Source organism: Chiroxiphia lanceolata, chromosome 1 (genome assembly GCF_009829145.1).
Source record: "Chiroxiphia lanceolata isolate bChiLan1 chromosome 1, bChiLan1.pri, whole genome shotgun sequence".
In the NCBI taxonomy this organism is placed as follows: Eukaryota; Metazoa; Chordata; class Aves; order Passeriformes; family Pipridae; genus Chiroxiphia; species Chiroxiphia lanceolata.
In genome coordinates, this window is record NC_045637.1 from 119,629,205 (window position 1) to 119,901,145 (window position 271,941).

General features: G+C 39.8%; 5 protein-coding genes and 3 long non-coding RNA genes across 21 annotated transcripts; 5 read left to right on the forward strand and 3 right to left on the reverse strand.

The window, feature by feature from the left end:
• Positions 1–29,030: 29,030 nt before the first annotated feature.
• LOC116796634 lies at positions 29,031–31,027 on the reverse strand. Its single transcript, XR_004360456.1, has 2 exons — positions 30,889–31,027; positions 29,031–29,260 (listed from the first exon to the last, which is right to left on the reverse strand). It is a non-coding gene; the product is annotated as an uncharacterized LOC116796634 (long non-coding RNA).
• Positions 31,028–51,450: 20,423 nt separating this feature from the next.
• On the forward strand, positions 51,451–63,023 carry DAZL (deleted in azoospermia like). Of its 5 annotated transcripts, none has more exons than XM_032710173.1 (11): positions 51,451–51,633; positions 53,713–53,847; positions 54,167–54,258; positions 55,574–55,625; positions 56,780–56,846; positions 57,170–57,309; positions 58,626–58,706; positions 59,506–59,562; positions 60,636–60,737; positions 61,486–61,581; positions 62,173–63,023. In XM_032710173.1, the coding sequence occupies exons 1-11, from the start codon at positions 51,628–51,630 to the stop codon at positions 62,224–62,226; spliced, it is 882 nt and encodes a 293-aa protein (XP_032566064.1). In that variant the 5' UTR covers positions 51,451–51,627; the 3' UTR covers positions 62,227–63,023. The 5 variants fall into 5 exon arrangements, with proteins under 5 accessions (XP_032566064.1, XP_032566054.1, XP_032566073.1 ...); XM_032710163.1 differs by having other exon boundaries at positions 51,452–51,633; positions 61,483–61,581; XM_032710182.1 differs by lacking the exon at positions 51,451–51,633 and adding an exon at positions 52,339–52,473 and having other exon boundaries at positions 61,483–61,581.
• A 19,893-nt stretch (positions 63,024–82,916) lies between these two features.
• On the forward strand, positions 82,917–180,974 carry RFTN1 (raftlin, lipid raft linker 1). 3 transcript variants are annotated; one of them, XM_032675492.1, is made up of 10 exons: positions 82,917–83,149; positions 93,274–93,429; positions 123,904–124,090; positions 134,339–134,447; positions 148,633–149,056; positions 153,584–153,787; positions 162,597–162,712; positions 173,147–173,250; positions 174,634–174,715; positions 178,565–180,974. In XM_032675492.1, exons 2-10 carry the CDS (start codon positions 93,285–93,287, stop codon positions 178,988–178,990), a joined length of 1,797 nt encoding a protein of 598 aa, XP_032531383.1. In that variant the 5' UTR covers positions 82,917–83,149; positions 93,274–93,284; the 3' UTR covers positions 178,991–180,974. The 3 variants fall into 3 exon arrangements, with proteins under 3 accessions (XP_032531383.1, XP_032531362.1, XP_032531372.1); XM_032675471.1 differs by having other exon boundaries at positions 83,086–83,149; positions 93,277–93,429; XM_032675481.1 differs by lacking the exon at positions 82,917–83,149 and adding an exon at positions 84,046–84,128.
• Positions 180,975–186,150: 5,176 nt separating this feature from the next.
• On the reverse strand, positions 186,151–205,692 carry OXNAD1 (oxidoreductase NAD binding domain containing 1). Of its 5 annotated transcripts, none has more exons than XM_032675538.1 (10): positions 205,614–205,692; positions 202,471–202,525; positions 200,095–200,257; positions 199,772–199,835; positions 196,116–196,222; positions 192,530–192,671; positions 189,761–189,797; positions 189,555–189,652; positions 187,167–187,275; positions 186,151–186,526 (listed from the first exon to the last, which is right to left on the reverse strand). In XM_032675538.1, exons 3-10 carry the CDS (start codon positions 200,223–200,225, stop codon positions 186,372–186,374), a joined length of 843 nt encoding a protein of 280 aa, XP_032531429.1. In that variant the 5' UTR covers positions 200,226–200,257; positions 202,471–202,525; positions 205,614–205,692; the 3' UTR covers positions 186,151–186,371. The 5 variants fall into 5 exon arrangements, with proteins under 5 accessions (XP_032531429.1, XP_032531419.1, XP_032531397.1 ...); XM_032675528.1 differs by having other exon boundaries at positions 189,555–189,655; XM_032675506.1 differs by having other exon boundaries at positions 189,555–189,797.
• Positions 205,651–207,976, forward strand: DPH3 (diphthamide biosynthesis 3). Its single transcript, XM_032675551.1, has 3 exons — positions 205,651–205,820; positions 205,922–205,996; positions 206,412–207,976. The coding sequence occupies exons 1-3, from the start codon at positions 205,713–205,715 to the stop codon at positions 206,475–206,477; spliced, it is 249 nt and encodes an 82-aa protein (XP_032531442.1). The 5' UTR covers positions 205,651–205,712; the 3' UTR covers positions 206,478–207,976.
• Positions 207,977–219,125: 11,149 nt separating this feature from the next.
• Positions 219,126–247,734, forward strand: LOC116780492. 3 transcript variants are annotated; one of them, XR_004354495.1, is made up of 3 exons: positions 219,126–219,265; positions 219,911–220,069; positions 246,542–247,734. It is a non-coding gene; the product is annotated as an uncharacterized LOC116780492 (long non-coding RNA). The 3 variants fall into 3 exon arrangements; XR_004354497.1 differs by lacking the exon at positions 246,542–247,734 and adding an exon at positions 237,554–237,664; XR_004354498.1 differs by lacking the exon at positions 246,542–247,734 and adding an exon at positions 222,294–222,399.
• On the reverse strand, positions 221,834–251,085 carry GALNT15 (polypeptide N-acetylgalactosaminyltransferase 15). 2 transcript variants are annotated; one of them, XM_032675573.1, is made up of 11 exons: positions 250,751–251,085; positions 250,000–250,545; positions 244,643–244,809; positions 243,718–243,922; positions 235,386–235,553; positions 234,678–234,795; positions 233,700–233,894; positions 228,807–228,938; positions 227,600–227,701; positions 226,605–226,745; positions 221,834–225,704 (listed from the first exon to the last, which is right to left on the reverse strand). In XM_032675573.1, the coding sequence occupies exons 2-11, from the start codon at positions 250,542–250,544 to the stop codon at positions 225,558–225,560; spliced, it is 1,920 nt and encodes a 639-aa protein (XP_032531464.1). In that variant the 5' UTR covers position 250,545; positions 250,751–251,085; the 3' UTR covers positions 221,834–225,557. The 2 variants fall into 2 exon arrangements, with proteins under 2 accessions (XP_032531464.1, XP_032531458.1); XM_032675567.1 differs by having other exon boundaries at positions 250,000–251,085.
• On the forward strand, positions 249,615–251,353 carry LOC116780489. Its single transcript, XR_004354493.1, has 3 exons — positions 249,615–249,676; positions 250,019–250,310; positions 250,916–251,353. It is a non-coding gene; the product is annotated as an uncharacterized LOC116780489 (long non-coding RNA).
• The last annotated feature ends 20,588 nt before the right edge of the window (positions 251,354–271,941 follow it).

Below are 271,941 nucleotides of genomic sequence, written 5' to 3' on the forward strand. Positions count from 1 at the left end.
ATTACTTGTTTACTTACATTTTTTATGATCTTCAAGTTGTTATAGAAGAAGAAATGTGAAAAGCTAACACACCAATTTGAAGGGTATCATCTTCTTTATGCATTCTTTGTCCTGCCCATGAACTCTGCCACCAGTTGAATGCCACAGAAGGTTATTATGGAGGAGTTTGTTTCTGACCTTAATTTTTCCAGTACACACTAATCAGTGAAGTGATCACTGTCCAAATATGTGCAGCTCCTCCTTCCTATCATACTGGTGTTCAGCATGAAATAAAGCCAACAGATAAAGCCAACAAGGTTTACAAAGCCTCTGAGTTTAACTAGCTGCCAGAAAAAAAAAAAAAAAGTTACATTCACTTCTATTCAAATTAACACCTTGAAATTTGAAGACTATCTCAAATCACACTTGGGCTACACAACCCTTTTCACTTCTCAAAACAATGTTGCAGCAATAAACTGCCTCGGCACTTCCTGCTCACTTTACGGCGAGGAAGGCCATGCAAAAAGACCGAAAAGACCGTCTGCCTCTGACACTGGTCGGCATCAGGAAGCCAGGGAGGCATCACAGAACAACACGTTAACCCAGCTGCTTAAAACCCTCCTGAGCACTTTGTCTGAGCTTGGCCAAAGGTTAAACTGGTTCCTATACACTAATCTCTTCTGCCTTGATTTTATGCTGACTTTCTGTTGCTTGTAAAACAGGAAGCAGTGGCCAGACTGAACTTCAGCTAAAGTATTTTCTGGTTTTGTTTCATGACTGTTTGTTTGACTCAGCAAATCTCTTGTTTGTTGATTGTTTTTATTACGATACCTAGGACTTCAGTAATTCAGAAACTGCCAGAGCATTTTGGCTTTGAAAATACACGTTCATGACCATTCACAGTTCTTAAGAATATCCGTTCAAAACACTTCTGCATATTTGTTTTGTTACAACACTATCAATGCACTATTCTAAGGAGAACACACCTCCAAAAAGTATTCAAGAATGCATATTAAGAAAAAAGGAACATTTCTCTTTCCGAAGTATGCAAATTGTAAACATGGCTTGAAAAAATAAGCCTAGTCATTAAATTCCAACACAAGAAAATACCCTGCTGCATTTTTCAGTGTGAAAGAAATTCACAAAACTCTATGAGTACCTTGACCCAAACTCCTCTTCAGATCTACCTGCAACAAATACCAGTTTTATAAGGCTTCTGCTCAAGTGTGTGCAGTTGAGCTTTCTCTTTCTCTTTTTCTATCAGTGTTTCCAAAGTGCCTCCCTCTTGCTTGTTACCAGGCAACAGAACAATATTGCTCTGCATGCACATCCAGCAATAAATGACATTATACTCCAGTTTTGCAGAGTTTCTCAAAGAAAATAAAGGCGTCCTGAAATACTGTCTTGTGAGATAAATAGCAACTGCCCAGAAGACATTAAATGCTTAAAATGTTGATTTCTTTCTTCATAGAAAGGCAGAGATTGGGGGGAAAAAAAACCCCAACAAACAAAAAACAAACCCCTTCTCTAATAGAGGAGCTCCCATCCAAAGTGAATTTATAATGCTTAAATAGACCACACTGCAGAAGAAAGCTGCTTCCGTTGTTATTTCAGACAATTAACAGCCTTTTAGGTTCTACAGCCACTTGCATAAGCCTTTATTTTACAATCAAGGCAAAATTAATGAAGCCGCAACAGACATCATGTTAAAGTACTTTTCAGTGTCCTAAAGACTAAAATGCTGTCTTTATGACAAACCTTTTTTTTTCCTGTTCTGTTTTCCGGTTTGATGTCAATAAAAGCCAAGAAAGTTTAGCAGTTTGCCCAATAATCTTTGCTTTTGATAGCAGTTCTTAAAGATGGGCCCAGATCCAATCTAACAGCAGACCTTCTCTTAACCCAAAATCATCATTGAGGGGGAAGGATCGTTTGCAGCCCTTCATCTGGAATCAAACCACATTTAAGAAAGGTCCGACTCTAGGCCTTGACCAAAGTAAGTCTAGGTTCTTCTATGTAGTTTTGATTCATTTTCAGATCTCACATTGTAGGTCAGATTCACTTTTATGTAACAGTAAGAAAAGAAACTGAAGGCTTTTGCATTTTTTTCACCTCCCCCCCCCAAAAAAGAAGAGAAATTTTAATTTGAAACAAATAGCCCAGAACATGAAAGGTACTGAATTTTTAATCCCTAATTCTTGCATACAAAGGTAGGCAGTGGCAACAGTGGACACCCTCACAGGTGTGTTACACAAATTTTTCTTAAAACAATGTCAGGGGTGAAATCTCAGAATACTCATCAGCCTATATTTTGATTCTGCAGTGGTCGAATTGCATCATTTTAAAGACATTTTTAATTTAAATTTTTAAGGGTAGTTTTCCATTTTGTTACACTTCTGTTAGACTTTTTTTGTTGTTTACTTGGGTTTAGATGTAAAACTGTAAGTGATTAATGTTTTCAGACTAGATAAAAATCTATTCCCAGAATTATTTGACTCATGACCTTCAGGACAGACAGTGCATCAGGATATATATGACACCTGAAAAAATAGCTCCATCTCCTGCTGCTGTTGATTTAAAAGTGGTATACGGTTACTTGCTAGATAACAGGAGAAAGATTTGTGGTTTGTTTTCTTGGATCTGGGAAAATGCAGTACAGCAAAATGATGCATTGTCAGCTTGTCTAGATAACATAAATAGCATTGCTCAATGCATATATTTGACACCTTATTTACTCCAAAAGTCAGCACAGATGAGCATGGAGTCTGTACAACAAACCTCTTGGTTCTGTCTCTAGCTCTTGCAAGAGGAACCAAGTGCAAATACAGGATTCACTTATTTACAGAATGGCTGGAGCATTAGCTGGTGATTGCCTGTAGTGGGAATACTATTCCTTGGTCAAAAGAAGGACTCCACTCTGCACTAAAATATAAATAGCAATCACAAGAACTAACACCTCAAGGCATGACCTGGCTTGTAGTCTACTGCCATTTCTTGTATACCAGTCCTTCCCCATGTACAGCTTGTTTTCACCGAACAAAAAATATTATTAGCTTCTTTTACAATTCATAAAATCCAGTACACTCAATTGTACTTGCTGAACCTTATATAAAATCCCCAAGTGGTAGGCAACAGCGTATTTTCTCTGCAGAAGAAAGCAAACAATTATATCAGATGAGATGAGAGTGAGTGATAAGATGATATGTCTAGAGAAAACAGCTAGATCCCTTATGTGTTCATTCTAACAGTTGACTTTATTCATAGAATTTTTTTGAGAAAAAAAATTCAAGTCAGACAGAAAAGAGGAGATGGTGGCACTTGAACTCCTCTGAGGACAACTTCATTTTTTACCTTATCAAAGTTAAAATATTTGAGTAGTCCTACTAAATAACAGGGAAGAAAAAACAGTTAAAAGTATTTATTTTTTATATGTTGCCAATGATGAGGAACAATATTTGCATGTTGAGTCCCTTTCCACATATACAGGCATAAAACTTGCAATTCCAATTATTTTAAGCTAAGCTAAATGACAAAATAGACTGTGCTATCTCCTAAAAAACAATCAATAGCCACTGTAAGGATCAATAATCTAAAAAAATATTGACTGCTCATGTCACAACCTGTACTTTCCATTACACAATAAATACAACTGTAGATCAATATTTGCCAGATGTCCTTTTGGAAATGAAATATTCTGGCTATGGTCTCTGTCCTTAACTTGCAAAAAAGTACTGGTTCTTACATTTCATTTAAACATCCCTTGGTGTGCTGCAATATTCCAGTAACAGCATCTCCCAGAAGTCTCATTATCTTCCTTGTCTAAACTTAGTGAGGGAGGTACTTTCAATAGCTTTCATTAATCCGCCCCACATCGTACAAATCAGACTTCACCATTCTGACAGTACAGATGTGTATACTTGGAAAAGGATGAGAGGAAAGTGCCTGATCCAGTAATGAGGGGGAGTTCCTTATCTTTAAAGATAGCTGACTATCAAGACTCACACTTTGCTCAAGCAAGTACATTTCTCTTATACATCTATGTTATTGACACAGGTGTATATCCTAAAAACAATCACCCCTTCGTTAAAATGAAAGGCTGAACAGCACAAAAGCTCCTCAGCTGTTAAAATCCCACTGCTGCTTCCCCAGACAGATTTGAAGCACTGAATTTGTTGAGCATGGAAATGTTCCCATCTCTCAGTTTTAAGTGGCATGGGCACAAGGCGCTCAGAGCTGCAGCACTGACCAAGGCTCCACTGGTGGGGCAGAGCAGTGGCACTGCTGACAGGATTTCTCTACTCTGAGAAATGCAATGAGAACTGAGAAAGCACTGTGGCACATCTGAAGGAGGAGCTGGATTTTGTGTTGTCAGAGAGGGAGAGAAGGTTTAAATATGTAATTTTTAAAGACTGTCAAAACCATAAAGTGCAAACATTGTTAACATCTCTTTAAAATTCTATCAGGGAATAAAAGCCACCTGGATATGTGTCATCCTACAGTTGAAAAAACATTTAGCAAACCATATGCTGCCCTAGAAGACAGGTCCTAGACAGATCCTCCCTGACTGGTCTGAGAGAAGCAGCCAGTAGCCATTGCCCAATCCATGCAGCACCACTGTGTTTCCTCTTTCTGCAATAGCTGCTGCACAAGGTCCTAGAGATAGCGTGCACTGCTAGGGAAAGTATGGATGCATCTGTTTTCAAGTGTGCATAGTACCTCTTTCCATTTACATTCCAGTGGTAGGGATTCTAACATCCTCCTGATTTACCTGTGGTTATTAAATAGAGTCTAAATTTCCTTTGCATTTGATTTTGCACAATATGATTCTATAGAGAATAGTTCCCCTTTATCAATATAATTCTGCAGTAACTTTATGAGCATCCTTAGTTCTACATCAGTGAGAAATGGGTGCAAGTGATTTCAGTCAAAGACTAATATGGAATATGACTCTGAAAATTAAAAAGTCAATTGCTTACATTTTACTGTCTTGTCTGAGCAGTCCTGGTGAATTTATCGGTACACTAGTGCCTCTGAAGCAGGATTTGGCCCAGTGATGCAAGATGCCATTAGCATTTCAAAACAGGCAATGTTTTGCAACAGTGACAGATATCCTATAACTCACATAAGTTACATATACTTGCACAGACTTCTGTTTGGTCATACAAAAGACTGATTTTTCCCTTAGATTCCAAATAGCTAAATCTGGATCCCTTATTCTCAATCCTGCATGCCTACCATCTCAACATTAATTAATTGTATGCTTCTCAACCCTGTATCTTCTCAGTCTCATAAATTATTCTGGCCCTTTCAGCCTGACATTAATTAAAGTGCCTCACGATTCAGGCTGACACATTTTATCTTGGATAAACTGTCTTTTATGGTGATAGTTCCAACTGTACATACCAGTTCTACAGTTCATACTGGTCTCTCCCATCTTTAGTACCTGTAGCCTATAATGTATCCACCAGCTTCATCACCTTATCTTGTCCACTGTCCATCACTGCTCCTTCTGCATTTTACCTAGGTTCTCCACTCCTTTTTCAGCCTCAGGGAGGAGAGTCCATAGCCCTGAACGCCAGGCAGAAGGAGAAAGAGGACATTTTAGCAGAGACTGGGGCACAGGGAAAGCATAAAAACATTGAGAGCTTCTTATAGACTAATTTATTTTCTTAGTGGATTAATACAGAAGTTGGTTTGAGCTATGTATTCATATGAAGGTCAGTAATTTTTCAGCTACTAGTTATTTCTGCTATATTGAGGGAAATGCAAAGTTCCCAATAGTGACTAATTTAGGCATCCTGGGCGGGTTTGCTTAGCTGGGTAAAAGAGCAACAGTGTGGTCAACTCCTGTGGGAATTTTCCAGCCCGATGGCTCTGCAGCATCTGTATTATGGTGGCTCCTGGGAGCACACAGCTGTCAGCTGGAGACTAGCAGAGCCTGCGGGGATGATCTCTGCCAGCAAACACCCTGGAGGCCTTGCTGCCCTCCCCAAAGGCTTCTTCCCAACTACAGGATGCTGGTGCCAAGCAGGGAAGCCAAAGCCCTGGAGGCAAAACAGCAGGGAGACAGAGAGGTCTCAGGAAATCTGCAGCAGCAGGAGGGTTGCAGAATATCACACTGAGTGAAAGAAAATCATGAGATGAAGGTAGGGAAAAAACCCAACCTATTTCTAGCTATGCACAGCGTTCTTCCTCTACTCCTTCATCTCTTTTTTAGGATTTTTAGGAAGAAGCAGACCTCTGCCACTCTCTCGAAACCTTCATCTTCACCGTGAGCACATTCCCAGGAGCCCACAGGAGTTCTGAAGCTCTGGCTGTGCATTTTGGCCACGGCTACAATAAGACTGTCACAGTCACAGACAGACCAACCCAAGGATGGCAAAGCCTATCCTGCTGTCTCAGGATGCTGCTTCCATTCCACATAGCTGTAGCGAGAGGTTTGAGCTGGATGTCTTACTGCAGCTGGGGAGCCTGGCACCATGCACTGCCACACTGTAGTGAGAAGCAGGATTGGAGGTACAGGATTGAAGCAATATGCTGTGTATAAGAGCTGTGTTTTCCTAAATGTCGCAACTGTTGGCCCCTTTGTGACAAGAAAAGAAGCAGAAAGAGTGGAACAGCAGAGCAGACAGAGAAAGAATCCAGGCTTGGGGATAACACCAATAAGGGAAGGATTATTTCCAGTGAGAGAGCAAAATCACGCCTTAGAAGGAGGCACTAGGAAGGGACAGTGTCCATGGAGGAAGGAAACCTGCTCAGAATTTTATTAGAGAAATTTAATATGATCTTTACAAACATGTATGCCAGATCTTTCCCTTAGTCCAGCAGGTTATTATTCTCCTTCTCAGCTTTACAATCAGAGGGCTAAACACCATAGCAAGTCCCAAACCTTTTTAAAAATAGCCTACTTAAACTCTTCTTTATTTGATTATAGGACCATGAAAATTTCCAAGTGTATTTTTTGAAATTATGTTGCCAAGAACCTTAGAATCTTAGCTGTAACTGTCAGCTAATGCAATTTTTCCGAACAGCTGTATTTCAAGGAAAAATACCAGCATCCCGATCCAAACAACAATGACTTGGAGAAGCCTGAGCAAAGAACATGATGCAGAATGCTGTAGAAACCATCAATATATTTTACTAATTAGACTAGAATTAGCTGGAGTTTTAGTCAAAACATGCGAACATTTACTGTGCTATGTACCCTGCTGACGTTAACATGATGTTGAATTACAGCTACATACGAATAAAAGCTTTTTCAATGAGCAATGAAACCAATATTTTCCTAGTGAACTTTTGAACCTCTATTATTTCGAAATGTATTAACATTGCTGGTAAAGAAAGAGAGAGATTTATGACTGATGGTTTGGAAATTTTTGCTTTGTGAGGCACTCTGAGGACAAAACAGTCATGAGAAATCTACCCCCTATCTGCCCAAGCAACTTGTGCTCCAAAGCCAACCAGGAAACAATCCCAGCCAGTATTCAAACAGATGCCAAGAACAAATATAATCTGTTCAAGAAAGTACGTTAATAATTCTTTAATCCCCAATAGATGTGATCCATATATAAAAAAGCCAACAAACATATGGCTGGAGATGTCACCATGAAAGACTGGAAAGAATCGAGCTATCAAAATCTGTCCTGACAGTCATCAAGTGACTTCTCATGCTTTTACAACTTGCTGAAGAGTGTTTTTGGTATCATTGGTTACAGTATTACCCAGTAATTTATAAGATAATGAAATATTCAGTGCAATTTCCTCATTCCTAATAGGAATAATGGAAGTTTTCACTAGTTTATTGGAAAAGTTAATTCAAATCTATTAATGAAAAACACTTTTTTTTTAACAGATAAGTACCAACCTCAGTTTTCATCCTTATTACTGTCTTTCTTGTATCCCAGTTCTCATTGATACCTTCTTATCTTCCATGTTATCTTCTACTGAATGTGTTGGTAAAGACTGTCTAGTCTGACCACAGGTATGACAGACCAAAGAACACAACACAGCAATCTATGGATCAAGCCCATAGAATCTACTTGGATTACCCAACAAAAATGCCTGTTTTTCAATCTTTAGTTTTAGTGCTTTTTCCTTACTCTTTTCTTCTCCTCCGGCAGGCTGAAATAATTCATATCACCAGAGACATAGGAGCCGTATGACGCATTTCCTTGCCTGTAGGGTCCGTCAGCTGAGAGATTGTGTTTGATTTCTTTTTCTTTATTACATAATTTAAAAATATAGTAATAAATAGTAGCATAATTTTGAAATTTACCACAGGCCACAAAGAGAAGTAGTGCATTTTATTGGAGTGGAGTCTATCTGCACAGATATTGTAACTACTGAAATACCATGTCTCAGTTTAATGAGACTGAAGTGCTTTGCTGAGGAGGATGACTTATGAGGAAGACCAAACTCCTCCCTCTAAGCAACTGTAAATCCGAAATTAAGAGGCTCCAACTGAGGAAGTATGGAGAAAGAAAAAATAACAGCCCTTTATTAAAGGATATATGTGTCTTGGCAGAACAACAAAAGAACACAAAACCAACCAAACAATAATCCCGTACCCAAAAATCCCCTTCAAAAAGGAAACAGTTCAGTACTTTCTGCCTTTTGGAGCAGTTCTAACCATGATTGGCAGGTGGTGCTGTTGGATCACTGGAGGTGCAGAGCCTTCAGTTGCTCGGTGTGGGCCAGCAGGGGGCAATGTTGGGCTCTGGTGGTCACCGGGTGGGGCCCCAAAATGCGAGAGAAGCTGAAAATGGAGATCTCCTCCCCATCGAGAAGGGGAAAGGAAAAAAGGGGGGTTCTTCCCACGAAACTCACGCTGTCTGCGGCTGGCTGTGGCCAGGATTTCCCCCCCTTTGTTGATGGGCACACGCCGCTGCCAAACACGGGAGTGGAGGAGGGAAAGGGCGACCTCCTCCCCAAAAGGTTCCTCCACAGGTGGGTCAAGCCTCTCCGATGAAATCCGAGCAGGTCTGGGCTGGGGACAGCACAGGGCGCAGGAAAAATGGAGACAAACTGGGGCCAGAAAGCAGCCAGATGACCAGGCCAAAAAGAAAGTGAGCCTCGGACTGCTCCAACACACCTCAACAGGGCAAAAGTGAAGTGCCTCCCCTTTCCAAGGAGAGAAGAGAAAAAAAACTTCTCACCTCCAACCCCCCCCCCCCCCCCCCCAGAGTCTTCTCAGGGCTATCAGTCTGGAATGTGGTTCCTTTGTGTGTGTCAATCACCCTAGGCAAACACCTTCCCCCTCCCTCCTTCAACATCTTTCTTTCACAGGATGCTGTGGAAAGAAAAAAACTCCCCTTTGTTTTTTTAGAACAAGTAAACCTATGACACCATGTCTCACAAAATCCACGAACTGGGATTTGACTTAATAGACTGGGAATGTTGTTTAAATGGTTAATTTATTTACTGCCTCTCTAAAAAAAATTACGTAGAGAATTCAAATTCTATTTATTCTAGCCATGCAAAGAGCTTAGGGAGTATCTGATAAAAGATGTAATGAAATGTATATAGTATTGTATATTGATAATGCATTAAATTTTTTTAAAATAAATTACTTTTTTTCAGTGGATTCATACTTACAGATCATCATAAAATTTTTTCTTCCCCCTCTCCTTACTGTCCTTATCTGCCTTTCCCACTCCTTCCCTTATTTTTAAATACCTCCCACATTTCCTGGCCCTCATGCTCCCCCTCCCTCCCACTTTCATCTTTTCCACCTTTTTTTGCACTATTTTCGTTTTCTTCATTCTTTCTTTTGACATCCCATCCAGGATCTATGAAATAATTCCTCCTGTACTGTTCATTATTCCCCACCTCCATACAATATCCGAAATACCATAAATGTCTGCCTGCATCTCTCACTCCCTTCTCAGAGCCCCTGTGCCTTAGAATGCTTTCTGCACATGCTGCATACCCTGCAATCTTCTCCTATTTTTCCTGCCGCTATTCATTCAAGCTCTTGAAGCCCATCCAGTTTCTCCTCTGTACTCTAGCTCTTTTTGCTGCCAGAAAACAGTGTAGTTCTCATATTTCTGGGCAAGGAAACAATCTCCATTTCCTATCTCACTTCCTGGATACTGTTTCACCATCGAATGTCTCTGTCCTTTATATTCAACCCCTCTTCCCTCTCAGTCCTAGCAGTTCTTGAATTTCTGTCTTGCTTTCTGCCATTTAGAAGTTCAGATATCACAGCATCATTTATCCCTCATATGTCACTGCCTCTTTTATTTGTAACTAATCCAATGTCAAATATAGATAACCAACCTATCCCAAATTCCTCCCAGAGTACACAGTTCCTGAGAGACAGTTCTTTCTACACAAATTATTTACAGGTCCAGTGTCCTTGTAGAATAAGGAATGGTATTTCCTCCTCTCAAAGGTACAACTGAAAATCCCATTCAATACAGTTTCATGTTCTGTGGTGCTTTGCATTTAAATCACAAAAGAGATTTTCATTAGCATGTTGGCCAAGTTAAAATCCTTGGAGAACTAGCAGTTATTTTCCCTGAATATCTCGAGTTTCCCCCATTTCCTCAATCGTCTGTCAATGCTTGTTCCCTGTTGTAAATATCAAACATTTTTTAGGTGATAACTGCTCTTTTGGTCAGTTCTGTTAGAGCCTTGTACATAATTTTGATCATAATTTCATTCCAGTGTCCCAGGTCCCTAAAACCATGGTCAACCTTCTCTTTTTTTCCTCTAGGAATGTCTACTTTACAGCTTATATATTTAACCTTTAACTCAAGAAGGGAATCCTCTGCTAGATTTTTCTGAGATGACAGAAGTCATGTGTGGCCTGGCTGTTTGCTGCCTTTTTGAAGAATTAATTAAAGCAGTGCTTGCTTCAATTCTAATAAAGTAGCAATATTCCTAGATATAGTATGAACTTTAATATTCAAGGGGGTAAAAAAGAGCATTTCACTTGGGCTTACAGTTAACTCCTCTAGTCTAGACTTCAAAGTAAGACTGTATTTATGAGATACAGTAAGTCCTGGGGGCTCTTAGTCTGAAAGTCACTGATAAAGTCTCTGAAAAGCAAAGTGTGGAATCTTCCCTTTTTCTTAGAACAAAGTTATGATTCATGATCAGCAAGAAGGCTAAAATAAAATAAAAAAAAAATCAAAAAGAAAAACAGTGATTAGAGAGTCCAGTCACATCAGATCTACCATATTAAAGTTCAAGTTGTTAATTCTGAGTGAAAGTAAATTCTGCATTTTCTCCTAACAACTGCTGAAGAGATCTTATCCAAACTGCTGTCATTATGAACAGATATTAATCTCAGCTTCTTAGAAATGTGTCTGTAACAGTAACCAGGGATGAACCCTATGTTATTTTTCAGTGCTGCCAGTTCTACACTTAGGATAGAAACCTGAAGATTAAACCTGTCCATCATCTATACTCATGATCGCTGCAGCTACTTGTTGCTCAGGATTGCCCTCTTTATCTTAGAGGAAGCTTCTTGTAGGTCACAAAACCCAGAAAGGTCTTCAAATAAATCTGGTCAGAAAATTCCTGTCCTTCAGCCCTTTTCCTTTGCTTTGATATACCAACCACACGGAGAGGGAAGTAGGAATGTTCCTGGATGGTCTCTACAGCACACACATACACACACTTCAAAAGAAGCAATCCTCCCTGCTTACTCACCAGTTACTTGGTCAGGGGGCAGCTACTGCCGTTATTTTATAGCACAAAGTGGTGTAAATGCTCTCTGATGCTACAAAGTTTGTAGCATCAGAGAGCGTGACCGATTATTTTCATTATTGTCTATATGGCATGTAGCAGGCTGCTGCCAGCTTGTAAATTCTAAATGCTAAAAAGTAGTTTTGATTATATTTTATTATTGGAAGAACAGTCCACTCTTCTTGGAAACATTTCCTCCTTCTCTCTCCTCCAAGACACCCATAAATAATTTCAGTCTTTTCAGGATAGGGATTTCAAAGTGCCCTTTCAATTAAAAAGTGTTTTTACTAGCTTGGGTGGTTCTCTGGTTACAGTTTGGTTTTTATAGCTCTATTTATAGGAATATGGTAATCTGAAACTACAAGGGAGGGAATACCACTGGTTCTTCCAGCAGCTGGAGATGAAGAACATTCCAGGGTTAAATGGCTCTTGGTTAATACTTGCAGTAAGTTTGTCTATAATTGTTCTAAATGCCTCAGAAATGTCCGCATAAGTGGGAAGATTATGGTTTTGTGATTGTTTGGAGTTTCTGAAATCCCCTTGTTCCACTGTGTTGCATCTGTGAGTCTGCTAAAAAAGATAAAATATAGCTGAAATTTGACCTTTCAAAATATATGGCTGGTGCAAAATTTCAGGAGTAAAATTTGTGTGGTGCAATTCAAGAGCAAAAAGATAGCTGAAATTCTTCCAGACGTGCCGTCCTCAAGTACATTGCCATAGACATTCAAGATCAAACACTTCTCAGTTAGCAATAGCTTCAGGATGGATGTACCCATATTCTCCCTTCTTCCACACTGGGCACAGGTATACAAGCATGCATTATGCTTGCTCACTTGCACAACCCCAAGAGACTAAAGAAGCCCTGAAAGATAGGAAGAAGAGCAAATGATCAAAGAGCACATGGACAACTTATTTTGAAGGTTGCTGTTTACAGAGTGGATCTCTGCACAGACTGCCATGCTCGCTGTAAGCCACAGGTACAGACAAAAGAAAAAAAGATTTAATTATTTTCAAATAGAAGGACAGAGCTTGTTTGACATCCCAGGAGTGACACGATGCCTTGTCCCTAGAAATGAAAAGTCTCTGAAAAAATATCAGTAGGTTAATAGTTTGATTTTGATGAAAATCTGATTTAGCATAGGCAGAAACTGTCTGAGAGAAAAAAAACCCCCACACCAATTTCACTTATTTTGTGAAAAAGTCTACACACACTTTTTTGTTTGCTTTAAAAAAACACAAACAACAAAACCAAAAAAACCCAAACAACAACAGCAAAACAGCAATGTGGATGACTAGTGGTACAAAACAGAACTAACCTAAACTCATACTGAGGAAGGTAGAAGAGAACAATAACTTTTGAAAAGTTTTGAAACTCTACATGGGACAAATCAAACCCACAAGACCAAGCAAAACTCTGAGCAGTGTAACAGCAGTCACAATCTCTACTATCAAATTCCCAACCTGATCTACTGTGGAATTACCCTCAACTCAGTTCGGTCAGTATAAATAAGCAAGATAACTGAAATTATGAGTTATATTTCTCCACTTTTCAGTTGTTCATTTTGTATGCCTTCAGGTAATTTGGGCAAGACTCTGCCAACCTTTTACATTAAATGCTCCAAGAGAAGAGGGGAAAAAATAGGAAAAATGTTTTCTGCGCTTAGGTAGATAGATAGATGGATAGAGAGATAGATGGATAGAGAGATAGATAGGTGCTGAGCAGAGATAGAGGGTATATGACATGGAAATGCTCAGTTGCAAAAGGGAGGAGATGAGGTAGGTGTGACAGGTAGAAATGTAGGTCTCCTGACCCAGTTTTAAAGCTGAATATATATCTTTACCTAGGTCAGCAAATGGAGATCAAAACAAGACTCTCCAAAACCTTGTTCATAAACTAAAAAAAACTTTCTTGCCCTAGTGTATCAGTTGTATTCAACACCAGTCATATTTTATTTTTTATTGTATTTTTATTGTTTTTGCAGCATATTACATAATACTGTAGGCACTACGCAGAGACCCTAAGCCTAGCTTTATGCTAGAAATTGTACAAATACCTATAAGGAAATGCTTTTTCCTTCAAAGAACTTGAATCTACTGTTGCTTATAAATTGTATTTAAAAAAAAAAAAAAAGGTGAAGAAGAGAAAATCATGAACAGAAGTATAATAATCATAGAGCCAAGTGAGCACCGAGGTTTGACTTTGATATTGCTTATGCTGGAATAAATTTGGAATGACCAGAAGTCTTAAACCAGTTTAAAAGTTGCATCACTCAGGAGAAAAGGACAGGAAATTCTGGGATTTCTGGGAACTAAGGAAAAGCCACAAATGCATTTTACATCGTAAAGAGAGAAAAAGTGAAGTTAAGAAATTATGCAGGGTTGAGAAATAAGATGCTGCCACTTGTTCAGGAAGCATTTGAGATGCATTCAGGAAGCACACTGATGCCCTTGCTATGAAGTGAACCTGGATGAGACCAGAAGGGACTTCATATAAGCAAAACCAGTTGGAAAATTGGAAAAAAATTAATTTGGTGGAAAAATAGCGTCTAGAAAGTCCATCAAGCTGGGAAGAAAAGGGAAAAAGGAATAAACTAGTACAATAACATAAAACAGAAAATATGATGGTAGGCCAGTAAAGGTGCAGCTCAGAAGGGTTAGAGTCTTCCCGTTTTCCTCTCCCACACTTCCCATATTGTGTTCCCCAGCAAGCCTCCCCACAGGTCTGACTGCTGTTGGGGAAACCTGAAAGACACTACCTGGAAGGAGGATAAACCCAGCAAGGGCTCCCAGGACTGACATGCCCTCTTCCCAGGAAACCAGTGCCCAGTCAGCCAGCTGTTTTGCCCACAAGCACCTTCCCAAGTGAGGATGGGGAAAATACAATTTCTCATAGGTGGTCCCTACAGCCAGGAACTGAGATTGTCAGTGTAAGTGACTAACTGCAGGAAAAATTCATCTCTGGATTACTTTGCTATTTCTTAGGGTGGTACATAGCAAAGCATGAGCCACATAGCAATCAAAATGTCTTTCAGGTGGTGGCAGGAAAAGAAGTTACTTGGTGGACTAACTGAAGACTTGGAGGGGATGCAAGGCACCTCTTCTTGTCTGAGTTTCACTTTTGGTTTTTTTTCCACTTTTAATGAGATGACAATATAATGGGAGAAACATAGAAAGTCTGTACACAACAACCAAGCGCAGGCATGATCAGTAAAATAAAGCTGAAGTAACGGGACTGTATGAAAAAAAGATTCTAAGTGGGTTGATTTTTTCCCCCCTATGTTGCCCAGTGATAAAATGAATACACAGACAAATGAAAGTGAAAGGCTTCAGGACTAACATAAGGGGTAATTCTAAAATCTGAACATCCTTCTTGTACCATCTTGTACCATCTGATTTTCACAACGGAGAGGAAAAATGAATTCCTGCTGCCTAAGTGAGAATCACCAAATTAGGTATATTGTTTCTGTCATTTTATTTTATTGTGCTGTAGCTAGAAGAAGAAATCAATAAGTAGACACTAAAAAGGTACATCTCCACAGAAAGCTAATCAACGTATTATTGACTTACCTAAAGTTATTTTTTGAATAGAAAAATACCAAGACAATTTTCAATACTCACATATCTTGACTGAACACAAAGCCTTGGCAGCACATAGAAGAGCCATCACAGTGCCAGAAAGACAACAGGAAACAGCTTTCACTGGGCAGAGGTCACTCCTAGAATACAATACTTCACAGCTAAGGACTCACTAGGCACTTAAAATGAATCTGGAATTTGCACTATATTTTCACCTCTAAATACTACAACCAAAAAAAAAAAAAAGCAAATTTATTTTGGAAAAAGTTTTTTAATATTTACATGTTTGATTTCAGTAATATAAATGCTTATCCAAAGTTAGATGCTCACTCACCTGAAACTTTTTGCATTTAAGTCTTCCTAGCAGGAAACTATCAATGTCCACAACCAGAGTGGACAAATCCTGAGAAGTTATGAGTAATGCAAGAGTGTACAAGTCCCAGGACAATGTGTTATGTACCATTTAACATTCCTTAGTTTTTCTGCAGGGCAATGATTTCATCTGCAGTGCATCTGCTCTCTGTCTGCTGGAATAACTCACCTCATTCATTCAGAGGATATTTTCTAAAAACAGAGCTGCTCTCACGTCTCAGTTTAAGGACAAATAGCCCTTTTAAAAACAAATGTCTGGCCAAAACTCTTATAGTAATTGCAAATGTTATCCCATAATTTAAAGGAAAGATCTTTACTGAACAAGGCTGTTTCCCCTCATATGCCAAGAAGCCCATTGGTTAATTTTCCTGCTTCTCAGATATTTTGTATTCATTTAAATTTCAATTAAAGAATTATTAGAATCTGTAGAATTTGCTTCCTAAATTAAATAGTAATTTTTTGCAATCAGTATAACCTAATAGATCAACCTCAGGTCAAACTTGATTTTCTGATGCACTCAAGTTTATTGCTCAGAGTGGAACATATCTTAATATAGCATTTGAGCTTCCTTTTTCTCTACAGATCAGATCAGAACAGTAAGCTGGCTTACAGAATTAATCCTCAGAATCAAATGAATCAAATGACTGCTTATTGATTTAATAGATGAGGGGGTTATTTGATTTTGAAAATGTTATTTGTAATTGCTAATCATGTTTTTATCTATGCCCATTAGTATTTTTATAGTGCAAAATACATGAGGGGTAAGTCATCTTTAATAGATATAAAGAACTGCATCATCTACCACCTATACACCTAATCTCTCATTATACGCAGCCCTGAAATTCCAAGTAATCCAGTATTTCCAATGGCACTCACAAATAGCACTGGTGAAAATGTGTACATGTCATAGTAAGTGTGGTAGCCTACTTATCTGGAGGAAAGCCTGTTTTAAAAACTACCAAAAGAAGTTGGAAATAAGTATCTATTCTCAGCCTGTAGACAGATGTTGATCTTCTCTGAAGATTCATGTATATCCATGGTGGAAGAGGGTGGACATGGGAACGTGACCTTCCACCTGCCGTGGAGGCTGTCACCTCGGCAATGTTGTTCTTTCTGACTCAACAAATACCTGCTACTGTGCAAAACTAAAGTTACTGCAATACTCCTCAAAGCAGTTAGTTTAAGCCCTGTTCATTTTATCAAGCTTTCTGATACCCCTTAATAAATAAATTTCACAATAAGTAGGATTTTCAAAAGCGTTTAAATTACATTGGGAGTGTAAGACTAAATCCCATCTTGCCTAGACTTGTCTTTGTACAGGATCTGTTATGATGTTTTAAAGAAAGAGCAAATGAAAGAGATCTGTTCTTTAGTAGTTTAAGTTCTAGTCCTCCATGTGAAATTCTGAAAAAAATGTGTTCCCAAGGGGTTTACAGCAAAGGGGTTTATAGCAAAGCCCCAGGGTTTATGGGAAAACCTCTTGGGGAGACAGTTACTCATAACTTCCTTTCCCAAACACAGAAATGCTAGCCAACAACATTAACATAATTCAGACTTTCACATGCTGGTGGATGTATTAGCTGATGGTATTTGAGCTGCTTTGAAATGCTGCCTGAGCCTACAGATGCTGCCTTTAAGCATCAACACCAGCTTCGTCAGGTGGCAATAATTCCACTGCTGCTGCATTCAGGAACAGTTATGTCTTGCTGTTAAGGCTGCTCCATCCTGTGCCGGTTGCCTGAGACTTTCTCATACAAAATACTTGAATCAAAGCCCTTGTCTCCCGCTTTCCTGGTATTTAAATAAAGCAGTCTTCCTCCACAATCTGCATCCTTCTGATGTAAAAAGAAAAAGCAATCATGTAACATTGGCTAATTCTTGTGGTCGGACTGCTTTTTCAAATATAATTTTCTACAGGAGACGTGCAGAGTGTCATTTCTCACAAGGAAATGGTACAATCCAAGAGCGTAATCACACTGGTCATTTGCTCCATCTACCTGTCTCTTAATCTTTCTGTGAGTCCCCAACACTTAATGATATCAGTTTCCAATTATATGATCATATTGGGTTTATGAATCCAAAGGTTGAATGAATTGTATGTACTGCAAATTGTATCTACTGAAAAACTTGTTCTGTTCTCTAATTTGGCAACCCTAAATATGAGTCCGAGTTTAAGTTCACAAGTCTTTAATAGTTTGTTTCTCATTTTGACAATCCCACCAAACTGTAAGATTGTTAGTCAACCGGTATTCGTACAGTTCAGCTGCACTCATCTGCAAACTACTTAAATTCATGTCCAATAAAGTGTAGCCTGTGGCAAAGCAGAATGTGCCTAATTTGTAGCCAGAATTTCCTCAAAGATTTATCAGCAGTCTATGTTGTAAATACATGCTGTATTTTCAGCAGAAAGCATTGTTATTCATATAGTACTGGAAGCTCAAAGAACCACCTGCCCACACAAGCTATCAAGCAAAGGCCTAGGGAAAAGCTGACCTTGTAGCCAAGAAAGTGTTACTTGTCTTGAACTCAATTTAGTGATAACATAGAGTAGATGTGGCAGTTCTGAAGACCACTGTTGGATTCCAAATTTTAGATATGAGAAAAGAAACTGCTAAACAGAAAATCTTGAGTCACAGAAGCTGGGGGAAACCCCTTTTTAGTAACTTCATCACTGTGGATTCTTCCTGCCTCCTCCAGCCCGATGGAAGAGACTCCTTGCATGATGTTATCACATGCCCTGCCCAAGCCAGAGAGACCATACCCCAATTTGATCAACCTATACAGAAGACCCATTCTGGTTTACCTCTCCTTTTGTGTTACCTGTCCCCCCTGTAAAATCCCCCAAGTTAAAGCAGGTTTTTCCCATGAGGCAATTCCTAAGACCCCAAGATTTGTCAAACCTGTTTTTTCCCTTACCTCATCTCTGGAAAGTCCTCAATTGTAATAGAATGAATATGCAAGCCCCCTGTTGAATATGTAAACCATGAACTGCCATGGCCCGGGGTGGAAGTAGGAACACAACAGCATACAGGGGTTCAGACAAGGTGGAAGGTCTGGAGCTATCGCCTTTGTTAAGGGACTGCACCGGCTTTTATAGGGTTCGGGGTGGAAGGCACTGGAACATGAGTGGAGCATGGGACAGACAAGGGAATGAACCAATGAGGGAAGGCAGGAGGGAAAATGATGTTAGCACTAGCCAATCACAGGGCTTTGAGCACTGTGGCAAACTTTGGCCAATCAGAGCAAGGGACAAGAATATGAGGGGACAAACAAGTCTGAACATGTTGAAAATGACTATAACTGGGGTACAAGGTAATATATAACATGCATTAACAAAGTCTGTAGTCTGTAATAATAAAGTTTATTTCCAATGAGGATATAGGTAGCAAAACTCGAGGCCACTGATGTCCTTGGTGCTCCCTCAGTAACTTTCATACAGTTCACGCCATTTTCTGAATCTTTCCCATTCATCATCTTCAACAGTCACAACGAACCCTTTAAATATGAAGTCGTGAACCCCATAAAGGATTCCAGTTTTCTGCCTCTCCTGGGATCGTGATAGCTTATTGACCTCCGCAGACCACAAAAAGGAGGAGGGAATGAAAATTGGGATCAGTGGCAGATGGCCAATGTCCCTGATCAAACAGATGAAACAAGGTCTGCAGAGTACCCAAGAGCTCCTGGGCGTTCAGCCTCACAGGCTCAGGGCCAGATTTGAGAAAGGCTGCTGGTGGCCTTGAGAAAAAGACAACAGAGGTCAGCAAGGGCTATCCTGCTTCACAGGATGCTGCTTTTAAGCTGAAGCTCTTGCCCTCAGCTCCTGCCTGAGGTGTCCCAGCTACACCTGTGCCTGGCCAGGGACCATTTATCTGGACCACAGTCCTGACACTGTGTATTGAGGTTGTCCCTGCATCCCAGTGGAGATATGCCTGATGATGGGGAGTCCAGCATATTGGAGGCCCCAGTTGAGGAAGTATGGAGAAATAAAGAATGACAGCCCTTTATTAAACGATACATGTGTATTGGCAGAACAACAAAAGAACACAAAACCAACCAAACAATAATCCCATACCCAAAAATCCCCTTCAAAAAGGAAACAGTTCAGTACTTTCTGCCTTTTGGAGCAGTTCTAACCATGATTGGCAGGTGATGCTGTTGGATCACTGGAGGTGCAGAGCCTTCAGTTGCTCGGTGTGGGCCAGCAGGGGGCAATGTTGGGCTCTGGTGGTCACCGGGTGGGGCCCCAAAATGCGAGAGAAGCTGAAAATGGAGATCTCCTCCCCATCCAGAAGGGGAAAGGGAAAAAAGGGGGGTTCTTCCCACGAAACTCACGCTGTCTGCGGCTGGCTGTGGCCAGGATTTCCCCCCCTTTGTTGATGGGCACACGCCACTGCCAAACACGGGAGTGGAGGAGGGAAAGGGCGACCTCCTCCCCAAAAGGTTCCTCCGCAGGTGGGTCAAGCCTCTCTGGTGAAGTCTGAGCAGGTCTGGGCTGGGGGCAGCACAGGGCGCAGGAAAGCAGAGGCAAACCTGGGGCCAGAAAGCAGCCAGATGACCAGGCTGAAAACAAAGTGAACCTCGGATCCCTCCAACACACACCCTCTCTCCATCAGGGCAAAAGTGGGGTGCCTCCCTGTTAATGTTTACTTTGGCTGAACGCCAGGTATTCACTGGGCCTGGGCCCAACCTCCCTTGGGAGGGAAAGGGGAGGAGGAAAGGGGGAGAAGAAGGGAAAAACTACGAAAATCGTAACTGCCAAGAAAAACGGCTTTATATGTACACAGAGAGAAAAAAAACTTATAAAACTATACACACAGAGAAGAACTAACAACAAAGATTACTTCCTTACAACGAACACTCTTCTCCCCCGAAGAAGCAGCCCATCCACCACCACGCAGCTACCTGGAAGAGAAGAAAACCCTTACTTCCTTCCTGTCTTTTATATCTGAGCTGACGTAACATCGTATGGAATATCTTACTTGTAAAATATACAGCAGGCGATCTATCCTAGTTCTGTTTCCCTCTCAGAGAGGGTAACAAACCCATTACACTCCCATTTCCGGGGAGAGAGAGAAAAAAAAAACCCAAAACTCATCACTCCTCCCCACAGTCTTCAGAGGGCCATCAGCTTGGAATGTGGATTTGCTGGTTAGTTCTTTTGTGTGGGTCAATCACCTAAGGCGAAACTACCCTCCCCCATTCGACATCCCCCCTTTACAGTAATGCAGAGGAAAGAAAAGTTCCCTGCCTGTTTTTGTAGAACAAGTAAACCTATGACAGTAAGTCACTCCATCCCTGCTTTTCCTTTGAAGCGGTGTGGCAAGATGGAACTGCTACTCATCCTTACAGAGGAGTATCTATATGAAGCATCACGAGGGATTCCCCTGCCCTCTTCCTTTTAAAAACCAGCTGTCAAGTGGACTGAAAATCTTCCTTTAATTGTCTGGACAGTCTGCTAAACAGCAGCAGTCTGCTGCTGGTGTGCAACAAATGGAGTCGGATTTTTTTTGCAGCCTGTCTCAACAAATCCATGCTTGTTTTGCTTTAGGAGCCCAGCATTTTCCCTGCTACCAGCTTGTCTCTGCTTCAATTATCCACTTTCCTGTATTTTAATGCAACACCTTATGAATCTCTGTCCTTTTTCCTTCAAAATGCGGATAAAATTGCAACCTGATCCTTTAATTACCAAGTTGGAGCTGGGTAACGCTCTTCTGGTCATTCTATGACAATATCTCTAGGACTTCACAAATAATTTAGTAAATCAGACTCCACATTTCATCCAGTCAGGGTTATTTGGTTGTTCTTTTCTTTTCAGATCAATATATGTATAAATGAGTTTATGTATAAAGCAGTTCATTACAGTGATCTGCTACCCAATGATGAAGACAATGTGTCTGCCACCACTGAAGCTTATTCTGGAGGTGCAGTCTGCTTGTAGACTGTGTAGAAATTAGCATATTGAAGACAGAAAGTCAGCTGAGATTTCCATTTACTGCCATCAGAGAAAACATCATATAAATAGCTGAAATGATGTCACTTTAAAAAGGTACACAAAACAATAGCTGAAAATATTGAAAAATAACTTACAATATTACGAAATATGTTACTACACAATAGTGAAATATAAGGAAGCACAGGCACTGTTTTCGATAAAAGGAACTGGAAGTACCTTAGCTATATAGTTTCCAGATTTTATCATGTCAGGTTTACTTGCTTTGGCTCTTCTGAACAAAACAAAAAAAAACCAATCCACCAACCAACCAAAAAACCACAAAACCCACAAAACCCACCCAAATCTGCATAATAGCACAGCAAATTATATATAATATTAAAATAAAAACTACATATACATATATATATATATATACATGTATATATATATGTATAGCTGTTGGGAACAAAAACTGTTGTCATTCCCAGAGAGCCCTTCAGGACTTCAGAAAGCACTGGTATGTGGTCAGTGCAGTATCTTGTGTTCAGTTTGAAAACAAGGAATATTTTTTTCAAACTTTAAAACACACAGAAAACCACCTGGGGAAAAAGCACAATTTGTGAGCAAACGTTATGAAACCTTTGAAATCTTTGTGCTCCCTCTTGCATTTGGAAATATTGGTGCTATGCATGTACTGCAAATGTGTCGCCAGCTGTCAGAGACACCCGATACGCAGCATGCTGCGATCTACATACTTTGTATACGTGGCCTGAAATAGGGGTGAAGGAAAGCAGTAGAGAAACACAGTGACCCAAGGGATCAGGTTTTAAGTTTTTGGCTTAGGAGAACGTGTTTACACACCAAAATTAGACAATTTTATTCTGCAGAAGTCAGAAGAGTATGAGTAGCTTGTGCTACTCCTGGTGCATGATTTAAAAGGTGCTCACCTTGTAATAGTTTATCCCCTCACAGCAGAATAAGCTGTAGCAGTTAGTCTGTCCATAAATGGTGTGTGTGAGGAATTGCACCATGTAGCTATACTGGAAAAGAAACTGTAACCCTACCACCTCCCATTCTTCTCATGTTGGTATAGCTATGTGTTGATCAAGACTTAAGAGGAACAGCAATTTGCCAGGGCTGAGAGTGACCGTGCAGATAACAGAGAAAAGCAAAACAGTCATGGAAGAAAAACCTGAAAATATATCAAAAAGCATCACGATTGACTCAGGTCTTAAAAGTTAATACATAAAACATGCCAATACTTTAAATGAAGGCAGATATTACTCAGTTGAACAGCAGTCATGAAATCTTTTTCTAATTCAGGAAGTGCTTAAAACTGATCAGGGAATTGGAGTATGTGGTTTTTTTATGGTTTAGTGACTGAAAATGATGATACAAATGAAACCACTGAGCAAGAAAGTTCATTTCAGGTTAATGTACAAACACAGTTCGAAAAACTCAGGGCTCCATTATCTTATGAAAGTAATCACAGCATTCATCTCTACCTGATGCAGCATGTTTTTCTAGTTAAACAGCCTTACAGATGATGAGCATAGCTATAATTTTTCAAAAATGGAGTCACTGTTCACAAATTTAAACACAATTGTAAAAAAACCAGTTCAGGAAATACATACTTTTCAAAACTTATAAGAAGAGGGAAATCATTAATTAGAAACATAGAATAGTCCATCCTGCCATCAGAGCTCAATGTTTGTCACTCAAGGTACGTCCTTGTCACACTTCTGTTCACTCAAGGGCACCTTTCATTAAGAGGGAGAAGAAATGACAGACAAGAAATCGCAATTTTCTCTTTTAAAAAAATTCTTTATTCACTGCTAAACACATCTAGATGAAATATAGCGTGAAAAACTCTTCATTTTTACTGATCCAAACAGTATCATACAAAACCAGACAGACATAAGGTAGGGGCAAGATCTGTCCTCACCTGCACAGCCCTCATTGCCCTATGCATATTCCAGCTCACTGTGACAACATAACTGCAAAAAACCCTTTCCTCCACTGACTACGTTGTGGCCACATCAACTTCTAAACACGTTTAAAGCAGCCCATTTTTATCAGCAGAAATGTTTGGTTGTCATGGAAGGGCATTTGATGCAAAGGCAACATCCCCTCCTCCAAGCGCGCGGTCCCTGGCAGCCTCCCAGCCAGGGGTGCAGAGCCACCCACGTGCAGAATGCTTGGTCCAAACAACAGCAGTGTCTCATGCACACAGGCCCGATTTCAGGTCTCCCCTGTTGTCCTTGCCATCCTAAACCATCTTTTTTTTTTAACCCCATCTTTTTCCATTCCAAGTGCCAAAAAAAAAAAAAGGTAATGACAGTGTTATTGTAACATGATGCTGAGGGCATGTGCTGTACACAATGAGGGAATGTAGGGGTTGAGATGATGTTGGGATAGCAGTGGAGGGCTGGGAAGAGAGAGAGAGCAAGGAGCCAAATCGAGTGCAGTCTCTACTGCCATCTGGAACAGCAACTGAGGTAGAGCCTCCAGACACATCCAAGTTTTCTCCTACAGAGAACCAGCTGCTTTGATGCAAAAGACAAGCTGGACTGAAGCAACATGTGTGCAGTGTGCACGACTGGGCACAGATGCAGGAATGAAGCAGAAATCTAAGGCAGATGCACCCGATTGTAGATCCCCACAAATCCGTAGTGGGGGGACAAACTTGAAGACAGCAATGTAATGGAAACTGAACCTGGAAAAATTCAAACCAAAGTGAGAGAAACATAGTAAGGGCAGAATTAATTACTCATGGGAAATGATATATTCATTGTAACTGTAACTGGTTCAATATTATTGAGCTCCTTCTAAGAGTAACGCAGTGGAGTGATGGGCACAGGATAACAGTTTGTGACAGAACTAAGGTAAACACCTGCCACTGAAGCAGCCCTAAAAACCAATTATTTAATTACATAGGTTTGCATCTGTCTTCTATAAAATTTTATTAGCTCTATGTGACACTAAATAACTTAAGAATGCCTCCGCATCTGAGAGAAATTCTAATCTATCACCATTCAAAAAAAGGACATTCTGTTTTTCTCTGAAAATCCCCTCTGCCAACATGCTAATCATATTATTGCTGATCCACAAGAGGTGAGGGGGTGGAGTAACCTAATACAATGAGAGAAACATGAACCAGTGAGTATAACACAAGGCACAGACATGCATTCTCATAAGCCTCATTTCACATTCAATATAACTGCTCTGTTTTACTGACAGTTTAAATCATAATGACAATGAAACTGAAGACTCCTACTGACGGTAATATAACTATCCAGCACTTTCTTCATTTCTTTGAGCAGCTTGAATACATTCAGAGTAATAAATAAAAATGTTTGTGGTTGGTGAGACAATGTAAGGTTGCAGATAATTATTTATTATTTTTTTAAAATAACATTTCTTTCCAACCTTCAAACAAGCTAATGTTCCAATCCACTTGGATGCATAGGGGAATCAGGTTCTAAAACATTCCCATAAGTGAGATTAAGGCCCAAACGAGCCCAGATGCTGGATCCCAAAATGACAACTTAACTTTATTTTGTAACACAAAGGAGCAGAGAGAAAGAAGGGACATATAAAAGTAAGAAAAGCTAAGGGTAACTGTTAAAAGCACAGGACAGGAGTTGCCACCACCATGAAGTGCCGCTGGCTTGCAAGCTGGTAGATCTCCATTGGGCTTCTACCATGGTTGCCTTGTAGCCTCCAAGAAACAAGCTGAACTGGCAGGGTAACAGAGTGGCAGCAGCTCCTGCAGCAATCCTCAAACACCCCCCGGAGTCACCGCGCACAGCCTCAAATACCCTCGCTGTGCTAGCCCCTGGATGTCCATTGGCCAGTTCCCCAGTCTCCAAGCAAGATCTGCCTGGCTTACCTTATATGGGAGAGTAAGTCCTTGCTGTGTTCTTGATTGTAACAACTTTTTATCTTTTTTGCTCATCTACCTGCCTCTGATGGCTTGCTAGGTGCCTCCTGGAGCTTTTGCAAGTAGCTCAGCTCCTGCAGCAGCCTAGCTGTGGCATCAAGGCTTTTTAGCTCCATGCTCGAGACAACGGCAAAGCAGACTCCATCTTTTAATCACTTTATTACAGCTTTCAATTAGGCTGGGTTACTAGAGGTCAGAAAAAATAAGAATTTTGTAAAATCTTTCAAATATTAAATCCTTTTCCAGAACAATTGAAATCCTGTGAGACCTCCTTGTATGTCTTCTAGTGCTCGCTTGAGCAGTAATAGCCTTTTATCAAGTATGGAATGCAAAGAGCTGTCCCCTATTGCCAAGATCTTCCTTTCTTACAGTACTGCAGGATCAAAGCACAAAGCTCAGAAAAGAAATATTTAGGTAGCAAACTAGTTCTTTGTCTAATTAAAATGCTTGAAGCCCACATGTGTTAAAACCCAGTTTTCTACATAATGACCTTTCTCTCCAGTAACATTCAATGATGAACACTTCTATGAATATATAACTCCCAGCTTGTCTACACAAGGGCACTCATACACCCCTGCTTCTGTCCAAGCATCTGCACCAACTACCATAGGGTTCAGCCAGCACATTTACTTCAAACCCCAAATCAACAACCCCATCCTTAAAGCTACTCCACTGTGTATTGTCAGGTCGCACATTCACAAAAACACTGTAGTCTCTTTTCCCTTCGCCTGTCACCCAGGGGTCTGGCTACCACTCTTTGATGTCAGCTTTAATACAACCAGACTGCTTTGAAAAGTGTAGTATGAGAAAGAGCTGTAAGACATCTTATCAGGGGCCTCTGCACTTGGCTCAGGAGTTGCATTTGAGCTCAGGTCCCTACTATCAGTCCTTGCCTGAGTTGCATTACAGATATGGCTGTGCCTGGCTATATCCTTTGCTGATCCTGTGATTGCTTTCTGATTTGAATTTGCGGCTTGGGCTCATACCTGTCTCATCATTACAGCCACTTCTGTGTAATTTTGTACTTTGTCATTCAACAAGCAGTGGAATCAGTGAATCCTGGTCTATTATGGATTCACATACACTACAATTACTCTCCTCCACCCCTTACATCCTTCACTCAAAAAACAGCAGGGCTGCTCTCACTATGTCTACAAGAGCTCACTTATACTAAAAGCCTGAACTTCCAACCCACATTACCTCCCCATCTCCACCACACCTCCGAATCTCTGACAATGTGAACATTAGTTTTCTGAGCTTCTTACTCTGCTGAAAGGAGTAAATGGAAAGTCATGACCAAAGCAGATGGACCTGTGATAGAGGCCACTTCTGGCCATTTACTGAAGAAATCCATTAATACAACAACAATGGCAAATGAGTAACAAAGTCTATAGTGTTGACTGTCAGCTTTTCAAATAAAAAGCTAGTCTGGCATCAGCCTGTACCAACTCATGCTTGTTTTGTCAAGCAAGAGAAACTTTTGGAGCAGCTTGAGCATCCAACCCTGACTACTGATGGAGAACTTACAATCACTGTTATGACAACTCACTGATGTGCACCACGAGCAAAGTGTATTGATTTTGTCTCTAATTCCTCCAGAATAATACATTTATGAGTTATTCTCCTGTCTTGCAGAGAAAGTTCGGTCCAGCTCAAAGTATAGCAGAGATAAATTAAATTTGTTATTATTATTAGTCTATTTTGCTGTCAGTATGCCATGTAATTTCTGCTCAACAACACAGACTAAACAAGTAGCTTTATATTATTCTTCTGAAACAGCAGCAAAAACTTACCCAATTTGTTCAACTGCTTCCATAGTAGAAGACAGTATTCAGAGTATTTAGGAAAGAAAAAAATGACCAAAACAAGCAGTCAAACATTACATTTTCATCTCCTGATTTGTTTTCTATGACGCATACAAAGAAAATCACACTACTTTACACTTCTCTGAGTCTTTTCAGTGTTGACTGTGCAGTAACAGGCAAAGGAACGTGATCCAGCAGAAGCTGAGTTTATAGCCAAAAGACAGGGTGTTGCTCTTCCTATTACGCCTGTGCATGCCAGTATTTCTTCTCCAAGGGTGAAGTACTTTTCTCTTGGCTTCTGTAACTGTTCTTGAAGAGCCCATGGTCTTCTCAGAGTTGATGTCATGTATTTGTGTAAATGTGGCTACAAAACACTGTCTCCAGGTATTTTTACATCATTCAACAAAGATAAAGTAGCATTACATAACACTGTCTCCAGGTATTTTTACATCATTCAGCAAAGACAAAGTAGCATTACATTATAAACTCTGGTCACCTGTAACTATGGTTTTCACCAATTCAAGATGAAGCTGTGCTTCATTTGTTCGGGACACACTTTAGATTTCATGCTTTAAACAGTTTTATGGAGGAAACATAGTTTGGACCGAAGTTTTCTTATTGTGATATAAGAATTAAGGATGATTAAAATACTTGTAATTATCTTAGTGGTGGGGTTTGCATAATTATAGCAGCTTATTCTGCACCCTGGTTCAATTCCACTGGCGAACGCAAGTTGCCCTGAAAAGACAATTCTATCTGAAGCAGCATTTGAAAAAGTGAAATTTCAATTCTGCTAAGCTAATATACTGTAGTATGTCCTGTAAATGTTCTTCTTGTTTCACAATTCATCAGCTAACACTGGACTTCAGGCTGTTTATTAAAAACACTAATCATTAGTTCATTTAAAAGCATTAGATTGTTTCAAATATATGGCATATGTTTGAGAAACAAACATGACCCATTGAGTATCATTTGAGGGCTATGAGTGCTCTGTTAATTTGAAAAACACACTGTAAATCAAGATTTAAAAACATCTTTGCACCCCGAACACTTGCATTAATCCTGTGTATAGACAGAGTTGGCTTGCAATCATTACAACTCTGTTTAGCCTTTCTAGATCTAACCAAAGAAAACATTTTCTTTCTTCCTTGTCAAAACAGTGGAAGTATCCGCTCAGGAGATATGATTTATTTGATAGAAATGTTCAGAGCAGATATTTCAGTTCTCACAATGGCTCATTCCTACAGAGATTGACAGCTGACTGAGTTTATTGCCTGGTTATCACATGAAGTCAAATTCTAACAATGACTAATGCTTTGCACAGCTGTAACTGCTCTCTGAACTACCTCATGTAATCGATTAAACTTGAATCAATGTTATGGGAGTGTTTTACAATGTGGAAGCATTTTTGCTTGTTCAGTGCAGCCAACAAACTTACCCCCTGTAGGAGTATACACATCAGGAACTCCAGCAGTATGAGTCAAAAATCGTATTTACGTGCAGCCAGGCAAGCCCAGTATTTGTTTCCTCAGGTGGTTTATGAGATACAGTCTTGATTAAGTGACCATCTTCTAAAGCATTGATTCGAACAGTACAGAGACTCCGGTGCACATAGCCAACACTAAATGTATCAGCTTATAGCCACCTTCTGAATGCAGCAGAAACAATAACAGCATCGCTCACTCCCTGCACGCTGTACTCGGGATTTCCAGCAACATCAAAACACTACTCCTGCTGTTCATGCAGTCTTTATTAAAGTGTCCAAGCAGCTCGGAGTGTGCAAGCGAGCCCTTCTCCAGGCCACACAGTGCAGGCTGCATGGGCTTCCACAGCCTCGCTGAACTGGGAGTTTGACGACCTCTGGCTGTTTAGAGTGTCCACAGCCAAGGTCTTCTTTTTTCTCTCAGGCTACCAGCACCCAAACTGCAGCACCACAGTAATTTTCACAGATGTTTCTTGATTCTGTAAATGAAAATTGCAGTATTGAAGCTTCTCTGTGAGATTAGTAATACCATGACCCAGCCTGCTCCATGATAGATAGAAGACTGTTCTGCATATGTTAATGAAGACAACAGGTGTAAAGGAAAATTAAAATATTACATGGAAAGCAGGAAAATTTACAATGGGTAGGATTGATAGAACCGTTTTTCCAGCAGAAATGCAGGCACCTCAGTTATAAGGAGTACAATAAACATTATTCACTGCATAATTCTCTGAAGAGCTATCCTTGCCGAGTAAATGTAAGAAGCTTACTGGTTTTTTCTGGGTGGATTGTCTCAAATTCCAAGCTTTCATTACAACAATCCAGGACTAGGAATTGTTGCCATGTCTGCTTCAGAAAGAGGTTGTTTCACTTGGTTTTGTCAAAGTTTTAGGGAGGCAGTGTCTGTCCCAGTTCATATCCATCCCCACAGGTATGTATTTATTTAATTGAAAAAAAAAAAACCATCTCCCCCCCCCTCTTGTTCAACATCTTTGTTTTACAGCGATGCAGGGGAAAGAAAAAAATTCTCCCTTTTTTTTTAGAACAAGGAAACCTGTGACACATGGTCACAGCAAAATACTTTACAGGCTTTGTAAATTCAAGATTTCATAATATATTTGAAGGTAATAAGAGACACACTGCCTGTATCAATAAGAGATGCACTGCCATACAAATGCATAACTAAGCACTGACCTCACTGAATTTTTACCATACTTCATTGTCATATCTTGTGTAATTTTAGACCAGAAGAATATTTACTTGGATGGGGTATAAAACAGGGTGTATCTCTTTTGATCCTGCAATTTTTCATTTTATTACAGCCACCTAATCACGCAGTTAGATACAGATTTATCTGGTGGATAAAAGAAAAGATCCCTGTGTTTTCCACAATTATGGGAATTTAAGTATTTACATTAAATCTATTTTCTTTTGCACAATTTGTCTTCAGAGAAGTAGTTAAAAAAAAAGACTTCAAAATTTTAGAATCAGTAATTCTATCCTTACGTTTACAGAGAAAATTTCTACAATGTGGAAATATTCTTTAAAAATATTAAAGACAGCAATTGGTAAAAATGTGTACTGTAGCTAAAGAACTAGCAAATATAAGTCTCCTTGCTATCAGAGCTTGTATACACCAGATTGCCCCCCTAACCCTGGTAAGGAGGGTGAGGAGCTGAGGAGCTGAGGAGCTTGAACGAGTTTGCCGCACTAAATTGCATGTATGAGTGACACCTGTGGGATGCTGGAGAAGATGAATGTTCCTTCCCTTATGAATTTGTTCCTGCATACATGGGGTACTGAATCCAGAGACACACCAGGGTATAGACTAGGAAAATTTGAATGCCCTTAATGAGAAGAATAATAAAATGGAATGAAGTGTGGTAGTGTAAATGCTGTGTCGTGCTGCTGGGGAGCAACAAGAGTCTTCACAATGAGCTGAGAGCTGGAAATACAAGATAAGAGACAGTCACAGAAAACTGAGAGAAAACTGTCAGCCACTGTGGGGCACTATGAGCCACGCAAACTATGAGGCAAAATGGCAATAGCTGTGAAAAAGGTAAGTATCACAAAGAATGCAAAGGAGAGGTGTTTCTGGTAAAGATACCTAAATATTGAATAATTCTGAATTCTCATCTCCAATGCTGTGTACTGTCTGTGTACTCTTCAGGAGAGATGAATTCACTTTGGACTACAGCTACTTGGATGAGCACACAGAACCCCTCTCTGACATGTGCAGTATGATTTAGTCTGCAAAAATAAAGGTTGACAGGTGTTACAATCTGCTTAAATATTGCAGAAAGAACTTTCAGATTCGAATATTCCCTTGAGCAAAATTAAAAGCCCCAAGCTACACGAATGGAAAAGCACACCCCATTCAAAAACCTCGTGCCCTTTGTACTCTTGGCCACCTAAGATGTTGAATATTCAACAGGTAACAACTATTTTACCTTGAAAGGTAATTCAAGGTACAGCACAGGGGGGTCTTTTTGCATACAAAGACCTACCACGCGGCCAGAGTAAATTTTTCGTTTCATATATATATTGTACCCTACCTCCACCGCGAAATTCCCTCGGTGTCAAGCCCTGATAGGGCTTTTCACCTTACAGTCTTCGCGAGGCGCCTAAAATTCCTGAAATTAAATGAAAGATGTAAAAAAATTCCAACCCCCCCTGCTTTCCACTTAAATCAATTTACTTATAATAAAACTGGATTATTTTATTTCTCATATGAAGTGACCCTATCAGGTTCAGTGCTTCTCTAGACCCTCAGTCTGCAGGAGTGGGGGAACTGTCTTCTTGAAACACCCCCACAGTTAAAGCCGTGAATACAAGTGGTTAAAGCCAGAGGCCTTACCCTGGGTTGACATTACACTGATCACATCTTTAGAATTGTGTTTAAAAAAGTTTACTCAGCTGATTTTTACACGATCTTACAACTAGTTATTTATTCTCCTTTGTGCTACTTATGTTGTGAATTTTGTTCTCTTACCAGAATTTCATAGACAAAAGAACAAAAATACAAGTAGATAATGTAGATCACATCTAAGGAACCAGCTGCAAGCTGAAAGCTGGCCTTCTCCATCCTTCTGAACTGCACATGTAGCTTAAAGCTGAGTATAAAAAAGAATAATCAAACAGTATTTTTTCACTGTTATAGACTCAAACATACTAAATATATTGGAAAGTAAGTAAATTAACTGTTAAGTAATTAACTTTTCCTTCCGTCTTGGAATAGCAGGCAACATTTCTACAGTGTTCTGAAGGGAAAAACCTTTGTAGTTATATTTTTAGTTTTGTGGTCATATTGTTAATTTCCTACTGTGATAATATTGATTATAATTCTGGAAAAAGAGAGAAAACAAAACAAAATCTTTAATTTGATCCTAAGTGCAAGAAATGTATGGTCTGTATTGAAAAGACCTGAAATGCACCTGATGTTGTAATTAGTATGACTAACAATACCTTTAATATGCCTTCAAGTAATCCTTATTCGTTTAGTTATATCACAAATCAAAAAGTATTCATTCTCAATCTATCATTAGTAATTCTCATGAATAAGAGGAGCCAATCTGTGGCTCCAGTGAGTCCAGCCCGAGACTGAGAAGATGATGCAGAAAACAGTAAATCAGAGAAACTGTTCTAAATGCTTTTGTTATCTTTGTATTAATCAGAACAATAACTACAGCCATGCATTAGCCATTCAATGCAGGCCATGCATCTTGAAGAACAAAATGCATTGTTTTTTATTCTTTCTTGTATAGCAGGCCTCTTGCCCTAATAGATCCCTGAATCTACTATTCCAAAGTTAAGAAAGTCTCTGTCACCAACAATGTGTTTTAACTTATTCTTTCTGTATGTAGTGTTCTATTGCTAGCAAGCAAGAATCAGAGTTAAAATCAAAACTTGCATTTGTCTCCAGTATAGAAAGTTATAATGTGATTAAATTTGTATTATGAATTTAGCTGGAATTTGAAAACAAACTCAAAATTCTATATCATATCCAAACTAGAATAACTTTAAAAGAATGAATTGCCAGTATAGTTTGAATAATACTGTCAAATTACCAGACAATACTACAGTTATTGATATTATATTTCTGTTGCCTTTATTAAAATTGGTATTGTTTTGTTATACTGACTGTTTTACAATGCTTATGTTTATATATGTTTCGTCCCAGTAGTTTTATAATGAGTAACAAGAATTATTTGGAATATCTCTCTCCTCTCTAACTGCTGATGAATATTTTATGTTGTTTTCCTTGTTTTTTATCAATATACTGTTTAAATTGTTCAACAGTAGCATGGTCCAACCACAGACCATGCGGTAGAATGTATTTGTACTTAATTAGATAATACTACTTTAGTCTGTGTTTAGTCTAGAGTAAGCGCTAATAGAAGAGAACTTCGTCCCTGGAGCAAATATCTTGTACAGTTTGAGTTTAATTCTATTTTACTATTAGTTGACAGCCCTCCAAAAACTTTTGAAAGAGAAAGTGAAAAAGAAAATGATGTTAAGAAAGGCTCCCGAAATACAACACGCAAGTGCAAAAGAAGCACCACTTACATGATGAGAGAGAGGCTGAAGGCCTGTAGCTGAGCGATACTGGCCATATCTACCCAAGCAGATGTCGCACACAACTTATACAAAAAGCAAATAACTCATACTTAAAGAACAGTAGAACGAAAGTTGTCCTTACATGGAACACTAAGCTCAAAAGTGGTCTTGGTGAAGTCAGTATTAAAACCTACACAGATTTCAACTAAATCAGGACTTCACGTTTCATGCAGTTGTAATGGGCAAACTGGCTCTCACACTCATGCAATGTGGGTGAAAATTGTAAAGTTATAAAAGTACAATATGCAAAGTACATTTGGCAAACAAATGATAAAACTTTCAAAGATTATTTCACAGAAATGTAGGACTAAGTGAGACCTTGAGAAACCACCCTGACTGAACCTCTCATTTCTCTTCACTTCTTCTGCACCTCCTATAGTTTGTCTACATCTTTTTAGAATTGTGGAAAAAGCAGATACAGAGTTCCAGCTGAGGTGTCACCAGTGTTGAGCATACCAGAATAATTTGTCTCATTACCTTGTTTCATTACATTCATGACCTTCCTGCAAATATTTCCCAAAACTACATTATTTCACTCTTTTGCGATACTACTGTATCACTGCCTTATATTTATCTTGCTATCCAGCATAAGCTCTGGATTCCTTCTGCTGTATAACTGACAGGTGGTCATTCCTTGTTTTGTTCCTGTGTATCTGATTTCTGACTTCTTAAGTCTTGATTTTCCAAATCTAAAAGGAGAATTCATCCTGCTGATTGTGGACAATGATTCCAATTTGTTAAGATAGTTCTGCCCTTCACAGTACTTGCCCTCTCTTCCAGCTTGCTCTTACTCATAAATTTTGTAAGCACATTCTTTTTTCCACTATTCAAGTGCTTAATTATCATACAAAACAGGAATGACCTTAGGACAGTCTCTGCTGGAACCTAACTTAAAATTCACTCTCAGTTTGAGGCAAAACATGGGTAACTCAATTTTGAGAGTAATTTTTCACTCTGCCTCTATATTCTACTGTTTGGTAGCAGCATAGAACCATGTCAAACCCATTTCTAACAGCAAGATATATCACCCACAACCCATTTGGTCATGAAGTCGATTATTTCCTTACAGTGTAGCTGTTGATGCCTCTTTTACTCTGTTCTCTTAATAAAAGAGTATCCTGGAGGTTCACAGGATGAGAACAGGAAGGCAGTGCTGTCAGAGAGTCAGAGAAGATCTCTGACTCTTCTCACCCATCACTTAGGCCCTCAGCACCGCTTTTCTCCTCTAGACATTAGTAAAGCTACAAGAGACATGGAGAGCTGCTACATAACCCTACCACTTCTGCCTTTTCCTCATCCTGTTACCCAGATCTGCAGTACCTTATAGCTAGAGAAGAGCGAAGGCATTGCAGATGGGGGACATTGCAAAAAACTGCCTATAATGGTTGGGAACTGGTCTAGGAAAATTTGATTATATTCTCCAATTCTGAACATCTCCCACTTTAAATTTTCTTTAACCAGTTCTGCCTCTCTTCAAGTTAAATTTTAAAAAGGAGGTGAAAAAGAAAATAACTAGATCAGTTTTTAAAATTTGTTTTAAAAATCCATATGTTCATATTAAAATGACATCGCTTAGTCCCTAAAATGCGATATAAATTATTTAACAATAGATTAATAATGTATTGCAGGAAGATATTAATAGTTTAGTGTCAATCTCAATAGAAATAAAATTAATCAATTATGCCTATTACTTATTTTTCTCCCTTTCAGATGAACACAAAGAAAGGAACATTAGCAGAGATGAGGAAAAGCAATAACCTACCACATCAAGGTTCGAACAGTCACTTGTTTCTCAAGAAAAGTTCAGTTTTAACTCCTTCTTTTCTTCCTTGCTGCTAAAAAATATGGTTGATTTTAAGCATATACAAAACTTTGCTATTTAAAGGCATTCCAGAAAAAAGTTTCATTTTTTTAAGGATTGGAGCAGTTTTTTTCAGGATTGGATCAGGTAAGAAGCTGTGAGGCATCATAAAGTAGCAGAGCTAAAAGGGGTGAGATCTGCATAACAACAGCCTATATCTATGCTAACATCAGCAAGTGCTCTCAGAGCTGAGAGTGCTAAAAATAATTTGGGCCCACTGATACAATTGAAACAATACTTTTTAAACAAAGATTTTGATGTTTGAATCTATATTAAAGGTGACGTGCAAAAAACACAATAGTAGAATTTTCTAAAAAAACTCCACAGTACACAATTATAAAACACATCGCTTAGGTGAATGGAATTCTATTTTTAAAAGCAGACTTACCCTCTTAAAAAGTATACAAAAGAACAGAGAAAATCTTTTCCTTCAGGGATTTCTTACAGATTGTTTTACTCAGGGCCAAGTGAAAAGCATTCTGTGCACTCCTGGCCCCTATGAAAAAAGTACACTGTGTAATTCCTAGGCTTCAAAGGATTTCTCAAAGATACAAGACAAAGCACGTGTCTCACCCCTATTTTCCTTCTGGTGTACAGAAGGAAATATTCAAAACCCTAAATCCACCAATGCTGTTCTGTGTGTTGGTATGAGCTTGCTATATGGGTTAAAATCCCTTCTGAATTTCCTTCAGTAAATGAGTTGAAGTTTACACTAACATATATGCATGTATACGGTAGGAGTTTGTGTGAGATTTTCTTTTTTAGAGCAAACGTTTAACTATAACAGATGTTCACTTTGTTTGCCTTTATAGTGCTGGGGGAAAAACATGAAAGTTGTTCCAATATATGGTCATAATATTTTCTCTTTCTCTTTGGCAGACTGTCTTAGCTTAACAAGACTACAACTTATGAATTAAGTTGTAGCCAGCACAGCAGGTGATGGTTTCACAGCCAGCGATGAAGGAATCCAAAGGCAGAATACCTCACTCTGAGATGAGTCGTTTCTCTCTCTCAGTCGTTCTCCGAGAGGTGCCCCATGGGGAAAAAAACCCCTTCCCCTCCAGAAAAGAAAGGGAGGCGGCCGAACCCCCCGCCCCTCCCCGCCCAGTCTGCCAACCAAACCTAAAACCTCCGAACAAAGGACTCCTCAGCTGGGCCCGCGGCAACCACCCTTCCAGGGAACCTCCCCCACTCCCACGCTGCCCCCCTCCCTCCCCATCCCCAACTTCCCCCATCCCCGACTTCCCCCATCCCGGAAAAAACAGATGGGGGGGAGGGAGAGAGAGGGGGAAACAGGACCCTAGGGAAAAAATTCTAACATCTCTTTTCAAACCTATGACACAGACATCAGATGGCTTTAACTTCATTCAAGCTCAAATGAGCAGCGCTGTGCCTATGTTATAGGTTAGAATTTCAGGAGAATTTTTCTTCCCCTGCTCCACTCTAAGAAAAACGGAGTGAGTGGGGGGAAGGGAACCAATTAGCTTTACAAAAGATCCAGCCGAATTCCTGGCTAATGGGCCATCAGAGAGGCTGGGGGGAGAGGGGAGGAATTTTGGGAGGGGGTGGGCTGGCTCTGTTTGGAGGGGAGAGATTCAGACTGCTGGCTTCTCTTTCGAGGATGGAGACAAGGTCTGTGTTGGGGCATTTGGAGAGAAGGCCTGGAAGCCTGTTTGTCTGGCTTCCCATCCTGGTCAACCCTGATTGCTGGCTTCAACTTGCCTGCGAGCTGTCTTTTGCCTCCAGCCTGGACCTGCTGTGTTTTCATCGGAGAGTCTCTGTGCTCGCTGGGAGAAAAGGAGGAGCTTTTTGGGGCGCCATTAACTGAGAACCACAGTGAGTCCTGTTGGGGGGTGAACTGCTTTCCTTACCCCTTTCCTTCCACTGGGGGGAAGGGTCCCCCATCTTCTTTTTGGCTCCTCCCGCGACCCGAGACCGACCTTCCCCAGACCCCTCTCCCCGGGTGGTGATGACAGAGAACTGCAGGCCCTGCACCTTCAGCGATCCAAGCGCCCCCTGCAGGCCACGATTAGGACTGCGCTAAAGGACAGAGAAGTATTCATTCAGACTTTTTGTTTTCCTAGGACTACTGTCTAGTTTTTTTGTGTTCTGTTACTGTTTTTGCCAACATACATATATCTTTTAATAAAGGGTTGTTATTTCTTCTGTTTTTTTTCCACACTTCCTCGATTAAAACCCCTTAATTTTTATTTTACAATTGCTGAGAGAGAGGAGTTTGGTCTATCTTATAACTCATCCTCTTTAGCAAACATTCCAGTCTCCTCAGACTGAGACAGACTATTACCTATTTTTCTCCCTTTCAGATGAACACAAAGAAAGGAACAGTGAAGGTCTGAACTCATCGCTTGTCTAAAGTGATGTAAATGTAGGTTTCTAGGACAGAAGTTGTTCCATTTTGTGTCACTGATCTCTCCAGCTACCCTTTTGCTCTTAGTCCCAGCAAAGGATCCCCCAGCATTCTGGTGTACTTAGTAACTAGGAGGACAAGAAATGCCCTTCTGGGTCCAGCCAAAACTTCATGTTATCCCCAAACTCAGTCTGTGACAATTGTAGTAGCAGGTGCTACAGAGTGAGAAAAATCTCTGTTCAGGATGAATGTTGACACAAGTTTTAACAACAGAGGACAGGATCTAGGACAATGCCTGATACACATTGCTTTTGAAAATTACGAATTTGTGATACTTTTTAGAAAAGAAAACTATTTGAATATTCTCTCAAACAGATATAGTCTATCGACTCTTAAAAGGGACAAGGAGAAGATATCTCTCCTGTTTGGTCCACTGCTTTACATTATCTTTTTGCTTTCTGGCAACATGTCCCTATTTCTGCGACCTTTCCTGTTGAAAATACTTGGACACACATTAATTACTATAACTTCATTCAGCTCCTCTAATTTGAAAGATGCAATTCCAGATGTTGCCCATAATGAGAAATAAATAATGCGGTTTTATTATAAGCAAATTGATTTTAGCAGGGGGTGGTGGCATTTATTTCCTCTCTTTCATTTAATTCCAGGAGTTTCAGGCGCCTTGTGGAGACTGTAAGGTGAAAGGCCCCGTCTGGGTCTGACACCAAGGAAATGTCACGGCCGGGGTAGGGAAAAAATATACAAAAAATGGAAAATATACCCTGGCCATGTGACTGGCCTTTGTGTGCAGAGAGACCCCTCTGTACATAGGAGTACATCATCAATCAATTAGGAGGGAGGGTAACACCCCCTCCTGAGTTCAAAAAATTACCTTTTAAGTTAAAATACCTTACACCTGTTGAATATTTAGCAGCTTATGTAACCAAAAGGGTACAAAAGGATGCATTTTTCAAACGGCGGTGTGCACCCAGTGCACTGTTAATAAAGCTCTTTGTTTCACTATATTTGGCCATCTTCTAAATTTTAATTAGAGATATTTCTCACACCATTGTTCACTTCCTGAGCACAGTCTCTTGGTTTCCATTACCTTGGTGGGCATCACTATAGTCTTCAATCTCTCCTTCAAGTGACCTTGGAGAACGATTAGCCAATCACAGAACACCAATTAAATACAGTTTATACAAAAACTCCCTTCAAGGACAAAGTTCTCATTTTATCAGTGCTTGTTTTCTCATAACTTGTCAGGGAAAGAACAAAACTTTCACAGGTGGCTGGGCCGAACACAGACCAAAAGTATCAGTGTAATTAACCCCTGATACACTGGGAAATGACATGGAGGGTGTAGAATACACAGTTTGGGTTACACCCACAAAGTGATGAAACTGGTCCTGGCTGCTCTAACTAGGACAGATGGTTTACTACATTTAGTTCTATGCCTATTGCAAGCTCAAGTGACATGGGAAGAACTCAGAGATGCTGCTTGCTGCTGTAGGGAGAAAATTTGTGTGGCCAGAGTTCAGCTGGAGTTGAAGCTGCCAGAAATGTGGGGGACAATAACAGGAGTTTGTTCAAATACATTAATGGCAATAAGTGTATAGAAATATCATCAGCTCATTAGAGGATGAGGATGGTCACCTCACAAACAAGGACAGAGACAAGGCAGAGGTGCTTAATGCTTTCTTTGCCTCTGTCTTCAGTGCAGATGCTGGACCAAGGGGATCTCAGTACCCTGAGCTGAAGGACAATGACTGCAAGAATGATCAACTCCTAACCAACCCTGAAACTGTGCAGGATCAGCTGCTTCACCTGGATCCCTACAAATCTACAGGGTCTGATGGGATTAATCCAAGAATCCTCAAAGAGTTGGCTAATGTCATCGCAAAACCTCTCTTGATGATTTTTGAGCAATCTTGGGAATCTAGAGAGGTCCCAGCTGATGGGAAGATGGCAAATGTCCCGATTTTCAAGAAGGGTAAGAAGGATGACCCTGGAAATTACAAGCCTGCCAGTCTCACTTCAGTGCCTGGTAAAGTTATGGAGAAGATTATTCTGTTGAAAAACACCTGAAAGACAACACAGTCGTTAGTCACAGTCAGCACAGCTTCACAAGAGGAAAGTCCTGCTTATCAAACCTGTTTTCCTTTTATGACAAGGTAACCCACCTAGTTGATCAGGGAAAGCCAGTTGATGTAATCTTTTTGGATTTCAGTAAAGCTTTCGATATTCTCTCTCACGATGTGAAGAAAGGTTATGCGCAGGTAGCCCCAGATACCAAGCAGTGAAGGATTTAGGAAAATTTATTTTCAAAAGCTGAGAACACTAATATTACGGCACTGGCTGCACCAGACATTTTAAGATGCCCCCCGTTTTCTTCTCAGGGCTTTTATTGTCTGCCTGGCCCCCCAGCTGCGGGGGCCTTCAAACATGTCTGCAAGAACTTATCCTCTCTTGTACCAGGGAGTCAGCTCCTCTGAAATGCAGAAGAAAACATCTAAGACTATCCCTTGGAAAGATGCCTCTTTCCCAGGTGGGAAAGTTTTCTTAAGTGACATAAACCCTTGCTTCCTTGAATTAAATCTTACAGAAAGATTCTTCTACACTTACACACAGTATCTTTCTGGACAAAATGTCCAGTACACAGCTGGATAAACACATCATGCAGTGGGTGAGCAATTGGCTCACAGGTCAAGCACAGAGGGTAATAGTGAATGGGGTAACATCAGACTGGCGACCTGTCTCTAGTGGGGCTCCACAGGGCTCCATCTTAGGCCCTGTGCTCTTCAACGTCTTCATAAATGACTTGGACACAGGACTGGAAGGGATACTGCACAGGTTTGCAGACAACACGAAACTGGGAGGACCTGTTGACTCCCTCGAAGGCAAGGAGGCCTGCAGAGAGACTTTAACAAATTAGAGGACTGGGAAATCACCAACCATATGAAGTTCAACAAGGGAAAGTGCTGGATTCTGCGCCTGGGATGGGGTAACCCCAGATGTACAGACAGATTGGAGAATGAGATGCTGGAAAGCACTGCCACAGAAAGGGACCCGGGGGTCCTGGTTGAAGGCAAGTTGACTTTGTGTCAGCAGTGCCCTGCCAGCCAGGAGGGCCAACTACGTCCTGGGAAGCATCAGGTAAAGCATTGCCAGCCAGCTGAGGGAGGTGATTGTCCTGCTCTGCTCTGCACTGGGACGGCCTCACCTTGAATATTGTGTGTGCGGAAAGGGTTAACACTTTATAGGAAGAATGTCGCTACAGGAAGAATGTTGCAAGGAAGGATGGGAAATGTAGTCTCTGCAGCAAGCTCCCAAAGGAAGTACTCGACAGAGCATGCCCACTGGAAGGGTTCGAGAAGAAGCGCTAGGGAGGTGGCACGTGCTCTGTGGTTACGTAACCTCTGATGTCATTGGGGGTATATAAACGCGTGTTTGGCCATTAATAAATGATTTGCCAGTTTGCACCAGTGGTGGGTCCGTGCCATAACTGCTACAATTGTGTGCAGTTTTGGACACTGCGATACAAGAAAGATATTCAGCTCTTAGAGAGCGTCCATAGGAGGGCAAAAAAGATGGTGAAGGGCCTTGAAAGGAAGCCGTATGAGGAGCAGCTGAGGGCACTAGGTCTGTTCAGCCTGGAGGAGACTGAGGGGAGACTTCATCACAGTGTACAATTCCTCGTGAAGGGAAGAAGAGGGGTAGATCTCTTCTCTGTGGTGACCAGTGACAGGACCAGAGGGAATGGCCTGAAGCTGTGTCAGAGGAGGTTTAGGTTGGATATTAGAAAGAGGTTCTTCACTCAGAGGGTGGTTGGGCACTGAAACAGGCTCCCCAGGTAAGTGGTCACAGCACCAAGCCTGACAGAGTTCAAGAAGCATTTGGACAATATTCTCAGGCACATGGTGTGACTCTTTGGGCTGTCCTGTGCAGTGCCAGGAGTTGGACTTGACGGTCTTTGTGGGTCCTTTCCAACTTGACATATTCTCTGATCCTGTGATTCTGTGATTTCTTAGTTACTTGTCTAACTCTGGAAGCCCACAAGTAGTTCAGTCAACTACTGTGCATCATGGCAGTAAATGATTTGTTGGAGCTTTCAGAAATATAAGGGGCAACTGCATTTGTGCCTTTTGCAAGCGGTCTTGCAATAGGATGATTACAGAGCTCATAAGTCATGAAGTCACTAAAACACCAAGTCATTCATTTTGTGGAGAGTAGCAGCATTTGCAGATATACATATACTTCTGCCCTGGAAAAATGTAATGGTGATCTATAGGAACAAAGGTCGAGAAGGTTCTTTTTAAGAAAGCTGAGAGAAGTGCAGGAAATATGCTTTGATGTTGCCCACCTGACAGTCTGAATGACTGAAATGTCGTAACTATTTCTTCTGAAAATAAATGATAAAGCAGCTCTGATTTGGACTATTACAAAAGTCTGAAAGAGACTTCAAAGAATCTGTGCACACAGCATTACATTTTAATCTCTTGGAGAGCTGAGCAGAAGTGAAATATAGGAAAATAAAATTAAATTGTGCAATGATTTGTCAATATGTTGAGGATTACAAATTTGTGTCTATAAATTTTCAAAAGTTTGCAAAGATACCATTTTAAATATTGTAGCATTAAGAATATGCTACTTCATAGTTGGAAAATTTGATTTCTATTTGATTAATACTATTTTCTATGATAACACTTGGACATTTACTTCATGTACTGGTTAACTCTTGATTTGCAAGGCATTTTGTAAATACTTTTCTATGGTGACTTTTAAAAATCAGGTATGCCAAATATCAGAGTGAGGCAGCAAGAAGAACAGACTGACTGCAACAAGGATTGGGATTAGTGAGGTAAAGTATTGATTTCTTACTATTGTGAGAAGTTCTTAACTGGGCCCCTAACAGTCCTTATTTTTACCAAGCAGGAATCATACTCAGAGGGATTGTTGACTCATATCCATTTCACATAATCCTGTCAAGTTGCACCTGACAAAAGCAACCCAGATGTAGGTGTAAGTATGCAAAATGATCAATGGCAGTTAAGTCAAATGCAAATCAAAAATAAACATTTGCCAATTGTTGTGTCAAAAGGTTGAGAAATCTCAGTACTAGGAAGTCAACTTAAGACAAGATTGTAAGGCTGAGTGCTTATTTCAGGTCCATGATTTATTAAGCGTTTGGAATCCAGGTAGCTTCTTTTTCCTGAGAAAAGCTCTTGGCTTTTAACAACTTCTCATATCAAAAGTCTTACTGATCTCCAAATGGTCATCTACCAGAACTGACAGCTATGACAAAGATTTGGGCAGCTTCTCAATTAACAAGGAATCAGCATTACAATTAGATAGTTATTTTTCTTTTAAAAGAATTTCATAGTCTTACTGTTGACCTGTCCTGAGGTGTTGGCTGAGATCACAGTATAATGACTCGGTTCAGGACTCCTTTGATCTCTAGCAAAGCCTGAAAATACTATTATTGCAATATTTCATCACCAGAACTTTTTAATCTTTTCATAATTCCCAAGTGGATAAGGTTATTGCAATGTAAAGCCATTGACATCAACATAAATAAAACTCTCTTATGTAGGCAAAGTTCCATGTAAAACTATCCAGTGACTTCTAGTCATTTGAATTTTATGAGACAGAATGAGGAAGATAAATTAGCTAAAGCACAATTTGATTCCAAATAAAAATAAAACTTAACACTGTAACAGTTGAAAAGAACACAAATATTGAGTAACTGGTACAACAGATTAAAATTATTAATCTTTCCCATGCGGTATATATATATATGAGCTAGAAAAATATAAATGCTTTAATTATTATACTGCATAATACTTCTGTCTCCACCCCTTCATGTTCAAGTACTTTGTTAGAAAACTGAAGAAGCACAAAAAGGTGGATTTTTTAATTCAATATTCTTTGTTTTGATTCCTGTAGTATCACATGGTAGAAAACACGCAGATAGCGACCTTTTTCTCAGTCACATTATTACTGGTCAAAATAATGTACTTTCACTGAAGTCAGCGAAATTGTAAAGGTTTTAAGGCTTGATTTGCTGACAAAAGGAGTAACTCCAGTATCCAGTTGCATAACTTCTAACTCAGGTAAGTCTCCCATTAAATTAAAGGAAAAAATAACCCAGCTAAAGTATACAAAATCAGGCCCATAATCATGATGCCAAAGATAAGGTTAAAGTTCAGATTTTGTGCTATGAAGTAACCTTATATGAAGGATAAAGGCTTTAAAACCTCCATCAGAGATGTCTTTGGACAGCCCAAGGCTCTTGTGTGGGTCCTGCAACAATACAGCCATTTTTCTCTCCCTGAAGATATTAAAGAAATAAAGGGCAAGATGAGCCTACACTTGTCTGTCCTTTCTTTGGCACAGTTAAGAATGGGCACCAGGGCTGCTTTTGTTCTCCTTCCTGATTTCTGCTCTAGTACAGAAATAGAACAGCAAAAATCTTGTCAGAAGACTATCAACTGTAGTTTTTCTGTAATTTTTGAGCAATCTACTCTGCAAGTAAAAGTACAAATGCAGCTGTAAACAGAGTTGTTCATACTTTTACACACACGCTCCACTCCTGCGATCTTAGCAAACACTACAGTGTAAACAATCCCTGAGCTTGCCTCCAAATCCAAAATGGAGCTACCTTAAATTAGACCTTGACCATCAATTTTTTTCTTCTTAAATAATTTCAGAAAATAGGATTCTTCTGCTTCTGATAGACCGCCCATCAGTTTTCAACTTGTTAGCCATGTAGACTGGAGTTCTGAAAAATAATTGTTCCTCTGCTTAGATCACATAAGTTAAAAACACACTCTTAATTTAATGAAGATGGACAAATTTACTCAGCTTAATTGTTAAATATGAACTATTCTAGATAAGAAATTCATTAAAACTGGAACAAATATTCTATCTATGGTTCCTCAGTATTAGAATATTGGTCAATGAAATCAAAGCGCTCCCAGCATAGACACACTGGATTTGTACCACTGCATAATTCCTGGAAGGAATATAATAATAAGAATAGCTTTTCTAAAAGAGAGGAACAGATGTTATGACAGAAACGTCCAGTGTAGACATCTGTTGTAAAAATGAGGTGCTTCAGCTTAATCATTTAAAAACAGTGGTAAAACACATCGAGTACTTTAAAGTCAGATCAATATGTTTAAATGATAACAGAAATAAAAATTTGTTCTGTTTCAGTAAATTGCAAATAGTGAGAAGTCCTTGTCTAAAGGACTAAAGGTAAATTAAATTCTGTTAGTTCTACTTTAATTAAGATTGAAGAAAATTAAATTTTCAATGGAGTAGTCACCATTGGTTACAAACATACACTCCATAGTGAGTATAAATAATTGTTATTTATGAAGCAGTGTAGTAGCATGACCATCCTATAAAATGAAACAGGTCACTCACTAATTTCTTAAAGGATAAAAATACTTTTAAAAACAAACATTCAAAAAAACCCTTAAAAGTTAAGCACCTCTCAATTCAAAATTCTCAAGCCATTTATGGACGAGAAAAAAAGAAAGACAAACATAGAAGCCCTCTAGCTCTCTTAACACAGTCCAAAAAAATTTCCTGTATCTTCTATTCTCCTTATGCAGATATATTCCATAACTTGTACTGCAGCGTTTGCTGTAGGGAGGAATCGTTAACTTTGCTCAACTGCTCTGGAGGTATTAAGTCTTGTACACTCAGAATATGCTTGTGTCTGAGCCTCCAATCTTTTCAAACTGGCAACCTATCACAAGTGGGATCCCTCAGCGATCAGTACCGGGCCCAATGCTGTTTAATGTCTTCATAGGTGATCTGGATGATGGGATCAAGTGTACCCTGATGAGGTTTGCAGATAATACCAAACCGAGTGGGGCAAGTGGACACTTGGGAAAAGAGAACCAACCTGAAAAACAACCTGGATAGGCTGGAACAGCGAGCTAACAAGAACCTTATAAAGTTCAAAATCAAGATGATACTTTTTTTTTCAGTTGAAAGCTGCCACAGTTTATGGGGAAGGGATGCTTATTGGTCTTCATCTGCAGGAGGCTCTGTGGCCTCCTGTGTGTCATGTTTATTAGGTAAAGTCTATATAAACAGAATTTTAAAATTGCCACCCAACGAAATTTACTGTACATACCATCGGTAAAAGGGCCTTAGAAGCTTAATTACGGACATTTGAAGAATTTTGAGTTGAACTGAAAGGTAAGAGCAACAAAAATTAAAATGTGTAAGACTATCTTATTTACCCATTACAATATTTCCTTGGTATTGAAAACTGTGTAATTTCTCCCTGAGTGAACAACATACTCCAACAATTCTTTCTTTTCTCATTTTCTTGGGGGTTTTTTCCAGTTTTTTCCCCCCTTCCTTCGTAGCTGCTGGAAGCAATATTATTTCCTTCACAATACTGGTATCAGAACATAAAATTATATTGCCAAGTATCATAATATTCAAAGTTTTTAACACAGACTAGGTATAATGGTCTATATCTCTCTGCTTCATTGCTTCCTCATCAATGTGATCTTGTCAGAAGGCAGGACCTGTCTGGCATCATCCTATGATGAAGGCTGCTGATGTTGGGATCCCACTGATGCCAATGCTTCCCTGTATAACAACTATCATTTAGAATACCTAATATGGAATACATAACTCTCCCAGACTAATGCTATATTTGTAGTCCCACTCCGCAGCACTACAATGAAAGGGGCAAATATCACGTGAAATGTGCAAATGGACCTGTACTGTCAAAGAAGTAACAAGCTGATACACCAGGAACACTGCCAGAGAAGGTATTTCAGTGCGTGTCATAGAAGCCCACCTGGGACTCTAGTTACTCATATGGATACATCTAGATCCAGCACGTTCCAGTAAAGACACTGCAAATGAAACTCACTTGAAAGTTAATTAAGGCTTTTATGCACATGGAACTGTTCCTAATTAATTCCATATGAGGCCATTCTTAATACAGAAGTGCCTCATTCCATTTTAGTTAAAACAAACTGGTTTGTTCAGGAATGAGTTGCCCATAAATAGAATTAATCAAAATCATTTGTAGACTATTTTAATTACCTGTGACAAAACAGGATTAAAAACACCTAACCAGTAGGTTTTAATTCCTAGATTTAGAGGTCTATCTGTAGGGATCTCCCTGTAAAAGCACCTTAAATTAAAAATGTGATAAAAACATTAATTAGCAATATTTTGACGTTTTAAAACAGGTATAGAAAAAAATCAAAGAAAATACATCATTGTGAAAAGACACAAGTCTTAAGTTTCTGAAGAATGGCTTTTAGTTTTCAGGCCTTGTAAATGTCTCCGTCCTCTCACTTCATAAAAAACTCGATTTGAGAAGGATTTATAAAATCACATTGCTCTCAAATCAAGTGCACTTAGCAAGGAGTTAATGACTTCAGGCTTAATGAGTACAAACACTGCAACAGAAAAAAACATAGTATAATACCAGAAACTATCTGAACATATTTGTTGGCTTCCTCTGGCAAAAGAGTGTTTAGGAAGCTATTGTCCTTCCTACAGGATTCTGACTGCTTTAGGAAAGAGCCTTAGATATGAAGTTTGCAAAAGATTTTGTAGGATTTACTAACACAAAAAGAATTTTAATATGCCTGTGATACAGACTGAATGCAACTTTTTTTTGGCGGTATATTCATCTTAGCTCTGAGTTCCACTACAAATGCAGTTATACTAAGCAAGACATTTGCATAATAATACCTATTTCAGCAAATGGCCTTTCCAGCTATTTGCCATGCAGACATTAACTGTGTTTAAGTCGTTAGACTTTGTATGACATAACCAGCACATGTAACTTTATCAGCAAACCTGCCAATTGTGGACAGTCATATGCAAATAATCCTCGACCATCAGGAAACGCCAGTAAGAGGTCCGTCTGTACTTGTTTAATGGCTTGTGAACAGCTCAACATGCTGTTAACCCTCTGTAACTCTCCGACAGCTAGCTAAACGCTATTATTCCACTCCTGACGCTCTTTAACGCTTTGTGCAAGAAAGGAAGACACGAACCAGAAACGTAGTATTTATTGTAAATTTTTAATTCTGCTACCGATTTCATGAGGTGATAAGTACCATTCATCGTTCTCTTCCTTCTCACTTCAGTCTGGACAATGCCTCACGGCATCCATAAATAAACCGAAGCAGCCTCATAAGTGTCCCAACGTGGAAGGCAAACCCCTGCGGGAGGCTAAGCAAATTAGGGCTAACGGTGTAACCTGAAAGCGGCTGAAAGATAGGTATGACAAAAGTTTGTAAAATCGTGCATGGCATAAAAACGTGACAAAAGCACCAACACTGTCTGTTAAGTCCTGAATGAAATGGCTCTAATTGTCAGGAGAAAAGCTTAAGCAATCAAATACTTTTTCCATGGAATGCCGATTTGCCTTGTGGTCCCTGGTGCCAAACTGTGTTTTGCAGGCCTGAGTTCAAGAAGTGACCAGAGAAATTTACAGGAAAAAATCATGGAGTATTTTCAAAGCTATAGTACAAAATAAAGTGTGTATCAGCTTTCCTACAGTGATTAAAGTTATTCGGGTTAAAATTTAAAGAACCTGTCAGAATTTAAATGCCTAAAGGCTAATCCTAATTAATTGGTAATGTTAAATATAGACTTGACCACAGAACAACTTCATACAATGATTTCAGATTTGTCCTGACTTAGATTACGGATAACTCAAATATATATGGTTTAGGTCTTAAGTTTTCACTTAATTATTACCTGTATGAGTTAAATTTATTATCAGACTAATTAAAGTGTTCTAAAATAATGCAGTTTCTAGAAAAATAAGCTCTTAAAAGAATTCCACTACTGAAAATTAAGTAAATGGATTAATGTTGAAAATAATTGTCTGGTTTTCATCTGAATCAAGGGGGAAAAAAAGTGATTTTGTTGGAATGTTATCAATGCAGAAACTAATTGTGGGGTTTTTTTTAATATAAGTCATTAGTGTTCCGTTACTTCTTAGAGTCGGGGGGGGGGGAATATAAGAAAAATCAGTCTGCAAATGATCCACTACATTTCAAAGGATTTTAGCATGCCAGTAAGAATATGGATTTGGGTTTGCTTACTGAGGCCAATAGAAACTCTGTTAGGGGTTTCAATGCCAATTATAACAGCATGGAATTTTTTTTTAAAGGTAAATATTCATCACAATATTATAATATATCCCCTTAAATAGCTATCCCGATGCAAACAACCGTAAAGGAAATGTCCAAAACTTGACTAGATATAGAATAACCCTTTAAAACTGACTGCTGTGAAACATATGTGGCATTTTCTCTTCAGCACAAAATAGGAAACTCAGAAAACAGACATTCAAATTCTATTTGGTAACTCAGCATCTTTTTCTCTGGCACACTTGTCTAAAACTTCTCTTTTTCTTAACCTAATAGCTTGAATACATTTTTTATATCCTTCTTTTCACATTCACATATCCTCTCAGAATAGTTAGCTGCTTTAGCTTTACAGAAAGACTCAACATGATTCTCAAGAAAAGGTCCCAAAATTGTAGAGTCACGAGAAATGCTGTAAAAATTCAAATGCTGTATGATACTCTTGCTATCCAGTTTTAGTTCTACTTCTAGGAAGACTAAATCTAACCTGAGTTTTAAGGTATGTAGTTCTGTACTTCTGACTATTAAATTTCAAGATGTAACCACTAATATTTCTATCAGATTGGCAATTTTTCATCAACTTTTTGTAGAATCCTCATCCACTGCAGCCTATCAGATCTGAAAACGGAGGCTCTCCCTGCATTATTCTGATTTACCAAATTAATTGATTTACAAATTTACTAGTTAATGAAAAAAAAAAAAGGCAAAAGAAAACCTGTGTATTAAAGTGGTAATTACTATATGGTGTAGCAAAATATAAAATTTGTTTCTTCTTCTGCTACTCAGTGCATTTAACAAACTAAATTTAAAAAAATCAAAAATCTATTGAGCAATAACTCTTCCAACAGCAATATTGATAAAACAAAGACAATAATTTCCTACTCCGCTCCCCCCACCCCTTTTGAGATTTGTGTATTGGCAGCAGAAGATAAATTACCCTCTCCTTTATTTTAAGCAACAGATGTTCTATAATTTTAGAAGCTAATACCAAGTTAAGGAAAAACAGTACACAAACCTGACTCAAACCCACCCCACAGAAGCTCAGAAGGACTGCTTCACAGAACTAGAATCTATAATGCCTTGTTAAGGGTTGCTTTTCTATAGCAACTACACTGTTCTGTTTTTGCGTTGGAATCACACTAGATTTGCTAAAAGAGGACAACATTCACCATAATTTCTACAGTCAAAAATAAAGAATTCTTTATCTTAGACCAGCATTCATATTATCACTTTCAGGACAGCTATCTTCCATTTAATAGCAAACAAAAAATCCTTCCAAATACTTCCAGTTAGGGTCATAAAAGAGGAGTAAAGAAAGTAAAGTACACATTCAATCCACCTCCCAATCTGGCTTCTGCTCTATTTTGGACAATTAAGACTAGGTTTAGTTTCAGGATTTATTAAAAGGAGAAATACTCCCTTTGCACTTAAGAAATAGTCATACTAACTTGTTGTCATTCCTAAGGTCAAATATTATTCCATTTTTTTAAAGTAAATACTATGCATTATTTTCCCCTCATTGTTGGGAGTCCATTTTCAAAATCTCAGCCATTGCAAATAAAAATATATGTAACAGATCTTATAAAGTATTGTAAAATATGTATTTTATTTAAGTAAGGACGCATTAGCTGCAGGAAAGCCAACACTTACCTTTAGATAATACTGCAATCCCAGCAGCTTTAACAAAATCTCTCCTGCAGTTAACAGAAATACTACTTTTGTGATCAGGGCTTTGTTACTGCTATTACCTAAACCAACTCTGGGTCCAGGTATACCTAGTGCAACAGTTTACTTTTAATATGTGATTACTCATATCACTTGGTGCACTGTTAAAAAAAACCCCTAAGCATTACAAGAAATAAAATTTCATTGGAATAAAACAGCTTACATTAGATACATTCCAGTTTATTAATTTAGCCTTCTACTTTCACTTTTCATCCTAAAAAAGGATCATTCTTATGCTTTTGCCATTAAAAAACCCTGCATAAATAAAACATTTTACTAACCTAGCTCAGTTAGAGGTTGGGTTAATTTTGTCAAGACATCCATAAGTTTCCCCTCTCCCTGGAACTTTCAAAAATCAGTGTCTGTTCTAAACATCTGACACCAGTGGCAAAAAACTATTTAAAACTTATTTCCAAACCCTGTTGCTTTATTGTAGAACCAGAAGGGCTTCCAGAGAGTTTCCTTCTAGAAAGGTCTTCAGCCACTGATGATGAAACAGCAAGCTGCTTTTCAATACAGGCCGTCACACCATGGAAACAGATTGCTCTAGAGTAGCTATATAACATTGGTTCATGAAAACAGCGATGAGAAAGCTACAGCTTCTGTCTGAAAAGCTTTGTCTCAAAGCTTCTTCAACAACACACCAGTGCCACAAACCAAGTTTAGTTCTCGTCAAAATGCCAAGAGCTGCTCCATCACACGCACTCAGCAGCAACATCCCGCACAACAATGCCGCAAATGACAGGCCTAATCTCATTTCCCAACAAAGAAAAGCCAGTTTCCTCGCCCCTTTGTCTCCAGTTTTTTGAAGCATAGCCATCAGCAGCAGCAGCATCAATAGTAGCATCGCCAACATCAAGACCATCACAGACCGCGGGGCTCTCCACGAGGGGCGGAGAGAACGAATGGGAGAGGGCCACCCCGGTTGGTGTAAACCTCTCCCCGCCCCTTTGTACTTGGGGCTACTTAAGAAGGCGGCCGGGGCGGGTCTCGGTTTCACTCACAGGTGACATCGAGGACCTGGCTATACTATCCCCAGTTTTTCTCAAAAAATTTTATTTTGCTTTTATTTTAAAAGCCTCATTTTTTGGTGTGTGGGCGCAGCCTCGGCTTTGGTGAATGATGGTAGGTAGAGGGAAGAGAAAGAGGCGCCGTCCCGGGACAGTGGGTACTGGGGTGCTGGGAGGTAATGCGAGGCGCATGAACGCGGAGCCACCGGGAAGAAATTTTTTATAGAGAGGGTAATCAGGCGGGGTTATGTTGCCTTATAGCGGTGTGACGGGGCGGAGCCCCTGAGGGCTACCAGCATTTAAAACACCTCCAAGGTTTTAAAATCTAACGAGATGAGGGGTTAAGATTATGGAGAGAATGCCGCGAGTGAAAAGCCACGGAGTTGTGCGAGGGAAGCTGGGGGTCGGTCTTACGGTCTGGCGAGGGCTTGGCGACGGACCGCCCTTCACACCCATGAGCGGCCATTTTATGGCGGCGGTGCCGCCATATGGACTCAGCCGCCCGCTGCCGCGGTGGTGCTGCCTTGCGCACGGCGCTTCGCCTGTCCCCGGGCGGCGTACCCTGCCGCGCTTAGGGTCGGCGGGAACCCTTGTCGCGGGCTTCTGAACAGCTTCCATTGTCCTCAGAGAGGATCTGAGGAGTGCGAAACCTCTTTCCCCGCGGCCCGTCGGCGCTGGGCATGTGAGGTGCGAGGGCTTAAAATGGCGGCGGTGGCGCCGGCGCCAGGAGCCCCGCTCGCCCGAGGTTCCCCGTTTCGGCTTCCCTCACCCGCCAGAAACAAACTCCGCCCTCGCCCAGTGTGCTGCGGGCTCCGTGAGGGGAGCGGGAGCAGCTGCCGTCGGAGCGTGCACCGACAGCTCACTTCCTATTTGTTCTTAGTGTTTTGGTTTTTTTTTTTTTAATTTGAAAAACGAGACTTGCGACTGAAGCGTAGATGCTTCAAACAGTATACGAGTGAAGTGTTCTTTTGTTTTGTTTTGGTTTTTTTTTTTAAGGCTCTTTAGTATCAGCTGTTAGCGTGCAGTGCTGGGCTGAGGGCTCCACTTAGTGCCCATCGGGAAGGTTGCGGTGGGAGCGCTGTCATGGAAACTGCGCAGCTGGACGTGAATCGTAGGGTTTAAATGTTAAAATTAAAAAAAAAGGCAGGAAGTGTAATGCTTACTTTAAACAAAGAGCGTGTTGAGGCCAGCGGGCAGCCTGAGAAACTGGGGGCTTGTGCATTTGTGGCCAGAAGAAAAGGTTTTCCAGTCCTAGATGAGCATTAAATTGAGCGATGTTTGCAACCCATTTGAGCAGCCACCTGGCCCCAACAATAGTCCATTTTCACCTTTTCTTTTGCCAAAAGACTACTGTAATGAGGACGTTAGTCTAATTTCCAGGCATCAACTTAAACTTCGTGCTTGCTGGAATAATGGAGAGAGCAAACTGACTAATTTTACCTTGTGATGAGAAAAGGAAAAAGATTTGTTAATTCAGTAAGCTGAAATTTATTTTTGAATTGGCAAAAGTTCTGCATCAGAGTACTGAAGTCTTGAAAATTAGCTTTAAAGGAAGATTGTGTTTCTTGTGTTCATACTGTGAGGCTCTCACCGCTGTGCATTTTTCATCTCTTTTTCGAGTTCTAAGAAACACTTGTATTAACAACTATTGAAGCTTATTTTTGATGCTTACCAAATTGCCAGAATGTCGAAGTAGCCTGTTTATTCTTTTTTTCAGCTATTTAATGTGTAAAAGGGTTAAATAAGTGTATTATCCTTGAAGGTTCTGTTCTGCGTCGTTAGTGAGACACGAATGCTCCTCTTCCACGGCAGCCAAGGGTGTGTATGACAGGTGTACCAGCAGTATGTGTGCACCAGCCTGCTTCCTTGTGCTGGTTCTGCTTCTTGCTGGGTGGGTACTTCTGCTGAGAGCTGTTTCTCGTTCTACGCTGCCAGAGAATTTGTACAGCAAAGTGAATACTACTATCGTGGTTTGCTGGAACAGATCTAGAAAGAAAGAAGCCAACAGTTACGGCAGTTTGAGGTTGCAATTCAAATACCCTTTAGCTGGGTAGGCAGCCAAAGAAGTGGTCTCACTTTTTGCTTCATTTTTGTCGTTGATGTCTATATTATATCTACAGGAAGCTACAGGCATTCTGGTATCTTAAAGTGTAATAGCTTGACTGTAATAAGTATTTTTGTTGATATTTTTCAGTCTGTAAATGTGGAGACCCAGTGTGCAAGTGCCTCAGAGAGTAACACCTATTCATCAACAGTCAGTCAAGGTTATGTTTTACCAGAAGGAAAAATCATGCCAAACACAGTCTTCGTTGGTGGAATTGATTTAAGGGTATTTATACATTCATATACTTTTAATTGTTTAAGATATGTACTTCAGTGGGAAGAAAATGGAAATTTAACTCCGGGTTTGTGGGGTGCTTTTTTGCATAGTGGTGGTGGGGTTTGTTTGTTTTTTTTTTCATGTGTGCATTTTGCCAGTCTTAAGGTATTGAAAAGCCATGGGAGAATTTTGGAACAGGTGTGCCAAACCAAACCTTTAGTTCTTAAGCTAGTAGGAGATGGGCTTAAAAAGATGGTACTGTTTGCTTTAAGTCAGTTCTAAGCAGTTGAATGTGTTTGAAGAAGTTCAAGACTTTGTTTTCTTTTAGATGAAAGAGGCAGAAATTCGGACTGTCTTTGAACAATATGGTGCTGTGAAAGAGGTGAAAGTAATCACTGACAGAACTGGTGTTTCGAAAGGGTGAGTACAACATGAGTGGTTGTTTTAAATTGCTGCTTATGCATAATTCTGTCACAGGTAATATGAGCAGATACTTAGCAACACACTTGACATGCTTAAGCCTTAGTGCTAGCTGTAGTTTTCTGTTTTGATGAATTAATACTGTTAAACTAGTAAATCTGTATTGCCCCTAACTGAGTCTGTGTAATCTTACAAAGAGCAGCCTGATTTTTCTGGCTTCAGTCTGTCCGTTCAAGGAAAAGAGGGTTATTGTCCCTTAACCAGTGGAAGCAAAGCTTTAAACTTGTGTCATGCTTATACAGACAATTCTTCTGCAGAGCTTTTCTGATGGTGAGAGTAGTTAAAAATCTAGAGAGAGTTCAGGATGGTTAAGAGAATCAAGATGGTTTATTCAGAGCAATGGGACTACACTCTTCTGACACTCGGTGATAAGTTCTAGAATAAAACAACCCAAACTCACGTGGGTAAAGAGTGAAACTGAGTATGTGAACAAAGTTCAAACAAGGGAAATTCCCGTTGGGTATATAGAAAAAAATCTGGGTTATTGTGGTGAAACCCTTAAATAAGGAAATGTAGGACCTTACTTTAGCCTATATCTGGGGAAGCTATCCCAGTTTTGAGGTTATCTCTGCTTCGAGGAGGAGACTGCACCCTCTGGGGTTTTCTCCAGCCCAGTTTTTAAGGTTCTATGCATAGATTCAAAGAAGTCACATTTTTTTAGGCGTATGTAGTAATGCATGAGCTGGAAATGAGTTTTATTTGCTCATATCCATTGCTAGTCCTTACAGTGAATACTGATGTACAATTAACCAGTGCATGTTCTGAATATTGATAATGAATTGACTGACTTGATTAACTGGACACAGTTTTTATTATAGTAAACTAGGGAGGCAGTGAAATAAAGAGAAAAATCTCTTCAAGGATTGCTTCCCCCACTGGTATCACTGTTCCTGTAATTCCTGCTTTTGTCCAGACCCCTATAGTAAATAAAAAATTTGATGATAGTTCAGATCTTAATTTTTTTACCTTTCTGAGTTATTAATACTAACAACAGTACTCATTTTAAGAAGTTGAAATGGAAAAATAATCTTTTATTTCTGTTTCATATTAGTCTAGAATCTGTAATTCAGTTTCTTTCACCTGGCCTAGTAGTAGATGCTGCTAGTTAGCAGTAAATACTTTCTCAGGCTGAATCATAAACTGATGTCTTACTTGACGTGCAGTATAACATACCTGGCATATATGTTGTTAACTGGTCTTGTTCTAACAATCAAATCAAACTCTGATCACTGAATAGCCTGTTTTTCCTTTTTAGATATGGATTTGTGTCTTTCCTGGAGAATGTGGATGTTCAAAAAATAGTAGAAGTAAGCTCTTTTGCTAAATTATTTGAAGTTGATTTATGAAGGGTAGAGACAGGTTCACGGGAAGCCAACTTACGTAGAGTAAGTTAGAACTAGGGAAGTCTAGGGCAGCCGAAAAAGTAAACTTGATAAACTGTCTGCCGGTGGTAGTATCTTTATGTATTTACTTAAGTAAGAAACAAAATTAGTGTTAGCCTTGGTGTGTTTGGATGCTTGCTTTTTGTAGTGGATGATTGTCACAGAATCCTTGTCCTTATGTCAGATACACAGACCTTTTATTATTGGAGATAACATTATCGTGGAAGACAGTTTTTTACTTGACATCTCAGCAGTTGCAATATGTTTCCCTTGCAGTATTTGTGCATTTTGGTGCTACTTGGAGTGCAAGTATTTTTTAAGCTTCTTGGACTGTGCTGCAGCTGTTCAGGTGTTATAAATTTTCCCGTAGATAACACAGGAGATGAGGGGTAGAACTGTTACAGCCCTTCTGCTCTTACAGTTCATTATCAGAGAAATTTTAAATCTCAGTGCTTACAGCGAAATCAGCTACTTGGTGTTCTGATGGACTTCAGTAGGTCTCAAACCAGGGACAGAGCTTTTTGTTTTCCCTCTTTCTCCCCAAACTGAGTACAGTAAATACATGTGAAAATACATGTACTGAAATACTTCCCTCTCTGAAGCAGTCATTTCCTTTAGTATAGGTGGGCAGTTTCTAACATGTTACGTGAAGCCTGTCAGGAAGTTGGTGGGAACGAAGTGAAGTGGCAGTGTAAATAGAGTTTCAAGGGAACCTAGGCTGTGGTCACTCTGTGTTAATATTCTCACTGAGGCAAGAATAATTAAAACTTGTATGTATAAAACCACAGGGCTGACAGTCACTAATATGTGATGGCAAGCTACTAGTAGTGCATGTTGCTATTAAGGCAAGTGATATGCAACGAGTGTGGAGGCAGTGAGTAGGCAAATGAGAGTGCTGAGGGCACTGCAGGAAATTAAAGATAAAAGATATACAGTGTTAAGAAGGAGAGGAGAATCAAGGTTGTTGCACCCGTTTGTGAGTTGATGGTACTGTGGTGTAGAAGCAGAGTCCAGTCTCCTTAAAATCCCACAAACCAGTCACCTTGCTGATTCCTTACAGAGAATTAACTGTCTTTCAGACACAAATCAACTTCCACGGCAAAAAACTGAAACTGGGGCCAGCGATTAGGAAGCAACAAAACCTGAGTAAGTATATCTAAATAAAATTGTTCATATAACAAATATGTATTAACAGGTTTTTTCTTAATTATGGATCAATATTCTTGCAGATACTCTTTATCTGATGCGGTATGTACGTTACAATTAAACCTTGGTTCTGACTTCTGTGACTTCACTTGTGTAAATGATGTACAGCTGTGATAATAAAACTTGGGTTGGTAGCACAATATAACACAGTTAATGTTGAGTTAAATTTAAAAGTCAAAAGTAAAGATCTTTTTCAGCCTAATTTCAAATTCCTAATGAAATACATGTGAAAAGGCCTTAATACTATCTTTTCTTTGCTTCAGAACAAGCTTCTTCCGTACATCCCAGACCGTTTGTCCTTGGTCCTTCTCCGCCACAGTTCCATAGTGTATGGGGTAGTCAGAATACAGAGACGTATTTTCAACCTCCACCTATAATGAGCCCAGTAACACCGTATGTTCAGGTAAGGCTGTTCATGTCACTGATTTTGAATAATTAAACATTTTTGAAGGTGCAATCAGATCAGATTCCAATCTGATTTGCCTCCTTGTTTTCATATTATCTTAGTGAGTAAGAAGCACACGACTTCAAACCACTTCAAAAGAATGCCAGCAACCTTGAAAAATTGCTTGTGTTGCGATCTCTTTATAAAGAGGAAAATACCCTCTAAGAATGAGAACTGTTGAAGGTGGAGCTAAGATTGAATTATTTAACAGTTCTTAAGTGATCTTGTTTCTTGTTGATGTACTTAACAAATCACATCTGTCCAGATTTTTAATGTATTGCTGTCCTGCCTCAGGATAAACTACAAGCTTCAAAATGTACTTTTGTAAACAAGTATGGAGCCAGAAGTTGTCTCTGGTACTCTTGTCTCCTCCTAGCCAAGCAGATTCTTGGTTTTAAACTGCTGTTGTGTCTTAAGAACAGCAGATGCTGTTTTACTGCATCTGCTGCTAATAGCTGTGGCCAGTGCAGTATTGCCTGCAGGGCATCACTGTATTGATACTTCAGATAAGGTGTAGGTAGAGTGAGTCCTGTACTGTGAACAGACCAGATTGGACTCATACTGCATTAACCTGCGTATTGTGGCAATGCAACAGGGCAGTATTAATTACCAACTGATTTTGCTTTCTATATTTTAAGCAAGTGAAGAAGAGCAAACTGCAGTGACTCACAGAAATAAGGCAGAGAGCTTGATAACAGTATTCTTGCTGATCCTCTTAAGTTTATTGGGAAAGTAGAATAGCGTAGGAAGAAAAATGCTCACTTAAATGCTGGAATGTCCCTTTAACTATTTTCTGAAGAAAGGTTCCAGGTTATTGTTGTGTCAGAGTAGTTACAGGGCAGAAATACTGTAAAATGTCTGAACTGGAGTATTTAGCTTTCCTTTGGCTCCTAGAAACTGATCTTCAGGCTGTATCTGTTATTGTATAGTAGTTAGTCTGCTTCAGGTCTACTACAGAAAGTTTATGGCATAACTTATTCTTCTGAAATGACTTAAAAGATCAGCTACAAGCAGATAATGGGATTTTTAGATGTCTAAGACACTTTAGAGTCCCACTTACTAGAGACTATTAGTGCCTGAAGTGCTGAAGCCAAGCCCCGTGGGAAATCTGTAAGGGTCCCTTTTAAGTAGTGAGCCTAGTCTGAACAGGAACTGAAGTAACAGTATAGCCACATACTTCTGAAAACGTGCTTCTAGCTAATACCTCTACAAATAAAAGTACTTTTATCTTGCTTCAAACTCAAACAGTTTTAAAAACAAAGCTTTATTTGCAGCCATATCCATACAGTTCATCACCAACTGTACTGCTAAAGCAGCAAGTTCCCATAGGATATCAACCGGCTTATAACTATCAGGTATGTAAAGCTTTAGTAACAGCAGAAAGGCTGTTGGATACCTGACAAAACAGTAATGAAATGTTAACTGAAGTCTGATCTTTCTGTGAATTCTGTTTTCCTTCAGCTCTTCCTTTGCAGATATTAAAACCTAGTGATATTTTTGTTCTAATAAGATGGAAACTGTTGAATACCTTAGTATATGCTTTGTTTTCTTTTAATAGAATATAGTTTTTGTTTCCTTAAATAGTGATAAAACAATTTCCAAATTAGGAAAAACGTACATGGATTAGTAGAACTTTTTCTTGTGGGAAGGAGCTTTGTGTTTGTACATGGTGTAGCAAGGGGAGCTGGTGTTAGGTTACTTAAGAGTCTTAGCAGACTATACAAATGTGGGGTGTATATAGGGGGGGCGCACTCTGGCACTCTAAAAACATCAGAGAAGGCACTTACTGATAGTGGGTTTTGAACTCAGAAGTGAAACGCATGGGTAAGTCCTGTTATTAAACTTAAACTAGAAGTTTAGTAACTGGAAGCAGCTAGAGGTTTGAGATTGTTTTCAGTGTGGCTGCTCTGATTTCCCTTATTTTTCCCTAATATTTAGAAATCCTTTTTTTTTTTTTTTTTTTAATTTGGAATGAGAAGAGGAAGGAGACAGTTGAATAACATAAGCAATTTTGTTGGACATAAAGGTATAGACTGTTGTTTAGTGAAAAATTCAGACATGAAATGATATAAATGGTGGCTCTTGCAGAGCAGTTACTTGTCTGTGTTGAAAATTAATGGATTAAAGCTGGTTCTTGTCCAATATTTGTTTAAGGGTCAACCACAGTGGGTTGCTGGGGAGCAAAGAAGTTATGTTATGCCTCCTGGTCTGGTGAGTCTACAAAGTTAAACTTCTGAAACCGCCTTCTCAATTAGCATGTGATTTTTACTGTTTGATACTTAAAAAAAATCAAAGTATTTGTTGTCTGGATCTGTATGTAGTCAGATCTACAAAAATCTTGCTGTCAAGAGCATGTAATTGTTTAAGATTTCTACTGAAGTGGTGCCTTTTTGAGTTACCAGATGGAACAGACCTACCTGTTTTATGGCATTACTCTATACATTCTGGTCACAGAACTCTGGAATTTTAACATGAATGGAATTGGTCTTTTCAGGAAAAGTCGGAGGAAGAATAAGTGATGACCTGATGGACAATGTTTTTTTTAAATTTAAAAAGTTTCAATGTTCTTTGCAAATACTGATTTATTTTTGGCTCCTTTCAACAGCTTTTAAAAATAATTTCCCAGGCTGCTACAAACTGTAGATGGTGCTGCTGGCTTCTAAAGAAATTACTTGCGCTCTGTGACTTTATACAAATGACATCTATGGAGAGAGGAGAAATACTGTGTATTTCTTTAGCAGTGTTGGAACTTAAAGTTGCTTCTTGGGGCATTTTTGTGTTCTTTAGGTATAATCTTGTGGTTATTGAGTGCAGTTTCAATTAAGTGTTTAAAAGCTGTAATACATAACTTTATTCTGAATGATACTCTCTTTTTCTGAAAGTTTTCAGAAGTCACTGATTACCCTGTTGGCTTGAAGTAATTTTTGTTCAATAACATCCATGAGTGTGATACAGCCACAGTATGTCACTTAACAATTAAATGGTAGCAGGTCAAAGAGTCTTCAGAGTAGGACTGAGTAGGGCTTTCATTATTAGATGTTTTAAGCTTGATTATATGAGCGACAGCTCTTCTTGAATTGTCTCTGTTAAGCAACTGAAAGTACCATTAGGAACTGCCTTAATAAAACAGATCAGGATACAGCATTTTCCCACTCAGGACACTTCTGGCAAAAGTGTGAAGATATAGTTGGCACAGCTTTACAGGTAGATAGATGAGGATCAGTGAGAATATAACTGTGCATGCAGTGTTACTGAAGTATTGCAATACTTATAAAACTATACAGGTCTATGCATCAGTAAACCATCACACTGAAGATCCGGGATTTATACAGACGGAATGTGCTATCCCTGAGCCTGTGCACTTGCCTGCTAACAGCCCACAAAAGGTAAAGTCTTTCTCAAAACTTTGATGTTCATTACCATAAATCCTATTCCCAGAAATTTGCACATTAAGATTACGTGGCTTGGGTCAAGGGCCTCTGACAGGTATCCTAGGACTTTAGGTTATGGTTGCCACTTTTAGCCAGTTGCTCAGTCCTGTGTATCTGATTGATGTGTACAACTTCAGAAGTCTTATGTTTCCTTTAAACTGTTAGTGCTTGTCTGCAATGCTGAGTCCTGTATAAAATGTGTGATCTACTTGATTAAGTACACTAATGTTTTTAAATGACAGAACTTTACCTGTCACCTTTACTTTAATCTGTAATAATTTTAGGGAAAATTACAGGTACTAAAAAAGCATATTAGATAGCACTACCTGCTGTTTTAGATTTATTTTAAGCTTCAAGCATCTGTGTTGGTAGTAGTTACTCTCTTTTTCACTGTTTTGTGGAAGCTGACCCCAGTATAGCCAATAGTTGGCTCTGAATTCAGTTTTCTGAAACAGACTTCATTTTTCAGCTGCCAGCCAGCCTATTCCACTGAGGGGAGATAATGTAACACTAAAGGGGGATAATGAGTTACCAGTATTAAAAGTTAGGGAGGAGGAAAAAATGACAAATACTTCAGGGAACATAAGGCATTTGAGAACAATCCTGAATGCCAAGTGAACCCTACGACACACCAGCATTGCTAGGTAGTACTGCCCTAACTAAGAAAATCAGTATTGATGCACCTGTAACTGTATTTCAGAAGTCTGTGGAGAGGGGCATGCAAACAGTAGTGTCCTGCCTGTCTAATCCTGAGAACCAGCTGAGGAATGACTCTCTGTCACAAGACGACAACATAAAGGTATGTAGTGAAAGCAAAAAGCAGTCTTAAAATACAGCTGACCTTCGATTTGTTCACCTACAGGATACAATAAAGATGAAGGGATTAATATCTGGAATGCCATTTGAATTTTTTTCCTTCCTTGTACGTGTTTGGCTCTCAATTACTTAATGCTGGAAAGAAGTGCTGAAATTGGATTCAGTGGCTTTAATCAAGATGGCATGAATTGCTGAACGTTGCTAATGGACAATTAAGAGCATAAGTCTGGATAGTCATTTCTCAGTGACAAATGGCTGAAAGCCATGGGTTACTATGTAGTTTGGACAGAGGATGTAGCATTACAAGCCTTGATAGTCTGTTAGTTACCTACCCACTGTAGATGGTGGCTAGTTGTGCTTTGTCTCTGCTTTAACCAGTAAATTGTAGTTCAGGTTGGTAGCTGGTCTTCTGAAATGGGAATACAGAGGCTGTATTTAATCAGTGTTGTAGACGGGGAATAAACTACAGAGTATCTCAATATAGTTTTCATTAAGCTTGTTACCTTATTCTGATTATCTGATTTTTTTTGTGTTTTTTTTTTTTCCCCCCGTCCTGTCTTCTATCCGATCCCAGGAGAGCAAAGTGTATCACTTCCGAAAAGGAAGGACAGGATTCAAAAGTGTTTGATAAATGAAGACTTCGGAGTATCTAAATTAATTAAGTCGATGTTACTACAGTTCAGCAATACATTCAGCATAACGTTTCTCAGAGTTGCTTCAAGTTAAGTTTGTGTTCATGTTCGACCTGTTTTGATACAGTTCCTGCTTGGGTAATTTGAAGTTTAAAGTTGTAAGAGTTGACAAACTTCAGTTACATTGTTTGCATGCTTCCCCAGTTTGTTTGCTGCATGTGGATTTTCTTCTGAGTTTTAACGTACACTTTGCATATTACACAGGTTTGCTTTAACCACAATTTGACTCACCCTGACCAGTTAATTTTTGCAGTTTAAAAATGGAAATAGTTATTTGCCCAAGAGATTGTATTTTAAAACTGAGTTCTTAAATCAGGGCAAAAGAAGATGTAACTGAGCTGAAGCCCTTCTTAAGTCCTAGTTGCCTTTAGACAACATAATCAATGTGATTATGTTCATTACTGACGCTTTGTGTACCTGCAGTCTTGAGCGTCACTATTGGTTTTGGGTAAGTAATGAAGAGAATCCTGACATTTCTGTATGTAACTTAAAATGCAAGAATGTAATTATCTGTATTGGCTACTCAGTAGAGTATGATTTTTTAATTAAAAAATCCTAAAAATATCTGTATGTTAAAATTCTGAGAAAATACTGCATTTAAAATATGCTTTTGTTGTGTGATGCAAACTGTTAATCAAAGACTAGCTGTAAGACTATTTTAATAATCATGTATATTTTAGTTGTGTATTTTGAAACAATGAAATAAATTTTTATTTTGCCTTGGCTACCTAAATTTCTAGTGACAAATCTAACTAATAATTTGGTAAAGCTGTTAAAACCTTAATACTCTGTACAAGAATTCCAGTTACTACGAGTGTCCAAGGACTGCTTCTCAGGAGTGTTCTGGATAAATTTAATTAAAGGGGGGTGGGGGACAATGTCAGTTTACTGGTAAAGATAATTGTTTCTTCGCAAATGCAGATGTCATTTTGACTTGATGTTGTAGTTGATTTGGTTGCCCTGGGCTGTATTTAAAGCTTTATGCTGGAGCTATAAGAAAACACAGAAATGCGTATGTGTAGCTCTCATTGAAGAATCTCAACACCAAAAGAAGACATAAACCTCAAGATACCTACACGGAGTGCACATTTTCTGTTTATTTGACCAAGTTTTACTCCCAGGACCATCTGGTGAGTGAGTTGATGGTTCAGTGTGTGTGAAATGGTGGTGCTAGATACGAACTCTTCTTGCAGGAATGCTGAGAAGGTTTATCACAGGGGAATGCATAGCCAAGGCCTTACAAGTGCTGTTTATTTTCTCTTCCATTATGTCATGTTGTGCTGGTTTTGTTAGCCACATCCTTAGGGAATTGATTTTTTTTTTTTTAAATTCCCATCTTGTAATTGTACGTTTTGGAGCATATGCCAGTAAAACTAACAAGCTATAACTGAGAACATGCATTTATAATGTTGTTTTGAAGTACCCTGTAAACATAGCACAAAAACAGTAGGTAAATCTCTTTTGTGTTGCATTCTGAAAGTTGAAACACCTATTTAATGTGTGTGTGGCTGAAGGCATTTCTAAAATGGGTGCATGGTTGAAGCTTCTTGCAATTTTGTACCTCTTGTATTCTCAAATCAAGTGGACTGTGTTAATTGTGAGCCAGCAGGCAGTAGTGAGGCTTGGTGGATCTGCCTTGGCTTGTGTGCGCAGTATGTATGTTCTGTGTGAGACTCAAAAGCATTGGGTCTCCTTTAAATATTAAGATAACTCTTTGTCAAAAGAAGCAGTTGTTTAGACAAGATACCAAGTAAATGCAAACATTGTATTTTTCTGTTCTAGAGCTATGACACTTGGTTTGTATTATGGTGCTTGGCTGAAGTGCCCCAGTTTGCTGCTTGTTGGCCTTTTCATACTTTCTTTACAAGCTTTGCCCCCTGACAGAATTGTTCTTGCACTGAGACAGCCAGACAGATGGCATTCTTGGATCTCCATTAGAATGATTGTCTGGCACAGACACTAATTCCCTGTCGAAATGGAAATATTTTTTTCCTTCTAGGTATTTGTGTGCTAAACCAAGATGAATTGTGTCTTAACATGAAGGTGATCTGATCCTCAATTGCTACAAAGAAACAAAATGGTTTTTCCTAAAAGTCCTCTAACAGGTATACAGTCTGTATTCCTTGCAGGAATGACTTGGTAGACCAGTGTTTTAGGATAGATGAATACTTTAAGGTCTTTAGTGTCTGCCACTTTCAATGTTGCTAACAAAGTAAAATTTTTTAAAAAAGTGATCCAGGCTATCAAAACAATGGGGCTTCTTCAGATGAAATATGGCATCTCAAGAAAATCCTGAAGTAGCTTTACAACCAGATGGATATTTGCTTCGTACTTTTTTATTCCTACTCCTAAAATTCAGGCTTCACCAGGGGACACAAGTACACATACTTTACCTGTAAGTTGTTTTAAAAAAGAAGGCCCCAGCTGAGTTTATACAAACTAGGCCTTTGTATTGCCCCAGTGATTCTTCTGGCTTTTACTTCTGTGAATAAATTCAAAGGGAGGTTTTTTCCAGTAACATGAATTTTTTATGTACTTGGTGCTCAAGACAAACATGAAAGGGAGTTTTCTGCTCGTTTACCGTAAGGTTGGGAGACTGTAGCAAGTACAGTAATGAGGGCAGGATTTACTGCTGTAAAATACAGTGTCAGAGCTGAAAATAAGGCTATTCATGCTGCTAGTCCTAAAACAATTACCGTATGGAATCTCAGAGCTTCTGAATATGTAGTCTAATAAAGATGCATGCTGTAGTTAATATATTTCTCATGTAGTGGGGGTATTAGAGGTACTGCTTGTGAGACAGTGCCTGTGGGTCTGCAGTAAACCTGCTGTGTTAAAAGCCCTCTAAGCTTTTCACTTAACCTGTTCTTGTAGGTAGTTCTTTAGGTCAGGTGTTCAAATTTCATTGTATTGTTTGAACTATTTGGTGTTTGGACTAGATGACCTTTAAAGGTCCTTTCCAACCCCAGCTGCTCTATGATTGTCTTGAGTCTGCTTTCTTTTTTTGGCTAGAACAAACCTAACCAAGTGTTTTTCCCTCCATTACTTTGTGCTTGTTCCTTTATTACACTATGAGTGAGTGTTCAACGAATGCTTAAGCTTCTTTTAAGGTCTTCCTAGAACAATTAAAACAATTAAACCCACCAATTCCAATAGAAGTCTTCTTTCCCTGGGGGAGAATTTGTGCTTAGAACTGCAGATTCATACATAGTTCATTTCATAGAATGGCTTGGGTTGGAAGGGACCTCTGAAGGCCATCTAGTGAACCCCTCTGTAATAAGCATGGATATATTACTAGATCAGGTTGTTCAGAAGTCTGTCCAACCTGACCATAAATGTGTCCAGGGATGGGGCATCCACCACTCCTGGGCAACTTGTTCAGGTGTCTCGCTGACCTCATGGAAGAACATTTCTTCCTTCTGTCCAATACACATCTACCTTCTTAGTTTAAAACCATTACTTGTCCTATTGCAACAGGGCCTATTAAAATGTCTCAATCTTTCTTACAGGTTCCCTTAAGTGTTGGAAGGCCACAGTAAGGTCTCCTTGGAGTCTTGTCTCCTCCAGGCTGAACACAGTGCTCTCAGGCTGTCTTCATGGGAGAGGTGCTCCAGCCCTCATGGCCCTCCTTTGGACCAGACCCAGCAGGTCTATGTCTTTCCTGTGGTTGGTATTCCAGGTGAATGCAGTACTCCAGATGGGGTCTCACCAGAGAGGCAGAATTGTTTCCCTTAGGAGGGAAGGGGCCAAACAACCCAGTGTTTTGGCCTGTAGCACAACTGTGCAGCCATCCAGTTCTTGCCATGTCAGCTGACTTTAAACTGGATGTAGGCAGCAGTTAAATTATTAAAATGGGATTAATGGCTTCTGTATGTCACAGTAAGATAAATGATGCCTTTTTTAAAATATGCCAAGGGGAGCCTGTATACACATGGTGGAGTAATCATTTAGAAATGTGTTAGGAGCACACACTTCAGTCTTTTTCTTTCAGGGGAACAGTGAGGTAGGTAATAGAAATATGCATTGGTCAGAGGACATTACCTATATCTGAATCATTTTGGTTGGAAAAGACCTTTAAGATCATTGAGTCCAACCAGCGTTAACCTAACACTGCCACATCTACCATAAACAATCCTTTAAGTGCCATATCTACATATCTTCTAAATAGCTCCAGGGAGAGTGACTCCATCACTTTTCTGGGCCTCCTGTTCCAATGCTTGAAAACTCTGTGTGTGAAGAAATTTTTGCGAATATCAAAACTAAATCTCCCCTGGCACAACCTGAGGCCGTTTCTTCTTGTCCTGTTGCTTGTTACTTTGGAGAAGAGACTGACCCCCAGCCTCATTTCAGGTAGTTGTAGAGAGCAATAAGATCTCCCCTGAGCCTCCTTTTCTCCAGGCTAAAGAACCCCAGCTCTCTCAGCTGCTCCTCATCAGACTTGTGCTCGAGACCCTCACCTGCTTCCTTGCCCTTCTCTAGACATGCCGTGGTGACTCATTGGTTTTTTTGTGGTGAGGAATCCAAAACAACACAGTATTCAATATGTGGCCTCACCAGAGCTCAGTACAGGGACACAGTTGCTTCCCTTATCTTTGTGGTAGAAACCAAGATGCTCTTCCCACCTGGGAACACTGCTGGCTCATGTTTAGCCCTGCCTCAGCTGCAGCCTAGCAGCCAGCTAAGAACTGATGTGGAGCAGGGGAATCCAACTGTTAAAGCATCACGAAGGCCTGGGGCAGGTGCTGATGCAATGTGATTTCTGCCCAGTGCTCTGAGTGTCAAGGCAAAGAAATACAATAAAGCACAGGAAAAGGGTAGGAGTAATTACTACTCTGTTAAGAAAGGACTATGATTGCTAACTGGGCTGAGGTACAGAGGTTGTATCTTCCTGTGCTCACAGTGGATGCCCTTAGGGGTAACTGAGTTGATCTTTGCTGTGTGGGAATTATAGCTGCTCCTTCCCTATCAGGGGCATTTGGCATTCGCTGCCCACTTGATAGTATCTCAGGTGAAACAAATGGTGATCAAGTCACAAGCCACCATGCCCTGACCCATGGGATGGAAAAGCTGGGTAGAGTGAGCAGCTTGGAGGATAGTGCTGCTAAAACTGATGCAACCCCCACAGGATGGGCATATGCCTCCTTGCTGGTCAGGCAAGCCAGAGCTGACCTCTGTGAGCTGCTGCCGTCAGGCTCCATGCTGGTCGCAACCCAGGGGGTGTAGAGCCAGGTCAGACATGTCAATAGCAGACCCTGATGTGGGTGATGGTTGGCTGTAGCCTCCTCCATAGTGAATTTGGTAGATGCCAAACTGCCAGGTATAACCTGCTGCACAGTGGGAACCATGTCTGTGACCATTGTGATGATGTCAGTACTATGTAGGTGAATTGCAGGCATTGTCACATAATGTCAGTTTGGGGTCGTGTCATGACATGTCACGTAACACATACCATCAGTTTTGGACAAGATTTTACCAATTTTGACCAGGGTGGATGATCTACCTTAAACTGGAAAAGGGACACACACAAGTATGTTTGATACCTAGCCAAGTTCTTCATCATTAATTGGTGACATGCATGCACTGTACCTACCTACTATCCAGCAAAACCACAGCCAAAGGAACGGGCTTGGAATCAGTGGGGAAAGGAGCCTGTTGAGCTTGACTCTAGTCTGGCACTGTAAAGAAAGACAAGAGATGTTGAATAAGTGGGAGACCAGGCATGTGTTTGGCAGTGTGGGGTGACCGGCCCTCTGGAGTCATGGCCATTGGTGAAATACCACTATTGTTAGGATTTTTCACTTACCTTTGGGGGGTGGAGTGGGGGTGTGAGCCCGGAGGGGGTTGAGTCCTGAAGGAGGCTCTCACAGCTGTGGACCAACTTCCCCATTGGCATGTCCTTTGCAGCCCCAGTGTCCCTGCAGCTATAGGTTCCATGGGCGCTCTGAACGCTAATGACAGCTTGGGGCTGATGTGCCCAGCATGATGGGTGGCCCAGATGGTCTTTTGTCTGCCATGCAGCTTTCCATCCACTCTTCCTTAAGCCTGTAGTGTTTCATGCAGTTTCTTGTGACCCAGTTGCAGGATCCAGCACTTGGCCTTGTTGAACCTCCTAAAACTGGACCATCAGTCCAGCCTTTCCAGATCTGTCTGCAGGGCCTTCCTGCCCTCCAGCAGGTCAGTGCTTCTGCCCAACTTCATGTCTTTTGCAACCCACTGAGGGTGCACTGATCTCATCTAGATCATTGGTAAAGATATTAGACAGGACTGGCCTCAATACTGAGCTCTCGGGAGCCCCACTAGCTGACCAGCTGGACGTAACTCCATTCACCAACATTTTCTGGGCCCAGTCATCTTGATGATTTTTACCCAGCTAAATGAGGTTGCTTGCTTGGTACTCCTGATTCTACTTGCACTAGAATAGATATCTTTATACATAGTTAAGCAGCTTGTTTACTGAATTTCTTCTAAGGAAATGGGTTGCAACAATAGAATGTTTTGGTTTAACCCCAGCCAACAATCAAGTGCCACGCAGCCACTTGCTGTCCCACCAGCAGGACTGGGGAGAGAATTAGGGTCTCAGCTAGAAAACTCGTGGGTTGAGATAAAGAAAAGCAAAAGCCATGCACACAGGCAAAGCAGAACAAGGAAGGAATTCACTGCTCCCCATGGGCAGGCAGGTGTTCAGCCACCTCCAGTGCATAATGGTTATTTGGGCAGACAAACACCATCAGTCCAAATGTGTTCCCCCCCTTCCTCCTACTTCCCTCTCCACTTTTTATACTGAACATGATGTCACATGGTATGGAATATGCCCTTGGTCAGCTGGGGTCAGAGCTGTATCTCGTTCCAACCTCACATGCACCCTCAGTCTCTCTGCTAGCATGGCAGTATGAGAAGCATAAAAGGCCTTGGCTCTGTGTAAGTCCTGCTCAGCAATAACAAAAACATCTCTATATTATCAACATTGTGTTCAGCACAAATCCAAAACATATCCCCATGGTAGCCACTGCAAAGAAAATAACTGCCTCAGCCCAAACCAGGACACAGATCTTTATTGATAAGATGCTTCTTGTAAGTGCTAGGCTTCATCTGTTTTTGACAAATAAGTCTGTCTGGTCTTTTTCTTTGAATGTTACAGTATTTATAGAACCTGAATTGTCAGTTGTGCTTATCTCACTGTTGCATTAGATATCCCCTGACTTAGAAGATGGACAGACTCTGAAATTGCTTGTTTTCTTAGGTGGTCTTGGGTAGTTTAATTAATTAAAAGCACAAAGTTAACAGGTTTTAAAAGCAGATTTTTCAAAGTAAGATAGAATCAATAGTGGTGGAGTTTCAGAAATTATATTGTAGTGCTATGTTGCCTGTTAGTAGACTGTGAAGTCTGGGCTGATGAGCTTTGTTCTGCTGTGGTTTCTGGGGAACTCAGTAAGGTGCACAGCACTTCAGAACACCAGTCTGCTAGAAGATGGGGAGCTGCTCTGCTGTGTGATAGCTCACACCAAAGCCTGCTGTCTTACACTGACACAGTACCAAACATGGCTACTGGGGTGAAGAAAGCTTGAAAAGGGATTTTTTACTTCTCCTGCTGCATGTAACTTGATTGTTCAGCTTTTAAAAACAGCGTTTTAGGCAGTTAATTCCATGCAGGAATATCTGCAAGAGGTTCAGAAGACTTGAGCTGTTGAGTCAGTAGATTGAAATAAAAGATAATCCTGGAACTGATGCTACAGCGAATTCTTCTGTGTCCAGGGAAAGAACATTTTCTAGGCTCCTGTGTAAACTCAGGGCCACTACAGAAGAAACATTTTATGTCTCAGCACTACTGAGCAGTTGTGTGCTGATTCCATTTCCCTCAGCTTGGGAGGGATGAACATGATGAAGCACATCTGCTTCTAAAATGGCCCTTATTCATGTTTTTTCAAATTATTAAGCAGGTCCTAATGTCAGTCATGTCAGCACGAACTGCAAACAGAGCTCCTTCAACCGAATGAGGTTTGGTTACTTACTCTTTAAAATAAGCTTTAAAACTGTTCTTCCAAAGAGCATTTTCAAATAAATGAGACTGAAATATTTTTGCATTATAAGCCTTGACTTCTGCCTCTTCTAGGCTCTTTGATGTGTTTTTGAGAAACCATACCTGAACATAACACAGTATGGTGACTGAGCTGGGTGCAGATGAAGGTGTAGGAATTCTTACAGGCTAAAGATACGTGAGGAGTTCATTGTTTTTGTAGCATTTCTTATTCACATTATGCTTTGTAATACTTCAGTGAGATAAGTCTGGCTAGTATCTGGTTTATAACCGTCTCGGTTCTATTTCTGCGTGTTAATCTTCATGCTGTGGTGGACCCAGCTGTGCAGTCCATCTTCTACACAGAATGGTACCAGTTGCCATGACAGCAGAGAGCTACCTACTGATGACAGAATAATAGGCATGTGACTTCTTTAGAAAGTGTCACACTGTCATTTAGTCGTGAGCCAGCAGGTGGGGCATGAAGCTAACAGAAGCCAAATACTGTTAATTTAAAAAACCTTTCTCTTGGGCAACACTACGGTCTGCCTTTTTACAATAAAAGCTGTCCATCGCAGAATATAGCAGTTCTTATTGTAGACTAGTTAATTTCTGTGTTAAAAAGTACAGGTGTAAGATTGCCAAAGGTTGTGTTATGAGTTGTAGTGGGTTTGGCAAAAAGGCAGGGTTTGTGAGCAGTTTTGACACTGGTTCCGAGTGTGTCAACAGGATAGAACTGGGCACTCATAGGGAAACAGGACTGGAAAGTTTAAACCACTGATGTATTCCATAGCTGAAAAATTTTTGTCAGCTTATTCGTAACTCTTTTCAGTTCCTCTCTTTGTGCAGTGCTGACAAATAAATCCTTAAATGAACTTGACAGTGTTTCAAAAGGATATGAGTCAGAAAAGGCTTTGGTCCCCTGTTCTGCTTTCAGGTAAGTCTAGTTTATTCTGCAATCCCAAGAATTTGGTAAACACACAACAGTTAAAAAAAGCCCGTTAAGAGATACTCAAAACTCAGTATATTCGGAAGGTACTCATTTAGCTACCTCCTTTGTTCCCTTTTTTACAGAGGTGGGGTTGAAATGAGTAAGAACATGGACCACTTCTTTAAACTGGGTACTCATTCCTGGTTTCTCTGTTCTTGTAAATGGAACACAGTCACTGGCAATGGATAGGAACTCAGTGCTACCAGTGCTCAGTGTTAGCTACTGTTTTCAGTGTTTCCTAGGACCAGATCCCTCTAGGTCGGTTGGAGGAGGGGAGTTGGTTATCCAGCAAAAATTGTAGATAATTTAATTTTCTGTTGCTGTGTCTGCTTTCCCTAGGGAATTGTGATCTCTATGAAATGTTTGCTTTCTTGGGTGACATTTTCCAATATAAATGACGTTTTATGACAGTATTATGAAGCCAACAGTGACTAGACTAAAAAAAAAAGGTTCACTTACGTATTCGCTTATCTTGTTATTATAGAAACACCACTAAAGAAGTAAAAAAAATAAAGGAGTATTTTTGCTGAGTTTCTACATTTAACAATCTCAGTTAATAAACATATAAGCATATTAAAAATAAACAATCTTAGTTAAGAGCTTCTGTACATGCCCAGATCAAATTTTGTCTAATTCATTATTGTATGTCATTATTGGAAACCTGTCTCTAAATGGAAGAGTAAAAGGGCAAGAAAATGGATCCTTGAGAACACGCTCAGCTTCTAGTAGGTTGTTTTGCTCAGGTTTTGATCTTTTATTCTTCCTTTTGGTATACATTGAAGAGAATACAAAGGCAGGCTGTACTAGAGTATTTTGCCACAATGTCATAAAATGCACAACATTTGTTGTATGACTCCAATATGTTTTGATCCTTGCTTTACAGACTTAGTAATGCTTTAACCTAAATAGCAATCCATTAACTTGCAACAAAGCTGTTACTGAAAAAAAACCCCCAATTAAAAATGAAATTATGAAGCAAAATTCTTTCACGGATGATTGGGATTCTTTAATGGATTTTTTGCCATACTCAATGTTCTGAAAAGAATTTAAATTCTGTATAAAAAACCCAACCCTGTGATGGAACTGCCTAAAAAGAAAGCAGTAGTAGATAGTACTATGTATTTATACCTAGAGTTTTCCAGAAGTACTCACTATCTGTTGTGAATATAGTAGTTTCAAGTGCAGTGTACATGCTGCCTAAGCAGCCAAAAATATTCCTGTATGCAGAACTAGAAGCAGCTCCTGAGGCCACAGGACAACCTAAGTCAGGAAACTTCTCATGTATATGATGAGATATCATCTGAATAAGATTGTTATAAAAAGTGTAGGGGGTATACGTAGCCAATGATGATTCCTGACGTCATCTTGAAGCTTTGAGTTTTGGCAACAGGTCTGTTACAAGCTACTAGAGTGGTCTCTTAATCCAAGTGGCAGGGGTCTGTGTTTTGGCAGCAGATGATGTATTATGTCAAACCAGCCTGCTTGGCTTGTAACGTGCAGCTTCAGAAACTATGAAATTCATGTTTCTGTGTCTGTTCCCTCACATATGTACAAGCTAAGGATGACACAGAATTGTATTATAGTACTGTTAGTTATTTTGGAAAGAATGCTTTTCAACTTGGAAAGCAGATGTCTCAAACCTAATTAGAAACAGAATTCTGTCTTAGTTTAAGGCCAGGAGCAGTTAAGGGGGATTGGCCGAGATGCCCATTAAGTGCCCCTGGCAAGGCTCTGTTGGGGAACAGAGACAATCTCTGTCTTGCCTTACTCGAGAACAAAGTTTGATTTACTTTCACCTGAATTAAATAACATGGAGAGTTAAACTTCAGACTCTTTAACATGTTAGGAAACTGAAGTTTGCAAACTAGATTTTTATGATACTAAATTTTAGGAGTCTTATTATCTGCTCTTTTAACCTGTGTGTTGCACTTCATATGTAGTAACAAAGAGGTGGAGCTAGTGGGGAAAATGAAATGCTGTAATTAGTTACAAATGCCATTAGTTTTCTTACTGTATTTGTTACTTATGACAACGGTATCCTTTAAATACACATACTTAATTGTAAGGTCAAGGATGAAACTTAATGGTTTTATTTTTCAAATACTGTTTCCCAGGTGCTTTGCATGGCAGAGTAAGGTTTCTAAAGACTTGTTGCAGGTTTTTCACCTTACTATCCCAGAAAAGTAAAATAGTGCAGAAAATACCAGCCTTTGCAGTTACAGAAAGTTGGTCAGCTTAAAATATTTATTTATTAGTACAAGTGCACAGATAACATCAGACAAGTTCATGTTTTGTGTCCATATGGAAATGCTGATGAGTCTAGAGTCCACATTTATCTTGTTCAAATGTAATTCATCATGTGCTCAAGCACCTTCTCTTCAACACCATTGGCTTTCTGTCTCTGGTATCCCAAGGTTCTGAATGCTGAAATCACTTTCAAAATCAGTTCTATAATGGAACTGCCTAGACTGGTATGGTTTTACAGTTTTCAAAATCTGAAACTATTCTGTAGCTACTCCACTCATGCGTTTCTCTTGATAACTGAGTCTCTTCAGAGCAGGCTATTCTTGTCTTGCACTGTTACTTCTAGTTGGATCTAGAGTAGAAAGTGCTCTGTGATACTCATTCTTTATACTGCTTCTTAGGAGTCTGGGTTAGATTGTGGTTCTTGTTCACTTTCTCTTTTGTCAAACTTCATCTTATTAGCTATACTGTCTGAAAAGGGCCTTACACTTTTTACTGGGGAGGGTAAAGCACTGTTTGAATACTTCTAGGTCTGAGAAGTTTAACGAAAACTTAGAGTAGGATAGTTCAGGCCACAGTGATACTTCTGGTGCATAAAACAACACACTTGGAATACACAGTTCATGTGCAACTTGTGTGAGATCCTAAGTTTGCAGAAAGGATGAATTCATTACAACTTACTTTTTCATTAATTTTCAGATCTTTGCATTAAGTACTGAAATTCCTAGGACTGTATCTATTCAGATGGTAATGAGCAAACTCTTCCCACAGGTTATTACAAACAAGGCTAGAATCAGGTGTTCATAACTTTAAGATAGTGACCCATTAGTCTTTTGTCTAATCTAGTCCCTGTTTTGCCATTGGAACATAGCAGTCTTTAACTTCCTCAGGAGGGGAAGTGGAAGGACACACAGTGATCTCTTCTCTGTGGTGACCATTGACATGACCCAAGGGAATGGCATGAAGCTGTGTCATGGGAGGTTTAGGTTGGATGTTAGGAAAAGGCTTTTTACCCAAAGGGTGGTTGGGCACTGGAACAGGCTCCCCAGGGAAGTGGTCACAGTACTAAACCTTTCAGAGTTCAGGAAGCATTTGGACAGTGCTCTGTGGCACATGATGTGACTCTTTGGGCTGTCCTGTGCAGGGCCAGGAGTTGGATTTTGATGATCCTTGTGGTTTCCTTCCAACTCAGGATATTCTATGATTCTATGAAATTTGTGGAATAGTATTTTTCTGGGGTGTATTTTACCTATCCATCTACTACAGAGATAATTGACTGTTTAACACTTTGTAAAAATTTCATTAATTTTTGCATTATTTAAAGCCTGGTTGCCTAGTCCTTTTCTATATTAGTGAAATCTGTTCAAATGAGAATCTCAGCTGACGTCACTAACACATTTGGGCACCAAGTATCTGGTAGGTGGAAATCTAAAACTTGAAAAGTTCCAAGAATTACTTTCCTTTATATGTGATTTCACTTAATGCAATGGAGAAATGCAAGATGCATTGATTGGTTTATAGTCCGGAATGTTCAAGAAACAGAAATATGTATGACTACATATCTAATTCCTTACTGATGGTGCTAAGCAGTGCTTAGTCTGGATATCTTAATGTAGGAAAAGGCATATATTCCAGCTCCTTCAGTAATTTAGTGTTTCTTGTTAACATGAAGTCTTTGCCGTCTGCACTGGCTTATAACTAGCTGACCTTTTATAGAGAGCTTTCACTTGCAGGTTTTTGAAGCACCTATGCAAGAGAAACAGCTTGTGGAACGTAATCTGAAACAGGTCATAGCTTCTCTAATGCTTGCTAGACTGGCCCTTATGACAGGGAAAATCTGGCCACTGTTCTCATGACATAGAACAAGAGCAGCTTTAGTGCCAACTTGATACAGCAATAAATCTCAGTCTCTGGACAATGGTCTTCTATATGCAGCCATTTGGGGGCATATCTCTCCTGTTTCTGAAGGTTCTTCCACAGCCTGGATTTAACCAAAATTATTAATGAGATGAGAATGTGAAATCTGTGTTATCTGTCAGGTGTGTACTGAAACATTCAAGAAAGGTAAAATAAATAGGGATGAATTAAATATACTGTCAGTAATTCTTAAATGTAGCCACAGCTTTCCTCTTGCTCTACAGAGGCATATCCTGTCAGATACTGATCACATCAAAATTATGTCCACATATTGTTATATAACTATGTGTAGTCTTCAGAAATTTATGGCCATAAGTGTATTTTAAGTTTCAAGACTACAGAAAGCACCTTTCAGAAAGAGCTTCCAAACAGAAAACTGCTCTGTAATTATACCCAGCCTCTGCAGCTCCCTACTAGTTGCCAACAAATGAGAAATAGAAGCACTTTAATAAGAAGAAATTTAAAGATATTGTCCTGTGCTATTAAAATGCTCTAGTGGTAGAACTCCTGTTGAAGTCACTCTTCTTGGGAAATAAAATATGAGCTATTTTAAATAACTAATTGGGCTAAAATTTTGAGCTAGTCAGAGGCATAGGCTGCCTCCATCTTCTAGAACCCTGGAAAGGCGTAAGTAGCTTCTGCTTCTGAGCAAAGGTTAGGTTGTGTGCTGCTGCTGCTGCTTGGGCAGAAAGGGTTATATCACCATCACCATTAGCAGCCAGGGACTGGTCTGATTCTCTCTTTAACAGCAGTATAGATCCAACTTCTCCAGAGCTTTCTAGTCTGCCTGAGTTCCTTCAGATTTGGAGGCAGTTTTCCTGGTATTATGGAGAAGCTATGGCTTAGTTCTGAATAACACCTGATGACATAATTACTTTGCAATAAGTAAAGAGTTCATCAAAAATTGAAACTTTTTATTTCCACTCAAGCTTATCATCACCTCTGTGTCTTGAGTCCTTCCACCTGTTGAAGACTCAAATGTTGAAAACTAAAAGATATTCAAGACCTTGAGAGTGCAAGAGTCTTGGAAAAACAAATTGGAACCAGACATGGGTCAGACAATTGCAGATTCTTTCTTGGAGCTGCCACAGTGGCAGGTTGCTTGGCACTAAGGAATTGTGCAAAACTAAAGGAATTGTTCTCCCTAGCGGTCATACCATTTTGTACTAGCTGAGGTGGAAATGGAAATGAGTACAGAGGGGATGATGTGTTTGACATTGGTAAGACAGAGGTACTTTCTACTACAGGGCCCAAAATAAAAACTAGACATCAAAAATGAGGTATCTCAACAAGTAAGAAAAAGGTCTGATCCTTGGGTAATTAAGATGTTTCACAGCAGTTTGCACTGGTGATCTGAAACTAACTAACAGTAAATGAGGAAAATATGCTAAATGACTTGTCTACCTCAAATGGAGCCTAGTTTTTCTCATTTTGTATTTTCTTTCTTATTTTGTCTTGTTAATAAAAAATTCATTAGATCCTAAACATGCTTTTGCAGAATGGTAGGTAAATAACAAAACTAATTTTCTTTACTGATATTTTGGTACCTGTTTTTGATTAACAGGAGTTAGTTAGAAGTAACTTAAGTTTGGCCAAATCCTGTTCAGTGTGATGTTGCAGGTGTCTCTTGCTTTTTGACAGAGGAGACAAGTTTTATTTTCAATGATCTTTAAATATTTTTCACACAACTGCAAAAAGAGAAAAATGCGATGTGGTTAACTTGGACGCTGGAGTCTAACTTTGTAGCAAAAATAACAGCAACTGCCATTGCACTGAGTGTCATGCAAAAAAATAAATGAATGTCTTTGCTTTGCACCTGTGTGTATCTTTCCAATTAGTTGCTCAAATAATGCTTGGAATAGCCAAGCAAGGGGTTATTTAGTTGCATAACTAGGAACACCTTGCACAAGAGAGAAATGCTGTGATGTGATTTCATGCTGCTTTTCACAATATGTAATAATCTCTGCCTAGGCCAAAGTAAGTACAGATATTTGGTCAAGCTGAATTATTCAGTGCCCTACCAGTAGCAATTTACACCTACATTGAACTTGCCTTACCCAGCTGCACCTAGGACTACGAAGTGCAAATGGAAAACATGATCACTCCTGCTTGTGATACAGGAGGTTGTGGAGCTCTGCACTGCTAAATGTGGGGATTTACAAAAGAGATTATGCTGGCTAGACACAGAAATAAAACGTATCAAAGCCTTTTTTAACTCCTAACGTAAACTAATATTCCCTAATGGAGTGTCTAGGCAACATCTTACAGTTGATTAAAGCAGGTCCTTCAGTTGTTTATAGTTAAATAGTTGTTAGAGCAGTATTTTACTTTTTAATTACCAAGTCACTTGTGCTTTGCAGTAGTTTATTGTTCTGCAGATAGGTATGTGTGTGTGACTGTGTGTATATATACATACCACAACTCTGAAATGTCTAGGATGCTTGTTTAGGTTTTTTCCAAGTTGATCAGATTTCTTATGGAAATAATGTTGCCTGTTCTTGGAGTACTATGTGAAATAGCTATTACTGAAAAATAAATTCTAGATCATATCAAATCTGTACCAACATGGTCTGAAAGAGGCAAATAATTTCAAAATATGGCAAAAGTGCATATTAAAAAGAATATATAAATACTAGCAAGCCAGAACTGAATTCTGAAATTCTTACAGTGGTAGTCTAGAAACAATAGTTTAGATGTACAGCATCAGTTTAGGTGCTATGCTTCAACTTACATGCCTTGATACCAGGCACTTGAACCATCTTTGTTTTGTTGAATTTCAGTGTTGGCACACCGAAATAGGTGATAGTAGAGGTGTCTATCCTGGTAATCAATCTGCTGCTTCTCAAATATACTCTTGTAGCCAGAGAAAAATGTCTTAATGACCAAAATCCTACAGAACCAACTTTTAATTCAAATTTGCCTCTAATAAAAAGTGCAGGAATGACATAATGGGTTATGTATCTAATGCTGGAATAGAAGAGTTCCAGGTTGAAACTGGTGCATCAAAACACCTCGTATCTGATCCCTGTTAAGTTTGCAGACATGTCTGATGCATGACTTTGAAGTGGGCAATGGAAAGATGTTTTGTAGTGCCTGCGTTTGTGCTATGTGACCCACTGTAAACACTAATTTGAAACACTTTTCATGTGTACAGGACTGCTACTTCATAACAATATACAGACATCTAGGAATGTTGTTTTTCTAGTGTTGATGTTCCTTTATGTGAGAAGACTGCACCAGTAAGAGTCTTCAATGTTGTCAGACATCCTTTCAATTCAACCCCCAAGGTGTAGATCTGCATTTCCCATGGTGTCAGCAAGCTCTGGTGCCTAGGATGCTCCTTCTGGAGCCATCTATGACCTGATGTGTTTACAGTACAGGGAGGGCTGCACTTTCACATCTTCCTATACACTTAGCAATCCTTCCCCATATGCTTTAGCAGTAATATTAGAAAAACAGCTCGATTACACGGCACCCTGATGGGACTGCATGCTGCTTTCTCACATGGTCAGAAAGACAGAGGAACTAATGAGTGGAGGAAAAATGACGAGGGACAAGGAAAGAGGAAAAACTGTGTGTATAATTAAAAGAAATGGAGAGGATAAAACCAAAATACACAGAAGGAAATAGAAAAAGGAGATGGGTAAAGTTCCCAGACAAAATGCATTGGTACTGTTTGCTTCATAGTTCAGTGCTGGTGAAGTAACTTGATTTCCTCATTTCCAAATGTTTTGATGTTATGCTTTTGGCTACTGATTGCTCGCTAATGGTGATAGTTGTGCTTTAGGAGGACTTAAGGCCACTGGAGAGATCTTTTTGTTTCCTGATAGCACTTGAGGGAAAAGTGGGGGCAGTGCTTTCAAATAGAGTTCATCCATCATAATAGCAGCACTTAATACAGAAATGTTCTGCAGTTAGGAAGGAGTTGAGGTGCCAGTGTAGGGTTTGCTTATATATTTTTACATAATTTTGTTTATGCACCTACACAGTAGGGAGAGAGATTCTTAAGTGGACCATGTATAGCAAATGTAGTCGTGCCTGCTGAGCACGAGGACTTCAAGCAGTTTCTGTGTTAATCAGGGGTGTTTTAGGAGTTGCTGAATAGGCTTTTGTCCTAATAAGGGAAAGTACAGTGACAGTGGTATGCATAGTTCCACACTTGGTCCACAAGCACAACATTTGGGATGGATACCTGTTTTTCTGGAGCGGAAAGATGAGGATGGAGGGTTGCTCAGTGTATGGAGCTCTTGGATGGACAACAGGCTGGTCCAGAACACTAAGGCTCAAAGGAGTGACTACTGAGGGTGATGGTGAATTAGAGATCAGCTACTCATGATGAAGGTTGATTAAAATAGCAACTCAATGACATCTCTGGGTCACAAATCCTGATTCTTGGAGAGGGGTTAGTCTTCCTGACAGCTGGATGGGATGGAAACAACCTTGCAGATTTCAGGAAACCATTATGGTAGATACACTGAATGGGCCAGCCAGGGCCATGGATGTCCATTAACAAGGAAAAATTGTTTAGAAATGCAGTAGTAGAAACTCTGGCTGTAGTCATGGTCATTCAGTGGAGCTCAAGATCCTGCTGAAGGGAGCGAGGACGGCAAGTCCTTGGACTTCAGAGAGCAAACTTCGGCTTATTTGGAGAACTGGTAAATAGGAGGCAGCTTTGAAAAGTGAAGGGAGCATAGGAAAGCAGGCAGATTTTTAATGGGAGCCTTTTTCCGATGCAAGAGTGACACGTCCAAATAGGAAACCATCTTGATGAATTGGGATACCAGCTAGGCCAAGCTGGGAACACCTGATTGGACTTCCTTGCAAAACTATCATGGTGGAAGCAAGAACAGTTTATGGTGAAGGAGTTACAGAAATGTTGTCAAAGCACATAGGGACGGTGTTGACACACAAAAGGGCTTGTGGAATCTCATGTTGCTCTCAAAAAACCTCTGTGAACAGTAAGAGGCTGAACAAGGAACATGTAGGCCTGTTGAATTTGGATACAGGTAAGGCTGATGTACTCAGAGCTGCTTTTGCCTCAGTGACCTGACCCATGTGCTTAGAAGAAGATTCAAGCAAGCAAAAAGCTGCGAGCAATGGATGAGGATCAAGAGAGGGATTCTTCTGAGAACTTGACCTGTACAAATCTGCCTGGGCTGGGCTGGGGTTCTGGGCTGCATCTGAGGGTGCTGAGAAGAGCTGATTGATGCCTTGAGAGTGTGGCTCTATTTTGTGTTGTGTATGAGTGACAGAAAAGAGAGTGGGGTGAGGATAGTCCACAATTAACTAAAGCAAGGCCAATTCCAGAAAAGGCAAGAAGGACAACTTTGGGGAACCATGAGGAAATCAGTCCCTGCTAAAATCATTGAGTCCCCTTGGAACAGACTTGCTTTTGTATACGTCGTGTCTAGAAAGGGTGCCATCATGCCTTACCAACTGCTTGCCTTCTTTGATAAAATGTAGGCATTTGCAGGCATGGGGATAGTAGTGGATACCATGGCAACTTTAGTAAGGTGCTTGGCACTGGTTCCCATGCTATTTTTGAATATGCTTAGGATTCTGCAGTCTGGATGGGTGGACAGCTAGGTGGGTAAAAACCTTGTTGTGTGGCTGGGGTCAGACAGTTGCAGTTTAATGGGTTGCACTTTGCCTGGAGGGCAATACCAAGGAGAGGCCTGTTGTATTTTTACATCTTTTTCAAGGACCTGGAGGAGATGACAGGATCCACTGTTTGCACATGACTGCATACTGGGGGTGCTGTTGACAAGCTTCAGCAGCTGGGCTGCTGTCCAAAAGGACCTGGGCAAGCTCAAGAACAGGCCAGCATGAACTTTTTGAAGTTTAACAAGGACAAACATTCAGCCTCTGGAAAGGGAGGATACCTTGCACAGATCCAGACTGGGAACCACCTGTTTGAGTGGCAGCTCTGTTAGTAGGCAATAAGCTGACCATAACCAACAAAGGTAACAGCATGCCAGTAGCTTGGAAAAAGTGATGATCCTATTTGGCGCTCATTAGGGCCCTTCTAGACCATATGCTGTGTCCAGATGTGTCATTCCCCTCTCAGAATCCTGCTGACAAGCTGGGACAAGTTCAGTAGAGGGCCACCAAGGCTAGGGCTGGAGCATGTGTCCTGCAAGGAGAGGCTGAGTGAGCTGAACTCACTTGAGCTGGAGCTGGGAGGGCTTGCCACCATCTGAGAGAACAGGCATGTTGAAAAGAGATATGCAAGGCTCTGGGCATAAGAAGACCTGTTCCACTGCGGTGACCCCAGCTCTGGCTCAACAGTGTGGGAGCTGATAGGACTAAGCCTATGCTGGCTGGGGGCAGAGGGGAAGGAGCACAGCTGTAGTACAGAGTCACAGAGTACCAACTCTGTGCCAGGTTGGAAGGCACCACAGTGGTCATCTGGTCCAACCTCCCTGCTCAAGCAGGGTCATCCTAGAGCTCATGGCACAGGATTGCATCGAGACAGTTCTTGAATATCTTCAGTGAGGGAGACTCCACAAACTCTGAGCAATCTGTTCCAGCATGCAGCCACTTGCACAATAAAGAAACTTTTGTGCATCAGTTTCTGCCCATTGCCTCTTGTCCTAGGGTTTAGTACCACTGAGAAGAGCCTGGCTCCATCCTCTTCACACCCAGCTTTTAGATATTTATACACATTAACGAGGCCCCCTCTCAGTCACCTCTTCTCGAGACTGAACAGCTCCCTCAGCCTTTTGTTGTAAGAGAGATTCTCCAGATCTTTGATCAGCTTTTTAGCTTTCTGTTGGACCTGTTCCAGGAGCTCCATGTCTCTCTTGTACTGAGGAGCCCAGAACTGGATACAGCATTCCAGATGTGGCCTCATAAGGGCTGAGTAGAGGGGCAGGATCACCTCCCTCAACCTGCTGGCAATGCTCTTTCTAATGCATCCCAGGATTCTGTTGACCATCCTGGCCACAAGAGCACACTGCTGGGTCATGGACAGTTGCTTGTCCCCCAGGTTCTTCTCTGTAGAGCTGCTTTCCATCAGGTTGGCCCCCAGCCTGTACTGGTGCCTGGGTCTTATTCCTCCCCAGGTGCAGGGCGCTATATTTGACGTTGCTGAATTTCAGAAGGTTCTTCTCTGCCCAACTCTCCGACCTATAGAAGTCCCTCTGAAGGGCCACACAGCTCTCGGAGGTATCGGCCACTCCTCCCAGTTTGTATCATCAGCGATGATGGGGGGGAACATGGGGGAGCTGTGCCTGGGCCGGGGTGTGGGCTGAGGCGGGCAGCGCACGGGGGACTTCCCGCCCTGTCCGGCGGGCGGAGCAATCCGCCTTCGGGCCGTGTCGCAGGAGCGAGCGGGAAGCGGCGCTACCCCCACGGCTGCCCGGGCTCGGGCTGGGCGCGGGGCTCGGCGCCGCCGCTCGGAGGAAGAGGAAGTGGCCGCGGCCCCCGGCCGGGCTGAGCGCCGAGCGGAGCCGCCGCCTCGGGCTGCGCCGCACAAACTTTGTGCCGGGCGGCGGGGCCGTGTGGCGGCGCGGCGCTGCCCCGGCACCTCCCTGTCGCGGAGCCGAGGGGGGAGCGGCCCCGGAGCGCGGCGGGCGGGCACGGGCGGCAGCCAGAGGAGGAGGAGGAAGCGCTGTCAGCGGGGCCGGCCGTCTCCGCCCGCCGGGCATCCTTCAGCAGCGCCGGGCTGCGCTTCGCCCGCCGCCTGCCCCAGGTACCGCCGCACACCCCTCCGGCCCGGCGGGCAAACTCGGCGAGGGGGCGGGAGGGGGTTGCTGCTGGGCAGGGTCGGCGCGGAGAGAGGAAAACCGCTCCGGGGCTCCGGCTCGTCCCGGTGCTCTGGCTCCCGAAGTTCGGAGCGGGGCGCGGGCTGGCCCGGCGTGCCCTGGTTTGGAAGGGGCTGCTGGAGACCCTCGCGGGGCACAGAGGGGCACTGCCTCCTGCCCGCTCCCCGGCGGGTTGCGGTCTGTGCTGCCTCTCCGAAGGGTCCGCCCGCCGCGGTCCTGCCGAGGAGCCGAAGCGGAGCCCGCCCGGGAAGACGGCGTCCTGTCAGCCGGTGTGTGCAGAGACCCCCGGGCTCGGCCCGGCGGGACCGCAGGCGGCAGTGCTGGCAGTCTCTCCCCGCCGGCGCGGAAGTCCGTGTCCAGCCGTGGCCGCCGTGGGGCAGAGCCGGGAGCGGAGCTCTGAGAGGAGCCGGGTGTCCGCCCGCCCAGCCCGGCGCCTTCTTACATGCCGGGCACCTGGAGGCGGCGGTGCCGCGGCGTGCTGCCGTGCGGCTGGCTGGGGTTTGGGCTTTTACAGTCGCTGTTTTCTAGTTTTAATGCCTTTTAGAGTTCTCGATGCTGTTTCAGCACGTTTTTCTTGGAATGTAAAGAGAGGCAGGATGACCACGGGTCAGCATTTGTACGTCTGAGTATGAAATACATCTCTGGTTTATCTGAATTCTTGTCAGAGCAGCCTCTTCTCACAGCCTACGTGTTTCTGGAAAAGGGGAATTTAGTTGGATGGACTTTTAGAGCTCTTCTGTGGTACTTTCAGCTTAGTCTAATAATTAATAGGAGACATTTGTTTTCCATTACGCCTGAGCGTGCTTCCCTCCGGAGCGCTTCCAGCTCGGACCCAGGAAACGAGCTGAACCAGAGGCTGCTGTGTGGCAGGACGGGGAGCGGTGCTGGAGCCCACTTGGGGTCTTGGTAGGGGTGGCTGTTGTGCTAAAGCGATTGCTGGATTTAAAATGATAAAAATATAATTATACCTGTCAGAATGTTCTTTGATGTTTTCAGCCAAACTTTGGAAGCTGTAGTATGATTGTATGCCACTTCTGTTTTTATTCCCTTTAAAAAAAAGGATTTTATTTATATATTTAGGAGGAGAATAACTAACATTATGAAGACTTAGCTGATCTCCAGCTTTCGAGGGGAAATCTTTTTGTACATCTACTTTTATGTTTTATTTTTAATGAATCCAGTCCATTTCAGCTTCTAGTATTGAATAACAAGTTGCTGGCAATCACAGTGCTAATGATCACATTTAATTTCTGATCATATTTAATTTCTATTTTCTCTAAGGAAAAAGAAAAGTCTCAGAATGAAAGGTTATTTTAGGAATCTGACTTAACCTCAAGTTAGTTACATTAGACAAGGGGCTTTCCACCCTGTGAATGCTGGCATTCCCTATTCCAAGAATGAGAATGTAGCATGAAATGATTGTATACAGCTGTGATTAAATACCTAAGGGAGTTCTGAGCTGTGGTACTGGGAAATGCAAATACCATGTTGGGTATAATGAAGTGGTCTCAGACTCTGTGGTGTAAAAGCTGGAGTCATAGACTTGTGAAGAAGAAAAATCAAAATTGATGAAGTTTGTATTTAAAACAAGTAAAAAATATTGGCATAACTATTATTCCATCCCCAGCTTTATGTGAGATCCCACAGCTTCACACCTGACACCAGTGATCCACTGTAGCTTTTGCCCTCAGTCGGTTGGCTGGGGTTTTGCTCCATGGCAAACTGGCAAAAGGCAGTAAGCATAGAACTGTCTAGTTTCTCTAGTTTTGTGTTTTACCATGGTTTTACTCACTGTCCTGAAGCAGTTGTGCATACGTTGCAGTATGCATCTGTTTTTCATACCTGTTTTCTGTGGATTCAGAGTGGTTTGGGGTCTAACTTTAAAGGAAAGTTGGATTCCTAACATTCCTACATATACCTTTGTCAGATTCATTCAGTCTTTATTTTCTAGACAACAAATTTAGCTGCTGTGATTTTCCATTACGTTTTTCAGAGTAGTTCTCTAGTCCTTCTTAGCATTTTTGTAGTCTCCTGTCTTCAGGGGAGGCAACTTGCTTGAACATTTGCATATGGTGTTTTGAGGTAAATTTTACCTGTGCCTTGTTCAGCGACATTAACACTGTTATCTTGACCAGAAATACCCTGTGAGAAAGTATTTTCTAGAATATGAGGTACTATTTGAATCTTTTGCTGTACTGAAAGACAGCATTGTGGTATCACCAAGTATGAGATATTTTGGATGAGCATTACAGGGGGATGTGGGTAGGGTAGAAAGCAAGGGTCTCCCACCAGCCTACTGTTCCTCAGATTGCTCCCCAACACTAGCACAACTTGACTTCCTCCTCCACCAGTTCTCCCTGATCCTGTTTGCTCTTCCCCACGTGCACACACATAAACCCCAGCTTTGTTTCCCTGGAGAGGGTTAAGTGTGGCTGATGGCAGCCCCTGGTTATGGGCAGGAAGCCCACAGAGGTGGCCTGATGACCTGCAGGCCCAGGGACAGCACAGAGCAAAGTAAGTGTATGTTATACAGGGCAGCAGAGTTGAGCCCAAGTCAGTGTTTTGAACACTGCAGTAAGGACAACAGCACCTAATAAGAGTTTGTTGAAATCATGTTATCATGGTGACGTGTTATTTGACATGCTGCATGCTAGGGCTGTGCTTTCTTTGTGACTTGGGTATACAAGACCTGTCAGGGTAGTCTGTTCTAACTTTACGGAATCCATATCGTATTTATCCACATATTACTTTGTTTTCAAGCTTAGAAACTCTTGAGGCTAGACTAGCAATTGTCTTAATTGGCCAAATTATGTTCTTCTCCATTTTTTTTTGTGTAGTCAGTACATTTTCTTGTCTCCCAGGGAGACAGTACCAAACCCGATGCAATAGTTTGGTTTTTAATCGTAGAAATGCAGTTCATTATGACAGAGCATCCAGAGTTTTTGGTATGAGTCCAGGGTAGTCCTGATTTGTGTTCTACTTCTGTTAAGTTGTGCTATCTTTGACCTCTCCAACTTGCCTTGGCTTCTGGCACATTTCGTTTCATGCTGGTGTTTCTTGATCCAAGACTATAGTTTCCTCTGCTGAACTTTGTTCCTGTCCCTTGAAATCTCTCTGCTTGTTCTAGCTTTCCTTCTTTATTAAGTAAGTCATCTTGCTGTGTCTGGAAACCTTCTTACAAATTCTCTTGTCACTTTCTTGGGTTCCAAGTTCTGCAGATACTCATATTATAGTTTAAACATGTTCCAGACCTCCCCTGTGCTCACATCCTCCTGTTTGTTCCTGTTCATCTCACTAATGAATTCTTTAGTTTTTGAGATTTGCTTTTTGAAAGTGGAAACCTTAATTGCATATTTACTTGGGTTGCTCTGCAGTTTAATTTAAATCAAATCAATGATAAAGGATAAATCTGGGATTATTCTTTCACCAACCTTTCTGTAAGCTGAGATTTAGTTATCAGCCTCTAGTCTAAAATCCTGACAGCACTGGTCAATTCTGTAAGTATATGGTGAAAAAAAATTGGTCAGCTGTAGCATCCAACAATAGATGGGACTATTGGTAATTATGGGATTTATGGTAATTATTCCTTGTATTTTCAAAATAAGTATTTAAGAATCTTTTGAATTGTTTGGTAAACTTAAGTTACTTAAACAAAAGATCCATCCCCACAAATAAACATTATTTCAATATTTATTGAGTATATGCTTACATACTTTCCTCTGGTAACACCCACTTGGTCTTCTTTTTTTTCAGATGTATCTGTTGGTAAGGAATTTCCCTCTTAAACAGTGTAATCTCAGAAAAAAACTATGCAGTGGTAAGCCAGGGCAGGGAAAATGGGGATATGTCATGGACAGAGCTCTGTTCTAGGAACTGACAAAGGATCATCCTGGCGTACTATTCTGCTTTCTTTGTTTGTTTGTACACCCAGTTTGTCAGGTCTGATGTTCTTAATTCTTTGCTTCAGTTGCGCTGTTTTTTTGCCTTGTTATTCCTCCTCTGCTTCATTGCTTTAACTATGCTAGGAAAGGGACTTGACCATAATTTGCAAGGTCTCTCAGGGTTTGTTTAGAGCTGAGTGGGGGACTAAACACTCTGGTTTTTTGTAGAGTGGGAAGGATGCAAGAATTAAGTGACCACATGCTAGCAAGTGAACTGAGCATGAAGTGCTTATTATGTTGAAAATGGAAAGGTCAGGATTGCAGGAGTGAGGGTTTAAGAAAATAAGCATGTCTCATTACTACACAACAAATGTGAAGTCCTGTAATTATTTATAAATGCCTTCTAGCATCCCTGTGAGGTACCTAAGTATTACCCATGAAAGGAGGAACGAGGATGAAAGGTCTTAAACAAAATCAAGAGAGAAAACCTATTAATACATTGCAGTTATCTTGTTTCCCAGCTGCTGCACTCATCAGTAAGAATACTATATTCCATAATTTTGTGAAAGGAACTTTAGCAGTAACTTATTATATGTATTTTAAAAAATAATTTGTGATAAAGCTTACAGAATGCAGTCACTAGTCCTGGACAATAAACGCCTTAAAAATACTAATACAGGAAAACTTATTTTCACTGATTGTGCTTAAAAACAAGCTGACTAGCATGAATTGTCCATATAGCACATTGTAAATACTAAAATTACCTTGGTTCTATTTCAGATGGTAATGTATTACATTTACACGTTTGTTAGAATATTCTATCTAATGCTATATACTTAGCAATTGATTCTAATATTATAAGTATTTAAAAGAATTGCATCAGAATTCTTTTCAAATCATCCCCCTAAGTAGTCATCAACACAATGCATTGATACAGTTGAAATAAACTATTTAGCCAATATGTACTTAATTGATAAAAATCCCTTAAATTACTTACTCTGGTAATGTAGTCAAGCTTCCATTAGCCATGTGGTTCTGTTACATTTCAGCGTAATTTTCATTATTATTCCTTGAAGATAAATTGTTATGGAGTTTCATGAAAGGATGGATCAATAAATCAGAAAATTAGTTTAATTTGTTCCCCAAAACCTCCAAACAGAAAATCAGATCAAAGACAAGGGTTTTTTTTTCCTCTTCCTTTTCTTTGTGCTCTTTTCCTGCTGAAAAGCAATCATGGGACCTGAATAACTATTAACAAGAAAATAAGTTGTTAGCTACATGGTGTTATTTTATCCTTATTGTTCTTTGCTAATTCTGATCTTGTTGTATTTCATCTATTTTGGACACACCCTAGCAATGTGAGAAAGCAAACCCAAGCTGCAGAGCGTGTTTTAGAAAGCTTAGGTTCAGAGATCATTAGTTGAGAACTCTGTGCATCTCTATAAAAACTGTAAAAATTCCTATGTTATATTCGAGATACACTAATTTTCGTGGGTTGCAGAGGTGATTAAAAATGGAAATATTGTTGGATTTTTTTTTTCTCTTGCTGAGTACAGTTTGTTGTCATTTTTTGTCTTTTTTCATGGCAAAGGTTTAAATAAAACCTGTTTTGGGAAGGAGTGTTCACAGGGGAGGTTATGTGCCATGCTAGGGTGAGTTTCTATCCTGTTTTCCAGATGCTCCACAGAGCTCCTCTACTCCTGAAATTCATGAGGGAGGACAGTAATGGAGAGGAGGAGGTGGCAGTAAGAGGCTTTTTCTGTGGCTTGCAAGTTGGACATTTGCTTGGGTTGTACGAATTCTGGGTTACATTTTTGAACTCAGTTTGCAGAAGCAAGCTGCTCCTTCCCTAACCAGTGAAGGCCTTTGCTGTCATTCACAAGAGAAACTTAAGAATTAATTGACTAGGCTTTGCTGTTGTTCAGCAACTCATTGTACCTTCTATTTTTGATACTTTTCAGAATTAAAGTGATATACAGACTAAAAAAACCCAATCTGTTATTAGATTTGGGTTTCAGTTCTAGTTTTATCATCACATGGCTGAACACATGAAAAATTTGAGATTAACAAGATCATAAAGCATGTGTAAGATAATTTGCAATCTAAGTGAGTTTATTGACAGAATTAATTTTTCTGGCATGTGTAGTTGTAAGAGCTCATAGGTAAATCTTAATTTTAGTGGTTAATATTCTTTGTTAGATGTTACTTTTTGAAGGTATTTCTTGTAAGTAAGGAACTTGTGACTTGATAATTAATTTTTGCATTCATGAGAAAGAAAATGTGTGTCTTAGAACCTACTGCAGAGCAAAAAGAATTTGAAAATTTGGTAGTGTTTTTGAAGAATTGTTTTTCATTTTACTAAAAAGTGGATATTAGTGATAATATTTTGTTTTAATATGAGTAAAAAAAAAAGTGGAATTCACATGCAAGTATAGAAAGCCAGGATAAATATAAATTGTACAGTAACCTTAAACATCCCTTATAGCCAAATAATATACCTCCTGAAAAAGTAGATTGAAATGTGTTTAGGTTACTTTGAATACATCAGTGATGAATATTTCTTACAGCACTCTTTGATACCTCCAGTGTAGAAAATTAATAAGGTGAATAATGTCCTGTTGGCAACTGAATTTGTAACTGAAAAGCAAGGAGATATTGTCAGACGATGGTGGGAAGACTCTGAACAGCATTAACTTTGCTGCAAATGAAAGGAAGAGGGTAATAACGTTAAAAGTCTTTGGAAGGTTATAAAGCAAGCTGTCTCACTAGGAAGTTTGTGGGATAACTTTGAGGAGAATTTGGTGATTCAGTAGTGACTTGTCATATACACATCACCAGTATATTTGAGGAAACCTTAAGTATTCGTACATCTCTGGAATTATTTTAATACTTAGACTCCTGTATTAAAGTAGGAACTTTATTTTTTAAGATTTGTTTTCTACTACTGTAGGACTTGCATCCTAATTACTGTGGAAAAGGTTGTGATGTTGTGAAGCTTAATTTTTTCTCTTACTCCCTCATTTTTTTTCAAGAGAAAACATTCTTTTCCATCATCCTTTTCCATATGCATGCTTTAAGTAACATAAGTGTGTATACTTAATGAAATGCAAGGAAGCATTTATCTTCAAAGATAATTCATTGAAGTTTTAGCCAAGCGGCACAAAGATGAAAATCAGTATTCTAGTAAGCAATCACTAGGGAATTAGCACGAAAAAAAAGGGTGTTTTCAGTCCATTTCCAATTGGGCAGGTATCTCCATGCTGAATGGCTTGTGGGTTGTCAATGTTCGCAGAGGTCATCGCTCACATGGACAATTAGGGTTGACCAGTTTTTCTCCAAAGGGCTGAGGAAACGCTTGCTGGAGAGGCACAGGAGAGTGTCTGTGGCTGCTGCTGGAAGCACAGGCTTGTATTTTCTAGCACTTTCACCCCAATTTAGGAAAGAATGCAACTCTCCACAATGTGAAATACTGAGTCCCTGAGGCCTACTTCTGCTACCATCACTCTCTGAAGAGTCCTGTGGATTTCAGACTATTTGTATAACCAAAGGTTGCAGGCACTGTGGCCTAATGACCTCTGAAATGGAATTTTTTTCCTTATGAAGTGCTGTCCCCTGTACTTAAGATGTATAAGAATTACTGGCCTACTGCTGAAACAGGAAATTTGATACCCTTTCTAATACTTACTACTATCTCAATTCCTTACTAGCACAAGTACGCTGCTAGATGTATTCCATTACAGTTCATGGAAAAATGCCTAGTATCTCGTTAGGCTCATTAATATGCAGTAGATGTTTGTGTATTAAAATAAATAACATTTTAAACTGAAGCTAATAATATTGCACGGGCAGACAAAAGAACCTGCTGTATATACAAAGATGGTAGTACTTGTCACTACCAAAAAAAAAAAAAGGTAGAAAGTATCACTTTGGGAAAATAAAAAGTTCCTGAGGATTTTCAACTTTAAATGCCAAATGAGAAAAAAAAGTCCCAAACCTTGATTTCATTGGTAGAAATTGTTAAAGTAGTTTTTACTTTTCTCTCAAAGTAATCAGGGAAGGTTGTTTTCTGTTGGATGAATCCACCAAATATTGAAACTTCAGGAACACGTAGGATACATCATCCACTTTTTTTGATGCTGCTAGGAAATGTTTTTTTCTGTTTCCAGATTTTGTGTCATCAAATATTTACTATGTTGCTTTTTTCAAGTTTGGTATGTTGGTCAGTCGAGTGTCGATATATTTATTAGTAGTGACTTTGCAAGAAGATGTAAGTGTGCATTTATGGACTCTGCAGATGATCAGAAGATGGGTGGTATTGTTGAGCATGTAAAGACTTCCAACTCTTTCTTCCAGGAATGCAGGAGAATGGGATAAGATTATTACTGAGCAGTAGAAATGCAAAGAAATATAGCAAAGTTTTGAGGGATGAGTTGGAAACTTCTCAGTTAACTGTGTTGGATAAAAATAAAGAGAAACAGGTTCTTTGTCTGCTGGGAAGTTGACGGTAAACTGTGAACGTGATGATTTAGCTGTGAGTGATGATCTTGGGTGCAGTAGGTGTGTTGTTTGCCATAGAGACAAGGAAGCATCAATGTTATTTTAATAAGCCTTGTTAAGATCTCTTTTTGAGCATATGGTCACCTGTGTTCATGTAGAGAAATGAGAACAGTGATGCAAATGAGAGTGAGTGGGGTGGTGAAGGGAACAGAGATCCTGTCTTGGAAATGGCAGAACAGGACTTGAGAACATTTGTCCTACCGAAATATGCTAAGGGATTTGGTTAACTATTAATAAGAATGATTTCACAAGGAAATATGAGAGAGTGAAAAATGTATAAAAGTTAGAGCACAATATAAGTATAAATAAATTTCTTCGAGTAGATTCCAAATATGTTGAGGCTGGAAATTTGACTTAACTTTCTAAGCATTTGGGGGATGGACCTGTGGCATGAGCTTGCAAGCAGCTCTTTGGAGATGGGCAATCTGAACAAGGTTTTCATTTTCTTCTTTAGGTTTATTAACTGTCAAGGTAAAGGCAGCCCTAGTCTGTGACTGAAGTTTTTCACGTGCTCATTGCTGTACATCGGAGGTCGCAGGGAGGCTGTAACACTGATCTTCCTGATGCTCTGTGCAGTGTCTTTACAGTGAATGGATTCCATGCCTTGAGGGGTGCAGAATGGCCTGTGGAAGCCACTCTGTCACTACTGAGTGTTAATTCTGCATTTTCCTCTCCGTCCCAAAAGCATGAGTTTCTCCATGTAGGTAGAGGCAGGATGCTGGGTGGGTTGTAATGAAAAACCTGCTTGATCTGTCTTTATTGTTTCATACTTGCTGCTGGTTGAAATAATTTGCTTCAGTCCTACCAGTGCTGGTGAGAGGAATGAGAGAGTTTGGATCATCTAAGTATTTTAACCAGGCAATTCTTCCATTCTTTCATACTCAGATAAGCCATAATGTGCGGGATATTGAGAAACGTTTAGTGTGTAGCAGGAATAGTTGTCAGAAGTAATCTTTTAAAATCTTGTGGACTAGCAGCTTTTTAAAGAGAAACGTATTTATCTAGTCCAGTTCTGTAGCCATGTGCCTCTTTTGTATTGAACGTGGCTTCTGTAAAGTGCCATTATTTCCGGTGGTTTACCTAAAAAAATGAGGCAGGAGGAAGTGAGTTTGTTTTGTAAATGCTGTTAGTTCTCTGCAGACCTGCTTTTTCCATTGAATTAGAAGGCTAGATACTAATTTTAATGTTACAGAGATCTGTGTAAAGCTTAATACTAGCTGCTCTCATAGTAGTTGCATGTATAGAAATTGTTATTAAGTTGTCAACCTTTATATTAGCAAGTTATTTTGGATTTTCAGCTACTTTTTATAATGGAGTATGTGTCTTCCAGAGTATACTATTGAATACATTGAAAGATGCAAAATACATGCATTAAACTGTCAATTTTCCAATAAAATAATAGCATGCCTGAGGGTTGATATGAGTACTATATACTTCAGTTACTATCTGAGCATTTATTTAATTATACTATTTCGTATAGTTTGTAGCTAGCTTGTATTTAAAATTAAAAATCACCAAATGTGCTAGTGTAGGGCATGAAACCAGAAAGAAAAAAGTAAAAATTAATCGTGTTTATGTGTTTTCCCTTTTCTCTTTCCCTATCTTTATATCAGGAGCTGCTGAAATGGGTTGTGGATTGAACAAACTAGAGAAGCATGATGAAAAACGACCTGGTAATATCTATTCAACTTTGAAGAGGCCTCAGGTAGAAACCAAGATAGATGTTTGCTATGAATATCGATTCTTGGACTTCACAACACTAAATGATAGTAAGTACACAGTATTTTTTTTCTATTCAAATTAACATGTTAATTGCTTCATAATAGCTTTTAATAGTAGTTAAGTTTTTAAAATGTCTTCAGTTTCTTTAGGTATAATGCCTTCTCTTCAGTTATAATACTTACATGCTGAGAGCTTAGTGAGAATTTTGTGTTAATTTTTAACCTTAGAGATAGTTATAGGCTATCAGATTTTAGGTTCTTTTACACCCTACCCCCTGTTTTTGGTTGGGGTTGGTTTTTTTTTTTTTTTTACTCTGGTATAGATGTTTGTTTCCTTAATTTGCATTTTACCCAAGTTTTGTATGGTAAAGCCATTCAAGTCTGCCAGGTTATATACTTTACTGCTCTTTTTTTCTTCTTCCCTTTCTTGCTCTTTGTGGTCTCTCAGGGATATTTTGAGAGGCTGGTGTTTTCGTTTTTGCTAACTTGCCTTAAATAACTTTTATGCAGTTACAGATGCTCACAGGTGCACCCATGTAGATGGAAACAGGATGGTGGGTGGCACTGAAGATCTAAAACATCAAAGGGGTGATGGTCCAGTCTCATGCAGTTTTTACCTTAGGTTTTTTCTTCTCTCTGAAATAGTCTTGTTTTAATTCACACGACAATCCACAGACATTCCATTTCTTTCCCTGCTGATTGACATCAGGTGTCACTGCCAGTTTTGCTCACACCATTGCCATTGCCCTCTTTCACTTCAGAATTAGCCTGTTCTACAAGCAATTACTCCTCACACCATTTGGAAATCTGAAGCTTGAGCAGAAGGCTGAGACCTGCTTCTTGCTATATATAAAACAACACTACCAAAATCTGTTACAGCTAGCTGGCAGGATGCCAGGTAGAGCCTCTGTGCTTTTGCCCTGTGACTTGTCTTGTTTTGCAAGTCAGGTCAGAGGAAAAGCCAAAACGGTGCCTCTCTCATGGTGTGAGACAAAGAGCTGCTGGTACGTTGCTTGATGTGACACCTCTTGTGCAGTTCAGCGTCAGTCTAGAGTAATGGGAATTTGTTGGTTTTTAAAACTTGCTGCAAGTAAACTGGAATTTGTGAAAAGGTGGAGGTTTGGAATAGGTGGTTGGACAGGGCTGCGCTTCTGTAGGCAATGTGAGAGTTGAGAAATTTTGTCTTTGCAGACTTTTAGTGTGTGCCTCCAGCACCTGTATTCTCCAGTGTTTTTTGATACACTAATTGGGATGCACTGCTGTTATTGAGAGCACCAAGCGAATGGTAGAGGAATTTTTTTCATATTTATGTATTGCAGTTGTTTAGACATTTAGGTACTTTTATTTCAAAGTGAACTGTTTATGTCCTTTGATAGTTTGACAGCTTCTACTGAGATGTACTGCAAGTTGTGTCATTAGTAAAAGTGAATTAATATTGAGGACACACTTCTGTGGGCTTTTCTGGATTGTTCATCACAGTTCTGTCTGGGTGCCTCGCAAACTTTAGCATGTGCATTCTCCTGATACCTCATGAAGTGTCATCTTTGGCGTTCCCATTGAGTTTTGCTTGGGCATGTTGTATCCCCATCACTCCAGTCTCTGAAAATGTCAGCACATAGGCTGATGTGGAGGGGATGGAGCTGTTGTTCCTGCTTTTTATTCTTAGTATCACCTATGACTGTGTGCTCTCAGGATGGGCAGGGCAATAGGTTGTGGTTATGCAGCTCCATCCGCATTCTAGTCTTTGGCTGTACGAAGGCTCACATCGCGCTATGTGGTGTTACGTCGTTCCAGATTTTTCTTGGTAACGGCATCACTGGTTGCTTTACATTTTTGCTGAGAAATAACCCTTGTAGATAAACAGAGTTAACGATGAGTGTTTCACCTATGTCTGTGTGGATTCAAAGGCTTCTAAAAATGGAGTGCTTACAGCTATGTAAAAAGAACATTTGGATTGTGAAGTCTGTCTTCTGTGAATCTACTTTAGCCCTTTCAGTGTGTGTATATATCTCCTGACATCACTTTTTCCACAAGTTTTCTGCTTCATTGGGTTTTTAGAATAAGCCATATTAAATTATGAGTGGCTGCAGAGTACGTTATTGTATCCTTATGCTGGGCCTTATTTACAAGAACAGGGAGCCTGGCAGTGCAGACAGGTACTCATTTTTCTCTGGAGCTTTTCTATAACACTTACTGCTCTGATAACTGTATTTCTCACTAGCGTTTAATCTTAATGGTGAGAAGGATGCGATTATCTCTCCATGTTGCAAGTGGGAACTAATTCACAGGTTACTACCAGAAGGTTTCCAAATGCTTAGCATTTCCTCATGTGTTCCAAAAGCAGCTCATATTGCCTTCAGAAGTAAAGGTGTATGCTCGTCATATCTGCGGTTTAGAACTGCATATATTGGCAAATCTGATATCCAGATAATTAGAGACCAGTTCCAGAATGTGGCATGTGCAGTTGGGCTGGCAGCTGGGTGGATGTAAGTTTTCTGCAGCTTGGGGAGATACTACTCTCCTCTCTCGCCTCCTGTTCAGCTCTGTGAATTGATTTAACTCATGTATCTGGCAGGTTATGCAGCTTTTTTGTTTGGTTATCCTCTGCCATAACAGTGTCTTGTGGAAGGGTCTGAAGAAGGCTGGAGCTGGTATAAGTGGTGGGAATATGTTGTCAGGAAAAGAAACAGGACCTTCTTTAAATCAGCACACACTATTATGAACTCACAGACTCACAGAATGGGTGAGATTGGAAGGGACGACAGTGGGTCATCTGGTCCAACCTCCCTCCTCAAGCAGAGTCATCACAGAGCCCATTCAACAGGATTGTGTCAAGACAGTTCTTGAATATATCAAATAGGGGAGACTGCACAATCTCTCTGGGCAATCTCTTCCAGTGCTCGGTCACTCATACAGTGAAGAAGTTCTTTCTCGTGTTCAGGTGGCACTTCCTGTGCGTCAGTTTCTGCCCATTACTCTTGTCCTAGTGGTTGGCACCACTGAGAAGAGCTTGGCTCCATCCTCTTGACAGCCTCCCTTCAGATACTTCTATTCGTTGATGAGATTCCCTCTCAGTTGTCTCTTTTTAAGGCTAAACAGGCCCAGCTCCCTGAACCTTTCCTCTTAGGAGAGATGCTCCAGTCCTCTAATCATCTTTGTAGCTCTCTGCTGGACCCACTCCAGGAGCTCCATGTCTCTCTGAGGAGCCCAGAACTTGACACAGCACTCCAGAGACAGCCTCACTAGGGCTGAGTAGAGGCTAAGGATTACCTCCCTTGAACTGCTGGCAATGTTCATTCTCTTAGCATCACTGTTGAAAACACAGATAAAATACTGTCCTGGTGATCATTTTTCTGCTATGTTTGTTAGAAGTTTAACTTTGCTTTCTTGCTGTTTCTGGTTACTGTTTACCTTCTGGCATACACAGCTAAAGGAATATAAGAAATATACTCCTGTATTAAATACTTTTATTCTTTTTCGAACTTTTGCCTTGCTCTGCATTGATGCAGATGTCCAGTGGAAATAGTGTTTGATCACTTGTTTAAGTACTGTATAAATAATGTATAGATGCAAAACACAGAATTAAGGTTGCAAGCATAAACTTCATCTTTACATTTCCCAGTGTTACAAGATTGATATACTTGAAAGTAAAGTATCTAGGGAAAGATTTTCCAAACTTTCAAGGAAGTAGACTGTGGAGAACCCATTGGTTTCTGTTGTGTGCCCCACGCTGATAATCTGCATGGTTCTTCAGAATTAAAATGGTTCGATTTGCCACTGTCCTTTATTTCTTGAGCAAGTGTGGAAATTGATACCAGCAAAGGGTTATCATCTAGTGTAGACTGGCACTTGAGGAATAAGGGGCACCTTCCTAAGGCATTTCAAAACCTTGAGGTGGGCATGCTTGTTTTGAGTTATTGGCTTTATAATATCTGCTTATGAGCATTACCTTTCTTGGTTCTCCTAAGGTGGCCTCTCTTCCAAGAAATCACAGTCTGTCTTCCATGTTGTCACCTTGACAGTGTCATCCTGTGCTCTATTCTTTAGTCATCTGTACTGTCCAAAACTTATAGGCTGCTGCTCTTCCTCAGGTGAAATCACACCAGTTTTCACCCAAATTAAATTGATAAAATCATAATGCATTTTTACTTGTGAAGAAGACATTATTAGATTTGTGAATTGGGTGGCTCATTGCTGGGTTGGCAAAGTACCAGAGGAGGTGCAGAGGAAGAGCAACATCTTCCCTCTGCTGACAGCAGTGACCTTACTTGGTTGCCCCAGCTGTGACACGTAACTTCATTCCTGGTGGGCTTATCTATTTTCTGAACTCTGCCCACCTCGCTGTCATCTTGTTGCTGTCATTCCTTCACAAAGTCAGGCTCATCTGTCACTGTACAGTCCAGTTTCGTGTCATCTCCATCTTCAGCAGGTTTCTTCAGACAGGTTTTGACCCCCAGTCACTTCCTCTGCTGCTCCCTGGAGTCATTCTGTCTCAGAGACCGGCCACTCCCACTGGTGCCGCATGACAGGTACGGGTAATGCCTAGGAGAAGGTGTACAATACCTGTATCTGCAATAGGAATGTTTTTCTAGCATTCTGCTGGCAAATCCTCACTTCACACTTGCTCAGTTGGTTGCCTTCTCACTGCCTTTGAGACAGTACTAATGTTAAGTGGCAATGATTGAATTTTATAACAATAAAACATTTGAGGAAAGTAAAAGACAGTAGCATTAGATTAATGCTGCAGCAAACCTTTTGCTAGAAAGCTGGAAGAGACAAATTAGGGTCTATCTGTATATACTTCAGGCCTTTACTGGGGAAAAAAACCCAAACCCAAAAGATTAGATCACCTGCCTGAAAGTAAAAAATTGTTTTTATTTTGCATCTGTCTCCTTATATATAAAAGGAGCTGAATAATGATCATCTTCTACCTCTACTATCTCTAAGTTTTATTAGAAATAAGAGGCAAATGGTGAGCAAGCCTCAGGAGGACATGTGCTTACAAATATAACAGCCTTAATTTAAAGCAACCGTGTTTTCAGCAGTGCCTTCATGGGGTAAGCTGTTTTTTGTTTGGTTATTTTCTTGGAAAGAGAAATATTTCAATAGTCTGCATTCCTTACTTGCTCTTATCTCATCTACTGGTTTTGGAAAACTTCACTTACAATGACAGATCATACAGAAACTAAGCTAACTTCTTCATCCTTTATTTCTTTTCTTCTACTTCTTTTCCATTATGACAGAAACTGGGAATCTGATAGTAATTTATTTCTTCACTTCTCGGAATAGTGTGGAAGTTTTTGGTATTTAGGAGAATTTTTTTTGACTGACTTGATTGGATCTTTTTTTTTTTTTTTTTTTTGCTTTGCTTTACATTCCTATAGTAAATCATTGGCCTGATGAGTTACGACAGGTTTTGGCCTTGAATAAAGTTGGCATGAAACATATGCTAGCCATGTGATGAGAATGAAATGGGTGTATAAATTTTTTTAAATGGGGAAAGGCTATACTCTGAACAAGCCATTTGTGCTATAAAACCACTAAAATCCAGATGTTTTGACAGAATGAAAAATAGCAATATTTCACATGTTCCAGAGAAGTTTTTAAGTTATAATATGAATACATGGACATATGGTTTTTATCCTGATTATCAAGAATTTGTCTATTTAGTAAAAAAAAAAAAAAAGAAGAAAATTATTTAAAAGTAAGATTATTAGTTACATTCCAACATTCCCGACAGTACTCTCAGTGTAACAAGTTTGCTACATACATAAAACACTCTGATTTGAGACATTTTCATCTATATGTGCCTATATATTTATATGTGTGCATATATATATATATATATATATATATATATATATATATATATATAAAATCTGAAAGTGTATCTTTCAAGTTTTGACAAGCATATGGATCCTTTACTGTAATGTTTTGGAGCCAGTTATACTGCTCAAAAATATTTGTTACAGTCTTATTAAAACTGCTATGCCTGGGCTTTTGATTTTTATTGCTGGTTTTCCAGTACAAGACATAAATAATGTGCTAGTGAACTTTTTTAGAGGACATTACTGTATTAGAATCAATAAGTAAGACTATATCCATACTTGAGTTTTCTTTAATTTGAAATTAAATTTCAATTGTGTGTAGGCTTAAATTAATAAAAAACGCCTCAGTTTTCCCCTTGGAGGGGGAAAGAAGAAGTTTACTTGGAAATTGGAAGTGTCATGCACTGGAAAATGTGGAAGTGGATAGAGAAGCATTTTTCCTGTAAAATATGTATGCATCTTCTGTCAGGAAATTGTTTTTGCTACAGAACATAGTACTTGTTGTTGACTTCAGTGCTTACCATCGCTTCTTATTGGTAGTTTTTATACTCTATAAGCAGTTACTTGTGCCTGGCTTCTGCTTTCTGTTTCTCTTCACCATTCATGAAACAAAAACAAAAACAAAAGAACCCCCAGACATAAAGAAAACCAACCCACTTCTCCAGGCAAGCGGCTTGTATGATTGAAAAAAAAGAACAAAACCTTCAACTCTCCATTTGCAGGTGTTATTTGATTTAAGACTAGTAAAAGCAAATGTTTCCCCGTTGGTGAAGTTATTTAATTTTCTGTTTTCGTTTCTGTAAGCAAAAGAACATAAATTAAATTAGCATTTGAGTTTTGTATTTCAAGTTGACCAGGTCTGTTACCACCATTTTGTCCTTGGGAGTGATGAAATAAAATTAGCACAGCAAAATATTGTTACGTTATTTATGAGATGTGATAACTTGATGCAGACTGTGTATAGATCATCTATAATGTTCTAAAACATTGCTTCAGGGGAGATTAATACGTAACAGGTTCGGAGCAGAAAGATGAGGAGCAGAAAAGGCCAATGGATTACTTCTATGTAGCCCAGATCCTGCTAATGCTTCCGCTTTGTTAAAGCTTTGTCCATGTGCATATCCGATTCAACTTAGTTTGATTATATGCACGTGATAAAACGAATCATCATAAGGGTTGTGCTGGATCTGGGCTTCAGTCCTTTCTATTAACGCAAGTATGAAGAAATGAAATTTTTTTGGCTTCTCTTGGTTTTCTTTTTCTCTTGGTTGTGATCTACAGTCTGTAGCAATACGGAACTCTTCAGGACTTGCCATTGTGAGTCACAGCAAAGTGAAATGTTCCTGCTGTAACAGTTTATAAAACTTGTGTGTCTTGGGAAACTTGCAGTTTGACATAAAAGGAGCATTCCATATGTTAGGAGTTTAATAAATGCCATAAATTACATCATAAATGTAATTGCTTTAAAGAGTCATTAGATTTGAACTTTACCATTTTTTAAATTTCACTGAAGTGAAAACTGTTAAGACATATTTCAGTTTCTAAATGGAAGCTTTGCTTTCAGTAATTATTGTACCTAGATCCTTGTTGTAGTAGACTGCATGCACACACTTCTTTTTCTGTATGTATAAGCTTATCTGTATCTGTACCTCGATAATGTCTGCAATACACAGGCACACGTGTGTATTGTATATGCACTTATTGAGAGGGGTAATTCATGGGGATACAAGCTTTCAGTCACATTTTGCTTTATGGTTACACTTAATTGTAATATAACAGAAGGTACAAAGAGCTTTATCTAAAGTCCTGTGATGACTGTGACAGAACTGGGAATAGGTCCTGGGCAGTTCATGGTGCTGGTAGCTAGATCATGGCCTTCAAAGCACCGTTCTCACTGAATCTAGGGCAAGAAGCCAGTCAATATTATGAATTAAATCTCCTAGCACATATCTTACCAGTTATATACCTGCAGGAAAGCTGTACCATTGAAATAACTTCAAATGGGTAAAAAGGCTAAAGTTTGCTGGCATTGCCTGTCCCCTCAAGATCCAGTTGTACTGTGGCGCTGCTATTCTGAGTTGGAATAATACATAGTAGACTAGATGAAAGCTTTGATACAGTATGGTATGTGTATTAGAACATCTCAAATATGTTAAAGAATATGAGTATGATGTGTTTTGGAACTTTACTTTCAATTGTGATTGGAAATACAGTTTTCTTTGAGCTTTTATGGAATCTCACCCCCAATACATCTAACAATATCATAGCCGCTTTTTCTGTGTGGATTCTGCATGTGTGTTTAGGCAATGGGTGTTTGTGAAACAAAAATGGACTCGGAGGAAAGGAACATCTGCAGGGTGTTTTTTCTATTTATGCATGTTCCACATTGTCAAAAAATGTGTGCCACAGTAGTCATGTTTGTGCTAACTTTTCTAGTCTGCACCTGTTCGTAGACTGAAGATGGTGTAGCTGTAATACTCCATTCTTACCATGTAGTCATTGATTGTATCTACTGTCTTAGCTGAAGGTTCTTCTTAGTGTAGTAAGTGAGTTCTTACCAGAGTTCCATACCGTACATGAATGCTGTAATTCACTTGCATCATGGAAAAATACAGATATGTCTAAAAGGAGCTCTCAACTTCAAGAAACCTTTTCTTTCTATCAGCAACTGCATATGATCCTTCTGAGTGGCCCTGTCTTTTCTTTGGCCTTTGACTTTGCACATTTTTCCAGTCTTCATGTGGTTTTCATCCTCCTGATGCTGCTCAAGATCTAAGGAGCCAGACCTGGCAGACTGCAAGGCTAGCAGTCAGGCGTTTCTGATGGAATGGTGAAATTCTTCAAGCCACAGGGGCCCAATTCTGTTTTCTCAGAAACAAAACCTCCCCTGTGTTTAGCTGGAACAGGAGATCACACAGTGGCTTGGAACTTCAAATAACAAATGCCTTATGGTTTTATTACTGGAGAGAAGTGATAAGTCATCATCTCTATAGTAATCTGCTTAGTCATTTTAGGACTTGTTACTAAAAATTCCTGGACATCATCCAGATAAAAGATGATATGCAGAATCTGTGCAATATTGTAATGGAGTTCTTAACACATTTACAAAATAAATTATTGTTGTTTGGTTAAAATCTCATGCAAATGAAAGGTTGAGAATTGGTTAATCCTGAGTGGAGGATACCCCCTTTGAGAGAAAAAAGGACCTTTTGGTGTCAGCTGCTCTTGATCTTGAGAAATCACTTCTTTTATTCATACTGAAAGTAGATGTACATTAATTGTGGGGGAATTTTTTTTTTGTTTCCCTTTATATTTCTCATTTTCTTGTATGAAGAATGAAGAGTCTCTATTGTGATGGAAGTGGTGTCAACACTTAGGCATTTCACATGGCCTGTAACAGTGTCTTGGTGGGTCAGGCCCAAGGGTCCCTATAGCAGAGCGCTGACTGGTATCAGGCTGTGTGTTATCTTAAATCAATAGTGGGGTGCAAGAGGAGTAGACAGCCAGATTGGAGCAGTTGCTTCTGGGGAGTTTACACCACATTAAATGCATTTTGAGGGTTTTACTTCAGACCAGAAAGTTAGTGTCTTCCTGTACACCGGACATCCCACTGCAGGTTTCAAAGCAACCTGCAGGAAAGGTATCTGAAAAATGTTCCCATCTGGCTTGCAAGCCCTTTTGGGGGCCACTCCAGGAGGTGCTGTTTTGTCCCAATGTCTATCTCATGCATGTGACTCTGCTTGTCGTTGCTCTGCCAGTGACACTTGTAAAGAGATTTCACATGCAGAAACACGTCTTAATTTCTGTTCTACATCTGTTCTGGGTTTGTTTTCTGTTCCTGCATTTTCATACATGCTACCATTGCAGCTACTGCCTGACAACTTCTCCTGACTTTTTCTGCCACTGGCAGCTGTGGCAGCTACTCTGTGAGCACACTCCAGATGAGCTGACTCCTGCCTGCTTCCTCCTTACCTTTTTCTGAGGAGGAAGACGTGGACCATGCTTTACCTTCATGAGTTTTAAGTCTTCTGTGTGCTCTGCCCTATATACAGTGGAGGGTACCATGGATGTGGGACACAAAATTCAACTGCTAGGGCTAGTGGTTCCCTCTCTGCACTTGAGGATGATGTGATAGGCCAGAATTTGCACTTGTACAAGCTACTTCCATGACTTTGCCATCACTGGATGAAATTCTGGGAGTCCAAGCTTGCTTTCAGGGGTGTGTGGCTGTTGCCCTATGGAGTCCCATGATTTCAGTAGCTGATGGTCAGTGGCTGGCCAGTCTGGGGAGGGAGGACAAGTTTGCAGTGGGCAAAATTATGATCGAGTTCTGCAATGTTATCCTCCAGACTGTTCCAAACACTGTTCTTGCAGAGAGGATCAGCAGAGCTGAGTGTCTAGAAGTGAGCAGATTCACACTTTTCCTGGTGGCATTTGGCTGTCCTACATGGGCATAGTCTCTTGCCTTACTCTCAGTGCCTGTTTTGACTTTTTCTCACTGTTGACAGATGCCTTCAGCTGCTGGCTCAATGGTCCTCAGGAAGCATAACAGGCTTCAGACTCAGTTGTTTGCTAAGGAAAAATATGACTGACAAGTAGCAGCAGCAAACACGCAGGAAAAGGGAGGGGTGAGGGTCAAACTTCAGCCCTGCTCTTAAGAGAAGTGACAGAGGAAGGAGAACTGACAAAAGAAATGGTAATAAAGTCTGCCCTTCTGCTCCACTAGCTTGGAGGGGAGAGACTTCTAAGGAGAAGGAAGGAGGGTAGTACAGTCAGATTAAGTCCTGCTTTCCCCTACTCTCAACAAGAAAACATGTCTCTCTCCCTGGGAAGCATCTGTTCCTCCCTTACTTTTCTCTTAGCTTGCAGAGGAAATGGCCTGCCAGTCCTGTTCCTAAGCTTTTGGCTGAAGCACCCCGTTCAGAGAAGGACCGTGCCCTGTCAGCTGCTTGATAGGCTGTCAACACTCAGCTGACATGTCAGCTCGTATGAAGCTCCAAAGGGTCTTCATAGCCAGAATCCTTCAATCCTAGAAACTGCCTGCACAGTCTTTCCCACAAAAAAATGCAGCAGTCAAGATATCTGTCAGCCTTGTGTTGAGCTATAGCATCCCTAGCCCAGGCTCCCTGCCATAGCTTTCCTGCTGCTGCACCCCAGAAAACACAGGCGCTTTAGGCTTCTCCACTGAAACAGTGGAGTGGAAGGCACAGCTGCAGCTAAACACCAATAGGTCAGAAAAAGAGTTCAAGGAACACGGCCAACTTTATTCTCAGGTGAGACTACCACGGCCCAAAAGTTACAAGGAAAGTGTTATAAGGAAAGTAAAGGAGGAAAAGTGGGATCTGGAATCTCAGGAGCGGGGACAAAGACAACAAAAAAGGGTGATGTGATGATATGGCCTACACCATAAACATTCTCCAGTAGATCATCATGACCAGAGAAGTCACTGGAGCAAAAACTAGCCCAGCTTTGGCATCTGGCACTGCACCTACAGACATGAGGAGAATGTGAGAGATATGCACCCTGTCTGCAGGCTGCATGTTGAAATGGAGAATAAAACCCAATCTTCCAATATCCTTACGTTGAGTAGAACCTACCCCAGTAAAAAATGATGTGTCCATGCTGTGGGTGTCTCTGCAGCAGATAACACACAGAGCTAGGAGGAGTTCCAGGGGCAGGACCATGTTGCTAAGGGGGTATGGGACCAGGTGACTTGTCATGAGTGCAGAAGGGGAAGGCACTACCCTGACAGCCTCTGGCACCTTAGTACTATGTCTTCTTGAGATGTAGAACCACCCTGGCCAGGACCAGTTGTAGGTCATGGACATGGAGACCCCAAATGTTGTGTGTAATGCTATTGCTGTGTTCCCCTGTATTTGGACAGGGAAGGGGCTTCACAGCAGTGCCTGTCTATGTCTGGAAGCCTAAGAATGTGGTGTTAGCATGACACTTACTGTAGCCTGCTCAGTTTGTTGCCAGGATAGATGTGAGCACTTGTACATGGTGGGAAGAAGAGACACAATCTTTACAAAGGAGAGGACAGCAGGAGAAAATAGAGCAGATAAAATAAGGAAAGAATGTGAAGGGGCAGGAGGAGATGAACACACAAACTAAAAAAACTTGAGGGTCATGAGTGACTGTAAAAATGGAGGGACAGATATCATTTGACATGTTAAGCAGGAAGAGAAGACGTGGCACTGCATGAGTTTTCAGTGTTTGGGGAATTTTCCATGGCCAGAGGGATGCCTTTTTGTTGTATTGTATCAGTGAAGCCTGGCAGGGACTGCTGCTGTCATTCCGACAAGATTTGCTGTCAAGTTTTGCCTGAATAAAAAAACCCATGGTATCATGCATGGACAGGCACATGGTCTTTTACTGAAGAAGTCAACTTACATTTCTGGATTCAGATCCCTTTTGGGTCTTTCATGACAACTTTTTTTTTTTTTTTTTTAATTTGAAGTGACATGAAAAACCTCCCCTGAATGTCTTAGACTTATTTCATTACTGAACAGGGAAAGGTTACTTTAAACCTCAAAACGGTATCATTTCTAGGAAAGATCAACATTCAATTTAAATTTTGTTTGAAGGATAACCTGAGAACATTTAGGTAGCTTAAATCTATCATGTCTATCGTGCATGGAAACTGCAGGATTTCTTATTTTCTTTGTCCAGTTCTGTAAGTACATAGAATTGTTGCTTTAGCAACAATTTGTGACTGCAACTTAAATAAGGTAATGAATATTGTACTCAGCAAGATAATGTAGTTTGCAAACCTTAATGATTGAGTCTCAAGTATTAACTGTTTTTCGGGTTAGTGTTCTTACAGCATTTGCATGGGTTTTGTGTGTGAATGTCTGACCTGTGTTTTCTTTACTTTGGCTTTGTATAGAGAGAGGCGTTGATCTTATGTCCACGAATGTGCATTATCTACCTGAGCCCTTTGCTACTGTTTTGTTTTTCGGTACCTGTGTGAATGTGTACAGGTGATAGGTAGCCTAATAAATCTGTAGAAGATGTAAATGTACTGCCAAGCAAACGTATCACATTGGGCCTGGTATAATGCACCTCTTTTGCATTAGGTCTCAGTTTAGTGTTGCATTCCAGTGCTTGCTGGTTCATGGATAGTCTGCAACAGTTTCAAAACTCTTCCGTGTAATAATTTGGTGAAATACCATTTGAACATTACTGTCTTGCAGCCATAACATATTACAAAGCTGATAAAGATTGATCCCGGCCTCCAGACTGTGGCCTTCTCTTTAAGCGATGAGGCAGTCTGGAAATATGTTAATGGCTCATGTAGAGGACAAGGACTTATTAGCATTTGCCAAACACTAGCTCCTTTGGCACTCATTCAGGTATCTTGGCAAAACCCTGACATGTGTTGTATATTTTTTCCCAGTATCTAAAACACTAAACACAAGTCTTAGTGACTTGGTTTCATCTTTTTGCAGTCATACGAATATGTAATATCCTGGGCTTCAGAGGAGTCCGAGTGATGCAGTTACTGCATGAAATTGCAAGTTTCTTTCTGTGATATAACTTACACCCCCAGCAAACTCTTGGTTTGTGTGCAGTCATGCTTTTGCAAATGGTTTGATACTTGTGACACATTGTGCTATATGATAAACTTAGGATCAGCAGTAGTGTCAGGGAGTTTCCGAGATACAAGGTGGCATATGAGAAGTTTCAGCTGAGTCTGATGCTTGCTCAGCAGCCACTGCAGTGAACTGGTGTGACTCTTCCTGGTAAGTGGTAACCCATGCACTGTGATAAAGTCTTGCACAGGAACTGCAAGTTGAAGGCTTCCCAGCCAATTGCTTTTTGCAAACCCTGCTTATTTCATATACAAATTTTACAGAACTCTCAGCTTCCTTTTCCCCCCAAGTAATCATCCTCTCAACTTGAGACTTGCAGTGATTAGCTACAGATTCTTCTTGAAAAAAACAGTCCTTTCAAGGGGAAGAGAATCTCATTAAGCCTTTGCTGCAAGCTGCAGCTCTTGATCAACACACAAAAGACAAGCTTGACAGTCATCAGGTGAGTTAAGAACTGCAAAAATATTATCTGTCTCTGTTAAACAGTCATCAGTTGAAAGAGTTCATCTCAGTCTGAGAATACAGAGGCTTTTGCGTACTATGTGGCACATAAAAAATTAAAGGATGTGAGAAGTCTTAAAGATGCCATGTGTTTCCAAATGAGTTGATAAAAGGCCTTAAATCTGAAAGAGAATGAGGTATGAGGTTTACAAATAAATAGATACAATTTTTTAGAAAGTTAGAGGTAAGCCAAGACATGGTTGCTGGTGAAATATAAATATATAGCAGTCTACTGCTGTAGCTCCTCAGTTGCTAAGCCCTCTGCAGTGTTCTTTTGTTTGAACAATTGTTTCCTGAATTTCTTAATAACAACTGATAATAGAATTGACAAATAGTGCTAAATTACATGGGTTAATTCGCTTGCAGTTATTGCACATATTATTAGTAAGCAAAAAAAATTAGCATCTACTTCTATCTCAAATTACAAAACAAAAGAACAAAAAGAGAGTGACAGAATAAATGGTCTTTTGTTAAGTTAATGTCTCATAAAGTTTGGAACTGTGTCAGAATTGCTTTTTTTGTTTTGTTTTGTTTTTGTTGTTTATTTACTTAGGAATGCTCAGCTCAGATGCAGCATCTGTCTTTCTCTGCAGTCCTTCGACCCTATTTTTCCAGCTGGGTTGAATGCCTTGATGAAGCCTTTCAAGTGATCAAATAGATAAAATTGTACAGATTTTGTGGGATTATTTTCATTGTTCTTCACCACATGTTCACTGAATACAACACTTTATAATTGTAAGACTTTGTTTTCAAGCTGCACTCTTGCACTACTTGTTGTCTTTGTTTTATGTTTAGTTTTTCTTTTATTATAGTAAATTTTTGTGAAAAATTGGTCTTCTCATCAAGAGATACTTCCAGGGAACCCTTCCAGAAACATTGATGCAGACTACTTTATCAGTGATATTTCATTATTAGCCAGTAGCAGGTCTGGCCTTTCTTGACATAACTTAGAAATGGTTCTGTGTTTTACAGAATCCATTTAGGACTGGGGAGAAGTGAAAGTGTCTTCAAAGTGACGTGGACTGTCATATGATTAGAAGTTAGAGCCATGTGAGGTTGCTTGTGACCTCTCTTTGGGTTGCTTTATTAGGAACAGTAAGAAAACAGTATTAGCGAGGGCATAGAGGCACTGTGCTTTGTGTTCTTTCACAGGTTTGCCCCTGAGGTACTTCCTGTGCTAGCAGGAGCTGACAGGAGTAACAGCCAACAGTTCTGTTGTGTGCTCACCGTGAATATGCATCGTCGCACATCACTGTGCCTCCTATAACGGGTATTTTCTGTTCCTCGTAAAGGGGACTGAGAAAGTCATCTGTTTATTTGCCTCTGTATTTTATTATTTAGTCAGTAAGAATGTGCATTTATGGAATTAAGTTTTTCATGTCACTAACCTGAAAGGGAACCTTCCAGGGGGTAAGGGAAGTCTTAGATCTTAAGATGGTCTGCATAATGCTTTTTAATTACCACATTCATATCATACAAGAATTCTGTCCCTGTTGGAGAGGAGATCTGTTACATCTTTATTGCATATACTTACTACTTTGGGATTAGATTATATTAACTTCATTAACTTATTCCTTAGCATCTTTGAAGGTAAGGTGTCCCTGGTTCTTTCCTTTTCATTTCCAATAAGTGTTTTCATTGAAGCACTTTTTCTGATGGAACAGCACTGAGAAGTAAGGATAAAACAATGCCTTCTCATAAACACTTGGAGAAATACTCTGCTGCTCTTTGCAAACAAAATTGCAACAAAAAACATTTTATTGCAAAATTAAAAAAATAAATTAAAAAAATATAATATGTCTTTTGTTGTTCCATTGTAATGATGCTTGAATTTGTGACCGTTTTCCCATGACCCATATTAAACAATGGATTTGCATGCTATCATTATTACTGTGTGGGAATTCTTCATTTGAAAACAGAAACTGGCCACATTTTTCTGAAACGAGGGAGTAGGAGTTCAAATTCTGGGGAGTGACAGGAAAATTTGCTCTAAGCAAAAAAAGCAGGGTTTTTTTGCCAAGAAAAACTTTTTTCTTCAGTAAATCCATCACCCATGCTCTAGCAGACTTGCTTAAAAAAACAAAACAGTACTTTTGGGAAGTGCTTTGTTAACTTTTAACAGCCTTTTCCACTACTCTTTGGCTTTCAATCAAGTGTTCTTGCCAAGTTGAAGTGATGTGGTGTGTTTGGCAGTGACATATACTGCTTTTAGGTGCCAGTGGTGAACTATTGCTTGCTAGTCGTTTTCAATATTCTGTGAAAGCCTTATCACTGTTAAATACAGTCTTAGAGGTGTTACAGAAGGCAATATCCCATAATACCTTTTGCAGGATTTTCTTTCGAGGTCCTTGTTTTTGAAGGATTTTTTTTTTTTTTTGGAGCGTTTGTAGGTGGTAGTGTGATGGATTTTTCTGTTTTGTTTCTGAACTGGTTTCCTAGGGAAACGAGAGTTAAAAAAGGCTCACAGTCTGTCTGTCTCATTTCTCCAAATAATTATAACTGCACAATTTCAGAGCAATTTGTGAGAAATTTTTAAAGACAATTAGGCTTCTCCTAGTTTCATGGAAACTGGCAGAAGACAGAGACCTCTATTAATCAGGGAAAGGCAAGGAAAACCAAGATGTGCACACTCTCCCTGGTAACAGCTCGCTGTCCAGTGAGCCAGTGCATTGCTCCAATGTAGCCATATATCGCTGTTTCTCATCATTATGAGGAATCCAAGAGGTGGGAAGGAAAAAAAAAAAAGGAAGTTTGAGGCCATGGCAGCGAGGTTGAAGAACAAAAGCCTTGTCAGTGGGAATCTCTCTTCATTAGCTAATGGAAAAAACTTGCACAGGAATTTGTAGAATAGCACTACAAACAGACTTCATTCTAGTGATACAGGTAGCAAAAAATCAGCAAGTCTTTTATCTAGTACTGATTTTAATCATGTCTTTAACCACCTTTGCGTACCACTTGGTAGGTGCAATAACATATTGACTGTAAAGCTGGTCTTCTTTGGATAGCTAGAACTCTCCCTTACCTCATTTTGCAATTGCTTAATTCATGCGATTGCCTAATCTGTTGCGAAGTAACTGATCCATTTGGTGGGTCCAGCTTTATATCTTCTGGAATTAGTTCTGGTCATCTAAAAATCATAGATGGGTTAATATATGGCTCTTCCATATGCCAAATTAGTCAGGAACCATTGGGGAAATTGCTTGATAGGGATTTCTGCTGCCCTGTATTTTCATGTGTTCTCATGCAAATCTTTGCACATTAAGCATGTAGTGGGTTTCCTGTGACAATTTTAAACTGTAAGGATTTGGACCACAAGATCTTCCTCTTCAACCCTATTTTACTGCAAATATCAGAATAGCTTTAGTTTCAACTGGATTGCTGCCTTTGATGCTGTGAGGTAACTGAGATCTCCAAATACTGCTCACCAGTGGCACTGAGGGCAAGACTTGTGAGGGGGGGTATGAGGTCTGCTGTGACAGTAGAATTTTGATCTTGCTTTTGTACAGGCACAGACTCTTCACATGAAATTCTTATACCCTAACAGAGGTATTCTTACAATTTACAGTGATAGGAATACAGTTCTGTTGCCAGTACAACAAAAAGTAGAAGTGTTGGGCAGGAAAGCTGAGAGGAATAGTAAATACTTTTTGGAGAATGTTTTGCATTTGGTTTTTCATTGCAGTTCCCCAGGCCGACCTACTAAATGGAAACTAAGCCAGATCTAATTTGCTTTTATTCCTTTTTAAAATTTGGTGTTTTTCTGAAAATTTTGATGGAGTTAGATGGCTCAGTTTTGTTTCTGTTTATAATCTAACAACTGTTTTGTGTTATGGGTCTTGTATAGGTGTCCACAGAAGTGTTTGTCTTAGAATCACTACGGGATAATGTGTTTTAAAAAAATCCAAATACATTAAAACACCCTTTCCTCTGAATTTAATTTACCTGCCTCTGAATATATCTGTTTATACTGAATTTAATCATGTAACATTCTCTTACCTAACTTTCTTTTTCAAACATAGCTAAACATGGTGCCATAATCTAATTGAGAATATACCTTCAAGTAACACTGCTTGGTTAGTTGTACGATGTATTCTACATTTTTGGCTGCTTTTTTCATTTATTTAGTTTTGCCAGTAAAGCTGAAAACAGTTTAAGAGGCATTTATGAAACATTGTGACATTGTCCAAGTAGGGGAGTTTGATTTAATGGAGGCCAAAAAGAACACTGAGAAGTTACACTTTATGTTACCTTCCAGAGGAAAAACACATATCATTTGGAAGTGTGTTCTCTTTATCTAAAAAATGTAACAATTCAAGCCAGGAAAAAGATAAAAAGATGGAAGTTACTATGGTACTTATTCTAATTTAAAATATTAAGTCCTTAGTGTCTACCACTCCCTTTTGAAGAAAAGGAATATTATTGGTTGATGCAACCAAGAAATGAGAACATATAAAATAGGGCAATATATGGACTTTAATGACACAAATGGAAAAAATCTTTTTTTAGCTTCATGCAGTATCATCCTAAGTAAGATTTTACAAGAAAGACTGAAACACCTATTAGAAGGGGCAAATACATATGAAACATTGGAGATATAAAGTGAAAAGAAACAGGAAACAGCAGGTAACATTTGAATAAAGCCTTCAAGCATTCCTAAAGCTATCTGTCCTTTTCCATATATATAATGCAAAGTGTTATGTATAAAATATATACAGGCATGACCTGCCAAGAGGATTTTGGTTTCCCTGGAGACTATCAGTTCTCTGTTTCACAGGTTGGCTTGGGGAATAAGAGCTATCTTGATATATCTTAACCTTTCTTCCTGAGGTTATTTGATATGTCAGTAAATTTAGATCTTTGTACTGAAGGCTGAATTTATAAAATTCAAATTTTTAAAATGTTCTATCTAATTTCCAGTTATTGAACTGAGGGAAAAAGCCCACCTTTATTGTAATACTTTGATGGCAATTTTATCTTCTTGTTTGTCTGAGTTGTATCAAGTCTTTGATTTTAATCACAATTATCGGTGTATCATGAAAAACGTGCATCAGATCATAGTGAATGTATTCAGCCATAGTTACCACTGTGTTGACTTCCTTCTCCTCCCTTTTCCTTAAATGTTTGAAATCCTCATGTCATTTTTCAGTTTGAAAACTAGGCTTCAGCGAGATTTATAGTTATTAACTATCTTCTGAGTATGGAAAAAAATCTCATGTAATGAATGTGAGCTACTTCGTTCACCTCTGCTTGATTAGAATTAAAAATGGTAATGTAAAGGTTGTTCTCAGTTGGTTTGGATGGAAATATGTAGATTGATATGTGGCGCTTTCTGCTTTTTAACTCCTTAAAGAATCAGCACATGCAGCATTTTATTAACAATAGGATATAGTGATTTGAAAAGCTAAGAATTGCTAAAAATTCCATTTCAAAGGATATTTTTCTCGTCTAGCAAAGTATACTGTAAAAAGAATACATTCTGCATAACTTGAAACTTATTAAAGTCGGCAGTTTTTCTGCTCTTCTGAGGATATTATGTATGCTTTTTATGTGGTTTTTTTTACTGCAATGTGAGTTTGCTTTTTGTGAAATTTGCAAAGAAACCAGCGTTACTTCTTTGTTATATTCTGCAGAATCTGCAAAGGAAAATTTGCCAGAAATATGGAAAGAACATTGAAGTGAAGCATAAAACAGAGAGAAGGAGAGGAAAAGGAAAAGGAAAGGGTTATACCAGGAGGAAAAAACAAAATACATATATAAAAGTGTGTGAGGGAGGGAGTGAAAGGATTCTGTAGGCTGCAGGGTTAGCTGTGAAACTTGGTAGTGTTAGTATTGCTTCTAAGAAAAATGGCAAACACATTAGCTGGAGAGGGGTCAAAGCAGAAAAGCTGCATCAGCCCTCCAAATTTTATGATGCCACCAACTTCTAAGATATCAGAAGGTCTCTTTAGTAAGTTGTACTATTTTTTAGCTCCTTGAGTAGCTCTCCTTTCCCTCCCTTTTAAAGTATTTGATTACTGGCTACTTGCTGTGAGAGACATGACTTGCTGCACCACTGCTGAAAGTGATGGGAAATCCTATTTCACTACTTCTTAAGCTGTTAAAATGAACAGCATGCAGTGTTTGACTTTGGCAGGTAAAGTTATTGGCATCAGAAGATTCATTTGGTGTCTAAAGACTTTAGGACAGGGAACCAGTACTTTTTTGGGCAGTGGAAATACATGTCAATTAACATGCTGGCCCTTCCTGTAGTTCAGAATTAACTCCTTCTCTCTTGTGTAATTCAATGTGATTCTTGTCTTTTGGAGCTTACACAGTTAACAAGTCTGCATGAATAAAACGTTGCAACTTTGAACACTTTCTGCTTTTGGTTGAGCATAATTGGAGTTTTCTTGAATTTGTGAAATGTAAATTATCTGTCTTTGTTGTCTCTGTGTTTAGTCTGCATCAATTTAGGAAGTACAGGCAAGCAGGAGAGAGGGACAAATTAAAACCCCAGTATTTCAAAGACCTGCTCAAGTACAGAATGGATAGTAGGATTTGCTTGGGTTTTTTTGTGCACACTTTAAATGAGAAGTCCCTCCCCTTTTTCAGCTTCTTTTATTTTGTTTTTTGCACAGTAATTAACCCTTTTTGCCTTGAGTAGGTAGTCTTAATTTTGCCCATTTTGCATAATTCTGCCCTCAAGCTAATGGATATAAGATGTGAGTCATTTAAGAAGTGCTTGTTAATTTAGGTAACTAAACATGTGTTTAGTGATTGTTTCTTAACTTAGTGGAGGTGGTAGCCTGGGTGTTTCCTTTTTTCTGAGACACCAGAAATAAAACTGCCCCCTGTATAATCACATCATGTTTGTGGCAAATATATGGAGTTCTTTAGGTATTTATCTTATGCTTGCAAGGCACAGAAATGAAACTTTGACTGGACAAGAAGCAAGATAACTCACAGATGCAATGAGGTAAGACAACACAATTGATCAGACAACTTCATCTAATCTCATTACATCTGTGATTTATCTTAATACTTTCTCAGTTTGACTGATGCATGTGTCTGCTATTTCCTAAAGGAAAGAAAAAAATGTTGGTGTACATCTGTATGTGTACGTACATACACATATACGCACAAATATAGTATGCTTACATACATATATGTACACATTTCTATATACTTAAATGCTTTCAAAGGGTATATATGCAGTTTCACAATCTTTCTGCAGAATTTTTCCCCTCTACCTTCTTAAGATACAGCACTTTGCTTTTGAAAATTTCTAAGTTCCTTTATTACATTTTCGCTAAAAGTAAATGCTAGGAGCTTATTGAACAGCCATCCTTCATTTATGAAGAAGTGATTACTCCTGCATATTCATCCTTACTTTCCTATATGGGGACATTTATTGTATTTGCCTTGAAGATTGAAAGCAAAAGCACTGAAAACGTCATTTAGCATAACTAAAAAAATCAATGTGTTATAGTAACACCCAGTGTCTTGCCTCTGGCGACAGCTTGAAGAGTGGTGCACCAAGACTATCTACCCTCTCTTTGAAATTAAGGAACCTCATGGAAGCTCAGGCTCTATTCAGAAGGAAAAAAGACAGCTTGTGTAGTTGTTACTCCAAAAGCTTGAGCTATTAGCTCATTAAATTCTAGCATTAGTGTGTTTCAGGTAATTCAAGCTGTGTGATAGTATCAGAAGTACCATGTTTTCTGCTGTGTTGGTCATACTGCTTTACTATTTGTTTGGTGGGTTTTAGTTTGGTAACAGTTACTTGGAATTCGTCACAAAACTTGCCAGAAATCTATTTACTGCTTTGGGTTTTTTAAGTTGCATTATTAGTGGGTTTGCCTTTATTTTCATTAAAAGTGCTCTGATTCTCTGGTAGGTTTGTGTTGTTGTCATTGACAAGAAACTATTTGTGGGTTGAATGAAGAAACAGTAGTTAAGTGAGAGTTACATGACTGCATTTTTCTGTCACACAAATGATTTGTGCTATGTGAGAGTTCCTTAGTGCTTGTAACAAAAAATGAAAAGTTTGCAACAGATGCCTTAATATTTTTTTGTTAGCGATTGACGCTGGGAGTAACCTTTTCCCAGGTTCAGTCTATAAGTGTTTCAATAATACTGAAGCAACAGTTTGCTTTCTACTCTCCGAAGTAACAAATTTGCCTTACCAAGCCTTAATAGTTGGAAAGGATGATGATCTGGATTCCTTCAGCTGTTCCAAACTAACTGCTGAATAAGTCAGTGAAAAGTACCTTAAAAACTTTCTTATTTATGGTACAGAGAGGAGATCTTTTCCAGTCTGTGCTGCATTATTAGACAAAATCCAACACTTCACAATAGATTGTTACCTTGCACCTTCCTCCAGGTGAATTCTGATGTTCACCCAGCTCTCTGTGAGGAGCTGTGGTACTGGTATGTTCAGCCTTCAGGGCCTGCACAGAGAAACCCAGGGATTTTGGCAAACCAAAAAGAGGCCTGACAGGATGGTCCTTCATTTAGCAGTCAGCGTTCAGCTTGCCGGCCCAAACTGCTTATAGCACTACTGGTTTGTTTGTGTATCCTAATTGTCACTGTGCACCTTCTGTCACTGCAATTCTACCTTCCAAAAAGAAATCACAGTTCCAGTAATACAGGTAATTCCAAAATTTGAAGCGAAGTGGAAATTCATAGAACCACTGGAAAAAATGTGCTTGTTTAACCACTCTGATCATGTAAAACATACATACATTACTTTTAAATTGCTGAACATTATCCAAATTAAAAACTGTACCGCAATTGACGTGTTCCTACAAAATGTTTTAATGTAGGTGAAACTGCATCTTTTGACAGTAAACTTTCTAGTTAAATTTCTTTGGCTGGCCTTGATACAAAGACAGTGTTTTACTCTTGGTCTGCTGTGGATTTATTTAAATTAGATTAAAGTTGCTGGAAAGGAATTAATGTTAAATTAAGAATCACCAATCCTCATGCTAAATAGAGGAAATGTGCTTGCTTTGCAATTCTACAGAATGATCAGAGCTGTTACAAACAGTCACAAACGTGCTTGGGAAGTGCCCTGTGTGAAAACATGGGAATTTTTCTGGACCTGAGCCAGGTTCATGTGTCTGCTCACACACGTGCTCATTGATATACTATCTTCCCGCATTATTATCTCCATTCGTTGTTGCTATTTAGTTTCCTGCCAGCAGACATGCAATTATGACAGCCTTGGTGGGATGCGTGAGGCTCAACAGAGCAAGATAATGCTATTTTCCACGAAGCAGTCACTAAAGGCAGGAGGTAAATAGCCAGATCTATTATAAAGCCCTGCAGGGCATCAGTGGATGGTGTTGCCGTATGACCGTAATTTTGATTGTACCTTGTTTTTGTCTTACGTGCTCATTGCTAGATTTGTTAAAGACTGTAAATTCTAACACCAGGACACTATTCAGGGTCTTTCAGGTGGTCTCCAATGTGCTCTGCAGAGTACAGGGGGGAGATTTGGGTGCTTTGGAAGGACAGCAGCAAAAAATTCATGCTGTGTGGGGGAGATGGGTGGAAGTAGTGAGTAGCAGTGACTAAGTGTGTAGCGTGTTTGAATGTTTGCTTCTTTATAGCTCACTTGAGCCCTGCTCAAGTTCGAGTATGTGGCTCTGAGCCCGCAGAGGGGAGAGGGAGAGCTGCGCTGAGGTTGCCGCTGTGGCCCTCCTGTCAGCCACCTCCCTCTTCCGAGGAATGCTCCATAAGCCCTAAGCTCTCCTGGGGAGAAGAAGTTCTTTTCCTGAGTCACCCGAAGCATCTCTAGGTTTGTAGAAGGGCCTGCAAGTCTTTGTGGTGCTGGATGGAGGAGGTTTGAGGAGGAGTACAAGTGACTATAGTTTACTGGCTGTGAGTGCCTTGAACTGGAGTGGTTCACAGGAATAACTGTGGACTGGGAAAAAGTCTCAAATTGTGTTTTGAAAAAGAGAACAGTTAGGACTGTATTTCCTGAAGAGTCTGAGCCTGCTGATGTGTGTTAGGCCTGGTCAAATGACACAGTGCACCCTCAGCAAGTGGGCAGATGATACCAGGCTGAGTGGTGCGGTTGGCACACCTGAGGGTTGGGATGCCCCTCGAGGACAAGCTCAAGGAGTTGGCCTATGTGAACCTCATGAGGTTCAACAAGGCCAAGTGTAAAGTCTCACACTTGAGTCGGGGCTGTCCCAGGTATCAGTAAAGGCTGGGGGGTGAAGGGATTTGATAGCAGCCCTGCTGAGGACTTGGGGGTGCTGGTGGATGAAAAACTGCATGTGACGCAGCAATGTGTCCTCACAGTCCAGAAATCCAACCATATCCTGGGCTGCATCCAATGCAGTGTGGCCAGCAGGTCAAGGGAGGTGATTCTGACCCTCTGCTCTGCTCTGGAGAGACCCCACCTGCATCCAGCTCTGGGGTCCTCAGCACAGGAAAGATGTGGACCTGTTGGAGTGGGTCCAGATAAGGGCTACAAAATGATCACAGGGCTGGAGCATGTCTCATATGAGGAAAGACTGAGAGAGTTGGGGTTTTCCAGCCTGGAGAAGAGAAGGCCCTGAGATGACCTTATTGCAGCTTTTTCGGTACTGAAAGGAGGCTTATAAGAAAGATAGAGACAAATGTTTTAGAGTAGAATCTGCTGCGATAGGACAAGGTGTAATGGTTTAAAACTAAAAAGATAGATTTAGATTGGACTTCGGGGAGAAATTTTTACGATGAGGATGGTGAAGTACTGGAACAGGTTTCGCAGAGCAGTGGTGGATGCCCCATCCCTATAAACGTCAGGTGGGTCAGGTATAGTATGACCAGTCTTCGCGAACGAAGATTTGGGAAAGGTCTTTACCCTTCGAGCCTGTGCAGTGGATTTTTTAGGTGAGACACAGTGTGCGCTGAGCTGAGCCCACCCTTTAATCCTGAGGTTCATCTGCCGGGGCCAAGCAAGCTTGGACAGTGGCAGTGAGGTCCTCAGGACGTAGGTTTGTTTAGAGTGACCTTCTCTTAGATGGATGGCCTTACAGGGCTAACGAGCTCCATCTGCCCGGGGGACGTCTCAGACCGGGAATCGAACCCGGGCCGCGGCGGTGAAAGCGCCGCATCCTAACCACTAGACCACCAGAGCAGGTAGGATGGGACTTTGAGCAACGTGATCTAGTTGAAGATGTCCATGCGCCTTGCAGTGGGAACTGGACTTTATGATCTTTAAAGGTCCTTCCAACCCAAACTGTTCTATGATTCTATGAAATAGGAGTAATGTGCATGCAGCTACCGGGTAACTGAGTTGCTGCGTTGCTTGATAGTGTGGGTCCATTGAGTTTGCCAGTCTGTCTTTTGTTTCAGACCCCATTACACATCACATCTTGGGCAAAGTGCTTTCTTCTGTACCCAGTATAGACAGAGAATGTGTACAATCTATATGTACACACCAATTTGATCTGTGGTTGTTTTAATGCAAAGGCGGGGGGCTGGAACTAGATGACTTTTAAGGTCCCTTCCAACCTAAGCCGCTTTTATGAAAAGGCTTATTCTATGAAAAAGGCTTATTTAATGTTTTTTTATACATTGAGGAACATGAAAAATGCAGATGAACATGAAAACTTAAAAAGGGAACAAAAAATAGCTAAAAGGAGTCCCCATCATTTTTGTGGAACATTTTCATGTGTAACGTGAACTGTCACTAAGGGTTCCCTCTGCCTTTAACAGCTGTGACTGGAATAAGAGCCTAAAAGCTTAATCAGAAAAACATGTTAAAAAATGAAGACCAAAAAATCCCAACACTTAATTTGTTTTGTTGGAGCAAGCAAACTAAGTAAATCTTACAAGATAGTAGATACACAGGATAATAAAAATTTAGAGTAGAACTGTATGCTTGTCCTTTTAAATAAAGTATTAAGGATGAGAGCACTGAGAAACTAAGACACAGATTTGATCCTGAATTTGACCACTTCAGTAAAGAGAAATTAAATAAATGCCATTTTGACATTTAACATTTTAGTTTTTCTGGAGCATAGCTATCATTCAAATAAAAGGAAATTAAAAAACAAGTTTGTTTTATCTTTGTCTTAAATGTAACTATAAAGAAAAGGAAGTTGCTGATTATCAAACAGAATAGAGTTGAAAGCATCTAATTCTGTTGAGTATTATATAAAGATGTACTGTCCTTGATTGTTGTCACTAAGCATGGTCTAATAGGTGAATCCAGGCATTATTTTATAAAGCATAACAAACCTTTCTTGCTTCAAAGAGTCAGTTTATAGCATCTCAAAGGTACCCAGATCTGTTGTTTTAATACAGAAAAATCAGCCTACTTTTTGTAGACAGTTGCTGTAATTGTCTTTTCTCTTAATATCTGATTGGGATACATCTACCTCTTTAGCATGAACTGTAGCACAATTGTCAGAGGTCATATGAGATGCTTCAGTTTGAGGCTGCTCAGTGGCTGTTTGATTTCTGTGGGAGGAGCCCTGGATGATCCATTGGGAGGGAAAGAGGACTTCTTTAACACAGGAGAAACAAGTTCTCTTCAATGCCTGTCACCCCAATCATATTTCTCAGCCTGCTCTCAGTCCCTCAGGATCCCTGTGGTAGATTGTGCCTCCTTTCTCTGTTTCCCATAAATTGCTTTCTGGAGTTGCAGAGATGACCCCTTTCATATATACATGACACAACCTGTAAATTTTTATGGAAACTCACTCCTTTTATTGATTTTTCTGTGGTAAGATGAGGACAGTGTGTTTCGTCAGGTTTTTCCATTAGCAGCAAAGAATACACAAGTCCTTACACCCAGGAAAGTCACCTTATGGATATCAGTTGTATAACACAAACTTTGTTTCTTTTTGAAGGATCTCTAAGTTGTAGTTTTCTGTGTGTATCTGAGCATTGCTGGAAGTGTTTTCAGCTTCAATTATCAATCGGGCAACAAACTAATTTGCCTGGTAATCAGTTCCAGAAACAGCAAGCACTACTATTTCCACTTTCAGCCTTAGCCAAAACGAAAAACACCGCCTCTGTCATTTACGAGTTTCTTACAGGCTCATCTAGATGTAGACAGGGTAAACAAAGGAATCTTTTGAGGTCAAGATGTGAAGTGCAACAATAAATAGGGAAACATGGACCAGAATGTAAAACTGTGAGCTAACTGTGGTTCAAGAGCAGCAAGGAGGCTGCTGAAAGAAGTCAGCATTATCTTTTGGCAAAATAGAGGCTTATAAGCAGTGGAGTTATACAAGATTTTATTTAGTATTTCATTTGCTTTTTTACCTTACGCAAGTCCCTGTTGTACACAATTTTCGTTTTCCTTTTACTTCCCAAAGTGGCATGATTAGAATTCTCTTTAAGAACTAAGCCAAATGTTTCAATGATTTCTACTGGAAACTGTGTAAGGTTTTCTGAAAATGTTAGCATTTTTCTAAGTTAAAGTAAGGAAAAATCAGATTGACAACTGATTTCATAAATTAGGTGTTTTCAAGTAGGTCAAACTTACAGGTATGCACCTTAGAGGAATTAGCTGAAGAAATAATTGAAAGCTTACCATTTGGACTAAAGAATGTTGAAGGATGAATGCAACTCTCTGGGAAAGTGTGATGTCCTTTTTTAACCTACCTTTAAAGAGAGTTATATGATTGTTAGCCCAGCTTAATGCCTAGAAAGATACTGGAAGAAATATCTTACTTATAAAATGACCAGAGGATGATGAGTAGCAGTGATTTCTGGGGAGGAATCTGCATCACACAAACCAGTCGTAGAATAGCAAGAATGCACAGCACAGGTCTGTAGACTCAGGAAATTCATGTAGGCTTTGTGGGCATCAGCTGTGTAACAGGAACTGTCTTTTCTCTCCAAAGGATCTCTAGTCCAAGGAGAAATTAGCAATAGTTTGGCATCAAACCATAAAGATATATTAACTGTAAAGCTTAAAATAGTTCTGTTCAGAGTCTGTTAAAGTTCATTATTTGAATTAATTATTCCGACAATAGACTACTGAGTGTGTTTATTGAGTTTTGCCAACCTGAGAAGTACTATTTGCACTAGAAATCAGAATCCAGAATGGCTCTTGAAAACTGAAAGAAAAAAACCAAAATTCACTAAGGGCTGGGATATTTGGCCACTGTTAGTTGTGGGGAAAATAATTTCCTTTCCCTCCCCCTCAATGATGTAACCTGACATGAGATGTAATAAATGTTTAAGAGCTTTTCCGTGCTATGAAGCAGTGGTGAGACTTATACTGGATTGCTGTGATGAAGCTCCCATACTATACTTGAAGAAAAATGTGGACCGATTTAAGAGAATGAGGAGAAAACCATCAAAAATTATTTAGAAATACCGAAAACATAAGAGAACAAGAACATTGAAAGGACCAAGTTTATACAGTCTAAAGAAAGTAAGATTAAGGCATGACAGGTTTTAGGAATTATAAAATGCTGCTGCAGAAAAGAAATACTCTAGTGGGGAAGTAGCAATCTTGAATTTCAGAGAGGGAAATTTAGGCCAAGTGCTAAGAAAAGGTTTGGAGTAGTTGGAATAGAGAAGTGCTGAAACATGACTTACGGGACTTGTGGAATCTCCATTACTAAACGTTTTGAAAAATAGATGAGGAAAACTGTGAGAAATAGCTAAACTAGGACTGATCCTGCCTCTAGGTAATAGGATGAACCAGCTGGATGATCCCATCCATTTCTTAGTTTCTATTACCTTTCTTTTTTAATCAAGTTACATCCCAAGGCTCCAATTACATGCATTTTCACACTTTCCGCTCATGTTTAGCTTTTAGGAGGAAGCAATCACTCTCCCGTGTTAATGACTAGACTTTCTACTAATTTTACCAAGGTATCCTCAGAAGAATCCTGATACTATGTACATATGCAAGGCGAGCATGTATTTTCATAGATGATTGCTAAAAATTGGAGCACTATTACCAGCATTAACATTACTGAGTAGTGTTTAGTCATTCCATTGTATTCAAGTAAACCCCTCATTTAGAAAGGTATTCTGATTTTCTTATTTTTTTAATTAATTGAATTATTTGCAGTGTAGTCAAAAATATTTGGAGTCTCTGAGCTGCAGGAGGGCAAATGGAGTTCTAACCTCTGGGTTTCCCCGTTTTGATCCCCAGAAGGGTCCAATAAGTAACAGTTGGTTTTATTATTATGTATTATTCATTGTACCATCTCTTTTTATGACTCTGAAGTGATTTGTATGCTGTTGTAGAAGGTAGAGCCCTATTGTCTGTCAATGTACACGTAGCTTGGATCTCATTTTATTTGCAAAAATAATAAAAATTCTGCATCTTAAACTTCTGGTCAAAAAGTTCCATTATCCTCTTCTGGAACGTGGTCTTATATTAAGAAAAAAACATACCAAGCACATCTATTCTATTATTATTTAAATTATTCCTCTGTATTATTTGGTTTGAATATTTATTAGTTTTTTTGATAACCTCTTAAATTATTCATAAAGAGTAGCCACATGGTTTGATGAAAAAAGCAGTACAATGAAACCTTATTTTGCATCACTGGTGTCTTTCATACAAACTATTCTCCACTGCTGTTTTTTTTCGTGACGGCCTGCAAGGTTCTGGGAACCCCTGTCGTGTTTGTTGCAACATCCCTTCCCCTTTCAGTGGGAAGGGAGGAACATCTCACCACCCTATATGCTCTCACATGGTTTATGGATGAAATAATAAATATCCTCCAAGAGAGATGGAAATGAAGAGGCAAAGGTCAGGAAAGAAAGATGCCTCTTCACACAAGATATGAAAAACGTATGAAGAATTACTGACAAAGAGAGGAAGAGAATAGAAAGATGTTTTAGGTGATTTATGGGATTTTCTTTTGAAGCCCACAAGATTCCAATTGCTGAAGTATCTGTGTGTATGTTGAGTGTCTGATGGGAGTCAGCATCAAATACTTCACAGGAAGGCATAAAACCCTACAGTTAGCAGATTGGAAAAGGATTATTTTCATATACTGTGTCTCATCCTCATCTCTGATATGTATAGGTTTCCTTAAACCCTGAGGTATAAGGTTTAGTGTCTGTTCTAAAAGGTTTCTCATCGCTGTAGGTATGCATTACTCTTAGCATTCCTATTATAAATATAGCTACAAAGTGGTCTTCAGACATATTGGCAGACACTTGGTCTCATCAGCATTTTGCATCAGTGATCTATTAGTCTGATAATACAAATTTTGTGTAGATGGATGCTTCTCTTTATTGCTTTTGAATTTGACATGTTCTACCTTCACTGACTGTCTTTTTTCTCATTTTGTCTCACTCTCCTCTACTTGCACTACTATGACTGCTACTAAAACTTAAAATATCTTTTGACCAACTGCCTTGTTTTTATTAAATTCTTCATTTCATCTCTGCCAGACTATGTAGTGAATTTGGCATTTTAACGTATCCGTTTAATTGCACCAGTCTCTTGTGTAATACAAGTCCTTCGCCAAGACAGCCTGCCTAAAATCTGAAATACAAAATCGGAGTCAGGAAAGGTCGCTTTTGGTGTTAATATTGTAGATCAGTGTGAAGCTTGCTTGATTCTGAAGAGCCTGAATTTTAAAATACATGATAGTCCAGGGTAGGATTACTGACCAATTTCTTTTTGTTTCCAGCTGAGCTGCCAGGATCATCTGCAATCAAGCTCTCCTCCTTGTGTGATCTTCCAGCTCAGCTGCAAGAATTGTACCAGCAGGGCTTTGTCTTGGCTGCTGTCCACCCTTTTGTGCAACCAACTGATGAAAAAGAGAAAACTCCCCAGGAACAAATCTTCAGGGCTGTGCTTATCAAGAAAACAGAAAGGTAAAGCAGTTCCAGTGAACTGGGATAAAAATAGACAATGTGATTTCCTGCTGAGTTTTGACCTACATCAGGAAATTATAGCAGAGTTTACTGTGCAAGACATGATTATTATTTTTGTTTTGTTTTCTTTTTTTTTTTTTTTTTTGGTGGGCTTGAATAGGCTTAACATGTTCTCCATGTTTACAATTCGTCTGCAGTTTGGCAGACAACTCAGAGAATAACAAGTTGAAATATGCTCTGTATTTTGGGATGTGTTGTCATGAGAGGCAAACAAACAAGCCCCATGCCTGACAATTTGTGAGGATGGTCTCGTTGGTACCCTTTAAGGATTTATTAGATTAAGACAGAAGAAATGTTTGCTTAAAAAAGGCATATTTTGTGTTTAAACAGTTACAGTTAATGCAATTAATTTGAGAACTATAGTACTAATACATACTTCTCAAATTTATGTGTAGACTTTAGACCTTTCTTTCCTCTAAGCAATTTCTTTTACATTTCTTTTTCATGTTCTTTTACATTTTCAATTAGTGTGAACTCATCAAATAAAAAGATTGCTCTCCTGCTTTGTTCAGTTTCTTAAAATGTATTAAGAATATTTTACACAATCAAAGTCTGAAGATGAATGAAGAAATAGGAATTCTGTTATTTTATGATTTAATGTGATTTTAAAAAAATCAATAGAATGTGCTGCTAAATGCCCCAGAAGAAAATTAAAATGTGAATATTTGTAAACATAGGATTTTTACTTAATTATTTAAAATCTAATTTAATGTTATCTGACCACCCACAACTCTGCAGCTACCTGTGTTGTTGCAGTTATTCTCCGTAGTTTCCCTACATTAGTTGCATTCCCTGGTCCACCCCTTCTTAGAATGACAAATACTGAAGGCTTGGGGATAATTGAACCTCCCTTTGCCCATTGTAGTCCTGCTCTTTGTGCTGGTGCTTTAAAGAAAGGATGTAGCTGTTTTAAACATCTCTTTAAAAACTAAACCATTCACCATTCAATTTGCTACAGCCTGGTAGCCAGTTGGTAGTGGACAGGGTTAAACTTCAGTCTCTGACCCAAGGAAAAAGTTTTTCGTTCCATTTACAAATATATGTAGGCATTAGGTGTCACAGACAACCTGAGCTTCTAAAATAATTCTCAATTTACCTTGATTTTGATTTTATTAATGCAGAACTTCATGCTGGCTTGCCTGATATTATTGTTTAAAGGGTTTTCAGTTTTATGGTCAAAATGTAGAATGATTGGCTGAACAGTGGACTTGTTGAGTAACATCAGGCTGAGCTTTCCTGGTTTTGGGGCCTTACTTTCTCTGCCTACAAAATACCTTGCTGCAAGTAACGAAAGTATTTACATGCACAAGTTTGCAATGTTAAGCAATCGCTTAAGGACTTTTGTTGGATTGGAGTCCAAGGGTTCAGCATCTTCCAGGTCTGAGCTCTGAAGACATATCACAGAAGAGCAGCATCCTTCCCAATGGAGCAATACAGTCTTCAAGCCAGAGCGCTCAGTGTGTCGCTGCTGTCTCATACTGTATCCAGTAGTTTGCATCTGTGCAGAACGACTGTGAAAGAGTAGAAAATCTTAATTGCCTCCTCACTCACTTGGGTGCCAGTGGTTCATACACTTTAGACAGCTGTAAATGACTGTACAAAATTGAAGCCAGTAGAGAGTCTTGAACCAATTATATTTCCTTTTGCATTTGCACTCCGTTTCTTTGCATTCTCTTATCTGTCATTTCTGACTGCCTAGGGAAGTGGAAGAGACTTGGCGAAGCAGGAAAAAACAGACAAGTACCAGAAAGGGAAGTGACATCATTTTGGTGTTCTGTGTAGCTTAAACATTCTTGAGTTTGGCTAAGAGTATGGGAGAAGCTGCTTCCTTAGTGTGTAGGTGCAATGAATGTTTGCATTGCCAGGTGCAATGAAGAGGGATGGATGTTGCATAGATTTCAGATCTGGTCTCTATGTGGCCTGCGTAGAGACCAGCTATATTTGAACCATGAGTTCATGTCAGTCCACATGCAGCTGGGGAGAAAAAATGTGACAGTATGAAACAAAAAGACATACTGTTAATTTTTTTAACTAACCTTTCTCATCACACTGCTGATAATGATTAAATTACATTTTTTTCCACTTGGAAGTATGAGATGTCTTGTCATCTCTAGGCTGTCTCTGTATAAAACTGTTGAATTCTTGGGTAGAAGTTAGGTCTGTTTAGGATGGTTGTTGATCACATGAGTGTTTATATCTGTCATAGGATTTTAGGAGTACAAGTGGTTCAGCCACAGCTATAGAATCACTGGTAACATCATTTATGCTGTGAGGTACAAAGTGGTCCCCTTGGTGGTATGGTGTTTTTGGGGAATGAGTCAAGGAGTCATAAAAAACTCTGTACGTTGATGTGGGGCCCAACTTCAGGCTTCCTGGGCGCTTTCTGCAAAACACCTGAGGCTGTAGCTCCTTTCTTACTGCAGGTGTTTCAACACAGATGGCTCCAACACTGTACACCTCATCTGTCTGTTGTCTGTCAGATACCAGATGTGGTTTTCCACCTTTCCTATTTCTGTTGCCTGAACAAAACAGAAATGAAATTGTTGTATGAGTGCCTTTTTGATACAGTAATGTCAATTCTATGTATACAGAGACAGAACTGAACATTTGAATTATTCTGCAGTCATTGTTGCGTCCTTCTATGTCAGTTTTATGTTTTAAAATTAATACTGTTGACTTACACTCTGAGGACTTAGTTTTATACCTCTGCCTCTCCAAAGGTAGGAAGAGTCTATACTAGCTGCAACAGATGATGTGCATCAGGAACTCCATGCTGCTGCAGTCACTGAGTTGTGCAGTGCCTGAATTTGTTCAAGAATAAAATGGAAAAGGTAGTGCTGAGGTGTGTTGCACATTAGAACTCATGGAAAAAGTACCTATTAGTGTTATTTATCCTATTTTACCACTGTCCTATTGTCATGTAGTTTCAAAATAGTGTGAATTTGCAGTGTCAGTGTATGTTAAGGTGACTTTTTAAGTCACTTTGGGAGTTTTCTGTTTAATCTGTACTGGTTCCTCTGTGGCTGTGTTATGTTGACTATGTAATCATTTCTGGTAAATAAGTAAGTAGGAGTCGTTCCTGCTGTAGGACATTTGAGGAGACACATTCCTAACATATATGGAAGCTGTACCTATTGAAAACCAAGGATTGCCCCTTGGAAATGTTAGGGAAAATGTGACAGTAAAGGACAGATCTTTAAAAAGCAGTTGTCTGTTTTACTGTCTGTGCTGAGTTCTGAGATACTTGGGTTTCTTGGAGAAAACATCTTGTATAAATTATGCAAACAAAAATCTTCAAGCCCAGGTTTTTACAGGGTTTTTTTTTTCTGAATTTAGGCTCCAGGTATGAAGTATAGGCCATGCCCTGCTGGTTCACGTTGATTCCACTTGAGAAAAGTAGATTCACACTGATTTACACTTGAAGACAAGAATCTCAGGAAAAGGATTATAAGGTGGTACCCTAGAGAGTGTGAACATGTGACAGCGTGTCTCTGCTGGTGGAAGGGTCAGGGAATGGTCGGTGTATGTTGCTTATGCTCCCCCTAAGAACAGAGATCATTTGTTCTTTGTGTGTGTAGTAACCTTTTTCTCCTTGCCCTTTTATTTCCATACTCACTGGTTTTTGATACAACAATCTCAGTGTAGGTGTCTTGTGCGCAGTACAATTTTGGACAGCCTGTGGCTGTGGCAGGTAACCTGTTCCTGCAGAGAAATCTCAGAGTCAGTCCCTGAACAAAACTATAACAAAACCATAGCACAAAGCTGCTGAAATTTGTTCCCAGCTTCCCCTAGTGTGATACCTCTGCCTGGTATCTTTAAGTTTCAAAATTCAATGTCAGTTAAAATGTTTAATGTCCCTTTCTAAATACTGTGTACTGGAAAATAAGCTCTGTTCTCTCTCACGAGAAAAGGTACATGGTCTGGGCTCATAAACAGTCTGCTTACAATAGTTTTGACGTGTTTGCAGATGCTCCATCTTGCCTCAGTAGAAAAGCAAGGGATATAAATTGAATTCCAAAGAATTTATCTCCATTGTTCAACCTGTGTCTTAGGACATGCAATCTACAGGTTTTGCCTCCAGTCAGGAAAGCAATCAGCAGGGAAACAGTGCTGTGCAGAAGTAGATTAAGTAGTGTGATTTAAGAATAATTGTTTAGAGTTTCTAAATGTTCTAAATGTTTTAAATTTGTATGTTTACCTCAAACAGCTTTGCAGCTGTTTTCCCTTTCTGAAAAATAATGAAGTGTCAGGTGTTGCAGAGGTTTACTTGATGAGATGATTCTGATTCTATTTTGTAATTTCCCTATATCCATTAATCCTGTAATGCAAACTTTCATCACTTGGCTAACAAGAATTCTGTTTATCTGCAAAGGAATTTGATGGACTGAGTTCAAAAGTTTAATAGTAAACCAAGATTTTTACAGTTTCTTGTTTTTGCTGGTATTTCACTTTGGTGTTTTCACTTTGGTGAAAGTAGGTACTTAGCATTGGTACAATGTATTTTTAATTCAAATGTAAATGCATATGTGTGTGTGTGTGTATCTATTTGGTCTTCATGTAGGATTTAAGCCTGAAGATGAGAAACGTCTGAATTTGTCTTCGTGAGCATTAGGATCAAACATGTTTGTGTGCAAATATAGTGTGTTGTTGCTCTCAGCAGGCTGATTTCAACTTAAGCGAAAAGATATTTATTCTATACCCAAGAGTCAACAGATATCTTCCTTTAGCTCAAAGGACAATGGCTTGAGTTTTGAAAGCTTGCTATTTGTTACAAGTTCAAAGAAATACATATTTCCTCACAATAACTTTTAACGTTGACCCAAAATAAATGTTCTTTCATCCGTGTTCTCAAAATTATAAACACTGCACAGTAAAGATGCCTATGTATCCATATGTGCCCAAACTTTTCTCAAGAAACTCTATATGCTGTCATTAAAAAATGTTTATAAATTTTACTAACTAATAATATATATTCCAGTAATAAGTTTTCCTATATAAGAAAATTTCTAGTAAAGAAAATGTTTAGATAATAAAGTTAAAACACTGTCACATGGGTTAGAGTTGAGGCTGTCATGATACAATATACCTGCTTTATTTTTATTAAAATAAAATTTTTAATTTTTTTTGTTTGTGTTTGTGTGTTCATTGTGTGGGCATCATAAAACCTATGGATTTTTAGTTACTGCTTTCTTGGTTTTCAGATATTCTAGCTTTCCTAGGTTTTTAACCTGGAATCATACAGACACCAGCTGCTCACGTTAATCACTTTGGTGTGGTTTTATTTTTTTTGCAATGTAGATCAGTTTGTTATGAATGTACAGTTATATTTTGAACTGTAGAGCTTTTCCTGTGTAGTGGAAAATCTCAAAACTGCACTTACATTCCTAGCATCATCTTAATCAAATGGTTATTTTAGAGTGTCTGTGCAGTTTACAAGTGTGTTTCAGCTTGCCAAATTCATGGGCATGGGGAACTTCAGGAAGATTAGGACCAAATGTTGGCTTCCTCAGTTCCTTCTTGTGTCTGAAAAGGATTGGAAATCCAGTTTGTAACAGACATTGAGTTGTCAGCTTTAATAGTTACTGTGTAAGTTACTGGTACTCCACAGCTGGTTATGGTTTATCTCCCATGAAATGGTGCTTAACAACAAACAGCTGTGCAGGAAATGACAGCCTACTGCAACAACCATCGTAAAATATTTTTGGCCCAAGAACTTCCAATTATAAGGGAAAATCTTATTTATTATATGTATTTTCTTCTTCTTTAGTGGCACTAGAGGTGCTATTTAGAATTCAGGATGACACTGCTTGTAAGCCTGTGGTCCTCAGCTGTACTGGTAACATTTGAGGGTACCCTCTACCCTGACCCTGCCAGGCCTGCAAATGTTGTCTCTTTGCTCAGCATCAGGTAGACTGAAATTTCCTCTCAGCACTTTGCCATCCCCTGGTTAAGGGTGTCCGTGGTGGTCACTGAATATACCTACAGTGACAGAAAAATCCTTTTTCAGGAAAATGGATAAAGATAAACAAACAACGAGGTATATAACAAAGGAAGAAAAACAAATTTAAGCCTAGGATATACAAGTTACAATGAAATTTCCTGTAAATCTCCATGGCTAACTAGTGGTTATCCTCTCTGGGGGCAGTGGTCAGGAGACTGCCCTTCCTTGCTGCAGGGCAAGTGCTGGCATTGTTCGCACTGTCCCTTCTGTTCCCTTTCAGGTGTCATAAAATGTGTTAGAGTGAGTACAGGGCATTGTAATGAGTCGGGATGTACTAGCTTCTCCAGTCATCTTGGCTTCTAAGAAGAGTACAGCATGAGTGTATCCAGATGTGCTTCTTTCAGGACTGGGCCATTTTTAATTAACCCAGCGATTTTTTTATTTTAATTGGAGTAATAAAAGTTATAAAAACCTCTAAATGTTTGCAGGCAATAAAGGGAGGAAGGTTCGATCTTCCAACTTAGAAGGAGGAAAAGAAAAGGAAGAAATTGCTGACTCTGCATCCAGAAGAAAAGGAAGGTCTTTCTTGTTGAAGCTTACACATTTTTTTGGCTAAACTGATCTCTGCATTTCTCTTTCGCCTTCTGTTGAGAAATATTTTATTATAGGAAAGTAGAAATCAACTTTAAACTCATTACTTTAATTTTAAAATATTTTGTACATTGGACTCCCAGTAACATCCTGTACTATAAAACTGGTAAGAGACTCCAGAGTATGGATTATTGGGTTAGTTCTCAAATGCTTTACATCAATTCTTCAAAACAGAGCAGAGGAATGAACTATCCTCTTTGGACGTTTTCCATGTTGCCTGGGATCTTGATAGATGTGCATATTTTGGGGATCGTAATTCATAATCTCTAAGGAAAGTGATCCTAAAAGTAGTCCCATTAAATTAATAAACCCAAAACTATATTAATTTCTGTTCAGTATAGAATTTACCTGTACCTATATTTAGTTACTTCCTTATGGCTATACTAATAATATTCAAAGAGTTTAATGTGAGACTTATATGGTATCTATGAAATACTTCATGATACATGTATGAAATGCATTGTTTATTGCATAGAGACTGGAAATAATTTCTTGTCCACCTAGATTTGCTCAGAAAATTATTTTTGTGGTCTGTGACCACATAAATATCTGCAGATATTTATTATTTTCGCATGAGAAGCTATGTTTGTTTTTGACAGAATAACATCCTTTTAAAGTTTTCCTAAAAAGGTAAAAACTACCAGTATAGACAAAGACATGCTTTTAACATATATGGACATAATTGACTTGAAAGCATGGAAAAATATTTCTTAGTAATATAGGGTGCTTCTGTTGGAAGATTTTAACTTAGGATTTTACGACCTTTAGTAGAAGCTGTTAAGTGTGTTCCATAAAATAATGTTCTTAACAGAGTACAATGGTATTTCATGCAGTTTCTTTATGAGCCCTAGTGCAGAGGTAGCCCTCAGAATCTTAAAGGAGGAATTCACTGTCTCCTATTCACTTAAATATTTCCAAGCAGCAAGTCTATTTCAAAGTAAGTGCTTCTTAAAGAAGTTAAAATAAACAGGACATTTTAGAGCAGTTGAAGTAAGAACTATATTTTTATGGCTATAATCTGCATCTCAGATAACTCTTACTCCTTTCAAAGAGGTTAGAAGCAGGTCCTCAAAAAACTTCACACAATCAGAGCCCAGGGAGCTGTTAAGGGAGAGGAGAGGAATCCTTATAAACCTGTATATAAACCTCACCAATATAGGTTGAAACAAATTTATTTTTACAGGTAGCCAGTGGGTTTAAAATGAAAATACAGTCTTTCTCATTCTTTCAGAGTAAATAAAATAGTATGTTTTCATGTGTGTTTCAGCAACTATTTACAGTAGTGCTAGAGTTGATCACTCTGTAAGGAGCTGACTTTGTCAAAAGAGTGGGCACAGAAATAGCATGGTGCATGCTTAATTTCTGGGATTTGATACCTTACCTTTGAATTTGAGCGATAGTATTTCAAAGTCTCTGGTAGGGGAGTATGGCTTCCTCAGCCAGGCTGGAAGGGAACTGTGATGAATACAGTGGTTTATCCCAGTAAGGGAAATAGCAGAGATCTTTGTTCCTCACATTTGTAGAGTTTTGCAGTTGACCCCCCAAAAGGGGATTGGTTGTCTAGAAAGGGCTTGGTTCCTTGCTGCCTGTTCCTGGTAATCCACTTCTGATTTGTAATGATACAACAGCTGAAGCACTGGAGAATTGTATTTGCTCCATTTAATGTTGTGTGGACTTCACATTGCAATATCGAGTGGCAGTTCTGATGGTTTATTGATCGCTTGGGCATTAGAGAGCCCTAGTTCGTATTATTTCTATCTGGAACATGGCTAGATAACATCAGGGCTACAATTCCAGTTGGTCATATTCAGATTTAAAAAACCAAAAAATGTAGGTATAGTAGTAAGTACTCTAGCAGGGAGACTTTCTAAAGTTTATTTTTATGTCCTTGAATTTATTGAATTCATCTGTGGTGAAAAATCTGCACAATGATTGTCTGCAGTACACATGTTGCTCCTCACAGAATAATTTTTTATTTTCTTGATAAAGTTGTTCCGACTGCTTAAGTTAATTCATGTGTACCTGTTACAGAGGAGTAGGGGTAGAATACTTCTAGTCCCCCAGTAATGACTTCTGTAAGTCCTGTGTTTGGATGATGTTTGGAGAGTTTTCATGGACACCACTGATTTGTTAGAATTTTTTTCCAGAATCATGGGACCGCAGGTTATAAGAAAAACCTAGAAAAGAGGGGAAAAACTAATGGGAAAGGGACTTCAGTATAACCAAACAGTGCACAGTCAGGTACCACCTGTCCCACATGTAAGAGAGATGAGAGAAATGAAATGAGAGTGAAGCTTGTGTGAAAGGGGGAGGATCAAATACAAAATACAACGTCATGTGATACTTCAGAAAATGTCTGCAGTATTGCCTAGGAAACACACTGCCAGTTTGCAGTCAGCAGCCTACGCATCTCATGGCTCCAGGGAACTGTTAGCATCTCGGGAAAGCCCCTGGGACCATCTGTAGCTGAAGCGTGTTTTATGTATCACACAATCTCAGTCCCCAGAACAGGGCTTTTGCACAGATTTGCTTTTACAAGCATGGCAAGTCTGCAAAGCCCTTGTTTTGTTGTTTTGCTGCTTCCTCAGCATTTTCAGTTCAAACTTCTGTATCTTTCTTCCTGTCCTGTAGGTACCCAGTGCATCAGACAACTGCTGGTCACGATTAGTTCTTTACTTCAAACTAGCTCCGTATGGGGTGTTAGATAACTACTTTGTTACTATTCCCAAGAATTACAGGCTAGCCTTTGGTTGTGTGCATTCTTCTGTGTGTTCTCCTAAAGAACTGAGGAAACATATGATTCCTTAGTTATCCTTTATTGATCAAATGTATCCTTTCATGAGAGGTCAGAGGAGGCCAAAAGTGCACTCAGTAACACTTCTTTGCAGTCTATGCCTACAGACTTTCTAAAGAACATTCAGTATAACTTCTAAACTTTCCCTTGGCGTATTTTGACCGATACCATGTCTCCACAGTGCTGCTTTGTTCAGCAATGTATACAGCAAATGCCATGCGCTTTGAATTATTTTAGGACTTAGTGTCTTCTGAAAGAGGAGGGATTACTAACACTGCTTTAAATGTCTCAACAACAAAGCGTAAGGGAAGACTGAAGGATAAACTACTTTGATTAGACACTGATTTTTTAAATGTTGACTTGGAATGCTGCTAGATAAGAGAAGGGATTTCTTTTAATTGCTGTCTGTGAAACACATCCTACATCAGGCTGCCCTGTGCAACCCAAAGTATCTGTCAGCCCATTGCATTGGAACTTTCTTTCTGTGTATTCTGAGTTATATCACCTGTACAACTCCTTGGTGTTGACCATAGATGCCAGACTGACAAAGTGTTTCTTGGATAGATAAAGAAATTTGGAAGTCCCTGAAGCATTCTATCATCTGCAGTCACTGGTGTGATTTCTTCCCCTACCAGGTAGATGAGACTTGTCAGAACTGTATTGAACTCAGTGGGGTCAATGTATTGGAACCAAAGTTTTGTGTGAAGGTTAGGTCTCCAGGAGAAATATTTATAAATGGGATATCTGGGTATTCAGTCTTAACAACAGAAAGTGATTCTTTTTTTTCTGTCTACCTCTTTAGGTCTCCAAAAGGTGACGTCAGTAGTGAAGGATGTGTCTTGGAGGTAGAATGCTGCTCCTCTTTTAACCACCTTTCAGAGAAAAAGGAGATACCTGATTTTATTAAAAAAGTAAGTAAAAAAAGAAAAGGGGGGCAAACCCCAAAACACAGTATGCTTTTATTTGCACTATAATTACTGTTTCTAGTCCTGTCAGTTTGACAGTAGGGATATGTATACACTTTGTCCAGCTGAAACACTGCACTAGAATTTGGTGTTTTATAATTTTAAGTAGCTGAAGGGCAGTTATACTTATTGAGAGAAATAAGTTTGATCATGTTATTATGAGAAAATTATTTGTAGTGTCACAGGAGAGTGACCTGTCTATCATATATGGATGATATCAACTAAGTTACCAGTGTAGAAGATGGTCCTATAATGTGCAATGTTTTGTGTTGAAACAATATATATAATTTCCATTTTAGTGTCAAAATAGCCTGTTGGATAGTACTTTACATAAAAGGCCTATGATCTCCCAGAAACTCCCAGATTATTTAAGTTTTGGTTCAGTATTACATGATGAGCAGTTAGAGATGGTACTGGTAACCTAAATCCTTTTGTCATCCAGAATAGTGTTGCTTTCAATTAGCTGTTATATATATTGGTGAATTTGAAGAGAACACTACAATTCTTTATTTGTTGCCTTCTTTTTAAAATTATTTTTGACACTATAATATTCTACCAGATTGGAAATTAGCAGGTTATGTCCATTTTAATGAAGACGGATTCATTGTGCATGTTTCAAATTTTGCAGCATCTGTTGTGTCCTGTTGCACTTTATATAAACTAGCATTGAGAACTGTATTTACTTAGCCATGGGGTGTAAGAATAGTAAGCAGGTATACTCCCCTACTTTTATTTCATCTTGCAGTGATAATAGTTAAAATTCTGTAGAGTAAATTTCTTGATGGGGACTCAGCTTGACAGACTACACTCATTCGATCTTTCCTTTTTACTATGTATTGTAAAACCTAGATTAAAAGTAATGCACCTATAACTATCTGATCACCATTGTCAAACTTAAAGATATATAGATTTTGGTATCAGAACAAACTGAAGTTTTCTGAACACTTAATAACATTCAAAAGTTTGAGTCTGAATTTTGCTTCAGGTTTAACTGCATTACTGCACTACAATTCTGATGTTATCTTGGATTATTTCAATATATTTACACTTAGGCAAAAGTAGTGTAGTTGTTGTGTGTCAGTTTAACACGTTTGATTTTATTCTTCATTTCTTCAAGTCAGAGAAGAGAAATATAGGCGTAACTGTCACAACTGGTTGCAAAATTGTGCATCATTGCGACAGAAAATTTCTTTTCATATGTAACTTCAGAAAGAGTATGGCTAACATGAAAACAAAATGACAATCCAGGAGTCATCTTATTTCCATAAATATCCAGTTCTGAGACTCTTTAGAGTTCTTTTCTAGACATGGAAATGTTTCTGTTGGTAGAAGCCATTTGATTATGGGGTTATGAAGATACCTTTTTGAAAGATAATAATTTAAATTTTAATAGCTAGAATGTATATTTACTGTTTCTCTGTAGGCTGAGTATGTCGCTCATCCTCAGATGTTATTTGATGTAGAGAAATTTGAAGTTCTTTGAAGCTGTTGCTGTCAAGTGTGTGCTATGTCACTGTCTGTATCTGATTAAACACAATTGTTTAACAATTGTGAAATTCTCAACACTTTTATGTAAATCAAACTCAGGAAACAGGACTTGTTTGGGAGTAGGAGTTAATTGTCCTATTAACTAATTTGTCTGAGCAACAAAAATGTCCATTGCTTTTAAGGGCATATAAACCAGATGTTTACAAACAAAATAAATGAAAAATAAAGAATGTTTTTCAAAGAAAGCAGTAACAAAAAGCTGTTAGAGAGGGCAGTTGCTTGCTTTCAGAAAAGAACAGCCCTATAATTCTTCTCTCAAACTGTGGAATACAATTGAAGTTAATACAATGTTTTAACTGAATAGGCAAATCCTTGATCACAGAGTTTTTCATAACAGAGACTTCTAGCACAGGTTTACCGTCTTACTGCATTGCAAATTACTGTATTAAAAAAAAAAAACAAATCAAATAGAATAGCTCTATTTTCAAAACAAAATGAGAAGTGAAAATTTTCTCTATGAGCTTGTCGCAAAAAATTCCTATACCCTGAGAAAATTAATTTTGTTAATTTTATTATGCACTGCTCAGGAAGTATTGTTTACCTGGAGTTTGAACAAGGATGCAATTTTAATAACTTTTCTTAATTGACTTTTTGTTGCATTGAAAATTCATATTGAATATTAACTGCTTCCTTCTGCAAACACAAAAAAAATTTGTAATGGCATACAGTGTAGGTATTATATGCGCTTTTTTTCTATATATGCTTTTTTTTTTATAACTCCATATAAATGTTATAATTTGGTAGAAACAAGTACATAATTTCACCTGGAGAATACTTTTTGCTGACTGAAACGAAGTGCCTCAGTACAACGTTGACCACAAGACATTTAAGAAATGCCGAAGAAGACTCTCTGGTCAAACCTGTGTTCTGTTGTTGAGATCCTTCTGCACTGCTGGACTCTGTCCCAATTCTCCACTCTCTTTGCTGGTTTTGAAACCACCACTGTGGTTTCTGGCTATGGCAAGACTGGGGACACAATGTCACATAAAATACACTCCTCCTGTACCTTAGAATGGTGTTGACATCACCACACGCTGTTTGTTTGTTGATATCCACTTGGATCTGTGCAGCTTAACCTGTCCTAAGGAGCTCAAATAGTCCCCTGGTGTCTTTGACACATAATTTGTGGGCAATGAAAGAAGTAACTGTTTTGTATATACTATATTGCTGAATTGATATTAGCACTCCTGTGCTAACTCCTGTTTAGCTCTCAGGCAAAACAGAGATTAAAAGATTTGCTCATCTGCTTTTTAATGAGCAAAGCTAACTTCTGAAATTCTGATCACTGTGGCTCAGATCATTCTGAAGTAGTTGAAAGTTGGAGATGTTACTTCTAAGATACCATATTTTGTAATACTTTGACTTGTATCTCATGTCAGATAGGGTAGCCTTTAATTACTTCCTTAGTTGCTTTTTATTTCTGTGTATCCTGTTATCGTTTTTTTCATCTGAGAGTGTTCTTCTGAATCTATGGAGACAAGTAAGGGAAGCAGAAGCTAGGCTGACATCACAAGAAAAGGGTTATTTTGAATACACAATCATATATGAATGCCAAATATGTTTCTCATGACCTTTGTCTTCTGTTCCAATCTGAGTTACATGCTCTAGAAGAACTGTAACAGGCAGAAGGTTTTACTGCTACACTCACATCTTTGTGGTATAGGTGAAAGGGAATGGAGGATTGTTTCTGTACCATGTCTCCCCAGTTTTGACTTTTTAAAATTTAGGTAGTACATCTTCGGGTGCTTGGTAGCCTGCTTAATAATGAGAGGAAATTCATTTATGGTAACTTTTTTTCATTGTGATGCCATTGCAGAGTTCATGTTTCTTTTCCCTATGGACTCATTATCCTTCTCTGGGGAAGTATGAGAAGCACTGAAAAGCATGGTTTAAAAATGCTTTAGCTTAACTGAAATCCAAATGCAGGCATCTTCCTTTTGTGTTTTTGACTAGACAAAGACCCCTCCCCACTGGTCTGTCCTTACTTGACTCAAAAATTCGTCTGATTTCTCCCAACAAACCTAAGGCAGTACTGATCAATAATTGGGTTTACATTTTCAGAAGTGGACCAATTCCACTTGGAACATGACTGCCATCTTGAAACACCTTAGTGATGTTTACTATGCGATGAAATCTGCCAGATGAGGCAGTGTGTGTCAGATCTGCTCATTGCTGTTCCCTCTGCTCATGTCATGGTCAAGTTCAGTGAGTACAAATGCCAGTAATGTGTTGCTCCCTTAAGTGGTCCTCAGAACAGCTTCTGTAGTCCAAATCACCTTGCAAATAATCTCGACTGCTGCTGATGTAGTGACTTTGCCAGTAAGTTTGTTGACACTTATTGTTTAATAATAGCGTTGCTGGGCCAAGGAAGTGATGGTACCTCTCAGGCTTAAGCAAGTGGGACCCCAGGGAGGAATAGCTCAGGAAACTTGGTCTTCATGGCTGGAAGAGTTTCATCAGACGGACTGGAGACTTCCCAGAGGAAGCATATGTACACCAGTCCTGTTGTTTCTCTTCCCTGACAGTCTGTCATTATACTTTTTTTTACATTTAGCAAAGATTTTATGGACAAATAGGGCCTTGAGGGGAAGTCATATGAGGAGCAGCTGAGGTCAACTTGGCCCGTTCAGCCTGGAGAAGAGGAGACTGAGGAGAGACCTCATTGCAGTTACAACTTCCTCGTGAGGGGAAGAGGGGGGACAGACACTGATCTCTTCTCTCTAGTGACCCAAGGAAATGGCCTGAAGTTGTGTCAGGGAAGATTTAGGTTGGACATCAGAAAAAGGTTCTTCACGCAGAGGTTGGGCACTGGAACAGGCTCCCCAGGGAGGTTGTCATGGCACCAAGCCTGAGAGTTCAAGAAGCATTTGGATGATACTCTCAGGCACATGGTGTGACTCTTGGGGATGGTCCTATGCAGGACCAGGTGTTGGTCTTTATGATCCTTGTGGGTCCCTTCCAAATCGGTATATTCTGTGAATATGCCAACAAAACACATTGCAAGGATGCTGCCACCGGTGTACTTGTTCTAGAGTTGGCATCTGAAGGTGTGACCACCAGTTCTCTCTGGTACAGAGGGAAGTGTTGTAGAGAATTGGACAATTTTGAAAGAAAGACTGTACAATACTAACACCTGTATGAAGAACTCACGTCCTGCATTGCTGAAAGGATCTACTGTATTTGAGCCCTCTTGACAGTATTATGGAAAAGAAAATGTTATCAGGAATAAAACTGGAACGAGGTATTAGTATGTTTCAAGTGTTACTTTATGCAGTGGAAGTTGGTATGCGTTACTAAACTGTAGTTGAACTTTGTGTGCTCCTGAAAGGCCAGACATTTCTTGGAGGGGTTTGATCCTCCTGCTTGTTATCTACCCTCGCTCCTTTGGATGGAGCCTGAGGCTGGAGACTGGCTGAATGGTTGGGTAAGGAACTGCTTACACCCCCAAACAATCACAGTTCAGTCTCACTGCATATTTCTCCATATTGGTGTTTTTATCAAAATACTGAGATCCTTCTTTTCCTACTGTCTTGATTTTTCCTCTCCATTCACATGTAGCTTTTTGGAGTTTTCAGGATAACTGCTTAGTTCATACGCATCATTTTCTGCAATCATCTGTGTTGTGATTCTAATTGGTAAAGAATTTTTGTATTACTGTTGCTCTTAAATGGCAGGTTAACTCTCAGACTTCTTTTAAGTTAGATAGAAGGATGGTTGAAGTATTTAGGAGGATTTCTGTTTCTCCTCTAAAATAATAACTAAATGCCTATATGAATTTTCAAGAACTTTTTAAATTTTTTCCATAGATGTTTCTAGTCAAGGAAGTGATTCACTTACTTTCTAGATATTTACTCACATAAGAATGAACATTTGTTTTGTATGATGAAAACAGGGGACTTCACATACCCACATATTGTGTGAAAGCAATATTGAATGATTTTGAGCTCTCAGCCTCTGAGTTTTAAAACTCTTTAGCATCTAATTATGATGATAAATGTATCAGTGTCTCCATAATAATATGCATATATATATAATTATTTGTGTTTGTAACAGTATGACAAGCAAATGAGAAGACAAAAATCTCTAATTTTCTAGAAAATAAACTGAAAATTACTAATATTACAATTTTTGTTTTTTATTTTCACTTACAATAGCTAAGAAAAATATTGGGGTTTGTGTAGCTGTTCCAGTATTTCTCACTTTCTTCTCTCTTTCTGTTTGTCGTTACTTATTCTTCGTCTCTTAATCTTTGCATTGAGATTTCTTTTTTAGAAGGAACAAAGAGATGCAGCATATGTGTTCTGAAGAGCACTAGTCTGTTGGTGCATTTCTTGACTCAGTTACTGCACTCTTACAAGGATCTCTTCTGAGAAGTCTCCAATTGCTCTGTTGGTGCCAGGGTTCCTTAGGTGGTTATGGTAATCCTAAGCATTATTCTTTACTTGAGATATGTTTTAGCTGGCCCGTTTGGAAGTTTCCTGCAGGGTACACACTCAGAGCAGGTGGCAGTAAAAGATAGAAGAGGGGAAAAATTGAGTCTTTAATATTGCTCAGAGGTTTGTTCTTCCAATTAACAAGCAGTTCAGATTTACTTCTGTGGCTAGAAAATGACCCCTCTAGAGTCCTGTTTATTACCTAGGATTACTTACCTAGATGTGATCTCAATCTCTTCTAAAATCATTTCCATCCTTAAAACAAACCCAGAAAATCCCAGCCCAAAACCTTTACTCTCCAGGGTATTTGCAAAAGAACAATACAACGTTTATTTCTGTAGTGCATTGTAATGAAAACCATTGCTGAGCACTTAGCTGACTGCTTTGTTTTCTGCAAGTTTTCAGTGCAAACAGACCCTATTCTATTTTTTAAGTATTTGGATGTTTGTAGATATGGTCATGAAGCAGAAGTTGAAACGCAACATCAATGGTTCAGCTGTTTGTAATCTGCTGTGATAATATTTATTAAAGTGCATTCTGTTAACATTTTTTAAGTGTATATATAAAAAGAGATGTTAAAAAATAGCATATACTGTATTTTAAACAGCCTGGTGTGAAGGGAAACATCTGTTCCTGGTTAAGCTTCTTTCAACTTGTGTTCTTTTGACTAAGGCCTGTAAAAGTGGTGTTGATATATATCTTCCATGGACATTGCAAAACTATTTTCAGGACTCTCCCAGGAGCCTGGTTGTGCTTTTATAATCCTTTGCCCCCAGCAGCTTCCAGAGTCATCCCCTTGTCCAAGATAAAAATAGATATTATAAAGTATGTCGTTGATGTTTTTAATGATCCTACTTCTGTCTGGTGGGAAAAAACTTTTAAAATAACAGTAAATTTGATAATATTTTATACTGTGCTAAAATAAAATATGGGCAAATTATTCAAATTGTAATTTTGGCTACGAGTAACAGATGGCTTGATGAAACAATGTGATTTTAAAGAAACACTCTTTGGTTGATCTAAAAAGAAAAGAAAGTGTTGCCTGCAAATTAAATGTAAAGTCTATAGGTTTGAGATGGAATTCCTACTTTTTAAAATATTCTGGTTGTCCTGAACCTTTTTATTTGTTTGTTTTCATTACCTAGGACAGAGATGGACTAAACCACTGTCCCAGTTTTGAATCGCATTGTTGCTAGTTGCTACAATGGTTATTAGACACAATACTCAACTCTACGTCTCTGTAAATCTTTATTTTCGCCTGGCTTTTATTCACCCATTATCGTAGGAGTTTTTTGCAAAAGATTCCTGGACAGGACATGATCTGCATTTTGAAAATGCCAGTTCTCTAGAGCAAGAGCTTGGGACAAGAGTTTCCACAGACTTTTTTTAAACAATGTATATCAAGTATTTGGGTTGAGTGAGTGTAGCTGCCTGCTCTTTAGCAGTTTATCCCAAGGCTAAAACAAGTTTTAGGGAATAAGTCTTAAATTATGTAAATAATTTCAGGACTTTCTTTCGGAGTTTATGGCAAGGGTGGGAGGATGCAAGTATGTTAAGTGGCTTTTGGGCAGGTACCACACTCACCAAACCTTTGTAGCCTGTGGCCAACAATGTTCACCCTTTGCCTTCAGTGAAGAAACACATGCTAAAATGAGATAACTTGAGAAGAATCATCACACCCAGGACCACAGAGGATGAGACTGGTTTCAAGACCTGTCATCTAATGAAATATGCTAAAAGGAGCAGGTGTACTTGCACCATGCTGCACCACATGTTTAGTGTGGTTATATTGTTCTCAGGAGTAAAAATAATGCAAGCTGAAGAGGAATTCCAAATTGTTAATCTCATGTCTTCCTTGGCTTGAGTAGCAGGAGACATATAGCTTGCTGTAATTTAATATCTCCTACAGCACTGCCTTAAGATCCCATCTTCTGTTTTAATCAGTGCAGGGGTATGTTGCAGTAGCTTCTTACTTCAGTACGTTTCTCCCTGTGCTGTTTGTAGCTTTCAGTTCACTTTTGCAGAGGCTACTACAAATGGGCATGTTGTAAAACTGCAAAGCTTGCTTTCTTACCCTGTTCAGTGCCTTGTTCTGCTCTACCACAGATGCAAAGAGAGCTCAAAATGGCAAATTAATGGTTCTGTTGGATTTCCAAAGATGGAAAGATTAGGTTTTACCTTTTGGGTTTGTTTCTGGACTCTATCTTCTTCTGTTGGATCTATCAATTTCATTCTGGTAGTCTTATCTAAAGTTCCCAGATGTTAAAATTCTGGTCAAGGTTTTCATATATAAACACTGCCAACAACACTGCTTAAAGGACTGTTTTGTGATTTGGGATTATGGTAACATTTTCCAATGCATCTCTCCAGTATTTTATCCCTGATGGCCTATTTTGGTGTAATTGACAGTGAAAATATTTGGTAATTTGAAAGCCTGAATGCAGACTGGGATTTTACTTTCTAAAAGCTGCATTTATCTTTTCCTATATGTATATGAACCTGAACTATCTGTCTCAAATTCAGAATTTCCAGTGTAAACTGGGAAAGGTTAAAAATGCATGGAAAGTGCAGGCTTAAATGACAGAACATCCTGGTCAGAAAGGTTGTTTGGTTTGGAAATCTGCAAGTAGTGAGACAGTCTCAGAGTAATAGGACGATTGGCAATTGATGCTTTGCTCTTTGGTTAGTGGAATTTTTTTTTTAACGTAGTGTTAGGCATGCAAAAATGCCAAAGTTTCAAAAGTTTTGATTCATATAGAAAGAACTAAATCCCTCCTTCAGAGCATTAGCTAAGCTTAGTTGGTTTTAAAATAAGCGATAAACTCCTGATGACTGTTGCTGTCTTCTAGGGAAAGAGCATGTGCGACGTGTGGAAAATATCAGGGGCAAACTAGAAGCCTGTCTTAATTTTAAACATCTGTTTCCAGAAATGAACAGATTACGAGGGGGATGTGCAGTACTTCTGATGAAATGTGTACTACTAAATATTAATGAAGGACACAGTTGGAAGACTGTGCAGTCCCTGGCATGCAGTACATAGCATTCTCCTCAAATCACAAGTTCATGTTCTTTGCATGAAGATCCTGGTGCTGTTGTTAAAGGAGATCTGCTTGAATCCTAAAAAGAAGGTAGAAAAATACACTGATCTGGTTTCTGGTGCACATTATGAGTTCTAATGCTTTCATCCTTGTTTTTTTTGAAACAACAACTAAATAAACAGAAAAGCATTTCTTTTATTGACTAAGTTCATGCTTGGTTTAAATAGATAGCTCTGGGCTAAATTAACCAGCTATTGTTTCCAAGGCCATATGTTTGGCCATCAGTTGGACTAAGTAGCAGTCTTTCCCGAAGTTCACAGCAGAGCTAACTGCATCTGACCACTGAAAATCAGTTCATTGCTCCTGGAAAATGTTGTATTCTCTCTGAGTGCATTTTTGCTATATATGCTCCTCGTAAATTATTTCTGGGTTACTGTTTATATTAGCAGCAGTCCCCTTTACTGGGTTGTTACTAAATTCTTTCAATATCTAGTTATATCATGAGCCATATAGCAAACCTATTAATGAAATGTTCAGTCCTAGTGCCTAGGTTTAAAAGGTGGTTTGTTTTAAAATAATGAGAAAGTGTAAGCCTTGAGACCATTTAGGACTGCTGTAAACTAGAGTGCCTTGATGACATTAGTAAAACTACTTTTCTTCTGGAGTCACCCCAAATAAGAGTTAATCCTGGCATAAAAGAGTTAAGGGAAATTCCTAACACTTATTAAATAATTTGTTTGAAATTCTTATCAGAGAGAGGTCCTCATTATTAAATTTCTGTGTGTTATTTTGCATTTTTATTGATGTGGGTGGAGTACTATCCTGAGCTTGATGGAAGTGTTTGATTTTCATTGTGCCATCCCACAGGGATGCGATCAGGATCTCCCTGTAAGCAATTGCCAATACTGACAAAAGTGTATGATTCTGTTCAGCATGATATCTCTATCCTTGAGTTTCCATATTTATAAGAGTACCATCATGCTTGCTAGCAATAGGAGATTATTATGGTGCTGAAAGTGCAACAAGAAACACAGAATCACAAACAATACCTGGGCTGTACAATGGACTTGCCAAGTGTCTTTATTCAAAATAGATTTGAAAAGAAAACCTGTATGTGGCTGTTCAAACCTGTATGTGGCTTCTGAATATGGGTTCTCACATGACTATGAGGTCTGTAGACTAAAAACAAGTAGTTTCCAGAAAAGAGGATTTAATCATTCAGCCATACTTATTGCCAGGTGTGGTTTTGCAGACCTTTAATTTAGAGTGTCAGCCATTTTGTAATTAGGTAGGGTGTCTTCAAGAGAACCAAAATAATTTTAAAAGGTGAGATATAAATTTGCTACATCAATGTAATGTTTAGTGACACTGTGTTATGCTGGTGATGGGTCCTTTTCTTTCCAAATGCAGTGTAAAAATAGCAGTCAGGCAGTTCTGAAATAAACAATAACATTTCACAAATGTTAAGAATGTTAACACAAGTGCTCCAGCTAAAATTCAATTAAGGTAGTGACATTGGGGTTGGACACGGTGCTTGTTCCTATTCCTGCTAAAGTTTGTGGGAGATTTGATATTTATGTCACAGACAGCAAAGGCTAAATCTGTCATTTCTTCCCCTCAGGGAAAATGCCAGGTTTCTAATCAAGCAAATTATAGGGATGACATTAAATTCTTTAACTGCCTTGGCCCTCTGTACATGTGAAATTTCACCCTTTCTTTATGCAGATTCTATTTTTAAACTGACGTTAATCCAATTTGTTGCAACCGGGTTACAAATGAATTTGGGTGTACCCACTTGGGTGTTTATCCAGATTGAAATAAATAAGTTAAGTTCTGCTTCTGTGGTTGAACAGTAGCATCTTTTGTGATGGAGATCTGGTCTTGTATTTGTGGTTAATGTAATCCAAGCAGCGCTTTATGAGGCAATAAAAATGTTTCTGTTCCTACCTGGGGAAAGAAGCAAAGATTATTTTTTTATTTTCAATTTTGTTGGAATTTCCCTTTTCACAATTTCCAGAGATGTAAAGGGCAAGTATGTAGTATATTTAAAGTACAAAAAATGTCAGTAAAACATTTGAAATTAGTATGGATCACTTCATGTAAGGGCATTTTTAATCTAGCTTCTTATCTGATATGAAAAGTGGTAGAGATGCAGTTGTTGTCTTTATGTTTTTCCTCGCATTTAGTCATACAATGCAGTAAGACACAGGCCTTTCTTAATACTCTTTGTTAGTGCTCTAAACTGACACATAAAGACAGGTAATTGTGTTGTTTATCTAATCTGGAATATATCCTGGGTGATCCTGTCCAAGTAGCATCGTGTTCTTCCCATTCAATGCAGATTTACCCCTGCTTTCTCCCATGCATTGCCCTCTTGCCGATTCCCAACACTGCATCTGCTGACATAATTTCCCAAAAGGCTGGAACAGACATATCTGTCTGTGTGTATCAGCACAGAATGCCTCAAAGAGTTCAAAAACCACAGGTACCTGCTAGGAGCAGTCCTTCTGTCCTACATAACTCCTGGGCACAACCTCTCCAGTTACTGAGGTTTGGGTTCATTTTGGTTTGGTTTGGGTTTTTTTTATGATTCAAATATTCAATATTCGAAATACAGGAAACAGGAAACGTGAATTTGTACTGGATGGCATAATTCAGTTTGGATGTGAAGACAACTAATATTTTGTACTATTTAAGCTCTCAGCAGGATGCTGAAAAAATGAATTGTCTTTGTAGTTTGAAAATGTTCAGGCTCAGGCCTTATACTTTCTGGTGAGAGCCAGCCTCTTCATGGTTTTGTAGAAAGTTGAAGGGAGAGACTGTGTCTGTTGATACATCACTCTGCTGTTCTGCAGCATACATCACACTGTTGATGTAGCATTTCCTGATAAACTGGCTTTATTGAAAATAATGAGGTGCTTGGTTCCACCATATGTAATTGGGAAAATTTGAAATACATATAGAAAATAAGATTTTGTGTTCTGTATACTGTCTATTAACTTGTTGGGAAAGGGCTACAGACTTTTTCCAGTTTTTCTGCTAAACTATTAGGATAATACAGCTTAGACTACAATTCAGCTCTTAGTTCCTCCCGTTTCCATTCTCAGAACAAGAGCCTCAGAAGAAACACCTCAGCATCAGGTATTCCTTAGAACAAACACATTTTTTTTTGAGTAAGCCAAGACTGTAAAGCATTGCTACAATATCTGTGAAAGCTGTTCTCATCCAAACCACGGTGTGGGAGTCTGGTATAGATTGACAAGCAGTCTTTATTGACCAGGACCAGTAAAATTACTATGTATATACTATCCCCAAACGCTTTAACAGTTGCATACTAGTTAAATTTCTTTAATTAGCTGCCCTGCAACCTACTAAACAAATGTAGTGTTGTGTCTGTAGATGAGTGATAAGAGATGAAATGAATTTGTAACTCTATCATTGACTATATAAAAAAGTATTAATCAAGTTACAATGGAGAGTCTGGGCCATTAAGCATATTATGAATGCATCTGTTACTGACATTCACTTAAACCTTCCTGAGCAAGTTACATGCTAACTTTCTTTGTAGACAGATACTCATTTGATCAGGACACTGCCAGTGGTGTTTTTATTGTCCTCTTAGAGGTTATTGTCCTCTTTAGCAATGAGCTTTAGTTAAGTCAGCATCCCATGTTTTCCAGGCTAAACACCTGTGAAGACCATTGCCTTGTTTCCTGGAGACCTCTGTTTTAAGTTCCTGTGATCATGAAATCAAGCGTTAATTTAACATGGAAAATGTAATAGTAGTTTGAAAGAGGAAGTTCTTGTTGTTGGTCAGGTAACACGTTACCAGGAAGTAAATGATTCATTAAAAAAAAAAAATCTGGATAGAAAAGATGCAAACATGAACTTCCTCTTAAATTAAAAAGAAAAAAAAAAGTTTTACAAAATTCTTCCTCTTTACTTTCTATTGAAAAACCCCCTCACTGACCTGTTTCTTCTAGGTTGATACTAAATTGAGCATAGAAGAATAATCAAAACACTTTAACTCTCTTGAATTACATGGTGTGCAGAGAAAGTGAAATAATTTCTCCATTCTCGAGGCATTTATTTTTGAAACATATATGTGTATTTAGACTTTGCATTATACAAAGAGTATACATTACATGGAAACCTTTTCATTTCAGTGATTGATTTTGATAAATGAAGCAGTAGACACTCATATGTTTTCACAGAAGTCTGTCTCGCACTGCAGCTTCTCCTGGGTTTGAGGGGTGTGAGGCTGGTGACTGGAGTGGATGGTGCATCCGTAGTGCTGAGTCTGCCTGAAAGAGATTTCTCTTTCTGCTTTGTCTCAAGCCTTCGTTAGTTAATTCTGGCTTTGTCTAACTGTCATTATTACTAGCCCAATGTGTTTTTTCTTAGGATCTTTTGTGATTTGATTCCTTCCTTTTCCTCCTTTACCTGAAGTGTAAAGGATTTGTGATAGAGCCTCTTAGTTTCATTTTTCTTCCTTCTTCTTAGCTTATGTCACAATGCCATTTTCTATTCTGAGTTCTGTATCTTCCCAAAAATGGTGTATTAATATAACTTTGCTTTTATTTACTCATCATGTGAAAGTCTGCCATTTGTTTCTCAATCCAAAATAGGACAAACAACAACTGTTGTTATAATAATGCATATAGCACAGTTAATTAATAATCCTTTCCTTGCATAAATGTCATAATCACACACCTAATACAGCCGATGTAATAATAAGTCTCTGACTTATTGAGAATGATACTAAAATTCTTTTTGTAAGAAATACCACTTTGAGTAATTTGTAATAAATAAGCTTTTCAAACAGATACTTTTATCTCTTGTAAAGAAATATGTAGGCATTTTCTCTCTCTTTTCCCCCCTTTTTTCCTTTTTTTCCCCCTCCATTTTCACATTATTTCAGATGGTGTAGGAATCTTTTCATTCTGCTTCTTTAGAATAACTTTTTATGTAAATGCAACATGACAATTTCTTGTGGTAGTGGACAAAAGTAGTAAAATGACATGCTTGCTGCCTTGAAGGGTGTTATTTTCTGTGTTTCTATTTAGCTAAGACAGCTTGACAGTTAAAAATCTAATCTTCTTCAACTTGTAGATTCAAGATGCTGCAAGTCAAGGCTTGAAATTTGTTGGAATTATACCTCAGTACCATTCCCAAAAGAACTGTCTTGTCAGCGCCTCCCTGACACCTGCCAGTAACAACTCTGTGCAATCAAAAGATAATAAAAATGTTTCAAATTACCCTGAGGATCATGCTTCACCGGATGGCGAGAAAATAGATGGCATTAATGGATGCAGTACTTCAACACAGAGTGAGGAAAGTGCTGACCAATGTGCCACATCCAGAGAGGGCTGTAGAGGTGAAGGACAGGCTGCTGAAGAGCTGAATCTCAAGTCTGCAAAGGGAAACGAGGAACAGTTTCAACACGCGAACCTGAGTGTAAGAGGAGCAGCAGACAAGATGAATGGACTAGCAGAGAATGAAACACCAGCACGATGTTTCAAACCACTTACTGGCAGTAAGTATTGTAGTGACCTCTCCTACATAAAAGCCAAGTTAAAATTGCCTCAATTATGTTCCCAGCTCCTTTAGGGGGTGGGGATGCAGGGGGGACATTACCACTGTGATAGTGAAGAAAAGATGCCCCAAATGAGCCACTTAACCTGATTTCAGCATGGTTACACAGTTCACAACAACTGAGCATAACTCAGATGGCAGAGATGATATAAGCAGGTGCAGCTTTGTTGTGGCCCATATGTATGCCTGAGTGTAAAGACTTGTTTTTGTCTGTTTGGCTGAATTGGTTCATCTCTCTATTTGTTGCTATACCCTGAGAGCTCTTGATCTTTGTGTCCTTTTTGTCTGTTTGAGTAAAAAGCCCTGCTAATCTGCCTGACAAGGTTTTGCAGCAATAGAAGGAATAAGTCACAAAGCCTTATCACAGTTAGCCCCTTTGTAGCAGGTGAACATAGCTGGAATTAAACCATGTCAGGAACAGCAGGAATATATGTGATCTGGACCCTGAAGTCTCCTAGTATTCTATCGTCAGGCTGGGGGTCAGTGCTACAGTCAGAATTGTAATTACTGGAAATCAGCAGTTATTTTTGTTAGTGACTTACATTTGCTAATTCATAATAAAGATCGTCTCGGTAATGGGGCTCCTAATAATTTGCCTTCCAATTCTTTCTCTCCTTTTTTTTTTGTTTTTAAGATTTTTCTCCGTATACTAGTTTTTTTCTCTCATTTCTTTGACATATTTTTCTCCTCAGGCATGCTTTCCACTTTTTAAATGTCATTTAATGCCATCAAAGACCACAAGTCTCATCTGAGGTCCCAAAATAACTTCCATAAGGTGTTTGATGCTCAGGGGTTACTTCTGTAGCAAGAACTGTAGTTCAAAACAAGATGTACACCAGAGTAATTTAGAAAATTAAAAGGGATCAAAAAAAAGGTTCTTTCCTCATTTCCAGTTTAAACCTCAAAATACTTTTCTTTCCTATATTTGTTTAAATCCAAGAAAACCGTGTTTACGCTGATTTCTCTTACGTTTTCCTTAATTTCCTTATGAGCTACAAATCTCTTCAAGGGGAATGTAGATGGAATTTCTAAAGCTGGTACTGTCCTTGACTTTAATTTATCCCTATTCTTTAAGTCTTACATGGATTCAGTCAAACAATTCTACCCCTGTGGGAATTGTTATGTAGGACCAAGAATGACTTTGCGTTGTACTCTCCTTGGACTATTGTCTTGGTTTCCGGTGCGGTTTGGTGTAATCAGCTTTTCACCATCAAATTTGGATCATGCTCTAGTAACCTTTCACTATACTTTCTTCAGTTTTTGTTGGGCAAGGGGGCACCCAGATTTGGTAAAAACACAGCTATTGTTTGAACAATTTCTTCTGCTTTACACCCTTAAGGGCTGGTCATCACAACACTAGAATCTTACACATAAAAACTTCTCTTAGTTTTATAGTTAAAAATTAGTTATCTCCAAGTCTAATCAGACCAGTTCTTTCTCTTTTTATATATGCTATGAGAGTTAACTTAGGAAGTTTAATCATCTTTTTGATGCTGTTCTTCTCCATACTGAACATTGAAATTCTTTTACTACGAGTAACCATGTTCACTATATTTCTGCATAATGTGAAGACGATTACTTTCAGTCTTTCCAGCTTTTGTCTGGAACACACCAGGATTTTATTACAGCGACTGATTTGCCAGATAAGAGGGTTTATTTTAAAAATGCATTTAGTTTCCTCAATTATCTTTCTTTCTGTGTGTGCTTTTTGGCTTTGCTTATTTTTCATTTATTTTTTTAATTGGTGAGTTATGCAAATAATTTCCAAGACTGAAGGTCTGAGAAGGCAGTTTTATGTGACAGCTCGTCTACAGTAGGATTTTCCCAAATCCTGTACAACATTGCTGATTTCTTTATTACTCTTGCATGAATTTTTGTTATTACAGCACTCCCTTTTCCTCCCATGGAAAATGTATTTCAACTTTTGGCACGAGTTCTCCATCCTTCCTTGGGAACGTGAAGATTGAAAGCATCAGGTGGTGGTTTGCTTTTTTTTTTTCCCTATGTGTTCCGTAGGACGTTACCACTCTTAAACTCCTTCTTCCCTATGTTAAACTTCAGGAAAAAAGTTAAAATTTCTTAGTATTTGTGGGATCCTAAATTTGTTCTTAATTTTTGTTTTTTTAATTAACATTTTTAAATGTTATTTTTATGCATCTTCACTTTATTCCTGAATGTTTTGTAGTGCTCATTCTCTTTCCCTGTTACTAAAGGGCTCTTCAAAGCATGTTGAAAAATATTTGCCTGTGAGCAAGGCACAGATATTCAACAGTATGTCCAAAAGTGCTGTGTTACCTAGAAGGTCTTTGTCCATGCTGGAGGATTCAGGATTCAGGTTTTCAGGTGAAAACTCTTGTCAGTAGTGACTTGGGTTAGACTGGTGTATTATGCAGTGACAAACCAAGTCGACACGGGAAGACTCCCACACATTTTAAATACATATTGGTAACAACCCAGTGTCAAATCCAACCTACCATCTCCCTACAGATTTTCAATTCCATGATTTGCTGTTGTTAGTATAATCATGGAATAGTTTGGATTGGAAGGTACTTTATCATATCTTTTCAAGCCCCTACCATAGGCAGGGACACCTTCCGGTAGACCACGTTGCCCAGAGACCCATCCAACTTCCAGGGATGGGGCAGCCACAACTTCCTTGAGTAGCCTGTTCCAATGCCTCACCACCTTTACCATGAAGAATTTCTTCCTAATATCTAATCTAACTGCCCTCTCTCAGTTTAAAACCATCACTGCTTGTCCTATCACTCCACTCCCACGTACAAAGTCCCTCTCCAGCTCTCTTGTAGGCCCCTTTAGGTACTGGAAGGTGCTCTAAGGTCTCCCCAGGCTTTCTCTTCTCCAGGCTGAACAGCCCCAACTCTCTGAGCCTTTCCTTATAGGAGAGGTACCCCATCCCCATAATCACCTTGGTGGTCCTCCTCTGGGCTCACTCCAACAGATCCATGCCTTTCCTGTGCCGGGGACCCCAAAGCTGGATTCAGCACTCCAGGTGGGGTCTCACCAGAGTGGAGTAGAGGGGCAGAATCACCTCCCTCGACCTGCTGGCCACGCTGCTTTGGATGCAGTCCAGGATAGGGTTGGCTCTCAGGGCTGTGAGCGCACATTGTTGGGTCATATCAAGCTTCTTGTATTAGTGTCTTAATATACAAAAGGAAAATCTCCCTTTCCAACATGAGTCTGTTCTGGGGGTCAGAATCAGAAGAAACTTTCAGAGGAAACGATCAGAGGAACTTTCTGTGTGTGCTCTTCTGAGTTGGGATTATTGTAATTTCTTTCTAAACAAGTGGTAAACAGCAAGACGACTCACATTAACATTTATTCCTTTTTACTCTATTTGAGTTATGGTTTATGTCTGTGATCCTTAGATCTCTTTTCGTGTTGGTTGCATTGTGAGCTTCCAGCTCTTCTCTTCAAGTGCTGCCAGCCTGTTTCTGAGCATCTCCCTTCTGGTATCTTTTTCAATTTACACACTGCTTCTTGCTCAGTGACGTTTGTTAGAGAGCAGTTGTAACCTTTGTCTTGACATCTCTTTCTTTTACTTGAGGTTAGACTATAATAGCTTGGAAACAAGAGGAGCTTATTGAATGAAGGAATTTCTTATAATGTCTTTACATTTTATATTAATATATTTTGGGAGAATTTTTGGTATTTGGAAGTCAATAGAAGTTTTACCATTTATTTCCTTGTCCAGTAATAAGTAATAATGTGCCCAATTTTTTATTAGTTATTTTACTGACAGTTGCACCCTTCTGAGAAGGATTATCTGCATTTAAACTTGATTTCACTCTAGGGCTGTGAAAGCTCAGCTTTGCTGTCAGCAATGACTCTTTTGCCTACAGTAACTGCTTCTATGATATACTAAAGGAGATATGGAGTCTAGAAGATGTTCTCATTTGTGAGACCCTTCACAATTCCACTTTTAAATTTCATTTACTGTTGTGTTAATGTCACATCTTGGCTCAGACCCAGAGTAAATCAATGAACCAGCTAGCATAGTCTCTATGTGAATGATTCATTGCATTTTCTTGAGATGAGACTGCTGTTGGCTGGTTCCATGACATGGTGTTATCAAACCCAAGCTATTTAATACTTTAATGGCTATGATTTACATACTGCAATTCCTTCTAAATTTGCAGTAAGATTTCATATTTGAACTGATAGCTCCTATAGGCGAGTGTTGCATTAGTACTCAGGTATTACTGTCTCTAAATGTTTTATTATCAACAGTGAATCCATTATGAGTAACAAATACTATAACAGCAAACAAAATACTGTATTAGGTTTTGGGACCCTACTGCAAAAATGTATTAAGGAGATAACGTCATCTCAAAGAATTTTTTGCAGTTGCACAGTGTGATTAGAAAGGGCAAACAGTGGGTTATATTGTTTCAGCTGAAATTTTATGATACGGTTGTTGCATTACCCCATTTTTTTCACTCTTTGGTAGAAGCAGAGATCTTCGCTCTCTTCAACAAGCCAAAAACCCCACAAAAGTGCAGCCAGTATTACACAGTGACTATCCCTATGAGGATCTCCAGGAATGGGCAGACTGTCAACAGCTTAGAAGCAAATTGGCTGGAGCACATGACAGATCACTTCAGGAAAGGAGGCTCATTGGTAAACGGCATCTTCAGCCTTGGAATGGTAAATGGTATGGAAATTACAGTAAGCATTATGCTGTAATTATTTTCCTTTTCCTCTAATAGAGGTCATTATCTTTGAAGAGAAGATATTTGGGAGGTGCTTTAATATAGGCTTGGGGAAGATTTGTTTTAGATCAGCCTCTTTCAGTGAAATGGAATGAAAGCACAGAAAACATTTTGGCATTTGAATAAGGAAAACAGATCTTGTATTGTATTTTATAATACAATACTAGAGATGATCTTGTAATTGTGGAAATATAGAGAGTTAATAAACAGTAGCAAGTAAAGTGAATTAAACTAATAAGATTGTAAAGCAGATGACATAAATAGAAGAGTGACTTTCCTCTTAGCTGTCTGGCCACACACTGCATCTGGATCTGATTTCAGGTCAGCATAAGGACTCTTGAGTTTTATCTGGCCAGCAAGTGGTCAGTTACTCCCAGTTCTTGCAGAGGGCCTTTCCACCCTGGTGGCACCATGTTTTACAAAATTGTCTCCTATTTTTGTTTTATCCTAGCTAGAGTGATGGATAAATGTTGGTCTTAATATAAAAAGATTAGAACCCCCCAGATTTTTGCATGTTGTGAAAATGTGGCACTAAATCCAACCTAATACTTGTAGCCAGTCTGTACTATATTTGTGGCCACCATGGCTTTGAAGATAAGCCTGCTGTACAAAGACAGACTTTGGTGCATAGTAGGGATCCAAGAGACATAACCAAGGAACCATGAGAACAACTGAAGAGAAGTACTTAAACACAAAAATGTTGAAGTTACAGCTGGATTAATTTTACTGGAAAATTATGTGACTGGTATACTTCATGGTTAAAGTGCTTATGACTGAATCTTTCACCTAATTTTGGTTTGTTTTGCATTCTTTAAAAGGAATGTGGTAACTCAGAGCTTGGACATTGCTACTAAGATTTGTCCCTCAAAATTATAGGGGAACTGCTTCCAAGCATCTTATTCCCATTTTGCTGCTGGTCAGAATTTCAAGACCCATGATAAAACACAGTAGTATGAGTCAGTTCTGGTAAAAGTCAATCAGGAAATTAACAGGCAATCCTAATTTTTCATTTTACAAACAAGTATCAAAAAAAGGAAGGTCTAAAGTTCAGCTGATGGAATGCTTTCACACAGCTTCCTGGAAAGCCTGTAATTGCTAGTTAACTTGCTTAAAAACAAATGGTCATTTACTTTCTGTATATAAATTGCGACTCACAGAGGCAAACCTAATTGACTCTATCAGGCTCAATGTGGTTTTTTAAATAAAATCTGCTTATCAGTGAACTCTAAAATGATTTAAACACAGCATTTTTTCAGTTATTTAAACTTCTGGAATTAATTTACATAACGGAGGCCTGGGGGGAGTTAATGTACTTGGATACCAGAATGAGGTTTGCTGGATAACTGCCTGTGAACATAGATGAAGTAGGCTTGAATGATGACACTAAAGTTTCAATGCAAACAGGACAACAAATTATGTAAAAGTGGACAGATTCAGGATTAAGTCAGATTAGAGATTGAAAGTGAAAAATTAGTAAACATTTTTGTTAGCATTTTACAGTCACAAGAAGAACAGGTTTCAAAATCAAAAAGCTGGAACAAGGTTTCTGAAAGTGTGTTATGCTATTAGAAGAACATTACTAAGAACATCTGTGAGTTACTATCAGCTGCAGTTAACTGTTTTATCATTTAAATCCTAATTTTTTCTTATGCTGCAGAGAAATGGAATACCTTTTTCATTCATATGCCAATCAGTATCAAACAACACAGGGTAAGGAGGAGGGAAGAAGTGGGGGCTGAGGGCTTCTCAGCTCCTTGCAGCCTATCTTGCTCTTCATAGCTAGTCTTATTCACTGATTAATCCTCTTCCAAATTAAGGTAATATCAGCGTACTTTCTTTAATTGGTTATATCACATTTCTTTGTTCTGGGAGCTGATTTTCTTTTTGGCTTAAAGTATGAATTCATTATTTTGCTTATTAGACTTACAAGCAGGGTTATTATCTTCTTCTTCTCCCCCTTGTCCTTGGAATACCCAATGAAGTGAAGATTTCCAGATTGTCAGCAGTCATAAATCTGTTTCTTCCTTCTGCTAACAGCTTAATAATTAGTCTTTAAAAGAGTTTTAAAGTTCACTGATAACAATTGTTTCTTTTTGCTTATTGTAGCAGATAATTATAAACAGAAATATAACACAATTACAAATCACAATATGTAAACCATAAAGAGTTACACCATATATTAAATGTATTCACATTTTGCTAGTAAGTCAGGAACAGCAGTATGCTTGGTTCTTGAATGTTCTTATGCTGACAGATAACAGTTATTTATTTAAATTTGCAATTGAGTTACTTGCTGGTGTTTTTCATCCGACTGTAATTGGTAATCCTGCCTGTAGTCCCAGATGTAAGCTAGTCCTGCCTAATGATCTAAAGTGATCATAGGAATTCACCCTTACCCTCTTCTAGTGAGAAGTGGAGATTGTAGCAGCAAGCTACAGATTATTGCCAAATGGAAAGGAAGTAGCAGGTGGGGTCTCCTTTCCTGTGACTGCAAGTCTCCAATCAGCAGTGTGAGAAGGCAGGAAGAGTCAAACCTCTTCAAGGTTGTATTTTGATACCTTAACAGAGTAATCACAAGCCTATTTGTCTTTAGTTGTTTTGAACATCTTTAAATGCCCGGCATTCTTGTATTTGTTTCTCTATCCTGTCTGTGAATTTTCTGCCTTTCAAACTTAGAAAAAGCCAGCCAACCAACCAGGAAACATTGACAGTACTTAAACACAAAGCAAATGAAAGAAAACGTGAGTTGCTTGGCAGGGGAAAGTAGTCAGGTTTTTAAGAGGGCCAGATTGATGGTCTCTGTTATACTCGCACTGCCTCCGACAAAGATGAACCAGTGATGCGTTTGACCGATTGTCGTCACCTTAGCCACTGAAGTGGCTGGGATTGCTGTCGTCCATATGGAATTATTTTCTCTGCGTGTACTGAAGGTGAAAAGATTCAGAAGGAGGGAGGAATGCAAATCTGAAGCAAAGGCCAACAGTCAGGTCACTTGCCACATAAAGCCACAGAGAGCTAGTTTTTTCCTCATTGAGAGCAACAGCAGCCTAAAGGTTAGTTTCCTAGGTAAGGGGAATTTGTAGTTTAAAGACAACAAGGGGGAAATTGTCACCCACTAGGACAGCTGTCATGGTAAAGTAAGTAATCTTTCCCCATATACTTCTTGGAAATCAGAAGCAAGAACATCAAAATAGCTTTTTGTCAATCGAGCTACATCAAATATTTATACAAGCCAGTGAAAATAGCTTTTTGCACACAGTAGGATGCCTTAATAAAAAATGCAGTGGTAATGGAACATTTTCAGAAGAAGGACAGTGATTGCAACCTTTATTTTTGGAGCCTTTTCTTCAAGAAAGAGTGAAGTTCAAGATTAGAGATTGAGAAATGATACTACAAATGGCAGAATAAGTCAAAATGCTTTGATTTATTGGCATTCCTTACTGTCCTACTGCAAATGAACTAGAATTTGAAAGTCCTAAGGACTTTTTTAAATTAAGCAAAGTTTCAGGAGCTAAATATTGTTAAAAAAGAGATTACCAAAAGAGAATATAGCTGCATCAGAATCAGGAAATACCTTGCATGAGAAACAGTGGAAACTGGAAAAACCAACTCACTATTTAAAGCTTTAGATGGCTGATCTTTGTAGACAGGTTGGGTAACCTTCTGCTGAATAAATATAGGCATCTGTCCTGCAGGTATCTGTGTATGAGTTGTCACCCCAAAGTGCCATTATAATCAATGGGGATGTAGGCCTAAACCTATATAGTCAGTAGGATTTGTGTTACAATCCACCTCATCCTACATCAGGATATGCAAAAGAGATAAGATACATCTAGATAATACTTGGTGCTTCCTTTGCCTTAGTCTTCACAGACACAGTCTTCAGGCATCTGAGTTTCGAGGCAAGGTTCAAGGAGGTTGCAGGACTAGCAGCAGTGGATGAAGATCAGTATAGAGTGCCTCAGTTTCTGAGACCAAACTACATCTAAGAGTTCTGGGAGAGCTGGCCGGTGTTATAACAAGGACACCCTTGGTCATCTTTGGGAGATCATAGAGATCAGGGGAGGTTTTTAACACTTGAGAAAGGCAAAGGTTGCACCCATGTTTAAAAGAAAGACTGAAAGGACAAACCAGGGACCTACAGGGTGGTCAACCTCACTTAATTTCTGGTTGGGTCACTGAGTCGGTCCTCTTGGAATGTGTCTGGACACATGAAGAAGAAGACAGTGATTGGGAACAGTCAGCATGGATTTAATAAGAGTAAAACATACTTGAAACTGATTGTCTTCTGTGATAAAATGACTGGATTTGTGGATGAAGAGAAAGCACTAGATGTCATTTTGGGTGAATTCATTAAGGAAATTTTACTATGGCTCCCACAATATTTTTGTATCGAAGTTAGGACCGTGCAACCTAGATGGGTAAAAGACTGGTTGCATGTTTAGACTCAGAGGGTCATGGATAATAGGTTGCTCTTTACCTGGAGTAACAAGTGGAGTACCAGAGAGATCTGTCCTGGGACCTGTTGTGTTTAACAATTTTATCAGTTATGCAGAGCAGGCAACGAGGCTTGCTCGTGTCACATTTGTGGATGGTCCCATACTCAGGGGTGCAGCTGATGTGCTTGAGGACTGGGCTGTTGTCCAGACAGACCTGGGCAGGCTGGAAAAACATGCCAGCAGGAGCTTTCTGAAATTCCATGAGGACAAATGTCTTGCCTCTGGGAAGGGACACTGCCTTTTCACTAATCCAGGCAGGGGGCTGCCTGGCTGGGTAGCAGCTCCATGGAAAGGTCCAGGGTGATGTTAGCAGTCAGCAAGCTGAAGGTGAACCAGCAGTATGCCCTGGCAGTAGAGAAGGCAGCAGCATACCAGGCTGTAACAACAAGAATGTAGCCAGTAGATAGAAGGCAGTGACTGTTCTCTTCTGCTTGTGCTCATTAGTTTGCATGTAGAACACATACTGTATCCAGGTTTGGGTCCTCTTTCAAAGAGGTCGAAGAAGATATTGACAAACCAGAGCAAGTTTAGCAGAGAGTAAGCAAAATAGAGAGAGTCAGTGGCTGGAGCACTTGTCCTGTTAGGGAAGACTGAAGGAGCTGGATTGGTTCAGCCTAAAGAAGGGACAGCTTTGGGGGACCTGGCAGTGCCTGGGAGGAGACTGTCAAAAAGGTGGATCCAGGCTCTTGACTGTGGTGTGTGGTAGAAGGATTAGGAAAAATGTACACAAATTGAAATAAGAGGGGTCCTTGTTGGATATGAAAAACCACTTTCTCATCAGGAAAAAAGTCACTCTCCGGAAGAAGCTGCTCAGGAAATTGTGCCATCTCCATCCTTGGCGATTTTGAAGATGCAACTAGATAAACCCATGAGCAGTCTGGTCTGTACTTGTATGAAACCTGCTTTGAGAAGGAGGTTGGACTGTAGACCTCCTGAGGTCCCCATCCACCTGAATTATTCTATGAGTCTATAAAACTGTTAGATCATGTGCACCTTACCTAGTGGGGCAGCTCTAGAACATGTGTGTATAGACTGAAGTTACTTTTAGATCTGGAGTACCCGTGTGATAAATACTACAGACAGACTCAGTGCATCTGTCCATCTTCTTGTCTTTCCACACCTCTGTGTTAAGTTTCCCTGATATTCCTACTGATCCTGACAGCACAGTGTGGGTTATGCATGCCTTTTCTCCAAAAGATGACCCTGTTAACTTACTTTCTGCTGCTTTTTCCTTTCCCCCAGTTATTCTCTGCATCCCAAATGCTTCACATGCAAAGAACTTAATGATCCAATTATTGTTTTCTTTACCTCCCCTTTTCTCTCCAGAGTGGTAGATAGCCTGTAAAAGGGAAGTTGTACAGCCAAGGTGTGAGAATTGGAAGGTGTGCTTTCATGGCATGAAAGTTTAAAACACTGTGGCATGACAAGTAGAGAGGAGGTTGGTTATGGTTAAGAGGGAAAATCTTGAGCATCATCAACCAGTTTCTTGAGTTTTCCACCAGCATCACTCTGTTGAACAGACAGTGCTCTTTACATTTACAGCAGCTGTCTCTCCCTCATCGTTTCCTCCCTCACAGTCTTCTTATTTTCTATAGGTTTCTTTCCTAGCAAAAAAAAAATAAAATCCACGGATTACAGGATTGATGGATGTAGCCTTCAAGAGTAATCACTGTACATCCAACAAGGAAGCAAAGTCATAGAATCACTTAGGTTGGAAAAGACTTTTTAAAGTCATGAGTCCAACCATAAACCCAGCACTGTCACAGTGGAAGTGTCTGCTGCCTGTAGGGTCTCACAAGCTCAGCTATTAGTTTCTAAAACGTTACATATGTGCCGTGATATTCACATATGTGGAAGCTGTGAATTGCATGAGTGGAATGTGCAGCAGAATAAACCACAAAGGATGATTTATGAGGGAGTGTAAACACACACATGCTGATTGTGTTTTGATCGCTTATTAATTAGCTGGCAAATGCGTGGGGTGAGCTCAAGCTGCAGTTGTGCCAACAGTGTGACACCGAATTTCATTAAGAGAATTCACAACACAGGAGCAGTGCACTGGTGCCGTATAAAGCTCCCCCTGGCAAGATCTGGATGTCTGTGTCTAGTAGGGATCTATGGGTTTCTGCTTTCAGTCTTAGATGCTGTCCTGTCATCCCTGCTTTGGAAATTAAAGGGTTTTTTGTACATTGTGCGTCCCAAAATAGATTTGGGTATGGGTTTGGGTGTTGGAATGTGATACACTGCACAGAAGTTCCCTCTTTGCAATGTCAGGTCTAGTTTTCATTCAAAAAAGTGCCTTTTTTGAATGGAATATGATAATTATAGCTTGTACCCATAGCAAGCTTACTCTGCCTGTGTTTTCAGACCTGTAACCCAGCTACTTAGTGATCTGACCTGTTATTTCACAACAAAAATGTCTGTTCTCTTTACTTGGATGAGAAATCTGCCTATATGACAGGAGTTACTGCTTTGTAGTCCAGCTCATCCTCCTTGGAGCAATGTGTAATACTGGCTTGCTGTAGTGGTGAGGAGTCTTCGTCTCTCTTTATTCTAAATAGAGTTGCAGGAAACCTGCCTGTGAAGACAGTGTGAAAGTAGACGGTGTTTTTCTTCTTTCAGTCTCCCAACACAATCTCAAGGAGAATCTCTAGTAATTGGTTTACAACTTTTTTCCTTCACAACTGAACTACAAATAAATATGCTGTGTTAATTTAGAGACAAGTATTTGCATCTCCTCACTTGCAACTTAATGACTTGACTGCAACTGTAGCAAAAGAGAGTAGGGGACAGTGCAAGTAGAAGCAGGGGGGCTTGACACCTGCAGCAAGAGTCTTGCTACAGTGCGCGTGTGTAGATGTATTCCTCCAAATGTAGGAATCTGGTCAGTTGTGGGCTTTGCCCACAACAAATTTGTTATTCCAGATAATAAATTGGATTTAGATCATGTAATGACATCAGAAGATGTTGACTGAGATTGTGTCTGCAAGAAATAAGAAGCCTCAATCCTCTTCATTGCCTCTTTTGTGAAAATTGTTTCTGAGTTTGATGTATGTTTTCCCTTGGAGGCAGCAATGCTTTCCTGCTGGCATTTCTTGACCTCATAACATCCACCAGGAAGTCAGGAGGACCCGATGAAACACCTAAGCAGGCTTATCCAGAAGATTCCTATCAGTTCAGGAATCTGTCCTTTTGGCATGTGTGACTGCATTTCAAAAACATGTATCCTACCAGTGCAAGGAACATAGTTTTCCTAAAAATGTAAGGAAATTATCATTCAAAAGACAAAACCTGGGGAGGGCGTAAGCAAGGTCTTTATAATCAGTCATACAGGGTAAATATATTATTCATACTAGAAAGGCTGAAAAAGATGCTTTGTGACAACGTGAGAAGAGTTTTCTCTGTTTATAAAGAATACAGTCCTGCTTATTTACAGCTTTTCTAAATATAATTCTGTTGCTTCATCAATTAGCTTATTTTAACAAAGAAAGGTAAGCGTGTTTTTTCAGTTATTCTGATTCTGTTACATCACAGAGCTGACGAAACACGAGTTCTTGCGTATGGGAGCTGATTATGGAGTATTCAGTTAAGTTGAAGGAGAAAGTGCTGCTCGAGTAACTTTAGGGGTATGTGTTGTCTGAAAAAAGGCTGAATGTGTTGGGAATGCAAATGAGAATAGAGAAGCACTAAACCAGATGGTCAAAATGCCTTCATAAATTGATTAAATAGTTATGAATGTATCTTTTCTTTCACACTGTTCAGATATGCCAGATCATCCTTAGTCCATTTAGCTCACTGAGATGCAGTGGCTGATCCATGTGCAGGGTTCTGACTTCTGTGAATGAATAGATATAGTCATATATATAATAAATATCATAATACAAATCAGTATACTTTGAACAACCCTTGAAAATAACACACTGACTTAATACATGGTGTTTAGTGCGTTTATAACTTCAAGTAGGTGAGCAGTACTGCTAAACTGAGGACTGAATTAATTTTGCCTGCTCAGTATGGGAGAGCTGTGGTTTTTGGTGACAAACTGTGGAATAAGAGTGGACAGCAAGGTTTGCTATTAGAGAGTAGTATTGCTCTTAAAAACTGCTAAAGGTTAATAGAGCTGGACTATTAGAGAACGTCTGTGAACATTTTAGTAACATCCTTGGAAGAATATGTTATTAATAAATTCAGATGCCTCACTACACAAGGAATGCCTTCCATAAAGCTTACAATCAATCCTGTGTTTTCACAGAGTCTTTACACGGGACAATGGATGGAGTATTTCTCTTTGAAGATGTTCCTGCGGAAGACAGTAAAACCATGCAGGGCTATGATGCAATTGTGGTAGAGCAGTGGACTGTCTTGAAGGTATGTGTACAATCTTTCTTCTTTGATTTTTTTTTTTTTTTTGTAAATCAAAACACTCTAAGACTGCGTGGCAGACTCTCATGTGCTGATCTGTACTCCAACAGTATCAGACAGGCAACTGAGGTAAAGGGGTGGAACATAGCAGTAATGCCAGTTAACCACACTTTAGTTTTGTACAGTGCACTTCTGATTTTGATAATCTTCATGCTTTTTTGGGGGGGACAGGAAATGTCAGCAATGATGAGCAATGAAACTCAGGGCTATCTGTCCCAAAATTACAGATGTCTGCTAGATCTGTAAAGAGCATCTCCATTGGTTGCCAGGGCAACATGATCACACCAGTCACTGTAGCATTGCAGTTCTAAAGAAGGCAGCCCTTTAGGTAGGCTGAGCTGCAGCAGGAGTGCACAGATAACTGCCTTGGTTTCTGTCTGACCTCCTTCTTATGCTGAAAGAACTGTGCATTTTGGATAGGTCCTTATAAAGAAACTATGTTTGTCATGGCTTGGCTTTCTACAGATCCAAGTGCCTACTCAGATCAGTAGAAACATTGTTTAGATCAGATTGGTCAGTACGGATCTCCCACCACAAACTTGATACACTGAGAGATATTTGAAAAGCTGGGCTTAAATTCTTTGTGATTTGAAGCAAAAAGAACAGGGGGGGAAAAAGAAGTTGTGTAACTCTTAGAAGGTTTTTTTTTTGTTTATTTTATTAATTGTCTGCTAAAAATAGATACATAATATCTATAAAGGCAATACCTGATATTATCACTTGGAATATACTGTAAATGGTGGAAAATCCTGAGACAGACAATCCATCCTTTTGGCATACACATGCCATAAGACTGGATTAAAGGAAAATGGGACAGATCCTAGATTAAGTGTGTAAAATTCCAGGAGACTAGGATTAAGACTTTTGTTAGTAGATAATGACTTTGCAGTGTAGCAAGAAATGGCCATATAGTAACAGCTAGAAACAACTTGTAGAACAGTATAATATGTTAATAGCAGCTTTTCTTGTTGCTGAGGGGCATCTGAAAAAATGATTCCTATATTGCATTAAATGTTACTCATGACAGACTTGACTGTAAATTCTTTTTCATTTTTAGGGTCAAATTATGGTGTTGCCACTCAGGAACAAGGTTTTGAGATAATGACAGATGGTTCCATGAGTGCATTAGGTCAGGGCTGATCAAGAAGGCAAATGTTAAGAAGCATTAATGTTAACCATATGTTTAAAACTGTTAGGAAATGAATAGAGGGTGAAACAGCAAACATATACTACTACATACTACTGTGCAAGCTGTGTTTGACAGCACCTTGTTTCAGAAGGTTGTGTTAGCACTGTAATTTTTCAGAGAAGAGCAGTGGGGATAATCCGTGATACAGACAGCTTCCATATTAGGAAGACTTTTCATGGATGTGTCCTTGCAGCCTGGAAAAGAGAAGAGTTCCAGGAAATGGAATAGGTAGAGACTTCCTAAATCATGGGAAACATGTAACAGGAGTTGTTTGCCATCTCTTTCAGTACAAGAGCTAAGGACTGCCACATGGCACTAGTCAGGGCCAGGTGCAAAGCAAGCAAAAAGGAGATAATTCAGATAATTATTTATGCAGCAGATCTGTACAAACTGGATTTCTTTCAGTAGAAACTAAACCAGATGTGCTGAGAGGAAGTACACAAAATATTTGGGGCAGGTATCCTGCATGATTGACCTAATATATATTACTTTTCCTTAGCTGTCACTTATAGCCATGTTGGAGAAAGCTTTCCGAGCTATGAATGGATTCTTGGCTCAAACCAGTTTGGCTCTCAGACAACCAGTGAAAGATTCTCTGTCTCAGTAGGATATTGCATCAAAGTTAGTCATAATGGCCCCTACACACCTTTTGGGTTGCTCTTCGTGGACACCAGGAAGTTTGTGTCAAGCTACATGACAAGGACATGTCTGCTTATGGGGATCCTGAGATGGCAGAGTGCTGGCCACAACTCTAGGACACAGCAGAAGAGTATTTTTTGCAGGGCCATTTAAAGTGTTATAGCCCTGGTAGGTGGAGTATCATTTGCTTTCAATTCTAGCAATTCCATGCTGGAGACACAGCTGGTCAACAGATTAGGGAATCAACCTCCCAATGCCATCTGGTGTGTCAAGAGATGCTGTACTGCTACACATCATGTCTATGTGAGGGCTAATGCAGAGAATCTCCTGTTCCAGACATAAGATTTGGGAGGTGCAATTTCAGAAACTGACTTAACAGCATATACACAGCTTGTTGGTGTGATCAGATTATCCTCTGTTGTAATTAAAAATTTGGATGCTGGGTGTTCCCTGGCAATTTTGCTCTTTTCAGATCAAGTGTGGCTCTTTTGTGGACATTATGAATATGGTGCCCACCAAACTGAAAGTGGAAGAATATAGAAAAGAAAAAACTTGCTGAAGGAAAGATGTTGAGGCATTAGGGAACTCTTCCAAAGGTTTTACCTATTTAGAGAAAGAGCAGAGCTGACCACCTCTGTTTTCTCCTCCTGAGATTTAAATAACTGCTGGGATGTTTCATGCCTCAAGCTTTCTGAGACATAATAGGTATAGGTAGGTAAAGTCATCGAATTGATGAAAGTAAGGCTGGAAGCTGGGGGATCTGTAGGCACTTGCACAGTGTTGTACCCGAAAACCAAGTTACCTCTGTGTAAACCCTGTTGAAATTCACCTTTATTTACCATAACCATGGAATAATGCAGTGCAGAGGAAGGGACTGTAAAATGGGGAAGAAGACAGAGTTCACTAGTGACAGAAGATGTCCGAGACCCAGTAAAGGCTTTCTTTCTGTTATGAGTGCTTCAAAGTATAATTGTCACGGGGGTAGTTATGGAGCAGTGGAATGACTCACTAATGTAGAATTTCTTTTTTGGGGAGGTATAGGTTCAGCTCTGATCCAGATTAACCGTTTACATTTGTTGTTTTCATTTGTACTAAAGCAATGGAAGAAGCTGTGGTGGGCAGCATGACATAAACGTGTATAATGGATCCTTATTTTAAATTTGTATCAGATTTGATTATCTGGATGAGCTGTGGAGTTGTTCAGATGTGGTCGGAACTGAATGTAAATTTATTGTGCTGTATCCCAATTAAGAAGAAACAAAAGAATCCCAGCCACAACAGAAGAAAGCTTTTTTAAAAAGGAAGACGTAGCAAATATCTACACCCTTTAGCAAGAGAACCTTTCTAAATGGAAAGGTAAAGGTTTGCTGTTTAACCATGAACACAAAATAGAGGGGTTGGCACACCTCTTAGCAGAGAAAGGGCTGCCTTTTTAATTGCTAAGGCTAATAGATAAAACAAGCTGAACAGTGTGATGCACTCAGTATGTGTGTAAAATGTCAGTTTGTAGAGGATGTAAAGCTCGCAGCTGTCACAGTATGTGGTCCCGCCAAGCAGCAGACAGGATGTAATAGCTCTGAGTAATTTAACTCTTTCTTCTCAAAGTAGAGCTCTGATATCCTCTACAAATGACCACAGGACTTGTTATGACAAAATACTGCATTCATCCTTATCCCTTTAACTCTAAAAATGTCAGGACATATTATTTCCACTGCAGTCTCTGAGATCTAGCCCTAAAACTTGTTTGATGGTTTTAATTCTGCTTGTGTAGGCAAATGTGGGTAGACAGTTCTGATTAATCAGAGCCTGCATGATTTGTCTCTCCCCAGCTCTAAATTTGTCACCTTCTCTCCCCCATTACCTAAGACAAAGTAGCTAATACTGTCTGTAAAATTGAGTGCTATAACATTTATTTTAGATTTTGCCATTGTTCTACCTCTGAAGCAGTGTTCATTTTGGAAATAATATCCTTAATTTACAAGTATTTTCTCATTGAAAATCTTCAGCTGGTGATTCTTCACTTTGTATTTGCTGCTGTACCATACCTTTGATGTATCTCAAATATATTGTGATACTGCCATTTCCCTGGCAGACTTGAATGGGGTCAGTCTCCACCGTAGACATGGTAAACCTTTTAAAGTGCGACATACCAAAAGATTTAAAAATTTATCTCTGCTGAGCCTAGGTTGCAAGTTGCCTTAATGTAAGCCTTGAAACAAATTCTCTGAAAATGAGGATTTGATTTGTCTGTAAATCTGATTTAGGTCATATGTCAGCTAAGCTATGTTTTGCTGTCTCTGGCCACGGGAGAAAGGCATGACCGGGTCAACCAAGGAGCTGATGGCAGTGGACATGAAAAGCCCAGAAGAGTCGTGTGTGTGACCCTCTTTACCACCCAAAGGACATATATATTACCTGGGCATAATATTTCAGCAATGTGCCCCTTGTTGGTTTTTAAGAAAAGCTGAACAAAAACCTTCAGGAACCTGTTATCTTCCAAAGGTTTTTATAATTCTTCTTTCATTCTTTTATGTAAGATATGAAAGCAGCATATATACATATATATGTATATGTACATATATATGTCTGCTGAACTCAGCAGACATATAATCTATATAGGATTAAAACCCACAGGCTAATCTTTCATTGGTTTTGATGATAAATTTAGTAATAAAATCTGGAAGTATGAACTTGGAACTCCCCTGACAGTTTCTTGTGATGCTGGCAGTACTGAACATCTAACAAGGCAATTGCTCCTTCCATGTGAATAAAGGGCACTTGAAGTAAACAGCCTGAAAAGCACAGGATTTAAAACAGTATGAATTAAAAAAAACCCTTTCCTATCTGTCACAGTGTTCTTAGGTTTGTGACAAGATCAGAGATAAGAATTAGTTCTCTGCTCACCCATAAAATTTTTCAGGAAAATGTGAGCATATGAGCTCTGAACTTCCCACTTAAGAACAAGCTGAGAAAAAGTGTTTCAGTTCTCTTGTACACTTCCTATAAAACCACACAGGACACAAGTCAAGTTTTTTTTCCCCAGCAGATCCCCTTTAGCCAGGCAGTAGTGGGACCCCATAAATTGCATACACAGCCTGCACGTGGAAGGGCAGTGCCAGTGTTTGTGTTCCTGCTGCCTGAACTGCTGGTAGTGGAGGGTCTGGGCTTCAGCTGTTTTGCTCGCATAGAAATGTTCCATAATGGTGGAGTGCTGCACAAAGCCTTTTGGCAAAAGCCACATTTTGTTTGAGAATAAATTATAGTCAAAGGAAATTATGTTGGGTAAGCTGCATGAGAATGATTCATCTGTGTGTGGTACAGCACCTTGGAGTACCCAGGTTCTCAGGTAGTGTTTTTGTCTTGGTTTTTTTCCCCCAAAACAGTTCATGGACAAATGGTAAAATCAACTCTCCCTTTAAGGTACACAAGTGTTGCAGGAATTGTGAAAGTAAAAACACCAGAGTTATTTAGGAAAATGTACTGATGGGCTGCTAGATCACATTTATTTCGTGTGTTCCACGGACAGTAATGTGGAGTTGTCCTACTGTGTGTACGTTGCCTGTGCAGTGATGAGTTTAACACATTACATAGGATGTTTCCATGTTTCTCGTGCATGGAGAACCCTCTGTGTCAACACATTCGCCTTTGGCCACTGACTCTGTGCTTCTATAAATGCAGAATTGTGTTGCTGTGCAAATGTACTTCTGTGTTACAGGTGCAGGCAATATCAGGAGCGGTCAGATGTTTTTCTTAGTTTATGTATATGCTAGAAAGTAGGATTTGTATCCACAGAATTCACAGTGAGAGAAGTGGGCTTTGTGGGCAAAGAAGGATTTTTGGTTATTTTTTGTTTTACCCTAGATGTGGAGCCAGCTGTGAACACTACTCAGCAGTCTATGTGTGTATTGAATTTGTGACTGGGTACATCTGAAGTGCAGGAAAACTGTGTTATCAGGATGCTGCCCCATTTAGTGTTACAGCCTTATTATATTCTCTAAAATATTTTACGTTGCATGAATTCACATAGATATTAGTAATCATAAATAACTCTGAATTGCATATGCCTAGAATAGTGAGGAAAAAGCCTGTCTGTGGATTTATTTATTACTCTTTTGCTCTGTTGCCATTTCACTAAGGTCCCCATCTGGCAGCTACTCTGTGTTGGTCAGTGACCCATCTGCTGCCAAAAGCCACTGGTGGTTTCTAAGGGTGCAGCAGCCAACCCACACCCCTCTGCCCTACAGCTAGTGGCTGTGTAGCGAGTGTCTGCTAACAAGGTGCTGTGGAGTATTACACATGTAGGAGCAGCTCAATACTAGAGGAACATAGTCCAACTTTATTGCTGAAGCATTTTTGAAACTTCTCTTTTGCTTCCGATAAATGTCTTTAACAGTTCAATAGTGTTACATTATTAGCAGAAATTACATTTTGAAAGGAGTCTTGAAAAGGAAAAAGGCAAATCATTCACAAATTTAGAGCTTGTATTTAGTCTTCCTGTCAGCCGTGTTACTACAAACATAAAACATTTGCAGCACACTCTTACGGGGTCATTCTGACACGGCCTGCATATTCAATTTCTCTCATTTTATTTTTTCTCTTTTCCACTAAGGTGCAAGTTGTACTTTTGCCACTTCCTCTTCCACCCTTCAGTGCCGTAGGACAGAAAAGCTTTGGCTTTGGCAGTGCTGGGGACTGGTAACCAGCCTTGGTGGAGGGTGCATGTTGCCACCCTCCTGGACTCTCCCCTCTGTTTTTTGTAAGGAGCTGGGTTTGAATGCAGTGCCCATTTTCTGCAACAAACAGTAGGTTACACTTTCAAAGCAACTTGTGTTTTTTACTTCCCATCCTCTTTGCCATCTGTCAGTAGATCTTGGTTTGCAGTCTGTTAGGATTTGCTGATAAAGGTTTTATTAAGATTTATTTAATGGGATTTTCAATCTTCCAATCTTTAATCCATGTTGGAAAAAATATTAAATAGTGACAATCTGTAGCTGCCTTGTAACTAAATCACTTAGCCCAGGAAAGAATGATTTCTAAAGAACTTCTGTCTCACAAGAGCTTAGTAGTTGTCTTGTTTATTACCTTGCTGTGGTTAAAATTGCTTCAGTAGTGGGGGGAAAGAAAAGAAAAATTGTTAATGCAGTTGTTTGTGTGGCTTGCCCTAGATATTATTCTTATCTTTTTTTTAATCTTTTTTTTTTCCTAATGAGCAGAAGGAACTGTGAAAGGCAAAAATGCTGAAAACAAACAATACAACTACAAATAAAAAGAATTCTTTTCATGTGATGCAAGTCAAGGGAAAATCCTAGCTCAATATGCTCTGCCTTCTTGACACTCAAAGTGTGATCAGAGATTACTTATCATCCACAGGAGAGTGGGAAGCAAGTTAATTAAAATTTTCCACCCTTTCACTGAATGAAATGTCTCCCAGTTTGAGACGCATTATTTGAACACTTCTTTTTCAGGAGAGCTCTGGCATTTTTTTTCTGCTTCTGCTGGTGTTCAAATCCAGTATTTGCTACCTAGAAAGAGCATCACACTTTCATCTGATGGAACAGTATGTTTGAAATTATATTTCCATTGTCTCTAATAATAGTAGATAAAATAATTACTGTATTAAATATAAAGCAAATACAAGATGACTCTTTTCCTCTGCACCCGTCCCCGCGTGTATTGTTTCTTTAGAAGCATTTTTGCTTTAGAAAGCATTTAATATGACACCAATTAAAGGTCTCTATAACTGTGACTCCTGCTGGCACACAAATTCCAGTCGTGGGATAGGATTACAACCAATGATTCAGGAGGGGGAGGGAGAAGTCATTTCTCGTGGTCTTACAGAAAGCTTCAATTATCTGTACTTGCAAGTAAGGAGCTTGAAGCCCATGTGGATTACACCTGTTTATTCTGGAGTGACTCCTTTCTCTTGTCTGTCATCTTCAAACTCAGGCAATTATTAGGAGTAGTTTATTCCCCAGGGACCTGGGGAAGAAGTGCAGTGACTGACTCCAGCGAAGTGTCATGCAAAGTCGGAGAGGGCTTGTTGAAGGGCATGTGGAGCTCAGAGGAGGTGTACACCTCTGCATGATGGATACACTTCCTCCCTCCAAACAGCCTAACATGTACATTGGGGTGTTGGGTACCAGCACATAGGAAAAATAAGAGTTCACCTTTTTGTAACATCTGTACAGAACTCTTTCAATGGGCGTTTGCTTTTTTTTTAATTTCCAGATTCAAAAAACCCATTTCTTTAGGCCTAATTGACTTTAATCTTAAATGTATTTTCTGATAACTTTACCCTTTTGAATGTGCTTACCTGCTTGTTTCCTTTCTGCACCATTGGATTGTGAAATACACCATCACCTGCTGCAGATGATGCTTAATCCTGACAAGTCAGACAGGTCCAAAGCCAGCCTTGTCTCGCTGCTCAGAGCCTGCAGGGACAGTGGGCTGTGGCAGGAGTGATGGCGTGTCCCTGAAATAATTTGGCTTCTACAACAGTCAAATGAGCTCTGCGTGGTATTGATGTTCTCCCTCGTTGCTGTAATCACTCTCTGATTTCTGACATTTGTTGCACATCCTGATGCAAGGAGAAGGTTCTCCCTGCTAATCACCCACCTTAGGCAATGAATTCAAAATAGAAATCCTCTTTGCAACATAAGATGTTGCTCGGGGCACAAACAAGGTCTGCTGTGCCAGTCTTTCCTGACCTGCTAGTCTTCCACCCTCTGAATGAGTGAGCTCCTTCTGGTTTTTCCTCTGCAAACACTGTTTGATGAGGGGAATGTTTTAGTCAGGTCCTTTTATGTGGCACCTCATGGCAAGCTTGCAATGGTGGATGCTCTGACCTTATTCTTAATGATCATGTTGCATATTTTCATGTTTATTTTTTGAAGGCGTTGTTGACCAATCTCATAAATCTCAGCATGTTATTAATATGTTTTCTTGAGACATTATCTCTTAAAGGTGTCTAGATATGTTGTAATTTTTGCGTTACCTTTGGACACTTTTTAAAAACTGGAAAGAGGGCAGAAATATTCATCTTACAGAGGGAAATTGGAGTCAAAGGCGACTTTGAATCTAGCATTATCACTGCTGCATGATGAGTCCTGATCGCTTCAGAGGACAAGTTAAGGGCCACGTGGTATTGCACCCTCTTGCAAGGTGTCTCTTTCCTCTCCTGGAGTTACAAATTCCAGTCTGTACATGGTGATGTTGTAAAGTAGCAGTATTTCTCTAAGTCCCCAAAAGCCTCTGCACAGAAATCAGAAGTAACATTAGTAGTGTTCTCTTACATGCGCTTTCTGGGGTAGAGCTTTTAAACATTCTCCTTTTAAGCAGGAGTAATACAGCTTCTTCAGCTATTTGCATTTGTAGTCATGATCAGGTTTTTAATAGGTATAGTCAGGCAGCCATTCAGTGATAAAGATACCAAGTGACCTAAATTACATTTGTTAGAAGAAAGGAATAGCTGAGATTGGAATTCACTAAAATACCTTGAAATGACTACAGCAGGATTTGGATTAGTTCTGATCAAATGACTATTTCATTACTGCAGAATAAATGGATTTTTTGGAGCTGCAAAACTGTTGTGCCTTCCCCGGTGTTGAGAATTGGCAGTTAAAACTCCTTACGTGCACATGAAACCTGTGTAAGCGCCTGAGATTCTTGGCAAATATAATTGTTATTCCAATAGAATTTATTTATATTTGTAGAGACTAGTAGTTATCACTTGTCTGCTTTCTGTTTATTAAAACTAAAAACTACTAAGTAACCCCTAGCATCTATTTGCTATATTACTGGAAGTCTTGGCAATCAGACACCTCACCGGAGCAATCTTTGTCGAAACCACAGTGGTTCTTTCTGTGTGAATTACAGGGTCTGCCATTTAGTTGAAAGAGAATCAGGAAGGCTCTGCTGGGTACATGTGCAGCAGGAGCCAGACTTCTGTGCTGAAAGCAGTGCTTTTGGTCTCGCCCACAGATTTCCTGATTCAAAATAAGAAGGCAGTGATGCGTATTTGTGGGTGATAAAAGGAATAGACTTGTACTTACATTTTTTTGTTGGCTATTTGTTGTTGTTGGCTATTTTGCTTTTGATCCACCATGGTAGAGTGCAGATATTCAGGATTTACTGTAGCCTAGACAAGAGCAGAATATGAGCAAAGCAGTGTTGTCCTTTTTAACTAGAACGTAATTTTGCTTTGGAGGACATAATTGATAACATACGATGAATTTGTCCTGTTCAGATTTGGAATCATCTAAAGCTAGATGGATGACTCAGGCAGTGCAAAAACAAGATCACAGATGTTTACCATTTTAAACAAGCTCATTTAACAGTTTGGGATGTATGGGCGATCGGTCTTGTATCTCATGTTTTTGAACGTTTTCCTTCCTGCCCAGCTGAACTTAGAAAATGACCCACTTCTGTACAAAACCCCTTCTCCCTCCAAGAAAACCCACAAATGTATTTTTTTCTTGGGTATTTTTTTTTTAGTGTTGAACTGAATGTCACACTCCAAGTGGTGATGCTAACTGTTGATTTTCCTTCCCCAGGGAGTTGAAGTGCAGACAGATTACGTTCCACTGCTGAATTCCCTTGCCATGTACGGCTGGCAGCTGACGTGTGTGCTTCCTACTCCCATTGTGAAGACAAACAGGTAGAGAGGGGGTTGGTGCTGCCTTTTGGCCAGAGAAGTTGCTGTACAAGCACTACAGTCTGTACAGGCAATTCCCTGTGCAGTTAGTGTGGATTTCCTCACAAACCCTGCTGCAGCTGTTCTCTGGGTTTTCTCAGCATCACAAGCCACATGTGGCAGGAAGCACCGTGTCTGGTGGGCAGAATACTGCAAGGTGGCAGTGTGGTTTCTGCATGAATTTTCTGGGTATTGTTTCTGCCTCTCTGTAAACTCCTTGACTGTAAAATTCCTGCTCTGGATCTTCCAGTAACTCCTCTTAGAGCAAAGACAAAATGTGTGATAATGTTTGGAGTGAGATGTTGTCTATATGAAGAAAAGAAATTTTGTTCTTAATAGATTTCTATCTAATGTTGCTGATACAGTCTAGCTGAGCAGAACCGTGTGAGGCTCGGGTATCATTGCTCTAGTAGCCTTGAGTGCAGATATAATAATTCTGTGGTCTGCTCTGCTTTTATTAATATTCTGAGTTTTAAAATATAAACACAAGTCACTTAAAAATACTCTTCATAACTAGTGAAAAACAATTATCCCACTTGTTAATCATGAAGATGGTGCTTTCTGAATTTTCAGTGGTCAAGAATATATTTATGTTTATATACATACCCATATAATCAGTCATGATTTTCTGTCTTTAAAGAGTAAAAATACGCAGAGCTCTTTACGAGGTCTAGATGAAGACAACTCCTACATATAAAAACCTAAAAAGTAGAGGCCATCTGTGCGGGGGAAAAATGGTATTTAAGTTTGTCATATATGTTTAAATACAGGAATGAATAGAAAATCACAATTATGATTTGTAAGCCCTATCTCTTAAAGATATATATGATTTTCTTTCTCTTCCAGCTTTGTGTATCCCACTAATACCTTCAATAAGACAGGTCAGGCTGACAGTGCAGAAGGGCACCCTCCTAATAAAACTGCATTTGGTTGTTCCTCCTGCTGTGCTGCAGACCTGTAGGCAGCACCCATCCCCATTCCGGATCAGTGCCCTGGGAGGCAGGGAAGGAGGAAGGAGGCACTCTGAGACACACAGGCTCCGGGGTGCTTGGGTTTCTTCCTTTTTGTTCCAAACAATTTATTCTGTGTTTACACACTAATGCTAAAACATTCAACAAAACTGTGTCACAGGCTGACAGGCTCTGTCAGGCTGAACATTTCCCACCCCACCCCCCCTGCAAAATACCAGGCTGCTCAAAGACACTGGGGACAGGCAACATGTGGATCATTCTTCATTTTATTCTTCTTTGACCTGCAGAAATAAATGACTGAGATGGATTTTCGCTTTGAATGATGCTGGATGTGAATTTAATTCATTCTCAGGAGTGTGCATTTGTTTCTTTTCAGGGAGGGGAATTTATCTACAAAGCAAATTGTATTTCTTCAGAGACCTTCTTTGCCCCAGAAAGCAAAGAAGAAAGAATCTAAGGTAAATAACCTTGAGTTTCTGGTTTCTTTGGGTTTTTTTGGTGGTGTTTTTATATTGTAATTGATTTCCCATAGAAGGAAAAATGGCCTATTTAGTGTTTCTGTGATGCAGTAGCCAGACACAAGGAATGGAACTGTTCAAATGAAAGAAACAAAAAATGCTCAAATGATGTGAAAGCTTTAGATTTCATTCTCTGTTGAATTTGTGGCAGCAGAAGGGATGTAGATTTCTCTTTATGTAAACCAGCCATAAACCTCCATATATGACCTAAAATTCTCTGTCCATATTCACTGCTTGCAAGGTAGAACCAATACTGTTTTCTCTCACCCAATGCCTGTCTTTTTTTTTTCTGTTTAAATTGCACTCTCTCTCTCTCTCTCTCTCTCTCTCTCTCTCTCTCTCTGTGTGTATTTTGGTAGAGCCTAGCACAATGTAGGCCTGGTCTTGGCTGGTGTTTCCATCTATTGTGTGAATGTTAATGAATTCTGCTACAGTTTAACCAAAAAAAGCCTCCTGAATCCAGCTAAATTATTCGAGGACATAGCTGACAGCTAATGATGTATGGATGTGGGTACAAGTATGTATTCCCACTTCCATTTTCAAATATGTAGCTGTGGGAACCCCTGCCCAAACTTGTCACGCCATACAGCTGAGAGACTGGGAAAGTGATGACCTTCCTACAGTACTCAAATTTGCCTTGCCCTTTTAGTATGGAAGGGATCAGGAAAGCCAGATGAAGTATGGAAAAGATCCCTGAAACCACACGACGATGAGTGTCTGATGAATGCAGCCTCGTTTGTGTTCTGGGTCTGTGTGCTTAGGTGGGTGCTGCCCAGCCTGATGTCACCTGCAGGAGTGAGGCCCTCGAGACCCTGCAGAGCTGAGCTGGAGTAGGAAATTGGAAGTGCTCAGCAGAGCTGACCACAAGGAGCATTTTACCCAACAGTTTATAGAAGGCGGATAGTTTTCATCTATAAATCCCTCACTGTTCTGGAGCCTGGTTCTGTGAGAGTTGTCTTTTTGATACAGTGCAGAGCAGGGGAGTATTTGAACTGACTGAAGTAGGAGAGAAGTACTGGGACTGTGACTGTGATTTAAGATGTACCCTCTCTCATTAGCAAAGCTGGAGCCCAGAATATTGTGTTTACATGTTACAAAACCCATCTTTCTTGTTTTTTTCTCTTTGTTTTCCGATGATTAAAGGGATCTTGGGATGAGCATTAGAGTGCCTCTATTTGGTCATTCTTTTCCTACCACTGTACGTGGTTTTCATGGAAGTGGTGGGAACCCATATGTGGTTGTACTTCTTCAAATAGGGAAACTAGTATGATACTGATTCCTTGTATTATAACACATACATACCATCCAGATGATTCAAAACTTTGTTTAAGTTTTTTTCATTCCGGGTTATAAAAACTTATTTAACAATGTCTGGTTGACAAAACAAAGGACTTAACTCGTTGGCAGCATTAAATATACAGGCATATTTGAAGGCAAGAATCACTACAGCACATTTTCATACCAAAGGTCAAGGAAAAATGACATACCTTGATTATAGTTATATAAAGAGATGTAAGACTGGTTCAACATCTGTAGGTGGTTGTTGCGAGTCACATCAAAGATACCAAACCTGGCATTTGACTAAGTTGCTGAATATTCTGCACATACAAAGTCACAGGCTCTTAGGGTTTTTTTTTTAACTTGAGATATGGCATGTCTAAAATGTTTACAGGTAACCCTTTGGAGGAGTGAAATAGGCTGGTAAGATTAAAAGGATATTGCACTGTTGGAAGATGATCCATCCTATCTTTGCACACCATCCAACTGCTGCTCAGGGTACCTAGAGAAACAGAAAAGGAAACACTCAAGGAGTGGTACAACTTGATTCTCTCTTCAGTACACTTACTACTGCAATATTCAGTCAGTGATGAGATAATCATTTTCAATCACTTTATACAAAACTGATGCTATTTCACCAGAAACTGGCTGAATGCATTTTTATGAAATACAACATAAATACCTGACTGAGTGCACGTACATTTGCATGTACACACAGAGTCTCCTACAGTTTGATTTTTATCCCATTGAGGGCCCTGATCTTACCTTCTGTCAAAGAGAGCTTTGAGTTAAGTGGGTGCCCAGCACTTCTGCAAACCAAAGAGGAGAAAACTCAGGTGTCTGAATTTTAAACAGCTGAGCTCTAGAACTGAGATGTTATCATTCCTCTTTCTCTAAATTGCAGTGCTATTAAAGTGAAAGATAACTTCCTCTAAGTAAAACTGAGAAGAATCTTGTGAAAGCCAGTTTCTTCTTCCCCTTTCAACCTCCCCCTGTCCCCCCCCGCCACCACCTTTTCTTTTTACATTAAGTTCTGGCCAACAGAAGGAAAGAGCATAGCTCCAGCTTTGTAATCTAATAAACTTAATAGGTTTTGAATGGCTTTTTGATTAAGGAATAAAGAGCTAGATCAAAAATTTATGAACACAAGATCTTCTGGCCAACTTCAGCACAGACCTGGTTTCTCTGGAGAAAATGGCTTTTGGAGCATGGCTGGATTTACTCAATGTCCTGATGAGATCATTTACACCATACAAAGGTTGCCTACTAACCCATCCCTGAGTTGCCATCAGCAATGGGCACTGCTGACAAAATGGTCATGTGCATTCACATGTACCCAGCAAAGTGTAGGATGGCTCAGCAGCGGCTTGGAACCCTGGAGCAAATCCAGAGCAGGGCCATGAAGTTGATAAGGGGACTAGAGCACCTCCCCTATAATGACAGGCTAAGGAAATGGGGGCTGTTCAGCCTGGAGAAGGTTGCATGGGGACCTCACAGCAGCCTTCCAATATCTGAAGGAGGCCTACAAGGAAGCCGGACATGGAATCTTCATCAGGAACCGTAGTGATACGACAAGGGGAATGGTTTCAAGCTGTAAGAGAGTAGGTTTAGATTAGATATTAGGAAGAAATTCTCTGCTCTGAGGGTCGTGAGGCACTGGAACATGTTGCCCAGAGAAGTTGTGGATGCCCTAATCCTGGCAGTGTTCCAGGCCAAGTTGGATGGGGCTTTGTGCAACCTGGTCTAGTGAGAGGTGTCCCTGCCCATGGCAGTGGTGTTGGAACTAGATGATCTTTAAGGTCTCTTCCAACCCAAACCATGCTATGATTCTGTGACCCTATGGTCTGGCTTTCCTTGGAAAGGTTCATTTATTTTTTGACAAGTGAAGCAGATATAATAATGGCATATTTGTCAGCCTTTATGTATGTTACACGTGTCAAGTCAGTATTTCAAGGTACTGCTAATTCCCATTTTGTTTTAATTGTAGTCAAAACACTTCTGAAAGGGTGGCTGTCTCAAGTGTTGTGCAAGTTCTGCAAGAGTCAGCCTCACGCTTTCCAATCATACAAATAGTTCAGAATATTTTACTGTTTGCTTGTAGTCTTGGGTATTAGTTCTGCTGCTAACCTGGTGAAAAACACTGGAATAATGCCATGGGATTGTTTCCTCTGTCTGCACTTGTGCAGCCTTGCATATCCTTCCTTTCCACGTGGTGCAGGTGGGCTGCCAGGGTCCACAGGCCTTAACAGTGACACGGTGTTTGGAGAGGAACCCAATAGGTACGTGCAGGAGCAGAATTCATCAGGGTCTTGTTTCTCTGTCTGACAGGTGTAGGCAGAAATGATTTAAAGCTGTCTAATTTAGTCATGCAATTTTTTTAATCTTGGGTCTTTTTGGTCAAACTAGTCTTTGAATTAAAAGTACATAATAAAAACATTTCTATTCAGGAAAATAAATGTCCATGTGAGATTGTCACTAATGGTCTTTAACATTTGGATCCCTTCTTTGTAGTTTCACTGGAGGTTCTCCAAGGAAGACATGCACAACAGAAAAATGAAGAATTCCACAAAGGCTAAATTAAGTACTAGGGACAAGCAAAGGGCAGAGGAGAAGCAGGAATTTGAAGTCACAGAGAACACGAGGAACTTGGAAGCACAGATCTCAGCAGCAGCCAAGCCTGATCCAGAACAGCAGCTGGACGATGTCATAGACTTGGGAGACGAGGTCGCTGGGACCAAGGACACAGGTCCACATCACGACGGGGCGTCAGAAGACACATGTCCTGCCAGTTGCGATGCTGCTGGCAATGCCGACACTGCCGGGCCTGCCTGCCCCAGCCAGAGCGCGCCCGAGGGCTGCGCGGCTCCGGCGGCTGAGGGAGGGGACTGCGGGGGCAGCGATGGGGCAGCGCTGGGCGCGGACTGCTCCTGTGAGTAACACCTGCATTTCAGGAATCCTGTGAGTTGCTGAGTCTTTGCCAAGACAAAAGAACAGGTTTTGATAATCCCCATTGCTAATAACTCCATTCCTCAACTCAGCATTGCTTTGGCGCTGTGCTTGCTTTGCTCCTTAGCACACTGATATCTTGATGTTTCAAGTAACTACAGGGCCCAGACTTTTCAACCCACAGAAAAGGCAAAATTCCTTCCACTGTACATAGTGGGAAATGCTCTCCTGGAGCTACGCTTTAAATTAAAAAGTAGGGACAGACAGAGAACATCCTCACTTTTTTCTGTGACTGACCTTAGCAAACAAGCTTTGAGCCCAGGTCAGGGCAAGTGTTCCATTCCAGTTGGTCAGATTTTACTCTTTAGTACTTTCTTGTCCACATAGCTTTTCTGGAGAAGTTGTTGTGCCATATGTTATTTTGTCACTAGGCTTGTAGTGTCATGAAAATGGTATTTGGGCTTAAACAGGCTGAAGCTGGAAAGCTTAGATAAGATGGCTGTTATCCTTATTTATCTCCAGTAGCATACTTACTGATGATACTCTCTTGTGAATTTTATTAACCCTTGCAGATCTTTGAACAATAAGCAAATCGTTTACCTACTTTAGGCACACTGGGTAAACAAGCCCTATGGTAAATTTGTGTGAGGCAGATCATTCTGATACAAAATGCCATTTCCTGTTCACTCTTTGCCAGTCCACAGTTCATCAGTAGTTGTGGGGGCTTGAGAAGACAGAAAACAGGAAACAAAAAAGCAGGTAAACAGTACTTCTGTCAGTGGTTATCCTCACAAAAATTAGAATTAGATGTTATCTCCTGACCTTTTCCAGGTGGTTTTGCACCACTTCCTCACCATTACGAAATAACCTTATGGGAAAGCACTGAAATTGTACACAGGGGTCAGTGGACAACAGATGTCACTAAATGACCTTACAAAATGCAAATACCTTAATAGAGCGTTTTTTCATACAAGTAACCGTATTTTGGGATGGATAACGAACAGAATTCTGTAAAATTACCAGCATTTTTATGTTTGAAGCTACATTAAAATATTTACAAGTGAATGTACATGTAATATAGTTTCTGTGCCAATGTTCTCCAAGTACTTCAGTATTTTTAAAAACACAGGAGGAAGTGGTTTCTCTCTTTTTGACCACCTTCATCCTTATTTAGAAGTGGGGTAGTAATCTGGTAACGAGGTGAGAAATACATTGTAAATTCCCCTGCTTTTCTTGTTTAAAGAAAGAGCTCTGTAAGTGATTTGCCATTTTTTCCCTTGACTTGTGCCTGATAATTTTCTTTAGGCTTCAAATCAAAATGCTGTACAAAGAACTATGTTCTGTATCAGATGTGCACCTAGAGTGGTTCAAAAGCATCTTCTGTGCCTAAAAGTTACACAGTAGGCAGAACATTGCAGAGAAAGGAAAAACGACATCTCTTTGAATATTCATTTAATTGGGACGAAGGCACTCAAGTTTAAAGCATTTGATTTCACACACAGAAAGCACGGTGGTATTTTTGTCATTGATTAAAGAGTTTTTTATTTTGAATTCAGTGGTTTAATCACAGGACTGTAAGTAACTGCAGTTTCTGGTGGTATTTTTCAATTATTTCCTTCAATATCTTGATATTAGAATGGGGTTCCAAAAGCCTCAAAAATAGGTTGTTTCAGTTGTTCTACTTAAATACAAGCTCTCTGCTCTGTACAGTTTTAAGTACCTGTTTGCAGATTTTACTAGCTTAAGATCCTTCTACTGATGGTTTCTATCTCAAGGACTAGCTTTGTATTAATCTTGTTTAAAAATTCACTATATTTAATGAACGTTTTGCTAGTAGAAAGTGTTGCAGTAGAAAGACCTCTCCAAATACTTTTTAATAGAAAACATTTATTGGATTGCAATTTGACCTTGTTTAACTGGATCCCAACTGCTTACAAAACTTAAGGAGAAATAAAGGTCGTGAAGAGATTCCTTATTTGTGATGCTTGCAAAATTGCCAATAATTTGTCCCCAAAAGGGAGAACTTGGGATCTCTAAGTGGTGATGAGGGGAAGCTCCTTACTACTGAATTAGCAGTATTTACTAGTGCTACAGAACTGGCTACTTCGTTTTCCTTTCCCAGCCTGACAGAGCACGGAAGGGGCTGTGGGGAAGTTGTGTTTAAGTGAAAGCTTGGTTTAAAACTTTGTTCCTGTAAATGCTGGAGTGGCTTGGGGTTGGGAAGAGTCAAAGAGAACTTACCTGTTTTTTCAGTTTCATAAGAGTGCAAACAGCTTTGGGTTTATAGTCACATAATCAATTCCAACTTGTGACTTTGAATTACCCTGAGCTGGTTCAGCTGTCTGGAGTTGTGCATGTGCTTTCACTGTGTCCCCATCTCAAGAGAAGTGAGAAAACTTAAATCAGCTCATAGTCAGATGATCCAGATGTGATGAGGGCTGGGTAGTAATGCACGTGTGGGGTAGAGCAGCAAGGCTCCGCAGCTGTTATCTGCATTTTATCTCAACTGCTTTTGCTATTTTGGGCCTGAAAAAGCAGGAGTGGCCAAGGAAGTGAAAGGAAACAGTCAGCACCTTATTTGAAGGTTGAATGGAGAAGAGAAAGGATTAGGCCAGGGCTCAAATCCTGTCTCTGAAAACCTGACCAACACGGGGAAATACGCCAACAGTGGAGTGGGAGAAGTCTGTGGGAGAAGCTGAAATGGGCTTTTGGCTGCAGAGGTACAGCCTCAACTGTCAGCTCAGGGGGGACAGTGGGAATCCATCCTGGCTGCTCACACAGAGAAGCTACAGTGATTCTGAGCCACCAAGTCTGCAGCAGGGTTGGTCACCCCTGGCAGGAGATGGAGAGAGAAGCCAGGCCCTTTCTTTTCCCACAGAGAGCCAGCATTTTAAGCCAAACCTGAATTTTCCCCCAGATTAGGCAGAATCTCCCAGTAAGGATGCAAACAAATCTTCCCATGCCTCTCTTGGAAGGATGAGCGTTGCCGGCATGTCCTGGGGAAGGAGCTGATGGGTTGTGCTACCACATGTTCCTGGTGTCAGCTGGTGATGATGCAGGCCCACAGCACAGGTGTGTGTTCTAACCTGAACCATCCCTGTCAGACCACCACAACTCAGGTGTGTACACCTGTCCCAAGAGTTGCCTGTCTCTGAGGGAGAAGCACATGGGATACTCTGTTGAGAGGAGTTTTGTGTGCTGGTGTTTGGAGCAAGTGGTCATCTGAATAAGCCAACAATTGTTACAATAGGATAAATTTTAAGGAGAAGATCCAGCTCAGGCAAATGAGGAAATGTCAAAAGAGGAGTGGCTGAATTAAATGAAGGATAAAAAAGGAGTTTTATATTGCAACAAACAGTGGGGAGCAGGGGTAGAGGGGTACAACTATGATGGGTAGGATGTCCAAACTGTTGAAGCATCATAATGAAAATAGTTAACGTAGAGTTCAGGAGGGGTTAAGTGCACAAATGATTGGACTGGCACTTCATCTTGCATAATGTCTTTGATTATTGGATCTGTGCATTTGAAAACAGTATAAATGAAATAGCCCCAGGCAGCTTTAACATATGCGTGGACATGAAGCTAAGTACAAAACAATATACCCTTTTTTCCCTACTTTGGCTCCTCTGTCAGCCTTGGTTTCTGAGGTGAGCAGGGGAAGGGCTCTGCATTTGGGTACCCTGCTTTTTCTTAGTAGTTGCCGTGACTCTATGTTTGCCTCAGGGAGCCAATTATAGGGCAGAAATGAAGCATGATCAGCCTTTCATGCAGGAATTTCATCCTCACAGAACTGAAGAGTATAAGAAGAGCAAATACTAATTTCTTGCTGATAAGTGCTTCTCAGAAGTATGAGGAATGTGGGTGAACAATACCAATGCACCTATGAATTATGAGTTGTAGACACAATTCATATGTCTCCGAGGCTGTAGTGGAGATGTGCTTTTTGCTTTAGAAGATGATCCTTGCCAAAGCCTCCATCCTCAGAAAGGTGCCTGTGGTGCTGGATGTGGCAGCTGACTGTAGTCAGTACCCTACCTATATGCTGAAGGGGAAAAAAAGGCTTTTCAATTGAAGTGCTTTCTGTTACTCACTCTAAAAGTACCCTGCCAACTAAAGTGATGTAATGATAAGTGGATGGCCATTCTTTTTCCAGGTAATTAATGCAAATGCTATAGGAATACTTCATACTTATTGTACCAGATAAGGACAGGCAAACTAGTAAAATACATATCACAAGAAGAAGAAGATAAAGTCTAATAAGGCTGCAACACCAGGTAACTCACAAACCATCTCCCCAAGTTCAAATATAAATGTATAGAGAGGCACATTTCTCACTTCTCATCTTTTGTTGCAAAAAAAGAGTATCAGTCTACTTCTCTTTCCGTTGCTCCTTAGCTGCTGGCACAAGAGGAATAAACATTTTCTATGATTACATGATTCTCCAATGTGATGAGACTATTTCTCCAACTCCAGAACCAGCAGCTGAACAGGAGGGGCTGTTCTCTGTTCCTGCCAGTGCAGACCAATATCCCATTTATTTCATTATTTGTAGACCATATGTTTATATGGGTGAATGTTCCTGGGGTGTTATTTTTGTCTTCAATTAAAGCAGAGTCAGATCCAATAACAGACATTAGGGTGAAACTGATGTTTCACTACAAGACTACAAGACTCTAGAAAGAAGAGACTTCTGAAAGATTCCTAAGTGTCAACAGGAAAAGGCCATGGAGGAAGGGGATGTCAACAACTTTCCTGACTTATTGGTTTAGAAATGGCATTTATTACAAGGTAAGAAAGGACTTCTTGTTGACATTAACAGAGGTTACCAGTATTTGGGGGTGGGGAGGTATGAAATCATTTTTCTCCTCTCATCTTTCGGTGCAGTGTGTGTGTGTTTCGTCCTGCTCTTCAAGTGGGTGAGCCCATACAATTACAGAGATATGCCCTTGCCCCACAGCGCTCAGCTTGAGTGTAACAGGGGATGACAGAAAGAGGTTAGAGGGAAAAGAAGATGATTACAGAAGCAAAGGGTTTCAAAATGCCTTTGTTAAATGGACATTTTGGGGCAAGTCTGAAGAGGGGTTTGTGAAAGAGATGTCATTTGGGCTGCAGAAAGCCTATGCATTAAGCGGAAAAAAAGATATACCAGTTTATAATCCACATAATGATTTAGAAGTCATAAGAAAAACAACATGTAAAGGCTTCTCAGAATCTTTTTATCATTACACTGTCAAAACACGCAGGAGCCTAACGTGTGGTTTTTATTTTAGGGCACCAGTACTTCCCGATAGCAATGTATTGCACGTTCCTAGGAAAACCCTGCTGCTTTCAAGCATCAAGCTCTGACATGTCAACTGCAATCTTTGTGAATGCAAAGCCCCCTTGGTGTTATTTTTTGTGACAAGCATGCTGTCCTATTTACATTCTAGAGTGAACAAACAAGGAACCATTCCTTGAAATAGGGGCACTCAGATAGAATCTTCCTCTCGTCTGAGGAGGAGGGAATTCGATGAGACATCCCCTCTGGGTCTGCAGGGACTGTGGAGGAGGCTGGCGATGTCAGCGGGCGGCAGAGCCGCGTGGAACACAAGCACAGACCTCAGTGGATGAGGCTGCAGGCAGCAGAAGGCGTAAACTTACAGGCAAGGCCTCGTCACAGTGCTGTCCCCAAAAGGCAACTCTTTAAGGTCCATCAGTTAGAGTCATGCCCTCCTGATGGAAAATACAGCCTGTCCTTCAGTTGTGTGTGCTCTGACCAGCAGCAGGTATGGCCTGTTCTCTTCGACACTCAGGAAGCGCTGGCATCATTTCAGTTGTTGAATCACCTTCTGCCACAATTACAGTAGTAGTTTTGTGCTTCCCTCAAAGCAAGGGCCTGGAGTTTCCCAGCTGGGCTACCTTACTGGATTTTGAAGATGAGGTGCATGTGGATATGGCAGTAGGTATCCTACAAGCTGTACAACGTACCAGATTGATAAAAAGAGGGTACTACTAGAGGCTAAACTCAGCATGCTGAAGCTGAAATGACTTTTGGGAGAGAACTACAGCTGGGCTGGAGGCCTTTTTTGCCAACCACAGGGATGTTATGCTTGAAAAACAAAGTGCTTCACACTAACAGTACTGCTGCAGGCTGGAATAGGCTGATGGGATCGATATCCTTGCAACCTCTGTTTAGGGCCAAAGAAGTAACACACTGATGGCAAGAAACTTGCTGCATTGCCTAGCTGACTATTGTCTGAAACATTTAACACAAGGTAAGGAGCCACTAACAAAGACAAGGCCTTATCTGTTTAACATTTTTACTAATTCAATATTAATTTAGTATTTTTGATACTGTTCCTTATTGAGGTCTTCAGATGTACAGTGGGAATCTCTACCATTTTAAGGACTTGAACTGTCTATGCAGGTAATTGGCAAACTCACTATAGCTTTTGTTGGTCTCAGATTCTACAGTGAGTTTTTCTACAAGCTGGGCAAAGAAGCTTCATTCTGGAAGGGCTCAGGTGTCAGCCATGACACAGAGAGGTACACTCATGCCTTACAAGAGCAACCTTTCCAGAGACTCTTCTCCAAGCAGAACTAATACATCCTGGATTCCCCTAAAGCTCTGTGCTTTATGCAGCAGGATTGTGGAGATTTCCAATCTTGGCCGTTGCTGGCCAGTGCTGCTTTTGAGGATGCAGCACACAAAAGCACAATCTTGGATGGGCAACCTCGGCACTGGCACGGGATACAGGTTCAGGTGGGAAGCTGTACCGATGCCTACACTCAACACTTCTAACCCAGGGCTGAAGAGGATTACAAAAAAAAAATGTCTTTTACTGTCAACACAGCTGAACCACATAAAAGGTTGGTTTTTGCTTTTGACAAGAAATGGCGAGAAGGAAGTCACAACACCACAGTGTGTACTATAGAAATAGTACTGTGTTATGTAGAACTGGGGAGGGAAGGGTATTGACTCATTTGGAGCAGATTCAGAAGTTGTGGCCTCACTTATTTTTATAAATAACAGACCTGGCATTGCTGCATAACTAATTCTCTGCAATTGCTGAATCAGGCACTGAAAGTCTTTTAAAAGCTGACTAACAAAGGAAGTGTCTAAAGTGAAAATATGCTGCTACTCCTAAGAAGAAGCAAACTATGAAAACCCATAACAGTTAATGTCTTTAATACAAAATCACTTTCTTTCCCCAAAGCATCAGCACTGCATTACAGGTATATTACAGTTAAATTAAAAGGAACACTGTTACAATTGAGGACATCTTCATCTATGAAGTAAAATCTTCCAAATAATTCATAGTCCATTTCTGTACATTTTAGCTTATCAAAATGCACTGGAAAAAATAATATATTTTCTCTTCAGCAGGTGTCACTACCACCATTTCTCAAAGAAAACACGGTTTCCAGGAACACCAATGTTAGACAGTAGTTTGGATATGGATTCTATCATTGGAGGTGGACCACAGATGTACCATGAAGTATTGTTAGATACATGTTTTTCTAGATCCTTTTTGGATATTCTTCCCTCTAACAAAGAAAAAAAGTAGGAAATGAGAATAGATATATTAATCGTGAAGTCATTTCAAAAAGAATGTCTGGTTAAAGGTATTTCAAGCACTCCTTTCTTAAAAATGCCTGGCCTGCTTCAGAATAATAGGTATTGAGATTTGAGGCTTCAAAAGCCATTTGTTCTTTTGAGGATTTAGATCAGTACTTCTGCTTGGAATGCAGAGGGTGTTAGTCACTGAAGAGAACACAGCTTACATACAAGCAAAAATCCCACATTCATGAAAAAAATAGGTAAGTATCTCTAACACAAATACAGCAGAAATAGAAACATGCTGAAATATCTCTTACAAGCAGTCAGATTATCCTTCATCAATCCCACCTTAAGCAAAGTAAATAGGACAGTAAATACTTTGCTTAACAATTTCTGGAATAAAGTTTGAAGTGGGAAATACCAGTATAAAGTTTTGAATTAAAAGAGGAAAACAAAAACTGGAAAGGGAAAATTTTTCTGCAAAGCATAGTATGTTCAGTGAAATTATTTAGGTTTAACTCACATCTCTATTTGAACCTTTAAATGTAAAAATACTGAGTTATGCATAATAACTTCATCCTTTAGGATGTAATCAGACTTGGACTTTGATACCATCTGTACATTTACCTGTAACATGTGGCTGAAGTTCTTTACAGATCTGTGAACGCTGTTGGGTAACGTGGAAACAACATGTGATCTTTCCAGGAAACGTGTTCATCAAACCAAGAATATTTTTCTGTAATGTTAAACACACTTGCTTACACCACAGGCCATTAAATCAAAGCAGATGTATGCACACACTCCCAGAACACCAGTGATTATTACCAAGAACCAAGACTTTGCATTTCAGCACCGAGAACCTGATGGGCTTGATTCCACAGGGCTGACCTGCACACCTACACACACAATTCCCACACCTGGAATGTAAATTCCCTGCCAGCTATGTTAGAGCTTGTCTCCTTTTCTGAGATAGGTTGAAATCTGTAAGATTTGAACCTAAGAACCAGTTATGTAATTTCCCAGTTTCTTCCCCTTTTAAATTCTCACTATTTCCTCCTTCCACTTCCATAGGGGTTTTCCATTTAAAAAACCCCCTGCAGTATGTATTTACCATTTGTTAGGAACTTTTTGAGTCTTGTCTGCTTTATGTGGTAAGATTACGAGACCTTTTACTGTCTCACATCCTCCAAGTAAAACCAAATACAATATAATGGTAATGTTACTTTTTACCAGAGTAGAAAGTAGAAATGGTAATTTTCAGTTCCCTAAGTCACAGCTGTGATAAGTTACAGCCAAAAACCCAGCAGCTTCAATTCAAATCATAGTAAAAAAATAATGTGTCTGTCAGATGTTGTAGTTAATTCTGAAATTAAGATTTAGCTGTTGTCTAGATTCTGCACTATTTAAGATTTTCACTGCTGGAATGGACACTGGAAATTCTTAAAAATATTTTGAAATTCAAATAATGTCTACTCTGCAAATAGGTAAATTAGCTCATTTAGTTGTGTTTGCTTGCTAACTGGTTACTACACTAGAGAGTCTGCCATGGGTTGCTTAACAAAAAACCCTAGACAGATACTACTTTGTAGGCAAATCTGTTCCTGAATCCCTAAAAAGACAAGGAATGAAGAGCAACACAGACTGACACTGTTGGACACTAGTTCCACTAGTACCTCTACTGTTTACCTGCTGTCATTTGTAACTCTCACACTGTATTGCTTCTACCATTTGCACTAAGGGGATTTTCAGCAGCAGTGCCTCAGCCTGTGACATGAAGCACATCCAGAACAAGCATCACACCCAAGACATTGGTGTTCCCCTTTGCCCTTGTCAGCCTATACAGAGCTGGTCCTTCAGGGAACAGGTCCTCCAAACCATCAGTGACAATCCAGCAGTTCCTCCTGGAGAGTTTTACAGATGTTTCTTGCAACAGCATAAAGGCTCCTAGTGATTCTATTTCCTCACTCCTCTGCACAGAAGTAAACAATTTTGACAGACATGTTCTGGATTTGAGGGACACGTGAAGAATATTGTAAGCACTGTAAATATCATTGTGTTCTCTTCTGTCCCAGAAGCTTTAACACAAAAGCTCTGCTGTCACAGGAGGGCTGAAGTGAAACTCGAGAATGTTAGCACAGGCACTGAAAACACCTGTGCATGCTCAGAACACACTGGCACAGCAGCAGTTGGCCAAACGGAGGAGCAGATTATTCTGCTTCTAACAACAAACAAATGAGTTTTCGAAAAAAGCAAATATCTCCATATGGCAGAAGTACAGAAGAAAAACTAGTGATGGATCCTATACACAGTTTATTTTCACCTTTATCTTACAATCAAAAGCCTTCAATACTATGAAGAAACCTAAATCATTTTGGATGCTTCTTTACAGAAGCTGGGCTAATTTGACCCTAAAATGTTATCAGTGACCCGTAATGGCTGAGTGTGACAACTGATCTTTAACTGCTGAGTAAATGTTGATGAAGTGCTGCACAAGAAATTTTAAAAGCAGCTATAAATCCTTCATTCGTACAACATGTACTCAATAATAACTAATGCATTATCAATAAAGCTCCCCTGTTATTTTAGAAAGTGTTTCCTTTGGATATAATTGCTCTTTTCTAGTCTTTAAATTCAATACAATCCATACCGAGACTATGTGGTTTCAGTATTAGAACATTATGCATACTATTGGTGTGTATATATACATATAAATATATATACTCTTTATTATACCATGATGCTCTTATGAGACTATAGTAAAATGCAGGGCTACAGTAAAATTTAGGGGTAATTGACTTATCACCAAAGTCACTGAGACCAGGTGTATCTAGTAACAGCCTTAATTTGTACACTGGCCTAAGTAGTTAACAAAACACATGGGATTTGAGGCAGGAAGTGAGTTTTGTCTCCATTCGTACACTGTCTTACACAGAAGGACTCTCTGGAGTTTGGCAACCAATTCACTAGTAGCTGAATAGCTGAGACCTATTTTTTTTAAAAAAAATTTTTATTTACCTTAAATAAGAGTTCACTTGTATTTTTTGCACTGTAGTACAGCTTCACTGTTCCCAATTTGTGTCCATTTCCTTTACTCTCTTGGTATCCATGAAGATCTGCTATATGCAGCAGTATAGAAAACAATGGGTTAATTCCAACACCCCCTGCTATCAGCACTAGGTTTACTGGGGAGTCACCAGGCTGAGGATCAAAGAAGAAATCACCTCCCACTCGCAGAGCCACTTCTGAGTCAAGAGTACACTAGGACGGAAAAGAAGATATTTAATTTCAAAATGAAAAGCAAAATTGAAACCTTATTCTTCTCGCATTCCAGTCACAAGACTTGCTGGGCTGTCATTTTTTATTTTTATTGACCAGTGAGGGAAAACCAGAAAAAATTTAGAATATTCACAAAATTTCCAGCTATCTGAGGTAACCCAGTGTCTCTAGGGAACCAGTTCTACTTTCAAAAGCTTCAGTCTTATGGTAAGGCAGGATGGTGACTCCCCCTTTTCATCCCCACAGGACTTGAAAGAGGAACGATTCACACAGGAGTTTTCCAATGCAAGACGTGGTTGTGAAAACCTGAGGTCAATGTGAGATCACACTTCTACCCAAACCCAGCCTCATGTCAAGAAAATTCCCAAAAAATAGAAAACACCCAGAACTGAAGCAGTATCCACAAGAATATTTCTTACAGAATCACTTCTGCATTTGCAACTTCAGAGGCACAGAAGAAGAAAAATCAGGGGAAAACCTTCTCTCTTATTCTCCACTCGTACGTAAGATATTATCTCTTAGAGAAATTTGTCCAAGAATGTTTTTTTGTTACATGGAAAATGAAAGCTACAACAAAAAAATCCATTTGGGCCAATATCTTCTTGGTAAACCGGCACTGCATCCTGGTATGAAGGGTGAAACTGCAGTACAGAGAAGTCAGATGAGTTCTCCCACATCACTGCAAGCAGACAGAACAAGTAAGAGCAGAAAACACAACTCACTTCAGGCCATATACAGGTTTTCAAAAAAAACCCCGAAGAGGATAGGGAAACCAAGGAAAGTAGGAAAGGAAGATGGAAAAACAGGGAAAGCTACAAGAACTGCTAAAAAGTTAGCTTAGAAAATGAAAACACTTCCTCCAAAGAATCCTGGTATCAGGAAACAGTAAACTGAAACAAAAGGAATTCCATTAATGACAACTGCATAGACAGCAAAGGTCTAAACATGCAACAATTCCACCAGGACGAAGGAGGAGGCCTTTGGATTCAGGTATTGCACAGAACACACAAGTTCTTAAAGTAGTTAGCATGATCATTAAAAAAAAAAAAAAAATTTCTTGCCTTTCTTAATTATTGCATGAAGTATTGTCTCTGAATTATAGTGTAAGACAGCGTTCATTATCTGAAACCAATTTCTCTCTCCCTATTCATATACACTACCAGGCTTTCCCACCATGTTTTACTCTGGTTTAGAGATACATGAATCCACAAGTGTTCCAGATTCACATGGCAGAAATAGGACACAGAATATGGTACCCTTTGAGGAAATAAGCCTTTTCAGGGAGAAACAACCTCTGTCATCTAACCTGCCACCTTAACCAGATGTAGCTCCTCAAGATTGGACATGAGGAGATCTCTCATAATCAGCAGTGTCCCACATATTTCCACGCTTTGGCCATGACAGTGATAACAATAAGTCAGTACACAAGAAAAGACAGTAAAATTCTGGAGTAATATGATGAGAAAATGTTGTCCTTTATAAACACACCTGAGGTAGAGAAGTGAAGCGATCAATGCATTACATGGATATTTTTCTAAAAGGCTACATTTTCCTAAAGCTATAAAGTATACAGAGCTAAAATTTATGATTTATATACAGTAATATTAAGAAATAAATACCTCTAAAAACCCCCAAATACAGTAAGTAAATGAGTGCTAACTATTCCCATAACATCTACCCTGAGTTACCACCTTCCTTTAGAAGTAACTTCTAAACAATTAAGTACCAGAGCTTTTTCACCACATATACAACATTTTCAAATTCTAGGTTGCTATTTTTTTCTGCTTGTTTCCTAAGGAAAGGCATATGGTTTTGTTTAGCTAGAAGAGTCCATATATCCCCCGGAGGTTTCTCTACAGCAGGTTTGGCGTAGCTTACCCCTTGACTAAAGATTTATGCTCAAATTCTACCAGTAAACTCAGCAACAACAAACTAATTTATGACATCAGAAGTCCTAAAAGAGTCTTCAGAGATTGTGAAAAGAACAAAAGATGATAGGACAGATCACTGATGAAATATGTGATTCCTCTGACTGTAACTAAATGGGGTAAATGATGAACAAAAAACTGCAAGAGGCCAAGTGTCAGGCTTTGCTTTTAATATAGCAAAAAAATCAAGCCTTGAGTAATATGTCTATATTACAAAAATACTGCATATTTAGGAGAATATTATAGAAATCCTAAAGTATTCTGTTGTTTTATCATTTGAGAAAACCTGATCTAAATATCTCCCTTGTCTCCCCCTTAATAATCTATATTTATCTGTGATTTATCAATGATTTCCATTTTATATTTGTAGAAATGCTCAGGAATTATGGAACATTATCAGATTAGCTTTGTAAGGTGTAATACTGTTCTCAGGGACACAATTTAGAACAGAGAGTTTTCAACATTTTTAAGTTCATTAATTCCAAAGGAGTAAGAACCCTTATATGCACTAACTACAATATCACTGTTAGTCCACTGTAAGCACAAGTGGAATCAATAGGTTGCAATAACCATATTACCATATAAACATCCAATTTCAGTCTCTTACTGAACAATACGTTTTAAGATTTATGTTGTATTAAAAATGGTTGAACAAGTCAACATGAGTTTTGCAGTCAATAGCACAAAGTGGTCTAAAAACACACATAACCCCCTCCACATCCCAAAATCCCACAAACAAACAAACAAACAAACAAAGAGCCAAATCTCACAGTTAATGTAATTTACCTCAGTGTGAATCCAGTGAGCAGGAGGATGAACAGTGTGCTTTACTGCCAGCTCTAGTATTCCTTCTCGTTCTAAGAGGCCAGGGCTTGAACATATTGAGAATCCCCCAACTACAGATACTCCAGGAATAAAGAAATCAACCCTAAGAATAGACCAGAAACAGAATTTTAAAAAAGAAGCCAACAACCCCAAACATGGAAAACAACAGCCAAAACAATATGGCTGCTTTTGTTTCAATTATCCTTCCTTTACAACATCTTCATTTCCGTAACATAACTTTTCCAGAAAAGGAGTTAATCTTGCATAACGCCATTTCCTTAGAATTATTTTCATCTAGAAACAAGTCATCATGTTTTTTAAACTAGAAGGTTTTAAAACCAGACTGGTTTTAGCATTAGATGTCACATCTTACAACAGACTAGAATTCTACGTGTTTTAAATAAATTATTTGCGTATTACAACAAAAACACAATACGGTCTGATAGAATGGCTTAAATCCCACTCTTTTTGGTCCCTTTGATGGGCTCTTCAATTTTAAAACATAAGAAGATTGGGATTCTAATTTTAGGAAAATTACTCTAGATTAAACACTTTCTTTTCCTGGGAAGATGAAACAGTAGAACCAACAGTGTGTAAAAAATTTCTCATGGGAAAAGTCGGTTACTGGCAGCAGAACTGCAGCTCCCTCTGGTGGCAGATATCACTTCCTAGGTTAGGAAATTGAACTGGAATAAATTCCTGCTTTTTCAGGTTTTGTGTTTGTTTGGTTTTTTTTAAGTTAAAAGTGAACCACGCCTGGGTTTCTACACATTAGAAGGTAACATATGACTAAGCTTCTGTAACACTAGACACTAGACAATATGGAAGGTAAGCCATTACTACATATGAACTATAATTCATTCTCATAAAAGTAAGGCTTTGGTATTCCAAATAGTTAGCTATCAGAAAAAAATTAGAAGTTGTTTTATGATCCATCATTTGAACTCCTCTGTGTTCCATAAATCTTAAATACTTCTGCTTCCTACAGCACATAACAAAATCCCTGTATTTCAAAATAAACATAGTGTTTATAACTAATTCTTCTGCTCCCCTTAACAAACAACCACACTGCAATGCCAAGTACTATAGAATCGTTATTAAGTCAAGCCTGGGTTAGGCTGGCTCAGTATTTGTTAAATGAGGATGCAACAAGAAATACAGACTGGCTTCCACAGCACAGATATCTTCTTTAAACAGCAAAGCTGTATCCTTTAGGGAAGAGAGAAGCACTTTGAATAGTTCACAACTTTAAACAAAAAATATCTCCCCACACAGCTTCACTCTTCGAAGAACAACATCCTCTCTCTCGAAGAATGCACAAAGTGTGAAATATACAACAGTGATATAATTTTTAACTTTATGCTAATAAACTTGATGGTGTATAAACGTATCAGACTGCAAAAGAAAGGTTAACAACCAAAAACGTTGAGAAGGCTCAATTCACTGTCCTCAGCTTCTGCAGCCCCACTGCCCCATGGGGCCCAGCTTTCCTGGCAGTCAGGCTCCAAGAAATTAGAAAGGACAACTGTTATAATGCAGCATTTATCAGAGCAAAGAACATCTAACGATGCTACTGAAGCTCTTTACCTCCCTCTGGTGGAAAACAATCTTACTACTTACATTAACGAAAAAATAAGAATTTGTGCTGTAAAGTAACAATTTACATTCAAGTCAATCTGTGCCCACTGGGGAAACACACACACAAAACCAAACACTGCTGCAAAACCTCAATCGAACATAGTTTTTACCTTTCTAAAATACTAATGCAAATGTACATTTCTTTCCATATTGGTAGTTCTTTCCCAGTTACATAATTGTGAGATTGTAGGGCACAGTATACTGTATTATAGTGGACAAGTTCGTATTTCTGAAGGATAAGAGGGCTCCTTAAGAAATGCTACCTGTGACAGCTTAAGGGAAAAGAGTAGCTGAAGGGGAAAAAAGAAGGAAAACCCTTACATATAAACCCACAACAAGGAGAGGCAAAAAAGATGTAAACCAGAGATCTGAGAGTGGTTTTGCATTTCCCTCCTTTTAAAGGCTAACTAAGCCAAACCCTTAAGAAATGAACGATAATTACTGATTGCTGGAGGAGGAGATTAGAAACATTAAAACCACAAACACTTTGAAGAAGCAGCTTTGTAACATGCATATACCTCAATGCATGTTTTAGTAAATCAAAATGGGTGACAGCAACAAGTCTCTTCATCATTATTTGTAGTCAGATAAAGACCAGTATCTGCCAGCGTGCTTGCAAAACAAATTCACTTTTGCTTCTAAAAATCTCAATAATTAAAACACTTTCAGAAAATTTAAACATTTTAGTGACAATCTTTGGCTGTGACATCTTACTATAGCAAGTTAGCCTTTTTTGTTCAGGAAATTGTGGTCTGGTATTTCGTACTGCTCATCAAAAAATGCAACCACAGTTTATAGCTACGAGTACAGAAAAGTTGTTGTATACCTTACAATAGCATTAGAATACTTTCAAGGAAGAAGAAAATGAAGAAGAGTAATTATAATTAAAGCTTTCAGTTTTCAGCATGATAATTTCAAAAACATTTTTGAAGGGTAAATGCTCTTTCCAAGTACTGGCAAGCAAGAATTTAATATGAGTCACTGCACATGTGCAAAAACTGCAGCAAATTACTTCACAAACAAATTACTGCAATCAACATCTTGTGTTCTGGTTCTAAATTTAAAAGCCAGCATATTAACACTCCATGAGTAACATATGCTGTTAATACCCTAGCAGCTATACTTTGATTCCAGTAAAACCACTTTCAGATGGCCTAAGCCAATAAAAAGTTTAAAAACATTTAAATGTCCATTGCCAAAAGCAACTACTCATAGTTTTAAATTAATTTCTAAGAGGAAAAAAAAGTGACAGAGTGAGAGTAATTTTAACAAGGAAGGATGACAAACGTGAATATTCACTACTTCCTTGGAAAAAAAAAGAACACCTGTAAAATTGCTTAAACAAACAGCTAATTGTTTCAAAGGCTTAATAATTCAAGTTTTTTATTTTCAAATTTGCCTTTCTATATTATTAATCCGACCTAACTGGCTTAATTTTCAGAATTAAAGAAACTTCAAGGGAAAAAAATAAAACTTAGCAAGGAACTCTGATTTAATTATAAACCAAAACTAAGTAACTTGCAAAGTAGCAGTCTCAGCTCCACTGTAAAGGTAACTAGTAAAAAAAGACAGCAAAGACAGTTTGCAGAATAAAGTACATGGAACTTCAAAGTGCTCTTGAAGAAACAATGTAATACACATAAACCAGAGGAAAACATCAAAGCAATCAAACTGAACATTTAAAGAACATCCATTTCTGCCCTTTTATTAGTAATATTACATATTTTATAATGACTATTTAAAAATTATGGCAAATATCAGCTATTTGACAGGGCAACCAATAAGAAAACATGGTATTATATAAACTAACAATTTTTTTCCAAGGTTCAAGGATCAGAGAGGCCTTTTAACACTTTGCTGTAGTAGACTTCTCCTAGTAATTTCTCTCACAAATACTGAAAGATCTTACCATTGTCCTGCTTTGAACGTAAAATCCTTATTTGCAATAGCCAAACGAAGTCTTTTGACTGTCTCCGATTCATTGGTGATTCCACACACTTTTGCTTGTGTAATTACCTGACAAAAGGAAAATAAGCCATTGTGATAGGTAGATATCATTTGCAGCAGAAGTACTCAAGAAGTTGTGCATGAAATAATCTATCCCTTCCATGTTCTCTGCAGCATTTCATTACCTACAGCACTAATATTTTTTCACTGGCATAGAAAAACAGAAGTGGATTCCATCCCTGGAAGTGTTCAAGGCCAGGTTGGTTGGGGCCCTGAACAACCTCATCTAGTGAGTGGCATCCCTGCCTATGGCAGGAGGATTGGAATTTGCTGGTCTTTAAGGTTCCTTCAAATCCAAATAATTTTTTGATTCTATGATTCACTCACATAGTCATTGAATGGAGAAATATTTTTGTACTTACAGTCCATCATGTCTGTCACTTTTGTCAGATTTATTCTAAGATTATATACAAACTTACTTTCAGTTGAAAGCTTAACTATAAAGAGAAGTGATTGCTACTTATCCCTTTTCAGGTTCTTTACACATCTATACAAGACACACACTCCTGCATCTTCCAGCAGCAAAGTAAAAAGATTTCTGATATAAAGACTGACAAAGGACATTTGTTAAAGATCAGCTGCAACTGAAGTAAAAGGGAGAATTCTGGAGTTGTATCTAGTTTTATTTAAGTAATTAAATGCATTACTGAAACATATGTATTAGTGCATCAATGCAAGAAAACCAGTAAGCCTTGTGTTCCTGCATTTATACCTCCCCATTTGACCACATATTTTATTTATGAACACGGGTAACTACGACCCAAGGTTTTTATTGCTGGTTAACAGAGGAGTTTTTGCTTGGCAATCATGCGGGAGGGGATGTCAGAGCCATGGTTGATACCACTTTTAAATAGTTATTAAAAAAAAAAAAGATGAAAAATGAAATGCAGATTTTGCCACAGGGCCATTGAGGATGAGCACCCCACTTAAACTCTTTGATGACCATCAGTACAACATGGATTTTCATCCCTCCCTGCCCTTCCTTTTCAGGTATTTTTGAGTTATAATTATTAACCTTTTTCCTCCACAAAGAAAGCAATGCCCTAAATATTTTCTACACAGGGTGATACACAGATTTCACTCTTAAAAGACGCTGATGTCATTTACCACAGTAGGAAATACTCACAATACCATCACAGCTTTATCATTTCTCATTTGTGTAAGATCAAACAGATTAAAAAAAAAAATTAAATTTTAAGCAACTATGCTGTAATTTAAAACACATGGCAGGAAATTAATTTATTCATAAAGTAACATCTGAACATGTCCCCTGTCCCATTAAGCAGCAGGACATTTGCTAATTTAAAATGAAGTACCATAGATTTCTGTTCCACTTTGGCAGATAGTATTAAATGGGGAAGACAGTCAGTTTAAGTTAATGAGAGAAATGTCAGATACATGACTTAAATGGTTGTTCTGATTGAGAAACTTTAAATGCAGGAAACGGACATTAAGTTTAGATCTTCTTCATTCCCTTCTTTACTCCTCAGTACACTCCCTAACTCGTTATTTGGCTGAGAGAGCAGACAGAGCACTGGAAATTTAATTCTTAATCAGTATAAAGTTATTTCAAAAATTAAATTTGCATCAGAGTGATTAGTATTTTGGACTATCACAAGAGTATCCAACTGGCCCACAGCAGGCTGCAGCGAGAGGGAGAGGACACAGGACTCCAGATTTTGCAGCTGTATTTCAAGAAAGCATTAGGCACATTTTCTTATCCTGGTCCTTCACATTATCACTCTTCAACAGGCCATGTTCTGTAGCATTCACACTAATGCAACGCAGATTTATGATTCTTTCATCTTTTACAGGACTGAAATAGCCAAATAAGGCAATATTGACTGCGGGAAGCCAACTGCTGATTACATGGAATTTGAAACTAAGCCGAGGATTTAAAATAAACTGATTTTAAAGTGGTCAGAAATAAAGTAACAAAGAATAAATTAAGCATTAAAAAAAGAAACAGTATAATCCTCTGATATGCAGAGAATGTGGAGTAGCAAGAATTGAGCCTTGCTCTTTCAACTATCCCACATAGCTTTCTTCTCTTCCTCAGGCCTTACAGTTCCCTGCACCACCCCAGAGCTTCCAATACCTCATAAGGATCCATTTTCCACATATTATCTAGCTACCCACATTGAGCAGAAAAAGTAAGCAAGCCAAGCAATCAGAAATATCCAAGATAACTAAATCATTGTTGCAAAACTCAAAAATGCCATAATTTTTTTCACGTCAGAAGCAAACGAGAACGTGCATCTCTCTGTGCCTGTCTCTACGCTCATTTTCTTGGATAAACCGGATCCACCTGAGCAGCTGTACGTCCACAAGGATTGCTACACTGTACTCAAGTAAGAGCTGGCATTAGGCGTGAGTAGCTGAGGCACAGTTCTGAGACACATGGTTCCCAAAGCTGGCTCACTCCCTGACAGCTCTGGCAACAGGCAGAGCAAGGCTGCATTTGTCTCATCCATCTACAGCCCATGTCACAAGTGCTGAATCTTCTGGTTTGGGGGTGACCTACATATCCCCTCCACCTGGCTTCCTTTTGGGAAGAATTCACTTGGCCTGTGACTTATTCTCAACTAAAGTTAGGGAAAAACCTAGCAGGGAAGCACGTAATTATGTACACATACACACGCTGACATCTGTGTGGTGTGTTTGTCCTGCTGAGTGGCTCATGCAAGGCTGGCTCATCACAAATAGCTACTCAAGACTGAGAGAAGCTAATTAAACAATGGAGAAAAACTGGACAGCCTTTCCCAGCTCCTGAGCACTCCCATAAAGATGGGATTTTTCAGTCAAAAAAGTGCCTTAACTCCTGAAAGGGCTAAGAAAAATGCGGATTTTTTTCACTAGTTAAATATTTTTGAGAACTGAAGTAATATTTATTCTCCCAGTATTAAAAACTTCAAAACATCTACTTCAGCCTAGTACAGAAAGGAAATATCTGTATGAAGTACAAGAGTATGTTCACCTCTAAACATTACGAAAAAGAATGCTTACTGCTCAAAACTGAGATCCAGAATAAGCATTTCTGTATTTTGATGGAGAAAATGCTTTATTGCCCTTGTGTTTTTGAATTAAAATAGATACAAATGAAGATCCTTTTTACAACTGTCTATCAGCTCTCCTTTCAAAATGTCTATATTTTTTCTTACCTCCCGTGCTATAAAAGGACATTTTCCACATTTTTTAATCTCAAATCTGGATGAGAATTATAGAAATCCATAAAAATCTGAGAATTCTGTGTAGAGGTGATGGGTATCCATGTGCTTCGTTACTTGACCAGAATTCTATTAAATTTCTTGTCCAACATAAAATAAATAGCATCACATCATCGACAATTTTCATAACTCATTACATTTCACCCATTGAGTACAAAATATGCTAATTTTATAACAACATCAAATATGAAAAATTACGAGAAGAAGAAGTAAAACAGACTCCAGCAGTACGGAAAACGGAGCCTAAGAATCAAACGTGATTATCCAACACAATTACCTTCACAGCAAAAAAAAAAAAAATTACTTGCATCCTAAAGAACACAACACTAACCTCCTGGCGAAAATTATTTGCCGTCCTCTCTAGATGATCCATTTTCCTTTTTGATTTTATTGTGCTGCAACAAAAAGCAAACAAAGATAATTGTCATTTTGACAGCTGTGCTACTGTCCCTTACTGATACGAATTTCTATTAACATAACAATTTACCAGTGTAATCCAGACTACAGATGACATAAATCTAAATAAGAATTAAATATAAATATATAATTGGGAGTTAAATTAAGTATTTATAGGTCTGTAGTACTTTGTCAGCTTGATTTTGGCAGTGTTACCATGGCACTGTCTCAAAAGAAAAAAGAAAGTGGATAACCTACCCGTTCACTGTGCAGTAATAAAAAGCAGAGTGCCTCAACACTCCCAGTGCAGAATGAGAAGGAAAAATTCTGCTAGCACCTTTCAGTAACTGAGGAACAGTGTAACCCACATAAACAGTAGTATGAGCCATGACGACTGGGCACTTTTCAGAATCACAGGCTCCTGAAAAAAAATCATAAATATTTGTTAAATGAAACACTCAGTGCTTGAAATGGTTTGTTTTCACCTTTTATTTTCCTTCAAAACAAAAAGGCCAAAGGTCAGCTGGAGCTAAAACTAGCAACAGACATATAGGATAATGAGAGGGAATTTTAGAAGTATGAAAGTATCGTAAAGAAGTGAAAATGTGCATCAATTCAGTGAAGGGGTGTTATGACCTGCCCCTGAAGCCAGATAACTGACGCTCTTGTCAATAGATCCCTTGGGATGGATTAGAGTGAAACGACACTGAATGACCAGTGTTTATACACATATATAGGGCAGGTTTAAATAACTTGGTTGCAATGGAAAGTAGGTATGCAGCTGTTTTGGTTATTATCTATAGAAATACATCAGCATAAAAGTATCACTTAAGAAAGTATATAGGTGATACTTATATAAAGAGTGACACCTTCTAAGAGAGAAAACTTGACAGCTGCCTCTCAAATCAGTGTAGTTGAGCCAGTTATGCCCCATCAGAAGTGATGAAAATCTTCAGGCTTACATGTGAATGTTATGATATCTCCCCCGGGGGGGGGGAAGGATTTTTACACCTGAGCCAGTTTTGTAAGGGACGAAATTGGCATGATAAAAAGCATTATCATGCCTCCACAGGATCTGCTTCTTATCAGCCTTTCCCCTTACTTGGCTCAAAACTCAGCCTGTTGTTAAACAAAAGTTGGTTTGTCATGGTCATCCTCCAGGGTGGATACTAATCCCTTCTGCACCTGGCCTGTTCTTATGCAGATCAGAGGTTTCACGATCCCTAAACCTCTCCTCCTCCTCTTCTGCTGAGGGGTGCAAACTTTGGCCTAACCAAAGCACTGTTTTTGAAAATGGCCGATTGTTTGTCATTAACATTTCAGTCTCTCACAAGGGGAAGATGAGCTTATCATAGATGATATAGAAAAGGCTGAAGTGCACAACACTTCTTTTGCCCCAGTCTTCACAGGCAAAGCTTGCTTTTACACCGACCTCGGCTTGTACCAGTGGTGTTTGGGAAGGATAGGGATAAGCAGGAGTAGGGCCAGCAACTGCTGAAAGAAGCTGGATGTATTCAGATGCACAGAGCCAGATGGTTTACACTCAAGGTTGCTAAGAGACACAGCTGACATGCATGTCAGGCAACTGTGTATTATCTATGAAAAACATTTACCACACAAAGTCTACAAACAGACTAGAAACAGACTAGAAACGGACTAACACATGGTCATTTTTAAGAGAGGCAAGAAGGAGTGCTTATGTCCAGTCGGCACCATCTCAGTCTCTGGAAAAATGCTTAGAGCTTGTCCTGTTAGCTCTGTGCAAGCTAAGAAAGTATCAGGAATATTGGACACAGATTTACCAACGGTAAATTATGTTTGATAAATCTGAACAGCTACCATGATGAAATAAATGTCTGGTCATGCAACCATGGGGACAGGACAGAACACATCTTGATTGACCTGTGGCTCCTGACACCACCTCCCATGGCATGTTAGTAAGCCGAGGCCAGATGGACTGTTGGAGTGTTTGAAAACTGTCTGGGCAGACAGAATTGATGGCTTCAAGTTGCTTCAGTTGTTGGCTAACAACAGTAATAAGAGTACCCTGGGGTTGTTACTGGGGGCTGACACAGGCCAATAAATCTATCAATAACTTGGATGATGATACAGCAGGTGTCCCTGTCCATGGCAGAGGGGTTGGTCTTTGAGGTCCCTTCCAGGCCATTCTATGATCAGCAAACTTGTGGATGATGCTGTGTTAGAGGGATGGTTGACATCCTGAATAGTAGAGCTTCACTTCAAAATGGCACTGAGAAACTGAAGGACTGGAAAGCAGAAACCTTTTTAACTTAAATACTTACAAAAGTCTTACAAAAGACTTACCTGGGACTGGCTTAATCCAGTGTTAACAACTGTCCTGCTCCAAGCAGATCTGACTGGATGACCCTCAGAAGTGCCTTCCAGCCAACATATCTTTGATTTTAAATGTTCAAACAATATTTGAAAGAAGATCAAACACTGACTGTGCATTCCCTTTCTATTGGTATAGAAAGGGTTCTGGTTGGACAATTTCATAAACTTTAATTAAGCCTGTTTGTTCACAGGTTTATTTAAAAGCACATTAATTCCTCACACTTCCATGTACCCTATATAACACATCTCTACATAGTTAAGCAAGTGGAGGACACTTACATGCACTACAGTGGAAACATGGTGTGAAGATTCAAAACTGGGCACTCAAACGGAGCTGTGACACTGAAAGATAAACTGACATGGTCAACACTCAAAGTAAGGCAGAACTACATTTCATTTACAACATGCCAATCAGAGAGCCAAGAGATATTTCTCATACCTTGTAGGCCTTTGTTTTTCCTAAAATGGATTAGCATAATTCTCTATCGTATTATCATCACCCATCAAATTGTATTATTTCCGTGATGCAGTCCATTGCTTCTTTAAAGCATTAATATTTTATTTCCATTAAAATCTCTTCTTCTGCATTCTTTTAAGGCATGTAATTTATTTTCAAAATGTTTTTCATTTTGAATCCTTTGAAATGGCAACAATCCAGCCTGTTCAGTTAATCAGGCCTATACTCTCTAGGCTTTCACTAACAACTATATTGGCTGGTCACTTAGTAATTTGTCCTGTTTGTAATCTTGTACAAATGGAGGCAGAGCTTCCTTTAATTAGGCCGCTCAGAAATGGAATGCATTTCTCAAAAGTCACTACTCAAAATGCCCACTTTCAAGCATAAGAAATACTTCCTGCAGTTTTTAACTGTCCATAATTTTTAATAGCTTTTCATCATTTAATTCCACAGCAGCTTGCACCTTTTAAAAATGGAATTATTTAAAAGTCATCTACCACCAGTAAACAAAATTACTTAAAAATTTTTTTCACCCCATTACAGAGGACTTAAGGTGTACTTAAGTGTTTAAACAAAACACTTTAGCGCTTTCTACATGCAAATGTGTAGAAGCTATTGATAACAAAAGTATTAACAATCTTAAAATATTTTAGCACAACAAAGTACACATCTAATGAAGAGTCCAGTTTCTCTACCTTGGCATGCTGTATGTAAAGCCAGAGTGCTGAAAAATCATTATGTTTCTCAAATTCATGAGGTCGGTTTAGGATTTGGAGTCTTTCAGACAGCATATCCATATACAACTCTGCTTTTTTTTAGGCTTCTTGGTTTTTGATTCATGTTTTCATGCTTTTCACTCTATCACATTAACTAATTCAATGTAAACATGAAGGATGTTTGAAAGTGGACACTCTTATGTAAGCTGTTTATGCCAACGACTGTGACTTTAATTAAATCACCACAACATCCAAATGAAACACATATAGTCTGACACTTTGCTTCAGAGGCCTAGGACTGAGAATAAAGATTTATTTTTTTTTAATCAACTCACGACTTTCAAAACCCTTTCTGCAATTAATTGCTAATAAATGCAGCAACATCTGCTGGTCAAAGAAGTGGCACAACTTTTAATTCCAATCAGAGATTCTTGACTGTTTATTTTATGTACTTGGTTTAATTCTGTTGCTGAGGTGGACAGTCATTTAAATGAGCCATCCTCATTCTCCTCCTTTTCATTGTTACCACTTTAGGAAGCAAATATGTTCAGTTCTACAAATGAAAACGTAAAAAATCAACCAACCCAAAGTTCAGTATCAACACATAATACTGAAAACAAAATAAATGGCAGCCTAATTTTATAGTCACAGCTGAAGGATCCTATTCATACAGACTACTTTAAGACTGAGACTCTATCATAAATAAGAAATGACTCTTGAACAGTAGTTCAAGATCCTTGTTCCATTTACATTGTCATCAATCACTCTCCAATCACAAAGATGAGAATGAAGTCAGTTGTCATTTTTACTCTGTAACTAATAAATTCCAACATGTCTTTTAATGAGCCCTGATTCTCCTCTATCATGGACAAGTGTGAATCACACCTTTACACAACGTGAACAGCTTCTGCCCCATCTGTCACCCCTGTGGCTTTCTCGACCCAAGCAGCTCTTTGGCAATTCCCTGCCCTCCATGGAGTGCACTGCTTCAGTCTCCCAAGCTCCTGTTAGGTGGGTTGTTCTCCCTTTATTCCCTTCTTACCCTAGCTGGTACAGGAATAGCCACTCCAAATACCCCCTTACTTCACAAAATCACTGAGTGGGTGAGGTTGGAAGGGACCAGAGTGGGTCATCTGATCAAACCTCCCTGCTCAAGCAGGGTCATCCTAGAGCACATGGCACAGGATTGTGTCCAGATGGTTCTTGAACATCTCCAATGAGGGAGACCCCACAATCTCTCTGGGCAATCTGTTCCAGTGTTCAGTCACCTGCACAGTAAAGAAGTTCTTCCTCATGTTCAGCTGAAACTTCTTGTGCATCAGCTTCTGCCCTTTGCCTCATGTCCTAGTGGCTGGCACCACTGAAAGGAACCTGGCTCCATCCTCTTGATACCCCCTCTTTAGATATTTTATATGCGTTTTTACACTTCCTTTGCTCCACTGAGAGAAACAAGTGCTGCTTTTATGACTGTTATATGACTCCTTCTTCTCCTCACTTATAATCAATTAATCATTCATTCTCCTTCTCCTCTGACCCACTGGCCCTGGGTTAGTTAGTATTGCTTCAGATCTACGACCACATCTCTTCTTTCTTTCAATCCTACATTAATATCCGAAGGGAGAATTACTTTCAGCTCACCCATACCACACTGAAGAGCAAATTACTATGTAAGTTAATGCAAGAGAGTGTTGAGGGGGCATCAAGGGTACTTAAGCAAGCAGGATAAGGAAATCTTTTACCAGAAACTATCTCTCGGTAAGAGGTACAAACAGTACCTCCTGCAAAAGTCACCAGCGAAAGTAATGTTCTTCCCCTTTTCCCCGGACTGAGGAGCGCACGGTGAGCGCAGGGGGCGCTGGGCAGCCTGTGCCCGGCTGAGGCTGGGCGGCACTGAGGCGGCCAAGGGGCGGGGGAAGGACAAGGACACGAGGCAGAGCAGGACAAGGGGCAGGGGAAGCACAGGGACACGGAGAAGGACAAGGTCGCGGCAGTCCTCGTCCGTCCCCCCGCAGCCGCTCGGGATCGCCAAGTAGGAGGTCAGGGCTGGAGACGGCAGCGCCATTGGCCGCAGGGGGCGACCCGGCCACCGCTTCCGACCGGCGTGCGGGGCTCCCGCCAGAGCAGAGAGCGAGCCGGGGGTACTCGAGTGCGCTGAGCCTCCGGCTCTCCCTCGCCCCTCCACCCCCTCCCCAGCCGATCCCTCCCTGAGATCCCGAGGAACCCCCGACTCCGCTGCCCACCGCCCCTACCGGCGCCGCATCACATGACGGGAGGCTCCGCCCGCGTGCCCCGTCAGGCACCGCCTCTTCCCTTCCGCCCCGTCCCGGCTCCCGCCGCTTCCCTCCGCCATGTCGGTGTTCCACGACGAGGTGGAGATCGAGGACTTCGAGTACGACGAGGAGACCGAGACCTACAGCTACCCGTGCCCCTGCGGGGACCGGTTCCTTATCACTCGGGTGAGGGGCGGCCGGGCAGGGGCGGGGAGGAGGGCAGCGCCCTACTGCCCATCGGCCGGGCAGGCGGCGGGGCCGTGACCGCTTTCCCGGGGCTTTTGCAGGAGGACCTGGAGAACGGGGAGGACGTGGCCACCTGTCCCAGCTGCTCCCTGATCTTGCGCGTCATTTACGACCAGGTGGGTGCGGGCAGGGCCGCAGGGCGCGGCTCCAGCCGGGTCCCTCCGAGTCCCGGTTCGTCGCCATAAACGGGAAACGCAGAAGCGGCGTTTAAAAATCGCTGATCTAGGACTAGATCTTCTACACGAGCTCTTGTTTTTCTGGTCTCCTGCTGCCTTGTTTGGGCTTTAAAACTCACGTGGCTGGGTGGGCGTGGAGAGGGACAAAACGATCTCAGTGAGGCGAAGAGCTGCCTGTGGCTGACTCCAACAGCCTTGTCGGCAGCCTGGCAGCTTACGGCGTTCAGGTTTTGGGGGACAGATTCATCCAAGTTAAAATCACTGAGTTTTTCAGCCTGGGTATCTGGTCTTTTTTTGCCAGAGAGGAGATCCAGAAATAATGTAAATCAACTAAAACCCTGCTTGCTGTCTTTAGGAGCAGTTCATGCGTGATGAAGTCGTTGCGGAACCTTTGCCAAACAAGGAGTTGGTTAAGTGCTGATAAATCCATCATGGACTGTTGCTGCTTTAGAGTGAGAAAGTATGGGGATGGCGACTTTGGAAAGAGACGAGGTCCTCCTCCTGGAAGTACTTTCTGCTGTGGGATACAAGTGCAATAAGTGTCCGTCTTCTTAACGTGAATAAGAATTTGCTGGGACATCAAACACATGAATGGGTTTTGTTCCAAAAGGTTATACATTTAAAAAATATATATAAGTTGCTATGTGTGTTCCAGAAGACTTGAGGGTTCTGATCCTAATTTACAGCAAGTCAATATACAGAAGAGGAGTGCAGAGTTTGTGAAATCGTAACATTTAGTCTAGCAGTGGCTTCTTAGCCTGTGGAGATAGACAGGCTTGATGTGGGTGAAATGGCTTAAATGCCAGCCAAGGTGCTGGGGGACAAAATTTAGGAGTCCGTAGGACATGATGCCATACAGAATTGACATGGTGCAGCATCTCCCAGGATTTGGGCTCATGTACTTCCAGCCCATACTGAATATGGAGAGAAAATAAGAGACCCAGAGCCAGTGTTTACTCAGTGTTGGTAAATTGTCTTTTATTACTGCAGGCATGAGGAAAGTGTAGTTGTCTTTATATCTGCAGTGGGGGCAACACGTGAATTTGGGCAGATCTGTTTCTTAAATTACTTCTAAAGTTGCTTTGAAACATCTTTGGTAGCTGTTACCAAATGGCTCTGACATAGTAGTGATGCCCTTTTGTGGGTGTTGTGTGAAATGAAACAAAAGGAGTCAAACCTTTCACTCCTGCACAGCTAGTAATGTGCAAGATTGTAATTTACTCCTGTTTTCTCAACAGCTTTGTGATTGACTGTTGCAGCAGATATAAAATGGGCTGCAGCTCTTTGTGCCATTTGTAGTACATTTGCTGAATTTCTCAGCCTTCTTCTGTTAGGTTCTGTCACCTCCTGGGTAAGAGATGCACACATTTCACTTAAGAAGACATTTTTTAGGGTAGAAAAGAGTTGGGAGAACATACTCCACATGGAGTCCAAGACTACTTCTTGTGTTACAAGCCACTGCACTTGAATTTATGGTCACTTAAAATTATGGTCATTCCTGTGTTTTAGTAGGATTTGACATCTATGAAGTTAAATTTGAGGAAAAATACTTGTGAAGCATTTATATAGTTAGTTTGCTCTAGGCACTAAAGATCAGCAGGTGTTACTGGATCCTTGCATTTAGCTATTTTTGTTCTTACAACATTCTGTGAATGTTGAAGATAAACATTTTAATTACTTAAAAAAAAAGGAAAAAAGAAAAAAAAGAAAAACTATACCTTTCAGTTGGAAGTTTTGAATGCAATAAGCACAACCCAGAGTGTTTCCATGCCTAAACCAGGAGGTGGCACTCATGTTACTTTGATAGCTGTGCTTTAAAGAAACAAAACCAAATAGATGTGGTACTTTGGTTAGCTCTATCTTATCAAATATTTATTTTGACTATTTAAATAAAGATGTTTAAGACTCCACCAGTGGTTATAATGGGCTATTGCTTATTCTGTTTCTGCACCAGCCACGATGATTTCCACAGGTCTTGAGTTGCTGCTGCTGCTCTGGTAATGACACTGGGATTTCTTCAGATTAGTTAATAAAAATTGTTTCAGTCTATCAGTAGATGCTGTAGAGCAAACTTACAGAAACCCTACTTAAGCCTCTGTTCAAATTTCTACTGCATAAATATCTTCAGGATTTTTCCACAAGTATTCTACATAAAGTAGAACCGTCTTGAGTTCAAAAAGTGTTTGGACAATGCCCTCAGGCACATGGTGTGATTCTTGGGGTGTCCTGTGCAGGGCCAGGAGTGGACTCGATGATCCTGATGGGTCCCTTCCAATTCAGAGCGTTCTATGATTCTGTGTCTGAAAGGAAGTAGAACAACTTTCAAATGCAAGACCAGGGAATGTAATACATCAAAATAAATGGCCAAGTGTAGCTTCTCTAAAGGTGTGTAGATTTTGCAGAAATCATTGACCAGATTTCATTTTATATTGAAGGTCAGACCCTGTTAAAAAGACCTATGAAACTTTTGTAGAGAATTATTTGTACTCCATATGGTTAAATTCCTACATGGTTGTAAAAAGTTTATCAATTGAATTTCCCACTCATCTAAAATACTGGTAATTGCTTTTTTGACAGTAATTTTAGCAAAATTAATTAGTTCATTAAATCAGTTGGGACTGGTTTAAGTTTGGGCTTAAGGTTTCTTACTAGGTGTGAATAGGATCCAAGTTGCAGAATGCAATTTATAGGCACATTAAAATTACTTGATGACATAGTGTATATATCAAAGATTTAACAAAGTATGCATTATGGTTGCTTTTCTGGAGGTTTTTTTACAGCAAAACAACAGTAAGGTGATGTGGCTGTTAAAAAAGGATGTGGCCACATTTGCCCACATAAATTGCTTTCAACTCTGTCTCATTACAGTGTCTTGGAGGTCTCAAGGCAGTAGTTGCTGTCCCCCCAAAAAAGGAGGCAAAACAGGAATGGGTGTCATGTATCTCTCTTTTTGTTGTCCTTTTTGAATCTGAAAGAGATGTTTAAAAACTTGAGCTGTTTTGTTGCTTTCCTTTCTGCTGTGCAGAGAGGAGCTCTGGAGCATGAGTTCATTCTTCATGAGAGCTCAGTGATACTAAAGCCAAAGAACTGCCCACTTCTGTCTTTTGTTAACTTGTAAGAAGCTTTTGACTCCAGTGATTGCAGTCATCTTTTAAAATATTCTTTCATACTGTATAATTCCAGAACACCAGTCAGGGCAGTGTGAGTAACCCGTCAGAAATGTCCCTTGTCAGGAATTCGGTCACAAGGTTTCCTCACAGCACCACGGGCTCTGGCCTCTCATGCATTACTTGTGTATTACATGATCTTTGAAACCAGTGGCTCACTTTTCTTCTGAAAAGGCAATTGTGTAGGACACAAAAGTCTTTTGTTTGCTGTTTGTATCTGACAAGCAGATTGATTGATTATGTGTTTGATTAGGTCCTTGGCTCTGCACAGAGGAGTCCAGTGCAGTGAAAACAGCATCACGTGAATGTTAATGGAGTAATTCATACTTCCGAGAGACCAGAGAGAGTGGAACAACTTATGGTCCATTTCAGATGTTCAAGCTCTGAAATTACTCACACTGTAAACACCTCCAAACTCCTGTGTAATACTGAAAACAAGCAATACACTCCGTTGCCACAGTTTTATGGGAAGAAACTAAAGAGGCTTAGCTTCTCTGAGCTGTCAGATTCTTGTTTGCATTTCAAAGAAACTCACTGAGAAGGTTGCATACTTTTGGCTGATTATGCCTGTATATCAGTGGCATACATGATTAGCTTTAAATAGCTGTTCTAGAAGTCTGTGACACAGACTCTGGACCTTCAAGAGCTGGGGTCATTAGGCCACTAATTTTGCTGTTGCTCTTGTTTCATCACCTATATGTTGGGGAAATCATAATGCCCTAGAGGACCCTTATGTAAATACCGTGACATTTCTTCCCTCCATCATGTTTTTTAATTTTTATTCTCAGCACTAGTCAGAAAAAAAGGACTTTCCTTGCAGAAGATCGGTTAACTAAAGATCATTACATAGATTACCAAGTCTATCTACCAAGAAGCACATACTGAATAATTTCAAGTAAACACGCAAAATTTCAGTTAAGAAAGTGAACTGACAACTCTGTATTGTCACTAAGACAAGCAGTTTCTGCATATTCCACTTCTATCTCCTCTATTCCAAACTAATGCTCAGATCAAGCTAACTGTAGGGATAGGTGTTTGTTACACTGAAAACTTCTTGAAATGTTTTTACAAATAGGATTTATCAAGATATTTAGTGCAGTAGTTAATGTTTACCATGAATTTTCTCCTAGCACAGTTCCATGTGCATTGCTCTGAATCTACTTCATGGTAACTTAAAATGCTAATTTCTTAGTGTCTCTCCATAGTAGCCGTGGCATGGAGAAGACAGAGAGGATCCAAAGGATCCTGTGAAGATGCTGGGGTCATCAGCCCTGAAACTGGTCAAACGTGTTGAGTGAGAGAGGCAACAACTGACAGAAGCTGTGCCAAGCTGGAAAACAGTTGTCCCAGTGTCACCTGTGGTCAGGGAGGAAGTGGGTCAAAAGAAACCAACCAAAAGGGTAAAACCTTAAGCAAACTGTCATCACTCCTTCCCACCCTTTCCTGTCACCATTGCAATCTGTTTGCATACCATGTCATCTCTCCAAAATTCTTGGCAGCTCACCAGCCTAGCACAGGCTTCCTGTCACATGGAAAATGATTGCCATGGCATTTACCCTGTCACTGAGCACAGCCAGCCAAGAGAAGCTCGCTCCAAAGGCAAGGTGGTGCGCGAAGGTCAGAGCAGAGCTGCCCTGTCCAGGGGTCGTCATCTTTTATTTTTAAGTCAAAACCAAGGTCCTTATATTGTTGTTTGAATGCTGAAGCTGTTGCATTAGGGAAAGATCCAATTATCACAAGACTCAAGGTAAAAACAGGAGCTGGCAATACACTGATTCTTTAAGTCACTTCTTCAGTGCCCTCTTCAGGACCTTTGTGCTCCATGGCAAATGGTTTTACCTTGGTCTCAGTTGTCCTTCTGGACGAGTTGGAGGACAACTTTTTGACACATTCATTACTTCAAGAAAGATTCCCATCCACCAGAACACTAAATAGCTGCAATGTTTCTGAGCATGATCTTTTTGTAGGTAGTCCTGTGGTATTTACACAGAAGATGAATTTCTGGTATAATCTTAGGAAGAATGACTATTTCACACTCCATAGGAAAAAATTACATTTTTTAAGGGAGGGCTTGTGTTTTGTTTTTTTTTTCAAATTCATTGAAAGAAATACCTGCTTAACAGTTTTTATATCTACATGTTTGATCATAGCCCTGTTGCTGCTTGTTTCCATGAAAATTGTGTACCTATGCAATGCAATACCATCTTAAGGTATTTATTTTTAGGCAATAGTGAGACTGCAGCACAAATTTATCATTTTTATCACTCTGTAACAGAGACTAGAACTGATGTTATAGCTTGTGACAGATTTGAAGATTAATATTTCTTTAATTAAATACAGAAAACAGTAGATAAAATATGAACCCTACATTATCCTACCTTTTCTCTCATTTTGGTAGAACATATTTGGCTTCCTATATTATGCAGAGGCTTCTGTGACCCCCAGTGCACTGCACAGGTGTTCCCACACTGATGGATTCTGGCGTACATCCCTTAGCTAGAACCAGACTTTGAATTTAGGTATGTAAACAGTCCAGAGGCAGTGATACAGACAAACCACTTGTCAGAGGGCCATTTCAGAGCCCTTAGCAGAAGCTTCTGTCCTGGAGGCTGAGCTGAACTGTGCCAGCAAAACAGGTAAGTGCATCAGAGCAGAACTGGCTGTCCCAGGGTAGACCAAGGGTCTCCTTGGTCCCATCCCATCCCCAGCACTGCCCAGAAGCTAATGAAAAGTCTAATAATGACCAGGCCAAGCGTTTGGGGGCACTTCCTTAGAACACCCTCCCACACAATTTGAAAGTTGTGGACTTCTTGTGACTGATGCATTTGTATTTAATAGCATAAATAAATAGGTATTTCCATGAATTTGTCTTTTTGAATCCACATCTCAAAATCCACTGCATCCCCTGGAAAGGAATTACCTGAGTTAAGTGTGCTTTGTGAAGAGACATATCTCTTTTTGTTTGTTTTGAACCCATTGCCCTGTAGTCCTTTTGAAGATGCCTTTTATATAGGAAAAGACAGTTTTGTGCTCTCACCTCTAGCCTACTGATGACTGTTAAGATTTCTTTTTCTTACTTTTTTTTGTTCTTCCAGCCTCTAAAGTCCTTGTCTAGTCAGGCACATTCCACACAGGAGCTGTTCCATACCTGCAATTGTCACTGTTGCCCTCTCTGAACCTTGCCCAGCTTTCCTAAACCATTTTTGAGAGGGAGGTTAGAACTGTGCACAGTTCTAGGCACAGGTGCATCACACACGTTGGCATAGAGATATTTGTTCTCTATTCTGCTCTCCATTTTGCAAAAATTCTTAACATATGATGTGTTTTTCTGACACTTGCTGTGCACTAGGCTGACATTATCTTAAACCTTTTGTTTAATTAAGGGAATAACTTTTTAGAATCTAAGCCTCAGAATAACCATGTCTTTCACCTCCTGTCTCTTGCTCATGACCCAGATGGCTTTTAGAAGACAAGGTGACCATTGGCTCAGGTAGTTTTTCTGCTAGTCCCTCCCAGTAGTCGTTCTACCACAACCTTCTAACAGCAGCTGATGAAGGTGTGCAAACTCCATGCATTTTGGTAGGACTGTCCCAGACTGGTTTATCTCCACTCCTTTCATCATTTAGCTGGCTTTATTTGTTTAGTTTTGTAATTTGTTACTTCCCTTCCATGTTAGTTTTAATTAGCCATATTGCACTTTTTACATGACTTCATCTCTTTCTTCAAAGCTGCATTTGTGTGCCTCTTGTATTTCCTTGTCTTTGCTACAGTGCCTTTCCTGATAGGTATCTGACTTTTCCAGGCAGTGAAGCCTTTTATTGGAGTTGGTGGACTGTTTCAATGTGGGATTTCTTTTAATTTTGAATACAATATATTTACTTTTCTAAGAATAATTGTATTTACTTTTCTAAAAGAAGCAGGGGTACTGCCCAAGATGCACAAATAAAATAGTGTCCTTTTTGAAAGAGCAAAGAATATTTTATTTCATGCAAATCCATTATTTACTTATAACTTTATTTTCTAATATTAGCCCTGGGGGAGAAGTCTTAGCCTGAATAAATAATGAGTGATAAATGTGATAGACTGATGAATTCTTGCTTTTCCTTGTGAAGAAGGGGTTAACTATAACTCACAGTCTCTCTCCTCTTGCAGAACTACTCAAGATAAAGCTATTTCTTGGAAGAATACCCTTAGGAAGTTAGTGACCTAGAATGAGCTTGGCATAGAAGTGCCTTTTAGCCTTAACTGTGATATTTGCTGCTGCAATCTAGACAAATGGGTTTTGACAGGCTTCACAAACAGCTTGAGGTCTGAGCCTATGAGCTTTCCTTGGGCAAGTATAAGCTGTGGAGTCAGGTGTTTCTTCATGAGACAAACATGGGGCAGTTAGAAGTCCTATCCCTTGTAAGACTATGAAAAGGACATGGCAAGCAGTGAAACATGCTCCCTGCCAGGGACAGGTCATGAAGTTCAGCATTGCTTTGAACTGGGACCAAGACTGTATTTTTAATATCCCTTGACATAAGGCCCGGGGAGAGCTGGTGATGGCACACCAAGCTGGCAGCCTGCCTTGGGCATCAGAATATGCTTCTGTGGCCCCGACACCTCCGCTGCAAGCTGCTGAGCAATCTAGAGACAGGATTTTGCTGTGGAAGCAAGGGGGGAGCAGCAGAGAGGGCTGGCACCTAAGCCTTTCCTATGTGGATTTCTGTACACACTGAGCCCATGGTAGTGGGGCAGCTGGGGGGGATGCACTGATTCAGGGCCCACCTCCTCCTGCTTATGAGAGGAAGGGTTTTCCTCCTACTCCAACTATTTTTTCAGGCACTAACCTCAGAATTTATTGCTCGCTCGGTAAACGTAGCAAGTAGCCTAGCAGTTAGGGTTGTGTGGTTATCTCCTGTGCATACAAAAGTGAGGGGTGATGTATAGAGGGTACACACTGGAAGAATTTAATCTGGCCCCTACAAAACGCTCTGATCCTTGCAAATCTTTTATTTTGTTTGTTTTCCTTGATACTTTTTTCAAATCTGGGGTTTTTATAACTGAAGGAGAATTCAAATAAATCAGGAACCAGAGAAAATGCCAAACAACCGCAGTCAAACTTTCCCAGTATTTTAAACTAATAGACTCCCTTCTCAAGATATTATGCCTAACAGGATTTGATTGCGCTTTCTCAGCCAGAGAATTTCTGTCAGTACCTCTGCCAAATGCACGGTCTCACGGAGGGAGGATTTGATAGAGATCCAGGTTAAGTCAGCCTCTTCATTCAGAGACAGGGACTGCCAGCCCCACACAGGCTGCAGCGAGGCCACCCAAATGTTGAGTTTCCACTGAGGAAAGCCAAGTTCCCCACACTCGTTTTTTATTTTTGCAACCGTAGCAGGGCTGTGTCCTTGGGTTCTTTCCATGCCAAATAAAGCGTCTGCACATTTTGTCTAGTTCATTATTGTACTGTTGAGGCATTTTATACCAGGAACACCTGCAAAAGTAGAGGTCTGAAGAAACAGATTCATTTCTGACAGGTTAATCAGCTCGAGGGTAAGAAATTATCGTGCTAGATCTGTAAACACATTTGCAACTTGCCTTGCAAGGGCAGCTTGTGAAGATTAAACTGACTGGGAATATTCTGAGCCCTAGGCACAGAGCACTCTGTGAGACATGGCTAAGATAAAATGCTCCAAGGTGGAACCTGCCATCCAGCACAACCACGTAAATCTGGAGTAACACAGGTTGCTTCGAGGATGTTACTTCATATCCACTTCACCCAACAGAAGGACAGAATTTGAATGAATTACCCATGAACAGGGAATAAAGGACATGTCCAGTAAATAATACATTTCTGGGTTTTCTGCCCTTCATGACTCTCTCTCATAAATGTTTCAGCCTCAGTCTGATTGCTGCTTCTCTGTGTCAGCCAAAAAACCAAACTGAGCAGGTGCATTTTGGTGTTGTTCACATTTGAGGCTGTTAAGGCTCAGGGTGAGGCAGACACACAGGAAAAACCCTTGATTTCTGAGTGTGACATTGTCCTCTCCAGAGCCATAACTGAAATGCCCCAACATGCATTCTGTGACTGCTCTTGGTCAGATATGGCTCCCATTTTGTTTATTTTTTATCTATTTCTGAACTGAAAAATAGGTAGGGGAAGCAATTTTAAATTCATAAAAATCAGTTTGGTCCCACAGTGTCAGTTGAAGCATTTTGGCATTTATGGGATGATTCATTTCACTCTGAAGAAGTCAGTATGAAGTCTCACAGTATTTCTCACCCTGCACAGTGCTGCCGCACAGGCTGGCACTTGACACCAACTTATGAGTAGTTTTGGTTCCTCCAAAACTTAATTTTTCAGGGCATGTTCATTCAGTGAGTAATGAGTCAAATTTATCCAACATTACTGTTGGATCCTTTCTATTCACTTACTTTATTCAGCAGCTGCACAATCTCTATAACAATACCTTCCAGAGGTAAGATACCTGATTAGAACCAGCCTCTGTTCCCATAACTTGCTGCATGAGGTCAGGTTGTTGTCCCCATGATTGGATGCACCTGGACACACCCCTACTGTGTTACAGATGCTCTTGGTGCTCCTGACCAGCAATCCAATACTAACTTGGGAGCAAAATGCCTTAGTGAGATTTGGAGAGCTATATCCACGACTAGAGACACAAAGACTGTTAAGAAACATCCTTTTCAGAAAATCTGAAACTACTCAGTTTTAATTTCAACTTTCTTGCTGAGCTGACCATTGTATTTTAAGCCTGTCAAATGTGTTTTATCAATGTGAAATACTGTTTATTTTTGCTCATTTTTGCACTTTCCAGATCTTTACGGAGCAGACTCTTTCCGGCATTTTGCCCCCGATGTAGCTTATTGTAATTCATTGCTCATGACTGCCAAGAAATGACAATTCCAAAATACAGTTATTTTGCTCCTAGAAATTCCATAATTTTTTCATTATAGCCAGTCCAGCAGAAAGCAACCAGAAAACTAAGCAAGATGAGCCTCTTAAATAGGGCAACGATGAAACCTCAGTTATAGATTTGTGCATAATTCTGACATGTCCAGCCACAAAAGAGTAACCTTAGTCTCAGTAGAACAAATTACCACCTGCACATTCTCACTGTCTGAGAAATTACTTCCTCCATCTTGTCCATTCTGCTGTTATTTGCTCTCCTGTGTTCTCCATTAGGACTGTCTTTCCATTGCCAAAACCAAGAAAAAAAGGATACGTTCTTACTGGATGTAGACTTTGTCCTCGTGTAGGAGTTTTATTCACTTTACTATTTATTTTGCAGAAATGTTTTAAACATCTTTAATAATAGAATTACACTGATGAGACCTAGTAAAGGAGTAGGTATAAATTACTCTTGCCCTTTTTGCAGCTTAATATTCCCTCAGTTCAGAGGGAGAAACTGCCAGCCTGGCAGAACAAGATCCACAAGGGGTGGGGCGTTTTAATGGTACTGATACGGCTGGAATGATCTGGCTAATGGGTGCAGACAAAAAACAACAGGTTTTTGTTGTCAAGGGTCAAAATGGGAATTATCTGGAGGGACATCATTCCATGATCTGCAATACATTTCCAGTGTTCATCGGTATTCCTACTGGGAAGCAGAAAATTAGGGGCTATCTATACCTGTCATCTACAGAGTCACCTTGAAACCCCATAATGAAATATCAATAACTGAGGATAGCTTTTTGCTAAAAAGATTACTGACAGGCATAAAATAACAATCACCAGTAGCTATAAATGAATTTTATGTCTTGGGTATTTTCCTGGCAGACTATAGTCTTTCATTGAGTTAGGCAGTAGTAGTCCTGGATTTGTATAACTTGTGTTCAGAAGAATAGCAGAATGTTTTTTGAGGTGCTGGAGAAAAAAAAAGTGGAGCTTATTTTTTAAATCAGTGTACCATAATTCTCCTTGGTTAGCACAACAGCATAATTCCCTCCATATATTGAGTGGTCCATTTCAGTTTATTCTTTTTGTGATATGCTATATATAAAGAGGAAGGAGATGAGATAACTCTTCCTGGAGAAAATCCAGAATATTAATTAAAGAAATGGCATTTTGGCATTCATTCCTTACTTGCTGGAGTTCATGCCCATACTGGTATTTCATGTCTGCTTTCATGTTAAGAGCTTTCCAAGATGACCTTCTCTACAAATGTCTTTTTTTTTCTGCCTCTAGAGTTCCTAAAAACAGAGACACAACACACCCACTTATTTGGCACTAGAACAGTCACACAAGGTGGACCTGAGTGTCAGGTCAGTGGAACCCCCAGTGGGCTGGGTGACAGCATGGGTTAGTGCTAGACAGACTGGAGGAATGGCATCAGATTTGGACCCAAAAGATTAGAAGTCACATTCCTATACCTTGGCACATTGTATGTAAAGCCAGAGTGCTTGAAAAACATTGAGTTTCTCAAATTCATGAGGTCGGTTTAGGATTTGGAGTCTTTCAGACAACATATCCATATACACCTTTTTTTTAAGGCTTCTGATTTTTGATTCATGTTTTCATGCTTTTCACTCTATCACATTAACTAATTCAATGTAAACATGAAGGATGTTTGAAAGTGGACACTTATGTAAGCCGTTTATGCCAACAGCTGTGACTTGAATTAAATCACCACAACATCCAAATGAAACACATATAGTCTGACACTTTGCTTCAAAGACCTAGGACTGAGAATAAAGATTATTTTTTTTTATCAACTCACAACTTTCAAAACCCTTTCTGGAACTAATTGCTAATAAATGCAGCATGCTGGTCAAAGAAGTGGCACAACTTTTAATTCCAATCAGAGATTCTTGACTGTTTATTGTACGTACTGTTTATTTGACTGTATTTTATTCTGTTGCTGAGGTGGACAGTCATTTAAATGAGCCATCCTCATTTTCCTCCTTTTCACTGTTACCACTTTAGGAAGCAAATATGCTCAGTTCTACAAATAAAAATGTAAAAAACCAACCAACCCAAAGTTCAGTATCAACACATAATACTGAAAACAAAATAAATGGCAGCCTAATTTTATAGTCACAGCTGAAGGATCCTATTCATACAGACTACTTTAAGACTGAGACTCTATCATAAATAAGAAATGACTCTTGAACAGTAGTTCAAGATCCTTGTTCCATTTACATTGTCATCAATCACTCTCCAATCACAAAGATGAGAATAAAGTCAGTTGTCATTTTTACTCTGTAACTAATAAATTCCAACATGTCTTTTAATGAGCCCTGATTCTCCTCTATCATGGACAAGTGTGAATCACACCTTTACACAATGTGAACAGCTTCTGCCCCATCTGTCACCCCTGTGGCTTTCTCGACCCAAGCAGCTCTTTGGCAATTCCCTGCCCTCCATGGAGTGCACTGCTTCAGTCTCCCAAGCTCCTGTTAGGTGGGATGTTCTCCCTTTATTCCCTTCTTACCCTAGCTGGTACAGGAATAGCCACTCCAAATACCCGCTTCCTTCCTTTGCTCCATGCAGAGAAACGAGCGCTACTTTTTTGACTTTTCCGTGGCTCCTTCCTCTCCTCACTCAGAATCAATGGATCGTTCTGACGGCCTACCCTGACCTTCCTCACCCTCATCCCGATCTGAATCCCCTCAATCCCTCTCTCACATCCTACCAGTCCCCACTGGCCCTGCCGCGTCCCAGGAGGAGAGCTCCGTCCTCCCCACCCGCTATGTTGGTGTTCCACAACGAGGTGGAGATCAAGGACTTCGCGTATGAGGAAGAGACTGAGACCTACAGCTGTCCCTGCCCCTGCGGGGTCCGAATCCTCATCACGCGGGTGAGGGGCGGCCGGGCGGGCTCGGAAGGCGGGGTGGGAGCGGCCTCAGGCCGTGGGTGCACCCATGGTCCGTTCTGTGGCCGCTTTCCAGGGGCTCTTGCAGGAGAACCTGGAATGCAGGGAGGATGTGGCCGCTTGTCCCAGCTATACCACCTGAGTTGGACCCAAAAGGTGATCTGTGCTTCCCATGCAGAGTGTTTTTCACGTGTTCTTGCCACTTCCCGGAGGACTGGGAGGTAGGCTTCCCTTGTGCTTGGGCGTGCTCAGGTGATTTGTCCGGCCACCCAAGTTAGGGCAGGGAGGGCTGAGGTGTGGAAGAAGCCTCTGAGGGTGCTTGGATCTACCTGATCAGTGAAATGCTGGGGGGCACCACGAGTGAATCAAAAGCCAGGATATTAAACGGCAGGACCGCTGCCTCCAGCCGAAACAGCTTCGAGGGCTCAGTCCTGGGCCCTTTTCCCCAGCCTTCTGCTTTGTCCTTTCCCCTCCAGAGATTACTTTTGTAGATCAGAAGAGATGAAAATCACCCCCGGTGCCAAGTAGAGCAAAGAGAGAGCAAATGGCCCGAATGCATGATTATTTAGAGAAAACCATTTCCTGCCAGGCATATCATTATGAACCAGTACTTGCAGCATAAACCTGAGGCTGTTGCTATTGGGTTGTTGGGTTGTTCTACAGTACTGTGAAAAGAAACTGGGAATTGAAATTAAATTCAGCCTTTCCCATTTGCCACTTTATTCTTTCCCTCTTAAAAATCAAATATTGATTTTCCTCATTCTGCTCAGTTAACAGTCTTTGCTAGTTTGTAATTGTTATGAACACATTTGCTAGAGCTGTCAAAGCAAATTCCAGCAAAACAATTTTTTATTGAAATTTTCCAGCTTGTTGAAAGCAAGACACCCCAGAGGAAAAGATTCTTTCTTATGATGGGTCACAAGGAAGCAGAGCCCAGCACCTTGTCGTGAGCAGCCTGGCCTGGGAACCTCTCTGATCACTGCCTGTGTGACATTCCAGCTCTGTTTCAGAGAGCAAAGGAAATGGTGTATCTTGTTCCACACTGAAACCAAACTTGGAAACCTTGGTAATTCCGCAAAATGGAATCATCACTATCTGCCAAGCCTGAGCATCATGTTATGTGTCATCTTGAATGAAACTGTACAAAATTGTGTATTTTTGAGAAAAGACAGACATCTTCTTGTAATTAGCAAATTATAGTCTTGTGGTTCTTATTTTGCTTATCAAGTTATTTTCCAGTGTCAAGACCTATTTTGTTTCACCTTTGCCTCTCATTGCTGATTTAAGAGTTGTTCTTGGCACTAGAGAATCCTAAGAGTTCTGTCGCGGGCTACACTCAGAAGCAGCAGCTGGAGCTGAAACCGTTCATTGTTTATGTAGAACTAGAAGTTACTTCCTTAACATCAGCACTAGGCTCTGTTCCTGGGCTTGTACGTGTGCATATTTACGCAGACACCGCGGACTGACCACAATTTGTTACTCTAGGAAATTAATGTTCCCTTTGCTTCTGCAAATAAAGGAATCAACAGCACACTACCCTGAAGAAGCGGCTCTTGCCTCTGTCTGGGAGCTTGCTAGGGCAGCTGGTGATCCATCAGCTGAACTGCATGAGCTCAGGAAGCATGGATGCTCAATCAGACTTAAGCAGCCTTCCAAGCTATATGGTTTGGTGACTGATTGGTGAAGTGAAGGCAGATCCTGGCAGCACAGATGATGAGTTTTCAATGGGTATGACACATACACGAACTAGATAAGACAACAGAAAGGCAGGGGTTTAGATGGACAACTTGTCTGATGAGAAATTTACTGCAAGGCTTATTTTTTAATTGACATGATGAATTTTAGGCATCTACCTGCTTGAAATACTCTGATTATGAAACTCTTTGTTTACTGCTTGGCTCTTGAATTCTAAGCGGGCAAAATGTGTGCTAATAAGAGGGAAAGAAAGAGAAGATGACAGAATGCAATGACCTGTTGTCTCTGGACTAGGTCTCTAGGACTGTTTTGCATTAAACATTTTGGTTTGACTACAGCTTTTGATCGCTTTTGGTTCGTTCAGTAATCCCAAACTGTATGTATAAAGAGTGATCCCAAACTGTATGTATAAAGAGTGATTGACAGAAATAGCCTCCCAGTGGCTCGTACTCAGGTGTAAATATCTGATGCTCTCAATCTTGAGAGATGAACTCCTGATAGTCAAAGTAACAGCTGATTTTCTTTCAGCGCTGAGATTAAATTTTTTATGTAATTATTACATTAAATGATGAAAAAGAGACTGTAAAAAACCCCCAGTTTTCACCTAGTAGGATATTAAGTTAAGAAAAAATACAGTGAAAAATATAACACTAAAGGATGTAATCCTCTAAAGCTCATTTATGCCTGTAACAATACAAGTGACATTATTAGATTATTTGTTGTCAGTCTGTAAGACTGAGGGATTAATAAATGTGGGAGCAATAAGCAGTTGTGAGCTGCCTGAAGTGTGTGCCAGAGATCACGCTTTCCAGAGACTCTCCCTTCCAGGAATTCTACTTCTGTAGTCCCTATTCAGACCTTTCCACTGAAACCAACAGAAATTATGGCAAAGGTCTACAAAATCAAGCCCCCTATAAGATGTCAGTGGAGGCAGAGTCCTACTCTACATTTCTGTAAGACTGTTAGATGATGGCTAAATGAGAATATTGCCACTGGAGGCTTTCCAACTGGGTTCTTTGCAGACCAGCTGTGCTGCAGCATGAAGAAAATGAGACATTAACAAATCATCACACAATGAAGAAAATTAAAATACATTTAACTGTGCACTGATAAACTTTATTCAGGGCAAACGTGCAGTTTGCATAGCTTAAAAACACGAGCTTAAAAACATGTGACCAATGTTTGCAAAACACTCCTTTATTTACTCTCTTCCAATACGTTTGCAATTTGAATCAAACTGATGGAGATAAAATGAGATACAAAGTCAGAATCTGAAAGCTCTCTCTCATGTGTCACCTTCCAGCTGTTATGGAAACCTAGGCTGTTACTGTTCTTGTCTTAGGTGCCTGAGCATAGCTCCATTCCTTCCTGAGGAAATCTGTAATGGAAGCTATTGGGTTTTAATCAGCAGACAGTATTACAGCTCAATCAGCATCTCTAAGGGAGGACCTGGAGGCACTTACATGTGGACTGAGAGATACCCTGAACATTTTGGTGCTGCAGGATTTATTATGAAAGTTGCTCTAACCTTCCTTCCCCCTGTTTAAACTTCAGCTTAACACAGTGAGAGAAATGCTGCCATTGTGTTTCTCTGCGTCAGTGATGGCACCCACCTCACCTACCAGGACAAATCCCAACCATGCACTGACTGCATCGACTGGGTCTTTTTTTAAAAGTATGTTTAATAATACTTCAAGTCTTTATTTTCTTCCATTTGTCATTAGGTGGGAGAGGAATAAACCAGGCTGTTTAGTTAAAGTGTTGTCAACCAAAAGGTGACCTGTTCTTGAATCTGACCTTTTAGCTCAGCTTCACGGGTGGGTTTGGCTCAAAGCATTCATTACGCCTGGATTGCCAAATTCAAGGAAACAGGTGGAGTTAGACTATAAGATGTTTATTTGTGTTTTGCTGGAATTCCTTTGTTCTTGCCCAAGGCTGTACTTTGGAGGCCTTCAAAGTTTAAACTGCTTCGTTCTTGCATGAAACACTCTCTTCTTATGTTTCTCTCCTGTCAGTGGGAATTAGCAGAACCTGGAATGTTGACCCTGTTTAAATACAGAGCTGAAAACATGTTTTGTAATGCTGAAAGCATCACTATTGCATGAAAAATGGGCAAAAATGAGGAAAACACACCAGCACCCTTAGCAGAGACTCTTTGTTGAGCCCACTCCCCTGAGGAGAAGGTTTCAGCAGATGGATCCAATCACAGGGGCAGGGTGTAAATGACCACAATGAGGAAATAGTATTGGTACAACCAACCAATGCATTTAAAAGGTATACAGGAAGGAATCTAGGAAAAACAGGGATAAATGCTTTCCCTTTGAGGTTTTTTTTTGTGTGTAATAATAAGCTGTGTTTATATTAGAGGGAAGTCTGCTCCATGGTATGGTACACAATCTGTGTACCCTGGATGTCTCTGTACAGACACCTCCTAGACCTCCTTGTAGCTCCCTTCTGGCCTCTGCTCTGGAGTTTAGTTCCCTTGGAAATCAAACACACATTCACTCTATTACTAAACAAAAGAAGTATTTTAACAATTATTTTCTAAATGGTACTGAACCATATATTTTCATTTTATTGTTGGAAGAGGTATTAGGTAATGTATTTTTCTGTTGTACGTATATCTACAGCAAACCTTATTTTCTATATTTTTATCATTATGTTAAAAAGTAATATAAGATGAAGATGTCCATGTCTCTGAAATTTAATTCCAAACATCTCCTTTCTAAACCAAAAATCTTTTCATTCTTCTTTGCAATACATCCCACTTCTGTTCAATTACTGTATTTATATACACATTTTTTTAACATTAACCCAAATACTGAAGGAATGATATTCCTAGTGTAGTGTCCAAAATAAAATAAATAATACATAATTTAAAATCTGGAATACTTATAATTTTAAATAAAGGAATCACGTATCAATAAAACAGCATTTTACTCAGCTTTTATGCAATTTAAAAAATTCTCTTTTCTCACCCTAAATTTGGGCAATGGTCAGGGATCACTTGGTGCTCTGGAAGAGGTTGCTACCATCTTCTCAGATGAAAGCTGAAGCATTTTTAAGAATGTCACAGGAAATTTTAAGCAACACTGCAGAAATAGTATTAGATTCTGATGCTATCAAAGAAAGCAGGAGTAATAATCAGGATGATTGAAGTGATGCCTGAATATAGTGTGGAATTTGTAGCACTTGAAGTAGACAGGGAACTAGACACTTGGAAAAATTTTGGACAACACTGCAAACATGATTTTTGTGTCTTCTGTTGTAACCAATTATATGCTCAATACCAGTTTATTATGATTTACCAAGAGCAGGTGACTGGAAGGCTCTGAGTAGAATATTCTGTTATTCCTTCCTTTCTCTAAACAATGTGCTGTACATTAAAAAAAAACCCCACAATTTTTTCTCTTGAAAAAAATCTCAGAACCTAACTAAATTTCATTAATGATGCCCCCCCCTTTAATAAATACATAGGATCATGACTGATTTATACTATAAATTGGGTGTGATGCTGATGTGTGAAGACTCCCAAATCTTTGTTCTTGTGTCTTAGCTGGCTCTTGGGAAGTGTCATCATTATTGATTTTAACTCCAAAATTGAAAGTACCATAACAAAATACTAAAGTAGAAGTCTGCTTGGCTACTGCATGCTGTATGAGACCATTCTTGCTACCTAACCTCAACTCTCATTCACCCCTTTGAAAGACAGCAGGTCAGCAGCAATGTAGGCTCTACAGAAGAAGTTTCTCTAGGAAATTTGGTCTTTTGAGAACCAGCCTGGAGAGCCATGACAGCAAGAATCTACAATTCCTTCTTGGCTAAAACTCACAGAGTGAAAGACTTAACTGAGGCTGCAAGCAAATGGAAGCAAGCACCAGTATTTTCTTCCTGGGCAGCCACTGTTGAAAACTGTTATTTCCCTTCACTTGCTGTTTTCAGCCAGCACTTCTGTTACTGTAATAATAATAATAAACTCAGGCCATGTCTTTACAAGAGCAAATGGATGCCACCAATGCTGCTTATAATTCTCTGCAAATAAGCAGAGAAGCTAAGCTGTTACCCTTCTTTCTACCACAAAAGTTTCCTGAGGAGTTGTTCTTAAATGTCATTAAAACAAAACAAAAAGTTGTTAATATTTCAGTCTCATTCTCCCATCCAAAATAGATTGTGGACTAAGGATTTAAGGAAGGGTGTGCCAAACGCTGAGGACTGTTAGTATTCCAAGTCGATTAGTGCCTAATTAAGTGCTAATTTATGCTCTGTGTTATCTCATAGAGGGTAGAAATTTGACTCAGGTTAGTTGGAAAACAAAGTTTTTGCTATTACATGTGGAAACATCTACTACTTTTATACATATAAAACTTACTTTTTTTTTTTATATGAGTCGAGTGCACTGTTAAACAAGGCTAAACTCTTATCCTGGTGTGGCTGGCTTCCTCTTACAGTTTCAAAAGTCTCACAAATATTAATTTTCCTGTATCCTCCAAAGTCACAGAATATGCTGAAGACAGGCTGTCTGGAAGCCAATTTTCCATGTTGTTTCAAAGGGCAAACTTAACTGTCTTCTGCAATAGCAGAGCTGAGAATCTATTGGTGCTCACAGTCTCTTTATTCCCTGCTTCTCAGAATAAATAGAAATTTTAGCTAGAGCTGAATAAATCAGGAGCCAGGCTTTTAGATAAGAGACCTTCCTAACTTTCCTGCATGCTACAGCAAACACAAACATCTTTCTTGTCCATGCAGGAAATGCATCTTAAATCCCAAGCAGAAGTAACGTTAAATTTTGGAGACTTGACCTCCACAGAAACTTGTCAGTCATCTCTGACGTAGCCCATGGGAACGTTCAAATTGCCACACCTGATTTGCATTCTTGTTACACACAGACAAAAACAAGTCCATCTCATCTTCACTCTTTGCTGCCTCCATGCATTTGCTAGAAAGGATGTGGACAATCATTCCATTCTACAAGGTGGGAGAAGAAGGGAAAGAAAGAACAAAATAAAAATAAAGGATTTCCAGTAAAAGCTAGAAAATTTTTATATACAGCAGATCACCAGTGAGGACTTGTTGTTCAAATATTTTTAAGTATTACTCCAAACACAATGAGTAGGTTTAACTTTGTGCTCAGAGCATGGTAAATATTCATAGTTCCTTTTGAAGCTGACAGGAGCAGTAGGTGCAGAATTCTTTTCCACCACTATTTGTTTCCTGTGGCTACAGATTGTCATCAGCATCAGCCTCACTACTACCGGCCACAAAATTTCACAGTGCTTCCCTTAGGAATCAAACCAAATTACAGCAGGAACTGTCCCAGAGGCTTTCTGCACCCCAACAACTACAGTAACTGCTGTTTTCCAGCTGTCCCAGAGCATGAGGTTATTCAGTCCTGTAGAGGAGTTCCTGCTGGGTGAAGTTCACGGAATAATACTGAATTCCTCTGATATTGCTCTTACAGTACAGGAGGAAATTTAATGTTTCCCACTAAGAGCTCCTCACAAAGGGCTCTCATTTGGGAGGGTTCAGGATTCCCAAACCCTTTCTCTATCCAAAAGAAGTCAGCAAAGATTTGCCCTGCTCTTATTTTCACAACCACTGATTCTGATTCTATCCTATAAGACAAACAGTGAAATCAAGGACATAGGAATAAAGTTAGGATTTCTGTACTTTGTATTTCTAAACGAAATGTATTTCATATAGTGTAAATGGGCAAGAGGCATCCTAAGTTTTCTGGCTGAAAATGGTACAGAAGTGAAACTTGCCCTTCAAATACCTCATCCCTTCCCCACATGAATGCTGTAAATCACCCAGTGATCCCACAGTCACCATCAGCTGCCTTTCCCTCACAGCAGAGACACTACTGACCTCCTGGACATCCCAGTGCTGGTGGCTGTTGTCTGTCTCCTTTGTACAGTTTTGAGGGATAACCTTCCCGTGTCTGACAACAAAGCAAAACAGAGGAGCAGAACCAAGCCGGATTTCCTTCATGCTGTTATATTCAAAGTGCTGGAAGAGGGAGGGTTTGTTTGAACAATGATGGACAGACATCTCAATTAATTTCTAAATGCTAATTCCAAAAACAATTTCCTGTACATGTTTGTTAAGGTGCAACCCAAACATGAGTGACAGAGACCCAACAACCTTGACCCTTCAAAGCAATCCCCCCTGCTAGCTAATTCTGGCATAACTATTTACCTAAGAAAAGGCCTTATGAACTACAATTATGTATAAAGTAAACTCATCCTGCAATAAAATTTTCTAGTATAATAAATATTTGAATAGAAGGGTGTTTCTGGCAGTGTCCTCACACAATGCAGTTAGAAATGTGCCTGCAGCTCACCCTGAGCTCAGTGTGAGCAGGAAAACTTGCCTGGGACTTGGAATAAATATCTGCAGTCAGTCTACGTTGATTTGGCTTCTTTTAAAGCATGAACTTTCTAGACTAATTTCAGCTTGGTAGTCTACATGAATTTTCCTCCTGCTTTACACTGCAGTTAAGGCACTGAACTTCAGTTTTAGTCACTAATGGGGGAAACCCATTCCCATTATTCTGGAACTGTTATGTATTTTTTACTTACAGGCTTTCTGTTCCCCAGACACCACCAAATATACCAAACAAATAGGCACTTAATGATGTCTGCTAGAGCAAAGTGTGTGTATCAGTGACACATGAAACATTGCCATTTTTCAAATTACTCATCTTCAGAAGCGTGGGCGTCATTACCTTAACATATGCCTAAGTCTGAACACATCAGTTATTTCCACGAGTGTCAACCCAGCTACTTACATGTTGGTGTGACTGTCTTCAGAATGGTTCCCTAGATCTGGCACAATGCCTGTATACTCAAAGTATACATTACCTGGGTGAGACTGTCACTGCAAGGTGAGAGTTTGATAGAGCTTTCTGCAGTGGCTCTTCCAGGTCTGTAATCTGCACAGAAGCCAACACCAGTATTGTAAAGCTGTAAGTAAAGATTTATACTGAAATAACTCTCAATTGGATACAACCAAAATATCCTTCAGCTAACATTTTTGTAATTGTATCCCTTTATGATACGTTTTTGTTCATAATTCAGGCACTACTTTTTTCCAGCCTAGATCTTGAATATTGATCTTGCAAACTGATCTGATATAAAAGACAGAGTTTCACCAAAGGTCGGTGCAACCCAGCGAGTTTTGTTTAAGTTGGAGATACCCACTTCTGGTTTTAACTACTATGATAATGAAAAGAAATCTTTCAAACTTTTTATGCTAATGGAAAATTGCACTTCAACTGGATACTGTAGTCAGAAAAAACCCAAGATGTTCCAAAAGAAAAGAAACATGTGACAATTTCTGTCATCTATACTCGGTTCTTGCACTCTTCTCAAGCAAACTTGGAAAATAAAGAGCAGACAAAATAGTAAAAGGACACAGTAAAACCCAGCTCCAGATAGCAGACTGTGAATTAATTAGTAGACCTTGTTGCCTTTTTGGGGGAAACTCTCTTCTGTTAAGGCTGCTGGGAATAAATTAATATTTAATGAATTATAATTATCAACTATGAGTTATTTTAAAAAAACCCAACAAACAACATTGAGAATATTGCCTCTTGTACACAGTCAGCCAAGGAACTGCTATTGCTACCACTTCTGTCCTTGAGAGAAGTGTAGAACTGAAGAAATGCTTTTTTCTCTTTGTACACATGGATCAGCACAGAGATATCTCAGCTGCTGCTGCTGTTGCCATCTGTATGAGGCAACACAATTCTTTTCCTTTACTAATAGCACCTTAAAAACCTAGGATCCTCTGAGCTGTGACACTGAACTGAGTGAGACAATCTGGGTTCAGTTCCTGGCTGTGTTTCAACATCTATGTGAGATTTTGGGCTAGCCCTTTGTCCTTTTCTTTCTCCTCCCACCCTTGTTGCATTGTCTGTTTGGACAATAAAGGTTTCAAAGCAGGAACAGCCTCTTACTCACTCTATGCTCCCTGAGTACACGGAAAGGACAGTGGAGTCTTTGAACTGATCATTATTCATGATCAGTGAAAAACACTGATCATTATTTATAGGATGTTTTCTCTTACCTTGCCAGAGAATCTTGGCTTGTCTCCAAGTTGGGAGAGTTCAGGGTACACATTTGAAACAAACCACTGGAAATTTCTACAGCCCAGTCTCTTCTGTAGCTGGAGGCGCTCACTGCAGTCTGGCTTCTCTGCCTTTACGGAGAAAGGGAGAAAGCATAAGGGCAACAAGGTTACTAGTGTATTTGTGTTAGAGATGCTAGGAGTGAAAATAGGAATTGTTTCTACCACCTTTTATAGCCTACATGTTACAGATATTGATATATGTCTCTTATCAATATCTCTTGCAAAGGAGGAAGTGCAGCTATAGCGTTTCTCAAACTTTGTGCTAAAACAGCCACAGTCTGGCATTGTGACAGAAGTAAATATTTCAGAAGTAGCATACATTGTGAAAATAAGTATTTCCTCTAAAAATTATTATTATACTGCAAGATAAGTCAGTCTTTGTCTTATTTTTATTTTAAAAAGTCGAGACCAAATTTGACACTTGTTGCACTGAAATTCAGTTGTATTGTATTGGATTGTCATTCAGCATAGAATTTGTCCCTCTGAGTAAAACTCAATTTTCTGGCCTTTAACAGCCCAGATTATTCAGTTATTGTCAATCCTTCATGACCAGAGGGCATAAGTGATGACAGAATTTAGCCTAAAACATATTATCTGACAGTTACTAAATCTAGTAAACAAATTTGTTTTGCAGCTATAAATGCATAAAACCTTTCCTATGATTTCTGTGTTTTCTTGAATTATAAACATACACAATATCAACTCCTCCTCAGTTCTGAAAAAGGAGAAATGCCTTCAAACCTTGGTGCAGTTATGGGCATCTGCACTGCAAAGAACCGACAGTCCGAATATTTGAAGGTATTTAGCACTGAAGATGGCTAACAGGGTTCTGAAAACTCTAAGTAGTTAAGTGTCTAATCCTTCAGCTTCAAAACCACACAAAACAGTTTTCTAAGTCTCTCGGTGCCCAAATATTAAAAACATCTCACAAGCCTTAAGAGTCTTTCTCCTCTTTCTTTCCAGCAATACATCTCCCCCCTTCATGCTTCTACTTTTTAAAAATGCCTTTGGGATGGGATTCCGGGAGACTGGTCTGGATTTCTACATCAAAAATTAAGATTGGCAACATAAGCAAAGAATTGCCTGTAAATAACTTTTTCCTCAGACCAGCTATTTCTCTGCATCCATAAAAAGGACTTTGCAACGTGGAAAACACTGACAAATTAAGGGCCTTGGAGATCAAGGGCAAAGTATCAGCTTCTAAAGGCAGGGATCAGTCATGCTATGTGGCACTGTTTGCCAACCCCTGTAAACTGCACAGGCAATGCTCAACAGTTGCAATATGTTAAAGAGAACCTCATAGTTTAGTGTCAGTCCTAGATTCAATAAGCATAAGAAAAAAGTTCAGCAATTCAGTACCACACAACCCTGTCCTCTAAGAGGTTTTCCTGGAAAAGGGAAGGAGAAAAGTAAAATGCTTCCCTTAAAAAGAGATGTCTCTCATGAGACTGCTTTGGCTGAAGATGATGGCAGTAAATCTCATTTTGTCATACTAGTTACAGTCTGCATTTGATGCTGAATAAATGGTGTAAATAACACAAAGAAAATCATTATTCCTGTAAAGCAATCTGAAAGGAAACTGTGCTTGTAAATTAAATAAGCAAACCACACAAGAAAAGGAGCAAAAGAGATGGTGGCTGAAATAACAGAGAGCTGGGGAGACCCTTATTCATCTGTTTAATGCTCACACCATAACATCCTGTGCAAGATGTGATTCAGATCATAAACCAAGAAGGCTTATAAAGGAACCTAACAGGGGTCACTGGTTGTTTTCTGCAGTGGGCAATATTAGCAGTCAAGGCTCACAGAGAATTTTGTGGTGGCCCATAGGTTGCTCTGCTCACTCTCTCAGTGCAATAAATCCCCACGGGGCCCTTTGCAGCTGAGCAGCAATAATGTCATGCTTGTTTGTGCCTTTTGAATGACATCCAGCTGCACTGACATGCTGAAAATATTGGCTATGAAAGAAAGAAAAAGAGAAAAAGAGCTGTTTATGTTATGATGTGTTGGGCACAGAGATAATAAAATGGATCATTTGAGGGAGTATCATACTTAGAAGTACTGAAAGCATTCTGGCTAGAATAAACTCAGGCAAAAGGTCATGCTGCTTACAGCTAGTAAACTGTATCATTGGTGACTGCAGTTTTTAGTACAGAAAATTGCTTCTGAGCTGACACGAAAAGCCTTCAGGAAATTATTAAATGATTTAAGGACCTAACTGCCCATTTTAAAAGACTTGGCCTAGTGTGCTCCTTTCGGGTACAAGGCTGAAACCCTTGTGAGTCAACTGACAAACATGTGGCTAGTGGATTTCAAACCTACAACACAGACAAGGAGAGAGAAGCTTTGAAAAAGATGTGAAAAGAGAGTAAAAAAAAGAAATGTAGTAGTCACAGACTGTAGGATTAGCAGACCAACTGGAGAGGTAGATCTACCCATGGAGTGTAAGGAGGTCTGACTAGGTGACAAGGGAGAAGTGACGCTGGCACACAGCCCTGTTCCTCTCACCACTGTAATGCAGCTCCTGCTGGATCTGGCTTTCTTAGGTGATGGCCAGCCCTGCAATGACTGAGCGTGCAGGACTGTCTGGGTATTAGACAAACCAAACACAAGTGAAGCGTTGCTGGACCTGGTGGTGCTCACCAGTGTGGATGAGCTCATTAGAGCTGCTGGGATTGTGGCAGCCTGGGCTGTAGTGACCATGGCCTTGTTGAGTTTGTGATTTCAAGGAATGTCAGCTTGGTGAAGAGCAAAGTCAAGACCCTGAACTTTGCAAGAGCAAATTTCCAGCTGTTTAAGGAGCTGGTGAAAGAGATGCCCTGGGAAATTGTGCTTAAGGACAGAGGGGCTGACTGGAGCTGGCAGCTCTTTAAGGCCACTTTTCTTAGAGCACAAGAGCTCTCTATCCTGATGTGTTGCAAATCGAGCAAGGCAGGCTCAAAACCAGCATGGCTGAGCAAGGATCTGCTCCTCAAACTGAAGAGGAAGAACGAAATGCACAGACAGTGGAAGCGGCTACACAGGGACAGGTGACCAGGGGACAGTACAGGGATATGGTTTAAATGTATAGGGATGGGGTTAGGAAAGCCAAGGCAAAGCTGGAACAAAACTTGGCAAAGGACATGAAGAATCACAAGAACTGATTCTCTAAGTACATAGACCAGAAAGAAAGGCCAAGGAGAGTATGTCCCCCTGATAAGCAAGAAGGGTGAACTCGTGGTAACTGACATGGAGAAGGCTGAGGTACTCAGTGAGTTCTTTTCCTCTGTCTTTGCAGGCAGTCAGGTTTCCCACTTCTCTTAAGTCCCTGATCCTCTGAGTGGGTGGGGAGCGGGAGTGAAGTCCTTCCTACTATAAGCAAAGAGCAGATTTGGGATCATTTGATGAAGCTGAATACAAATGAAGGCTTTGAGGAGACCTTAGAGCAGCTTCCAGTACCTAAAAAGGTCTTATAAAAAGGAGCAATGGTTTTAAACTGAAAGAGGGTAGGTTTAGTTTACATGTTAGGAAGAAATTCTTTAATGTGAGGGTGGTGAGGCACTGGAACAGATTGCCCAGAGAAGTTGTGGATGCCCTATCCCTGCAAGTGTTCAAGGCCATGCTGGATGGAGCCCTGAGCAACCTGATCTAGTGGCTGGAATCCTTGCCCATGGCAGGGGAGTTGGAACTAGATGATCCTTAAGGTCCCTTCCAACCCAAACCATTCTATGATTCTGTGATTCTATGAAATACAGAAGCAAAACTGCATGGGAAACTTTGCACAGCACCTACCTGTGCTCTGCCTAAATGGTTTCAGGGAGTCTTTTTCTCCTTAAAAGCATGGCTTTGTTAAATGAACAGGAAGGTGAATGACACTTTCATTCAAAATTGCTCACAAGTTGGCCCACTGCCTTGTAGGAGAGGATATCATTACAAGACAAAATACTGGAGCCAAAGAATTCCTGACAACTGCAGCAGCATTAACAACTTAACGTTATTAAACAACTTAACATTAACCACATCGACAACATTTACCGCAGCTGCATGACTCCAAATAAACAAACCACTTTGTAATACAAGAGATATACTCTTCCTTGACTGATCCTGATCTGCAATGGATTGTTCAGTGGTTAAAAAACAAGCATTCTGTAGTTGTCGTCTGTCTACTGTGTGTAACCTTCACATGGCTGAAGTGTAGCTGCAAGCTAGGACTACACCACACACCTGGCTGCAAGCCTGTCTAATCCAAATTCCTGGAGGTTGGACTGCTGTCTGTGAGATGCTTCTAATGAAAAAGTAACTTGTAAACAGTGGTGTGTTGAGATCTGACTTTCTCAGATCATTTGCTTCTGGACATCCATCAGTTCAGGAAAAAGAACACTTTTTTTGTCACTAGACCACTCAGATATGTTCCCTTCCAGTAGGAGAGACATTACAGTTTGCCACACGTCTGTGAATAATATTGAATATCCTCAGGAACTATATGAGGAAGACCTTCAGTAACAGAGAATGAATCCTCGTGGAGGCTCCTTTGAGCACACAGCACTACTACCTTCAGTAGTACTATCAGTACAAAAATAAACCACAGGTTGTTGAACAAGCTGAAGAATAAGTCATTTAGAGAAGAGGTCATGCTCAATAAGCACAAGACTGAACTTAGGCACAAGTTTCTTTCTTCCCTTCCTGATCTGACAGCTCTTCCACTGGAAGGTTTAATAAAAAGTCCATCCCCAGCACCATGCTCGTTGAATGTTTGACTGCACACAGACATCCCCACCCCTATTCCACCCTCTTCACCTACCTCAACTCACATGCCTTCCCTCAGAAACAAACCACTACAGATGTCTTTACCTTGCTGATTAAAAAAGCCACTGTGTCGTGCTTGTAGAAGTTCTCTTTAAATGGGCCCAGCCAGGTCTCTGCTATCCGGATTTTGTTCCTCACAATGGCCTCTTCATAGGCGAAAGCAGCGGGAACGTGATGTCGATAGACATGCCCAACTCGGGAGCATGGAATAATTTCTACAGAGCCACCACAGAGCCAGGTCTGGAACACAGGTGAAAGCACAAAAGGAGAATACCCTATTTAGATTACCTTTATCTGAAAAGGAGAAGCTCCTTTACTCTAGACTCTGCCTTAGGAAATCCTAAGCTGCACATTGCTGGAAACAGCAAGAGCCTTATTATATTCTTCTTTATACACTGTTCCCCACAGATACAGAGGCACAGAGAAGATACTGGGCATTCAGACCTCTGATTTGACTCAGCATGGCTATTTATATGCTTTTATGTTTTTCTGTGCACAAACTGTGCAGTGTAGTGGAAGGACCTGGGAGCACACCTTCTCTTGTCTGGGACATTAAAGAGACCATACCCTTCATGCCTGCAATTTTCATTGCTTTTTAATCTTAGTTACTCTTTGTATTCAGCAAAAATCAATGCAAAGGATTTAATATTAGTAATTTGTTATTAAAACTACAGGTTGGCAAAGAAATAAAGGTACTCTCCCTTTGGTGCATGTTACATGCCAAAATAGAAGAGGCAGCTTTCAGAGGGTGCCAAAAGCAGTGACTCAGTCCTCAGGCAGATACTGATAGCCAACAAAACTTCCTTCTCCCAACATAATGCTCCTAAAATCAGAGCAGCTGCATGTTTTTGTCCTGACAGACTGCAAAGTGTGGGGATAAATTTCTGCAAAGAAGGTTTTAATCTGAATATCCTGATAAGTTTTGCACTTAATTTATTTTATAAATATCTTCTTGCCTTTTCATTTAAGTTCCTTAAAAGCCCAAGAGTTACCACAGTTTGATGTTTTAATTAAGGTTCTTACCCTTATAGACAGCTCCAGATTTTCTGCTCCCCACATGGTCATGTCAGAATCATAAGCTCCGGTATTTTGGAAGTAATGCCGATCCACGGCCACCACTGCACCAGCTACCACAGGACTCCTGTGTAGAAAGCAGTTTGAAAGTGAACACCTTGAGTTTTGCATAAGGAATTATGTGAAGTGTGAAAATCCCACCGTTTCCATAGAGATAGCATTAAAAATGATTGAATACTGCTCCTATAAGCTTGAATGAATTTATTATCTAACCAAAAGAAAGAATAACTGGAGTCTAATTCTAGGATTTGCCTGGGGAAGGGAGTCAAGAGCTGAATTATCAAATAAGGCTCAGAACAATGGGAAATGTGGAATATGTGTACATCCAAAAAAAGAAACAAACAGATCATGATTAAGACATCTCTTTTAACTCTTTATGACTTGTTCTTTCCCTACAAACCTCCACACCTTGTCTGGTCAGGCTGTACACCAGTTGTTTCAATGTGTGGAAAATATTGGTCACGTTGAAAGCATGACTGCAATCTAGGTAGAATAATTACTAAGGGCCAAAACAAACAGTGTAAACAAAAACCCTATCCCTTCAGAAATATTAACTGAGGATACGCAAGTATATCTCTCCTTTGAGCTGGAAGATGACCCAAACTGTACAGTTAGCTGCTGAGCTGAGTGGAGGCATGTTGTCTGGTGGACTGTTACCTGATAGGGCTGATGGGAGACTGCCGTACCTTCTCTTCATGCTCTGGCACTGGTTCCCAATGAAAATCTAATTTCCAATCAAAAACACCTCGATGCAGGCCCACAGAGTGATAGTACTGAAAAGTCTTCCAGTCTATGACATCTATGACGGGGGAGACGACACTGTTTCTGAAAAAGACAATACCATTTATTTCCCAAACCAAAGCATAAATTAAGTTCACTACTCTGTTAGCAAACATTAGTTCTCCACTTTGACACTGTCGAGCATAAGCAATCCTCTAAATGTTGAGTGCTCTTATTTTCCCTGCTGATAGAAGCTCAGGTGCTCAGGGCATGGGAATACTCAGCATGCAGTGCAGAATCTAAAGATCAATAATTTATCGATACTCTGTACCTTGCATTGTCATTTAAAGCTATTCAGGATTTTGCTATGAATTAACTATCACAATTCTTATAAAGCTATTTCACACAGAGGCCCCAGCCTCTGATGTTACAGGCTCTGCATGGATGCAAAGTTTATAACAAAGGATGATTTGGGCCTCACACACTTTACCATCCTTTGATTTTTCTGTAGCTGTTCCACACACTTCACACACACTCTACACATAAACTGAAGTTTGTCACTTCAGGCCAGTGAAGAGTGCACTTATCCTTAGTTTGTTCTGCTGATTATTTTGCAAAAACATCTATTATTGAGTTCATAAACCAGTCTGTTTGTGTTTTATCACAAGCTTAAAATGCTCCTGCAAATGCACTGTCACAGTGTAGAATCTACTTTTAAGAGCCAGAACAAATCCAATACACCATAAGTGGCAATCCTTCAATTCCTTTCTAACTGGAGTTAAATTTGGATTAGTCTGAGAAGAGGCATTAGACATTTCCCCATGGCAAACAAGTCAGTATTTTGCCATATAGGAAATTATTCTGGAGTAGTTATTTTCCTAGAAAATAACTTCTGTTTAGAGAGAGAGAGAAATGAAATGGTCAATTTTGGGGCAAAAAGTAGATGTTTTTATCTCTTTTAAAAATTTGTATGTTGGTCAGAAATTGCTTGAGACAAATTTGCTTAAAACACAATACTATTAACGAAGAAAGGACATCTCAGAAGTCTCCAGTGCAGTGAGGCATTTGTACTTTTCCATGGCAAAGACCAGAACCAGCTGAGAAAGAGGGTAGCTCTGGGTGATGTTAATGTAATCTTGACATATCTTCTCTGCCTCTACAATCATTAATGTTTTTTCAGTATCAGAGTGGGGGGAAACTCCAAACTTAGTTTTATCATAGTTGACATTTCCTGTAGAGAATTTTAGAAGCCCATGGAGAAACAGAGACTACTGATTGTCAGTGAATTGTACAAAGACAAACTATGAAGGGGATTTCTTTAAAATGACTGTTATTTTTTTGTTTCCTAATAAAAGCAGACTGTCCTATGATAAGCTAAAAGCAGGAAGATTTAAAATAGAAAAGTGATTATATTTCTCCGCTCACATGTAAAACCATCCTTTGTAATATGCAATAATAGGCACTCTTAGAAACAAGCATTTGGTTTTATAAACAGATGATAAACTTTTATAGTCACATGCAGCATTTGTAGGCATATACATTAAGGCAGTGAGTTGCTGTCATCCCTCTGCAGGAATCAAGAAGAAATGGAAAGAAATTATACTAAAAATAATAAAGTCGATATCCTCCCCTGATTCTCTTAATGATAACCCTGTGACACAGTTTTGGATCCAGGACAGAAGAAACCACTTAGTGCTCAAGCCAGCAGGAGCCTTTCTACTGAAAGTTTTACTCACTAACACCACTGAAAGGAAACTGTTTCTAAGTTACCGAAAGATAGTGTCCTGATGGACTCACATAAGCAGGTATTTTTCCTTTGATATGCTGGGAAAAATCCATCTAACAAGTTAAATGGATTTTATGTGACTAAACTTCAGAAATTAAAAGTCACTGTAATAGTAATTTCCACAGCCTACTGCATTCTCCAGTGTTTGATATCTCTGACCACTGTCTGGTTAGGGGAGTAGTTGCAGCTGTACACTTCCCACCTCAGTTTGCTGCTACTTGCTGAAACCCACACTGTCTATTGCTACTGGTTTATCCATTCTCATCCAGACAGGACCGAGGAACTAATGACCCCAGGGTAGTTTATTTTACAATTTCAGAGTCAAGAGGAAAATACCAGGAGGGAGTATTTGAGTGGAAGCCAGAGGCAATGTGGATTAAACCGTTCAAAAGACCTTGACCATGAAGACTAGACCACATGAACTGAACTGATCATAGAATCACAGAATCATAGAATCGATTGGGTTGGAAAAGACCTCCGAGATCATCGAGTCCAACCCTTGGTCCAAATCCAGTCCATTTACTAGATCATGGCACTCAGTGCCACGTCCAATCTGCGTTTAAAAATCTCCAGGGATGGTGAATCCACCACCTCTCTGGGCAGCCCATTCCAATGCCTGATTACTCTCTCTGTAAAGAATTTTCTCCTGATATCCAACTTAAATTTCCCCTGACGGAGCTTAAGCCTGTGCCCCCTTGTCCTATATCTTGAATAGTTTGGACAGAAACAGTGCAGATACTTAGATATGCTCATATATATTCTGGATTAGATGATTTCAGACTATCCTACATTTTCATATTATTTCATCCATTTAAAACCTGTCCTTCTTTTTGGATCCACCTTAAATTGTTGCCACTATAAAACTCCAAACTCCAACGACGCTTCTGGTATCAGTGCAACTGCTCACAAGAGTAAGTACCACAGTAGTAGTTCTTGTAACTGGGCATTGATTCTTCAATGCTGTTCAAGAAAAATACCTGTAATGACGTAACAGATTCTAACGGTTTGGAAACCGAGCAATTATCCAAACTATCTGCAAAGTATGATGTGAAAAACTACAGTGTTTAAGACAGCTGAAAATAACTCACTTGAATAGGTCCCATTCTACATTCTACCCTGGCTAAATTCAACAATAAACCAGAACAAAATAAAATCTACAATTGTAGAGTGCAAACTGATAACTGTGTTTTAGAGCTACTAATCTAGTAACTCTTTCAGAATGCCAAGATTAACATTTTTCAAGAGTGTGTTTGTAAGAGTAATTCTAGATCTTCACCTAATATAAACTGGTGTTGCTCTGCTGAAACTAATAGAAACACACCTTCTTAAAACTAAAAATTGGGAGGATCTTTCTGATCTGAAATAGAGAAATCCAGAAATTTTATCTTGTGTGAAAAGTGGTTAATGTCCAATTTTAATCTTAATCAAGCACTGTTTACCTATTTTTTGGTTGGTATTTTCTTTAAAAAGAAAAAATCTGTTTTCTGCATATTCAGAGATGGTGGTTCTAAATGCAAATTTGCAGAAGAAGGTAATTGAAAGTTGCAAGATGTTCTTACGTATTCTTCTTGTTTTTAACTGCATAACTGGCAGACAGCAGCTTCTCAGCACTTTGAAATGAAACATTGGCAAACTACTGCTAATTTTACTCTGTGGAATCCAAGGAAAGGCAAAACAGGAAATTCAAATACAACTAGCAGCAAGGCTTTGAACCATTTGATGAATTTGTGAATATTTCAAATGCTTGGAACGCATATGAACTACAAAAGGTCACAATTCCATGAAAAAGAGCAACCCAAACAAGAACAGTTTCCTGGTTTGGGATTTCTCAACCAAATACAATTAATAATGAAATGTCTTCCCATGGCCCTTTACAGTCACCATGGACATTATGTTCTTTTCTGGTTTTAGATTAAGTAACATGAGGAGAGGAAGATTTAATTAACATATCTGTTTTGAAGTTTTAGATACTCTTTCTTTGAAAGTGTTTTTTATTGACTTATACTTACTTTGTATTTTGTGTATCTGGGAAGGAAACAGACTTTAATATGTTGAAATCCCCCCTTTAATAAGGAGGAACAAAAAACCACCCAAACTAAACAGGAAGATCATGTATTTTCCTCAGTTTCAGAGGGGATTACTCTTGCAAAAAATAGATATCTAGGAAATCCAGGCAGTTCAAGTTCTCTGTCTCTGCCCATAGTTTAAACTTCAGTGAGTAACTGAGGACCCACAGCATGCTGCACTTTCACTGAAAGCACCTTCCCGGCTAACTGAAGTCTTAGCAATGCAAAACATTTGAAATTAGATAAGGTTAATAAAAAGATAAAATGCAGTGATCAGGAATGGCAAAGAATTACTTAAATCCTGCCCTATGGACCAACTCCAGACTAACTCAGGGCATATGAACAGTCTCCTTGAATGGATGGACTATTCATATGCTATGCACTAAACAAATCTCGGCTAGGTAGAGTGCAAAGGGAATGCTATATTAAAAAGTAACAATTTTTGAAGCTGTCTTTTCTGCTAAAATGCTCAAATTTGTACGTGGGGTAACAAAATCTGTAGGCGTAACCAACACGTTTTTACACTGGACAGTCAGGGCGCTGTGCCATGAATTGCACCTAAATCCTCATTGTTCCTGTGTTTAGCAGTAATATTTGCTTTTGGGTTTAGATTCTCATCCTCAATTTCTTTACCTCACCTTCTTTAAAATAGGTCACCTTTTGATCCTGATTAACTGTGAAAGACTGTAAAGAGATAGCACATCTTCCCTTAACATACCATGTAAATTTACTGAATTTGAAATGAATGTTATCGACAAACAGAGGATATAAAAGGATCAGGCAAACACAGAAATCCCAGGAAATAGGCTGTTAAATGTGAAGGATATGGAAGGTTTTCAAAACAAGGAGAGTAGCATGGACTTGCATGCTCACATGCGGGGGTTGTATGGGATCTGAATGGATAACATCATGCTTGCCTGTGAGAAGTTAGAAAACAGATGGCTTATGTATTTTTTAGCTCAAAAAGCTGGGATATGGGCCACTGAAAAGTGGGGAGTCGTATGAAAAGAGATGAAGGAGCTGTTCATCGTTGGTGCAAAATATTTCCCTTCTCTCTAGTATACTACCACAAAATCAGAACCAGACAAATTTTCTGGACAGCAGAGGTCTGTTTTATATTCCTGTATCTGCAAGCTGAGGCTCCCATTTACTCCTGAATGGGAGCAGACAGATGATGAAATACCTTTTCACTGCTATGCTAATTTCTAATTCTGTTTATCAGCATTTTCATTAAAGATTAGTGACCTAGAATCACGGTGCTAAGTGGAATTTTAGAAACTAGATAAGCTTTTTAAATAATGTTACGGGCTTCTGTGGTATAGGCACAGAAGGAAACACCCTTACAATGAGGAATGGGAGAAAGGTCCTGAGGGCCAGCTACCCCTTTGCAAACCACCCCTCTGCCACAGTTATGGTGCCCAGACCTTTTTTAGATGTGGAATTCCCTGTCAAAGAAACAACCAAGGTTCATTTTGCTTTCATGAGTATTCTCAGGAAACATTCTTTGGATCTTTTTTTTTTTTTTTTAAATCATCCTGCTTCAGCATGATGGCCACTGGTTTCAGATTAAGGGAACGACATTTTCAAGGCTTCATGGTACAGTTCATTATATGCTCCCTTTGCCTTTCACTGCCTGTGGACGGAATACAAAATAGCAGCTGTCTTCTGCAGTTTCCTGGAAAAGGCAAACCTTTCAAAAGATGACTGTAATAATGGCAGAGTTGCATTGCTATGCACCATACTACTCACCTGGAATTAGCTTGGAACACAAACAGTTGTCAAATGAAATTATCTGTGGGGCATCTGCTCTAGTTTTCTAATATTGCCCAGGTACCTACAGTATTCATCCTTGAATAATCAAAATGTCAAGGAATGCTTTACAAACCGTTGAACCATTCTCTAGGTAATATACTAGGCTGATGCACAGCTTCCCAGTCAATTTGTTAGGTATGGTTCACAGAACTAATCCCAGTCAAGGTGCCCATAAATGCACGTTCAATGATTTTAGAAAGACTTAACACTTTTGTGGAAAAAATATATTTGATTGTGTTAGTGAATAAAGCCATCATGTAGAGAGATGAAATATCATCACCCAGAGCAAGTCAAATATCTGTCAAATATTTCCATACCTGTAAAACTGGAATAATTTTTCTTGTATTTGTCCTATCTGTCATTTCCACAGGCTACTAAATGCTGGGGGTAACTCTCTTGTTCTATGTTCAACTCACAGTGAGGTCTCAGTTCAGGCAAGGATCTCAGCATCGTTCTAAGACAGGTCACAGTAATAGCTGTAGATCTGTAGTCTAGAAAATTAGGCTTAATCACAATTTTCAAAGTTAAAACATCCATCCAGATCCTTTAAGCTCCCGCAAAGGTTTGAGCTTTGGAAGGGCTGCATTTTTCCTTGCCAGCAAACAACTCACTCACTCTACATAAGTAATTTCCCATCCTGACTCTCCAGCAAAAGTGCATGAGTTACAACTTGATTGGTACATTAAGAAGAGGAAAGATGGATATTTCACCAGACACTGTAAGCTTTTTTTTCACTGTACTTTCCTCATTTGGGTAGTCTCAGGGAGTGAACATGATTCAATTTAACAGCTCCTCAGCTGCTAAATGAAGCCAAGTTGACTATGCTTTACATTTCCATGGCGATCCCCACGCAAGCATTACAAACAATTTACAAAAAATCATGAATTAACTTCCTTATCAAGTCAGTGTTATTATCACCATTCTTCAGCTGGAGAAAGAGGGACAGCATGAGAAAGTGATTGCCAGATGCCTTAGAGCTTGTCTTCCCTGTGCAATGGAGAATGTCACAGGTTCTCCCCACTAGCAGTGACAAAGCTTCCAGGGTCAGGCACAGTGACTGATAAGGCATAAAGAAAGGGGTGGTGTAGCCCATACTATTATCCAAACACTCTTCCACCTTTGCTTCATTAATCCAATTAGACATTAGCTAACTCAGTGTTAAATTCTGCTCTCCTGGAGGAGTGAATAAGCATATGGGCCTTATAGAGGAAGAGAATTCCTTCCTCACTCCCTGGTGACAGGGCTACAGAATCTTGGAACGATAGTAGATTTGGTGGCCTTGCATTTCCTCAACAAAGATAATTTTTGACAGTGAATTTTTGACATTTGTGGTGGGTTCCTAACTTCTCTCTCACCATTGTAATTCTCCCTTCACTATAGCTCTCCTGAAGACTTTTTGTAACTCTTTATTTCAGCAATACACCCTTGAATAAGGACTGACCAACACACAGGAGTTTATATGAACATCAAAAATAGACTATAGCTCAAGGCAGAAGAATCATGAAGTATATTCATAATAAACCATCTAATTAGCCAGCAAACAAAAATAATCTGCTTTTCCAAGGAGGAATCTTTTCAAAAAGAATATTCCTGATGTCCTAGGGCAGCATTACTCTTGCTTTCAGTATTCTTAATGTTTTCATTCAAATGATGTAATAATTTCTAAAAACTCATATTAATTCTCTTATAAGCAAACATAATAAGCCATAAAAGCATCTTGTTCCAGTGCCTGGGAACAGCCTTTGAAGGTCTTTAGTGTGACTATTTAATGGTCTGGTAAGAGTTTTAAGGATTTTTTTTATTTTACCCCCTCTAGCAGGTAATCTTTTCCCAAGTGGCTTATGGGTAATGATAGACAAGTTAATGCACAAATTTTTCTTTCAGAAAAGTCCCTTTAATGAAGGATTTACTGACATGTAATTCTAGAAACATTTGCAGTAGTTTTAATCTCTTTGAAGGACTTGTGGACTGCATAAATGAGCTCAGCTGTACACTAGAGAGCAGGCCCAAGCACCACCCTAAATATGAAAGACTCAGAAATATGAATGTCTACCTTACTTTGTCAATTTGGTGTCAGTGAAAGTACCTGTGATTAGCTGGAACTGTCTAGGCTGCGCAGGAAGTCTGGTTTTTTTCTGCAGAAGAGAAATGGCATGAGTGACATTTGTACATAGCCAAATTGGCAGAGGAGGACAAAGAATTTTGTTCTTGGCTTTATCACTGAGACAGTTAAAAAGTAAAAATAATGGAGTTACACAGTAGTTTCTCCGGTGGATGTTTACCCATTTGCAAAGAAGTTGAGAGTGCAACCTTTTTAATTCAGACCACCAGGAAGCCTTCTTATAGCTCTAACTGGATACAAAGGTTGAAATTTCAGTGACCCTGAAGTGTGTGAAGTGAGGCTTAACAGCTGTGTGACCTGTCCTGCTTCCCACATATCAGAGTGATGCATGTGGGGATAAGGTAGAAAATAAAAGCAATGTGACCAGAAGCAAGAAGGTAACCAAGGGAGGATAAAAAAAAGCCACCCAACACTTTCCAAGTACATTTCTTTCAGCAGAAATGAGCATATACAGGGAGCTCAGAGGCCACAGGGAATATTTACCGTTTGCTGGACAGCCTGGCCAGGAGGGGCTCCAGCCAGCCCTTCTGACACTCGCAGTGCGAATCCATGAAGATGAGCACATCACCGGTTGCCCGCGCAGCTCCCAGCATCCGACCCCGGATGACTCCGAGCCTCTTGTTGCTCCGGATGAGCTTCACACCATCCAGCTTAGAGATGTATTCACTCAGAGCTGACTTCAGGGGCCCTGTCAGAAACAGAACAGTCACTGAAATGTTTTAGCTTTGATTCAAGATTTGTTAAAGAAAAGCAACAGGTAGTAGGAGATGCTACTTCTTGCTGGTAAAATGTTTTGGGGGCATTTGTTTTAAATGGCCAAGTAGGCCACGTTCCAAATATTTCCACAGCGGCATAATGTCAAAGGGAAGTAGAGACTAATGGAAAATGAGATTCACTAGGTGTGAAGTTATTCCTGTGGGAAGCTTAATAGCCTCCTCTCCTGTTTTCAGCAAAAGGTGGATGTTCTCATCATCTCAAAAAAATACACAGATCACAGTGACGTACTACAGGTGTTTGGCTTTCCCAGCCACTTTGGATTACTTTAGCATTACTTTTCCATTCTATGTTTCAGCCAAAATCCAAGTCTGGAAATTATGGCAGCAGATCTGGTCCAGTGGGAAAGCTAAGATTTGCATACTGTGATCTTCTTTTAAAGTAAGAAATTTCAGAGTGGTTGTGGATGACGGGGGGGGGGGGGAAAGAAATATATTTCAAAGTTGAAAGGCTACACTGAATTCTAAGGATGGAAGACTGAAATCTGGGAGCCAGCTCTGGGCTCTGCTTAGCTCTCTTTCTGAGAGTGCTCTTGCCTTCTACCCTCCTCATGGACTTCTTGGAGGAGGACAGCTTCTTCCCTGAAGCTTTGGAAAAAAGAGAGCAATTTTACATACAGAGAAATAGGAGCTACCTTGCTGGCTGAGATCATCAACGAGGATGATATCCTTGAGGGAGGCCTTTGGGGCTGTGTCCATAATGCTGTGCACGGTTCTCAGCAGAGTAGACCAGGCTTCATCATGGAAACAGATGATGACACTTGCAGTAGGCAGACTGGAGTCATACTTTTGCTGTAGGCACCTGTGGGATCAAATGAGGAAGACACTGGAAACACTGGTACAGCTGGCTACTTTTTTCTTAGAGCAAAGTTGTTAGCAACTCTTAAACTTTCAGGAACGGAAAGCAGTTTAAGATCTCAGCTTAGTTCTAAGAAAAGGAAGTATTAATGTGTCCAAAACTGGAATACAAAGTGAAAACATGGGAATGACACTATAAAAATTAAAATACAAAAGAGGAAAGTTTTCCTGTGTTCTGGGATAGTTTGTTTTCTGCTCTGGCTACCTCAAAAAACAGAGCTCAAAATAGAAATGGTCCAGAGAGCAAAGAAAAACCATAAAGACAATTAAACAGAGCAGAGAGGGGGATAAAGCAAGTCAGTCAACCTCTACCAATTTCCACATTTTCTCAAGTAACAGAGGAAAGAACAAACCTTTAAAACTAACAACTGAGCAGTAGACGTGTGGACTACTCGACCAAGATCCTAGTGAATGAACGCAACATCTCAGTCCCCTACAGGAAAGAAATGGATCCCTACATGGACTATGAATACAAATACAGATATATTTAAGAAAGTAAATGTATTTTCACTATAAATTTTGCTTTTTCCAGTGAAAATGAGTCGCTGATGAATGAGGCTGACAACTGGGCAGATTCTCTCTATACCATTTTCTGCTATTACTTTATAACTCCAGGTACTAACAACCTACTGCAAGACACCTGGCTATGTGGGTCAGTGTATGGCATTCCTAGAGATGATCCAGACTGCAGCTGGAGCCCATGGCTCCTCAGTTTTCCACAGGGCCAAGATTTCACCCATGACTTTGAAACAACTTCCATCAAAATTACCATGAATTAGATGCTACTTTGACACTCAAGCATTTAAAGATGAAAACCACTTTCCGTTCATCCTCACAGAAACTGCACATGAAACCCATAAACCCTCGCCAAACAATGGCTGTTTCATAAATGTAAGCAAAGGACCTACAAATTGCCTTCATGACACAAAGTGTTTTCTGATGTACCAGTCCTAATTCAGAGACATAGGACACGCTATCCTGGCATGAAGATGCGCATTTTCCAGAAAATGCCTTCCAATGCCCCTTGCAGAAATGCAAAGACTGTGTCTATATATCTGCTTTGCTTACAATAGAACACACATTTTAAAATATTTTCATTTCCCAAGTAACAGTCATTCAGTGCCCTAACTCATTTAATCTCCAGCAGCAAGAACTTGAGTGTGGCCCACTGTTATTTCAGCTTTTTTGTATTACCAAGTAAATCACTATACAGGTTTTACAGTAGTTGTTAAACAATTAGCTACTTAGGAGAAACTCATATAAGTGATATAATTTTGATATTGCTATGTTTATCAGCATTTTACTTAGTGCTTCCATTTGTTACCATTTTATTTAGTGCTTCCATTCATGGACTGAGGCCCTATGTTGCTAGACACTATACAGACACAAAGCTGCTAATCATTTAAGAGAATCCATAGTCTGAATGATTTAATTACAAGTACACATAAATGAATATTATAGATATACTTTTGGAAATATAAATTTTAAATGAGCACAACTGTAATAATTTGTTATAGTTTTTAATAGTTCATATTAATATTTTTTATAGACAGGCAAATTTTCTTGATGATTTGTGCACTGTAATAAATCTATGTTGCCCTTGGTTTACTAATTTTCTGTAATCAATAATGCTGCTTCCTCACAATTTCGTATGGGATAATTGTTTCTATTTTCAGCAGGATGGAGAACAGAATACTCTCGTGACTTGGCAGTGAATATTTTCAAGCAGAAGAATCTAGAGGTAATTAAGAAAAGTGAAGATCTGATGCAGTCCTTTTACTACCAAGCAGCTTCTAATCAGAAACGTTCTATAGATATTAGCACCTATATTTTGCACCATAACACTACAACATCTTGTTGCTAGTAGTGTGGCTATAGCAAGAAAATAAGGCTGTTGTGAAATCTTAATTGGAAAAAGAATTGAAAATAACTGTACTTGAATACATAACCTTGGTGGCAAGTGCTTAGTTGCCATGGAGATTGGCAAAGACTTGCAATATAGATATCTAATCTTCAGAAAAATTCAAAAGAGTACTGGTATACAGAAATACCTTCCCTGTAATTTGGAGCAGTTTCATAGACTGTCCATCAAAAATTGGCATTTCAAAAAATCAGGAGTGTGACTGATATGAGACATAGTGATTTAATCCAATTTGTGAAAAACAAGGAATTGTCACATGCAGCAATGAACAGAGAGCAATTCTGACATGGCAAAGGCATAGACTCCCACTCACCTTCAGGAAAATGTCTCATTGAGATTCAGCTCCCAACAGCACTTCAGTGGAAGCTATACCTTTTTAATGAAACTTAAAACCTTTGTAGATACATTGTGACTTTCTTTTGCCTGGATACGTTTGACACTCAAGCCCAAGAGACCTTCTTAGAGCCCCCACCACAAAAGTCACAATGGCAGGCTTGATTGTGGTGTCCCAGGAGGGTGGCAATTGCAGCTGGACCAACTGATAGCAGCAAAAAGTATGAAGGGATGGAAGTACCTCAGAGTACTCTTCTGGTGCGAAGAGTTTCCCATCCAATTTCAAGTAAAATGAGAGAGACTTAGTCCATGGTACTAACTCACTGAAACATCTCTAACTGGTTGGCTTCCCTCTAACTAAATAATAACGGACATTATTATGAACAACACTACTCAAATGGATTAGAGACATACACAATCTGATTCTGGTTCACTCTCGTTTTAACACTGGTGTAAAACTGGACTGACATAGTTGTGATCCAGGCCCCTGGACCAAACTACACCTAAAAAATACCATTGTGGTTTGTGTGCTGTGCTGTAAAGGACAGGACTGGCATAGAGATATACCTCTGCTGCAGGTTTATGGTCTGGATTTAGATCAGCCTCAGATGTTGAGATCTGTGGTGTTGAGAGCTCTTTAGGCTGTAACTAGTCAGACAGCAAAATCCATCCAAGAGCTTTGAGACCATGGCTTAAATCTTACCGAGATTAGTTTTAACTAAACCTGTCTCTTGTTGGATGGCCCTTCAGCTGCCAAAATAAAACTGTTTTTTGGCTCACATCACAGGCAGTAAACCAGGGTTGTCATTCCTCCTTTGAACATTACATAGTTCAAAGAGTTGCCAGTGAAGCATGCCAAAAAATAACTGAAATAATATCAGCATCTCATTATTTAATGGAATAATCCAAATTAACACTGAACCTAGTCACCAAGTACAGAAAACACTGTTTCATTTCTCTTTCTTTGAGACTGTCCCCTAAATTGTAGCTGCCAGCTGCCTTTAAGCATGTGAAAATGAACACTAGAAAGCAAAATTATTCTGTGTCTTGCTTAAAATGTTTTCTGTTGCATCTTTCCACTATGTCCTGGAGGAAAGCTACAATAGTTTTCATTACAGAAGGCAAGAAATAAAGATACCCACCCACATCCTTTCCCTCTTCCTTGGGCAGGGAAGCATATCACAGAATCAATTAGGTTGGAAAAGACCTCTTAGGTCATTGAGTCCAAGCTTTGACTGATCATCCACCTTGTCAGTGAGACCATGGCACTGAGTGACACGTCCAGTCTTAAACACCTCCAGGGACAGTGACTCCACCACCTCCTGAGCAGCTCATTCCAATGTCTAATCACCCTTTCTGTGAAGAAATTCCTCCTAATATCCTGAACCTCCCCTAGGGCAGCTTGATAGTAGATACACCTCAGATCCTTTTTAAGAAGTGTGATCAGCTGCCCCTCCTGGGCTCCTGGGACAATTGACTTTCAAGTATCCAGGCTCCAAATATAAGGCAGTGGCCTTATAGCCACTTATGGTGGTGCTGGCAGCTCTGGTCAGACACACCCATCTCCACCTTCCTGCCTTCCAGGAGTTTCCTTTCAATGTTTGTCACAGAATCATAGAATATTCTGAGTTGGAGGGGACCCACAAGGATCACTGAGTCCAATTCCTGGCCTACACAGGACCATCCCCAAGAGTCACACCATGTGCCTGAGAGCATCATCCAAACACTTCTTGAACTCTGTCGGTTTGTTCTGTGACCACTTCCCTGGGAAGCCTGTTCCAGTGCCCAACTACCCTCTGGGTGAAGAACCTTTTCCTAATATCCAACCTAAACCTCCCCTGACTCAACTTCAGGTATTCCCTTGGCTCCCGTCACTGATCACCCCAGAGAAGAGATCAGTGCCTGTCCCTCCTCTTCCTCTCACAAGGAAGTTGTTACTGCAGCGAGGTCCCTCAGTCTCCTCTTCTCCAGGTTGAACAGACCAAATGACCTCAGCTGCTCTTCATACAGCTTCTGCCCTAGGCCCTTCACCATCTTCATTGCTCTCCTTTGGACACCTTCTAATACCTCGATATCTTTTCTATGTTGTGGTGCGCAAAACTGCACACAGTATTCAAAGGGAGGCTGCACCAGCTCAGGGTCGGGTCCATTTTTATATGTGACCATTGAGTCACTTTTATTCTAAAAGACCTGAAAGCCCCAACTCCCGACTGCTTTATCGCTTTGCAAGCCCGTAGCCCATCACAGCCCCGGCACGTGGGCTGAGCCCGGGGCCTGGCCGAGGAGGGCAGCCGCCTTTCCCGCTCGACATCCCGGCGCGGATTCCCTTTCCGGCCCCAGCAGACGGACGGACGGACGGACGGACGGACGGACAGACGGACACCCGCGGCGGCGCTCGGAGCCCTCCCTCCGCTGCCACCCGCCCGCACCTGCGGCGGCGGAGGGCGCCGGGAGGGGGCGCTGCCGCCCGCTCGCCCTCAGGGCGGCGCGGGGCCGGGTCGGGGCGGGGGGAGGCGCCGCAGCCGCGCAGACGGCAACAGCGGTCGGCTCTGCGGGAGTGGGTGCGCTGGGTTGTGGTTTTCTTTCTGATTCAGGAAGCCGTAGCTGCGCCCCCCCAGCCCCGCGCCTCCCTCCACTTTTGCCGCCCGTCGGCTCCTGAGGGCTTGAACCACCTCCGGAGCGAGGCTGGGAGCGCCCCTGCCTCTGAGGAACGGGGGGTGCTCCCCACACAGCGCGGGGAAAAGCGCTCTCCCGACCCTGAGCGGCGAGTTTGATAGGAAAGACGCGGGGTTTGGAGGCGGAGAGGTGCGGGGGGATGGGCGCGGCGGCGGGGAACGAGACAGGTTTTCCCCCAGAAGTGAAATAGGGTGTTTTACTTACAACGGGTGTCGTACCTCAGGCAGGTCCCTCCGCAGCGCGATCCGCTCGCTGAGCACTTCGTTAAAGCCGTGGGTCTCCAGGCCGAGCGGCCGCTCCCCCGGAGCAGCCCCTTCCCCAGCCTGCAGGGGTAGGGACAGCGGCAGGGACTCAGGGTCCCCCTCCGCCTTCCCCTCTGGCCGCCTGCTCTGCTGCTTCACCACGCGATAGCCCTTCCTGGCCTTGCTGTGGTTCCTTTTGCCCGTGGGCGACACGACGGCCACGATCAGCTCATCCTCCCGCAGGGAGATGAAAGGCGATAGACCATCCAAAGGGTAATACTGCTGGCTCTCCTCCTGGGTCTCCAGCATCTCTTGGGTCTCCGCAAAGTCCATCTGATACCCTTCCCGGGGGTTGAACTCCACAGGCTGGAAAGTCCCTTCCTTGCTCTGGTTGCTGGGTGGTGGGTTCAGCATTGTAACCATCAGTAGCAAAAAACCCAGCATCAGAAACAGCAAGAGAAACTGCAGCTTACGTGATCCATATCTGCACTTCTTCCTCAAGAACATGCTGTTGGTGACAAAACAATACAGATGGTCATGTTAAATATCACTTCGATCTTCCTCAGATTCCAGTCCTCGGGTTGCACAAAAACCCTGTTTTTCTCTATCTGCCAAGAGGATTTTTTTGCTCCCCTCACATTTCACCGATGCTGTTTCATGCTTTCCTCTCTATTTACAGAAAAAAATAACATTCCTATTAATATTTTACTTACTGTAGTAAAACGTAGCATGGATCCAGTGAAATAAAGTAGATCCTTTATTGAACAGAGCCCAGCTTAGTTAGGAAAGCACATATTTTGCTGATTAAAAGAGTAACTACTGCTTTGCTTTTTTTCCCTTTTAAAATTCTAAGTCAAAAGAAATCCCGTTTCTTGTAGTTTCCTTCCAGATAGATCCTGCTTCTTCAAAGTTTCCAATTGCTGCCCGGATTGAAGCACTGTATCTCTGAAAGCAGATCTGACAGCTCTCCTCCGTTCAGAGGCTTTAACTTAACTGTGATCAACAGATGAGAACTAGTCGGTCCGTGACTTTGTTTCACACACAACTACGGCACTCAGTCAGGAAGCACTTTGCCAGATATAATACAGAGCAATGTGTGTGTCTTTCTCTTGGTCCTAATGCCCTCGCTGTGCTTGTCCTATCAAATCAAAACTTTGCAAAAGCTGTAAGAGGTGAAATACAAGAAAAAAACCATTGTATTAGAAAAGAAATCAGAGCACACCATCGATTGCTGTGCTTCTGAGTAGCTGTATTAGACTGAGAATGCTTGGAGCAAGAAGCAAGAATTTTATAAACTGAATAAAAGATGGAGTGCACATGTTTTATTTAAGGTTATATTTATTCATATGATAATGTGTTAGCTGGAGTATATTTCATATCCAATAAATATTTACAGCTGTAGGGATTTTAAAACTGACATAAGGGTGCCAAATTATCACCTGGCAGGCTGAAGTTGTCTCCTCATCCATAAATTTGGTATTGCAGGGCAAGCAGCACTTTAAGTTTTCGTTAGTCCAGAAATGTATAGAAAGCCTGGGCTGGAACAACAACCATGACACTGAGAGAAAGCAACAACTTCTGTGATTAAAAGGGGAGCTCAGCCTCTGAGGTCTGTTTGCTAATATTGCTGGCAGTGGTGCTACTGGGCATGGACTGTGGCTTTTTTTGCTGTGAGATGGATGCTTGTCCAATGGGAGAAGGGATGAAAGAGTCCACAGGCTTCAGCATCACACGCCTCCTGGTCTGGCAGAGATCAGGGATGGAGGTAACTCAGGTGTTACCCACCCTTTTGATGCTGGAGCATGGCATGTGGTGTTTTGCATATCTTGTAATATTTGGTGAGCAGAAAGCTCCAGCTTCAGGAGGCATGTGATTACTGGAGAACTTTCACATTCACATGTTTATTTAAAAGTACATTTCTAGCCATTATAGCCAAAAGAAAAATCTGAAGATAAGAATGCAGTATACTCTAAAGGGAACCAAGGATCTGTTCTTTTTTACTTTCTTCCCTGTTACTTACTTCCCTCTAAGATGTTCTGTAAGTTCAGCCTATGGTTCCTGATAGACAGCTTCCAAAAAGTTAAAAATGAGAGGACACCTACTTTCAAATTAAAATGAGTCATAACCTTCAAAACTCATAACCTTAAGATTGCTGAAGGGATGTAGTGTCTCACACTTCTGTGTGTACTCCCCTACAGAATGCCTTGAGGTAGTGTGACCAGTCTGCTGTGTCTTGGCGCCTTCCCCTCCTCAGCTGTTCTTTAAAAGATACAACACTGTTTTAATCATATCTTGGGTAGAAGGAAGATTGAAACAATATTTTGATACTTCACCATTTTATGTGTCTCTTTTTTTTAGCTTTAATTCACAGAAAAGCAACATCCCAACCTACCTTCAGCCCTGAGAATATTACTCTTTATCCTATTTTTCATAGAGAAAAAGAAGTATCGATGGTTTCGATTCAATAGGGAAACAGCACACATTTGCGTTAAAAAAATCTGAGTTCAAAAGCATTCATTTAAATAACAGTACGTGTCAGCCAGAAAGACAAAATGAAATGGAAATGAAGAGATCTGTCCAGGGCACTCTGCAAAAAGCTGGCACCAGCAACTTGCAAAAGGTTTAGTTCCACAGAGTCCCATTATCAGGCATACAGAATAAAATAAAATAAAATAAAATTAAAATAAAATTAAATCGAAAGGAGAAACTGAAGAGTGTGTGGAATAAATGGGAGAAAGCATTATTGGCTTTTTTCTTTTTTAATTTTTTTGGGCTACCCAGGTATTTTGATTTACTTCAATTAATATTTTATCCTGGGTAAAATATCTTAACCAGATGCTGTAACAACTCTGATCAAGATAATTCTAGCTTGCACTAGTAATTGCTGTATAAATACTGTCTTATTAAATCCACCTAGGTCACTCACGCAGCTAAGTTTCAGCTACAAATGAAAAGAGACCCAATTAACAAATTTACAGCAATCTTAGACACTTTTGGGACAGAGCTGATAGGCAGCATTATCAATGAAACATATGCACATGGAATCCAGCCTTTTAATATGTCCTGACCATTTTAACAAAAAAGATGATAATTACAGCAGATGTTTGGTCAGTGGAGTCAATTAAATGTGCAAGTATAAAACACTGGGTGGCACACTTCCAGCAGCCTCTATTCCCTCTCCTGCACAGTGAGCCTTCCTGAACCATCTTTCTTCAACCAGCATGTTTTCCAGCCTCACCTCTTAAAATGGTGGTTTTCTGTTGTCATCATATAAAAGAGATATTGTCTTTCCAATGGATAAGCCCTTAAGTGTCTGAGAGGACACGTCTTGCTTCCAAAATGCATTTGAAGAATAGCATCACTTTCTTATCACCTCGCTATCTGGAAGCCAAGAAGACATCATCCATGGTATTTTCTTTTTACCTCTGGTTACTCAAAAGTAGGCCCTTCACTGGGAAACAGAATAGGTTGCTGCTGCTGCCTACTTCTGGGGGGTTCCTTCTAGGACACTTTCCTGTGCATCTTTTGATGGAAGAGGAAGGAGCACTGTGTGTCCCAGGCTCTATTGTCAGACCTAGAGCCACTGCCTTCTTCCAGAGGTCCAGATTTTTAAGTGCTGCTTCATGCAAGTAGCCCACGAAGAGGCTGCCCACAAATAGTATTGTTGTCCTTGGACTGCTGTTCCACAGCAGACTCTAGAGCTCCTCAGTCAGTGGGAAAGGAACATGTTACAGGTTGTGCCAAACATATCAGCAATTGCTCCAAAAAAAGGGCCAACCTGCAGTGCCGATGTTGGCCAGTGCCAATATTGTGTTGACTTTTCCTGCTGCTCAACCTAGGCAAGAACTGAAAGGCTTATGTTCCTACCTGTTCTGCTCAGGTAGGATCATTTATACCTTCACCCAGTTGTGGAAGGTATAAATACCTTCAGTAAATGCAAAGTCAAGCATTATTGACTACTCCATTCTTAAAAAAAATATTCACCATCTTTTACTATTGCAAATTTTGCTCATTAATTGTCAAGAACTAGAACATGAATTCAAATCTAGGTCTTATCCGTAATTCAAAAAGTATAGGAAACGTAGTTGCCTTATCCGGAGTAATAAACCTTTCAGTCAGTGTGCTGTAGCTGTTTGTACTTACTCTTTCCTCCCCATCTCATTTTGACTTGCATTTTTGTCCAAACTATTCCCCATCACATACTCATTAAATATTACGTGACACGTTATGTTATCCATACATGAAGAAACAACAGATATGTTCAATGTGCAGAGCCCATGTTTTACTGCCAGGAATATAACAAAGCAAGAACAAAACCAAGGCTGGATGGAGGAAAGAGTGTGTGGACAGGTCATTACTTACTCTTTAATAAACATCTTGGATTGATTTACGCTCCTATGCCAAAAGCAGATGTGCCACTTCCATTCAAAGACTCAACACACAGCAGCACTCATGGTTTTGTAGCTGCATGTATTATATGCCACAGCACTGTAACAATGGCTTTATTTGCACAGATGTGAAGAAAGTCAATGCATAAAATGAGACCAATTACATGGTGCACTGGATTTGTGGTGTTTTTGTAATCAAGTTACTTTCCCCATTCTTCTCATGATACAATAAGAGATATGTATTTTTAGATCATCAGAAGATGTAATTTATTTGCAAGTGTTGCAGATGTTTTGTGTGCTTGACGTTGTAGCATATATTGTTCATTCAATGACATTTTCTAATAGACACTTAATAATAAATTAGAACAAGCTCTGCGGACTTGCTTTTGGAGGCTATAAAAGCTTGATAAAATCTGTTTTGATTTTGGCAGGGTTTTGGTACTAGCATTATGATTTATAACATGTTTGCCAAACATTGTCAGTGAAGGAAATGCAGCTGAAATTCTGTTTTTATAAGACTTCTACTTATAAATCGTGTGGCCAGTGTAAAATGAAGCATGGAAGCTGTGGACCTTTGCACTGCTTTGCAAAAGCAGTTGTGGGCATGAAGGTTGGCTGCACTTGATGGAAAGGAGAGGGAATATATATCACAGGGGGGACAGCTTCTGGATTTGCTGTGCCACAGTCCCTGGCTAACTCAGAAATAATAGCTCTCAGGACTTTCAGGGCAGTATTACGTACTCCATGCCTCAAACCTAGCCTCTAATACAGGCTTAGAGAGCTACCTGCTATCTGTGAGGGGTGATAGTATTGATCATTATTAACCCACCTAGAAATGATGCATCTGAAGTGCTGTGGGCAATGCACAGGCCATCACTTGTACAGGTCTCTCTTACTCAACCACTGTTAATATCCTTGAGCTGGAGAGGATTCTCTATACCTTCAACACCCAGTGCCCCAACCTAAGGTAGTCTGAATCCAGCTTTGAACTGATTGTGACTGTTTTGGTGTCAACATCCTTCACTAGAAAATCATCCCTCATTGAGTGTAAGATCTAACCCAGTGTTAGGGATAGTGGGACAGGTTCTTTGCTGGCTTAATTACTGTAGCTTTGCAGGCGGAAATGGAAATAAGGTAGTTTATTCTTTCAGAATGGCTAGTCTGGCCTCTTTGGCTTTAAAAACGAAACAAATGAGGTAAGGGGAATTGATCCCTCATGTAATATTAACAACATCAATAGAGTTACTTCAAGGATAAATTCAGCCCAATGAGTGGCATGTCACAAGAAGGAACTCTCCGCAATGGGTCCCCCCTGGGGATCTCTGCCTGTAGAGTTTCATCTGTGGCTGGGAATTTACTTAACTTCCACAGAACAGGCCATGAAACCATTTGCAAACAGAAATCTCTAGAAATCTGAATGATACTAAAGATATCACAGCAAAGGCTTTTTTCCCCACCAAGTACTCTTTTGCTGGTGGGCAGCTCTAACTTCACATCTACTCTATTTCTTTCTGCATATACAGATAGTACATAAACAGCATATGTGTCCCAGAAACTCTAAATACAGACAGCATTTAAAAGTCACAATATTCATATGAAGAAGCTGTCCCCATAATAAGTATTTTTAGTTAAAATGGGGTTTAGTAAAAAGAAAGAGCTTTAAATGGTTCTGGCATCTCTCAACACATGTAAGTGCTAAGTGACGTGCAGTTACATAAACAATTGCTCCTATTTCAATGCAGTGGTCATCCACACCACCTAAGGTGAAAATCACCTTTTTTTTTTATCCTAAATAGTTACGCTGTGTCTCACCTAAAAAATCCACTGCGCAGGCTCGAAGGGCAAAGACCCTTCCCAAATCTTCGTTCGCGAAGACTGGCCATACATACATACATATACAAATAGTTACATATTTATCTGTAGCTGGTATAGTAAATATTTGCTCTTCAGTTACCTGCTGAATATTAGGGCTTAGATCCATCAGGGAAGTTGGCAGAGCAGATGAGAAGAAAATATTAAATGATAGTGTGAAAAACGAATGATTTCACTGTTGCTGGGGTGGGTTAAGAGCTGAGTAAAGCCTGAGTTAAGTCACTGCAGGTGTGCAGCTTAATGTTCTGCAGTTGGGTAGCAAGTGCATACAAACTGAGAGTATAGAGGGCATACTTGGGAATGCTGTTATGGTGGAGAACTGAAGTAAATGGATGGAGGTGTGAGAAGAGGCTACAATAGGTATTGTTTTTCTGTGGTTTTGTTTTTAATATGAGGAAATACAGAGCAAATGAAAGTAAGCTGTGTTGATATCATAGGTGCATGAGTGGGACCTATGACTTCTCTCTGTCTCTCTCAAACAAGTGTTATATTCTTCAAATATTTGGTAAGAGGAAAGTGGAAAATACTAATTTTTGCAAGCTTGTTGCCTTTGTTAGTTCTTTTTCTTTCTAAAATACCAATTTTGAAAATACATTACGTTCATAAGACTTAACATTGAAGTTAAGATGCAGTTCAGCTGTGTGTATGTAAAAGTTCACTTTCCAGAATAAAGGCCTAGATTTCTTCTCCCCCCAACTCCCTGCCCTGTTGAAGTGCAGCTCATGATGGGATGGATATTCTATAAAATATGAAACATAGTATACTAATGTAGATCTTGAAAATGTTTGTTCAAGAATTCAAAACAGACTCTGTACTTTTCTTTACATTTGTTTAGGATCATCAATATTTGCATAGCGTAAATAAAAGTTAAATATGAAGCAGTATTAAAAATGAAGCTGGGCTTTATGCCTAAGATGTTCTAGATAAAATAGGTTTAGCCCAGAGATGTGCATTGTTATCTGTAGGAACTGTGTGTGTGGCCTACATATTTAAGAGCAGTACTGAATTTCAGTCGAAAGACGGAAATACATGTGTTTGTGTGTGTATAGAATTTCAGTCTGTTTATATACTATGTATATGTGCATATACATATGACAATATAAACATATAAAATAACCCCCCCCGGTTTACTCTCATGGCACACGCATCCATTTCCACATGGATTATCCTACTGTCTTGTCCTGTGTACTCTGTTTGGTTTGTGCCAGGATTACTGAAGAAAGGAGTAAACCAAATGCTGAAGATACTTCCTTTCTTGCCTTTTTTTTTTTTTCTAAACTGCAATAGATTGAGATGAGAATAGAAAAGCTCCTATTCTCATCCCTTTAGCACTATAGAACTGAATTCTGTACAGACGAATTAAGTATATGACTTAAATAGGTTAATATACTTTAAACTTTGCTATCTATATACATTTTTGGCTAACACTGACTCTCTGGGAAGTTGCTCAGTAATGTCTGACCTTACTTCCATTTTGGAGAATCTTACTTCCATTTTGTTACTGCAGATCTGGGTTTGTTTTGGATCAGCTATTTTCTCTGTCTTAAAATAGAAGACCCAATACTTAGTTAAGGAAGTCTGCTAAGGGACATGAAACCCCTTTGTTTACTGTTTTGTGAAAATATCTGCACATTTGGTAAGCCATTAAAAAGATTAAGGGCGTGGAAGGAAGCAGCAAGATAGCTAAAATGTGTTAATTTAAAATGTTCCATATACAAGTCTGTGTTTCCAAAGGAACCACTCTGGTAGAAAGGAAAGGAGTGTCCTTTCCAAACAAAGTCTTTGAAGGAGGTGAAGCATATAGCTACAAGGGACACATGCTATGAGAAAAGCCTCCTCCTGCCTGTAGTTTGCAGGAATTTTCTTTGTGATTTTTTGAGCTTTCTTCTATTCTTAACAAAAACTTAGAAAAGAACTGGGAGTTTGAAAACCAAGTTATAAGAACTAGGATGGTCATAACAACAGCTTAGATCTCTCAAACTCCTGACTTCTTGGCAGCTTAGGAAAGGGGCAGAGGTGGTGGAAGGTACAGGCTGTGGTCACTTCTGGCTGCCAAAGAGGCAATAGGAGCAGTCATGAACAGTGTTATTGTTGTGATCACAAGCAAACAGGTTGTTAATAGATACCGAATAATCTGTTAAGATATAGGTCTGCAAAACTATCATCCATGTTGTAAAGGTCATTGAGGCAGGGATTTTTGACTGTCAAATGCTAGGAAAACTGCTGTCATTCATCAGATTCTGGACATGCTTTGAGCTGCGTAAGAACACAAACTGAGATATGTAACTGATTATTCCAGTTTGTTTTTTCTGTGTTCGTGATTGAAGTAAAAGTTTGTTTCTCTTCTCTTACTTAATTGCTGCATGTGGTACTACACAACTGTGATTTTTCCCTGACTCCTTTTCAAGTGAAGTCTTGATTTGTGTTTTCTTTTTTCTTTGTTTAATTTTGGCTTTTTGTTTTGGTTGTTATTATTATTTTACTTTATTTTTTCTGTTTAGGGAAAAGTCTCTCTAGGCATAGATGGAGTACTTGGTTTGTGAAGGTGGTTAGCAGATGTCTGAGAAGCCAGTTTTGTGGTTAATGGTCACAGAAATTGAAACAAATAATAAAGCTTTTGAATGAGTAGAAAAGGAGGTAGGCTAATTACAGTTAGTAATTTCAAGGTTCTTGAGTGCTTCTCAGAAATCGTACTCTTGGCTTGAAAATGTGAAGCAGACAATTTTGGTAGGAAGAGTACTACTTTTAAAGGTGAGTACCTGGGGATATCATAATTTTTGAAGACCCTGGTGACTGCAGATTTGTGTCTTGGTGCAGGTACTAGAAACCTGGGCTGTTCTTTTGATACTCTAAGATTTTTGTCATCAGCCTCAAAAGACTAAGCTCATGTGAGTTTTTGGGCACTGTTTTGGGAAACGGTGATTCAGACATTCTGCACCAAAGGGGAAGAAGAGGGAGCAAAATTTTCAGTAGAAGCTAAAAAATGGTTCTGCAGGCTTCTCGGGACTTTTCCTATGTACAGAAAGTCAACATGCAGGAAAAGGTGGTCACAGCTAGAATCATCACGGGAGATTTCTGATTGGGGTCAAAGATGGTGAGAATTTGGCAGTGCCACATCTGAGCCCAAACCCACCAGTCCAAGGCCTAGTCAAGATCAGCATCAGGCTATGAAGCTGGTCTGCTGGATCATCTCAATATATTAAAATGCTGTACCATTCCTACCTTACAGTAAACCTGTATCTCCAAACAGCTGTCTGGGTTATAGAAAGGCCGACCTAGAGTCCTAAAGCAAACAAGAAGCTGTACACCAAAAGCTGGAAAAGTGTCCTACATTTTAAGAGGAATTCTCCAAACCAGAACACCAGAGTATGTGTGTTCAGGGAGTGCCATTAGACTTCTGGAAACTATCACTTGGCAGGTATATGAGCAAAAATAACAAGTCTTTATAGTGGTTTTAATAAAGTGAACTTTATAGCAGCTTTCATCTTCAAAGAATGAACCAAACTTATTGTTGGTATAAACCAATGGGGATCAGTGAAGATGAAGAGGGGAGTGCAGTTACCCCTTTAGTAATCAGGGTCATGATTCCACAGGACTATTATTTTGTACCATGTCAGTAACTATTACTAAGTCTGGGAGGCTGCAGTACAAATTTAGCTGCAAAAGGCAAACTGAATCTTGTGACTGCAGACTTAATGGCCATCATTAAGTATAATATATATGCATAGCTGCAGTACACTTCTTTTGCCAAGATTCTGGAAAGATCAGCTGAGTAACTGACTACAGGAGTGTAAAATTTATAATTCATCTCACTCATGACTACTGCTTGCAGTATGAAAATCTGTAAATCATATTACACACAAAACTGCACTTCATTCTCTCTCTCACCCTCTTGTACAGCATCACTTTTAGTGCATTCCTTGACAGTATGGAACCTGTCAAATTTTGAGTTAAGGTAAGTAAAACACTGAATATCATACAGGCGCCCAAAAAGAAGCAATGCATTTGTGCCTGTTAGTAAAGCAAAGACCTTTGGAAACAAGCATACAAGCAAGCTGATATTTCAGCAGGGTATGGAGAACATTTCTTCCATGTTGCCTTAATCATTTTATGGTGTGGAAAGGGCACAAGGCCAACATATAGGGCTAGTTTGTTTTCTCCTTGGCTCTACATACTGGGAGTGTAAGCTAATGCATTTTGCTTGGCTCTTGCAAAGAAGTTTGAGGATCCCCTCTTTATCTTAGCAAGCTTTGGCAAAATCTGTCTGCATTTTGCTTCTTTAGTGTGAGCTTTACACAGAACTCCATTCGGATTACTAATGCTGGCAAACTAATGTGCTGGAATGTCTTAGATGTGACTAATCTGTGTTACACCTCTGATGTTTTATTTAGGGGGGAAGGGTAAAAAACCAGGAACACTAGCAAAGCAAAGAATAAATTTAACATTAGATGCTTGAGTACAATACGCAACCCCAAAATCTTTCAAGGTAGATATGAAACTGTCTCATTACTACCACTATTTCAATAGTTTGTGGATGGGATTCTTTAATCAAGCTTTTGGTCTCATTTCGTTTGACTTGGATGAATTCTTGACAGAACAGCTATCGTCCATGTAAAAGTAGCTGGTTAGTGTGGGACTTCTTGCAAATATTTTGCAAAGGTCTGCTTTAATTACAGAATCCTGCAGTAAGGACAGATTCCAGTCTTACTTTTCAAATTACCTTTTCAGAGTTTAATTTAAAAAATGAATGGCTGGGCATTGTCTAACGTGGAAAAAATTATAACACCTATATATAAATAACAGCTTGTATATATTAAATACTTGAAATGCTCTGAGAATTTAACCTACTCTGGTAGTGCATTGCACCAGTTTTTTGCTTTGTGGTAATTTGTCTCTCCTCTCGTTTAGGCTCTTTGGTTTCTGTGAAATGATCATCTGTTCTTGGCATATAAACATTGCAAAGAGCGGTAACCAGGAAACACAGTGGTATTATGATAAACGCAGAGTAAGCGCCCAGGAATTCCTTTGGAAGCTGCACAGACTACTCTGTTACTTGTCGCTCTGTAACAACACTAAAGCATATGCCTTGTGGTGGACTCTATGCATGGAGGAAGCTAGAGGGAATTAGCAAACTCCTTGAAAGTTACTTCAGAAAGATGTAGTGATTGCTGACAGTGCCCTGGAAGCTGTGCAAAGGGGGGATATGAGATGTGGATTCTTCCCCTTTCCTCATATCTTAGCCTTTGCTGGTGGATCACTCACTTATGCATTTCCTACATTTCTGTCTGTTTAGATTTCCATGTTCTCTAGACAGGACCTGTGTTATGTCAAATGTCCTTGCAGCATCTCTGTGATGCTGGCCTTACTTTAAAGGTAGTTGTTTCGAGGCTGGAGTTACAGTGGACAGTGAATTGAGGGGGTGCTTCAGCTCAGGGGAAGCTGTTCGTAGCTTGGATCAGCTACGAGTGAGTCCCCAGTTACAGTACTGTAGCATCAGATGTATTAATAGCCATAATGAGGCCCTTTTGCAAACCTGTAAAAGAAAGTAACCTCACAGCTAGATATAGATGGAACTGACTGGTGTGAACTCCTGTAGCTGTGAATGACAGATCCTTCTTCATAAGAGAAAATTTACTGGAACAAGTTTGCAGCCAGAATGTCCTTTCTACAAGGAGGCTCAAAATGGTTAGGACATCTCAACATAGTAGGATAAGAGATTTGTCTACTAATCCTCCACTGGTTCTTCCAAATGTGGGCTCACTAACCACAGCTTACAGAGTGCTGTGGAAAGAGCTTATGATGTGTTGCTATTCACAGCTCAGTGTGGATATTAACATCTACAAAAAATTACTTGGTTCTCCTGCAATATTTAATTATTTCCTTGCTGTTCAGTGTATTTTTAAAGCTATTATATGGATGAAAATGATATTCACAAGTAGTCTGTATCCTTCAGACTTGCTAATGGTCTTGGTCACCTCTTACAATAGGTCTATACTGTTGCTTAAAAACTATCCTTCTAGCAGTACAGTACTAGATAATATAAGATGAAATAATGTAATTTATACAGAGATTATAATAAAAATTCCTAGATCTATATTGTCACAGGCATTATTCTCGCAAATGATCAGAGGACTGTGTAGTTTGGTCCTCTCTCCCGCAAATAACAATGGCTACCACAAGACTGTCATTGCCTGTTTCCTGACAGATTTTGTATAAGTGTATTAAAATCAACTGTCCATGCTATCTTCTGGTTCCACTGAGCTGAAAGCAAATCCACAGATTCCCAGGCTGCCTTAACTCCTCATCTGCTCCACACTTCTGGCATGGTGTGGAGTGATGAGGGACATGTGGTATGTGAGGATCTTGCCACTGTCTTCCAATACTCAATTTTTTTGCATGCAAAAAATATCTGACATGACTAAGAGGGCAGCCTCCAAACCAGGGGAACCTTGATGAGGGGCAATAAATAATGCTGGATATCTTGTATTTCTTGATGCAGGGGCTGCCTGCTAGTCAGCGAAGCAGCTGTTCATAGACTGAGGGATGGCAGCCCTGGCTTGCAGAGGTTTGCACCCCTGATACATCTGTCTCTGTGATTTGTGCTCTGTGTTGAATCCATGGCAGTGAAAATATGAGATACATGCACTGTTGCTCAATAATTGCTTAATACCACGGGCGGACTGAGGCAGAAGAATAAGTTGTAAACAAAGAAATAATCAGCAGTACATTTATTTGGGCCTGTTGCCTCAGTTGATGTGAGGGGTGTATCTAGTGACAGGGTACCAGGCCACATGTCTGAGGCCTACAGCTGTGGTAAACAGAAAATGTGGTTTATTTTTGTGGTGGCAACTCTTTAGGCTCATAGAAGGAGATTCATGATTACTTTTGGAATTGGGCAATGTGCAAAGGGAGGGTCAAACTGGTTGAATCCTGATGAGGACTGTCACTCCTAATGCCCGATCAGTACCCTCAGCCCACTGAGATGCTCTACATCTATACTGCCTTCTGCTCATCTATGCCTTCATCATCTATGCCTTCATCATCGCATGCTGGTCTGCACTGCTCCATTTGCCCTTTGTTTCCAGCCAGCAATTTTCAGCTGTCCACATGGCTCTGTCGTTTGCCTCTTGTTATCCACAGTTGCTCCATCCATACAGGTGTCTGGGCAGCAGTGTGGCAACCTAGGCATCATCAGCATGCAGATACCAATGGCATTGACTTATCAGTTAGACAACTGAGATGATTCCTGTCTGTTCTATGATGGGGTGTGGCTGGCTGGAGTTGAATTCTGAAAGCTAAAGAGTTGAGTGTTGCCTGCACAGCTGAACGTTCCAACCTTGTGGAAAGCCAGGTTGCTGTCTTCTTTCTGGCTTGGCAAATCTGGAAAGGGGATGTTGAAGCTGCTGGCCTCTCCTAGTGCTGTTGTTGGTGTGGCTTGTTGTGGTAGGGAGCAGCAGTGTTTGGTGTGGTGTGTCATCAGTGTTGATGGAGAGTCTTGGGCCAAGAGCTTCTTTTAATGTACGTGTAACAACCTTTCACATCTCTCTGCCCAAACAGACCATGTTGCAACAAATATCATAGTTGTGTATGAGTTGGAGTTAATCTCTTCCAAGTTGTTAATATATTAATTTCATGTGGTCAGTTTAGTCAAACATATTTTGAAGTTTTCCTGCTTGACAAAAGCATGTCAAGCTTCTCCTGCTTTTGATTGTAAAGCGAGTCTAGGAGTTGCCACTATCTCTCTGAAAATAACAGCAAAGACTTAGAAAAACACAATTAAACTGTATCTAAGCTATCTAAACCTAATTAGAAGTCCAGATTTGTTCATGCAAATACTGTTTGAAATGGTACTGACTACAAGCCACCTGTGTAAAGTCACTAATTTTAAAATGAGAAAAAGGTGGTGAGGAGAACAATTTTGAAGCTTTCTCTCATCTAACAATGAACAACTAGCCAAAGAAACATATATTTCATGGTATATATTCTGTATATATAGAGCACTTCAATACACTTCTTAAAATTAATCTAATCATAAATTAAGTCAAAATAAAATTATGATGGTGAAGAAAAATGTTTTACTGTTACAGGAATTCCTTCTCTTAGGGAACTTTTCCTGAAAATGCTTGTTTCAAACAAATATTAACTCCCTGAAAACAATCAGCCAACTTGTTCTGCATTTGTGTGGTTAAGGATTCACTCCTCATCTCACCTAGATTAGTGTCTGGAAGTCTTGCCATTATTTTCAGTGGATGCAAAATCAAGTTTCTAACTGAGAACTCCAAGGTTCCAGACAAATCATATTCTGTACATCACCATGAGCTTGTCTGCTCTTATGCCAGGAAAAATGCGCCTTCATTCCTTTTGCTTCTGCCAAGCTCATCTAAGTCTTACAGTGAGGGGGTTTTTTTGTTTGTTTTTGTTTGCTTTTTTGTTTGCTTTTTTGTTTTTTGGAATATGTCTGTATTGCCCCCCTGCCCTTCCTAGAGCAGGATGCCATTGGCATGTCTCTGAATTGCTTTTAGACAAAGCAACTAGCTCTGCATATTCTGCTCCCTTTGCTGTTGTACAGAATTTGTCAGAAATTGATACTGCAGAATATCCCTGTGCTCTTTGCCCTGTGGAAATGGACAAGGATATTTGTCTCCCATCACTTACTGCCCAGTGGGGCTCTCCCCCATTAGGGGAGACTCAGGGCTCTTGTGCAGCTTGAAAATGACCCTGTGTCATGGACTCAGCTAATGAGCGCTGCCCAACGGGAGATCTGTTCCTGTCAGGTCATCCTCTTAAAACTGAAAATATACTTGTATGGTGCTTCTCAAAACAAACATGTAAATGACAGTGATGTAACATCCACATTGATCTGATGCTGAATTCCAGATGTGTTAGAACAACCTAGGGCCTTTTATACTCAATTAGTCCCTGAGGAATGCTCTGATATTTATTATATGATCTTCTGGTTTCCCAAGGAACATGGACCATGTTGCTGCTGGATAAAATCAGTCCATTTGTGCCCTGCCATGCCAGGGTGGATGGCTGACATGGCCTGTTGCCTTATTGCCCATCTTGCAGAATGAGTGGCCTTGAACCTGATTATCTCACACCTTTTCTGGAACAAGAATTTTCTTCCACACACCAAGTTCAGTTGCAGTGGTGCTTTTTGTATGTTATTTATATATATATGTGTGTGTGTGTGTGAGTATGTATATCTTCTGAAAAAACAGGCATTTTAATCTTACAAATCATATGCGCAGAATCATTCCCAGGACACTGAAAGCTCCTGGGGTTCCTAATCAGATGCTGGGTTTTATCTTGCCTGTTTATGGCTCCCTAAATCCTCAGCAACTAAAACATGAGTTTGTAACAGAGCAGACACTCTTGCTTTCAACCTTCTAGCAAAGTTGCATCAGACAACCATCCATTCTCCACTGGTGTCTTTTAATTTAAGAGTATTAAATATGGATCACAGTCTCATTCTATAGCTTTCACAGTAGGCGTTTTCATTTTGACATTGTTTTCCCCAAGCCTTAATTGGGGCTAATGGGAATTGCTTGTTACATCTCTAAATTCAAACTTTATTGCAAATGATTTAGACCCACACTTGTTAAGCTGTAGCCTACTGTCATACATGGTCTCAGTTGTGCCATTTCTAATGAAAATTATTATTAGGCTCACTGCTGTAGTGTGCTCATTTCATTAATGTTTTGCACAAAGTTCTAAGACAAGTACATAATATTTTTTCCCTGCTAATATAAAAAAATGTTTGCTCGTGTTGCTTTTGAAGCAAAGATGGGCTTGTTTACCTGAGCTGCTCTCTGTTTTTTGAAAGAATTCTTTCAAAAGAAGACACAGGTTCCCTCTGTGTCTCTCTAAGTCCAAAGGTAGTCTGTTTCTCTCATGGTCTGGGCTCTGTCTGATTAACTCTCTTTGTAATGAGAGTGTGGATACAGTGCATCAACTGGTTCTTAACAGTATGGTCTTTGGCACTTACTTTGCTAGTGACTGACCTAGGCTTAGGAACATCCATGCTATTTCTAGTCTTTCAGATCAACAAATTTGCCTCATTTCTAACCACATTTAAGAGATAGGCTCCTCTTTGGGCATGGAGTTCTCAGCCTTGCTTTTTCTTCAAGCTTCAGGAAGCAGCTGAGAAAAATCAAATCTGGTTCCTCTGCACCCCCATGTGTCATGCGAAGGAGATTTCTAGCTCTTAGAGTTTTCTGGTTCAAGCCAGAGAGTTTGAAGACCCACTGCCAAGTCTAGAGTGAGGGAGGATTGGAAAGAGCAACTATAGTCCAGGTTAAAGTCTTTATGTCATGTTCTCTGTATGTTCAAGGCAAATACTCTGTACAAAATTGTCATTAGAGCAGCCATCTTCTACCATCCCTTGAGGCTGCAGATCACATCCATGGGACCTCATTTGTTGTCTCATTTTCCCATGGAAGATGCCATCTTTGCAGTCCACTCAAGGGGTCATCCCAGCAGCTGCCCTCTCTTCTTGTATAGCTATTCCTTCTGGAAGATGGTAGCTTTCTCTAGCAAAAGGTGCTGTGTTTTGAATGCAAGCAGTTATCTCTGGCCAATGTATTGTCTATTTCTTAAATACATTAATGAAGAAAATCTTTCCCTTAGCAACCAAAGCCCCAGATTTAGGAGCATGAACAATCTGGGGATGCAGGGCTACTACTTAACCAGTTTTTCATTTTGACATTCAGTCTTAGTGTCTTGGCAACATCTTCCTTATGTTTTGCTGCCTTAGGGAACATGACAGTGATACCTGTTTTAGATGCACCTCTTAACTGGATGGGTTTGACCTGCTGGAGGCAATCAGTGAAAATAACCCTGCAGTGAATCTTTAGGTTGTAGTGAAAATCAGCACAGGAAAAAGTTCTCGCATCTGGAGGTTTCCCTATTATGTCATAGGGGTGACAGACTGTCTGGAAGAGGGAAGGCTGTTGAATGCTGGGATATAACCTGCTTGACTCTATTTATGTAAGACAACTTTATTAGCTGCATCTAATCTTTGTTGCCTCTGTTCTAAATGGCTCAGTGCTTCATCCCACTATGAAACTCTGCTTTTACTCAAATGCAGTGTGCTAACACCTTATTTCAAGGACAATTTTGCAGAAGTTGGGGGTGCTGTACCTTAGCCTGCTTGAATACATTCCATTATTTTAAAAATCATTGAAGAGTTCAGAATGCCTCAATAACACTGTGAGGTTGTGGGATCTGCTTCTATGCTTTTATACGTTGTTGCTGTAGCCAAAGAGGCAAGTTTTAACTTCTCATGCAGAACCAATATGATTTTAGATATGGGTTTCTGCATTTTAATGTAGCTCCTATGCCATTTCTTAGATCTGACTCCTCCATGGATACAGCCATATCTGGTTTTCATACTTAATTTTACTAACCATTTCTTCCTAGATGAATTTATGCTACTTGGAGGCATTGAGCTGGCTATATATCTCATCTACTGAGCTGCATAAGTTGCAGATGTTTAAGTTGTGGAAACCCACTGAAGTCTGCACAGCTATCGGAAGGCACAGTATATGAGATGCCAGCTGTGGTATAGCTGTTGTGATGCTTGAGAAGAGCTACAAACTACAATAAGTGAGGTTTATTTTCACATTTCAAGGGGTGTTTACAGAGATTGTAATCTGAAAAAAGGAAAGGCTTAGAGTTAATCATTGACATAGAAATGACAATACGAAGTGGAACTTTGCAGTGCTACATTGACAGAGTTAAAGTAGAGTTGGCAATCACATTTCATACGGAAAATTGTATTTCAGGCTTTGATACCATATAAATAAAGAACAGGAAAAGAACACTTTCACATGATGTTACAGAATGCTTAGTAGGAGAGGCAGCTGAGGCAGTGCAGTATGGCTTGCCTGCTGCTTTAGCCTTTGTTTAAATTTCCTGCCTGTGCTTGTTGTTAACATTCAGAGTAGCTATTTACTGAACTCCAAAGACATTCGCTATCTCTGTATTTGAAAACTGAGAGATACTTGGCATATCTGCTGATGCTCTTATCTGTGCTTTTATTAATATATATTTATCTCTATTTGTTACATCTAAGACTGGATTACTGCATCCAGATCCATCATAAATAGATAGCATTATTGTAGCCACAATCATCTAGGGTATAATGAAAAAGCCTTACCTCCTTGTATAAATTTGAGCTTTCCTACATGATTATTAAATGGTGTGATTTTCTCCCATCAGATTTTTTATTATTTTGCCAGCTAAAATAGTTTGATATTGTATTTTTTCTGAATAATGTATTTCTGATTATTTTAAGAGGGTGTTTTCTTGCACATAAATGAAATGCCATCACAGCAGCTGTAGTTCTCTTTAAAATGCTAGCTACATAGCAACATGTTCAATGTTTAATTAGCTTTGCCATGTTATTAACATCTCTTTAATATTCACTCAGAAATACTTGGCTGTTAAAATGTAGAAAAGATAATGTGTACATATAGCTTATTTATATGCATAAATTAGTATAAACATGAAAAACACGAATGAAAAATGTAGGCTAAGTGCCCAGATAATCTCTTTTTGACAGTCAACTTTGCCAGAGTGTGGAATCAAGCTTCCTTGCAAGCAACCTTGAACACCAGAAGATACACTGTGGCACGCAAGGGACAGAGATGTGGTTTTGCCAAGCTGTGGGCTGGATGAGCTGATGTTTGATTGCCACTGTAGTGGCCTCTCTACTGATGGCAGTGCTCAGGTGCTTGCCCGGTGAAAGGGTTGAGGCTTCCTGCCTCCATGTGACAGGGTGATTTATGCTTTATCTGACAGGCTCCGTCTTCTGAGTTCAGATTTGAGAAGAGGATCTTACAAGGGACCACTAGCAGACACTATGGATAGAGAATGAGTAGACACCTCTGGAGAATCAATGGAGAAAAACACTACCCCCAGAGTGAATGGGGAATAACACTCCCTGTAAGCAGTGTAGTGGAAGAAGGAAATGATTGGGCTTTACATCACAGTTTCCAACTTACTGAGAGAGGAGACCTTTCTGACTTTTCAGACATTCAGGTTTTCTGCTTCAGCTGTTCATGATATACTTCTAAATGCCTTCAGCTAGTCATCACCTCCTCTCCCATGGAGTACTTGAAACTGGAGGAGGGAAGTGGAATGGAAATAGTTATCCTTCTTTCCTGGCATTTTAAAGACATGAGGACATGCTTGAGGCATTGACATTTTTTGGCTCTTTCTGCTGTTCTTCTCATGTTCTTCCTCCCCTTCCTCTTCTTCCCTCTAATAGCAACTGCAGGGGAAGAAGGATGGGAAAATTAATAAACTTTCTTTCCAAAGCAAAAATTAAAGGACATAGGAACTGAGAGAAAAAAAACAACTCCCTTTGTTTCTCATTGCATAAACAGACAAAATATGTTGGCAGTCAGAATGGCAGCTAAGGTACCAGCAGAGAGATGACTATAAAGCTATCAGATTTATGGGGCAGCTTGATGTAAATGTAGATTATGCACCATTCATATTGGGCAGGGGCTAATTGAACCCATTGGGATTCTGGCAAGGTGGCAAGTTCACTGCCTAATTTGTAACTTTTGCTTTGTCCACTTTCATAACTGCCTAACTGTAACAGAAGACAAGATGTCAGTGTTGGGTCCCTACCTCTTACTCAGCTGCTGTGACTCCTATGATGCACATTACAATACATTGAGAGGTTGTGTTATGGAACACAAGATTCAAAGATCCTATTTGGAACAGAACAGAAAGGTTTTGTCAGCAAAGTCCAAGGCTAATTGGTGTCCATTTAGAGAAAGAATAACAATAAGTACTTTCATTATGGGACTTTAGTAGTGTAGCCTTGGACATGTCTGACAATTGCATGCAATTATTTGCTTCCTTCGTTCTGAAGGCAAAACCCTGCAAACATTCCCACACTACTGTCTGACAAGGCATAATTGTGACACCCACAAGGCAGAGATGTAAACTGTTATCCTTGCAGTCTCAAGCTGTACTAAAGCCAAGGCTTTCTGCCATCTCATTGATATATTAAATGCCAAGCAGCTGAGAAGAAGAAACTGTTACTTCATCCATCTTCGTGACTGAACACCCTTGCTTCCTTTACATCTTGTTTACTCATGAGTATTTAGAGACATTCCTCAGTGTGGGTTCTGTAGCTGCAATTTTGTCTCCTGTCCACTTCATTAAACCTTGTTCTTGTGTTTAAGGCAATGCTGCTTGTTACTTAGTTCATGACAGCCTGTTTTAGGAAAAAGTAGAAACTACTGTTAGAGGAACAAGTGCAAAGAGGTGGGTGTGCAAGAGGCAAGGAATTGGGTAGGAAAAAGGATAAATATTGCTGGCAAGGAGGGCAGGGGGAAAAAGCCAAGCCACTTCCTAAAATAGGAGGATAGAGATGATGGGAAAAAATATGAATTCCTTTATTAGTGTGTAACATATTTGTAGGGCAGTTTCATTCTTGGGTGGTGAGACATGGCTGATTACCAGTTAGAGAGAATGAAAGAGGGAATGGACTGTAATGGCTAAAGTTGAGGAATAAAGAAATTTGGTTCCCTTTTTGGTCAGCCCTGTGATAGCACTGGGAGCGCTCTGGTTTTCCTTCCCTACCCATTCCCCCACTGTAATCAGATTGGCCTCAGCTGATTGAGCATGGAGGGAATTAATAAACTTTGTTTTGATTCAAACTGAGGTAATTCCATCTAGAATTGTTACCAAATCTTGTAGTCTGTGAGTCTGGTCTCATTACCCTTTGTCTAGGATTCATTTAAATCTTATTTTCAGCTATTTTGGAAAACTTACAATGTAGTCAAAATACCACACATGATTTCCAGCTTAGTGGAGGCCTGAAGACTCAATATTGGAGTATTATAGGAGTAGTCCAAGAGTGTCAGGCAGACAAGGAATTGAAATCCCCAGATTTAATGCATTTCAATGTTATTTGCCTCCTAAGTTTAAAACTGGCTTACAAGTACACAATCATATTTGGCCCCCATTTCTGATACAAGATACTGAGATAAGCTGGCCTCCTGGCTGAAGTAAAGGACAAGAGTTTCAAGAGGAACCTCAAACTATGCAGTGAGGCAAGGGAAGACATGGAGAGCAGTATCATATTTTCAAGACACAGTGATGAGCAGATAATACCTGCAGCTTTTAAAATGCTTTGTGCCAGAGCTGGAAATGCAGGTGCTGGGGCATCACACAAAGTTAGGTTCCACTACAGAAAGTAGAACAGAGATCTTGGGTAATGGGGAACACAAAGGATGCCTGAGTCAGTGAAATGGCTCTAGTTGTCATTGTCCCATGCAAACTAACAGAGCCTCCACAATGTGAGAGTAGGCTGGACTGTTTCCCACGAGGACATCATCCTTTAGTCTCCTTATTCCTGACATTTTTCACACTCCGATGGTGAGTAGCATCTGATGGTGAGTAGCAGGATTTGTCAAAGAGGGCTAAGAAATGGCTTTGAGCTTTCCCTGAGTGAGCATCACCTGGGTTTCTGTGTTGGCACTTCGGAAGAGTGAGTGGAGGGTTGGATCATGTAAGCCTGTGGCCTCTGTCCCACCTCAGCTGTATGGGCTGCTGTGAGCCATGTGCTGCTGCCTGCAATGGATGTGGAGGAGGCTTTTAGGACAACTGCACTGTCAGCC

Coding starts and splice junctions, on each gene's coding strand:
- GALNT15 (XM_032675573.1), bottom strand. CDS start 250,544: ATGTTCTTGAGGAAGAAGTGCAGATATGGATCACGTAAGCTGCAGTTT. Junction 243,923..244,642: donor TGATGATCTCAGCCAGCAAG/GTAGCTCCTATT, acceptor TGTTTCTGACAG/GGCCCCTGAAGTCAGCTCTG. Junction 227,702..228,806: donor AGCCAAGATTCTCTGGCAAG/GTAAGAGAAAAC, acceptor CTTTACTTACAG/CTTTACAATACTGGTGTTGG.
- DAZL (XM_032710163.1), top strand. Junction 60,738..61,482: donor CTGCTAACAGCCCACAAAAG/GTAAAGTCTTTC, acceptor ACTGTATTTCAG/AAGTCTGTGGAGAGGGGCAT. Junction 61,582..62,172: donor CACAAGACGACAACATAAAG/GTATGTAGTGAA, acceptor ATCCGATCCCAG/GAGAGCAAAGTGTATCACTT.
- OXNAD1 (XM_032675506.1), bottom strand. CDS start 200,225: ATGGCTCATACTACTGTTTATGTGGGTTACACTGTTCCTCAGTTACTG. Junction 189,798..192,529: donor CTCACTGGATTCACACTGAG/GTAAATTACATT, acceptor TTTCCGTCCTAG/TGTACTCTTGACTCAGAAGT. Junction 186,527..187,166: donor ACTTCAGCCACATGTTACAG/GTAAATGTACAG, acceptor TTTCTTTGTTAG/AGGGAAGAATATCCAAAAAG.
- DPH3 (XM_032675551.1), top strand. CDS start 205,713: ATGTCGGTGTTCCACGACGAGGTGGAGATCGAGGACTTCGAGTACGAC. Junction 205,821..205,921: donor ACCGGTTCCTTATCACTCGG/GTGAGGGGCGGC, acceptor GGGCTTTTGCAG/GAGGACCTGGAGAACGGGGA. Junction 205,997..206,411: donor TGCGCGTCATTTACGACCAG/GTGGGTGCGGGC, acceptor TGCTGTCTTTAG/GAGCAGTTCATGCGTGATGA.
- RFTN1 (XM_032675492.1), top strand. CDS start 93,285: ATGGGTTGTGGATTGAACAAACTAGAGAAGCATGATGAAAAACGACCT. Junction 93,430..123,903: donor CTTCACAACACTAAATGATA/GTAAGTACACAG, acceptor TTTTGTTTCCAG/CTGAGCTGCCAGGATCATCT. Junction 153,788..162,596: donor CAGCCTTGGAATGGTAAATG/GTATGGAAATTA, acceptor GTGTTTTCACAG/AGTCTTTACACGGGACAATG.